Source organism: Pseudoliparis swirei, chromosome 2 (genome assembly GCF_029220125.1).
Source record: "Pseudoliparis swirei isolate HS2019 ecotype Mariana Trench chromosome 2, NWPU_hadal_v1, whole genome shotgun sequence".
Taxonomy (NCBI): Eukaryota; Metazoa; Chordata; class Actinopteri; order Perciformes; family Liparidae; genus Pseudoliparis; species Pseudoliparis swirei.
Genome location: NC_079389.1, coordinates 6,897,648 through 7,164,095, shown reverse-complemented (window position 1 = coordinate 7,164,095; position 266,448 = coordinate 6,897,648). Strand labels below are relative to the sequence as shown.

Genomic DNA, 266,448 nt, shown 5'->3' with positions numbered 1-266,448 from the left:
CTTTTGAAAAGCAGCAGATATTTATTTTTAACACACAAACCAAGAGCAGGTTCAAACAAAACCTTTTTTATATCTGAACAAACAATACTCGTATATCTTCTTGTTCCCTTGCACTGACCAAATATGGATTGTTTTTACAGCCACAGATTTACTTTGCCTGTAAAACCACGGCACCGTGTTTATTCTACTTGGGTTTTATACCCTCTCAAACAGTTGTACAAAATAGATGAGATTATAACAGACACAAACATTAATGAACAAACCGATAAATAATTGTGAAACAACTGCAAAGACATTCAAACTACTAAAACTAGAATGGGCACTCGGTAGAGCGCATACCTTCGCATATCACAAGATTGGGCATTGAATTATGAACATTTTGGCATTATTTGCATGCCAATTGGACAAAAATGTATCGTGCTATGGTAAAAAAAAAGATGTTGACCTTTCCATGACCTTGACCTTTGGCCCGATTGATCCCAAAATCTAATCAAATGGTCCCCGGATAATAACCAATCATCCCACCAAATTCCAAGTGATTCAAGAAGATTTGACCTGTTCATGACCTTGACCTTTGACCCGATCGATCCCAAAATCTAATCAACTGGTCCCCGGATAATAAACAATCATCCCACCAAATTTCATGCGATTTGGTTCAATACTTTTTGAATTCTACGAAAGATTTTGACCTGTTCATGACCTTTGACCCGATTGATCCCAAAATCTAATCAAATGGTCCCCGGATAATAACCAATCATCCCACCAAATTCCAAGTGATTCAAGAAGATTTGACCTGTTCATGACCTTTGACCTTGACCTTTGACCCGATCGATCCCAAAATCTAATCAACTGGTCCCCGGATAATAAACAATCCCACCAAATTTCATGCGATTTGGTTCAATACTTTTTGAGTTTTGCGAATAACACGCATACAAATAAATAAATACACGGCGATCAAAACATACGGGTGAGTACGAGGGTCCTTAACACAGAGCGTTTATGAACATTGCATTCTGTATATGATGCCTATTTTCTACTTAAATGAATCTAAATGAGGAGTAACTAATACCCAGTGGCTCTTTCAAAGACATGTTGATCCCTCTGCAGACTTTCCCCAAGAGATTGAATCAAAATGTATCGCAATGTGACGTTACACACTGGTGTTACCAGTGGAAGCCTGGCATGGTGTTCAGGCCTGGTACTACACATTGACACAGAAACATTCAGGATTAAAGATGGAACATAGAAACACATGAAAGCAGATATTATATTACACAGCTGGTTTCTTCATCAAACTTTTCATTTAGTTATTTAGGCTGTTTTGACCACACACAAAAACAGGTAAACAGATTACGTGACTATGACCTCTGACCTCGCCAGGCAAGCCTGCAGGACGTTGAAACCAGGAAGTAAAAAGCATGACATTATTATCCACAATTGTACATTACATGTTATGACGATACGGTTACCGTCGTGTAGTCGCAGCGTCATACATGACAAATACACAATCGGACAAATGAGGTCCCGGCGTCTCCTCTCACGACCCCTTGACCTTTCTGCCTTTTGTTCTCAACCCTTAATAGCAACACCTGTCACTTCTCCTTACAGGTGAGTCGTGCCTTCGGTTTCTGGAAGTTTGTGAGATGTTTCTCCTGAATCTAGTCTGCATGCTTGAAAGCTGGAGATGTAAATGTGTGAGTGAACAGCACGACAGTCACATTTAGTTTGATCATTTCCAGAAAAGGAGAGGCGCTCCTGACTAACAACGGACTTATTGTTCTCCCTCCTGGGAATATGAGACGTTTCACTGTACAATTGGCAGGCTGTACGTGGTTTTATGAAGTCCTACCTGGTAAACAGTCCCTGGGTCCACGGCTAAGAAATACTTCTTTCAGGTGATACGCATGCTGACGTAATGGAGTGATGAATGCACGCGGAAGAGGAAGAGCAGTCGTTGCTTTTTTATAAAAGGCTCGTTTATACGTCCGTGTGCCCTTTGGCTTCCTGCTCAACAAGGAGAGGCTGCTGTTGGGAAGGAACATGAACATATCGTGGAGCTTGTGACCTTTTGTGTTGGCAGCTGTGTGAGCCAAATTAAACTTGTTTTCCTTTTGAAGTCAATCACAGCAACGCATTCCGGTTTGCAGGGCTCTCAAGTTTTGAAGACAGGCAGAACGAAATTTTCGGATATCAGTCAGTCGCGCGCAATTCCAGGATGCTTTATTTTCATTGGTTGCTGGATTAAATCTTACCCAGATACAACAGATACGGTTTTTTTTTCTGATTGGCTATTGTTGTAGCCCATTTCTGTTTTTTGATTGGCTGATAAGTGGCTCCTCACAGCAGAACTCCAGGGGAGCGCTTGATTCCTCCACGGTGAGGGCAGCGCGGTCAGCTCATGTTTGCGCGCTGCGGCACATTAAATAGCCGAGAGTTTTTTTCAGCGTGAGAAATACGATGTGTGGCGGGAGTGCGTGACTTAAGACCGAAATGCGTGAGTCTCACGCTCAATGCGTGGCACTTGAGACCCCTGGGTTTGGTTCCACATGAGCGGACAGCGTGTCGCATTCAGGAGGATCTGTTGGAAGGAAATGGAAAATAAAATGATTGAGTTCATGTTCTGTCATGTAAAATCAATTGTAGTGTTTTCGTTTATGTAGAGTGTACCGCCGGCCACTAGAGGGCAGCGTCTGATTACCTGACCGGATATGCCACGCTGCCTTCCGTTAATGTCAGCGCCCATGTTAGTCTCGTCATTCATCCATTCCACCTCGAGGCGAGATGTTCATCCACTCATTCATGTGAGAACTGTTTACGTTATTAGTTAATGTGCATATACCGTATATCGTTATTTATATATGTGTATTACGTTATTTATTACATGCATAATTGTAATACTTTGTCAGCTGATCTTGCTGCACTGTCTGTTTCAGGGTGTCTTCATCTCTGTCATTAAACCCTTAAACTGACATTGAGGAGTGTGTTTCTTCATGAAGACACCATGGTCGTTGTTGGATGCCCTGCCCCCGGCTGCGAGTTTGAATCCGGAGACTTGTCTGAAGCACTTGTCGCTGCTCTATTGACAATTCATGGATTTAGCCACCAGCACGCAGCGCCTGTCATGGCCGCGCCGCCCAGGCCCCAACCCTCGAGGCCCGAGACTCGATCGGCCCAAAGTTGATGTGGGCGTGTCAATAGAGGAATGGAACGTGTTCATCCGCCGTTGGAACGTATTCGCGCGGTTCAGGCATAGGGATGCCCAGGCCCCTTCCAGCTGTTTCAGTGCGCTGGGCCTTTACTTGGAGACAGCCTGTTGAAAGCCGTCCCCGATGCCGCCTCCGGACCCCTGCCAGACCTAATCACCGTCATGCGAGCCCTAGCTGTCATCCCTGTCGCTACATGTGTCCTGCGCACCGAGCTACTTCAGCTACGCCAGGAACGCGACGAGACATTCCGCGCATTCGCTGCCAGAGTGCGGGGTAAAGCAGAGACATGCGCATATAATGCGGTATGCGGGTGTGGTAGGGACGTGGACTATACCGACCACATTATCCGTGATGTTCTGCTAAATGGCATCTATGACCCGGACATACGCCGCGAGACGCTTGGGACACCTGACATCCTGGTCAAACCAGTTAACGACGTTATTGCACTCGTCGAGAACAAAGAGATGGCCCGTAACGCTCTCCCGTCGTCCTCTCTGTCAGCCATGTCGTCATTCCAGCGCCTGAAGACGACTCCACGGACGAGCCCCGCCCCGGGCCCTGCGGATAGGGCTAAACGAGCCTCGTGCCCAGAATGTAAGAGCGTCTTTAACGTCTTCACGGAGGGGCCTCGCGGGTGGAATCCTAAGCCTCACCAGGTGTGCATCGGCTGCTACAGGGCCCGCCGACGACAGAGGCGCCAGCAGCCGTCACCTGACGGTCAACAGGCCGCCATGGAGTCGGAGCTGATCTCCCAGGTCTCATCGGTGCAAGCTGGAGCTCGCCCTGGCCTACGTCGCGGGAGCCATCGCCGACGCCGCGCCCCTACGTCGCATGGATGTGTCAACAGGCCTGCACTTATCAGACTCGAGCACCACATCTTCTCCAAGGGCGAATGGAGACGAGCCAGGCTGAGAGACCACCCCCGAGCATTAATTACCATCTCGGTGGACATGCCAGCCGGGCTGAGGGATGGCACCGGCAACCGGGGCTCGGCCGATGGAGCTCGGATATCCGCCGTCGCAGACACTGGCGCGCAGTCGGACCTCTGGTCTCTGGAGGAGTTCCTGGCCTGCGGTTTCGAGCGGGACGACCTGCGACCCGTCAGCCTCAGCCTGTCGGCCGCCAACCGCTCCCCTATAGCCATCGAGGGAGCGTTCTTCGCTAGGCTCTCGACGACCTGCAGCGGGGGGCGTGTTACATCCTGCCGTTCCATGGTATATGTGAGCAGCTCAGTCCAGGCCATGTACCTCTCCTACGTCGTTGCTCAACCTCGGCCTCTTGCCCGTGAACTTCCCGTCGGACGACGTCGCAGGGGGGCCCAAGGACAGGCGTAGCCCTGACACGGCAGACCAGCCTTTGTCCGTCAATGCGACGAGGTCAACCAACGGCGGCTGCGTAGGGCCAGGTGGCCCCCAGGACGCCCAGTGCTCATGTCCTCAGCGCACGGCCCCCCCGGCGCGCCCCGCAGCACTGCCGTTCCCTTGTACGCCGGAGAACAACAACCGGATGAAAGGTTGGCTACTCGGGAGATATGCCTCGTCGACGTTCAACACGTGCCCCCATCGGGCATTACCAAGCATGGAGGGACCGCCCATCGAGATGCACGTGGACCCCGCAGCCACGCCTAAGGCATGCCACACCGCGGCCACCGTGCCTCTACACTGGCAGCGGAGGGTCCACGATGACCTCCTGCGGGACGAAGCCCTTGGAGTCATTGAACGCGTGCCATATGGCGAGCCAGTTACGTGGTGCCATCGTATGGTAGTCACTCGGAAGCACGACGGTTCCCCCCGCAGGACCGTGGACCTCTCCCCCCTCAACAAGTTCTGCCAACGTGAGACCTTCGCCACTGAGTCCCCGTTCCACCTCGCACGCCGTGTCCCGAAGGGCACCTGGAAGACCGTCACGGACGCCTGGAACGGCTACCACAGTGTTCCCCTGCGGGAGTCGGATCGCCACCTCACTACCTTCATCACACCCTTCGCCGGTGGCGCTACACCAGGGCACCACAAGGTTTCCTGTCATCAGGGGATGGCTACAACCGTCGGTTTGACGCCATCCTCTCGGACTTTGAACGCAAGGAACGTTGTGTGGATGACACCATCCACTATGACACCGACCTGGAGCAACACTGGTGGAGGACCATCGACTTCCTGACGCGTATCGGCCGGTCGGGCATCGTGTTGAACCCGGACAAGCTTCAGTTCGCAGAAAGGTGCGTCGATTTCGCTGGATTCAGGGTGTCGGAATCTACCATCGAACCGCTCCCAAAATACTTGGACGCTATCCGGGACTTCCCCACCCCAGGCTCCACAACGGACATCAGGAGCTGGTTCGGCCTTGTCAACCAGGTGGCTAACTACGCCCAGTTGCGTGACACGATGGCTCCATTTAAGCCGTTCCTCAGCCCACGCTGTGTGTTCCTATGGTCCCCCGTTCTGGAGGAGGCTTTCCAGGCATCCAAGCAAGCCATAATGGAGGCCATCCGTGAGGGCGTGGAGATCTACGACATGCAGAAGCGTACCTGCCTCCGCCCTGACTGGTCCATGCGTGGCATTGGCTACTTCCTGCTCCAGCAACATTGCCACTGTGCCTCGGGCATTCCGGACTGTTGTCCAGGAGGATGGAGGATCACCCTCGCTGGGTCGCGTTTCCTATCCCCTGCGGAGCAGCGCTATGCGGCCGTGGAAGGAGAGGCCCTAGCCGTGGCCTGGGGTCTGGAACAGATGCGGTACTTTACCCAGGGGTCCGACAACCTCGTCGTGGTCACCGACCATAAGCCGTTAGTGAAAATCTTTGGCGACCGTACCCTGGATGAAATATCGAACTCGCGTCTGTTTAGACTCAAGCAGCGCACCCTCCCATGGCGCTTCGACATCGTGCACCTGCCTGGCAAGAGCAACTATGCCGCTGATGCTACGTCAAGGCATCCTTCCCCCTCGGGCTCGGCGAACAGCCTCTCATTGGGGCTGCAGAGCTGGCCTGACGCCGTGGAGTCAGCCCTCATGGCCTCCATCCGCGACGACGCACAGGAGCTCGGAGCCGTCTCTTGGCCCCTCCTCGCACGGGAGACAGCGGCTGACGAATGCCTCAGCCACCTCCTCCAACTCATCGAGCAGGAGGGTGGGATTGACGTTAACGACCCTGCTCTGGCGAGTCTGTCATCGGTCTGTGAGTCCGTCTACGCGCAGGACGGCGTCCTGCTCTACCGGGACCGCGTCGTGGTTCCCCCATCCCTCCGTGACAGAGTCCTTCGGCATCTCCATGCAGCTCATCAGGGGACCTCTGCGATGGGGCAGCATGCCCGAGCTATAGTTTACTGGCCCGGGATGTCCGGGGACATTCAAGCCACCAGGGACGGGTGTGCAGACTGCAACCGCAATGCTCCGTCACAGGCGGCTACACCCCCCCTGCCCTCCTCACCCCCGTCCACGCCATTCGAGGCGGTGTTTGCTGACTTCTTCGACTATGGGGCCGCCACTACCTAGTTGTCGGGGATCGGCTCTCGGGCTGGGTAGAGGTCCTGAGCTCTACGGCGGGTACTGCCCTGGCGGGCTCAGCTGGCCTGGTCCAACACCTCCGTTCGTTCTTCGCCACCTTCGGCGTACCGGAGGAGCTCTCGAGCGACGGTGGTCCGGAATTCAAGGCGAGCCACACTGAGGACTTCCTCCGATTATGGCACGTCAGACACCGTGTGTCTTCTGTTAGCTTTCCGCAGTCTAACGGGAGGGCAGAAGTGGCGGTTAAGACTGCGAAGCGCCTCCTGATGTCCAACACCGGCCCGTCGGGCAGCCTTGATCAGGACCGCTTCCTGCGTGCTATGCTGCAGCTGCGCAACACGCCTGACCCCGACTGCAACCTCTCGCCAGCGCAGATCATCCCCTTCGTGGCTCGCTCTCCTTCGTGAACCGCCTCGAGAAGTTCTCGAACCCGCATATCCGCCTGCTATGGCGCGAGGCATGGGCGGCTAAGGAGGACGCCCTTCGGACCCGTATGTCCCGTACCACCGAGTCTCTGGGGACTCACTCAAGACCGCTCCGGCCATTGGCACTCGGCGAAAGAGTATTCCTCCAGAACCAGCAAGGCCCGAGCCCCCACAAATGGGACAGGTCAGGGATTGTGGTGGAGTCACTGAGCCACGACCAGTATCGGGTCAGGGTTGACGGTTCGGGACGTTTGACACTGCGCAACCGCCGGTTCCTCCGTGCCTACACGCCGGCCACACCCCACGCCCATCAGCAGTCGGCCGCGCCGCCGCCGCCCACTGCCCAGGAACATCGGCCCCCACCCATCCACCCGGGCTGGGCTGCGCCCCAGGGGGTTGCTCAGCCGCCGGCCGACGGGCCCCGCGACTGGGCTGTGGGCGTTTCCCCACCGGCGCCTGTTGATGAGGCGACCGCTGACCTCACCGTTCCTGCGGGTGCCGTCCTGGGCGCACCGCTCCCGGTGCCGCAGTCGCCACCGACGCTGCCCCAGCCTACTCGGCCGGGCCGCGCGAGGAGGCCGCCTTCACGTTACGAGCCCGAGTCCGGCAGCTGGATACGGGATTTAGACCGTTAATCTATTCCGGCCTATAGCTTTCCGGTCTGGGGGGGATGTAGAGTGTACCGCCGGCCACTAGAGGGCAGCGTCTGATTACCTGACCGGATATGCCACGCTGCCTTCCGTTAATGTCAGCGCCCATGTTAGTCTCGTCATTCATCCATTCCACCTCGAGGCGAGATGTTCATCCACTCATTCATGTGAGAACTGTTTACGTTATTAGTTAATGTGCATATACCGTATATCGTTATTTATATATGTGTATTACGTTATTTATTACATGCATAATTGTAATACTTTGTCAGCTGATCTTGCTGCACTGTCTGTTTCAGGGTGTCTTCATCTCTGTCATTAAACCCTTAAACTGACATTGAGGAGTGTGTTTCTTCAGTTTACTTAGAATAAACATTATGTTTCCACATGGAGACTGGGTCCTCTTCTTGTAGCCAGGTATGTAGCGTGTAGCGCGCCGTGTGTAGCGTATCGTGTGTAGCGTGCAGCTTGTCGCGTGTCGTGTGTAGCGTGGAGCTTGTAGCGTGTCGTGTGTAGTGTGTCGTGTGTAGCGTTTAGTGTGTAGTGTGTTGTTTGTAGCGTGTAGTGTTTTGGGTTCGGTGAGGATGAAACCTGTCGGAGGCATCAGCTTAAGCCTCCTCAGAAAAAGCTCTATCACATGACGCGGATTACTCGCCCGTTCCCTCCAGATTTAATGGTGTAGCCACCCTCAACTTGTAGTAGTTGGCAGGTGAGTTGGTGGTATGAAAGACTCTCCACCGGCCAAATAAAATGTCCAAAATAAAGAAGGAGTCCAGCGTGAACCTTTTTCACAGCAGATATTTTGTAGGAACATCACCGGTGTGAATAATAACATATTTATTCTGCTCTTCAATGTTTAGCGGGTATGTCGGTGTAACTTGAGTCGGTACTGTCTCTCCAGAAAAGGCTGACGGTTCAACTTGTCAGAGGCAGATGGTGTTTGGCGTCGTGACCCCTATTGACCTCCTCGGCCACATCGCCACACAGGAGGAAGGATCGCCAGTGGTCTGAACGCCTGCTGTCAGACGCAGCGTCTCCGTGACCACTTCCTGTTGAAGAAGAGCACACAAGGCTGTGCTTACCCAGAGGCAGCGCATGAGCACCTGCAGCTCCAAACACGTTGCTTTATAAGGGTTTCTGTGGCTATATCTGGTTCCAAGAAAACAAGTAATATTAATTATTATTCAAAGCAAATATTTTTTATTTTTATAAATGGAATTTGATAGAAGAGTAACCTTTATAAAAACAAACAAACTGGTCTCTTGTTTGTGGACTCGTTTGGTTATTATCCCGTGTAGTGTCTCCATCGACCAGAGGGGGGCAGCACTGACACACTGCAGCCATTATGGTGTCGACAGATCTCTACTTAAACACACTACTGAATATTCAATTCCTCATGAGGATTTTCTCGACTCTCTCCTCTCCCCTCTGCTCTTCCCCTCTCTCCTCCCTGGCTCTCTCCCTCTGTCTCTTCTCGTCTCTCTCTATCTGTGAGAGACTCTCTCACTTCATTGACTTAAAAACCCATGACAACTAAAACTGGTGACGGGATGCATGGCGCAGGTTCGGGCTGCCTCCCCTGCTGGCCGGCCTGGCCTTGCTGGGACTGGCTGCTGGGAATGATGGGTGGAATGGCTGGAAGTTGTGGATGGCGTGCTGGTGGGCGGGACGCACCTTGTTATCTATAACAACTTTGATTGGAGGATTGATGTTGGTGATTTGGCGCTGCCCTTCTTTCGTTATGATGATTTCGCCCTGGCTGAGCCGAAAATTAAGAAGCGGTGACAGCAAAAAAGCCCCGACAGGCAGCCCGGTTGATGCTTGTTGGCAGAGTTGTTTCACTCAGACTTTGGCAATGGAGACAGAAGCAGACAACATCAAAAAAAGCAATTGGGCTCTTGCATTGGAAATGATCGGACGAAAAGAATGATGGCGGCTGGTGATAAATTGAAGGAATAGTGAAAACTGAAAGATGGCTATCTTGCAGCTAAACAAACCCAATAATCCCACTCTCAATCCCTCCCTCTATCGCGGGCCCAAGGCCCTCTCCCTGCCATTTGACTTCCGATCATCAGCGACTCTTCCCCACTCCACAGACACCTTCCTCCCTATCCCCCATGCCCACATCCCCCTCAAGGCCATTTCCCCCCCATCTTGATGCATCAATCACATGGATCTTGCGACTGTCTTGGGGACTGAGAACTGGGGGGGAACACACAATTCACACACACACTTAACCCACTCAAATCGAACCCTGCAAACCACTCCCCCCATCCCCGCCTTTGGCCTGCTTTGCCCACAGGATGGGTGACAGGACGTACGGCGTGGCGCCGACGGGGCGGCGTTCGCTTCTGGGTGTGTCGGTGTTGGTTACTGGGGCTATCGCTGACGGGCTGGATTACCCCCTCCCCTCCCCCCCTCCCCTTCCTACTCATGTCTGTATGTATGTGCATATGTTGTTTTGTTTTGTGTTTTTCTGCTGCTACCCCCTCAGGGGAGGGCCCTCTAGGGCCTTTTTTCTTTTTTCCTCCTTTCCTTCATCTATGCTGTCATCTTTCATCTTTTTCCTTTCCCTCTTTGGCGCATGCATTTGGGAGTGCGGTGTATTGGTGATGATTCTTGCTTCAAAAAAAAAAAGTCGTTGTTTGTGTTTTTAATATGAACATTCTTTGGCAATAAACATGTTTCTGATTCTGATTCTGATTCTGAACATTGAGTTCAGTGGATATTATAAATGTTGTGTGTTGCATGTGTTTATTTTATATGTATGAAAATAAAAAAGTAAGTATTAGCATCTGTGATTGTCGAGTTTGACATCTTCTGTCCTTGCACCCTCATCTTGCATGAGGAATAATTCCCCAAATGTATTTTTCTTTAAATGAAACATCTCTTTCTCCTTGTGTGACATTTATTCGCTCTGTTGAGGAGCTCATCGCTGCATTATGTTCTTTCACGTCCTGAAATGCTCTTTCACAGGGACTTTTCTTTACTTTTTTCATTCTCAGAAATCTGTATTCATTGCCTCGTCATTCCTGCTGAGGAAAAAATAGGATTTCAAATGACTTCCCAGATCCAGTGTCACTGAATATTGATTTGACATTGGGTGACACGCAATGTGCTGAACTAGAAACTGTCACCATCAACTTCATTATTGAACAGGGCTCGACAGGGAAAAACGAGTTGTATATAATCAATATAATGGAAACACATCATACTGTCCTTCACTGCCGTATCCACGTGGTCATGTGACCTGTCAGATGCCAACGTGTCAAATACAAAATAAAAAACTTAAATCTTTCCAGGAAACTCAGTCAGGCTTTTGCAACACAACCACGTAGTTAAGTTTAGTAATAGATTGTCGTTTGGGCTAAAACAACCACAGAAGTGCCGCTCCACAGTACATACGACCGATTCCTGACTGCAATATTTAAATAGTGGAGAAATGCCTTAAAATCCTTTTCTTAAAGCAGCTGTAATAAATATTTTAAGTGACCAATGCAACATGACTAGTTAAAGGCAAATGTTAATTACATTTCTCAATATACAGTGTACAACATTCAGAGCATAACTATAGACACTGAAAGACACTTTGAACCTCCAAATAGTTGAGGTCAGATATTAATGACCTTTAGACGCTTTTCAAATCACACAATCATTTGATCCATTGTTAATGTTGAAATATTGATTTTAGCCAAGTTAAAGTAGCAGGACCACAATGGATAAATACTCTCATAAGTATCCGGAGTGAAATGAGTTCCTCAGTCGGCTCGTGCCATTTCCCACCTGTTACCTGATCACACCTGCGCCTCCAAATACATACCTCTCATAAACAATCTGTTGTGAACTTTTACTCACAGCGGTCCAGCCTTGATTCTTGCTTCTTCTTTTTTCTTTCTTTTACCCTGCCTCCCTACTCTATTTTTTAAATTAGTTTGCTATTCTCTGATTTATTGCCTGTCAATCTTATTTGAAACTTGAAGCCTTGGCCTTCTTGTATTTGTTGACCTCTTTTATTGCCCTTCAGACCACATAAAAGCAGAGAGACGCCGGTCGAGGGCTTTACCTCATCACATTCTTGCAGATTAACCTGGCGTAACAATAACTCCATCTGAGGCCTGGAGGGAAACATTCATCAAACACAGTTTCTAAACCAGAGGGCAGCTGTGTCTCTTCTCGTGATTTGTGATGTCAGGATGATTCTGAACTTGTGCCTTTTACTATTTAAAGTCATGGCACTGTCTCATGTAAGCCAGTCGTTTCATCAGATAAGCAATATGAGCTAAACATAAACCACAATTTTGTCTTGGCACAATGTTTAGTATTGATGTGGTCACAACTCAGCTGATGTCACTTTTAACACAAGGTGAAATCATTCTCCAACTGGACAAAGGTATTTGTATTCAAGAACTTTATCACAATTATATCCTCACTGATGTTGACACAAACTGTCTAACACAAGCATATCTCAAGGCACAGCACACTTATAGCTCACATATATAATGTGTTTATGGACATCTATATATATATACAGTGTATATATATACAGTATATATATATATATACAGTATATATACACATATACATATTTATATATATACATATAAACACATATATATACATATATATATATATAAACACATATACATACATATATATACATATATATATATACACATATACATACATATATATATATATATATTTACATATATATTCATTTATATATACATATATTTATATATATACACATTTATATATATATATATATATATATATATATATATATCTATATATACATATATATATATATATATATATATATACATTTATATATACATATATATACACATTTATATATATATATGCATATTTACATATATATATACATATATATGTATAATCACTTAATCTCTATTTGTAATTCATCCATCAGCTCTCGGGTTATCGTAACTCTCTCTTGTTCTGCCCTCTTCAAATATTCAGCACACAGTGTGTTTCTCTAAAGTTCTTGAATGTTTTTCCTTTTTTCTTTCTTTTCTGCAATGCCCTGCTGAGTTTCTACCTTCTTCAATAAGCTACCACTTACGATCAGGTCAGTTCAGACGGCTGAGATCGGACTGCTTCATGACGCCATGAGAACATTCGAATCATTTCCATAATTAACAGGCCGTTTGTGGCGCTGCAATTGCTGCCAGTGTAACTGGCAATTAAAAACAACGGGTGCATTTGGGAGTGTGACGCATGTCCAGTTCTTTCTCAGCCTTTAAATGCTGTTGCCTATTCCACAGGCCTCTCTTTCTTCAGAAAACAACACATTCAGTTTCCACATAACCTTAAAATGTCTCCAGGGCCTTTATCTCTTTCTTTTGCATTTTCCACCCAGGCATTTTTTAAACTCCTCCCTCTCCTCAGTCCACATATTCTGAGAAACCACTCAGCCTGACCCTTAATGCCTGCTGACCACTTCACAAGCACATGCAGCCTCTGTTCAAACACCGGCTACATGCAAGAGCACACAACCCTGTTTGAACCACACACTGTGACATAAAACACAATGTACACACGTCCTCTCTTCCTCTTGTTCCCCCCAAGGCTTTGTTTTGAGAATATACTTTATTGAAGTATATAAACGTTTCAGCCGTGTTAGTGACCCAGATCTATGGCAATGTCCAGACTTGAATATCTCAACAACTATTGAAAGACATTTTTTCCAGACATTCGTGGTCCGACTTTCCACTGAGGCACCAACGGGCTGACAATTCTGTGCCATCAACAGATGTTTTGTTACACAGAACCATCCAGAAGCTGTCACTGTAAACTGTTTGAATGAATCTGTTCAGAAGCTCAGTCGGGAGAAGACCAGAACCATCTTTTCCATTAAAAAAAAGCCCTCAGAGCCTTTCTATGCTCTTCTTCACATGAAGAAACGTTCTCCAGTTGTAGTTTCACTGATGCTATTGCAACAGCTACGCTCACCTCTCCTGGAGCCGCCATTGTTGTTTGTCGTCTGACGAACGCAGGACTCGAAGACTGACGAGATGGATCTTCGTGTGACATGTGATCTCACGATTCTCCTGTCATTTAGGGTCCATTGGACCTGGCTGGGTCTGATGCCCCGCCCACTCCTCTTCTCTACCTCCATCTGCCTGATGGATCATGGAGGTCTTGATCGTGGTCCATGACTACTGCCAACTATTCATACACTCTGTTATACTCATTGAATGTGTTTATGTAACTCTGTAATGATTCCTTCTGGTCACATGACATCTATTGTTCTGTCCATCCTGGAGAGGGGTCCTCCTCTGTTGCTCTCCTGACGGTTTCTTCCCTTTTTTCCCTGTGAAAGGTTTTTTTGGGGGAGTTTTTCCTGATCCGATATGAGGTCAAAGGTCAGGGATGTCGTATGTGTACAGACTGTAAAGCCCTCTGAGATGTAATAAATGTGCCTGTCAACACTGGGTTGACAGTGACAAACACACACACACACACACACACAAACACACACACTGTGGTGTGAATGACAGTTTCTAAGCCCTCCTGCCAGTGACGGAGGACCCTCATCACGGGGCCGTTGCCTACTGTTATGTCACCGAGTAAGACTCAGGCATTTCGTCCCTCGCTGCCACAGGCAGTGTCAATAACATCCCTGATGGTACAGCCCATCACACCATTATTTATTCATCGGAGTGGAGTTACTGGGTCATGGCACTTGCCGTCATAACCCTTCGCCTAGAAAGCTTGCGTCAGCCCTCCAGTCGGTTCAAACTTTGATAATTTCCATGTCATTCCTCAATAGGGTTGGAAATAGATTCAGAGTTTAATGATGAAAAATAGCGTGTCCCGAGAGCACCCGCACAATAAACTGAGTGTTTTCTCTGGATAGACCCTCCGGGTTTTTTCCGACTTTATAAATACAAAATTAAAAAACTATGATAAACTAATTTTGAGTAATGAAAAACTCAAAGAGAAAACAAAATGGGCTCCGGATGTGGAAATTTGTGCTTGATACAAATCTACTCTACTCTTGGAAATATTTATCTGAGGGACTATTAGGTATTAGGCTTTAAATTCTGAGATATTTTCCAATTTAAACCCAAAATAGGAAAACTTTTCTCTTTTTATATAACCAATTACAGAACAATTAGTCAAAGCACATATTCACAGCTATCCACATGCACCAACAGTAGCCGTTAACACCACCCAGGACAACGTGTAGTCTACTGTAGGCACAGGAGCAACGAAAGGCCCTAATAATTTATATATTTTAAGCAATTGAATGAATACCTTTACGGCATACAACAAATATGATAATGTTGAAATTGCGCTCCTGAATCCATACACAGCCTTCAAATAGTTACTTGCAAGTACTCTTCGTTCAGAGTGAAAATTCATTGTTCTGCATGACCTCTCCTGGTGAAGGTCATAGGCAACTCTGATTCCCCCTCGGATGACTTTGCCCTTAAGAACAGACGTTTTTTTTTCGGAAAAGCAGTCGAAGGGATCCTGGGGTTGACTCCTGATAGGAAATGCCTCCTCTCGCCGACAGGAACAGAGCACAATGGAGAACATTGTGAGGAATCACAGGGTTGTTATGAGGCCGTGCAGTGGGAGCAGGAGGTAGAGGCGGAGAGGAAGCACAAGTCCTGGTTTGAATGTTCTCATTTTGCGTCATCGCTTCGTCAAAACGTATAAATCACGAGTGCGTCGTCTTGTAAATCGACAGAGAGCCGGCTCTCATCTCCTCTCTGCTCCATGTCCTCTCCCACTTGCATCATCCTGTTCCCCTTACACGTGAAAATAGATAAAAGACAGAGATATAGCTGGTATAAATAACGATTAACAGATACACACACACGCAAAGAGAGCGTGCAATTAAATGAATTAGAGAGAAGAAAAGTCCAACGGGCGGAGGGCAGAGCAGCTGTTTGCTGTGGTTTCTGTCTTGCGTCACACTCAGGCCCCTGCGGGGAGAACACAGCAGTTTGAAACTAACCTTTGCCCTTTATTAGGAGGGGCGGGAGGATGCAGTTTGCAGTCGTGTTGTTTGCCAAAATGTGTTTATTGTTTCACATATTTTCTTACGGTCGGCCTTTGAAGAAACGGGGTCGGCTGTAGCTTAAGGGGGAGAGCGGTCGTCCCGTCACCACACGGTCTCGGGTTCCTCGCTCTCCCCATAGTTCATGTCTAAGTCTCGTTGAGCAAGGCACTGAACCCCCAGTTGCTCCCCGGGCGCTTCACTCCAGCCCACTGCTCCAACGGCGGGTCAAATGCAGGAAAGAATTTTCCCACGGGGATAAATAAAAGTCTAGATTTGTTTTATTTGAAGAGAGTCCTCTGTGTCTGTTATTGCTCTGCTCTCTCTCTCTCTCTCTCTCTCTCTCTCTCTCTCTCCCTATTTAAAAAGAAGGACATTCTGCATTCTGGAACGAGTTCTCGGCTTATAGCAATTTCATCACTTTTAACACTTTTAATATTACTCACTTTGTGTCAAACAAGAGACAAACACACTTTTGATCTTCTGTATGTCCCACAAATGGAAAAATTCCAATAAAGATGATTTGAGTTTGACTTATAGGAAATCTGTGATCATCTCCAGTTCATACAGTAAATCCAGCACATTTAAAGTTTAACAACACTTTTAAATGCTTGAAAAAAGAAGAAGAAGTAGAATTAGATAAAATAAAAAGCTCTCTCTCTCTCTCTCTCTCTCTCTCTCTCTCTCTCTCTGGGCTTGCAATGTCGGCCAAGTGTTTAACTATTCCAGTTTAAAAGACACTCTGGGTTGTTTTGGCCTGAGAGCTGTGAACAACGCCGTCATTATTAATATACGTTATAGGACAAAATGAAATTTTATGTTAATATAATCAAGATACTTTACTCATCTTTTGATATTGTGTATTTCTCTTCGTTACCTGTGTGTTGAACTGCGGGATGCGATTGCTCATCCGGGAAGAAATGAAGTTGAATAACTAGCTTGTTGACATTAGCGGCTGTTAATAAACCGACATTCAGGAAATACCAGGTTTTGAGTGGGTGTGGGAACCCTGCAACTTCACCGTGGGGACTTAACGCTATCACCAGGACTCGCTGCTGATCAATAAATACCTTCAAACTATCAGCGGGCTGCTTGTTAAACCACACTGTCTCTGTTTTAAAACTAATGTAGTGAGGGGGCTCTGGAGGCAAGCAGTATGAACCACACACACACACACACACACACACACACACACACACACACACACACACACACAAGCTGTACATGATCCAGATTCCAAATAGGGAAGAACAAAATGTTCTAAAAACACCATCATGTATGTGCATTTGCTTTCCTGTGTAGCTGTGGAGGAGGGTGTGACTCATGTTGTTCATTTCTGTGTGTACTACCTCCCCAAAAGGCGCCAAAGTCCCCACAATGTAAATCATCAAAGTTTAGGGTTAAGACTTATTTGGAGAGGGGGATCTGGAAATGTGAAAATGATGGATGGATACATTCAGGGACACTTTCGTTGTGCTAAGTATCAACAGTGTGAGTCCCTTGATATAGTGAATATGGAGCTTTCAATAGCCAGAATACATGGTGCTAAAGAAAGAACTATCTTATCCTGGTACATGGATTTAAGCAACATTCAACAATATATATAGTTGTAACATAATATAATACATCCCCTTATATAATATCTGGAGATGTATGAGGGGGGTGGGCGTCGCCAACAGTGGGAGGGGGGTACATTTACAGTATTTATGTATATGTGTGTATTAGGGTATGCAGGTATGTGCATATATATGTAAATATGTGTGAAGGTTTTTGCATGTCTACCCGTGTTTATATACAGGACTGTCTCAGAAAATTAGAATATTGTGATGAAGTTCTTTATTTTCTGTAATGCAATTAAAAAAACAAAAATGTCATGCATTCTGGATTCATTACAAATCAACTGAAATATTGCAAGCCTTTTATTCTGATTTATTGCTGATTATGGCTTACAGCTTAAGAAAACTCAAATATCCTATCTCTAAATATTAGAATATCATGAAAAAGTATACTAGTAGGGTATTAAACAAATCACTTGAATTGTCTAATTAACTCGAAACACCTGCAAGGGTTTCCTGAGCCTTGACAAACACTCAGCTGTTATAAATCTTTTTTTTACTTGGTCTGAGGAAATATTAAAATTTTATGAGATAGGATTTTAGAGTTTTCTTAAGCTGTAAACCATAATCAGCAATATTAAAAGAATAAAAGGCTTGCAATATTTCAGTTGATTTGTAATGAATCCAGAATGCATGACATTTTTGTTTTTTTAATTGCATTACAGAAAATAAAGAACTTTATCACAATATTCTAATTTTCTGAGACAGTCCTGTATATTCTTTTTTATTTTATTTTAATGTTTTTGTCTGAGTCATTTTGTATACATACAACGTGTACATCTTTTCCTTTGCATGTGCATATCTCGAAAAACCAATACAAGATTTGATCACAAAAAAGCAGTGTGAGTCGTGCACGTGGCGACAGGCTCACCGACTCACACGTAGACAAACCCAGTCGAAGAGTTTGAGGCTGATGTGCCGTGAAGGGCAGAGGTGGTGCATTAGATGGAGCGGAGAGCTGCTGTGAGTCAGACTGTGGTGCCGTGTCAGCTCCCCCAGACAGACGGTGCTCTCCAGGCTGTGTGGAGGTGTCTCTCGGGGGACAGTCGGGCTTTTCTCTTTCAAAACCCGGAGTTCAGGCCGTGCAGCTGCTGCAGCTTTTCAATACTTTATGACATGCAAGGCCGTCTGTCTTGTAACACAGAGGAACACTTCATCTGAAGGTCACAGAGACTTTAGAATTAAAAATGTTTTTAAAATCAGACATCCATTAACAGATTATCTCTGGCCCTCACTGTTTTTGAAAGGCTCGTTACATGAGATTATCACAATGAGCACTTTAGTCTGTTTCAATCAAATCATCATTACCAAAGCTTTCCTCAGTCGCCCTATAATACAACCTTCTGACAAGTACTGTCCAAAAAATCAATAATTTGTACAACGTTTATAGGATTTAAAGCAAAACATTTGGCTTGACTGTGAGCTGCTTAAACTACATGCTTTAATGTGTGTCTCTGGAGAGCCTCTTCACAACATAAAATATGATTTAGTAGACTTTGCAGACTTTTATATTTGACATTTTACACTATTAATAACATAAATCATGATATTAATGTGTCAGATTTAGTCAAACGGCTCATTTTTATCTGCATCTGTTGTCAAATTGTTGAATTGCCAACTTGGTTCTCCTAATAGATTTAGACTAAAGTAAGTTAGTTAGCAGTTAGTTAGCAGTTAGTTAGCAATTAATTAGCTTTATTCCTCCAGGAACCTAAGAACGAGTCACAGTCACAACATCCCTTCAGTCCTAGAAGACAATCATCACACACACAGACAGGCTAAACATAAACATTAAAAAAACGTCCACAATTATTGTAATAACTATCCATCAGTTCTACTTCCTGGGAGAAAAAGTACTAAATGTAAGATGTTATGGATGAGCTCCGGCCAAATTAATCTAATGTAACTCGAGCTAAAGCCTCGAAGAACTGTTTTTGAAATGTGTTCTTGAGGTTTATTCCACGGCTACGCAAAATTAAAGCACCTTTATTTAGCATAAAACAATAACACTACTTTTCAAGAAAAGTTAACATTATGCACATTAATATAGCAGCAAATGATTAATATCTATGGATAATAGTCATAAAGATATCGTGGGGTAGTGTCTACTTGAGCAGAGAAGTCAAGTTGTTGTCCAAGCTGCTTCTTGCTTTGTTGACATAGGCCGTGTGTGCTTTTAGTGCACGTTACTGCCGCCGCCGCGCACCGCTCTCATCTGATAATATCGAGCTAACCGACAGCGCCGTTGTGTAAGCGCAGCGCCCCCCCGACGGCTTCTCCCTCAGGTGAACACTAGCGAGCCAGCACTTTGGCCATAGTTTGCCCCGTTAGCGCCGTTAGCTAGAAACCGCTGGCTCGCTGTCGACATGTGAGATCAGTGTGTGTGGCCTCTCACACAGCTGCTATGAGACGCATCTTCTATCAGCACATCGCAGCGAGGTGGCAGGTTGTGCGCTGTTGATTTGAAGTACAAATTTGAGAAGGATTTCCATGTTATGCTACTTTATTTTTCCACTCCGTTACATCTCAGAGGCGAGTGTTGTATTTTTTAAAATTCCTTTATGGTTTTAGAAAATCATACTACTTTTTAGGCTAAATAAAATGTTTAAAAATCCACTAGGAGATTATTCTTGTAGATTATACTACTCAACAATAAAATTAGCAGTTGAAACACAGCATACAAATTACTTCAGCACTAATAATAATAATCCCAGAACAATGTACCGTACATACGAGCGAAATTCTAACGAATCATTTAATCAACAATGTTTTATTTACTTATTAAGTAAATGTTTAGAATAACACGCAACATACCTCAAGAGTCAGATTCGTACCTGTTTGCACAAGGAAAATGACAGACGGTATTGGAAAAACAGGTTTATGTACATATTCTAAAGTGTTTTGAATGTCGGATTTATATTTTGGTAAAATTAGCATTTTTACTTAAGTAAAGAATCTGAATACCTCTTTGATTGTGAATGACTAAGTGAAGGTGGGATAGGTGTTTGTTGATGTTTTTGTGCGAGATGATGGGAGAGATGCGGATTCAGGAGCCTTTCCGTTCTGGAAGCCCCCGTCCTCCCATCTGTTTTATTCGTCTCTTACGTCAATGCCTCCAGACTGTCACTGAGTGAGAGGGTTTTCCCGCTCAATGCCCCTTGAGAGCTGCTGCCAGCTTTGCTTTATTACTGGAGGTACTTTAACAGACCGGGCTGGAGCGAAACTGGGGAAATACTGAATCAACTTCCGAACTTCCTTTTCTATTTAGGACCCTCATTTTCCAAACAGGTGTGACCAGTGAGGAGTGAACTATCTTGTCAATTTTTCCTCTCAGCGAAACGGCAAAAATCAACACGCCGTCATGACGTCAACAGGATGTGCGCTAACTTCCTTTGAACAGAGGGCATGTTCCTGTCCTTTGACTTGAGGTCATACAATAACTTTGTGCAGCAGAGGCGGGAAATATTCGTGATACAACCGAGCAGCGTTGATATGTGGGGGCCAAGTTTCGTGAATGAACAGACACACCGCCGGGCAGTGGATTTACAAAGTGACACAGAATCTGAGTATGTGACAGAAAATAAGTAAACCAAGACCAAAAGAACACCAAGAATCTCTGTGACCGTTAATTACCGAGACACATTCCACAGAGCCTCATGACTGATGGTCTGGGATAAAATTATACGGCTTCTTGTCTCAAACAATGTGTGGTACTAATGTCAACCCCTGTCCTAATCCTCGACCCAAACACACATAACCCACTTAGACGCGCACACACACACACACACGCTCTCTGCATCTTGTATAAGCAACCGCTCTGAGGGGATGAAAGACTTGTAAACATCTTGCAGACTGTCGGCTGCATTGTGGAGCTGGAGCAGCTGACGTCAGTGCAGGCCGATGACTCCATGTGTCGCCTGCAGGCCGGGGAGGTGACAGTCAGGAAGACAGACGGACAGACGGACAGAACGGTGACACGCATAAACAAACACGCCGCATCCAGGCGGAGCAAAATAGAGGAGTCGTTTATTGAGGGGAGAGCACGAGGCACCGGTTGTGACCACGTTTGGCCTCTGCAGGCTAAATAGTTTTTATTATGGAGCAGAGGTAGAAGGAGATGCAGCTTTGAGGCAGTAAAGTGATGAAAGCATCAAGTATTCATGAAAATCTCATGAAACTTGTAAGTACACTTTCATGTAGAAATAAAGAATACTTTGTATTCTGCATTTGCAGGAAAAAAAAACTAATGCAGATTATTGTGTTAAGAGCTCAAATGCAACATTACAACATGAGTCATGTGCATTTCAGTGTGTTTTCAGAGAAGAAATGGTCTGTGCATTGTTCTAACTCCCGGTGAGTTGCCCAGTACACAATGTGTCTGCTCACAATTCAAGGGATCCTCATGGGAATCTGGAATAGAAATGTCATTAACAAATAACAACTGCCAATATATGTATCCTCTGACTTTTGAACTCAACGTGTGATATCAGCAATGGCTCGACTCATGAAGCACATGATGTCGATATTTGTCGACTCTATGAAATGCAACACTTATTGGAATGGGATTTATAATCATGTGTGTCATTTTGTTTTATTTATTTTATTGTATTTTGTGGTAGTTTAAACATTCTGTCGTGCGGCAAAATTGCAGAGGAGATAACAATGTTTGTAAAGTAAATATTCATTTATTTGAATGCTTTGGCTAGAATATGATAAATTAGAATTGTAACGATGATGTTGGTTCCAGATGAACGCTTGAACAAAATTTCATGGACATCTATCAAAGAGTTTAAGAGGTCATGAAGACATCCAGTTCACCCATATCAATAGCAGCATTGATATCAGATGATTTCTTCTTTAAAAAGTCTTAATAACTAGCGGTTTTCTTTGTGGTGTAGAAAGAAGCCGGGGGCATGCGGGCGGGTGCTACCCAGCATTGGTCAGACTCACGGGGCCCACGATACCCACCTGCAACATGTGGCCTCGCATCAACAAAGCAGCAGCACTGTCTGTGGTGTCACAAGCCAAATGTAAGAGGAGCTCAGTGACGCACCTACCGTCTGACTTCAATCCTCCGAGTTTCCACAGAGACACAACTTCTGACACTCCTGTGTCAGGATACAACCACGCGGTGCAGCGAGGCACTGTGACTCCTCTCCGTGAGCATTGTTCCTCTTATTCTCTTGTGTTGTTCAAAGTCTGTGCAGAGATATATGAAACAATGAAGATTAAAGGAGATAAAGGTTTCAATGGGCAGCAAAGAAAGTAAGGAAAATGCATTGAATCCCATGAGATGCAGACGCAACTCTACTGACGCTCTAGAGCAGCCAATCTCGTTCCATTTGGACTTTTTGAGAAGGGAGTTCAAGGATAAGGTTGGCAATATAAAAAAAAAATGTAAAACAAATCTCCTTAAAGGTTGTATGTAGTGAGGCATCTATCCATCCCATCTTGTTGAGTTGGTCCAGAAACTGCTAGTCTTTGAGGTAAATGTGTATAAGATTCAAGATTTTATATAATATATTTTATATAATGATATTATAAATATCAAAATCAGAACTATGTTTTCACATAGGAGGAATGTGTCATGGTGGGTGGTGCAACGTGGGACAATAACCTTAAACAATCAACAACAATAAACACAGTGCAATAATTGAAACATATTAAATGTACAGAAGAATATCAAATATCAAATAAAGTGCACAGCCAAATGTGTAACAGTATTTTAAAGGGAGATCCAAGATATGTGATTTTATATTAACTTTAAGTCCGTTGCTGAAATAAGTCAAATGATCATTGATGTGGGTTCCACTTACTCCGTCGCTCAGGCGCCTATGACTGTAATAAAACTGATTTTCCTCAAGCTCATGGGACCACTGGAGGAAGTGACTAAGCCCGGCCATGCTGTTAATCACATGGCCTTAAACTGAAATTAACGTTTTAGAGCCTGTCATGTGTCGAAAAACATCACAAATCATCCTATAAACTCAAGCCTGAGGGAACTCTGTATCCACTAGACAGCAACTTGCTGGGGATACTTTACACTTGGGACATTTTGAGTTCACTTGTTGATGATAAACACACAAGTAGTCTTGACTTTCTCACTTGGGGAGGAGACACTGGTCTTTATATCCACACACCCGTAACCAGAATTAAGGCATAGCTAAAAATACTAGCTGGGCATGAGTAATTGTTCTGTATTGTAGAAATCTGACAAGATACTGCCACGTTATATATATATATAAATATATATATATTAATATATATTTATGAATATAGATAAATATATATCTAAATAAATATATATATATATATATATATATATATAGATGTCCAGAGCTATTGTCAGGATTTAAGAAGTACTGAGGTCCCAAATTTCATCTCCTATTATTTCTAGAACACATGCGTCCGATTTTCTTTCACGAGCCACCGTCCAAACTCTGTCAAATGTTCTGGGTGATTGCAAGTATATGTCCTTTTAGTGAAGAATTTTGGTGTACAAAACGTCCTGATAATATTTCAGCCAGCTAAACAAATTATGTCATAATATATATTTATGTCAACAACACCGAACCGCTTATTAGGGTCGCTGGAGGCGATGCAGCTGAGATTGGGGCGAAGGCGGGTCACCAGTTTATCCCACATGTAGAGACAGAGAACCATTCACCTTCACACCTACGGGAGATTTAGAGTCTCCAATCAACCGAAAAGTCCTGGAAGCTACCGTCTTCGCTCTGTGACCTCTGCACAAGGCCTCCTCTTGCTCTCCGTCCCTAACGTCCGTCTAGAAATGGGAAAAAGAGGTTTTGCTGCAGTCTGATCTGGGTCCACGGGAACCGGTTCGCTTTAGGTGTTTTTAAAAATAGATTAAAAGAGTGGGAGGTTAGGTTCATCTGGCTGTAGATGTTTTCTTTGACTGAGGTATGTGTACCTGGAACTGGGTTATGATGACTTGAGTCTTAGTTTTAGTTTTATTCATGCTGCGATCTAAAACAATGATCTTTCTTTTTTTAATATATTGTCTGTCACTGTTTTATGTTGTATTGTCTGAAACTTTGTGTAATGTGCTGCTGCTGTCTTGACCAGAACTCTCTTGTAAAGGAGATTTTTAATGTCAATGAGGCATTTCCTGGTTAAATAAATTTAAAATAAAATAAAAGTTATATCATAACTTTTCAGATGGAAAAAGCTGGATATATATATATATATATACAGCCCTCTTGCTGTGAAGCTACGGCGCTAACCACCGTGCAGCCCTGTCAACAACAACACACGCTTAAATATCCAAGAATATTTTCGAGAACACGACCAAGACAAATGCATTATGGGGCATTTGAGTGTGTGCTGTCAGCTGAAGGCATTTTTCGTGTATACAAAATCGACTATGCGGTGTAAACGCACACCACAGTCGATTTTACATCCGAATGTGAATAGTATGTAAGTATGCAATTTACAACACAGACACAGTATCAACCATTGTGCTTGAGGTGAAAGAAGTACTTGTGTCTTTTACTTCGTAATATTAATTTCCTTCATTCAATATTTCACTTGAATAAAAGTACAAACATATTAACAGACATCCTGTGTACAGTTGGATAGTTTCATCTCCAGCACAGTAGCATGTGTCTTGTTTGTAAAAGCATAATCTGTAACCGAACCAGGACCTCCAGTATTAAAATACCTGTAATGAGGTAAAAGAAGTTCAGTATTTATCTCTGAAATGTATAAAGTAGAACGGCTAAGTAGTAAATTGTACTTAATTACAAAACATTAACTTGAGTAAATATACTTGGAAGCAGGTATGAAGGTTAGCAGTGCTTGATAATTAATTAAATGGAAGCGCACACACACACACACACACACACACACACACACACACACACACACACACACACACACACACACACACAGGGTGTCAGCTGTGAGGGCTATGACGCACTTTGCGCTCTGTTAATATTGTACAGCTGGCTTTGGCCTTTGTGTGAGCATTCCAGTGAAGGCATTATACTCCACTACTCCCTCAGGCTCCATTCACTCGGCGGTGTGTGCTGAGTTACACTCTCGACCTCTGTCCCCAACTAATGAAATGGACAAAACAACAATGCATCAAACAAGTATTGTCTGCAGCCTTAGCATTGCATTGTTATTTGAGAAGCAAGCAAGGGGACACGGTTTACAATATTATTTTTTATCAACAAATCCCCTGAAATAAGTACAGCATGTTATAAGGACAGCATGTTATAAGTACAGCATGATATAAGTACAGCATGTTATAAGTACAGCATGATATAAGTACAGCATGTTATAAGGACAGCATGTTATAAGTACAGCATGTTATAAGTACAGCATGTTATAAGTACAGCATGATATAAGTGATATAAGTACAGCATGACATAAGTGATATAAGTACATCATGATATAAGTGATATAAGTACAGCATGATATAAGTACAGCATGTTATAAGTACAGCATGTTATAAGTACAGCATGATATAAGTGATATAAGTACAGCATGATATAAATACAGCATGATATAAGTGATATAAGTACAGCATGATATAAGTGATATAAGTACAGCATGATATAAGTACAGCATGATATAAGTACAGCATGATATAAGTGATATAAGTACAGCATGATATAAGTGATATAAGTACAGCATGATATAAGTACAGGTTGGCGCCCGGTGTATACAGGCCAGGATCACAGGTTCGCATCAGAGGGTTTGGCCTCTATTCTTAGACCCTCGATTTGGTGAAGTGAAGGTAAGGAGAAATATTTACCAGCGAAGGAGCTAAAACAGCAAATATCACATTAATGAAGATGACCAAAACCTGTTAAAGTTTGGGGGACAGCAGAAACAAGCTGTGAACACACCTTTAAATACCGTCACTATCTAACTTTAAATGGTGAACATCCTATTTACACATCCAGTAGTTACAGAGAAACGTTATCATTACGCTTGAGGACATCGGATGAATGTACTGTAAGTCCAATATTTTACATTGTTTTCGCAGCATCATTTGATAGATTGTAATCATGGAAATATATATCAATATTTTTCTGAACCGGCTACAACTCAAACTAACTCCGTTGCCTCCGTAATGTTATTCTGAAAGGTTCCTGTGGCTGCTGCTGTTCCCACAGCAGGAATCTCTTGTAAGAGTCAGTTGTTTATTTACTTTGCTCTGAACCCCCTCGAGGTCCACAAATCCTCTTGCATCCATTGTCGTCATCCTGCCAGAGAGCTTGATTATTGGCAGTGAAGCACGTATACACAAGCAGCAAAGGGCTAATCTCACCGCGGTCCAAAAAGCCCACGACAGAGGCCTTATTGTTGTGACGGTGTGCATCATAGTGGGTTGACGTGTGCAGCGTCTGTGCCACAACGTCCTTTTTTTATTAAACAGATCTCGTGGACAATCCGACATCATTTTTATGACTGAATTCCATTTTGTCATCAGACGTTAACTTCCTCTCTTCATGTTCTCTCTCCTCTGCTTTAGTCCACTCAAATAGATTCTGGGAAACCTCGACACTTTCACTTTTCATAACCAAGTTACTTACGAGAAAGTCTCTGAGTGTTCACTGTGTGGAAACTTGGATTTTTCTCACTTCCTTTGATTGTGTGTGTGTGTGTGTGTGTGAGAGCCGAGGCGGAGATAGGATAAGTCACACTTATGTGCGTCGCCGTCCCGTCGAAATCCCTAAATGCTTTTGCTCTTCTCTGAATTTTGGTTGAGAGCTTTTCTCTTATTAAATGGTGAACGTTCCATTATAAAAAATACTGCAGATAGCTGGTATTATTATGTTTCTTATCGTGAACAAATATAATTGACCCTATAACAAGTATTATCTGTGCATCCAAAGCCTGAAGGATCTACTAAATACAAACAAAATATTGAAAACACATCAATTAACCGCACTCTGAGACCACATTCCTTCATAATAAACACTTCAAATCCAAATCCACATAGATTATTGATCAAATAACACAATTTTGTTGACGAAGTGAATTTAATTGAAGGATTTGTAAAACTGATTCTCTCCACAAAAAATTGCATAAAAAGAGAACTTGAAATTGTGTGTTTACAAGAGGTGTCTTCATAAAAGCATTACAAAAATAGACCAAATCCATCTTTGTTGTCTTTTACCAATACAGTAAACCATTAAGAGTGGGCAGCTCTAACTCGTACACCAAATTTAAATGCAATGTAAAATGTTTACTGCTTTAATAGGATCGTTTGCTAGAAACTACAGTGACCAGCTTTACTTTGAGGGAATTACAGTGCATTAAAAAAACAATCCTTTAAAATCCAAGACTTTTCATACAATTCCTTTTATTCAAATATGTATTAGATTAGATTAGATTAGATTAGATAATCGTTTATTAGTCCCACAGTGGGGACATTTCAGGATCACAGCAGCGGGTGCACATTTGAGCATTAATAAAAAATAAAACACAAAACACAATCCTAAATACTAAATACTGAATACTAATACTAAAATACTGAATACTAATACTAAAATACTAAATATAAATATTATATAATTATTATTAAATCTCATTATATTATATCTTTATCATATTATATCATTAGTATATATCTGTTGTTGAGATGGATGATGATACTCAACAGACAGACACACATTGATTTCACTGATTTCAGAGGACAGTTCAGAAAGTGGAAGTCCAGTCCAAGGATCATCTTTTAAATGTGATTGTGATAATCAAACAGCACGTCAACCCACGAGTCAGTCGATCAGGTGTCGATGGATGTTGACACACACAACTGTATTTAGTGATTCATTCCAAAAAATCTTTCATTATCTCAAATCTGCAGCCCGGATAATATTTGCAAATGATGTTATGTCCCAATATCACTTACTTATTGCATCAATTATTGGTCCAAGGAAGCAAAGAGTTATTCATTCCAGAAAAATCAGTAAAACAATATAAACACATTTACAAAGCTGCTGGAATAGTTTTAACCAAAGTCAATATAAGAGCTCAGCTCTTATACAGAACAGTATAATATAGACTGAAGGAGGGAAACGTTTAAAAGCAGATACCATCATCAAATATGTCAATAAAGTGGCCTTAAATAATATTGTGATCATAATATATTCCAATATGTTCCATTAAAAATTAAACATATATTTGGCATCCCTTATTGGTCCATGTTCAGCAGGGGTGTCACACTCATTTTCACCGAGGGCCACACTCTCTTTTCATTTGATTATTGTTTATTTGAGTGTAGAAATATTGTACATTTGAACATTTCTCTAATATTATAACATAAATACATTTAATTTGAAACCTTCAAAATAAAAGCATAGGATATTTGTCTTAAATTTCTTTAAGAAAAGGTGATCATGTGTCTTTCAAGCCATCAGGGGCCACATAAAATGATGCGGCAGGCCGGATTTGGCCCGCGGGCCTTGTGTTTGACACCTGTGATGTACAGTATTCCCTGTGAACCTTTACTCACATATCGGTCCAGCCAATCCAGATCTTCTGTGTCTTATCTCAGCACATTCAGTGATTTTGAGTTTGATGTTTCCTGGTTAATGTCGACACTCCGAGCTGAATTTCATACGTGAATTATAACAACAACAACAACACATGCAAACATCCACGAATCACATGGTCATACAGTGTTGTTGTCAGAGAAAGCGCGTTAAGCTAAGGCCACGTCTGCTGATGATGACTGATGTGTTTGCGATGACTGCGTGTCAAACGCATGGCGTTCCTTTAGCGCTGAAGCCTCTCGAGCAGCTGCCCCAGGGCTCAAGTGTCGAATGTCAGGCCATATGTTAAATGTGTGTGAGTGTGTGTTCGTAAAGTGTCCCCATACCGCGTAACTCTGCACATCGCCACGTGTAGGTTTGGAACGTGCAGTTCAAATGGAGTTTCTGTTCTTTCTTTTATCTTGAGATAACGAGTCAGCAAAAAAAGTGAAGAGCAGAAGTCATTTGGCCCACGGATGGTTTGGCTTTACGTCAGACCTGTCCATCCTCAGGATAATGGCCAGCAGGAGGGTCGTCGGGGTTCACTGCATCATCACTCTGCATCACAGCCTCATCAGAGGGTACCAGGACATCATCAGTGGGCCACATCATCAGTAAGTGGATGAGGATGATGCCCATTTAATAGTTTTTACACCCATGTCTAAACTGTCCAGCAATATTTTATGCTTCTGCATCCTTTGTATTTTTTGGTAATTATATTAATTATAAAATCTGGACAAAATAGTCCTAAATAGCGCTATCAAATGATAATATAGTAAATAAAACAGTATTTGGGAATACATGAATTTTAGTTGCTCCAGATTTATTACTAGTCTTTATTGGTGCTGATGATTACCGGTAACAGTTAAACTATTAAAGATGTGTTGAATTCACATTGTTTTACCATATGGATCATTACATTTAAAGGTTCAAAGGTTTTATTTAACACATGAATATTTAATATTTGCAGTGAAATGCAGATGTATAGGGCTGTGCTAAAAGTTGAGTGTACAATAAAGAAAATTATATGTATGAGAGTAAAAATGAGAATCTGAAAAATAGTCTTCATAATCTTGTCAACTGAAGAACGAAAAAACACAACTGCATGTGAAAAGTCGAGAACAGTAATCTTCAGTGACCATGTCAGTAAAAATATCCATATGATCAGAAAACATTCAAAAAGACAGTTTAGGGGTTTAACTTTATTTAAATAAATAGCCACATAAATAAACACATTTTCTTGAACTAACATTCTCTCTTCCTTTCCTTTTCTTCCTCCCTTCATACACACACACACAATCAAGTAACAAATCAGAGAAAGAAAAAAAAAGAAATAGTTTCTCAAAAAGAGTCATCCGCCAGATTTGCATCACGTGTGTTTCAATTGTTTTGCGAATTTTTTGTCATCACGAGGAACAAAAACATTTAAATAAAGTGCAATTCTTACTTCTGTCTCCACAGCGAGTTCAAAGGTCAGATTCAGAGTAGAGAAGGGTGAAGGTTGGAGACGATATCAAAAAGGGTCGTTAACCGAGCGGAGACGTCGACCTCTGGTCGGGAGTTTGTTCAAAGGCACAAGTGTTTGGTCGTGATTGCAATCAACCAAAATGTGTTGGATATAAAATATCAACACTGCATGTTTCCAACGCAGAAGGTTTGGAATAAACACTGCTCTTCAACAAGTTGAGACACAACAGAGCTCATATCAAACCCCACGGACAGCTCCACGTCCTCTGACGACACACATGAAGCAGCTCGTTGCAGACCAGTTCTACGCACGGACAACTGAAGACAACACGGTATTGCTATGTTCGGATTTTTTTCAGTCTTCTTTTTCTTCTTCTTCTTCTTTTCTAGAAAAGTAAAAGGGAAACCACCGTAGCAAATGCTAGAAGTATTAACAATATGTGTAGCATTGGGATTTCGATGGGAGTTTTCTCAAAGCTAAAGCGAAGGAGATCATGTGACGTCTACGCTCGAGCTCCATTTGGACACAGCCTTCGTAGTGAGAAGTCAGTAGTGTGTCGGCGATAGATCCCCCGCCACTTGTGCTGTTCACTCTTTGGTAAAAACCCATATTCCTTCCTTTCAGTTAAAGAACTACAAGCATGAAGAAACAGCATTTTTTAAATGCCTTGAGCCTTTCTACCCATTCTACAGTATTGTGTTATTACGTTACATAACTAGTACCTGTTCTAGTAGGCTAGCTATTACAGCAAACAGACACATTCAGAGTAATTACACAACAACCTCAGGCAAATGTACATTTTGTCTAAACAATGCAGAGCCTCATCATTCCTTTGTATTTCAATGTGAAATATTGCACAGTTCCCACAGTCTGTTTCGGGATTTTTTTTTTTCTCTTACAGCTTTCCAAATTCTTGCCTGTGGAGGTAGTAAAAGCATCTAAGCAGAAGGTGCTTAATAAACGAAGGGAATACGGTCTCTGTATCCACATAATATAAAGTGATGTACCTGTTGTGCTTTTACTCAATCAGCCAGGCAGCATCTTTCGTCTTTTGGCTGATCAGGATGTAGCAGTCTTTTTTTGCAACTTGAGGTAAAAGCAGCATTTGCGTGGCTATAATAAAACAAAAATAATCACAGTTTCAATACTAATCGAGTCCTTCAGAGAAGCTTCGGGCAATACGCTGCATGTTCCACTGCTACAGAGAAATGTCTCTTGAAAAAGACAAACAAAGTGGGAGAAATGAAATTTTGGTCTTCTGTCATGTGAAAAACATCGAGAACAGGAAATGACGCACGTAGTGTCGACAAAAAATAATGAGGAAGAAGGAGCCTTCCTGTATTCAAACACAAGTGAACTTAGGCTGAATCCAAACGTGTGAGAAATAATTGTGTTGGCGAGAGTCGGCTCTCATTTAACTCAAGGGAGTCTTTCAGTCTATTATTGCTTCTGTGGCTCTCTGACACTGGTTCAACGTCTTGTCCAGAGTTTGGTTATTACTTAGTCTGTAGCTTATATGATATCAAAAGTGTCCACAACACACGTGTGTGGACACATTCTCATGTGTACCGCATGTCGTTAAATGAAGTGTACATTTGTCACTTGCATCCGCTTTTTTGTTCTTCCTCTTCACTTCTGCTCTCTTTTCTTCTCGGCTCAAAATCAAGATGTCTTCTTCCAGCTGCTGGTCTCAATGGCCGGCGCTCTACTTCACCATCACGCAGCTGCTGAGCTGCTGCTGTGCAGCCAGACCCAGCTCCTGCAGGCTCGGGTCTGCGCTGGAGGCTGAGGCTGAGCCCTTGCTCCACGCGGCTGGTTTAGAGGCGATGGGGGAGGGGCCTTGTGTTGCAGGCTGGGGCTGCTGCTGGAGGCTGATGTGCGGGTGGGGGTGCGTTTGCTGGCTGATGTGCAGGCGAGCCCCGAGAAGGTAAGCGGCGGAGGCCACGGGGGACAGGGAGGCAGCGTAGCAGGATGCGGAGGATGAGGAGGAAGTCTCGAGGGTCTGTGTCCAGGGGTCGTGCTGTAAAACCACCGCAGCTCGCCGAGAAGGCGGGACGGAGGGGGTGGGCGTGTCGAACATGGAGGAGGAAGCGAACACTGCTGTAGGTGGAGGAGATGGAGACTGGTGCTTGGCCAGAAAGAGCAAGGGATTCTGTGTCGGTCCCGTCGGAGCTGCTTGGACCTGAGGCTGGGGCTGGTGCTGGATCTGTAGCATCCTGGAAAACAGAGACAGAAGATCAGACTCTCTCTCTCTCTCTCTCTCTCTCTCTCTTTTCAAAGTCCCCTCAGACAGATTTGAGACGACAGAATCGTGCGTCATCGTTTTCACGTGTCTCACCTTTGCTGGTGCAGGACCTCCTCCAGCATGTTGCGGTGCTCGCAGAGAGCTGGACCCAGTGACCCGCGGCTGCCACGGTTACTCGAGGGTGAAGGGAATACCTGCCTCGTCAGACCCTTGATCTTATTTAATCCCAGGAGCCCTTTAGTGCGTGTGTTTTTCCTCAGCTGCTGGCGGAAAGCTTTGAGGCCTGGGGAAAGACATGGGAAAGTGTGACGCAATCCTTCTTAGATCCGATAATGTGACACATGATTTCTTCTCTCTCTCTCACTCTTTTATGGTCCCGCTCCTGTACCTTGTGTGAGGGAGGTGTCGGAGGCTCTGCGGCCCTCCTGGAAGCTGGCGGCGGGCAGGCCGCCTTGGGCCCGGGGCAGGAGGTGGGAGGAGAGGTTCAGGGGAGCTCCAGCCAGCAGCAGAGCTCCACTCTGAGTCCCAGAGGCCAGAAGTGGCGACATATCACCACTAGCTGCCTGAAAAGCGGGGGCTGGACTGGATGAGTACTTCAGACAGCTGTCAGAAGAGGCACCCTCTGAGGGACTGACCACGATACCTACACGAAGAGGACAGGGAAGAAGTTAAGACTCTGCAGGTGCGACAGAGTTGTAGATCGATTGCTATTGGACGAGATACTTACATGGAGGGTTGCACTGGTGGAAACAGGCCGACACCTCGGCCAGTGTGTGTCTGCGGGAGGTGGTGGTGGGAGGGAGCAGAGGCCCGGGAGTCTGTGTGACCTCCTCCTCCTCCAGGTCCGTGGGTCGCACCTCTTCGCTGATGCTCGTCTCCAGCAGGCTGTTGGGTGAAATGGAGCGGTTCCAGAGCAGCCGGTTCAGACTGGCCTCCACTGGAAACCCCACACGCTGAACGGGAAGGAGTTGGACTGTTAGCTACTCATTGACAGGTGGAGTATTTGCCTCCTGACCTCTGAGCTGCTGAATTATATGAAGTGTTGTCGTTTTTTACCTGGAACAATCCACTTTGGTCATACTCCACCTCCGGGTACACTGGAGGGGTGCTTTTGGCTGGAATGGAGAACGCTGTGGCTCTAAAGCTGTCGGTGGACTCCATGATCACCTAGAAGCAGACAGAAAGGACACCGTGTTCTTGACCTCTAGTGTAAAGCTGCAGGAGGTTTCTTCAGGACTCGGTACGTTTTTAAGCTCATTACACCGAGCCAAAGCACTCACCTCTGGGCCGGGGGAGTCGGAGGTGCTCCTGGGTCTCTGGCTCCAGGTCCCACACTGGCGGCTCAGCTGCTGGGTGCGATGCTCTCGAACTCTCTCCAGCAGCAGGTAGTAGATAGCAGAGAAGTGATTGTAGCTGCTGCTCTGTAGGGACTGAGAAAGAAGACAAGCAGATTATTAGTGGTGTTGCCTCTTTGTTTGCCATCTGTGGCTCTTAATGCCAGATTACAGCCAGCTCTTCTCTTCACAGCGTCCTTTAGCTCTTCCCCTCTTTCGTGTATTATTTGAATGAAAGTCAGGTGTAACTATGTGTCGTGCCTTGCCGCTGTAAAGTAGAATACATATTCTTGAGACGTATCTTCACAAAGCTCTAAAACACTGCGTTCAGTCACCTCGATAGTCTTCTGGCGGTTGATGCCGAGTGTGTTCATGATGCCCAACACCGGCTCACTGTAGTCCCCCAGGTTGGAGTTGTCCTCAGTCAGGGAATGGCTCAGGGTCTGGTGGGCGGCGGTCGGGTCCGCCAGCATCCATCGGTGCTGCTTGATCTGGGCCATGCTGATCCTCCTGGCTGGGTCTACCACCAGCATCTTACGGATCAGGTTTTCACAGTCTGGAGAGATCGAAACATTTATTTTTGGGATTCTAAGCACTTTGAATTCAGACAGAATTGGAAACTAGCCGTATTGTTTTAACAATTGTGTTGCCATTATACCTTGAGACATAAAGAAAGGGATTCTGAATCGTCCTTCTGTGACTCTCTGTCTGAGTGCAGGCAGGCTGGGTCCATCAAATGGAAGAGAGCCACATACAAGAACATACAGCACCACACCCAGGCTCTGTAAATACAATAAGCAAAAAGGAGAATATTAGCATAAGAAGAAAATGAATGCTGGATTGAATGATTCGGTGTATGTTTTCCTTCTAAAAGCCTACCCAAATGTCCAGCTGCGGCCCCTCATACTCTTTCCCTTCAAACACTTCAGGGGCAGCATAAGGCGGGCTGCCACACCATGTGGACAGAGGCTCCCCTCCATTGTAGAAGTTTCCAAATCCAAAGTCTGTAAGACACAGGAAGAGACACAAAACTCTTTAGTTATTCGAACGTGTCTGTTTTATGTTCAATGAGGAGCCGTGACGCCTTTCATGTCTTTTGTAATTTATCATCGTGATGTTCAGAGACTTTCTTATACCAGATCACTTATCATAAACAGTCTAGTCTTCCAACAACAATCATTTGATTCTGAATCGTTTAATGTTAAAGGGGGAAATTAAAAGAATATAAAACATTATGAAGTATTGAACCTGTTGTCCTGCGTTGTACACCTTCATGCCAGATAACCACTAACTAGTGGAACGATGGCGGTTAATGGCAGACCTACCAGCCAGTTTGATGTTCATGTTGGCATCCAGCAACAGGTTCTCGGTTTTTAGGTCACGGTGCACGATGTGGTGTCGATGGCAGTAGTCCACGGCGGTGAGAATCTGCCAAAACTTCTTTCGTGCTTCATCTTCACTCATACGGCCATTTGAGGTCAGGTGGTCTGGAGGGGAACATTATATTTTAGTTCAGGTCGAGATTTTGCCTTTATACATTAATTTAAATAAAAGTCAATAAATATATATTTAAAAAGCTGAACTCACCAAACATTTCTCCATTTTTCGCATACTCTGTTACAATGTACAGCATGTCTTTGGTCTCCATGACCTAAGAGACATGAGAGAGTGAGAGAACGTTAAACCCACTGTGTCAAAGGCAGTTGTTGATCCCGGACAGTCAAACCGGTTCTGTGTCCTCCGGTTCAGTCGCTCCAGGCACCTCTTGGCATGAGATATTGTCAAACCACAAAAAATCCGCATCTCATTCTCCACAGTTTTGTTCCACACATACAAAACACCAACACCCTGGTTTTCCATGAAAGGCCCGGTTGCATAAGCCGTCAGGGACTTCCTGCATGGATTCATATTATGTTGTAAAACCCATTTATACCACAAACCCAGAAGGGAAACACATAAATCCCTTCACACACAGTTTAAATTATTATCAATGGATACAACACATTCACACGGGCTGTCTACTCTAGCGTATCAAAAACACCATAAGTACATTCGTTTATGGGAGACGTCATTCTCAATCCTTTTCTTGGAATTCATAAGCAGAAACCAATTTTCGTCATATGACAAAACGCCCCGTCTGAAATGCTGCTGGCCACCATAAAACACCGCCTTAAAAATAAAACCTTTGAGACCAAGAGGAGGATGACTCAAGACGCAGACCCCTCGAAGCGGGGAGCCGTCTTTTATCAGAGAGATAGGGCAGCTCTCTGGGGCTCTGTCACCTTGAGGTGCAGCTGACGTCACGGCTCTGAAGAACAGGCACGGCGCGTCAAGGACCCTTCACCCGACCCAAAAGGAAGATTAAGCCCTCACTATCCACGTGTTCCTTTTGATTTTCCATAGAGTTGCTTTAAGGTTGTTGAAGCTGAATGAGAAATATTCAAACCCAAGACTCAATGTTTAATTCGCTGCACCTTTTTATCACATGCAAATATTTTAGAATTATTGTGCAGTGTTTTACACTTTTCTCAGAATTCAGCCTGACATTTGTGAAAATTGGGATCCACTAAAATTGAAAATACATTTCTGTGGGTTTGAGATCAGCAGGGTTTGTGCTATCGGACCAGTGGGATATTGGGGTTTTAAGAGGAAGAGAGGGGAGTGTATGATTGATGCAAGGTCAAAGAGAGGCTGAGACAAAGAGGCTTCATCGAGCCTCGACTTGAGAGGAAAAATAACATTTTTTTCACTCTCATGAGATCCGTGAGAGAATGGAGGCAGCAGCTGATTTATTAGGCCACAGGTCACAGATCGCCTTCTACCATCACCGAGTACCAACCATCTGACGAGCAGCAATTCTGCCAACCCAAGGGCAAAAAAGGATGCATCACATGCAGACAGAGGTCATCCATGTTAGACTTCAAAGCTGTGATAGCATCTTTAACAGGGACTGGCTGATAATAAGCCTTATTCAATTTATATTCAACATTATATTGTGAATATATATATATATATATATATATATATATAAACATATATTCAACATTATATAGTGAATACATATATATATATATATATATATATTAACAATATAATGTTGAACACAAATTTGACTCAGAACATTTCAACATTTTATATTATTTAACATTATTTGTTAATATTACTACTACATTTCCACAACTCTTGTGAACGTTGATTGGAAATGATTATCCATTATAGCATTAATTACATATCCTTTTATAAGACATTAATTTGCAGTAAATACAGATCATCTGCTCAAAACTGAACATGAAGTAATCCTCAAAAAGAATGAAAAAGTCCAGAGTAAAAAACAAAGCAAAATGGCCATCGCGTGTGTGTGTGTGTGTGTGTGTGTATTTTCTTGCCAGACGTGTGCCACAATGCTCTCCAGGAGAAGAAAGCGGATTCTCTTCTCGAAGTCTTCAATATGATTAACCTTCACGTGATGTGCACACACATTGCACTTGGCTTAAACAGATGATAATTGGGATTAACGGTCAGACCTGTGGACACATCTTTAATCATAGGTCACCTGACTCTTCTCTGATTCCAGCATTTCTGCAATCACCTCAACCATCGGAGGACTGAACACATCTTGCATTGTTCCCAAGCACTGACTGGTAGCCGTGATTATTCTCAGTGTCTTTCTCTTAGAGTCAGACACACACACACACACACACATGCACTCACACACGCACAATCGCAGACAGGGAGGTCAAAGGGGATTGCACTAATGCTGTTGTGCTGTACTTATGATTCAATGTGCTCCGAGAGTCAGCAGCTCACAACGAGCCTGTCCAAACCACTTAGTTATGTGGCCCCTCTGCATCCACATGTCAACAACAATGAGGCACATTGCTCCGCACCACTGTTTTACTGAGGGAAATACATTCGGACCCATTTTGCAAAGTTTCCCACAGCGTTGCATTTTACTCTCAGATTCACGCGTGCGTTCAGGTTGGCTCCCTGCACTTAGAGCCGCCACCGAACCAGGATTCAGTTGACGATGTAATACGGGTTGGATAACTCCCTGCTGCACACACACGGACGCATGCATGAAACAACAGAGAAGCGCAAGATAACACACACCTGGTAGAGCTTGATGATATGGGGGTGGTTTAGCAGCTTCATAATCTGCACCTCTCTGTAAATCTTCTCCAGGTTGGAGGGGTTCAGTCTGGTCTTGTCAATTATCTTGATCGCCACCTAAAGGAAATTGAAAATTGAAAAATTAGAATGATGCATCTGTGAAAATGTGCAAATACAGTCACAGCATTGTGGAGGGCAGCTGCTGACCTGTGTTTTGGTGACTTTATGTTGGGCTAGTTTCACCACTGCAAAGTTTCCCTTCCCCAGGGTGCGGATGATCTCATAGAAGCCGACCTGCAGGGGCCTTCCCTGGGCAGGGCTGGACTGCGCTGGGCCGTTCTCTTTCATGACCACAATGGTGCACCAGCGGTCTGGAGCTACAGCGTTGGGAATCTTTCGTACCTGCAGAGACAAAAGAAAACCTGTATTTCACTGCTTTTTATTTGACTGGATATTGACAAATACAGTTTTACATTACGTTACATGTGGCTGGTGTTTTTGTCCAAATAAAGACAAGTAAGTCTATACAGCATGTGGCGCTTTAGGCTTAACATATGGTGCAGCAGCCGAAAACTTTCTTGTACAATGAGTTCAGAAGGAGAAAGTATAGTGAGTGTGGTACAACATATTCTATAATGAAAAAGGATTTAAATTGTACAAACAATTCCTAATACGGCTTAACAATTGATAATTATATTATATAACACATATTTCCCTAATGCCAATCCATTACCCGTAATTAAATTAAAAAGGGACTTTTTGTTACTATTTCATAAAAAGTTTAAAAGATCAAACTTATATGACCACATCCAAAAAATAGCTTTAGACTGTGAGAAAATTACAAAATGACGGAAACGTGAATATCAGGTATAGTAAAGTCTCGTGTTACCTTAATAAACGGGCATAAAGCACCTCCTCTCACCGTGCAGACAGCTCTCGGAAAAGACGTAAAACATTCCACAAGCAACGCGACAGCGGCGGTGAATAAATGTAGAAAAACCCGCGCGGAGCAACTTTTCCTCTTTATGTTGAGTCTTGACTGCCAGTCTTCGGCCCGGGACTCGGCTGCGGCCGGTGTGTAGCTGTGCGCTCCGCCGGAATGCAGAGAAAAGGGCTTCGGCACTCACAGGGGGAACTCCTCCTCCTCCTCCTCCTCTTCCTCCCTCCCTCCGCCACCATAACAAATTGATACCCACCTTATTAACGTCACACCCGCGTCAGAGCCTCGAGCTGGGTGCGAGGCAAGGCCGGGCCCGAGCGCAAGGCTCAGGTTGCTGGGCAACCGCGCGGCTCGGGCGCTCGGTGACGTAAGTGCTGATGGAGGGGTTGCTTGGAGATGGGGACGATGACGTCAGTTCTAGAGATGTGTCACCACGTGATGTTCCCCTCTGCCGGGCTGCCTCGCGCTCACTTCACAGCCCGGCTGCGCGGGCGACTCCAGCAGAAACAGAAACAGGAAGCGACTGCTGATGCTCAGTTAGCTGAATTTGGTTTTGAACGCCATTTTATTTTATTTGGTGCTACTTGCAAAATAATCGAAACTAGAAGGTTCTCCAACATACTCATTCTTGTATCACATGTCATGTGCTATTTAATCTGTTTGATTGATGTATAGCCTATTTTATTTTATCCAGCTCATTTTGTGTTATTAGATAGATAGATAGATAGATATATACTTTATTAATCCCCAAGGGGAAATTTGTCGAGCCAGTAGCAGCAACACACAAGAATAAAAATAAAAATAAAAAACACAAATATAAGAAGGGTTAGGGTGATCTGGCAAGAGGTGAACTGTTGTAGAGCCTCATAGCCGTCGGCAGGAATGTTCTCCTGTATCTCTCCTTGTGGCAGCGGAGCGTGAGGAGACGTCTGGAGAAAGTCCTCCTCTGTCCCTGTAGGAGGTGGTGGTCCGGGTGGTCCGGGTTGTCCAATATGGACACCAGTTTCTTCAACGTCCTCCTCTCCACCACCTGTTCCAGGTGCTCCAGCTGGCAGCCGCTGATGGAGCCAGCCTTCCTAACCAGTTTGTTAAGACGGCTGGTGTCACCGGCTCCGATGCTGCTCCCCAGCAGACAATGGCAAAGTGCAGCACACTGGCCACAACCGACTGGTAGAATAACTCCAGCATCTTGCTGCACACGTTGAAGGATCGAAGCTTTCTCAGGAAAAGAGTCGACTCATCCCTTCTTGTACACAGCGTTGATGTTGGCCTTCCAGTTCAGTCGGCTGTCGATGGAGACGCCCAGGTACTTGTACTCCTCCACCATGTCCACGTCCACTCCCAGGACACTCAGAGGTGTAGGAGCTGTCGCCTTCCTCCTGAAGTCCACCACCATCTCTCTGGTCTTGGCCACGTTCAGCCGCAGGTGGTTCTCATCGGCCCACTTTACAAAGTCACTCACCACTGCCCTGTACTCCTCCTCCCGTCCATCCCTAATACACCCGACCACTGCAGAATCATCAGAGTACTTCTGCAGATGGCATGACTCCGTGTTGTACTGGAAGTCACTGGTGTACAGGGTGAAGAGGAAGGAGACAGAACAGTTCCTGTGGGGCTCAACATCACTGACCACCGTTCCAGACAGCACACGCCCATTCTGACAAACTGTGGTCTGCCTGTGAGGTAGTCAGTGATCCAGGAGATGGTGGACGCGTCCACACGACCACCGCAGCTTCTCACTCAGCAGCAGTGGCTGGATGGTGTTAAATGCACTGGAGAAGTCAAAGAAAGTGACTCTCACAGAGACACCGGTTCCATCCAGGTGCGACTGAGCTCGTTGCAGCAGGTAGATGATGGCGTCGTCCACTCCCACATGAGGCTGGTAAGCAAATTGCAGAGGGTCCAGCGACGATTTCACCTGCGGCCGGAGGTGGGCCAAGACCAGCCTCTCCAGCACCTTCATCACATGGGAGGTGAGGCGACGGTCGGTAGTCGTTGAGGCCAGATGGTGTTGACTTCTTGGGACAGGGACCAGGCACGACGTCTTCCACAGCACCGGGACTTCCCCCAGCCTCAGGCTGAGGTTGAAGAGGTGCTGCAGGACACCAGACAGCTGGGTGGGGCAGGTCTTTAGGACCCTGGGGCTGATGCCATCAGGACCTTCAGCTCTGCGCTGGTGTAGTTTCTCCAGCTGTCTTCTCACCTGGTCAGTCGTCACAGAGAGAGGGGGGAGGGTGGAGGAGCCCATTGTTATTGAGGGCTCGGTGGATGTGCAGCTCAGCAGGGGGGACAGAGGGGGAGGTGTTTGGGAGGTGTGATGTGTGTCCTCGGCGCTCAAAGAGGAAATCTTGATGGTGATGTGCAGCCGGCTGCTCCGGAAGGTGCCGATGTTCCAGACCCGAGACGAGAACTTCATCAACGCCCTCCTCTTCAAGCTGGAGTATGAGGTCTTCCTGGAGGGCGACGCCATCGTGCGGCAGAACGTCCCCGGAGACCGCATGTTCTTCATCGACCACGGCCAGGTGGTCAATTACAGTATGTAAAATAAATCTACACTTAATAGGTGTTAAATATGCATGGGCTATTTGTCTGATTATAAGTCATATGTTTTATTAAATGTCTTAAATTATATTATATGTATTCTAGTCTGTCGGCTCTATGTTATTATATTATATTATATGTAAAAAATAATCAATGGCTATCCAGTGGCAGAGTAGCTCAATGTGGGTGTGATTATCTGGCCAACAGTGGCAGCAAAGACAACATAAAATAAAAATGATATCAGCTGGTGAACATACAGTAACATAGACTCAAAGCATGTGTGGGTGAGTGTAAACACCAAACATCAACCTCAGAGACAGATTGCGCCCTCCCACAGTCTGAAATGTGAAAGTAATGCAAACTGCATGCAAAATGTTTCAACTGAAAGGTCATATAATATTTTGGTGCACACTAACAACAAAACCACACAGCCCACCGGCTCCTCGTTTCTCTGTTTTCATAATCAAATGTTTCTACTTGGTTCCCTTTGAATATCTCTCTCACATGCAAATTACAGTTGTTTTACTTCCTGAGTCTGCGAAGCAGAAACAGTTATAATATAAACTGTCAGACTGCATGATGAGAAATGTATGGAACTGCTTGAACAGTATTTTTTTGACTCAATCAGTATTTCTTAACATGGACCCAATTTCATGTTTTGTGTTAGTAATCCTCTAACCATGTAAATAAAAAAGAAAACATAACTTTAAAGATTACATTTTTAATCTGTATATGTGTGTGCATTTTTGGATATGTGAACATCACAATGAACTGCTGACAATATAGTAACCGCCAACTTTAAAGCTGTGAAGGCTGAAGTATTTTCTGTGTCTGCAGAAAACAAAAGATTGTAAATCTGCTATCGGTCATGCAGAGTATCTGCAAAGAAATGAAAATAAAAGTGAGTGCCGTTGAGCAGTCATTGTTTTGTTCTCAAGAGTTCTCCGTGTTTACTAGAAGAAGGTGACTTATCAGGCATGTTTCATATGCAAAGGAAGAAGCCATAGGCATCTTTGGTCTGTTTTTCTTCTGCTTCTGGAGACCTTTTAATAAAGTGGAGATCAAAACATAAATGTCTGTTTATCTGGTATCATGTAATTATGTATAACTACCAGATCTACTTATGTTCACATTACCCATGGCTGCTCTTTTCAGACAATACATAACAAAGTCCATCTGGATTTCAAGGTCATGGATCACAAGACAAATCCACTGGAGGCATGCCCAAACAAGATGAAACATGGTGGTGGGAAAATGTAAATGTCGTATCTAATTACGACTGAAAGTCCTTATTCACCATGACATATGCTGTTTTTGAAATGTATAGTGGTCTGTTCAGCTGTTGAATCTTGCATAAGACTTTTCATATGAACTCAACCTGTCCTCTCAATGACCTCTCACCACTAGGGATGGGTATCGTTTGGGTTTTTTCCGATACCGGTGCTAAACCGGTACTTTTAAAACGATACCGGTGCCTAAACGGTGCCTGAACCGATATTTTTTTTTAAACGCACAATGAGGACATTAAAAACCTCTTTGGCCATATTCCCTGTAGAAGCCGTTATCATGGAGCACTGACACACAACGGATATCAGACCGTTAACATACACAATATATGTTCTCCATTATATGATGTGATATGTATCGTCATGTGCAGACTTTATAGGGTTAATCCTGTCACTGTTTTGATGGGCAAAGAGAACAACCAATCAGAGGGACTGAAGATGACACGTGACAAATAAAGTTTTGCTTCTGACAGCGAGAGTTCCACTGAAACAAAGTGACGCCCCACGGTCTTTATTCCTCCGTCATTATATTCCCGGTAACACCGGGTATACAGCCGGGACCGCTGCACATCAACACATCTGCTAGCAGACTGTTACGCTCGTAGCTAGCGCTAGCTACGAGCTAACGCTAGCTACGAGCTAGCTTAAGCATGGTTATAATGGTTAATTTATTATTTCTTGGGCTACTTTTATGAATGCAAGACTTGCAATCAACGATACGGTACTAATCTGAGTTAAGGCTGCTTGTCATAATCGGTCTCCACGTGTTCAGGGGGACCGGTGACGGTCTCCCCATCGCGTCCAGCCTGATGCTGGTGTGCGCAACACGGGTTCACGCCGTCACACACGGCGCAGCCTCCGCTGTCAAAGTTAAATATGAGAGGCTCGTAACCTGCTGACAGGGCGGAGTCACCAGAGAAGTTCACAACAATAGTTTTTTTCAATTTCAATCGGCTCAGGCACCGGAAAGAAGCACCGAAATGTGCGTTGCGTTTCGGTCCGGGTAATACCGGTTGTATTGGAACCGGTACCATATTGGCACCGGGTTTCGGTACCCAACCCTACTCACCACTGACTGCAGTGACCTCTGTGTTGCAGATCTCAACTCCAAGTGTGAACAGAACATCTGTTGAACTGACCTTTCACCAACGAGTCAGCCTGGCTCTCAGATGAGTAACCGCACCGCTGCAACTCTTTCAAAGGCTGGCTGCATAGTCTCAGTTGAATCCTTTCATTAAGTTTAATAACAGTTCATATATTTGTGTTGACAGACAAAGTAAAGCTATTGTGTTCGATACTTTGACTAAATACCTGCAAAAAGCACTTTGACAAATGTTTACTGCTAATTAAAAATGTAAAAGTTATTACAACACTAGCAAGAGTAAATAGCCCCCAGTGTTAGTGTAATTTTTCAGAGTTAATTCCCCAGTGTTAAATATTCAGTGTTAAAGGGAATTGACTCTCTCAGAGTCATTACAACAGTTGTAATCTATTTAGAGTAAAAGTAACTCTAAAACTTCAACACTTGGGCAAGAGTTAATTTAACTCCAATTCCGATTGGGACCAAATACACTCAGCAATAGTGTTACATTTAACTCTTTAAGTGTTATTTTAACACTGCAAAATGTACTTTGTATGTATACTTGTTTCATGATCAAATGTGCAGACAGGTTCTTCACTGAAGAACGATGTAGTTATAATCGACATCTCTTAAACCACTGTTATTCGCCACATATATAATGCATGACATACATGCAAATAATGTGGCGCCAAGTCAACATCGCCCTGAATGTCATCCTGATTATTTACAATTTCTCTCAGGTCAATCGCCTTTTGCTCCGTCCACTTGTTTTCAATAGCTGCCTCCTGCGTTCTTGAATCTGTGACGCAGCTTGTAGGCTGCTGCAGCCAGCACTCATAATCACCACAGAAACACCCATCAGCGTATACTCAACACACACATGTGAAAAACAGCAAAACCAGTTTATTCCAGGTCTGCTGCAAGGTAATGATGCATAGCTTCCTGTTTTGGAAGTGTAATGTTTGGGAGATTTTATGAAGGGAAAGAGGCTCTGTTTTTAAAAGTTCATTTTTAAGACACAAGATTCCTGTTTTATTGCTTATTTTTTCTTGGAAAATCAATGTTTAAATAACTTTACTGTTGTCTGTTAGCAGCTTTTCATCAGTACACAACCATGACATACTACCTAGGGTTGATGTTCCAATTGCTGAGCTCAATCCATTTATCCATTTATTTTACTATTTGCTTCTGCACCATCCGACAATTTGTGAAAAGCTCCTTTGTCCAATCATTTGGTGTCATTGTGTCTTTTGGAGGACAGCGGAGCCGTTCCTCTTTTGCAATTAACATTGATCAGTCTATGCTTGTTGACTTTAGGAGGCGAGGGCCGTCCTTGTGAGCTTGTGCGTCAAGCATTCATCTGGAGGTCCAGCACCAGCCCTTCTCAAATAAACAATTTCAGTGATGAGTGCCTTACAGATCTCTCATTCACACACATGGGTTTTTATTCCAATATAAATCATTGTATTATGAGCGACAATAAAGTCACTGTAAGTTAAACTGGAAAAGTATCTCATTTATGACAAAGAATAGGCTCCTTATTGTATGGTTGTGGAAACACACTTTATTTTTCTCAGAAAATGAATGATGTTAATAGATTGATTATTATGCTTTTCCACAGCATGCCGTTCTATGGTTCAGGCCCTGAGGGTGGCAGAAAGCTGGAAAATACTTTATTTATGTGACTAATTTTTATAACATTTCCACCCAGGAAGCAGCACATGCAAATGGGTAAACTAAATTATTTCACTCAAAAACAACCAACTAATATTATTTCACTAGTTATTTGTATCCCATTTTAACAAAGAATATGTTGTATGTGTGCAAACAGAGCATGTCTTCTTTTGTATCAGCTGAAGTATCAGTGATATTTTTAGAATTCATTTTGACACCACTGATGATGGTTTTGCAGCCACTTTTGTAAAGTTGTGTTGATGCTTTTGTAGTTGTTTTGACCCAGTGGTCATTTGGTTCAATATGATGTGAATGTGGTGTTAAACATATGCAATTTGTGTTTGTTTAAAGCAAACGGGGCACGCAAACTCGAGACGCAGAAAAAAGTAAGATGATCTTCATCTGCAACGTCATTCAATGCTGCTCTGGACAATCTGTTTTTATAATCACCATTCATAACAAAGGCCCTTTCTGCGAAAGAATGCACACGGTATTGTCGTCTCCTATCAGCAGAGCCGCTGATACAATAATCCTGTGGTGTCAGTTATCTCAAGATGTAAATACCTGGCCACTGCCTGTATCTGCACACAGGGCTACACTCAGGGGACAGAGCTGTGTGCGTCATACGATGGATCAGCTTATTATCCAGGGCTGTGGGTGGCAGGGGAAGGGGATGTGGAGTACCCAGAAAGGTGATATACTCAGCTTGACAAGGAGAATGAAATGAAAAGTAGATAAAGCACCAGATAAAAGACGGGGAGTAAAGGAGAACATTAAACAAAGATATACAAAGGGTATAAAAACAGAGAGAGCAGCAAGGAAGATTACTAGAAAGAGGTCAGGTTTGAGTGAGGCAGGATGATGCACCTCTTGTAACAATGCTCGTCTGGGTCACTTGTCTTTCTCCCTCCACTCCATCCGCACGCACATACAGGCACAATGTGAATTGACAAGGGATTTATCAAATTGAGCTGCTCCTGGTGACATGGATTTGATATATGGGGCAATGGAAAATGAGCAGAAAGGCAGGCAGGACCTGATTAACATCATGTATAAAACAAAAAAAAGCCTTCAGAGCTACACCAGACTGCAGGATGTAAGGGGTGGGGGGATAACTTCATGGGAACAAACAAGACTAAGAGTAAAAGAAGGGGCTGTATCCAACTATTTATAAAGTACATCCTGAGGGAAATATGAATATCTGCAACAAATATCATGCCAAACCATCTGATTACATTTTCACTTTGTGTGTGCTGTGTTTATTTTTTCCTCAGACAAATTATTTATTTTAGTCTCGGGAGGAGCCAAACTGTATATATAAAATTAATTGATATGGCGCTGGATTAATTGTGTGATATTATCATATGTGTAATATTACTACCATTATGTAAATATTACATTTGTAAATGTTACATTTCAACCCTAATAATATACTCATGATTTCCCTTAAAAACAGAAAGGTCAACCTTATGGTGGCGCTAAAGGAAAAATAAGAGGATGATCAAAGTCAGGGGGAAACATCCTCTGGGGTCCATGAATGTCCCTTTGATCCACCCAGCACCTGCAGAGAGAAGACCTACCCAACATTGAGCCATGCTGCAATTGCTTAAAAATACACACCATGTAGATCATTTATTTACTGAGGAGAATGAGATGAACCACACGTATGACCTGGACGTGACACTGTGAGTCAAGATGGAAAGAAAAGAGCAAGTTATCCTTCCAGGTATTGCTGCATCTTGTGCTCCGTGATCATGCCGCTCAATGTCCATATGGTCCCTCAGCTGGGCCCCTAAAGCCGGATAACAGTCCTTGACTTATCAAAGGAAGGAGAGGAGGTGTAGAGAGAGAGCTGAACACACGCATATTTCCCCTTGGGGATTAATAAAGTATATATCGATCTATCTATCTATATATATATGTACAGAGGGCAACGTGAGTGGAGGAGTTGTTAAAGGAAGCATCCGCACCAAGGCTGATGTGCAGGAGAAAGAACAGACTACAGCGTGCATAATACATTATTGCTGATACGATTTGTAGTGGGGAACTTTATCAATGACTTGTCTTTGCACATATTACTTCACCAAACTAATTCCATTGTTTACCCCACACTTGTTGCGTCTTAACTCACTTTGCTCATTTCCTCCGCTTCATCTTTTTCGACCTGAAGTCCAACGTCTCCCCGAGCGTCTGTCAGTTCAGAGCAGGTAGAGTGAAATGTCATGTTTTTTGTTTCTTTTAAATGGCGGGCCCGAGGGTTTGAGAGGAGTCCGCCAGAGAAAAGAGCAGCTCAGCGTGGATTAGGAGACCTAAGCTTGGTGACAGAGGGCGTCTGAGAGGCAGAGATGACGATCAGGACATCTGTGTGTTGGCCTGTTGTTGCCATGTGAGCGCTGGACCTTCAAGACTAATGGGAAAGAGGGGAGGAGGGGAGGAGAGGAGGAGGGGAGGGGATCCTGTCTGGCACCAACGCCAAAAAAGGAAAGCTGGAGCCAGGGTCAAGAGGTCAGTCCTCATGATTTGTCGGACGAGTTGTGGTCTCAAAAAAACTTCTTCTCACTTTCCTTTCTATCCAATTAACAGCTGAGATGCAAAAAAAATATTATGCAGACATGCGTACTATTCAACTACAGACTAATACATCTTTATATTGTATAATTATTTTGATTTGTTTAAACTAACACTTATAATTGAGGTAATCTGACGTTTTCTCTGTAATTATTTTGGATAAGCGAGACAACTCGACAAAAAGCGATGGTCACAAACCTTTCATGTGGAGCTTCAGCGCTATCTTCTGCACAAAAGCACACACACATACACACACACACACACACACACACACGCATAACACATTTTCTGCTTCTCCTCCCTTGTATGCCAGTGATTCTGATGTGCCAGAACAATAAATCCAGATGTGTTCCAGCTTCTTGCAGAGCTGCAGGTCTTTAAATGTATTTGGCCGTGCACAGTTAGAATCCTCTGATTTAGAGAATGAAACTGCACACGCTCCTGATACCAAAATAGGCAGGGACAAAATGTTCTCAAAACACCATCATGTATGTGCATTTGCTTTTCCTGTGTAGCTGTGAAGAAGGGTCTCACTCAGGACCAGACAGATGTCGGCTGTGTTCAGACAGAGCACAAAACAAATTATGGACCAGGCACGATTGCATACAAAGCCAATGATAATGTTTAATCTTGAGCAAAAACATGGCACATATCGCAAACTTTGGAATTATGCAAATGTACACGAGTCAAGCGAGTCAGTGTGCAGCCCTGTTGAAGGTCAGAGGTGTCTGACACACCCCTCTAGTCTATGTTTCTGTTTCACTAATTCAACAGCTGGGTTTTGAATTTTGATATTATGAAAAGAGAAAAACCTTCTTTTATAAACGTATTAAATGTGTCTAATTAGGCACTTGGACTGGAAGCTTTCGGGCGATGCTGGATCCCAGCGTGTTGTGCATGGGGTTTGGCTCTGTTGCTAGGGCTGTTGGGAGATACCAGCACACCACAAATAGTTTGACACGGTTCCTCTTCTGTTCTTCGTCCAACACCAGACCACCCACTGCTCACTTTAATGATCAACTTCAGATTAACTACAGCACAAAGACCCTTCTTGTGTTCATCTTCTGTCACCCCCCTCCACCCGCCACAGTTTATCTCCTTTCACTATCTTCTCAGCAGTACGCAAATGTCAGCCACTAAGGGCCGAAAATAAATATCTGAGACAGTCATCTTTACCACACTGGGCACCAGCAACTTCTCATCCTGCTTAAAGCACACATTCCACATTCAGATCTCATGCTGTTCTTAGAGATAAGTGACAATCCAGACTCACAATCGTCACAATTTTCTTTTTAGTGCTCAAAAAACTAGTGTCCGTGACTAAATAAGTCATATTTCTCTCAAACCTTTTTACTTGTTCTGGCATTTGGCCATCTCCAGCTATGGCATGTATGACTTCAGCCTCATAATATGCAGCTCTCTAACAACCTTTCCTTTTCCTTTTTCATGTTTGCCTCCCACAATGAGTCAAACATCATTATCCCAGTGCGATATGCGCGTCGTATAATTACTGTCAGGTGCACGGTGACATTTCTGCAGCGTTAATGATGTGATGAAGGCGGGAACAATAAGGTGGTGGGTATAAATACCAGCAGGTTTGACTCTGAATATCCTGGGTGGAGGGGTCAGGCAGGTGGCTGAATGCCAAACTAAATGAACTACACTATGAATGCTCGTTTCGTCATTTTAAACTTTGAGCCTGAATACACATGATTCTTAATATTCTTCCTCTACAATATAAATCATTTTTCCTCCTCCTCCTCCTCCTCCTCCTCCTCCTCCTCCTCCTCCTCCTCCTCCTCCTCCTCAGCAGCAGCAGTGACCAGACTGCTCGGTCGGAAGAGGGTATGAACAATGATGTCAGCAGCCTGCGTCAAAGTCTCAGAGGCACGTTTACAATCCCCTGAGCCGAGCTGAGCCTTTCATCGAGATCATTGCGCTGCCAGCGGTGCGTCTTTGTGAACGCACGTCAGTTTTCCTCCTCCAGTTAAATCTCTCGATGCAGAAAGGCGGGACTTCTTGTGTGCAACAGCTAACGGACGCATTCACTCAAATGTTCAAGACATGTGCGAACAGGACAGACGAGCTCAAACATGTAGTCCCCGGGGGAGAATAATGTGTTACCTCGACCTTGCCTTGAAATGATCAGATCAATGGATGTTATTGAATCCATCACAGTCCCCTCCATGTGGCTCAGGGCTTTTGCTGAGGACAAAATAAAATGTTCATTAAAAAAATTCTGCAGGAGAGTGCAGTTCTAATGCTTCTTGTGGCGTTGTTGCCCTGCTCGATGTGTTGAGCTTCTGGTGAAATGAGTCAGCTGGACTGGGGTTTGCATCCATGCGTGACTGTGTCATAAAGTGGCATAAACACTGACCTCAATGCAAGGGCGCATGTTTCAATGTTGGGAGAGACAAAGGGTGCGGTGGAGTACGTCATGACGGCGTTGACTATGGGGTTCATTTGTGGTTAATTTGGTTATCAAGGTACATTTGTGTCATCAAGGATGTTTAAAAGCCAGGGTTTAATGAAGTTTAACTATACGGATAGCAATTGAGTTGTTTGGTACTTATCTCTATCACCCCTTAAAACATTGCTCTTTTTCTGTCATGGACATAAAGGGGAACTTTAGCAGTTTAGGTTTGCAAAAAATACGATTCACAATACAATTTTTGACTTGTGAGATTCTCATTTTTAAAAGCACTGACAAAAAACTAACACAGCAGAGGGTCAAGCTCCAAAAGTGCTGGATCTTCACAACCTTTCCCACAATGCAACTCGGTAGCATCTTTCGTTGGCACAAGTATTTGGTCATGAACCAAAGTATCGAGTTACATTATTGGCCTGATGATGGCTCTAGATGAGAAGTTAAGGGACAAACACTATTGTCAGGATACATTTCCCTGCAGCCATGACAGTGAATTCTTCTTACCATCCAGTGCATGTAAAGATCTGTCAAGAGATAAGTGAAGAATTTCACCTGTCGTTGGCGCAGGAAGTTTATTTAGGGCCATTCATTTGGGACGGCAGCCTCTCTGGCTAACTCTTGTTCACTTAAAGTGTTACTGTTGATTGGTGTGCAGTGTCCTTGTCAAATAAACAATTAATTCATTTATAGGATATAGGTGTATTCTTTAGAACGCTCCAAAGCATTCAACATGATTATACAGCTGTCTCCCGGGACTAAATGTTACGACAAATAAGTCGTAAACCCAACTAAACGACCCTCTGCTGTGCCTTCACCCAGCTTCATGCTTAAAGACGTACATCTCAAGCCTCCATATAAACAGCAACCTTAACAAGCATCATTACAGACAGACTCCAGTTTGTTTCTGTTTCCCACTCAGATGATCAAGGGGAGGCTTTAGCTCAGTGGGGTAAGAGGGCCGTCCTGCAACCGCAGGGTTGTGGGTTCGATCCCCGCTCTCCCCATTAGTTGCAAGTCGAAGTGTCCTTGAGCAAGGCACTGAACCCCCAGTTGCTTCCCGGGCGCTTCACCGCAGCCCACTGCTCCTTAATAACTAAGGATGGGTTAAATGCAGAGAACTAATTTCCCCTTGGGGATTAATAAAAGTGTATATTCTTCTTATCAAGGGGTTTTCAGCATCTGCTCAGACTCGTAACATCCATCACAAGGTTTAGCGACACTGCAGAAGTGAGGGGAAGGGAGTGTGAGATAAGCCATTAGCTGGTTAGAGCTATCAGAAGGGCTGTGAGCGCACACACGGAGCGTTTGTGCTGCATTTACGTCAGACAGCAGCTGCGGTTCATCCCTCCCCCCTGCAATACTTTGAGAGTCAGCCAAAACAGGCTTCGGTGCTAAGAAAGAAAAACACTGCAAGGAGCCATATGTTTGTTTTTGCGGGCGTGCTGACACGCTCTACAGCGGGAACACAGAACACACAGACACACACATTAGATTACGGTGGCTACCCGTGGCCTTTCTGCAGAGGTGACAAGGAAACATTCATCCACGTACATACGTAAAGCTTCTGTAATCCATGACATGACATCTGCTATAATCCTCCTTGGTATTTAGCGCACGCGGCTGAGTGATTACAACAGGTGTCATCTCATGAGTAAAACAGGCTCATGCTGGCTTTGGCCTGCATCTTTCTACCAGCAACAGTAAGTGTGCGTGAGGGTGTGAAATCACTAGGCTGTAGACTCATAAATGGCGTTTATTGCTTTAATTACACTACGTCTACTCTACTTTGGTTTTAACTTCTCCCTTTTAATTCTCTGGGAATTGAAGAAGTGCTGGAAACTTGCAAAGAAAAACACAGAAAGGGAATAAAACTGAATGTGCTGAAGCTGCACCGGGTAGAAAGGTTTCTAGAGGGGGACAAAAAATAGTTCTGCAATCGAGAAAGTAACATCAACTGTCCAGTCATTCATATTTCTCTCCTTGGCCAACTATTGTTTTCCCTTCCTCTCTCTGATGTCTAACTAGAATAGAAGAGAGAAAACAGGACACTGCGTTTGTTGAGTCATTGACGTGTATCCAGGCACCTGTGTGTGTGTGTGTGTGTGTGTGTGTGTGTGTGTGTGTGTGCAGTGTGTAGCTCTGCATGATCACAGTATTCAGAGTTGTGCAGTGTTGTTGCTCCGTATTCTTTGGACGTTGCATGTTTCTAGGACACGGCTTTAATCACACAAGTCTAAATCAAATGGCCGGCAAACATTTGAAGGCTGCAGGTGTCTCTTGTTGTATAATAAAACCACGACAAGAGAAAAAACATCAAAGTTAGTGTTCATCCTTAACTCAATTCAATTCAATTCAGTTTATTTGTATAGCCCAATTTCACAAATTACTAATTTGTCTCGGAGTGCTTTACAATCTGTACACATAGACATCCCTGCCCCAAAACCTCACATCGGACCAGGAAAAACTCCCAATTAACCCTTCAGGGGGAAAAAAAGGGAAGAAACCTTCAGGAGAGCAACAGAGGAGGATCCCTCTCCAGGATGGACAGGTGCAATAGATGTAATGTGTTCAGACTTCCTGAACCAGACTGTTAAACTCAGCTCCAAAGCCAGTTTTTCTGAAGATGTACATAATTTTATTGAGGTGTCTTTTGGAAGAGATGAAATTCTTTTTTGAAATGAGACTGAAGAGTCTGCAGCCACACTTGTTCTGAGAAATAACTCATGCTAAATGGTAATATCAGCATTCTCATCATGCTCGCATCGTGCCAATAAGCACTAAATATAAAGCACTAAATATAAAGTTGGGCTTATGGTAATGTCACCATTCAGTTTTTTTGACATTTGGAGAAGTCATTGAGACATTTTAATCAACACCATAAATGTGAACCTGCGCGTGGTGGGAGAGGAATAGTCATTAGAATTCATCATCCGGGAGTCATGAATGTTTAAATAGAAATATCTGCGTGTTTGAATGTCTTTAGAAACTTTGGATAGACAACAGGCATTACATCCGAGAGACATATGTATACAAAGAAACACTATAATATGCATGAATTTGAATGCATTGGGAATATTGTCTGTATTATCACAATCTGTCTGCGTGTGAGAGCCGGTGCTGCGCCGGCGTCACACGCAGCTTCCTCCCTCTCCAACATGCCCAGAAAGAATGCACCATTGCCTTGTTTCTCCCTGGATGGCACCTCACTGGGTGCAGAAGTGACTAATGCCCCCCCCCCCTACAGGTATATCTCCGTCATCCTGTATTTTTATACGGTATAGATGGAGACAAGTGCTTGAGGTGTTTTAATCTAATGAACATAATGCTGCTCAAAAGACTGCAGAGAAATTAACAATGTGGCGAAAGAACAGGGGAGACAAAGCAATATATACAACCGGATACTTTGAACACCAGATGGTATACCAGTGTGTGTGTGTGTGTGTGTGTGTGTGTGTGTCTACAAATATAGCATACTTCCTCTCTGCAGTGACACATTGAATTACACAAAACCACAAACGGCTCAGAAGGCCAACATTTAGCTCAATCCAATGCATTCTAATATATCTATATGTAGGAGGGACCATGTGGTGGGAGGTCAAACCAACTTTAGAGAGGAGAAGATTTAGCATGTGCAAAGAACAGGTAGTATACACAGGACATACATGTAATGAGCAACCACATGATGTCAGAATATCACATGATGTTAAACAGACCTATGATGTATTACTGCTGCCAGTATACAGCAACTGTACGTATATTTGTAGATGTCTTCACTCAAACTGCGGCTTTTTAAGTTGTAGCAAATGTCAGCGAATTTTACAATTTGGGGGCTTTTTTTTCAGAATGACCAAAATTGTCATGCTGAACAGTGTAAATATATATATAATATATATATATATATATATATATTATATATATATCCAGCTTTTTCCATCTGAAAAGTTATGATATAACTTTTATTTTATTTTAAATTTATTTAATACGGAAAAGCCTCATTGAGATTAAAAATCTCCTTAACAAGAGTGTCCTGGCCGAGACAGCAGCAGCAGCACATTACACAAAGTTTCAGACAATACAACATAAAACAATGACGGACAATAAAAAAAAGAATGATAATTTTTTAGATCAAACTTAAATGGTCCTCTATACATTTTAATTTAATACTAATAATAATGCTATTCATTTGACCTTCTCAGATCTGCCATGCTTTGTTGTAAAAAGATCCTCTAGCATTACCGAAGGTTGAAGTCTGAGTGGTTTGTGTGAGCATTCACCCAAAGAGGAAACTGTGGGAATGTGCATAAGATGCTGTCAAATATTGTTTAACTTGTTTGTAATGCCGACACCTACAAGACTGGCCGGTCTACAGGCTGAGAACATATTTACAGCAGGAGGAAGCTGTAGTCTTAGGGGAAGGAGTTTTACCTTTTACCTAGATAAAGAAAGGCAGGAAAAGAAAATACTTGCAAATGCATAAGCTTGTTGCAGCAGATGATCTGTGATGACCTGTGATACTGCTTCCTTGAACCACATTGAAAGCTACTCTTGTTGGGAGGACATTGACTACACAGGGCTTCTTTATGTCAGAAATCTAAACCCCAAAAATCTACAATCTGGTGATATTTCACATTTCTCTCACTTAATGTTCTTGCTGTGAGCAAAAGGGCCAAGAACTATATATATTATAGTCCTCAGGCCACTGTATATGGAATTATATGATTATTTCTGTATGGTTTTGATGATTATATATGCATGCAGACATGCCATCATCAGTATTTGCTTTTTAAAGGTCTAAGTTAAAGGACATGTCTGTGACTAATTTACCAATTGGGGTTTTTGTGCTTTTCAAATCATCAACATGAAGTACTGAATTATACCCATGTGAGATATACAATTAGACATCCTCCACGTACAGAGATAGTTTATTTTGCTCATCAGAAATGTCTTGAAACACACTGGTTGCAGAAATAAAAAATAACCTAAAGGTCAACCACATAAGGCATCTCTCCGTAACACCACCAAGGTAAAAATGTAATTACAGTATATTCTAACTTTTAAAATCACCGTATTGAATCATTTAACTGATACATCTGAAATCAGTATGTTCTGAAATTCCCATTAAAAAACGCCAGAGAAAACATATAAAGAATTATTCAGTAATCGTTATATATACTGAATACGTGTACATTTATAAGTTACCATGACATACTTTTCTGCATATTATTTAAATATTCTAAAGGTTGACATCCTGAAAGACACATCGATCTCCATGAGAGTTTTTGTCAAATAGTGAATTCTCTAAAAAAACACACCAATAGATTTTAACACGTGAAAGTTCAGAGACAAACTAACATTGGAACAATGAACGCTGACTAAACTGTAAACACATCAGATCATGAGGAAGAAAAGCAAGTTTTGATTAAAGGTACGGCACATTACTTTGCTATTGTGAAGGTGGTGGAACGCTGTGTGTGCATGTGTGTGTGTGTTTTCTGATGATCTCATTCATTTCCATTCAAGTCCACCATCCATAACCCACCAATCCTGCTGCCAAGTGATACCCAACACCGTTACGTCATCTTTCATCTGTGTGCAGCTGACTCAGTGTTGTTTAATCAGAGGGCAGTAAACAATCCTTTGTACTCCTGTAACATCCCGTGAATAGAAGGCTGGGAAGATCGTGTGTGAATGCATGACAAATGGGACGCGCTCGCCACTTGAATGGCAAAAAAGACACGTTGGCTCTTTGAATTTTTCACATGCAGTAATCTAATCTGGTTTCGTCATACCTGAGGCAGAGCTTCCCTCACCTCAGCAGTATGATGAGCATGGATGTAAAGGCAGTGGACCGTGAGGAGTCCTTCCTTTGATCTGAGCAAACAGACAGTATTGAGGTGGGATATTGACCCAGGCCGATAAGCTATCACACACATTCCTGTGTAGAGGGATACTCTGGGTCAGCGACAGATCAAGACACGGGAGCCGTGACGCAAAAGAGACAGAAAGATAACTCATTGACCGGACACTCAAAAGAACTGAATGTGCTCTGAATGTGCTTTCCCACACAAAAAAACCTATACATTTTTTGTTGTTGTATTTCGATCAGCAAAATTATACAACCGCCAGTATTTTAAAAAAAAGAAGAAATATACATGTGGCTGACTGAAAGGGTTCAAGCTGAAGCTATCTAGCTTATAAGTGCCCTAACCTATGATTGCTTACAAAAACGTGTTCCAAAGAACCTTATATATATGAAAGAAAAACAAAAAACAAACAAAAACAAAATGAACAAAGAAATTCAAGCATTTGTCCCCATACATACAACAATTTGCTCGGCTGACCAACTTTCTTCATTTATAAATGATCTGAAAGTAAAAATACAACTTACATAAAGCTCTTGTTAGTGAATTGTACCTTTTATTTCCAACCCTGTCTGTTGGTATTTGCTCACGCTGACGCAATTCTTTAATTAACCAATGTATAGGTTGGCTAATACATCATATATACGCTTTGATAACTGAAGCTGTCAGTACACAATGCCCGATTAGGAAACTTTACTGTACATGTGTTCTTTTTTTAATTACATTTTTTATTATAAGACAAAAGACAATACATAGACATAACACCTAGAGGATGACAAAACAGTGGACAAAACATCATAAAGTCAGAGTATTGAAAAATGATGTGTGCGTGTGAGCTTTATACAGATGTATATGTATGAGCGTATGCATGTACGTGGAATTGAGTTGGTTTTCAGGCAAGGGAAAATAACAAATATAAGAATTAAGATGAATTAACTAATCAATAAGATGAGTGGTGTCAAGTTTGTAAAAACATAGTGAATGATGACCAGACGTAGTGGTGTTCTGTTCTTAATGATAGATGAGGTTAGTTTTTCCATTGAAATATATTCTTACGTGTTGTGTTCTTAATGTCGTCACTCAGCTGTATTGAGGCGTTCTTCGGGATTACAAAGCTTTTTTTTAACCCACGTACCTACAGTGAGTCCATCCAAATGTCTTCAGAAGAAGATAATGATTCTGTCTGACATCAATCACACTGAGTGTGTGTGGTGCGTGTGGTCTCCTTATTGAGTGGTGTAGTGATGACGTGTTTATGTAGGTCAAGCCTGGCACTGGTTCCCTTTACAAAACGGCAATTGGATGTTGGACTATTGAAGATAATAAACTCCCAGGCAGCGATTATACCAACACGTTTTGTTCAGAAAATCTTCCCAAATGAACAACAATTTTATAATTTTTGAAGCGTGAATGCAATTTTGAGCGTTGAATGCAAAGGCTAAATATTGCAAGCCTTTTATTCTGATTTATTGCTGATTATTACAGCTTAAGAAAACTCAAATATCCTATCTCTAAATATTAGAATATCAAGAAAAAGTATACTAGTAGGGTATTAAACAAATCACTTGAATTGTCTAATTAACTCAAACACCTGCAAGGGTTTCCTCAGCCTTGACAAACACTCAGCTGTTATAAATCTTTTTATTACTTGGTCTGAGGAAATATTAAAATTTTATGAGATAGGATTTTAGAGTTTTCTTGTTGTAAGCCATAATCAGCAATATTAAAAGAATAAAAGGCTTGCAATATTTCAGTTGATTTGTAATGAATCCAGAATGCATGACATTTTTGTTTTTTTAATTGCATTACAGAAAATAAAGAACTTTATCACAATATTCTAATTTTCTGAGACAGTCCTGTATATATAATATATACAATGGGTACGGAAAGTATTCAGACTCCTTTAAATGTTTCACTTTTTGTTTCATTGCAGCCATTTGCTCAAATCAAAAAAGTACATTTTATTTCTCACTCAGGGTCTGAATACTTATGACCATGTGATATTTCAGTTTTTCTTTTTTAATAAATTTGCAAAAATTTCTACATTTCTGTTTTTTTCTGTCAAGATGGGGTGCTGAGTGAACATTAATGAGAAATAAAATGAACTTTTTTGATTTTAGAAAATGGCTGCAATGAAACAGGGAGTGACAATTCTAAAGGGGTCTGAATTTTCCGTACCCACTGTATATGTGTGGATTAAATAGATAAATACGGACCTTGACCCTGAAGGAAGTGACTTGGGTAACTGGCTAATGAAGGTCCTCCACAGGCCAATGATGTGGAGGATGACATCATCACAGTAATATCAGCGTGACGCACGTCACTGAGGTTCATTAACATTCTCTACGTTCCAAAGGCTTTCTCGTGAGAGAAAACCGCTCTGCAGCTCAGCGCCGTGTGCACAGTGAGACAGACGCCGCCACACTGAGACCCCCCACAGGTTGAGCTGGGTCAGACACAGTGATGGTGGGTCGTGATTGCTTTTGAGTCACCAAACAAGACAAACGGGGAAACCGTGTCTGCTTTCTGCAACAGCGTATCATCGGAATCCCAACGCTGAATGACTCCACCGGGAAAATACAAAGATCATGGCGGTGTATTTCACGTCAGGATGCAAACTAACATTTGGGTGACTGTGGGTCAGAGGTCAGCAGGTCCGTCTTTCAATAACGGGGTTGGCGGTTCAATCCCCACCCTAGTCGATGTGTTCTTGAGCGATGTATAAATGTCAGTTAACCCCATCATTGTGACATGGTATTGGCATTGAACCACACACACACACACACACACACACACACATATATATATATATATTTATGGATATACCAATATATATCTGGATATGACCACCTTTTCTATTTCTGCCCTCTTATAGTTTTGACCCAAAATATTTGGGCTGCAACTAACTTATTTTCACTGTCGATTGACGTGTCAATTATTTTTATCGTTCATTTGTTTTTCCTCAAATGTCATAAAGGGCTGCTGGAGCCTGCTGGAAATCACTTCTAGTTATAGACTCTGGTTCGCTGCTCCGCGACGTCACGGAACCAGAACACAGACATACGTCAGAGACAATAGAATGGAATTCTCAGGCCAGGTTACTGATGCTAAAAACACTAGCGCGCGATTAGCATCCGCTAGCTAAACGGCGCTAGCCATAACCGTCTTTTCTTTAACTACTACACACTTAATAACTATCAAAATATAGCACCGCCAAAGCGAGAGAACATAATATTAGTATATATATGGCACTTGTGTACGCTTCTCATCTGTAAATGACCCCTGTCGTCGTCACCTTTTTCACCCCTCATGAGTTTGCAGGTATGCGAACATCAACATGTTTCAAGTGTTTGTGTCGGTCGGTCCCGCCCCCCTGAAGCTGTAAACCTAGGGGAAACACTGATATATATATATATATATATATATATATACGAATATATATATACATACATACATATATATGTGGTTTCTTATGTATGCTTCTTCTAATGCTCGGCAGGGAAGTCACCACATGTAGTCAAAATAAAAAGTTGTGTTTTCAGGGAAATGCAAATATAGATGCAGGGTGGTGTATACACATTTACAAGTAAAAGATAATTAAGGTGGTGCCGGGGTTGCTGTTGTTTTTCTGTTTTATTTATTTATATATATATATATATATATATATATATATATATATATATATATATAGACATACATACATATTGAACTTGGCAAGTTCCACAAAACTAACTACAGAAATTTGCTGACTGAAAGTTTGAATAACCTAAACATTTGTTTTGGTATTTAAGCCGCTGACACGGCGTGCACATCTTCTAGGTCAGATGGAGGCATCGTTATTACATTGAGACTGTTAAATGTTTCTCTGTGGCCCTGTGGCCCCATACCTGCTTTTCCTGGTCGATAAACCAGTCTGTGTCCAGTCTATCTTTGAAGTTCTGCTGCCCCCAAGTGGTCAGAACCAAACCCCTCTTAAACTGAATCACAGTATCTCACACACACGTACACACGGATTCACAACAGAGCCTTGACACAGACGTTCACCCTTGTAAACCCTTTTATTAAATTCAACATAAATAAATTCAATAATGAACTTTACATTTACCAAATATGCACATTAATAATATAGAAAACAAATAAAAAACAAAACAGAACAACAATATGGCTGGAACTAGTCATATCAGCATGCAGGCACAGTGAAGGTGATGTTTCCCAGTTCTTTTAATTGATGAGAGAACTAAAGACACTTGTTTCACCCACTTTATATTTATGTATTGAGTGCACAGACTCTAGGAAGATTGAGGTACGGTAACACAAATGTTAACAAACTTTCCTATCATTGTCCTGGAGCCAAACTTAGGCAGATCAGTCTGTGAAGATGCACAAAAGAAGAAAAGAAAAACCAGTTTTGTTTTTCAAGGTTTTTTAATGAGCACCTTTAGGTTTTTTGGGGGGGGGGGGCATTTAGCATCTGTCTGATGTTCACGTTTTATGGGGCATCTTCTGGTTTTGTTGTGTCTATTGTTTGTCTGTATGGATTGTTGGTGGCAAATGAGTTTCCCCACTGGGGATTAATACAGTTTTCTAATATAATCTAATATATCCTTCTTTTTGCTGGCCCAGTGCTTCATTTCTTGGCACATTGCTGTTACCTTATAATTAAAGGAACAACCGTCAACCACATGCACACACCACATAGTGGCGCTAGATACACCTGGGGGAAATCACTGGAAGCCAGTGAGGCCACCCACACTAGCGCTGCTGTCCAACGGGTGGCGACACGGCGTGAGCGACACCATACGGAGAAGAAGAAGGTCCGGAGTGTGAAATCCAGTCCGCAGTTTACCGCCCACTCGGCGTTTCTCAAGTTTCACCCCGACGCGTGCTCTTTCCTGGTGGCTCCGTGTTGTCAGGCAGAAACACACACACCAGCCAGGGTGGCGCGTGTCGAGATTCAAAAGGCACGGTATCAGCGACTAGAATTAACCAATAGATAGTCTTTTTGTTGTTGTTGTTGTCCATTTTAAAAGTAGTTGGGTATTATTTATACTTTTTTTCTACAATGTCGGTGGGTGTGGAATCCGGATTCTCGAGCGAGGAGGTGTTAAACAGCCGCTTCCCCCTCCATCGGGCGTGCAGAGATGGAGACGTCGCTGCCTTGTGCTCCCTGCTTCAGTGCAGCTCCAGCCCGGCTGACCTCATTGTGGAGGACACCTTCTACGGCTGGACGCCGATACACTGGGCCGCTCATTTCGGAAAGGTAGCGCAGTCGCTAAGCCTCGGTGGTTAACGGACGTGAACGAACACGGTTGGATGGCCGGAATGAGCGCCAACGGTCCTCCTCGTCTCGACCATTTTCTAACGTTTGACGGGTTAGCGCGAGCGCATAAAACGGATACGTCAGCCATCAACTGGCGGAAAATGGACCGTGAACGTTACACGGTTGATGATCTCTCGCTAACGTTGACTGAGGAGGGGGGGTCACTATAGTTACATGTAGTGTCCAAAAATAACGTTTTCCCACTATAGTTACATGTAGTGTGAAAAAAATAACTCTTTTAATGTGGTGAAGTCATGTTGATGCTCTGCCAGTAAAAATCTGAAGTCGAGCGGGAACCATTTTAACGGCGAAGTTAATCGCTGCTGGATGTCGACAAAGGATCGAGAACAACACGACGTCCGTTAATTACGCTGATTGCTTTCAACGTTACCGACTATCGTACACGTACAATTATTTAACACTGTAAGCATACACCTGCATCAAACAAATCGGTGTCTCAAGCTTTTAAAGTGTTATTTAAAACGTGATAACTTGCAGCTCAACTTTTCCTTAATAAATACACACAGCTACGCTACGATTAATGCTTCACACTCCCTAACGTACATTTTGGAAATGGGCGGGCCTCCAGGGCACAGACACTGGAGACACGCACACAGCTATGTAGACTCAAGTCTGGCCAAACAACAAGTAGTGTTGCATTTTTCCCTCCAAGCGGCGGCTGTAGCCCACGTGTTTCTACCTGCCTGGAAAGCGAGGAATGAATGAGCCAGTACTCAGTGTCGTCCAGTCTGACCATGCACTGCCCTTGTGTCCACAGCTGGAGTGCGTGATGCGCCTGGTTCAGGTGGGCAGTGGCGTGAATGCGGTGACCTCCAGGTTCGCACAGACACCCACTCACATCGCTGCGTTTGGGGGCCACCCTGAGTGCTTGTTATGGCTACTCCAAGCTGGTGCAGCTATTAACAGACAGGTAGGACATCCCACACTAAACAACTCTAGAAACTTTATAATTTCACTTTGGCCCTTAAAAAAATCTCCCAACTTATCAATACATTTTTACCAGCATCTTGACCTCTTCTGAAGAAATGCGTGTAAATATGATTGTTTTTTCACAAATTACAATATTTCAGGAAAAGCAGCACCTTTTACGTTTTTAACAGATCACTTTCATGTAAAATAACCCTCTAAAACGCCTCAGAATCAGACAGGCGGAGGGACACATGCTAAGGGAGATAAAAGTGTGCGGTGTGAGAGGTTGAACTCCGACTGATCCCATTAAGAAAGGATCCCTCTAAAGGGGTCATGACCCTAGTAGTCTTCTGTTGTTGCAACTTACCCCTTGACCGTGTTTTTTCTTCTCCTTTTCTGGGAATGCATTTGTTCTCAGACCCCCCCTATGTGTTTTACTCATCACTTGTTATTTATAGTCTTTGTTCGCTCGCCTTGTGTTTTCATGCACCAGGGCTATATTTAAAGCTCCGCTGCGCTGCTGAGGGAAATGAGATTAGTAGGTCACGATTACATAACGTTTGTCGTCATCGTGAAACACAATTTTTTCACTGGCGTTGAATATTCTCAGCATGTGTTAAGATTCACTCCTGGGAAACTAGTTTGTGACCTTCTCCTCTTAGATGTATAAGATTTCAACATGGCTGGTGTTGGACAGTACAATAGCTTATTGTTTTAAGTTCGTCCCACATGACATTTTGGTTTAGCGAAAGCCTTCGGGTGTATGTTTTTTTACTCCCCATCGGCACTCCGACTAAAGTGGAACTGTACATTTGTGTGAGCCGCGGTGTAGTCTGGTTGAGGTCAGGCTCTGACTTGCAGAGTTACGCCCTGTCGCACCTCTCAGTTTTTTTTAACTGTGGAAATGGAGACAGAAGGCAGTTAGGGAGGGTGTATAATATTTTTTATTCATAATTTTTTTTAAATACTCCCACAAACATACTTGCGTACCAAATCTAAAACAGTGCTTTGGCTCCCAATACTGTTCTTGTGCACAATACGATACATAAAATAAAAAAAAGTACAACTGCTTTCTTTTGTTATTGCTCAGGACTATGTGGGCGAGTCGCCCATCCACAAGGCTGCTCGTGCGGGCAGTCTGGAGTGTATCAACGCTCTCTTGATTCAGGGAGCGAAAGCTGAGTAAGTCCTGGAATTTAGATCTGTGTCTTCATTTCTTTTCCTCTGTACTATCCCAACATCTGAGTTATTACCCCTTAGCAAGGGAACGCCATCAAACTCAAATCGGAGCGGGGATTACATTGAAATACTCCATTTAAATGCAGAGGATCTGCAAATTAACTGTACAGATCTGAACATTAGAGGACGTTATCAATTTGTGAAAGATGCTAATCAAATGACTTGGAACTCTACATTTGGATACTTTGGCTGTGCTACACATCCAGCCAGATAGAAGCTGCTTTATTAACCGCTAACTTCACACTAATTCACTTAAGACTACAATATGCATAACTGTAAACAGTGCTGGGCATATTGAAAAAAAGTCAACATAACTTTCAAGAGGATTGCAGACGTGGTCTTTTTTTAAGATCCTTGCAATAAAACACGTGTTCAATTCTGGTGTTTAAGTTGTGCACCAAGGAGTTGTATTTGTTCCTCCAGTGGATTTTAGTTAATGTTTATATGTAGTTTAATAAATGGCTGGGTATTTTAATTTAGGATTAGACTTGTAGTACTAGTAATCTTGACATGATGTCGTCATTGCAGAATGCTAAAGTTTACATGACAAAATAATGATTATTTGATCATAATAATATCATATATTATATTTAGAGAATTGGTGGCGTTCCCTTGAAATGTTACACTTTTTGTTATTCCTGAAAATTTTTGTTTATCATTGCAACAATTCACATTAAGTTGACCTCTTTGTGTAATAATATTGGCAAAAACCTATTGAGTTCATTAAGTTTCTTTCATTTACATTTAGCAGACACTTTCACATTTATATTTGTGATTTCAGGAATAGTTGTGTTTAATTAAAGTGGATAATTACCTCAGCCTTTGGTATCTGGTATCAGCTTTGTAAATTCAGCACAATTATTATGCGTAGAAGAGGACAACTTAATGTAAAGGTTGATTAACTGTTATTAGTATTGTAGGCCATATTGCATGATCTTTGTTAAATCTAGAGTGTGATTTTCTTTTAATATTTGTTTTGGTTAATGCATATATAACCTGACTGGATGACCAAATGCACATTGCCTCTTTTTCTGTGGCAATTTTACTTTTGGTATAAGAAGGCTACGATACGATTCTGTTGCAAAGAATGAAAATGCACCTCTCTTTTCCTACTGGTATTTTAGGAGGTAGATATATCATCTACACAAATGTTATACTTAGCCATGCCTTTTGTGCTTTTAATGATCGATTAAATTGTTCTTGTTGGTGCATCTGACGCAGGAACAAATGCAGAAGAGACGCAACCCATCTTTCTTGTTTCCTAAATTGCGATCCTGTCAGACCTGTCGTGAGACCAAAGGATCAGAAAGGATCGTCTTTGTGTTGCAACTAACGATTATTTTAATAATTTATTAATCTGTGACTAATTTCTCGATTAATCGGATTTAAAAAAACATTAATGTCCAGCCCTTTATTCAAAAACATTAACGGATATAAACCGACACGAATGACGTTGGTGAGGGGGCGGGGCTTATCTCTTAATTTGCCCCGTAAAAACGGTTATCATTTCCTTCATCTACCACGAAAGAACTAACCACTACTTCTGCTTTGTACTTGTTGAGGACATCCCACAAACGTCGGCACGTCTAACGCCCACGTGTTCGGGTTCATGACATCACCCGTAGCCTCACACAGCTCGGTGACTTTCACCGACTTGGTCTGGATAACTTCTGCTTCCAGCGCCACTAGATTAGCAGCAGCCAGTTAGATTCACCAAAGGCGGAGCAGCTCAACGCTGATTGGCTCTCCCAATGCAGTATTATGGTCTTACCTCTACGTCCGCTCCGCCCTCAACTTTTGTAATACTCAAAAATCTCTCCGACTTGAGTAGCGTAATAATTGCACGACACAACGGATCGATAATTTATTTCCTTCTCGATTCGTGCTAACTATTTTAAAAATCGATTTTTATCCACCTACTACTTTTTGAGCTGCTTGTTATTCGTGCTCTTTCATAGTTTTATAAATCAGTCCTTGTTTTGCTAAAGTGACAATGTAATATAATTTTCTTGTAAGTTGACTTTAAATGTTGCAGCACATGTAAATGAAAGACTCTTATAATATATATGAGCCATTTCGTCTTTCTTAACTCTTTCTTAAAACTATGGTTTTACTTGCAGTTTCATTTTTTGCAACAAGCTGTATTCCTTTGTTTTTTCTTTCTTCTGTTGACTAGAGAGCCAAAACAACCAGGAGTTTACAGGTCTACACTTATTTGTGTCGTGAAAATGGTCTTTATGGGGTCTTTTTAAGTTCAGGAAATTATGTTGATGATAAAATGTAATCATTACCGTAGTGAAATATTGTCTCTATATATTAGGCACTTGTTAGAATGACGATAATCATGGAAAGCAGTTTGAAACTAGTTCAGCTGACCGTTGGCATCCAGTTACCTCCGGTTTCACTCAGAAAATAAACAATGCGAACATGAAACATGCATGTATAACTTTATAACGGTTACTTAAAACACAAAGAAGACGTAAATAAACTGGAATTTGTTACACATTTTCCTGCCGGTTAGTGGCTCCTGACCGCTGGGGCGCATTCTGTGAGTCTGACTATTCAACATTGTGATTTGATTTCTGCTCAGAGTTGACGTCATTTTGCGTGAAACTCCTGGTTGTTTGGTCCATTTCAACAAATGAAAGCCAATGTTTTTAATGTAGGCAGACGTAATAAATGCCTCTATTCTTTTTGAGGTTGTGTAATGTGCATTTGGTTTCCAGCTGATATGTAATATTCATGATGTAAATGATGAGTGATTTGTTTCCCTCCTACAGATTGAAGATTATGCATTGAGTTCAGTTTATTATCAGGTTATTTTTTATTTTGTTTATGTCTCAGAAATGTTTAGAGGCACAACTGGGAGGGAAACTAAGAGGCACACTGGGTGGGAATGAGGCTCATGACAAAATAACTTTAGACTAACTTCAACATGATGTTGGTGCCAAATGTCCGTGACCAATAACGTTAAAATTCCTCACTTTATTTTCTTAATATTAATAAATAAGCGGTCTAACTTAATAGAAGATGAATCAAAAGTAAAGCAAAAAAGTACTGAATCTAAAAACTATTTCTTTCAATTAAAATCTAACTGAAAATATCCAGAAACAAAATGCTATTTAGATTAATACTATTGTATTACTTGCCATATGCGTCTTGTGGCACGGTAAGAAATACTGCGGAATATTCATGAAGATTTTTGTCAATCAAAATCATAAAAGCAGGTCTAATTACTATTTTTCTGTCATATTTATTTTTTGTAGTAGCACAAGCGCAACACAAATTCACTATGTAGTATAATGTTAATCACATAGTAATATTTCACCAGATCAACTATATACATATTACTTTACAGATGGGTTCATGTCTTTTTTCATTGACATTTTTGTGGATACCGACGTGCTCCACCATCTCTCACAGTCTCTGGTCCGAGTGCCATACGTTTCATCTTTGGAGACCTCTTGAATCGTCTCAGAAGGTTCTGTGTTCAGTGAGTGAAGCCAGAGTCATTCATATGGAAATCTGAGCATATTAATAGTGAAGCAGGGCCAAGTTGGCATCACACTGCTTCCCAAAGCCAATGGGCCTTTTCGTCATTGGATCGTTGCAGAAAATAAACCCTACGCTAAACAAACCTTTAATACTTGAATCCAGATCATTTTCACAAATTAATTTTAAGAAGCTTACGTGAGGCTAAACTCACGGTTGTACGACTTCAACACCACTAAGTAGAAAGCGGACCGGTGTTGGCCGTGATGATGTTTAGTAGAGACTAATTTAGCCACTAGCTTGGAACTGCATTTTATTTTTTAAAGATGCGTAAAAGCTTCAAAATTCACAATAACTATTTGTAATAGAGCAAAATGTGTAAAAATCTTGCGCTTGTGTCAACCACAAACCTTTTATCGGGCATCAAACTAAAAAACCAAAATAATCTGTTTTTAAAATATATTGACGTCGAAACAAATGAACTGTAAACATGCCATTTCCTGGTTTTAGGACTCATTCCTTCAGCACTCTGTTGGGGATTAGGAGCATTTCTAAATCCTAGGCTGCTGAGGATGTTAACCGTGCTATCAGTGCAAAACAATTGTACAACACAGAGGGAGAGCGACTTTATTCTCTTCTCATGTAGCCATTGCTCCACTAAACCTTAATATTGCACCTAGTTGTTTGCCGCTATATTGATGCTCTGAATCCCGTATATCGAAGCTGTTATTGGAGCAGATAATGGAGATCTACTCCAGTGAAGCTCTCCTCCCATTTGTGGTCATAAATCTGTTCCGTGGTGTTCTTAACAATTTATTAATTTACACTTGCATAGCCTTCTCTAAAAAAACTCAAGCTTTCAAATTTAATATCAATACAAATATTATTTTTAAATATAGCCTTCAACAGAGATGCTCATTGCTCAGCACCAACATAGTTTGCTGCATCACATTATTAATAATAATAATAGGGACACTGAACTTTGCGTTAACATCTTAATCCTTAATCCATCACATATATTCTTCTTGCTGGAAACCTACCTTGCTCACCTTTTTTTGAAGGGCGTTGCATCACCTCCTCTCCTGTTGCTCTTGAATACACCTCAACGACTGCAGCCGGCCCTCTGGTGTTCAGAGGAGATGACGATCCTGCCAGTGGTCTTTATGCCGAAATATGTTTTTACATATTATGTTACTTTTTCCTATTCTTTTCACTGGCATCGTCAGCCTTTTGCTTGTTGTAGAAGAAAAGAAGAGAGAGGGAAGGGGGGGGGGGGGGGGTGCACATGAGACGCCGCACTAAATGGATCCGTCTCTGAATGGCAGTCCTGCCTCATAAACCGGAGAGCTCGCTCCCCATCTGCTCAACTCACTCACTTTGCTAAATGGCTGCCGTGAGGGCCGACACCGGGGTGCCACAGATGATCACAAATCGCCGAGCAGCTCCTGATGCCCCCGTCACCTCAGTCTCGTGGATTTGGATGCATTTTAGTGTCCAAAATATGAGCTAAAGTTGACACCCTCTGAGGGTTTTTATTCATTTTCATGAAATGTTGGCTACAAAGAACTGTACGTGAGATCAACTGGAACTTTGGTTTTTGTAATATACCAGAAGTAGCTACCCATGTCTTTATCATTGATACCTTTCTTCATATTCACACGGGGACCTTCCTCATCTTCCTGGTTCCGGTCGAAGGGATACCTGCATGTGAATGACATGGGGACAGTGCGCTCGTCCTTGTGTCTCTTATCTTCGTCCCCTCACAAAGAGAGAATCATTCGGGACAGCAGGTACATCTGAACTGCTTTAGGTCTGTGTGACCGGAGCCGTCTTGTGGTCTTACCCAGCCTTGAAGAAACCCGTCTCCCTTGCTCACTTCCTCTTGTCGGGTCTTTTTTTTTTTTTATCCTCATCGGACAAAATAGTTGTTAAGATCAATGTTCTTCGATTCAAAGTGACAACGAAAGGCGTTGCATGAAGAAACTGTTTTCCCAAACTATAAAATTAAGAATATAATTAAAATCCATCTCTCTCAATGGGACCAAATTAGTCTTAAAACATAGAATGAAATAACCGTTCTCGTATTTCTAACAAGGGGTCCTCAGTAAAAACAGGTTTGTATTCTTTGTCATGAGCCTCAGAGTGTGATGCTGGTCCACGAGCAGCAGACAGCACTGTTTCATACGCAGAGCGCAGAGCAGCCGAGTTAGACGGGTTAGACTTGCATACCTATCATGTACTGAACTGTGTAATGCTAACAATCATCCTGTTGCAATGGTTATTCACTGTCATTTCACTGTATCAAATAGTTTACTTCATACTCAAATGTTTTCTTTTGTATGTCACAGTATTAACCCTAAACACTATAGTCTGTATTGACATATTGATCTTTGTCACCTTTTCCTTTATGAAAGTGACAAGTAAAAAATATATATATTTTCTATTCTGAAACCGAACCGTACGTCTTAATGTTTTGCAGCCATTGAATTGGAAATGACTTGGTTTTTTCAAGTAATCCTAGAAAGGGGAAGAATAGACACTGCTGAGTCTGCCCCGTTCCCTGGGATAGCCGCACTGTTGTGGCATTGAGTGTTCTCACTATCGCTTCCTATCTACACACTGGCAAACTGTTGAGGTATTTCTTGCGGTGATTGGTTTTAATGCTAGGATTTTTTATTAATCAAAACTAAAGTTTTAGACCTGCATGCTTTGCTTATTATCCATGAGTGTCCCTGTATCTAGCATTTTTTTGTTATGATTTTGTTATTTTTATGTTGTGAACTAACCATAGGAGCCCTTAATATGGACAGGTTTTAATCACGTGAGTCCCATGTCAACATGTAGCATGATAATAGGTTGCCTCTGGAAGGTTAGACGATAGCTAGAGAAGACACATATTGTGTGCTTAGGATGGGAAAGCAAAGCATACCAGGCATTTACAAAATATTAACGCTTCCTCTTTAAATTTCCATACCAAACTTGTGCTAATTAGTACTTTGTTATCCATTTTTTGGATCAGTGCTGGCTGTAGATGTCGGGTCTCACTCAAGGAATACTGTCACCGAGGAAATTTAAGAGTTAAAATAATCTGTGTGATCAAATCAAAACCACCCAGCTTGTTGTGTCGTGGATCCAACACATAAATCATGCATCTTATCTGCTGCTGTTGTAAGGCTGCAGCACTTCAAGCCCTCCTCACTTCTTTTTGAGACTACTTTTAAAACAAGTCTGCGATAAGCACAACACAAGTGAGTTGTTCATGAGTGCTTTGTCAGATCTCGTACTCCCTAAAACACTCAAATGAGGGGTGGATTAACTAGCTTCCCTTAGGATCAATATCCACAGACTATATTCAGCACACATTTGGCTCCAGAGGCCGCAAACTTCCTCTGAACCAGAAGGAAGTACTTTGTGTGGCATTTAACAACGACGGTATTTACGCTAAATGTAATTTGACGGAATCATATTTTTGTTTAAAGGATAAAATATAGCTTGTGTCCATCCTGATTTGCTCAGTGAACTTTATTTTTTATAACACTTAATTGTTGAAAGTTTGATATTTAGAACAATATTTCTTGGAGTGAGACCAACCCATCTAGCGTATCTTTACCTGACTCGTTTTTTTGACATAAATTTAATCTTTTGGAAGAATTCTTTGGAAGCGTTAATTTTGAAGGGGGACGGGTAATGTGCAACAAGTTATTGTGTGATTTTAATTGTTTTTTTGTTTGTTTTTATCTTAAATTCATTATCAAATGTTTGAATGTGCACTAGCTCTTGAAATATTTCCTTGTTGCAAAACTGTTTAGATGAATATGCCGAGAAAACCAATTCGGAACTAAATGAATGAGCAAACGGCGTCCTTTGAATTCATTCATTGTGTGGAAGTCAATGTCACCTGGTTTTCAGTTAACCGTAAATGTTTGAATAAAATAGAATTCAGTGATTATAGCAGTACTAGTGTTGAATCATACAGGTCATAAAGCAGCCACCAAGTCTGCCATTTCTTTCTAAACAAAAAAAAAGATGTAACCTATTCTCTGGCACAATATGTCTTTAAAACACACACAGTTTTCATCATTTCTGTCACACTTGTAATAGTAAATATAAGCTTGGATGTGGACCACAGTCCCAATCCTTTGACAAAGACACGACTGTTGCGAGGCCTGAGTTTGCAGTCGGGTGACATTTAGACACGGAACAAGTGCAGCACTGTCGAGTAATTGGCCTTTGGAGAGGAGGGACATCCTCCTCATTCAGCTGAAAGGACTTCCTTGTAATGTGTTGTATCTGGCAACTTATTCACGACATTTCTGTAGGAAGAACACACTGATCAACCTTTACAAGAACTGTTTATCCTTAATTAAATTAGTATTACTTATTCACATTAATAAGACAGAGGGTTTTATTATTTTCCAGTGAAATTGCTTCCATGCTCGATGACTGTGCAGGACATGTTTGCTCATTCACGATTGAACTCGTCTTAGTCCTGCTGCACCTGGATGTGATTGATACAACTGTCTGACATGCACAGGCTCTCTGGAGTCATGGATGGCGGCACAAACGCCTCCAGAGCAGTGAAGTCGTTTCTGTTATTTTTCATTCTCTTGTTCATCTTTCTTGAAGACGTCGCCGTCACAGCTTCACCAAGAGAGGAGTCCTGGAGTTGTAGTTTTTCCTTGTTTGATTTCCCTTCTTGGCGTTTGATGTTACCGCTGAAGACACATCTGACATCCCGACTTCCTTCGGTCGATCGTCTTGCAATCGTCTCGGAAGAATTCTACAATCTTGCTTTGCCGGTCTCTTATCGCCACTGATTTTTCCTGGCTTATTCTCACCGCTCTCGCTTTGCATTCTGCCTCTTTACATTTGGGACGCGGAGACATAATACAGTGGAATCTAGACGCGGCTTTTTTTCAGACATCCTTGAAGCAGTATCGACGGTGGAAATGTGAGAAGACGACGGCCTTTCATTCCCCCCCAAAGAAATCCTTGATGTCTCGTTTCTCCGGCAGGCGAGACGAAGCTCTTTACATCGCCTCCCTTTTTGGATTCAAATTCAACCGTCATTTGATAGAAACGTCTTCGTCATCCTGTCCTCTTGGTCAGATTGTTTACGGTCCTCATCAGAATATACACAAGTGCATATCTACAGTTGTCCTAATCATGTCCTCTTGCAGCAGACACGTTTCCCCAAATCATTTGGAAACTGTCAAGATTGAAGTTATATGAAAAATGCCAACGATCCAGACGGATCAGTCTTCATCCCATGAGGATGATGAATATGATGTGAGGGAGTCGAGGCTATTTCTATACATCTCTGTGTCTGTCTGTGTGTGTGAGTGAATACTTGCTTAATGAGTGTATGTGTGTGCGCTTGATCGTGTCCTTTTTTTGTTTGTTTTTTATTTGTGTAACTCAACCGTGCGGTGAGTGCCCCTAACACTCGTCCTTCTCGTTGTGCAGTATGAGGAATGCCAGTGGGCTGACGGCTGCTGACTTGGCCCACGCCCAGGGATTCCAGGGCTGCGCAGAGATTCTCTCCAATGCCCAGAACTTCCAACAAAACATGGCTCAGTCCCATAACGGGCCCTTTCTAAACGGCACGACTCAGAACGGGGGCCACGCTCGTCCCACCATCCAGGGACGCAGCTTCTCGAACGGCGTGCCCAACAGAAAGAGGTCGTTCGATGGCATGGAAGCAAACGCACTGAAGAAGGCTCGACCCAACGGTAGGTCGCTGAACTCGTCCCATCGGTGTTTTGTGTTTTTTCGTTTAAATTAACAGTTTATTCACGTTTCCTTTTTAACCCTTGTGTTGCCTTCGGGTCAATATGACCCGATTCAATGTTTAACCCTCCTGTTACCTTTATATTTACTAACATATTTTACCCTTGAGGTCAATATGACCCCAGCTATTAAAATCTCCAGAAAATTATTAGAATTAATATTGTTTTCCAAGTTTAAGTGTGAGGTACTTTATGTTTGTTTGTTGACTCCCGAAAGAACACCGACATTAAACATTGAATCGGGTCAAATTGACCCGAAGGCAACACAAGGGTTAAAAAAAAGGAAAAGCCGCATCCGCGTGCTGCAGCTGGAACATCTGTTATTAGTTTAGACAGCTGCACAAAATGACCAAACATGGCTGCGTAAGACAAATATGTATGCCTTCATAAAATCTACCCTATTTGAAGACTTCAAAAGAAATTGGGCCTGTACTTGTCATGCACTCCACTTTACAAGGCTGCTGAACTTGAGTATTTGAGCTGGAACCTGGAAGTGGTCTTCAGCGTAAAGCGACGTCTGAGTGACACTCAGTGCTGCAAGAGAGTGGGCTTGAAGTTCAGGACCATAATTAAAAGTGGATGACAAGAAACTTAAAGGGGATTAGAAAAATATATTACTATAAATAATAAAAATATATACATTTGTGTTCGCACAAATCAAGTATCGTATTAATTCTCAAAGAACAACAGTAGTCAGCTGGGGCTTTGCATCATGGCCTTTGGTTTCTGCCATCTTTTGATGTTAAAAATTCATTATATTTGATTATTATTACGATTAAGCTCCTCGCTTTCTGTCTGTATGCATCTTATTCTCTTAGGTCTGGGCTTGCCACCAGAATTGCTTAATGGGAATGGGCCACTGGGTGCTGCTGGACAGGCCCAGATGGAAAGCATGAACATGGAGTTGGCAGCAACAGTAACCTCAGGTGGGCCAGGACGCTTTGCATTTGGGCTGAATGGGTTTGCGCCACCACACGGGCCGGGGCTCATGGATCAGTGTGTGGACCGGGGGGGACAAGGCGGGTCGAGCTCTGCAACTAAAGAGCTGGAGGTCATCACTGTGGCGTCAATGCAGACCCCTTGTCGCTGCACCAACTCCTATGCCTACCTGTAGAGGCGTGTGTGTTTGTGGCCACATGCTAATATTCCTCTTTTATGCAGTATATCTTTGGGGTATTGTTTTTAATAACACATGCATAAAGGATTTGTTTTTAATTTTGTGGTACGCTACATTTAAAAGATGTATAGCCCTGTGTGTGTGTGTGTGCTGTATTTTCTACTTTTCCATGTTCCTAGTTCTCCTCAGATAGATAAAAGAAAATTTAGATTTCTTTATTATATATGGTTATATTTAATGCATCCATCCAGATATACAGAATATTGTTGTGATTGATTTTATTTAGTAGATTAATGATAAAAGGGTGAGTTTGGTTTTGCACAATTATTATCCCAGAGAACGCAAACTCATCGGCATCCCCGCGACCCGGTGGGGTCACCAGTGCAAATGCAGGTCATGTATGCGTGATGGGGAACGAGGTCCGGGTTGTTGCTGTTGCAAAAGGGTGAACTTCATTGGTCATGAAGATGTTTCTGGGGAATGTCTGCGACTTTCTTCCCAAATAGGTTGTAAAGCTTGTTTCTTTACAATTCTATCTGAGAAATGCGTATACGCGCGAGATGTAATATCTACGTGGTGATCGGACGGTTTCCTTTAGTAACATATTGTCCCTCCAGTTGAGTGGATTCAATTCAATGTGGTATACTTGGATTTTAAATAATGCTCGATTTGGCGTTGACATTTTATATAAAAACATTAATATACGCAGAGGAAATATCTTCTGACGTTAACTGTCGCCACACATTTGTTGACACGGTTTGTATTCAATAGTTTTGCCTCATGCCAAAGCACATCCCAACATGAATGTAGCTGGTCGAGAGCAAACGATTCACTGTGCTGCTTGTTTGTGTCAGTAGCTGTCATGTACTAAGACACCGTGGTCCATGGGCTTGAATGTTGCTTCTTCTTTTTTTTTGCATTTGATTCTTGAGTATGGTTAATGTTTTCTGTAAGCCATTTTAGAATTGGTAGTTCTGAATATATACTACTGCTCTAGAAAATGTGCATAGATTTGCAAAAAGCCTTATTTCTTGAGCTGTTTTGATTAGTTGAACAGTAATATCCAATATTCAACTTGTATAGTAACTGGTAACAGAAGTTCTGTATTCTTTCTCTATTTTGTCGTACAGTTTCATGTTAATTGGTTTCTGATTTCTTTGTCCTACACGGTGGAAAGTGTGTAAAGTCATTCGGTTCGGAACATCCCATGCGCAGTACTGAGCAGGCTTAGCTTTGTACTTGATTGTTTGAAATCATTAAATGTTGATTAATTCCATACATGTGACTGGTGGACATTGGTTTTCTTTATGTGTTCTCATGCATCTGTCAAGTTCTGTTCTTTTGGTATTTTTTTCCGGCCTGCAAAACACCAAAAAAGAAGAATTATATTCAGATGAAAGCAAATGGAAGACTTTGATGACCAAACTTTAAATCGCGTCTGCTCGTTACGTTGGGTTTTGGATGATGGCATGCCAACGCGTCTGAAAGATTGAAGGTGTTCTTCCCTTGATGCAGAAGCTTAAGTACCTCAGAGTATATAACTAAGTCACTGTGTCAAAGCTAGATGAGGAAGTGACCTATTTAGAAAAAGTAGGCCGTAACTTGTGACTTTACATCAGGCTCTGGAATGTACTTTGCAATTTGTCACATTTTTTTGAGGGAAAAAGATGGTTTTAAAGGAATATTGTCACAATTCACTATATGCCATTATTTGACCTTTTTTCTAATTTTCAATGGCAGGTGAGGATTTTTCCTCAAATGGCCACCGGCAACCAGAGCTTCCCTTTGGGTGTTACCCAGCAGCAGAAACACACCATGGCCAACTCCCCTACAGTGACTCATATGAGAACAGCGGCACTGCAGGCAGCCAGGTGGAGCACCAGAAGTCTGTGAAAGCAGAGCAGGTGTATGACCATGCCTTCTTCGCCACCATGCTTCTTTACCATGGATCTTAAAGTGCAGAAGATCTCATTGACAAGCTTTCCTTTTTGCCTGAATGTCATTTAAACCTAAACCAGCATTAATGTGCTTTAAAGCCATGAGTGGTCCAGTTATACATTGAAATTATTTGTTTTTGCTTTCGAAAAGGGCAGGCCCGTAGTTGTGGATGGATCGAAAAGTGCAACTGATTGTTGATTTAAAAAGTGATTTCTTTTGTTTGTGTTGTAAAAGGGAAAGTGTTTGTGTAGCTTATTAATGTTTGATTAAGCTGTAAATAAACTATTCTGATATATGCTAAACTAAGCATTTACATTGAACCTCTGATATTTACATCCAGTTTCTGAATCAACTGGAAGTGGGATGATCCCCGCTTCTTGGATTTAATAAAAAGTATATGTAAATAAAACCCATGTCACTCATTAAGAATTTCAACTGTTTTGTAAAAATTAAAGTTTGATAGTTTAATTTTAGATAGCTTTATAGACTACTTGAAATACATCCATGCAAAGATTACACACTAGCCAATAATATATGAGCTGTATTATAACTGGTGTCTAACTCCAAAATGTATAACTTCCTCATGTGTACATTGGGATCCACCTTTTCACTGCAGACACCCACAATGGATCTTAATGTGTATTTATGATCTAACTGCTCTTTGCCCATTTCTTTCAGAATACATCTCTAAAATACTGTTATCCCAATCTACAATAATAAAGCAATGTATCGGTCTGTCTATCCCGCCCGTGGAGAGGCAGGTGAACTTTGTTTACCGTCATCTGTCAGGAGAGGCGACCTTCGTCACAGCTGCGCTGCACAAACACCACGTCACCGCGAACAGGAGCGGGGGAGAAACAAAACACTGTCAGATAAAACAACGTGATATACAAATGTATCTGCCCGAAATACAAGAAAATATATTTCCAAGAATACAAATAAATTCTTAAAATGTTATTAACTGCACCGGATACCGGATATGTACTGATTTTATAATGCAAGCAAATGGTTTCAACTCGATACTCGAAATAGTCCCCCCCCCCTCCTTCCACAGTGGTATCGTCCTGTAAACCAAGAGCGAGTCGGGATTATCCAAAGAACGACGGAGAGCGTCGGCCAACTGAAGAAGTCAAAATACCCATTAAATACAATATAACGTGTTTGATCATAGAATCTCCTTGTAACGTCTACGTGTGATCAATACGTGATTCACAAGTAGACGATGTCAACCCCGGCTAGAAGGAGACTTATGAGGGATTTTAAACGGTAAGTTGATGGTCAGAAAGGATCCGGTCAACGTTATTTTATCTTACCATAGCTAACCGGTAGCTATATGTTTAATACTATATTAACCTATCGATTCAACGATCTCCGCCTAAGATATGAAGCTTGCGCAAATGCTGTGCGTTGTATCGTGTTATTAAGATGCTGAAATATTAAGTGAAATAACACTAAATTGTGAAGACGCTTCGTCAGCAGCTGCTCGAGAGTTGCTAGCTAGCTGATACCGAATATGTGTCTCAGCTAGCTAACGTTAGCAGGGTAGAGTTACTCTTTACGACTGGTAGTTAACTCTATAAACTAACGCGGTTTAAAAGCCCGTGACTTGAGATTGGTTGGCCGGTTCATACAACACACATGTAATACTAGATGGATCGAAGGCCTTCTTCTCTATAACTCAAGGCTGCGGACAACGTTAACCAACATTATCTTTGTTTCCGTCGGTCCCCACTAAAGTAGGATCAGTTCACCCAAAGTAAGCGATTACAATCTTTTTTAGTTTGTTAGTTATCGTGTAACTGACTGTATTTGAGTTGTGCAGATTTAAATTAACAATTCCGTTTCGACCTTTGTCAGTGTTGCTATTTGTTTCGGGTCAAGAAGAGAAGAAGCGTGTCTCTGCGACACGATGCTCTGACGTGGACTCGATCATTATATTGAGCTATCAGCCATTACATTACATGTCATTTAGCAGACGCTTTTATCCAAAGCGACTTACAATAAGTGCATTTCAACCTACAGTATAAACTAAGAACAACAACCAGACGTTGAATCTAGGAGACAGTTCATCAGAGACATTTCCTTTCCTTTGCATTTGGCTTGGACTGAAGCTGCCACTGTGAGGAATGACCTTTAAAGTTTACAGCAGCTCATACAGCTTTTAATAAGATGCATTGTAGTTTGCAAGACATTACAATGCCGATTATCTACATAATGCATTGCTTAAATATTTTAGATGCAGATACTTATTTGCTAATGTGATTAATCTATTTGTGCAAAGGAAAATACTGAATTGCACTTTGCTAAAATACTAAAGATCACCAGGCTTAAATGGTACAAACAAATAATACACTTTTGTATTAATTCCATTTCCCCCTCAAACAGCTGTTTCTACTGCCAACTGTACTTAGTCTACATTTGGGAATTATTCACACACTAAGGAGATTGATTGAAAGCACATTAGTTATTTTTTACAAATGTAAACAGTATTATTAATACGCTGATATTTAAACCAAAATAGGATATTATTGGAGATAAATCAAGCAATTATTTGTCGACTCAAATGTTCAGCGCCACAACACAGCCCAAATAAAATAATCCTTTGTTTCATAGCCACATCTTTCAGCCAGTGTGGCGATTTGAATTGGGCTCATATAGGTTGTGGCTTGTTTTCAAGAGGAAAGCGGTAATTAAATTATGAAATGCACTGGTCTGGATGATTACATGTAGTTTCTGCTTGTGGAGTATGGTTTAGAAGTAAGAGCCCTTTGATTCACTCTTCTCGTCATGAAGGCTACAAGAGGACCCGCCAGCTGGGGTCAGCGGTGCTCCGTCTGAAAACAACATTATGGCGTGGAATGCAGTCATATTTGGGTAAGACATTGATGCACAGCCATAATCTACATGAACATATATTTTTTACCCAACTACAGATCTTAGAAATGTGTGAAATACTAAATGAATGATGACATAACTTTTTGTCTAATCTCACACTCGCAGCCCGGAAGGAACTCCCTTTGAGGATGGTGAGTACCTCTGTTGTGTTTTTCTTATTTTGTTTAAATAGGCACATTGCCACTGTATTGCATGTAACTATTCTTCCCTCTTTACCAGTCAAATGCCGTATTTAGAATATGTTTAAATGGATGAACGCATGTTTTCTTTTGTGTCTCCCGTTTTTGTCCCAGGTACATTTAAACTCATTGTAGAGTTCACAGAAGAATACCCCAACAAACCACCCACAGTACGATTCGTGTCAAAGATGTTTCATCCAAATGGTAGGATTATTATCTTCCGGCTTATTACAACGTTGCCCTTTATGTGAAGTGTTTAATTACCTTTGCATTGAAAATGCGGAAGGTTATGTTTTGATCGCCGTGTATTTATTTATTTATTTGTATGCGTGTTATTCACATAAGTAAAAAAGTATTAAACCGAATCGCATGAAATTTGGTGGCATGATTGGTTATTATCCGGGGACCATTTGATTAGATTTTGGGATCGATCGGGTCAAAGGTCAAGGTCATGAAAAGGTCAACATCTTCTTTTTACCATAGCGCGGCCAATTTCTATCCAATTGGCATGCAACTAATGCCAAAATGTTCATAATTCAATGCCCAATCTTGTCATATGCGAAGGTATGCGCTCTACCGAGTGCCCGTTCTAGTTGTGTTTTTGTGTGTATTTTTTTTCAGTCTATGCAGATGGGAGTATATGTTTGGACATCCTCCAGAATCGTTGGAGTCCAACATATGATGTGTCCTCTATTCTTACATCTATCCAGGTAGACTTTTTCAATAAACATATGTTATTAATTCATACACTTATTTATTTGTCCTTTTTTACCAAGAGTGGAAAAAAACAAGGGTGCTCAGTTAAAAAAAAAAAAAAAATAGAGAAAGCAAGCCCTATCTTTAACATTGAGAAACGCTAACCTTTATTGTCCCACATATTTGATTAACTAGTTAGTGACAAAATATGCATTTGGGAAGGCCTGTGTCTAAGTAGATGGATGCTGTGGATCTTCTCCCCCCAGTCCCTGCTTGATGAACCAAACCCCAACAGTCCAGCCAACAGCCAGGCAGCTCAGCTGTACCAGGAGAACAAGCGGGAATACGAGAAGCGAGTGTCAGCCATCGTAGAACAAAGCTGGAGAGACAGTTGACTTGACTATCGTGATGGCTGCTCTCTCCATCGTCAAGCTGTGTGTGCTGCAAGGTTTAGTGGAGAACCTCCTACTTTTTGGGCCCCCCATCTTTTTGATTTTAAGCTTTTATGCACTTTATTGTCAACTTCCCTTCATAGGATGTTTGTGGTTTTTGCCCTTCAAGAGTGATTTATTTTTTCTATTCAATCCCCCATTTTCCAGTCGGGTCCAGGGAAATGTGTTAAATCATGCCTTGATGTTTTGTCAATATGGACTTGTGGGCCATTACCCAAATATTCTGGTGTGTTCTTACATGCTGTAATAACTCCCCATGACTTTAGTTAAATGTCTTTGAGGGTGTGTGATTTAAGTCATGCGTCTTTGTTCTGTTGTGCTCTTTACCTTTTCGTTTGTCAGCGCCGACGTGGTCCATCCTACCGGCTCTCTGGAGAATGAGCAGCCCGAGCATCACGGGCTACAACTCAGGCATCTTTACACCGTGTCTTTTGCTGTGTTTTGAACTCTGTTACATGCATGGCAGAGAGTGTATTCACCTTCCTGTTCAGTACTCATGTATATAACAAACCTGCAACTGAATTTATGTACAGATTTTACACTGGTTGTCCCATCATTTTTTCAGCACTTGTAAATAAAAATGTCAAATCCATCTTCGTGAGAAGCTTTTTTTTGGAACTGCAAATTCAGTTCTTATTGATCTAGACTAAAAAAAAACAACGTTACTTTGCTTGATGGGGTTACAAATTAATCTGAGGCACTGACCATAATAAAAAAGTGGCAAATAATGGCACTAAACGAGATGGGATTTAAATCCTCGCTATAGCAACACAGGTAGAGGGAGCAAGTTATCCTGCAAACACACTCCACCAGTCATACAAATATTAGTGTAAAAACAACGGGTCTAAATGTGTTATACTATAATTACCACCTCTCGGTTATATGCTTCTGCCAACTATTCAACATGTCATTAGATTGTCATAATTAGCATGTCAGTGTGGCTCAAATGTATTTTTAAAAAGCTGAAGTGGAATATGACAGTCAAGGCAAAGTTGGTCCTATCTGGATATTACCGCCTCACCATTTGACCCGTCAACCAGTTAAGTTTCCATTTGCATCCATGTCTCCAAAACTAGGTGGCATGGAGCGGTCGCCCCGTAACCACACGGTAGCCGGTTCGGTCCCCGCTCTCCCCATCAGTTAGATGTTGAAGTGTCCTTGAGCAAGACACTGAACCCTCAGTTGCTCCCTGGTGGCTTCACTGCAGCCCACCGCTCCTTCATGTAACTCGGGATGGGCAACAAGCAGATTAGAATTTCCTCATGGGAATAAATAAGTGTACATTCAAATTGTCAGTCAAAACCTCCTTACATTTGTTATTTAGAAACGTTTTATTTGTGAAATGAAGTGAGCATATAAAAAGGAGTGGGAGATGTTGCATGCATGATGGAAACAAAAAGGGGATGTAAATTACATGCAGGGCGTACTGTACTGTGCTCATTCTTCACAAATAATCCCAACCAGGAGGCAGCCGTCTCGTTTCTCAGCCATACAGAAGTTACAAAAATAACTATTTACAACATTACTCAATTCTTTACTTTTTCTTCTCTCCTTTCTATTCAACGTTGTTGCCAGTAAATGGTAACAAAGACGAAACACGATATTTTCCCGCAACAAGTGTCCGTTGGGCGCCCGGCAGAGCGAGCTACCTGTTGTACGCCCGGTCCTTCTTGGCCCTCTCGAGAGCCTTGTCCATGGTCTTCTCGTTCTCCCCCCGACACTTGGGGCAGTACCACTTGCCTTTGGGCTTATGATGGAGCCCAACGCAGGAGAAGTGAAACCACTCGATGGGACATTCGTCGTTGTCGCAGCCAATCATCTCGCCGTAGGACACCTGCTCACACAGGCAGTACGTCGGCTCATCCGGGTCGATGGGCAGGTCCGGGGGCGACACTTCTCTCTCGGATTTCCCTTTGGACCTTTTCTTCTTCTTCGAAGACGTTTTAGCCCTCTTTTCCCGGGACGCCCCGACGCCTGCGTCCTCCGCGTGATCCGGACCCCCGTAGCTCTCACGAGTGTCGCCATTTTTCTGACGTCTTGAGCGTTTGCCTCCGGCCTTGTCTCCGGCAGCTGAGCTGGGGGTGACCTCGTCGCGCTTCTTTTCGTGGTGGCCCGTTTTGCCCGGAGTAGCGGCGGCCGATGACGGCGACGACGAGGACACCGTGGACGCGGCGGCGGTGGGCGTCGTGGAGGTCGCTGTGGGAACTTGACTCTCCGGGACTTCTTGAGAGGAAAGGAGAAGTTCAGAATGCCAGTCGATTTGTCGCGTTCGGTTCTCAACCAACTCCACCTGAAACAAAGACCGGTCAGAATTACTGTAGAGCTCTGCCTGCTTTCGTCTGGAGTCCACGTGGATGACTAAACCATTACAGAACTGAACCTAGAATTAAGACTATGACTTGTTTAGGCATAAAGTGGCAAGCTGCTCCTTTGATAAACCCTGACGTTGTGATGATTTTTTTGTATCTGGAAAGTTAATCTCGGCAGGAAACGTACATTTATTTTGCTTTATCGTGCACATCATTCTTCATTTGTAGAATGCAACAGCTGAAAAGCAAAAGGTTAGACATATTCCTTGTTTATCCAGTTATACATTCTGCTCCTTTTAGCAGGAACTATAAGAGTTGTTTTGTTGTATTTACTCGAGGTAGATTATCCGAGCACAAATCTTCCTGGAAACGCGCTTCTCCGTACTCACACAGTCGCACACACACAGACCTGGAAGCTCGCCATTGAGCTCTCTTAACGTACCATTTGACCGGCAATCTGGATCTTCTCATCTCCGAGCTCTTGACTACGAATCAGCGCTCTCTGAATGGATAACTGAAGCTTTCGCCTCTGAAGCGTGTCAGACTCCCGGCGATACCGTTCATAAGCATCGTCAAGCTCCTTCAGAACATCTGCCAAAGAATTAATCGACGGGGGGAATTAAAAAGGGATTAGGACGACTGAAATTAAACACAATCTCAAAAAGGTACACGCAAAATCTATTCTGTTACTTTACATTTTCCTCATTATGTGGTGTGGAGGGCGTTCTAGCCCGTGGATAATGAGTGAACCAACGGTCCAGATGGGCGAGCATGACATGAGACGACAGCAGTTTGAGCTGGTGAAACCAGAGTGTGGTTGTTGGGTTCAGATGCGTCAGTTCCACCAGCACTACCACATCATAGTTTGTGTTAAGTTTAGAAAGGAGACAAATCTGTCAAGATTAGTCTGCAGTCAGCGAAGAGGAAAAGTGAATCCTGTCTTGATCAAACTCTCCATGTGGACACGACGGGAGGCGACAGCGAATACTTTGGGTGATTGCAATGAGACTGGTGAGAGAGCAACGTGCTGTGGGTGTTGGGCTCGATCGGGTGGGAGCGGTTAAGAGCTACTGGGTTCAGACCTGCAGCTCGTGTGTAATTATACATTATAGCTACACGTCTACAATGTGCCATGTCATTTCTTAAATGTTCAGTTGGTACACTTGTTAAAGTACCTTATAATTGACTTGGTTTAGTGCAGGGGAAAAACATGAATCTATGGGTGCAAGTTTGATCTCCATATGTTTGGATTTGCATGCACATCTATAATGTACAATCACACAAGAAAACAATTATATTTCTGTCCATATCTGATCACTGCAAACCCACATGCAAAGCTCCTCTAGAAATCCTTCGTAGTCTGTGCAAAGTCTACCTACTAAATAGAGCTAGTATTTTCTCTCTGATAAGTACCTATTTACATGGTCCTTTCAAGGAAATATCCTAAGAAATAAAAGCCATACTAATATTTGTTTACAATGTTTGTCATTTTCAACTGAGGTATCTGTAAAGTAATTGTTTGACTATGTTACGATAGGATCTGTGCAATATAATTATCATTTAAATTTGATTTTCACAGGGATCCATACCAAACAAAAGATGTGTTCTTTTGCCTGTGGCATGCTGTGTTAGCCAGGACATCTTTGCAGCTCGACAATATGCAAATCAACATGGGATTCTCACATTTGGCCTTTAATAAATAACATTTTGAATAACTGTGAGTACTTTCTTTTTTACCTTGATACTTGGCATCAATTTCCTTCATGAGGGACACACTCCTCTGCAAGTCAAAGGGTAGAGACTCCACCAGGTCCAAATACTCCTCAACATAGTTCACAACAACGTGGCTCGGGTCGCCATTGGTCGGGTTCAACATTGCGGACCCCTTGTTGTTGAAGGGCACTCTGGCACCGGCACCTGTTCACAACAAATCATTATTAAAATATGTAATGTTGCTTTATAAGTGTCGTTTTCTTTGCAACTATTTCTTTAGGCACATCAAACTTCCCCGATATAAAAATCGTTGGACATTTACCATGATTTTAAGTATAAATCATTTGAAATCAGTCCGGAGCTACTCACTATAATTGTGAAAAGGGGGGAGGGGGCAACTGATCTGAAGTCAGCCATCCTAAAAAGCGCCTGCTACGTGTCCTAGAAATCTGCTAACAGAGAGCTCACGAGTCCGGGAGGAAACACAGATCTGTTCCAGAAGGCGGACAACACGTTGCCGTTCGTTACTCTAAGTGACTATAATTATGAGAGCACCCCAGGGTGACGGAGAAGACATCCGCGCTAAACACGGTTCGCATAACATTGCTGTTGCTAGGCGAGGCAGCTAACGGCAGGAACCCTCTGGTAACTGATAAACACGTTAAACAGCCACATGAACGTGGCGTCAACCACCGACACGTCCACCGACAGAGGATTGTGCCTGATTCTAGTCGTGCTCATTCACGCGGACGAACTTTTCCCCTTTTGAAAATTTGACGTTTGCCAACTCGAAAAAAAAATGTGACTTTGCAGAACAAAATAAGATTTGCATCAGTGAAATTAATCGCTCACTGACAGCGCTGAAAGTTTAAACAACCGACACCCAACCGTGAACGTGTCAACACAAAGATGGTCCGAACCAGTGTGAACAACAACAGGCACTTCATTCACACATCGTCAACAACCAGCTGCTAACTTAGCGTGCACCCACAAGCTGCCGTCACGCAAACCACGACCCACATTATAACGATCAGCACTCATTTGGACACTTTAAGCGGTTTTATTTATATCACGTTCGCCTGAATGTAACTCTTAGCCAAATTAGCTACCGTTAGCTTTTAACGCTTAACGTTAGTTCACGATTCACATGAGATGCAATGCGAAAACAACCATTTAACGAAGCAGTTACTAGACGCCTCTGATAGGTTGCTAGGCGACTTTGCAGGTGAACTCACCTGAGTGGGTAATAGACGCTTGTGTTCTGTTACAAACGGTCACCGCTCCGTGAAGCGGTAGTCGTTGTTGTTGCTCCGCTAGGTCGTGTGCAGAGTTGACCACTGGTGTAACGGTAGAGCGGGTCCTCCTACTCACCCAATGGCAACTCATGTTAGCTGTTCGATAAAGTGCCTGAACAAAAATGTTTCGTCTGGGCGCAAGTCCTTGAATAATATAATAACATAATTCGGCTATGCTTCAAACATTGGTTTAAGAATATTTTAGCATCGCGAATTCTATTACACCATGATACATACATATCGGGACTACCCTTGTCTTGGCAGTAATACACATAACGCTGTCTCCAATTCAACATTGACCGACTGTAGCAACAAAGGCACTTTTCCACGACGGCTTTCAAAAACTCATTCAGAAAGTCACTCAAACAAATTCATATTTATTTATATAAATTCAAACAGGTTTCTGGTTTACAGTGGCCCTATTTATCTCACCATCCTAGTCTCTTTGGTGGGTTGTGAAAAATGATGCTACCTTAGCATGTTTGGTAAATGCATTCAGCATTACTTACCAAATAGAAATGGAACAGTATTTGTTGGTTTTCTGACGGGGTTCATTTAATACAACTGAAACAAAAAGTCATTTTTCTGCACCAGAATTTGAGCGTCCTCATATTTTCATTCAAATGTATCTTGAAGCACACCCATATCCTACATTAGCAGTTTTTAACAATGCCAAATTGACTATGTATGTGTATAGATTTTAAAACACCAATTTTTTATTTCAGCTTTCAAATAGCTTCTTGAAGGCGGATCCAATCTCCTCGATCATGTCCGATGTGGTGGTGGACCTGCCATGTCGCTGGAAGGCTTGGCTGTTGCACTGTCTCGTGAGAGAACAAGCCCCGAATGCTGCAACCATCGATGGATTTACACTGGAGGACAACAAATGAAGTTTAGGAAACTCTTGATTAAACATCTATACAATTTAATAACATAGTGAACACCCCCAAAATACATTCATTTAATTATCACATACAACAAGGTAAAGCGGCATACGACTACAATAAAAAGCCTGGAACTATTTGCTTTGCATTGTGTTCGAAAAATGACCATATCAGAATGTGGATAATCCAGTCGAACTAAACCTTTTCAGATCAGACCGACAATTCATTTTTTTAAGAGGATAGATTACGGAAGAAAGTTTTTTTTCTAATTTGATTTGATGAATGGGTGCTAAATGTGTTTTTAATCATAAAAAAAGATGTGCTTTTAAAACGGTGACTCACTACGATTAAACAAATGCAGCTAGTGTTGTCTTCACCTTCTCCTCATACCAGCTGCAGAGGCAGCATGGGCCCAGTGTGCCAACACGCCAAGCGATCCAGATAGAAGATCACCCTGTCCACCACATCTTCTCCCACTGCCCTCAATACTACAGGAGATCACTAGAAACAAGAATCACGACATCACAGTCACTCGACAAAATAAGAGCTCTTAAGTTTCTCAGGATTCATATCCCAAGTAGAAATGTACACAAAGTGGAAAAAAGGGTAAATAATTGGCTGTGGAAGTTTATTATACTAACCCATGCTGCCGTCTGTGATGAGATCATGTTCTCCTTTGAGCACCACAGTCAGGTTGCCCATGGCTACACTGAGCTGCATGATGCTGCGGTGATGGTCACTGATGTCCATGGGCTCATGGTGCTGAGACAACACACACACAGAAAAGGCAAAAAGACACACACCCCCACACACATTAACACACAGGATGATACGTTATATGCCATCACCTTAGTGACCAGATCACCTTTACAGAAAGACCCACCAGTGCCTCATACAGTCGAGTAAACTCCATGAAGTTAGGTGTGAGGATGGCCTTCGGGTACCCATGGATAACAGATGGTTGCTGTGTAACTAGCCATAATCCGTCCTGTTTAAAAAAGAATCAAACGACAAACGCACTCAGTGACTTGTTTTCAGCTTTGTCAATAACATCCCATCTGTTCAACAGCAGGAACTTACTGCGTCAATGACTATCGGGATATCTCTCACTTTAGACCTCTCTATCACCTCCTAAAAGAGAAAACAGAAGGTTATCTAGAGATAACATGTTAATTATACATCATACCCAAGTCATTATGGTCCAATGTTGTCTTTAGTTTCATCAGTCTAATACAAGTCGGGCTGCCATTCGGTGTCAATTTAGCAGCAGTGCACATGTGCCTCTTTTCAGATAGTTGAATCATCAGCATGAGATCTTTCTCTTTGACACTCCCACTAAGCCATGTTTGCTGGGAATTCAATTTAAATTTCAACCATAAACTGTGTTGTGTGCAGCTTAAATTCATCACAGCTTTTTATACAATTGCAAAACAAATTATAATTCTTGTTCACTTTTGTGGTCATGCACCAGCAGTGAGCCGCTGAGAGCCGTTGAGTTGTGAGTGCAATGGGGAGTGAATGTATTCCACGTGCCTTGACTGTTTTCAGTATTGCGTCTTCTCTCCCCAGACCCGGTCCCACCACCAGGCTGTGAAGTCTTGGGAGCCATTTTTCTATCTCTTCCACTGCGTTGGGACTGTCCCTTGAAACACACACACACACACACAGATATAGATACATCCGCATGAGACGTGTCTGAAGCCACACATTATGAAAAGTTCCACCTTGTTAATGCTCTCCAAAAATTTACTTTTGTTATGCGTTGCGCATAAATCGTAGTTTTCATTTATGAAATGTTTTATGAATCTCACACACACACACACACACACACACACACACACACACACACACACACACACACACACACACACACACACACACACACACACACACACACACACACACACACACACACACACACACACACACATCATACTTCCTTGATACTATGAACAAAACCTACAAATTAATTGTGTCCTGTCAGATGATAACTGGTCCATGTGGAACTGTACTTACAGAACCGGATGAACTATGAGCTCAGGGCTGTATGATTTGATTACGGTTGCAGCATCTTTGGTGCAGAACACATGAGACAAGTCAGCCCCCTGGAAACAAGACAAAAGGCACAATCACTGCACCCAAACTTAAAAAACGTAAATTCAGACTGGACAACATTAATGAGAAATCTGTCACAAGCACGGTCAGAATTACTGCTTACCACTTTCAACGCTGAGATGGCGGCAAAGTACGGAGCGCCAGTATAGCTTTAGGGTGTGGAGATGAAAACATTAAGGCAAACGTTCTGTCGAACACATTAAATTCTTCTTAGGTGAGTGATGTTTGTATGGAGGGGACATTGTGACATACTCTTGACATCCTCCAATGATCCCGATACGTCCGTCTTGTCCCTTGTGCTTTTTGGATGTCAGTGGAGGCACTAGGTTCTTTACCAACGCGAGCATGTCATCATCCATGCCCGTGTGTGACGTCGACCCCAAACTGTAGTAGCGTTCAAACACTGAGGGAATAAACAAAAAAAGGGACCGTTTTAAAGTGCGGGATGCTCGCTTGGCTCGAGTCGGTGTCGAATCTACGTTTTTACCACGCACACAAGATGACAACAGTTTGGCAACAAAACTACAACAAAAAACATTATATGCACTGTGAATTTAAAAAACAACGAAGTAAAGAGAAACGGTGTCCTGTAATGACAGCTCCATCACTGAGCCGCCTGTAACTACACCCTCAACGCTGCACATGACACCGAAACTAATACCTAATCCCTTGGGATCTGGGTTCCCCACTTGATTCTGTTGGGTGCAACAGTCTGTCGGGGGTGACGGGCGCCTGAGACGACTGGACTGGCCACGTGTGCGTGACGGGGAGGCACTGGAGAGCGTGGGAGCGTGGGCAGGCGCAGCGGTTTTGGAGGGAGGTGCCGCAGAGCCGGGTCTGGCCGAGGAGATGCCCGAGAACATCTGACCGAGCATCTGAAGCATCTGCAGCTCCCTGGCGTGTTCGGCTTCCCTGCGCCGGTCTTCTGCCTGCAAGCGCTGCTCCTCCATCCGGTAGAAGCCGTCCTCGGCCTGGGCGCTCTGCTCCAGGAACTGCTCCATCAGTTTCTCCATGGGGAAGTTAGCGCGCCGCTTCCTTGGCCGCTTGGGCGTTCTGGTCGACAGATTAATGGCCGACTGGCTGCTGTTGTGCGGCCTTACTGGAGTGCCTGAGGTGGAGACGGGTGAGACATTGTGATGCAAATCTTGAGCTTCATATAATTAAATCACTGTGGCTTCAGACATTATAACAACATCCATTAAACACAGGAGAAGCAATGAACATGGACAATGAGGGAGGACTCACTGTTATTGCCGACTGTCACTTTAACTGGAATAGAAATGGGAACAGTTGGGTATTCCAGCTTCACTTCAGTCTCTGCAGGATAGGGACACTCCCCGGTGCTCTCCGAGTATGCATCCTGAGCATCTTCTCCATCCTCCTCCAGGCCATCCACGGCCTCCTCTCCTCCCGCCCCGCTGTCTATGAACTCCTGGGGATCAAGGGCGGGCCGGTTGCTCAAAATCCCCTCCATGACGTCATAAAACTTGCAAATCTTGTGATACTGTCCGTTGTTGCGCAGATTACCTTCCTTTGCTAACAAATACTGTCTCTTGAGGCTTTTGATCCGCACCCTGCATTGCTCCGGCGTCCTCTCGAAGCCCATTGCCGCCAGCCTGCGGGATACGTCGCGGTACACGAAGCTGTTGCGGAAGTTTCCATCCAGCGCCACCTGGATGTCCTGCTCCCCCCAGATGTTCAACAAGGTTCTCGTCTCCACGTCCGACCACAAGAAGCCCCGCGTTGTGTTCGCTTGCATAGCGGGTCCAAGAGGGCGCGCTTCGAGAGCAATCGGCACCACAAGGAGTTGAACGGAGATGTTGACACTGCGGATTATAATGGACGTCTGGTCTGGATCTTTGCTCTTAGCTGCATCAAAGCCGCAGGGAAGCGATTTCCCAAACAGCAATAACTGGCCATTTCGGTATCTTAGAAGGACAAGTGGGGACACTGATGAGTGTTTTTAACCTGGGAACCAAGACGGTATATTGTACAGATATACTATTTGCATGCTAGCTACAGCCCAGACGTCTGTGTTTATCATTTACGTCGTTAAGAAAATGCGTATCTTCGTACTTTTGATTAACTGACCGGGGATCTGTGTTACCAGCCCCTTACAACCGTTGACTTCGTTGGCGGGATTTCAAAACTGACCTCTGATCAGTAGTCTGAGGGCACCTTGCTCTTCGTCAATGCTCGGTGTCTGCGGGGTCCTAGAGCCCACCAAACATCCAACTGGGATTTAACATATCAACTCCAGCAGCAGCAGTGTAGCTTAGCTAGCGTTATAGCGACCAATGCAATACAATGTGACACGGTTTACTTCACTTTACCTTTCTCGTTCAAACAGACCATTGTGGCAACAATTGACAGAGCAACTGTGAAACAGCAAAAGACCAGCATCTGAATCTCTTGCGGCATGTTGTCACGAGTCTTCCACCCCCGTGTTGATCACAGTTCTTCTTACCTAAACTGGAGCTGCGTTTCAACGCTGAAAGCTGTACCCAAATTGTCCTAGACACGAGGCGCATTGACCCGGTGAACCAGGACAGGAAGAACGAGTTGATGGTGCCTTTACAGGCGCCTCGGACAATCCTAGATCGGTTAGATTAAAATCACCAGAGCAGCCAAAGCGGAAGTAGTTTGAAGCTGCACTTCTCCCGGTTGGCGCTCCACCAAATCAATACAATATATTATGTTACCCTTAATAAATTCAAACACGCTGCCGAACGCGTAGATCAGGCACGTGCAGACATTTTGGGGGGCAGGTGCTCAAACCAAAAAAAAGGGCACCCATCGGCAAAATGATTTTTCTATTGATCACTGTAACTTGAAGTTAAGTAATTGGTTGCTAGCAACACCTGAACACATTGTGTCGTGAGAAGACATGAGAGCTGAACAAAATGACATTTTTTATATTAACATTACAATTTGTTTTTATTTACAAAATGATAGGAGCGAAAAATGCCTTATGATAAACAACTTTACTAACCTCGACTACTTGGGAAATGTGGGGAAATGCCGGGAAATATTAAACCTCTGTAAAAATGTTATAAAGCCTCAGTCCGATATTTCCGGGCATGATCTCACTCTCGGTTAGTAAGTAGTTATTACAAGGGTTTTTTTTTTTGATAGCCGAGTAAAGTATATTTATTTAATGTAAGTTTGGACCACTATTACATTTTACAGCGGGATCCCTGAAGTCGACAACTTGAGGCAGAGGTGATTCAGAGACTCTGCAAGTTGTTAGGTATCGAAAAGACACGCACTGATGGCTACCACCCCAAATCAGACGGTATGGTGGAACGTTATCACCAGTTTTGACTAGTTTTGACCATGTTAAGAAAAGGTGATCATATGTCTTTCAAGCCATCAGGGGCCACATAAAATGATGTGGCGGGCTGGATTTGGCCCGCGGGCCTTGTGTTTGACACCTGTTTCAGACAGAACTATCAGTTGCACCCAGAAAGACTCCTCTTAATGGTATTACTCTGCAGGGCATTTAGACACACCTCTGTTTATATATATTAGAAAAGGAAAGGAAGGGAACAATTCATTATTTTTTTAAAGAAAACATAGAAAAAAGTCAAGTTATTTTAAAATTCACTCATCAGAGATAAACCTAGAGGGCAACTACAAAAAAAGAGATGACTTCTCGCTGCATGTCGGGGGTTTTAGTGAAGCGTTTTAATAAAGGGACCCCTGGAGATCTGAACCGAGTTTCATTTTTCATCCGCTACGTCGGCCCAACTGCTAACTGTGCTACGGGAATTTTATACAGATTTTGAGTGAATAAATGGATTAATCTATTAGAACAAATTAAAAATGTGAAAATACAATGTTGTGCATTTGGCCTTCACTCTCGGAGAAAGATGGAGAGAGCTTTTATTGACAGTAATGAATTATTCAACTTTTTTAAAAAACTATGAGGCATGATGAGACATAAGCAGGAAGGAGGAGGAGGAGGAGGAGGACCTGACAACATCCACAGTTCAGTCTCAGGCTCCCTGCAGTGGGCTTAGCCTCAGAGGATACGATGAAACCACACCTGCACCGACTTATCTGTGCTGCTCTGCTGGACACAAACAAGAGACAGGGACCTGCACAACCCCGATGATGGTCATGAAGTGGACCTCTGGCGCCCTCTGCTGGCGAAAAGCCGGAACGTTTCGCAAAGTGACCGTTTAGTTCAGTCATTAATTCAGATGAATTGCTCCCTCAACCTGTACATTGCTCACTTAATAATCAAGTTTTGAATGTATTATTAGTTTCATATCACTCTACAGCTATAATTTGTTCGTTTATCTTCTATATTTTACTGTCTTTTCACACAAAAATTGTCCTGAGGTCCACTACAGTGGACATGCTGTAAAATTTAAAATCAAAATAATTTTGAAAATGTTAAATTGTAAGGTGAACCAACAAACACAAAGAAATTTACACAAATCATCGAGAGACGCCAACAAATGAACATAGCTAACAGGATAAACCAAACAATAACCGGCACCTGAAATAGCAAGGGGAACAACAAAACATGACATCGTATGCTTCACACAAATATAACGGCTTTCACAAGGACCAACAACCCGGGTGGCAAGCCAACAGCCAAAATAGAACATATTGTTGAAGGTGCGATGGGAAACGCACCACACGACCCCCGCGGGACCGTACATGGTCAGGTGGCTCTGCCACACCACCCCCAAGGCCAGTGTCCGACTGTCCTAGCACACACTGCTGAAAGGGGTGAAACGAATGCTGGCATGTCTGTATGTGTTGTCGGCAAATGCCACCATCATCATCCCATTCACCTCCATGTGAAAGCAGCATCTTCGCCAGCTGGTCAATCAAAGTCTTGTTATAACGCTCCACCATACCGTCTGTGATGCTCCAGATAATCAACTAGCTCAAAGGAAGGCCAGTTGTATAGCTTATATCTCCAGCATAACTGTTTTCAGCTGTGCTAACATAATTGTACAAGGGGTTTCAAGGGTTTTCTAATCATCCATTAGTCTTCTAAGGCGATTAGCAAACACAATGTACCATTAGAACACTGGAGTGATAGTTGCTGGAAATGGGCCTCTATACACCTCTGGAGATATTTCATTAGAAACCAGACGTTTCCACCTAGAATAGTCATTTACCACATTAACAATGTAGAGAGTGTATTTCTGATTGATTTAATGTTATCTTCATTGAAAAAAACAATGCTTTTCTTTGAAAAATAAGGACATTTCTAAGTGATCCCAAACATCACATTTGTGGGTTCGATAAGACTCTCAAAATGGCCAGAAAAAAAGAACTTTCATGTGAAACTCGCCAGTCTATTCTTGTTCTTAGAAATGAAGGCTATTCCATGCGAGAAATTGCAAAGAAACTGACAATTTCCTACAGCGGTGTGTACTACTCCCTTCAGAGAACAGCACAAAGGGGCTCTAACCAGAGCAGAAAGAGAAGTGGGAGGCCCCGGTGCACAACTCAGCAAGAAGACAAGTACATTAGAGTCTCTAGTTTGAGAAATAGACGCCTCACAGGTCCTCAACTGGCAGCTTCTTTAAATGGTACCCGCAAAACGCCAGTGTCAATGTCGACAGTGAAGAGGCGACTCCGGGATGCTGGCCTTCTAGGCAGAGTGGCAAAGAAAAAGCCATATCTGAGACTGGCCAATAAAAAGAAAAGATTGGTTTGGGCAAAAGAACACAGGCATTGGACAGAGGAAGATTGGAACAAGGTGTTATGGACAGATGAATCCAAGTTTGAGGTGTTTGGATCACACAGAAGAACATTTGTGAGACGCAGAACAGGTGAAAAGATGCTGGAAGAGTGCCTGACACCATCTGTCAAGCATGGTGGAGGTCATGTGATGGTCTGGGGCTGCTTTGGTGCTGGTAAAGTGGGAGATTTGTACCAGGTAAAAGGGATTTTAAATAAGGAAGGCTATCACTCCATTTTGTAACGCCATGCCATATCCTGTGGGCAGCGCTTGATTGGAGCCAATTTCCTCCTCCAACAGGACAATGACCCAAAGCACACCTCCACATTGTGCAAGAACTATTGAGGGAAGAAGCAGGCAGCTGGTATGCTGTCTGTAATGGAGTGGCCAGCACAGTCACCAGATCTCAACCCCATTGAGCTGTTGTGGGAGCAGCTTGACCGTATGGTCCTCAAGAAGTGCCCATCAAGCCCATCCAACTTGTGGCAGGTGCTTCAGGAAGCGTGGGGTGAAATTTCAACAGATTACCTCAACAAATTAACAGCTAGAATGCCAAAGGTCTGCAATGCTGTAATTGCTGCAAAAGGAGCATTCTTTGATTAAAGCAAAGTTTGAAGAAAAAAATTAATACTTCAAATACAAATCATTATTTCTAACCTTGTCAATGTCTTGACTATATTTTCTATACATATTGCAACTCATTTGATAAATAAAAGTGTGAGTTTTCATGGAAAACACGAAATTGTCTGGGTGATCCCAAACTTTTGAACGGTAGTGTATATATAAAGCCTTTTTTGCACTTAATGAACAAACACTACTAATATTTATCAGATCCAAATAATAACATTAAAAGCCAAGGACTTCTGTAGGCTACCCTTGTTGTAAACACAATGACCTCTAACCTCTCCTCTACAAGTCATGTGTATTGAGCATATATTCTGTCAAGGGGTTGAGATTTAATCAGACATTCAGATTCAGTACACATTTCTTTGCCCTCCTGTGATTTTTTTTCAACTATATGCACACATATTGTGCCTGACTACGTCGTCTGAAATTAATATCCCTTTTTTTTTAGTGTGTTTTTATAATAATGAAAAACAAAAAATGGTAGATAACTGTGGGCGGTGCACAAGGGTCCGGAGCCAGCCGGTAGCTGAACCTGAAAGGCGTAGCTAAGGGTAAAAAAAAAAACTTCTCTTCCCTACTTCCGGTTTCACCTCTTACACTTTTCGAAGTTCAGAGTCAGACACCAGATCGAGACGAGCCGACGGCGAACAGTCGCGCGCTCACAACTTAACATGAGTTCCTCGAAAGGCCTTGGTCAGCGGAATTCGCGACCGATCCGACATTAAATCGACGAGTTAGATCGACTTTCCTTCCTCCCGACAACAGGGAGGAGGAGAAGAAGAAGAAGAAGCGCCCCCGCTGCGCGGGACACGACCACTCAGCAACATGCCCGAAATGTCGAAGATGAAGAAGCCGGACGTCAAGGTAGTTCTCCTGGGAGACATGAACGTGGGCAAGACGTCGCTGCTCCACAGGTACACGGAGAGGAGATTTAAAGACACCATCAGCACCGTCGGAGGGGCGTTTTTCCTCAAACAGTGGGGACCGTACAATATCTCAATATGGGACACTGCTGGTAATATCACCCTCATTTATTTGTCTTCACGCTGTTTTTCTCCCCCTTCCCCCTCTCTTTATTTTGTATTTCTTCTGTTTAAGTTTTTAAAATGTTTTACCTGATAACGTGTGACCGCACCACCTGAGCCAATCACTAGCATGTGGCCACTTAGTCTGAGAGTTGTATGTTTATTCTTACATTATAGATTGAGACGACAATACCAAACCTTTAATACAACCTTTCATCATGAAATTATAACCTTTTTTTAAAACAAAGTATTTGTCCTTTAAACGGCTTGATTTGAATATACTTTGATTTTATGCTGATACAAATGTTATCTACAGAACCTGTAATCATTAACATAACTTTTAATTGTATTAGGCCAAAGTTATTGGCTACAAGTAAAGTATACAAGACTGTAATCTTCTGGTCAAAAGTAAAGTAAAAAACAATATGACACAAACAACCAAATGTGTATGTGTCATATATTTGGATTGTTTTTATTAAGTACATTTCATACCCATCTAAGTTTTATATCATTTCAAATTTAATAATTTAGTTTCTGTGAGTGAGTCAAACTTGTCAGGGAAAATAATCCTTAGACATCCCTTATGGCTCGGGTAATTTCTCATAAAAATGTGTCCGCAATTTTTATATGAAGTAGATAATATAAAAAATTCCCTTCATAGAAAAGAGTTACAGATTTATTACAAATGAGCGTTTGTTCCAGTTTTAGTTGGTTCTTATATTCCTAAAGACATTTGGTGCCTTTGTAGTTTTGTGATTTAAGCAAAGACCAGAAAACTACTCGCGCACCTGATACACACCGTCTTCCTAAACCAACACTTTGAGGTCCTGCTTATGATTCTGTGGTGACCATAATACTGTTCTATTAAAATATATGTTGTGTTACATATAATAGTTCACTTTTATTATTGCTGATCAACACGGATGTTAGAAAATCCCTGTGTGTTGCCTTATTGCTCAATCCTACCAATCTGACCCAATCAAAGCTATATGTTTCTGCAATAACCTCACATACAGACACATTTAGCCTTTTTTTAAATCTATGAACGGCGGCCTGAGCGGCTTCAGAATTAACGATCACTGCTAATGATTTGACAAAAAAACAACAGACAATTCTAAGTTGCTTGTCACTAACACCAGAATGAAAAGCCTCCACGCCTTGTTTACATGTGCCGCAGCCTGCCCGGCAACACGTACACTGCAAAGGGCCAGATTCTGTTAGATACATCAAATACAACTTGACACATTTGTTTTTCAGTTATTTTCAGGAAAACCCCCAGTGAACTTAAATGATGATGAAATGAAAAAGAGAAGGACATGTTGGTGATTTATCAAGTTACTGCTGATGACTGCACTCCACTCCGGTGTTGTGTAAACATGAATTACAATAACCCCAGTGCACAAAAGGAGAGTTGGTGGCGAGCCACAGAGATAAGGAAAGGCCGAGCATGTCACCAGGAAGCCATTTCCCGTCTGTGGTCCCCTCACTCTGACGGGAGGCCGTTGTGCTCGTTCTTTTTTTAGTCACTGTGGTTGAGAAGTGCCGGGTCAGCGCTGAGTCATTTCAACGCTTGCCTTTGCTGACTTATCAGCGTCGGCCATGAAGCTTTGGAAGTTTGGCAGTTCTAAGTGTTGTGTACTAAAAGCTGTCAGGCGTTTGGCTCGGCACATTGAGAACAGACTGCTGCTTCTCGTGTGCCCCTTTCACTTCAATTTCAAAGCCCCATGAAAGCAGTTATCAGTAAGCCGCCTACTGTGTTCCTATTCCTCTTCAGTCACATGACGGGGTTGGTAAAGAAAGACTGAACTCCCCATGCTCTGACCTCTCACAACTCGCATACAATATTCATCTCCAGATGCACAAATAGGGCCGAGTTATACATTTTTTGTTGTCATTTAGCCATTAGTATGTACAAATAAATATATATATATATATATACACACACACATCAGAATACACTGAAGATGTGAAGTATGAAGAGGGAGATATTTATATATATATACTTGTGTGTACATATATATATATTTGTGTAAAGATATTTATATATATATATATATATATAATCTCCCTCTTCATACCTCACATCTTCAGTGTATTCTGATGTGTTCCAGGAGGTACTTGTGGTGAATTGGTGCAGTGAACACACTTAGATGCCATTATGGCTGAAATAAGTATAAACAATGTATATTAATAGTTTGGATTATTGGTGGGAATAAAACCAGGACTTTGAAAATATTTTTTTGTGCTGGCAAATTGTAACAATGATTTTTTTATTCCCAGATTTTCTGATAGTTCATCAACACAGTAATCATAGTTGGGTGTCCTCGGTAAACCGGGACAGAGTATTATAATATTGAGATGACCCCAGTGGCAAAGTATTCACACACAATGTGCCCTTTCAACCATACTGCATATTTCAACAACAAAGGTTGTTCCAGTGCTCAGACTGCTGACTTCTCTCTGCGCCGCCGTCCTTCTGCAATGCCGTTTTTTAAAATCTGCCCGTTTATGGGGTGGAGTCGGACGCTGTTGACCTCTCTCCGTCGCCCCTCAGGTCGCGAACAATTCCACGGGTTGGGCTCGATGTACTGTCGAGGCGCCGCCGCCGTCATCCTCACCTACGACGTCACCAACTGGCAGAGCCTCGCTGAGCTGGAGGAGCGCTTCCTGTCCCTGACCGACACGGCGAACCACGACTGCATTTACGCTCTCGTGGGCAACAAGGCCGACCTCACGGACCCCACGGCCCAGCTGTGTCTGGACTCGGACGTGGCGTCCGAGGAGCGCATAGAGGAGAGGACGGAACCGCAGGCGCCGTCCGGATGCCCCACGCCGCCGGCCTCCCCGGCCTCCCTCTCCGGCACGACGCTCCACAAACAGGTGACCCCCGAGGACGCGGCCGCCCTCTACGGGAGGATACTGCGCTACAAGGGCCTGGAGGAGAAGAGCAGCCTGCCCGCGGAGAAGCTGTGCTTCGAGACCAGCGCCAAGACGGGCTACAACGTGGACGCTCTGTTCGAGGCGCTGTTTGACCTGGTGCTGCCGTCCATCCTGAGGAAGAGGAACGAGAACCAGGAGTCTTCCACGGTGGACCTGGAGGAGTGCCGGGGGGCCGGCAGCAAGCGGGCCAGGGCCGCCTGCTGCTAGAGGTAGCTGCTCCCAGAGACTCTAGGCGCTGGTCTGCACACGATCCTGTGACGCTCCTACTTATTGTTGACCCGATGGCGTTCATGATCTCGCCGTTACACATTCCTGTTTCTGTCATAGTGGCCGCTAACATTTTAAGGAGCTTTAAAACCTCCTCCACAACAACTGAAACCACACTAGTATCCCAACAATGTGTCTGTGATGAAATAACAAACATAAGAAATCAATCACTGCTTTTTGTTCGTGTTTTGCATTCACACGTTTAACATCACTAATTGTAGTTATGTAAGATTGCAACCAATCATGTTTTCTTTTATGCTCTGTTTCGAGGGTGAATACCCATCTTTATATCTAAGAGGCACATTTATAATTTTTCAAAGAGTGTGAATAGTTGATAAATCGAATTGTTAAGTACGCTGTCATAATAAAGATTTTTTACAGTCTGCGTCGCCAGGTTATATTGAGATTGTGAGAGTAAAATAACACAATCAGAAGTATAACAAACAACATTTAATCTTATGAATCCAATGAAATAATCATTGAAAAATAACACGAGTTAACTGTAAGTATATCTCCAGACTAATCAAACTGTTGATTTCCAAACCAGCAAATCTATGAGAAGTAGACGTTAATTACTTTCTAAAGTGTGTATAATATTCAGGCTCAGGGTCCGCAGCATGGATCTGTCCGACCTTTGATCCCAGATGTTATCGTTTTGTCCTGTTGGCAGGTCAATAGTTCGTAGATGTGTAAAGTAAAATGAGTGTAAGACGTGAGTAGTATTAGATAAGACATGTTTAAACTCCTCTGGACATGGGACAAGTTCATTCAGCTTGTATAAATACAAACAATCAGTGCATTGTGTCAACAAAACGGTATATGACAAATAAACAGTTGCAGGCGATTTTGCGATAGTTGATAAATGCATAAAAATGTAGAAAAATCTTGAAAATACTTGTATTATAAATGTATTTTTTTTTAAAGAGCAATGGAATAAAAGAATAATATCGTCAAGAGTATCGACCGATGATTGTTCGAGGCCCTTTCTTCAGCCGGCCGAGAAGCATTGTTGGTTAGTGGCTTTATGGTGGGCCGAACACCCGAAACAATAACAACATGGAGGTCAACTCAAGCAGTGCATACACACGGGCGTCTTTGGTTCAGCTGTACGGTCTCTGATCGTGACTGTCGTCGTAGCGGAGGTAATAAGTTAAACGTTAAGCACCGATCCACATTTGACACAAAAATACTTGTTTCCCCCGTGAAGACGTCGTCGTCGTGGGGCTTCCCCTGTTAGATCTCCAGCGGGACGTTTCACTCACAGCTCATGAATCACAGTCGTTGCATATCGGAGCTCGGTGGCTCGGGGAGAACGTTTGGCATCGATTTCAATCATTATTTCAGACCCCCCCCCTTTTGGTTAAGTACACGGATAGCGAGACGACGGCAGACGGCCGGTCCGAGGCCCTCACAAGTTCTTCATGCACACCTGGCAGCGGCTGATGCGCGACAGCAGCTGTCCGGCTTTGAGCGTCTCTGAGGCCGGCTCGGTGTGGAACGACTGATCGATGGAGGTGAGCCAGAAGCTGTGCTTGTTGGCAAAGTAGTGACACGTGCCTTTGGCCCCGTTGCACTCGATGAAGGGCGTTGTGCGGAAGTCCTCCAAGCACGAGCCGGGCGACGACAGGGACTGACCGCCGCCTTCATTTCCTGCTGCGGTGTGCTGCGGGGAAGAAAGAAATGAAGACGGTGTGAGATCGAATGTGCAGAAGAGTGTTTGGTGACGTGTTTCCCCTTTAGAGGAAGAAGTGTATTGGAAATGTGATATTGTGTATTTTCTCTTCGTCAACAAATCCCATGAAAACATCGTCGTGCTGCCTTAAATACTAGCACGCCAAATCCTCTGCTGAAAACGGCGGGCAAAAATGTTAAACACGTGTTAAACATATATATTTGTGACTCGTTTGTGAGGGTTTTCATCTTCGTATGAAAGAATAAGATCTTAGTGCCTCAGAGAAGGTGGGAAATTCAGAAGTAATTAAAAGAAGGATTGTAGGTTTAGTTTTCACAAGATTTGTTGACAATAACTCAAAATATACAATATCACCAGCCGTGCATGAGAAACTAGACTGACTGGTACCAGGCTGGATTCTACACATAATATGTTCAGTTGCTTTATGGTGCAAAGACATATCGCTTGAGCTTCTGCTAATGGCAGATTATGTCGCCCAAAATAATGACAAATACAAAACAAAATCCTGTAGAACAAACGGAGGGTAGGAGGGAGAACGGCGCCCTCTGTGCAACAAGAGGCTGTCTTGAGAGGTCTCCAACAATCTGCTATTGTTCTTCCACAAAGCATAAACGACTTGACTGAATAAACGTCGGGCTCAATCTAAGCAGCGAGGCTGAGGAATTGCGACTTTTGGTCACTGGCGTGGGCTCATGATGACTCCTTTATTTAACCAGGTGAAACCCATTGAGATTAAAAATCTCTTTTTCGAGGGCGACCTGGACGACATATGAAACGCACACAAACAAAAAAACACAAAACAAGTTAAAAGAAACAAAAACTTCAGAAACATTGACATGTTGGGCACCGTGACCAGCGCTCACCATGAGGAAGGAGTAACCGATCCACATGCTGCGCCAGCCCGCGGGACACTGAGGGATGGTGATGTCCTGGCTGTGGATGGCGATGGCGACGGACGGAGCTTCGCATACGGAGCAGCGGCTGATGTACGGTTTGATCTCCTCCTCCTCCACGGGCATCATGGGAAGAGGAGCGGTGGTCGACAGCCAGTAGGACTTATCGTTCCTGCTGGCGTAGTAACAGATGTCTCCGGGGTTGCAGTACAGGAAGGGCATGCTGTTGAAGCGCGGGAGGCAGGATCCGGCCAGACCTGCCAAGGGCCAACAACACGAGAGGTTAAAGGTCATTGAAGAAAACGTCAAAACAGATTAAAAGAAAATATAGATGAGCTCAATATTCCTTAATCTTGCTTTAAACTGAACCGTCATATCAAACGTCAATTATCACATTACATCTCTCCCGAATGATTTTAGGCATTTCTCACATTTAGCGAAAGAAGGTTCAAATAAATCCTCACAAATAAGTTATTTGTGTTCCGCCTCTCATGCCAAGTTTATTCATTTAAGACGGAATGTGATTACGCCGATTGAATTAGGGAAGGAATTCCTCACACCGTGACGACCGTGAGAGAGAGGAAGAAAAAACAAGTCTGTCCCGTCTCGTCTATTTATAGGACAGAATATTTTAAAAGGTCACTTTTTTCCAGCCCCGTCGTGCCATGACAGCTCCATTTTAAATGTGAAACGTAGGAGTGAGGTAACTCTGCCGGCAGTGGGAAGCGATGAGCCCGATGGCTCTGGAATGTGTTCCGGCTCCTTGGATCACGATGTCCGTTCTGACGTGACCGCGCGCTAACGAGCTCACTCTGGGTTCAGCCCGACCTACCGAGGTCCTGGTTGTGGGCTTTCTCCTGGCCCTCGAAGTACAGCAGGCTGTAGCCGTCCCACAGCTTGGCCATGCCCACCGGACACATGGGGGTGTGATCGGTCTGACTGTGCTTCACCAGCAGGTAGCCCACGCTGACGCTGCGGCCGGGCATGCCAGGGCGCCCGGAGACACCAGGGTTGCCGCGGCGACCTATTGAGTGAACGAACAATCAATTAAATGCATTCACACGCGCTCATACTGTACACACTTGGGACTCGTCAGGTTTGACTTGCATAGATGATAGATTTGATTTCTGCATGTGACCTCATGATGTCATTGGCTCACTCGAAAAATAATTACATCATAGTATAACAAGAAATAAGAAGAAAACCCTCTTGGTTAGGAGTCTCCACCTCCTTTAAATATTTTAATCCAGGTGTATTAACTCTAATCCGAGTCCGCCCCGCGGCGCCATACGCACCTTCCATGCCTTGCAGGCCGGGGTAGCCCACATTCCCAAACTCTCCACGAAATCCAGGCGTTCCCGGTCGCCCGCTGATCCCAGCCATGCCTCTCTGCCCACTGGGTCCCACAAAACCTGCAGAGACATTCAGAGAAAGTCGGTCAATATAATGACGTTGCACTAAATGATGTGTGACTGTGGGTCCGTGGGTAGCAGGTCCGTCTTTCAATCAGGGGGTTGGAGGTTCAATCCCCGCCCTAGTCGATGTGTCCTTGAGCAAGACACTTAACCCTTTAGTGCTCCCTGTAGCTGAGTCTACGGTGTCTGAATGTAACATGATTGTAAGTCGCTTTGGATAAAAGCGTCAGCAAAAAAAGAAAAAAAAAGTGCGTATTCAAGTTTTATGCTTTACTTTTAATTGCCCAGGAGCATTTATATTTAACGGTTATTAACACAGTTATTAGTTATTTACAACTTAAAACTATGGAATTTGACATTATTTTAAACCATTATCACTAATATATGGATATCAGCCCTTAATACCTTCATATTTACACATATCACAACCTTCATTTGAACATTTAATTCTTCTGACAATGTTGGCCTTGTAAAAAAATAATAAATAAAAAAGAGCAGTGAAAAAATAAAAATAAACAGTTGGCCCTGATTCGCTCTTATCAGCGTTATTATGTACAGCTGGAAGTTAAAAGTAGAATATAACAGTTAAAAACACTTCCTGCACAACCACTTCCTGTCCCACATACATGTTGGATTAGAACTACAACTAGCCCCTAACTGCTCCTCACTGACCTCGTTCTGTCCTTGACTGTCTGTTGTCACGTCTCTGTCGGTCTGTTGATTCATGGTTTGCTCTCTCCCTTATTAAACCAACCTGCATCCCCAGGGGGTCCGTGTGGCCCTGGTTCCCCCTTGAACCCCTTTGGTCCTTGGATCCCCTGAGGTCCGGCAGGGCCCCTCTCTCCTGGGACTCTGAGGGGGACGTGAGGAGGACCCTGGTTTCCCGGGAACCCGGGGAAACCTGCAGCACAGACAGATCTGGTTATCACCATGACAACACGTACACATCTGGTCAGGAGGGAGATGAAAGAGTACCTCCAGTTCCCCGGTTTCCTTTTGGACCAGCTGGTCCTCTTTCTCCCTTCACGCCCATAACACCAGGAACTCCCATCACCCCTTGCTCTCCTTTTACTCCTAGAGGATCAAGAGGATGGAGATGGTGAAGACAATATTACAGGCCGAGACACAAGATACACAAGCGGCCATTACTCCTCCTTCAGCTACATTTTCTTTTGAGCTCATGGTTTTCTTTGCAATATTAGAGATGACAAAAAGATATCTCTATTGGATAAAGGATTATTGCAGATTATGATTTCTGTGTAAAAAAAACAATAGGCTACTACATGTTTTCATCCTCTAAACTAAAGTAAAAAGCTAAAGCTATGAATAAACTACACCGCGGTCACATGACTTCAGGAAAACAGCTTTAAACTAGGATTAGTGTTGGCCGTGAGGACGTTTTGTTAGCTAACACCTTTTTAAGGACACTTAAAAGATTCAAAACTCACGCGTGGGGTACTTACTGATGTATTGTATGTGGAGAACATTCAAATATCTTGCTTGTGTTAACTGCAGACCTTCTTTCAAACATTTAACCAAAAACAATTTTTTTTTTAAACTTATTGAATTTGAGATGAGGAAAACGAAAGTGCAAAAATGATTACTCAGCTATTTGTGGTATTTTAAGTATTCTGACATGTTGAGGTTATTTGACTATAAAATGTAAACCTCACAGCTCATCATATTTAAGATGCTTATTTTAATATGTATTATTGATCTGGTGATGTTATTAGTATGCTGTGTTGAATGCTGTTGGTCAAGCTCACCTAGGTATGGTCCTAATAACGGTTGTTGTCATGGCAATAAGGTAAAATGACAGCAGCAAATAACTGATAAATTATTCCCAAATTATCAGGAGCGAATACTGTGACAAGCGACAACATCACAATATATTTTGCACTTATTATTTGCTCCAAATCATCATCATCATGGGGGTGACTGGGGTCAGTGGTTAGCAGGTCCATCTTCCTTTTAGAAGGTTGACGGTTCAATCCCCGCCCTAGTCCTTGAGCAAGATACTTAACACTGACTTGCTCCCTCTACGGAGGATACATGTAACTCGTAAAGTGTCTTTGAGTACCTTAGAAAGCGCTATATAAATACAATGATCATCATAAAGGTTTATTCTTGCACGCTTCATGCTTACCGTTCTTCCCAGAGACACCGTGTGGCCCCCTGTATCCAAAGGATCCTTGGTGTCCTTTGATTCCTTTCCTACCCGGGACTCCAGGGAACCCATTGGATCCCAGGACCCCCTTTTCACTCGGAGGAGCATCTACACCGGGAAACCCAGTGGCTCCTGGGTAACCTGCGGAACAAATGGTTTAGGATTAATACATAAAGTTATTCTATAAGGCATAACCAGTTTTAAGTGACGGTTCAGTTCTTTGACTACTTAAATAATTAAATCAATTATGCAGAACCTAATAATCACATGCATTTACACTATTGTATTTCTTAATGCAAATGGAAATGGTACTTTCTAGTGGTTCTGATTGCACAACAAGTACTGCTCTGATGCTGGACGTTAACGGCACTGTGATGAATCCCACTGGATCATAACTAGTTAAAATCAGATTGAATGCAAATGGTGGGGTGTATTTTTCCCTTAAAACTTTATAATACATACCCCATGTCTAGTATTGCAATATATCTAAACATATAGAACCGTAACCCGATACGCTAGATTCTTTCCAATACACAATACTTTCCTCTATTTATTCGACAGCCTGCTTCTCTTACCTTCAGGGAGGTTTAAAAAAATTAATATGAGTTCTAAAAGTTGGTATTTTAAGTAGTGAATGTTTTTTTTTTACAAAAAAGGGGAAAAGGAAAAGGGATTCCGCTCAGTGTCTTTGATCCCACTGTATCTTCTCACCTCGGTACCCTTTATGTCCTGTAGAGCCAGGGTCACCACTGTGTCCTGGTCTGCCCATGGTCCCGTTGGGTCCCTGGGGGCCGCGGTACCCCGGCATTCCAGGTGGACCATAGTCACCTGAACAAGTGAAACATGGGATGGTTTCAAGTCTTAAGATGGTGGAACACAAGTACAACATACTGGCGTCACTGGCGTCTCAGGTGACATTGTGATGTAGAAGAGTCTGGAGCAATGGCTGACCTAGAGGCCCCTGGAAGCCTTTCAAACCCACGGTGCCAGGACCACCTGGCTGATGGTTGGGGTCGCCACCCTCTCCCTTCTCTCCTTTGCTTCCTGCTTCCCCAGCTGGTCCAGTGGAGTCCAGACCTGATTAAAATATGAACACGACACATTTGTCTCACTCCTGAAAGGGCTCCCGGAGCTACTGTTGCCATGGCCACCAAACATTTACGGTAAGATGTGTTCACTCGCAGCGCGGAAAAAAATAAAATGTGCGCCGCGAGTATGAGAGCGTATGCCTGCTTATATTTAAAAACAGATTCATTATTTAAAACTCAGCGTGAATGAACATGTGAATCTAACACATTTCCATGACTTTCGTGATGGAATTTTAAAATTCCATGACTTTTCCAGGTTTTCCATGACCGTACGAACCCTGTCTTTACGTAGGAGAACAATGGAGACATGGTTTCTACTGCACTGGATGTCGTGAAAAACATCGATTAACTTGACCAATTACACACATATTTATGGTCTATTAACACTGCATATGAATGACTAGATGAGCATCAATTAAAGTTATACAACATACTGATGCCTTATTTCTGTAATGTTTAACACTCATAAACCCCATGCAGCTCCTTAAGGACTGTAAGGATGAGATTTATTGACAGTGACCAAATAAACTACCAGATTAAAATCCCAAATCACCTTTTTCTAACAAAGCCCGTCGAAAATTCAGAATACACAAATCCCGAATGAGAAAGAGTAACGCGCAGAGAATTGTATTGTTTACGTTGTAGCCCGAGAATAACGGCATGAAGCTGTCTGAGAACATACATTTGCAGAGCCTTTAAGATGTACGTCATCTCTTCAGTATTGTTGTGATGAATTGAATACCTTGTGTTCCTGGGAAACCCTTCTGTCCTTTCAGTCCATGTAATCCATAAAGTCCCTTGAAGCCAGGGAAGCCTGCACACAGATGCGTAGTTCAGATGGAGGAACATGGTGGACAACACGTATGTAGTGTCAAGAAAAAGAGAGAGAAGACGCTGGTTCTGGTACCTTTGTCTCCAGGGAAACCAGGAAACCCAGGATGTCCATCTTGTCCAAGACGTCCAGGAAAGCCCTTTTCCCCTTGGTTACCAGGGTTTCCATTCTGCCCGTCAGAGCCTGCACAAAACAAACAGTCACAATGTGATTCTGCTCCAATGCCCGGTCCACCATGACATAAGGGGCGTGGACGGGAGTCTCTCACCTGGGAACCCTCCTAGTCCTGGATCACCTGGTTCCCCCTTTTTACCTTCGATACCATTGAACCCAGGTAGTCCAGTGTCCCCCGTTTGTCCAAATAAACCTTTCTGGCCTGTAAAAGAGGAACACACATCTCACACGAGCCTCTCATGGTGGTGAAGAGAAGAAGCTGTGTGGACTCGTGTTTGTACCGAGTTCTCCTGGAAGACCATGCTCTCCTCTCAATCCCGTGGGTCCTGGAAGGTCTACGCGCTGGCCTATCTCACCTGTAATCAAAATGTTCATCATAATCACTTCATAATTAGTATTCAAAATTCCATGTGTCTGGAGTTTGAGTTTGAGGTGGTACCGTTGACTCCTTTCCTTCCTTTGTCTCCTGAGGCTCCGTAGGCACCAGGACTTCCTTTGATTCCCTGAGAAGAAATGAGCAATGCATTTATTAATAGGATTTATAAATGTGTACGTGAGATGTCGCAATATAGAAATGTATTGGACATTTATTTGTAGCTACAAAATATTACACAAAACAACGGCAATGAGTGAAAGCCATAATCACAGTTATTTTGATAAGTTCAGGAAACTCAGAGACAGATGAAAACATGGATATTCAAATTGAATCTTATTTTTTAGTTGGATCACTGTTCCCACCTTTTAGGCCTCACTGCCTGTTTATTACCTCCGTAAACGAGACTACCTCCAAACACACGTCCAGCAGTCAGGGTTCAGACACATGACCAAACGTTTTGTGAAATCTCAGTGTGTCCATGAACAAGTGAGAACATTTCGTATTTGAACAAACAATGATCATTTTAAAGCATACAATATAAAACCTTAAATTTCCATGACTTTTTCAAAACTTTGGGGATTTTTGTTTTTCCATGACTTTTCCAGGCCTGGAAATAACCATTTATAAATTCCATGACTTTTCCAGGTTTTCCCTGACCGTAAGGACCCTGAGTAGTCCCTCGTTTTGGTCTCTCCTAACTCCTGAGGTAAATATCGGTCTCTTTATTGGCTACATTCTGTCTGCCGGTTTTTTTTGTTGAGTGAAGCGAAATAGAGAGCGGGTTGTAAAAGTGAAACAACGACCCCGCTGAGGGACTCGTGATCCTCAACATGGACGGGCGGCGTGGCCCTGCTCACCCTGTAGCCTTGCATTCCCTCGAAACCAGAAATTCCTCGATTTCCAGTGAGGCCCGGCACTCCTTTTATACCTGGCAACCCTTCGGGACCTGCGTCTCCATGGTAACCTTTCTTTTTGCTGGGCTCTCCAGGAAGACCATGAGTTCCCCAGTAGCCCGGCACACCAGGCAAACCCTTAAGACCTGTGGAACAGAGTCGGACGTGAGGAAGTGAGGATGTTAGGAAGTGAGGAGGTGAGGATGTTAGGAAGTGAGGAGGTGAGGAAGTGAGGATGTGAGGATGTGAGGATGTGAGTAAGTGAGGATGTGAGGAAGTGAGGAGGTGAAGATGTGAGGAAGTGAGGATGTGAGTAAGTGAGGATGTTAGGAAGTGAGGAAGTGAGGATGTGAGGATGTGAGGAAGTGAGGATGTGAGGAAGTGAGGAGGTGAGGATGTGAGGATGTGAGGAAGTGAGGATGTGAGTAAGTGAGGATGTTAGGAAGTGAGGAAGTGAGGATGTGAGGATGTGAGGAAGTGAGGATGTGAGGAAGTGAGGATGTGAGTAAGTGAGGATGTTAGGAAGTGAGGAAGTGAGGATGTGAGGATGTGAGGAAGTGAGGATGTGAGGAAGTGAGGAGGTGAGGATGTGAGGATGTTAGGAAGTGAGGAAGTGAGGATGTGAGGATGTGAGGAAGTGAGGATGTGAGGAAGTGAGGAGGTGAGGATGTGAGGATGTTAGGAAGTGAGGATGTTAGGAAGTGAGGATGTGAGGACGTGAGGATGTTAGGAAGTGAGGCAGTGAGGATGTGAGGAAGTGAGGATGTTAGGAAGTGAGGACGTGAGGATGTTAGGAAGTGAGGATGTTAGGAAGTGAGGATGTGAGGACGTGAGGATGTTAGGAAGTGAGGCAGTGAGGATGTGAGGAAGTGAGGATGTGAGGAAGTGAGGATGTGAGTAAGTGAGGAAGTGAGGATGTGAGTAAGTGAGGATGTGAGGAAGTGAGGATGTGAGGATGTGAGTAAGTGAGGATGTGAGTAGGTGAGGATGTGAGGAAGTGAGGATGTGAGTAAGTGAGGAAGTGAGGATGTGAGTAAGTGAGGAAGTGAGGATGTGAGGAAGTGAGGAAGTGAGGATGTGAGTAAGTGAGGATGTGAGGAAGTGAGGATGTGAGTAAGTGAGGATGTGAGGAAGTGAGGAAGTGAGGAAGTGAGGAAGCTGCTTACCTCTCGGCCCTGTGAAACCTTGGTTTCCATATTTCCCGTGGTCTCCTTTGGGTCCCTTCATGTCGACCATCTTCTGGGTGGGTATGAGAGGCTTGACCCCGGACGGCCCTCTCAAACCTCGATCCCCTGGCAGACGGACATGGTAGGTCAAAGGGTTAATGTCACACACACACACACACACACACACACACACACACACACACACACACACACACACACACACACACACACACACACACACACACACACACACACACACACACACACACACACACACACACACACACACACACACACACACACAGACTTCAGATCTACTGGGATCACACACATACGACAGAAATGTCTCACCTTTCTCTCCACTTCCACCCTTCAGTCCTTTCAGGCCAACCAGACCCAGAGCTCCAGGTTCTCCGGCGTTCCCGCTGATGCCCCGCCCCCCTAGACCCCCCCTGACGCCCTCGAAGCCGGCCATGCCGGGAGACCCTTTGTATCCTGGAAAAGAGAGGCACCGTTGTAAAGCGGCACTATGTATCTGTAACATTATCTGTATGTATGTTTTTAAATGTTTTTATTAATGTGCACTGTTTTTAAATGTTTATAGATATCTGAGGAACAAACCCTTGATTCCTGGAAGTCCTGACCGTCCATCGGCGCCGGGCTGTCCCACTTCCCCCGGTGAGCCGGTCTCTCCAACGGCACCGTCGTCACCGTAGAACCCCGGGATGCCTTTTAACCCGATGGGACCCGGAGGACCCGGGTCTCCTCCAGTCCCCCTCTCTCCAGTGACACCTGGTGAGCAGGATGCCAGAAGGAGCCGGGCCGTCAGACATGAACCAGAACACGCCTGAAAGAGACTGTGTGTGTGTGTGTGTGTGTGTGTGTGTGTCGCTGTGCTCCATGCTCACCTGGCTGTCCAGTCCTCCCATGTGGCCCAGGTGGACCGGCTTGTCCAGGGTCACCGGGGGAGCCATACTTGCCTTCCGGTCCAGGTCTCCCCTCCTCCCCCTCGAGGCCCAGAGGGCCACGCTCGCCCTTGAAGCCGATCATACCGGGCATGCCGGCCATTCCTGGAGGAACAGACACTCTTTAGAGAATAGCTTGTTTTTTAAATAATGAATAATAAATAAGTAAGGCGTTTCATATCGACGGCCATGTTTGACGACGAAGACGTGCCCGGTGCTCACCTGGGTAGCCCGACGCTCCTGGATCACCACTCTGGCCCTTGTTCCCTTGACTCCTCGGCGGTCCCGTGTCCCCAGGCGGTCCCTGCGAGGCTCCAAGGATCTCTCCATGAGCGCCCCGATCGCCCGGCGCCCCGTACCGGCCGCTCACGCCAGGCACCCCGGGGGGTCCCGCCAAACCTTTGCTCCCCGGGACCCCCAAGTCTCCACGGACACCCACAAAACCTGCATTAGAAACATGTATGTTAATGAATATAAATGATCTGGAACGATGAAAGATGATGTCATCCAGTCTGCCCGACTACTTCCTGTCTTTTCCCGTCACTCCGTACCTGGCGGTCCGGAGCGGCCCCCGGCGCCTTGATCTCCCGTTTCTCCTTTTTCTCCGTCTACTCCTAATGAGCCTTTTAGTCCCTTTGGACCCGGAGAACCTGTTGACGCCCGGAAATACAAACAGGGCATCAGGAACGGCTCGCAGCAGGAGCCCTGGAGTCAACGCGGAGCGATGTGTGTGTCTGTTGCGTTACCTGAGTAACCTGGAAGTCCACTGGGTCCTGGAAGTCCAGGTGACCCAGGAGGTCCCGGCACCACATCGCACGGGCCTGAGAGTTAAAATGTCTTTAGGGCGACGTCATGGCCGCGTGGACACGTTTAAACCGTGTGTGTGTGTGGAAAGGACTACGTTGGTGCAAGTGATGTTTTGTCGGCTGCCCAGCGTGGAGGGGTCACCACATGGCGTCTTCATTAAATTAGCTGCTATCTCACGGTACACGTAAATCCCAAATTGGGAACAATTAAAAAAAGAATCGGCATGCACACGAGCCGAATAATCCAGAAGCAAAAGCACAACGGAGTTGTTGCAAAGATATGGTGAAAACGTTATTATACCAGCTACCTGTCACATCCACCTGTCCTCCATCTCCTGGTGGACTACAGCCGCCTTCCAGTTGCAAATGTGAGAGAGTGAAAGAGAGAGAGAGAGAGAGAGAGATGCATTCGAAACAGGAGTTACTCAAAAGCACAAGCATTATGTCAAACAAGCTTTGCTGCAGCTTGTTCGATGGATGCAGCTCCTGCATCAAGGTGACATCGAGAGGCAGAGGAAGGAAAGGAAATCAAATATACTCGTCATGCTTCCTCCTTTTTGAAACCACAAGCTATTAATGTTCATTCGCATTTCGCTGCTTTTGCATATTACTGTAAAGAGAGGCGAGGTCCAATGGAATACTCGGAGTGAAGAACAAGTCAAATCCTTGTGAAGCAGAGTTCTGCATCACCGGGTCGAGGTTGAATACAGAAGGACGCAAGGAGGCAGTCAGCCACCTCTCACCTGGCCTGCCAGGTGTCCCCGGAACGCCATGATAGCCGGCGATGCCGTCGTCACCAGGTAACCCACGGTGACCTTTGTGGCCTCCGAGGACAGTACCGTCTGTCCCACTGAGCCCGGGTGCCCCGGGTCGACCGGGCCGACCCGGTGGACCTTTGTCTCCCGCTTCTCCTCTGGTGCCGTCTCCCTGTGGACACCGAGCAGCATCAGCACACTCGGATAGAGTTCCTCGGTCATCATGGGACAACAAGAGGTCATTCATGTCCCTTTGAATGAAGCCGATCGGCCAATCAGAATGCTGGACTCACTGGAAGACCTCGGTTCCCCGGGAGACCAGGCAGACCGTTACGGCCCGGAGCGCCCGACGTTCCCGGCTCCCCGTCTCGCCCATGGTTCCCTGGATCTCCAGGATATCCTGTAGCGTATGCACACACACACATTTCCATGACCAATATATACATGAAAGAGTGAGAACATGTCGTATTTAAACTAATAATGATAATTATAAAGCATACAGTATAAAACCTTAAATGACTCAAATGAATGAGAGATGATAGTTTGATTAAAAGAATAACCATTGATGTCTTTTCAGTTACGGTGCGTTCACTTGCAGCGCGAAAAATGTGCGAGTATGAAAGAACTATGATGCAGGCTTGTATTTTGAGCGTGATTCTATAAAAAGCTTTTTAATTATTTTAAATTCAGCGTAAATGAAAATATGAATATAACAAATGTCCATGACTTTTCCAAAACTTTGGAGATTTGTTTTTTCCATGACTTTTCCAGGCCTGGAAATAACAATTTACAAATTCCATGACTTTTCCAGGTTTCCCATGACCGTGGGAACCCTGAGTAGTCCCTCGTTTTGGTCTCTACTAACTCCTGAGGTACATATCTGTCTCTTTATTGGCTACATTCTGTCTGCCGTGTTTTTTTCTTCCAGGACTTTTACAAATTCCATGACCTTTCCAGGTTTTCCATGACCGTAGGAACGCTGACACACACAATCAGTACAGCATGCACAGGAGCAAGTGTTGGTCTGAAAGTGAAACGGGAGCCACACTGCACCTTTCTGCGAGGCCACACTCGGGTCCCCTTTCCGACCCTTTTGACCCGGAGGACCGCTGAGCCCAAAGGATCCCTGTGAGGCGACACGGAGCGAGGAGTGAGGAAAGAGGGAAGGACTCAAAGTGAACGACGGCACAGATCGATTGGAGACGGCTCGTGGTTGTTCTTACGGGCAGCCCGGCGTCTCCTTGGCGACCGTGATCTCCTGAATCACCCTCACGACCAAACTCTCCAGTCATCCCGGCGTCGCCACGGTGACCGGCAGGGCCAGGCAGCCCCGGTGAAGAGTTCACCACGCTGCACTCACACACGCCGTGATCACCTGCGTGTGCAGAGAGTGAAGCAGCGCATTCATATGAATGTAACTGCTTATTGGACACAGGGGGGGCTATAACCCTCTCGGTGGTTCATCCCACTTCACCTTTTCCTCCCTTAAAGCCTCCGTTGCCGGGCCTTCCTCTCCCACCGGGAGAACCTTTGAAGAACTCCGCCCCTACAGACAATAGAGTCACAGTAAAGCTTTAGATGAGCAAGAAAAGCAACATTTAGTCACTCATTTAGTCACTCACTCATTTACTTACTCATTTACTCACTCACTCATTTACTCACTCACTCATTTACTCACTCACTCATTTACTTACTCACTCATTTACTTACTCATTTACTCACTCACTCATTTACTCACTCACTCATTTACTCACTCACTCACTCACATGTTCCTTTGTGTCCTGGCGGCCCCTCGCCCCCCAGGCGCCCGTTGTTTCCTGAGGGTCCTGACCGTTCCGCAGGGCGTCCCAGTTCCCCCCGTTGGCCCTTCTCTCCGGACTCCCCCTTGAACCCAAACGGCCCCATGAAATCCCAAACTGAAGATCAAGAGGAGATTAAAAAGAAAATGAATGTTAAATAAAAGGAATATGAATGTTAAATAAAAGGAAAATGAATGTTAAACTCCCGACAGTTGATCAAAGGCGTAACTCCTCTTGGAGACAGTGTTGTGACTGCAGCTATACAGCGTGTCAGGTGTTTGTGGGGCCTCCCACCACTAGGGGGCGCAGGGCCACTGTCAATTAAGAGGCCAATATAACCAGGGGGAGCACGAGGGCCAGGTGTTGCTCGATTGGCAGGAGCACACAGCTTTTTGAGAACAGGTGTCAATATGTTTTGATTTCTTTCATTTTTTGGGAACATACAAATGGGTTGTGACAATGAAGCATATTTGTGTTTGTGTTGGAAGCCGTACAACTTTATAAATAAATAAACTTTCACATTACAAACTGGACATCTCATCTGTTTATTGCACGGGTCGAAACTAAACCTCCAAGCAACCACGGTGACCTGTTTTTGATAAGCAACGGGGTCACTACAGCCCAAATGTTCTGAAAAGAATATATAGCGATGTTATTTTGTATGTTTTGTGTTCATTTTGCTAAGCACTACTTTTGTAACATCCCAAAGGGAAATATAAAGACTAATTGAGTGTATTACAATGATCCTGAAAGAACCTCATGTACCGTACAAGGAGGTTTCTACTGGAACCGTAAACTGATTTCAGGTGATTCTATTTTAAGACCCACTTCACACACACAGCCTCACAGCCCCTTCTCCGTGTGTGTGTGAAGCACATGTGTGTGTGTGTGTGTGTTTCGTCTTTGTGATTGTAGAAGAAAGTATTCAGACCCCTTTAAAATGTTCACTCTTTGTTTCATTGCAGCCATTATATATTTATATATATATACAGTATATATAAATCTAGATATTTTTGGAACATTTATAAAGAAGAAAAACAGAAATATTTATATAATTTCAGTTTTTCTTTTTTAATAAATTAGCACATTTTATTTCTGTTTTTTTCTGTCAAGATGGGGTGCTGAGTGAACATTAATGAGAAATAAAATGAACTTTTTTGATTTTAGCAAATGGCTGCAATAAAAAACAAAGAGTGAAAAATGTAAAGGGGTCTTTCTGAACCCACTGTAAAGACAAAGCGAGGATTCTCTGTTCAACATTAGTTTTAATTTAGGTTTCTGTTGCTGTTTCCGCAAATAAAAGAAAGTATGAAGTGACACTACAGCAAAAGAATGCTCGTTGATTTCACTGAAGGCTCCTACAGGGAGTCTGAGGATGCTGATTGGTGAAGGAGAGTCTAACGATAGACGATGATGTCATAGGATGTCCAGGCTGACTCGTTTGGGATTTAGTGTCTAATCTTTACAGGTTATTTACATGTATGTTGTATGTGGATTAATCTCATCTTTACAGACCTAGTTGCTGAGCTTCAGAGGCGGGGCGTCCCGGGGGTCCGGGGGGGCCTTGGTCTCCAACCGAGCCCCTCCCTCCCTTCACACCGTGCTCACCAGTTGGACCGGGGGGACCACCTAATTAAAGTCAAATACAACAAAACATTCATGAGCATCTGATGCTCATACATGACACGGCGTGTATCTACTTAATACACATTAAACAACAAAAGTCAAAGTCATCTTTATTGTCAATTATCCATTTGTGCCACATGCAGAAGATCGAAAGTATGTTTGTCTCTTGTCCAACATAAAGTGAGTAATAATTATAGTAATAAAGTGCATAAACGATCATAAATAGTTCTCTCCTGTTATATCCTCATCTGAATACTGTAATAATAATAAGAGATAGTTCTGTTTGTTTCAAACCTCTGGAATACAAACTCATTAATTTCTATTCTTCGACTTTGAGAAATAATTAGAAGACATGTTTCCATCTTCTTTTTTTTTTACCGATATGAAAGTTCCCAAAACCTCTACCATCAACACTTCTGGGTTTGTTTCAGTTTAGTAATGTCATGAAGTTCCCCACAGTTTCCCTTTACGTCATCAACTATTTCATCTTCAAACTATTCCTCTGTTCTCTGAGCTGATGGTTGTCTCTCCTCGTTGTGAACCATCTCACCTGCTGCTGAGGACCAGGGCCAAAAGGATCCGGCTGAAACCAGTTCTCCCGGGTCACCTCGGACTCCCTAAACACATCACCTTCACGTCACTCTTTCCGCAATCAGAGTCATCTTCACAACTGAGGTCACATGACAGATGGCGTAGAAATCACTGTGACACATGTTTATGATGTATTTTTGTGTATTATCTGATTTTCTTTTCATTTCTGATTCTTGTGTCTGGATTACCATCCGAATACCATTCAAAATAGATTTTAATCTAATAATAAAGTGAGCAAAATGTTGTTGATCTTTTTTTAATGCATGTTAAATTATGGCGACTGCCAGTCAGTGGTTAGCAGGTCTGTCTTTCAATCAGGGGGTTGGCGGTTCAATCCCCGCCCTAGTCGATGTGTCCTTGAGCAAGACACTTAGCATGATATGCCTTGTGTATTTATTTTGTATTTTGTATTCCTCTGTATATTTGGTATTGTTATTGTGTTTTTTGTTTTATCTTTATCTTTTATTAATGCTCTAATGTACCCGCTGTGATCCTGCAATGTCCCCACTGTTGGACTAATAAAGGAATATCTAATCTCATCTCATCTAATCTAACCCTGAGTTGCTCCCTGTATCTGTGTCTATGGTGAATTAATGTAACATGTAAAGTGTCTTTGAGTACCTTAAAAAGCACTATATAAATTAAATGGATTTTGCTAATCATGCTCAGGATTATTGACCATATAAACCGAATGTTGGCACAGCTCCTGCAGGTTAGCTCCCAGTATCGGGGGGCAGAGTGTATTCTCACCGTAGCACCATCTCCACCTGTCGGTCCATGTTCTCCGGGCTCCCCCTGGAAGACATTCACTTATGAAATCACATTTCATTCTAAAAACACAATCGCGATGCAACATGTATTATTTTTCCCCTCACACGTGCATACCCGCGGTCCAGGACGGCCGTCTGGCCCAGGTAAACCCTAGGACGACAGAAACAACACATGGTCATATTGTAACACACAGATAGAGGACGGCTCGCGGCTGGAGGGCGTGGCCGGTGTGCCGGTGCTCACCCGCGACCCGCGGTTCCCCAGCATCCCGGTTTCCCCTTTGTTGTCAGCCTGAAATGAAACCGACAAAAGAAACGATGAGACGCGCTCAGACGTTCATGTGAATATGCGTATTTGTGTGTGTGTGTGTGTGATCTTTAATGAGAGGTCACACACCGGATCTCCTAATTCTCCTTTCTCTCCACTGTGTCCCTAAAAGAACAAAATGAAACAGGAGGATATTATTGAAGCTTGTGTGATGGCGTCCGGACCTCTCGTGTTCATAGAGACCATCTTTGGACATTACAGCACGTTAGTGAATGAAGACGAGCGTGAACAGACCGAGGGGCCGTAGAGGGGCTGCACTTGCTGATGGGTCGAGTTCCCTGGAAGCCCCGGTGGTCCGATGTCTCCCTGTGGTGGAAGTGAGATATGAAACAACAGCCGGCCAGCTCAGAGAGAAACACATCATCATCATCATCATCATCATCATCATCATCATCATCATCATCTCCTTCTTTTACTGAAGCGAAATGACAGTTTCAAAATACTCAATTACATGTAAAAGATGTCCAATCAAAATGCAGAAGCGCAGCAGCAACATGAACTTCAAATATTGAAGAAAGAATAAAGTTTTACAAAAATGCCATTACTTGATTGTTAATGCTGATGCACTGTTGAATAATCGGATGTCTTTAAATAGTTATTTAAATGAAACAATGTGATGAGTTTAAGGGGCTCCAACTACACACGGTTGTTGTGTTGTTTTGTAACGAGCATTTATCATTTCAGATTTTATATTCATAGTTTAATTATAATTTATGAGTTTATCATGTGTTTTTATACGATTAAAAAATAATAATAAATCCTTTTCAGTCCTTGCAGGGGAAAGTGAAGATGAAGACTTCACGCAGAAGAGAATCAGATGACTTGTAGACTTGATTATAGATATTAATAAATATAACAAACATGGCCACTCACTTGTTCTCCTGTGAGTCCCTTCAGCACTTTGGGGATCGTGCCCTGCCCAGAAAAACAAAACAACACTTGAAGCTGCGTTCCTCACACTGTGTGGAGTATTCATACGTCATGTTTCTATTATATTACATTAAATACACATTATTGTTGCCTCACCTTCGGTCCACGGGGACCGGGAGACCCTCTGGGACCCTAGAAGAAGACATGATAACAGAAGAAGCTTTACCAACTTAAAATGCAGTGAGCACTCAGACACACACACACACACACACACACACACTTAGACACACACACACTCACATAAAGACACACTCACTCACTCACTCAGACACTCTCTTACTTTCACACTCACACAGTCACACACACATGCAGAGACACATACTCACACACAGACACACTCACACACACACACACACTCACGCACACACACGCACACACACATGCAGAGACACACACACACATACACTCACTCACACACTCACACACAGTACCGCTGCTAGCCGGCAGCGACGACGACGACGGGGGGGGGGGGGTGCTAAGCAATTAAATATATCTCTTGTTCTGCCTGTTGTGTGATATACATCCCTAAAAGGTGCCTAATATTTCTAGACTGAAATAATATCAGCATTATAATTACTATAACTGAGGATTTTTTTAGTTGCCTATCTTGTGGAGCCCCCTCAGGACTTGGTGCCCTACGCACAGCGCGTAGTGCCCTATGGGAGCGGCGGCGCTGCTCACACATGCATACATACATCCACACTCACGTACACACACGCACACATGCAGAGACACACACACACACACACACACTCACACAGCCACACCCACTTACACACTCACGTACACACACACTCACGTACACATACACACACACACACACACACCTGCAGTCCCGGTAGGCCTCTGGTGCCCTGCCATCCCGGGTTTCCTTGAGGACCCTGACATAAATCAAATAAAAGGTGGAAGAAGAGAAAGATCGCAACGACAGAATTATAATTTTTGTGTACAAAGAACATGTAAACAAACATTGTCTCATCGGGTCTCAATGAATAGTTTGAATAATGTGTCTCACAAATATCCCGTTGCCCCCTGCTGTGCCTGGATCTCCCTGATGAGAAATGGTCAGAGCATCTTGGGTTAATCACTTTGTCACAGCAATATCAAGTCACTTTTATTTATTTAATTACTGCTCACTACTGGGTGCCTGCTGCTGTAATCCTATAATCTCCCGACTGAGGGACCAATAAAGGAATATCTTATTTTATGCAATTTAATGAAGCCAGGAGTTCCTCAGAACCCAGTAAACAGGCTATTAAATGATATATTTTTTATTTATTAAATCTGTTCTCTGTCCAGGTGTGGCGTGGGCTCCTCTTCCTCACCCTGAAGCGCCTCATGTACACACTCAGCTTCAGAGAGTCTCCCTTCGATCCCTTCCAGCCTGGTTGTCCCTGAGGGATGAAAACAAGAACTAATGGTCACTCCGAGGAAATCAGACACACGATATTATATAACTCTCTCTCTGTGAGCGGAGGAGTTGCACTTACAGGAAAACCAGGTGAGCCGTCGTAGCCCGGTTGCCCCGGCGTCCCTGAGTCTCCCCGTGTCCCGTTACAGCCGTCCGCCCCGGGCTTCCCCCTGGGCCCGGCTTGTCCCGGGTGGCCCTGCAGGTCAGAACAGAACGGTCAGAACCGACGGCGTGAGCTGCTCTGGCGTTCACGCAGACTGCTGGGTGGACTTACAGGAATGCCATTGTTTCCAGAGAATCCAGGAACGCCGGACATTCCCTGCGGAGCGACAGGAACCAACAAATTAAACAAGTGAGCAAACAAGAGGGTTTTGCGATTTTTGGTTAATTTGGATTGAAATATTTTACCACGCTGCCTTTCGGACCAATGGGGCCACTACGACCATGGTCACCCTTCTGCCCCTTCGGTCCTTCGATCCCGTAATCACCTGGTCTCCCCAGAGGCCCCTGAGAGCCCTGAAGACCAAGTAGCCCGGGCTGTCCCTGAGATTAGAGAGGAAGAAACAACAACTATCAATACATGAAAAAAATGCAAGACACCAAATACACTGTGCAATTCATCGGCATCAATTATCCATTGATCTACATTCATCAATGAATGTGGGGTTACAAAAAAAGTTAACTTAAAAATAGAGAAGAGAGGATTTGAAAAGTGGTATCATAACAACCAAAGAATCACAACAAACCCCCCCCATCTCTTCGTTTCTGTTTGTACTTTGCTATTACACCACCAGGGGGAGTCAAACACCTTGTTTCTGTCTCGAGTGAAACCCTCTCCTCCTCCAGCACTCGACTCTCTACCGTCACCTAGTGGTCAAACCGCGTAACTGTCCTTGTCGACTGAAAGATCAAGACTGACTGCCAAACTCAGGTATATAAGAAATCTACAAAGCAATGCAATTAAATAGATAAACAAAGAAAATATGTTTCTTTTCATTTTGTTAAGGACAGAATATGCAGACACACATGGCTTCATATGCTCTTCTTTGAGATATTCTTGTTTTTAGAACCAGCTCGGATAGTGGTAACAGATTGATTAACCTGCGTGTGGATATAATTTAAGCCTCCAAAACACACACTCACACATGTTATTCCAAGACATGCCAGATAGAGCACTGATAAGATGAAGTTAAGGTGGATAAAGCCAGACTATGCAGTCAAATATCTCCTTGACACACATTGGCCAAGCAAGCCTAGAAAGCAGAGCAAAAGGCTGTTTAATAAATACTGAAACTACAGACAGACCCCAAATCTGGAAGCTAAATATAACATTTTTATTATGATACTCAGAGTGATGACAGAGAGAAGACAGGGATGCAGATAGGAAGCAGGAAGAATGTGAGTCTGTCTGTGGTGGAAGTATGTTTCAAACCATAACTCATATTTAAATATCTAATAACCTTGTGTCTCCTAACAGATAGATAGATGTGTGATGTGTCTGCAGACTTGGCAGTCAAGTATGTCTCCTCTCTTCCACCGACGTCACCAGCATCGCTTCTGCATGTTGACAAGGCGAACAGGTAAGTGTCATGAATATTGAGGAAAATGGAAAGTGTAATAAATATTGAGGATGTGGTCAGTGGCGTTGGGGTGTGTGACGACAAGGAGACAAGGACACAAGGACACAGACAGTATATCTCAGCGTAGGAGAGGCTCAACGAATGCTGAAATTATACACGGGTTGTCGGGGAGCAAACATAATAAAATAATATACTCTTTTACAAGTGTTGAAGGCGAAGATACCATGGGAATTTGGCCTGTTTGCATGGCCTCGGAATTCAGGGGGTCAGTAAGCGATGAACTCCGAGGGTTCGGGGCCCCCGACGGTGTTCCTGTGAGAACCAACAAACAAGAGCGATGTTGTTTCTCCCCAGACAGAAATGCTCAGCGCCTTGTTAAATGAAAGTCGAGCCGAGGGGTCTCCAAGGAATTAATAAAACTGCAGGGAGCCTGAACAATGTCAGGCAACAATTCAAACAAGAGCTCAGACAAATCAGATGGCGATAGTGAGAGATAAAGCCCCACTTGAACTCAATGCTAACTGTGTGTGTGTGTGTGGTGGTCAGAGCTTTGTCTATGGGTGGTATTTTTTAACAGGAGGTGTGTGTTCTGTCTCCGGTCTCGGCCCTGCAGCTGTTGTGTGCAGAACAGACAACAGTCCTGTCAGAACAACTCACACTTCGCCTTCATAATGGGCAGCGGGTCATATACTGGGTGTGGAGCTGTGAATCTTTCCATCATTTACAGGTGAGAGCTGCTGAACGACCGCACTAATTATTCGGCCTCGATGTAACTCGCCCACATTGGCGTTGGTACCAAAGCTTTCAGCACCAAAGAGTTTTAATAGATAACCAAGATAAAACCGTGTGTGCCAACTGCCAAGTGACACGCCCTCCCTAGCCTCACCTAGCGCCAGAGGCTCAGTATCTTTTAAATAGAAAAACACCAAGATGCAACCCATATATATATAAGTTTAGAACTAAGTTAAAGATACCCTGTGAATAGAACTCTTTGAACATATTGTGCACCAGAGATCTGTTTGTTGACTGACAACGTTGGTGAAGTGTTGCATGGTTGTTTTGATTTTTTTTGCTTCCTTATTTATAATTATTTCCCTGCTTTAACATTTTTATTTTTGTGTTTCTTTATGGCACTTCTTGGCCACATGCACGGTTAATTTTTACTTTATTTTTAGGTTTTATTATTATTATGCATTCTTACTTTTGAAGGTTGTATTTCTGTAAAAATACCGAAATAAAATCTCTATTATAAAAATATAAAATCACGCGCGAGCCAGTGTTTTTAAAATGAATTAAAAACAACATCGTCAGAATAAGTCATCTGCATTTGTTTGCCAAGATGTGAAATAAAACTATGGGAATTAATAAATGAATTGCTAAGCCACGCCCCCCAAAATGATCATCGTGAACGTAAACAAGGAACATGGCTTCTGTTAGTCGCAGCGCTGTCGAGCTATCGGCTTGAGGAATGCGAGCAGGCGGTCAGGTATCCCGTCCAATCCTCATGAGCGGTGCCAGTTGAAATGATCGGACAGGTTTATGACTAGAGCCCCAGAGTTATGGTGGAGAACGGGCCTCTGGTGCACGAGGCGAGGAGGACTTCACCAACGAGACACAAACCTTTCATCCCAACAAAGAGGAAATGAATCAAGCCGACTGAGTTTCTGAAGGCAAACGGTTCTGTCAAAGTAAGAAAATGAAGTCAAACTTAATGACAGCGGGGAGTGAGTCGTAGTTCATGTGTGTGTGTGTGTAAAAGTGTAACTTGCATGGTACACGATGCACACGGGTCTTTCTCTCTGCATGGCATAAACAGAGAGCGGATAACGGGGGAGATGTTACTGAATGCATATCCTCTGCATTACTTTTCTTATTTTGTTGTGTTTGGGACATTTCTGGGCGTCAACCTTGGGAAACACACGTCCAAGAGGAAACTCCAAATAATAGTGTCTCGTGGAAATCATGACACACCTTTCAATAGGATGTCTAACTAGTGCCCATGAGTTTAATGATTAATGATTACCACGTTGACAGAATCAATCAGAAACTAAAACCTAGTATCTTTATAACGGTAGAAAAATAAATCTCGTTTTATGAATTTGTCTTTGTACAATGAGGATTCAAAAACATGACATTAACGCTAAAATTACAATGTTATTAAAGTCGTATTTACTGTATATGGTTTGGTAACATGGATGGGTGTAAAACCTTAAAGGCTTTAAAATCCTTTTAAACGGCCCGTTTCAAAAAAAGTGGAATTAATAATAATAGTGATGACAATAACAATGTAATATTTCATTCTACACAGCTCTATCAAGAAGGAAAGATCTTTTCATTCCTGTTGCGAACCTTCTCTCTCTCTTTCTAGACGGTAGAGTGGGAATGTATATCTACTGTAATAGCTATTGTGAAGTTGAGGGCTCAATAAGACACAGACATGCATGTCTGGATAGGTCTGAGTTCCTGTAGCTCCTGTTCTCTTCTGTCTGTCCCAGTGAGCTCACGTCGTACCTCCAGTCTCGTGAGCTTCATGAGGGGAGACCACGAGCCGCCAATCAGCGGTCAGATCTAACGAGTTCACTGGGGGAATGAGAAGGACATCGAGGCGGGCGGAAAGTAGACGAGAGTCTCCAAAGTAGTTTAGATCGTCAAGTCAGTTTCATTCGTCTTCTAAAAAACACAACACATTAAGTTCCAGCTTCTCATTTGTGAGGATTTGTTGCTTTTCTCACGTCGTATTGGTAATTTTATGGATTTGGACCGTTGTTGGACAAAAGTAACTATTAGAAAACCTCAACTTGGGCTTTAGTAAATTGTAAAAAGGGATCTTTTGCTACATTTCTTTAAACAAATGATTCAATTTCAAGAGAAAATTGCACAAAGGGTCAATATGGATAATACAGCGTAGCATTGCAGTTTTAAACCATGAAGGCAAGCCTGTGCAAGAGTGTGTGTGTGTGTGTGTGTGTGTGTGTGTGTGTGTGTGTGTCCAGACAGCAGTCACTGAAGTTATAAGTCAAGCATTTTAGAAGTTAACTGAATTTCACACTTTTGATTTTACACTCACAGAATGTCATGGCTTTTAGGGATGTATTTAATGGCTTAATATGATAGTCAGCCATAGTCACTTCCCTTTGTAAGATACATTTAAGGTCTCAGCCTGAGACAAACAGGCCCACTGCTGTTGGGGGCTAGAAGTATCACACTTTCCACAGTCAGATTAATAAACTGGAGGGACTGAAAAACAGACAGACAGGTGAACGAGAAGTGTGTGTCAGCAGGAAATAACAACAGACTGAAATAACATGAATAAACCACACAGGAAAAATAGGAAATAACCGCCTCTAACCCCACAGGAAGGAATGTCTGTGTGTGTGTGTCTGTCTGTCTGTTTGTCGGTGTGTGCGTAGATCTGTCTGTCTATGTCTGTCTGTCTGTGTGTGTCTGTCTGTGTGTCTGTCTGTCTGTGTGTATGTCAGTGTGTCCTTTGCATATCTCTAGAACCATTTATCTCCTTCACTTCTTCTTCTCCGTGTCTACATCACTCTGGGACTTAAAGCTCATGCGGCACAAATTACTAGAATTTCCCATTTTTGCCTATTTTGCCTCCATTTTGAATCAGTGATTCTCCTTCGGTCTCTGACGCTGTTGACTTAGAAATGAAGGGAAACATGTGGAAGTTGTCAGCCCTGATCTCTGGGTAAATGATTAAACCTCATATGTGTAGGGACTGAACCAAACTCTATGTATCCTTATCGATGTTTACAGACCATAGCCTGAATATTGTATATAAACAATAACATTTGACATATTAATCTTTGTATAGCATTATTTTCAATGCTGATTGAGCATTTAAATTGTTAACTTAGCCTGGCACTGATCGATCTGAACGCATTTTAAAAGCATGAACAAGCTTTTTTATCCATTCATTGCAATAAGAGTAAATCACGTAAAAATCTGTTTTGGCTTATTATATATATATATATATATATACTCTATTATAAACCCAGACCCGACAACCTTTGGGTTTCCAACGTATCGGTATTCAAAGCAGCAATAGTGGTCATTCCAGCCCCGGTTGATGAAACATCTGCATGTAAATAATACCTGTCAATCACTTCTCAGCTCATTTGAGAGGCAACACACACACACACACACACACACACACACACACACGCATAAAAACACCCTCACCTGGCTCAATGAACAAAGTGACTCAGGTGTGGGATGATGGCAACAAGGTGGAAACAATAGCAGACAGATAAGTAAGGGATGGAGCCGCTTCTTGAAGTTTCTATCTCTTTTTCCAAGAATGAACCCCTTCTGTCATCCATCATGTCCAGCATTGACAACGAGATGTTCCAGGTCCATCGCTTGCAGCTGGAGGAACGCGTGAGGAGGATGTTGAACTGTCTCTTCCAGTTAAACCTGACATGAGAGAGAGAGCTGGCGCCCACTGCAGGGCAGAGGTTCACGGGCAAAACATCGACACTAAACAAGGACTAATCTATCACGAGAGAGAGATGCAGATGTGAGTCTCTCTGACGGCGTGAAACTTACTGCTGGTGAAACTCCTGTATTATCTCTCCTTCGGTGAATAAACATGAATTAACTGGTAAACAATCACCACCGTGTCCCCACCGTAAGAGCGTACAGCCTCATACGGGGCCATTTAAACTATTCCATTTTAAATAAAATGCGCATCCGTCCATCTGTAGCCGTACCGTCAAGTTTGCATTTTAACTTCAAATAAAAGTGTGCTTCCTTTTAACCTATCAAAATAAAAGTCTGATTTAACTATAAAGAGGAAGTAGATTAAAACGTCTATAAATTATTCAAACAATACAATATAAAAGGCATACATCAAAACCAATACGGCAGATACAAAAACAGGCAATAAACACAAAACAATAAACCTTTCATGGGGTTATTTACACAACATATTTTCCTTTTCTACATGTTTTCACGGCTTTCATCGGGACTATTCCCTGAGAAGTTCCCATGTCAGGTTTAAATTCTTGCACATGTTGATAGTTGTTGTTTTGTTCGTCTGTCTAATGTACACACCAGCCGCCAAGTCAAATTCTTCGTGTGTCTAACACACATAGCAAATAAATGATTCTGATTCTGATTATTAATCGGTCAATTTAAAAGAAAAAAATATATACGCAATCTAAATAAAAGCTGACATTCCTGATGTTGCTGACTTCAAGTAGTTTAGCATCTCATATTGTTGCAGTAATGTGTAAGTGTACTACAAGGAGCTCTCATCCGGCCACAAACCAACACCTTCAGAGATGTAACAAACACACAGTATGAAGTCCATTCTTAAATATTCATCATATTAGGATATGTAGAATATATCAATATTGTGTTTTTTATTTCTCCGCACCCTAAAAACACGTTTCCCCCCATTACACGTGTTTGGATCTGGAGGTGTGCATGGTTTCCTGCCAGTTGGGTTTCTAAATTGACATATCTACATGTCCACGTCATCACAGTGCTTCATGATGTCTGAATCAACACGACTCTGAGAAAACCCGTCTTCTCATTGGGTAAAGTGCAGTAACCATAACCTCTCCCTGTGTGTACGTGGGCGTGTTTGCTTTTCTCATTCCAAAATGAGAAACCTATTAAAAGTCCCCCCCCCCCCCATCTGACACCATACATTGTATCTGGACCCAGACTGGTCCCCGGGTGGACGCTTTGGGAACGACCCGCTAGGAACAGGATGGGAACACGCAGCCCAGTGCGCCGACCTCTGACCTCAGAGAGGAATAAAATAAATCAATAAACAACCGGCCGGAAGCTCCCTCTGTTATTTCATCTGTCTGTCCGGATACACTGGGACGTTTTGTCATTCTTTACACGCGACATGGAAATAGTTACTCACGACAGTGGAGATAAGAGATATAATAAATCACAGAGAAACAGGGAACACGATGATGATATTTGACATCCACAAACAACAAGGCTTTACTATTCCCTAAATACTTTGAATGAACCGGCTTGGATGAAGCTCGTCTCGTCTTTTTGAAGCTCTTTGCTGCGTGAGGAATATATTAAACCTTCAGGTCATGGTTAAACATTTGGAAAGGAAAGGACACACATGATGCACATAGACATTATTTCATGGCAACGCAGCCATATACCGCGGCCGACAGCTCCCATGAGCCATTTGTCGTGTTGTCCAGTTTGTTACTGGAGCACTGATGGCATCATGTGACTTCAACGTGGGGATTGGATGGCGTGCAGTGGACTCTGAGACGACCACCAAAGGCCGCCACAGGGGGGAGATCCCAGACGGAAGCTAAGCTAGCACCCAAGGCTACTCTTAGCCTGCCTATTCCTGGCTTTCTGATGCCACGTCGCTGGAAAATAAGAAGGATAAAATAAGTCAGCGACGGGAGGTCGGGGAGTGTTCTCCATGGTGGCATCATGCCGCACTGACAGAGGGCAGCACTGGAGGAGATATCATTATTTATCTTGCTGAGCACTACGGTTTATGTTTTGTTTGTTTCTATTGTGCTGCATGTGCTTTTCGTCGAGCATCCCTGTGTTGCATACTGACAATAAAACATCCTTGACTGGCCAATCCTATTGTCACCTTCTGGGTATATATTGTACTTGTGTGATGTAATGACTGTGTATTTACTCTGTAGAGTGATGCAGGTGTGTCTACACACAGACATACCAGATATGTGTGTGTTAAGGTACATATGTAGACATCTGGGTCGGCTTTGTATCTTTTTTAATGTATTTATTTTGGGTGGGGTGTGTTTGTAATCTGTTTGTATATGTCAACAAAAAGATGAAAAACAATGGAAATATCATTTAAAGTAAATTTTTACTGTGTTATGTACCCCCTCCCAAAAAAAGATCCTTGAATATTTAATATTTTACAAATGTTCTCACGTATAAACCCTGCTTCAAGCAGTTCTGTGTCTCTGCTCGGGTGTTCAACCCTACATTCACCCAATGTTGATATCTTCTTCCACAAATGCTTGTATATATTGCATATACTCAGAAATAACACAGGGATGGGAGATTGATCCTCTGCAGTGTGAACATTGTCCTCTGATGTCATCAATGTGGGACATGTCACATCATCTGCAGAGCAGAGTGGGCGCACGAACATTCATATGCGTCACATGTGACGTTGAGGAACACTTGAAACAAAAGAAAGTGCGGTAAGAAAAAAACCTGCTTTCATTAAGTTTGACGAGGCGTGATGTCTGGATGAATGGACCGTGGAAATCAATAAAATAAAGCCAATAAAAGTGTTTCATAACACTTTGTTTGAAGCAGCGGTCCAGCAGTTCTGAACGGATGTGCTCCCTGAATATTACACAGAGGAAATAAGAGAATGAGGGAAGAAGCAAGGCATGACGGTAGTTAAGTCAAAAAAAGAACAAATGAAGGAAGTTAAGGCGGTGTGAAAACGGTGGGTTGAAGGGGACACGTCAGGGAATTCATTGAGGAAAGGAATAAAAGAAAAAATAATTGAATAAACCAAAGGAAAGACACAAGTATCAAGGGAGGAGAGAGAAGGTTTAGAAGAGAAGGTAAATAGGGCAGAAAGAAATGAAACAAGGGAAGAAGAAAAGAGGCCAGCAAAGTCTGCCCTTCTTCTCCGGCTCCCTCAGGCGGGACCAGACACTCGAGTGGACTCGGTCCCTCTGCTCTGCGACCCGGCTCACATGTTTTTCTTGGATGCATTTTTCTCTGACTCATATCCTGAAGGACAGCATCCCCTTCCACATGATGCTCAGAGGGGAAATGGGGCTCAGGGTGGTGGGGGATCATGGTTTAGGGGAGGGGCTTCGGGGGCTTCGCTTGGAGGAGAAAGAGGGTCCTCAATTGGATTCCCCGAGGAGGAATAAATAAACATCTGTAGATGATGTTTAGATATCTATTAGAGTGTGTTTAGGTCTCCAGGCTCAAGTCAGGTCAGCTTTCCGAGTCCCCGGCTGTAAAGTCCTCGAAGACATAACATGATATGCTGAGAGTTACAGGACACGTGACCAGGCCATGCTGGCTCAGGTGACATGGCCCCATATGAAAAACACAGTATCCAATGAAGGATTCTCCATGAGGAGAAAAAAGGTGCTTTGTTGCCATGGAGACAAACCTCCAGCCACATTTGTGAAAACATCATTTGAACCCTCATCATCTCACCAGTTCCCCTGACTCGTCCGCTCCACGTTGCTCACATGAAACGAGAGCGAGGGATGACGCAGAGGGGTAAAAACGCGTTGTTTCTCATGGAGGTCTGTTGCTTTGAGACCACTTTGTATTAGAATTAATGTGTTTAGACGTCGAGCTAATTTCTGCATACTCTCTGAGCACGTGCCAAACATATGAGAGGAGGTCACTAAGGCCAGCGGTTGGACTAGTGTGTGTGTGTGAGAGTTGTTGAAGATCAAGACTCGAGGGGGGGGGGGGGGTGGCTGAGAACAGCTTGGACCTCCAGCTATATCCCAGGGGTCTCTGGGGCTCGACACCTGTGCTCTTGCCTCACGTCAGAGGAATGAGACGTCTCAAGTCTGTGGTCCAAGCATATGTGTGTCTAAACAGGACACAGCTGCAGCCTGTGTGTGTGTGTGTGTGTGTGTGTGTGTGTGTGAGAACGAGCGAGAAATGGCCGGGCCTGAATGAGGTGTTGCCTTCACCTCAGAGACCAACCACCTGTGTCCTGTATCGTGTGTCTGAGTGTATGTCTGCATGTACTGACGTCCATCATGCGTGTGCTGCCTCTGTAATCCCACTGTTACATGCATCACTGTGATTACGAGGCCGTTGCAGCTTCAGTGGACGCCGAGTGCGCAGTGACCCTTTGTTTAGAACTGTCCACCAAGGAGAACTCAATTTCCTCAACAAAGCCGTTCTCTGACGTTGCACATCGCACCCGAGGGCACGAAGGTATGCATCTTGACTTGGAGAGGCCACAGGAGCTGTGAAAAGTTGTATTTTTTAAAACTTTTCATTTGAATCTGTTTTCATGAAGTACATTTCAACGATATCAGTTTTCTTGTATTGATAATTGATTATTCACATTTAAAAAGCAAAGACGCAGCATATTCGGTGGCTCCAGCCTAAGTAGGATGAAGGTTTGTCTTTCATTCATTTATATAATTGAAGAATGAATATGTTTCTGTCAAAAAGGCATTTTAATTATGTCACTTTGGGCTCTAAAAACAGGGTATTTTTCAGTATTTTCAGTCATTTAACAGACTGAACAATTAGTCGAATAATTGAGACACGACTACGGCTAATTTCAGGTTCTATAGGCTACTACACGGCTAAATGCCAGTATGCGGACATCCTCTCAACGTTATGCTGATGTTTAGCAGCTAATAGTCACTACTCTATTTTAGCATGACAACATTTACTAATATAGCGAATATTAGATTTATAGTGGAATATCCAGCTGTGATCTTGGCCCTGATTACAGTCACATTAGTACCAGGGGTACCCAAGTAATCCTTACGGTCTCTTTCTACACTCTGACCCGTCCAGCTGGACCAGACCACAGTCCAAACTCGCCAGCCTGGAAACATTTTTCCTTTTTCCCACGTCAGGATTTAACGCCCACAGCCATTCCAGCTATCGTACACATTCCTGGAGAGTTTGAATTTGGAAGCATGTGAACGCTCCATGTGTGTGTATGGTTAATGGAATTTATGGCTCCCTGGGTGACTCTCTTACATGTTATGTACATCACGTTGATAGTCCTGGTTTCAGGAAGATGTAGAGGGAAACCTTTTGTCACAAATAACGCAGCATTTATTTAATTTATTTTTACTATTATGATGAGATACACAATTTATGAGAATGAACCCTGCACTGAAAACATATCTTCCTCAGAAAAGTGGAAAACATATATGTGATTGTCTCCTCTGCAGCTGGCCCCCGCGATGTATGTTTCACAACAACGCCTGATGGGGAACACATGGCGTTGCCGTGGTGACCCACATCTCTGGTCACATTTTTCCGACAGACTCAGAGGACCCTCTTGGTCGTCGACCATGACGCTGTGTGCAAACCAAATGTATATACCCAGATGACGAACGGCACCTAAACACCTCATTTACCCGACTTTCCTGTCGCGATAAGATGGGGAGTGTATGTTTTTCAATGAGAAGTGGAGGGAGATGGATTGAGAAGGAAACAGAGGAATGAGAGAGAGAGAGAGAGAGAGAGAGAGAGAGAGAGAGAGAAGTATGCATTTAGCTCAGTGCCTTGAGGCAACAATCTCCCAGCCACAACATGGTACAGAATATTCTACTCATCTCGCTCTCCGGCTGAGGCTCAGAAGCCCGGCGACAGATAGTAAGACAAGGCCGCCCTCATACACACAAGGTTGCACACACACTGCACTAGTGACAAAGTGTAACTAATATCTGTCCTGCTGTAAGGTGGATACGGCGATAACGACCACTTCAAGGTCATTGAATGACATTCTGGCAAAATGAGATTTATTAAAAAGTATTAAACTATATACGAGCACATCTGTACAATCAATACTGCAAACTGAGGCTAAAGCATTCGATATGAAGTTTGAATATTACAATATGGTGTCGACAACGTGGAGAACCCCAAAGCTAAACAGGACAGCTGTGCATAGTTACGGTTGCTAAGCTGGGGTTTGACTGTATTTACTGTTTGGGTGACGACTTCAGAGACGGTTCAATATGCTCTTCCATTACTGAAGGACTTTATTATTACTACAATTTTGGTGAAAGGATATAGACATATGTGTGTGTGTTCCCCTATGTTTGTGTCTCTATGTGTGTGTGTGTGTGTGTAAAAGTATGTGAGTGTCTCTTCAAAGAAAAGAGTTGCTTCTTTGTGTGCACCAACAATAGTCCTCTTGTTCCTGAACCAGCCGCCATCGTCTTAAAATGTGAGAGCGAGCCACTTTAACAGGCTCTTAAAGCCCGACCACAGCTGGCTGCAGGACGGAGGTCAAACTCTTCACTGACACGGAGAAAAAGAGAGCAAAGAAACGGGGGAAAGGATTTCTGTTCATTGTAGAGGCCGGCGGACATGCCGTTGGATAAATGTGATGTGTGATCTTGTTCATTAAATACGTGTCTGGTGGACGATGCTGTGATGCAACGTGTGTGTCTGACTTTGTGTGTCACACATTTAAAGATGCTTTGATATTTTCGTTTCGAATAACAATAAAAGTAAAGATTATGTTAAAGGGGTCACTCAATGTTATCAAATTAGCAAATTATCAGTGCAGATCTCTGTGGATCATGGTTAATTGTTTCAGTTTGACTTTGCATAACTTACTTTTATCATATTATCAATGCTGTTTCCAGATAGCTTAATGGGCCGATATGTTTCAGTCGGTGGAGACCAAAGCAGAGCTTTCAGAAAAGGGAATATGGATTTAAACTTATTAGGGGAGATAAATGTAAATAACAGTGAATGTTGCACTATGTCTGTCAGATGGGTAAATAGGCAAATGTCTGTAACTGACCCCGAGCAACAGCCAACAGGCTATTTCTTCCAGATGTTGCCTGATACATCGTGCATTTACACAAACAAACAGCTGCTCTATCTGTCTTAGCGGCTCCCAAAAAATATTTCCAATTGCTCCCCAGCTTTAAAGCTGCAGAACCTTTGTCTCCTCCCTCTGGTAGCGAGATGAATTACCAAACGCAAGAACCCAGTGAGGAAGCAGGAGCTACGAGAATGGTGGACGCCATGGCAACGCATCTTAAGAAGCAGGAGTGGATGCTCCAGATATAAAAAAAAAGGTTATCAGAGGTAGGATTAAAGTATAAAAATAATTGCATGGGAAGCTTTAAGGAGAACACCGCTGGGGGAGATCCGGCGAGTTCAGAGAGGAAGCGATAGGCTTACTCAGCACGGTGAACTCGTTTGGCAAAAGATTGAAGTCGGAGATATTAGTTTATATGTAAAAGTAAAACTCCAAAGCCTGAGACCCCGACTGAATTCCTCTTTTTAACAAATCTTCCAGTCAAGAGTTTCAGTGATAGCAGACGTTTTTTTGCTGACTCACTCACACGCACATTTATTTTATTTTCTTAAATAATCGCTTCACAGTTGGTAGTTCCTCCCTAGAGGGCCTGTCGAGGTCAGGGGTCAGGAGAGAGAGAATACAGGGATGGAGGAGTCTCATGATTGCAGGTTTGGATTGAGGGGCTGTCAGAAGGAGAACTGCCATCACGCATCATGTCTTCCCCTGATACGTGAAGCTCCGACAGGCCTCTAATACCAGCGTGTGCCAGTGCCAGGGAATCCGCTCACTAACTTATCTCTACGACTGACAGACAATTTGTTTCTCTTTGAAAAGAGAAATCCCGTTGCTGATGATTCTGCAGCTCTAATCAGAAAAGCTCAACCCCATTTCATTTCAAAAGTTCAGAGAAATCATTTATTTCATACACAGAATAGTTCATGTCGAGACCAACATGTCTGCTTTGATGCAGATCACTGCTGCCACGTACGCATCTCCATGATGAAAAGGTTTTCAGGGGGGAAAAAGGAAGAAAAATAAATTCTTCCCAATGAATGCATTTGTGAGTTTTGACAAGGTTTTATGTGCTGTTGGACACTGTCCCTAAGGCTCAGAGGTTATGAACCCTCAAACTAAGCATCAGTACAGGGCTTCCCCCCCGATGGTGAACATATATTCAAAGGGCTCTTTGATCTCATCCCAACCTGCAGCATTCCTCTCCTTGCCGTCATCCTGTCCCCGAGCAGACGGGGAAGTCCATGACAGTCACGGGTTTCTGGATTCAGATTGTAGGTAGACGGACTTGTTTTCATGGAACATGGAGATCTCGGCCATTTATAGCTGCAGCCAAACACACAGGGCGATCTTGTTCCCACAAAAACCGAGAGCGTCGATATTAAAAAAAGATCAGCGGGCTGTCATTGTGCTCGGCTTCCTGAGACGTGTGTCATTTCCTGCTCTCCATCAGCTGTGGCGGCTTTTCCCATAGTGGACTGGACGGCATCAGTGTCTCTGTTTGTCATCTGTCTCTCTCTCTTTTGGCCTCTGGAGGGTTTCTTTATCTCTCTGTGTCCGACGTATGGCATGAGGAGAGGCCGTGAGCTCATGCAGATGGGCGCTACTGTTCCCAATAGAGCCCGGGTGCCACTCCCTGTTTCTGAGAACTGAAGACGGAGAGACTCCCAGCACAAAAGACGGCATTGATCTGAGAACTCAAGGGGGGGGGGGTCAGCTTCTCATGCGGCCCCAGTTATATATGCTTAAGTTATACCACAAACCTCTCGGTTTCACAACGCCGCGTGCAGGATTCATATTCCTTTATTTGACCGTGCTTTACTTTTCTCCGTAGAGGCGCCAACTTAGTTGCGCAGATGCCTAGTGAACAACTTCAGATGCTTTGTTTGCCTCATTTATTTTCTCGTTCCGCTTTTAATGAACGATCTCAGAACTACAATCCAGCAATGATGGGAAAGAACAGCGGGGACTTTTTGGAAGTGGGCTCAGGAGAGCTGGATGTGTTTCTGCCCGCCTGCCAGGGGAGTGGGTGGAGAGGCTGGAGAGGCCGGAGAGTCGGCTTGCCAAATCTCTGCTCTCCATCCAAAGCACAAAACCCCGTGAAATTAATATTCATTCCCCACCAAAACAATCTGTTTGATTCTTCCACTCTCTCTCACTCTCTCTCTCCCACGCTCTGTGTGCCTGTCTCTCGCCCCTTTCCAGATGTATATCCAACTTCACACTCAACATCTCACTTGGTGCATAAAAGTATGGGAATTCCATCACTGATTCATAAAGTACCTCATGTGACCTTTCCAGAAGAACATAATCTGTTTCCCTTTTCTTCCTGCATTACTCACATGTTGTTTATGTTTAATGGGAAAACAAAACCTGCTTCATTAAACCTGCTTTAACAGATTTTTTGCGGCTTCTCGGGGGCACCGCAACCAACTGTAAACACAGTGTTGACTTATTAACACCCTTTTAAGTTGTCACAGCACCAGTGTTTACCTATTGACCCATCCAACAGACACACAGCAACATACGCATGTATTTACAGTCAAATGTCGGTTCACATATGTCCTCTGTTTCTGTTTTGGTCTCCACCAACTCTCGAGGGGAATATCCTTAGTTGCTTTAAAAAAAATTAAAAAAGTGAAACAGCTGCTCGAAACACCGACGAGTGAGTGACCCCAAACCGAAAAACGGCGTGGTGAAAGAAAAGAAAAGTGGACGCGGAGACGATGACGCTCACCAAGATGTCGACAGCCACCATTTACTCATTAAGCGCCGTCGCCTAATCGCCACAGCTGTGACAGCTCTCAGCCGATCAAACCAGCTGCGAAGGATTAGATTGACCCTCTCCAGCTCGGCGCTCATCGCCATGGAGTCTCCTCTCGGGGAAGATTTGGACGGAACGGAGAGAGACGTAAAGCTGGCCGCCCCCGGAGGAATCAGCACATCTGTGAGAATCCATCTTGGTTTCCATTGTATTCCCAAACATGTACGTCAGTTGGGTAATGCGCACGCGGGGAACATTTTAGTTGTGTCAGTAGTTTTTATGACCCGGAGGCCTTCGCTAATGTACAGCTGGAATATACACGCATTGAGACAACAAGAGAGGGAGGGGAGTCAAAGTCTGGCTTCTCGGAAAGAACAATTCAATATTGTGCCAAATCATTATTATGTGACAAATATGTTTACAGTTCATTTTGTTGTTGTTGTAAAAACAGAGTATGTTTTCACTTCTTGTTTTCATAGCCAAAGCGTAAACAAAGCCACGAAGCTGTCATTATCACCTCGTCACTGACTGATAGGAATCCTTTCCTTCCGGCTGACGCAGAGAAACAGACAGAGAGAGAGAGAGAGAGAGAGAGAGCGGGGGACAGCGGGGGAGGAGGAGGAAGGGAAAGGTGGTCTGCTGATGCGATCCTGTCATCAGACTTTTGCATCCTTCAGATGTGGAATGTGAGACTTCCTCTCGATGCCTTCCTCACAGGGTTTCCTGTATCCACAGAGGTCAAAGGTCAGAGCGACTGTAAACTTGGCCTGCCAAAGTACAGTTTTTGGGCCATTCCTTTCTTCACCTCTGTGTGTTTTTAGGTTGCCTCCCACAGGAGTTGCTCTTTACTGGTCGACGGGGAGTAACACGAGTGCCTTTCTGTCCTTGAGTTCACCACATCACACAAACTGAGACTGTTATACTCCCTTTGAGCGCTCGATTGCAAGATAAGAGAAGTGAAGGAAACGGGCCTTTGTTTAGATGCTCTGGGAAGTCAGAAGGTAGCATAACTTAAACCACAGTTTACACATTTATCAGATTTTCTGGAGATCCTTCATTTGTATACTTCTGTGCAACTGCTCTTTTATACAAGGAAGTCTGTCTGTCGTTAAACAGACGCACACGCGAGGGGCTGAGCCCCCAGGTCAACTCAAACCCTTTGGTTCGGTAAAGACTGGTTTCAGTCAAATGTTCTGAACAGTTAATTCAGTATCAACAGACCAACATTTTTGCAACTTACACAATATGTTAATTCCCTTGCTAATTTAAAAAAAAAATGTATCCCTGATATTTTAATTCAGGTATTTTTACTGAAATACAACTTTCAAAATTAAGAATGAATAATAATAAAAAAACATAAAAATAAATAAAAATAAAGTGGAAAATGAACCATGCATCTGGCCAAGAAGGGCCAGAAGGAAACACACAAATACTATTGTTAAAGCAGGAAAATAATTATAAATAAGGAAACTACTTCATTTGTAATTTCCTCATCATATTCATAAAAAAACCTAGTCCGGGCAGCATTACGTTTCCTTCAAAACAATAACATGAAAATAAATTTTAAAAACTAAGGAGGTATAACGGGGTCCAAGCCGTACCTATCTTAGTGCTTTTGTTCTGCCTCATGTGTGGATAAGATCTTTGAGGTGTTTATAGCAGTTCATCGACAAGCCTTTGTAAACTCAGGTCAGTCACGACTTCTTTACGCTTCATTCTTGAGAAGAAGTCATGCGCAGATCAGATTAAATCTTTCCTTCACAGCTTTAGCAGACGTTAACGCTCTGATTCTGAAAGTTACTAAACCTTGGACTTGTTGAAGCCCGGTCCATGTTCAGAGAGCTCTCTGATGATCGGTCCGGCACGTGTCGGCAGCGTGAAGCAGCCGTTAGTCATGCAGAACCTCGGTCACTCACTCTGAGCTTGTTATCTCAATATGTTTAGTCTATGTCTGTCTCTTGGGTCTTCGGTCAAACCTTTGGTTCCTTTCTCTCCTTTCTGTCTTTCATTTCTCTCCCTAATGGGTCTCCCACACTCCATTCGCTACGACCTCCTCTTCTAGGGGGTTAATGGTGTGCATTTCATCACTTTAACTGTATGGACGTGTGAAAGGTATAACTCATGACTTTCAGCAGCACAGTTTTCCATCGGGCTGAATGCCCACGACTCGTACATTCACATGGTTTAACATATTTATATTGCATTGTGGTGGAACTTTAATCACCTATAAGATGGTTTTCAGCTGTGGTCACAAAGTTAATCTGAGGTATTAAAGAGCATAAATCAAATAGATGAAAACAGGACGGACGCTCTCATAAATACTTTTCTCACAGTCAACCATTCCCATGAAAAGACCAAATGCCAACAATGTGTGCAGCACGGTGGCTCAGTGGTTAGCACTGTCGCCTCACAGCATGAAGGCCCTGGGTTCGAATCCTGGTCGTCCCGGTCGTTCCAGGTCCTTTCTGTGTGGAGTTTGCATGTTCTCCTCGTGTCTGCGTGGGTTTACTCCGGGTACTCCGGTTTCCCCCACCATCATAAAGACATGCACCGCAGCCTCACCCCGGTTGTATGGATGTGAATGAATGTTGGTGGTGGTCGGAGGGGCCGTAGGCGCTGATTGGCAGCCACGCTTCCGTCAGTCTGCCCCAGGGCAGCTGTGGCTACTGATGTAGCTTACCACCACCGGGATGACTGTGTGTGTGTATGACTACTGGACTCTGTAAGCAACTTTGGGTATTTAGAGAAGCGCTATATAAAATTGAAGGTTATTATTATAATGTGTCCTGTCTTAGTCCCTCTCCATCCTTTAAGCTTTTCAACACTGTCTGTGGCCCCATATGTTTAAAGATGGGTCCCCAAACCAAAGTTATTTAAAGTGAAATGTGCAGGAACCTTTAGAAAGCATCATACATGATCACCGTTTTTCTGACTGAAAAGCTAGAATCGGTTCACACAGAAGTTCAAGGAAGATCGAGACAAAAAGAGAGAGAGGTGAGATCAAAGTTATCTGGAGCAGAGGTTACAGTGTAGGACTTACCCTGGCACCCTTCTCTGGGAAACATTGACAGCCTCCGCTGCAGTCTCTTCCTCCACAGGGGCCGCTGTGCTTCTTCCCACCCTGTCAGGCACAAAGCACACAACACCAAAGTCAGAGCCGGACTATCGGAAGTCACAGACACAGGAGAGACCGCAACATGTTGCTGTCCACTTCATTTACATAAACACAGCAGAGATATGTGTCCCTGTGCTGTCGCTTGCGTTCCTCTTTGTGCAGATGGGACAGTGTGCGGTAAATAGTTGTGTAGTGTAGGCGTGACGTCACCGGCTCTGTTTGTGTACACTGTGGTTTGTGAGAACATGTGTTGTTTATGCGTGTTGCCTGCACCGAGGCTTATATTGGGCTGGTGCGCAAAGAGGATGTTTTATATGAGGCTGGAGTGACTCATGATCAGCGTGGGAAATACACGAGGGCAAAGAGAAACATTGCCCCCGAGAAATATAATGTTGCCCCTGATATCACGAGGAGAGGCATATGCCTCCATAATTTTGATGATTTAAATGCGTTATATTTTTGTTATTTGTTGTGTGTGTCCAATCTGTATTGCCTGTACTAGGTATGTACACAACAAAATCCATAAATATAATTTTAAATTATAAAAAGAAATACGTTATATTTGATTTCTGTTTCATGTTTTTTAACTTTTTATTATTTTTATGATTACTGCTTACTGTAATCCTAAAGAAGTATATTTATTATTTTTGAACAACGGTTAAATGTTATTTCACAAGTTTTTAAAAAGTGCCCCAAATTTCTTTTTAAATGCCCCTGGATTTCAGTCAGTTGGGGGCAAAAATTGCCCCCTAAAAAATATGTAAATTTCCTACCCTACTCACGATGGACGTCCACGCATAGTGGACGTTCACTGACGGAGACAATTTGTCTGTAGACGTCTGCATACCAACACGACCATCACAGGCCGGTCTGTGCTCGACGTGACACACAGAGGACACGGCATGATCAAAGAGAGCAGTCACACAAACGGGGTTTCCCAACCCGCAGGTCAGAGGTGGCGTGACCCTCCGCTGGCTGACATAGCTGGAAACATAATTAAGGCAGAATGGTATCTTGGAGAACTGTTGTGTTTATGTGGAGTCGCAAATGGAAATCACATGCGCCATTTGTTTAGTTTTTTTGTGGATTATGTGCCACGACCACATTATTTCTTTCTAATCAGAAACAGAAGCAAGACGATAAGAAGCTTTGACACAACTGTAGACACAACATGAGGCGTTGAGAGCCACTCCTAAACCCTCGCTGCTGCAACACAGCTCAAATTCACTGCTGACACAAATCACTGAACCCAAATGTGTTTTTAATAAAGACCCTTCAGCTCAATTGAATGCATGACTGGAAATAAAGCTTTCGCATGATTTAATTATGTTCCATTTACATTTGTACCTGAGTAATTAGTCATGAAAACACACACACACATTGCATTTAGAGTGTATTAAACTCCACATTAATAAAGCCCCTTCCCTTCAGTGACCTTTCAATTAGCATGTATGAGTGAAACTTGCAGAGAGGCTCATTGTGGCCGACTATGACATCCCTCCCTTGTGTCTGCCTACGTGCTCCACCTACACAGCCATACCATAGCGGAGGCCTCACGACCCTCCCCTCTCCCTTGTTCAAAATAAAGATCAGAAATGGCCACTTTATGCCCACAGTGGCGACAAAATGGCAGATAAAGAATCAGAATAACTCTCCCTCTTCACTTGGACGGCGGGTCCCGGCGGTCTCTCCTACAATGGCCACATTGAGACTCAGCACACACACAAAGAGCTTCTTTTAGCAGCGGGACGTTGTCCGTTAATGATCCCCTATCTCCACAACAAAAGACCCTCTTCCTCTCCCTTATGGAATGCTCAAGGCTGCATTTCTCAGTCAACTACCAGCGGATCTGAGCGGTTCCTTTTCAAACCGCCGTTTGTCAAGCAAAGAAATGCCGCGATGCGTTTAATGTCGCCTGCATGCTGTGGCTGCAGACTCACTTCAATGTATATGTAGAACCAAAAGCACCCCTCCTCTGCAGAGGGGGTACCTCTACAATACTTTTAGTTTCAGGAGTGGAGACAGAAAGCAGAAGGTCATATCATCCCAATTAGGATGTACCAGAGGCATGGGCTGCCCTTTCTTCAACACACAGACAATAGAATGACACACAAAGGACTGGCTCCCATAAAGGAACATTACACTCTGTGGAGCTATGCACCATCAATTCATCTTGACAGTTTACAGGCTCAAAATAGAGGGACAAGTGGATTATGCTCCAGTATCCTGTTTTCTCTTTCCCCCGTGACATCAACCCACTCTTTGTCCACATCTCCTTCTCCATGGACACTGCATCGCAAACCGTGGACGATATGGTGTTGCTGCATGTATTTAGATCAGTGCCACAAATATATATATATATATACACCCACAATAATAAAACCATATGTAAAAGTACAAAATATGAAATGTTTCCAAGAAGTTAAGAAGGCGTTCAGGCCGATGGTCAAACCATTCTCTATCTCCGTCTGTCCTACAGTTGTTGTTTTGTTAATTTAAAATGTTAAAACCTTTTAATTTGGTCCAGTTCTTGTTCACATTGACTTATTATCAACAAATCAGGATCTGTTTGCTTAAAGTTAAAGGACAGACGCATACCAACAGCACAATGCAACAGGAGAGACAGATGAGACCACAGCGCGGGGCGGACGATGAACACTGAACACCGCTCTGCTGGTGAACATCATGTCCACGATGTCATCCTGCAGTGTCTCTAATTTGTTACGAAAGAACCCATGAATACGATATTGTCCAGAGGTTTTAAGAATGTACATGAGAATGTATAGTTATGTCTTTGTTCTGAGAACTGTCAGACCGAGCTCTGGTTGGCTGCGTATTGTCATCTTTATCACATCTCATTTCCAGGACATCATTTGTATTATCGTTGATCATCTTTTATGGGCCTCCATTTGGAGAGAAGGCCCTCAATAGATATCGAATTTGGACCGGTCTGTAAACATAGAGTCCGTGAATTGATATTTGTATGATACATGTCTGATCTATATATCTGTGTGTATCTATGGCTGTGTGTGTGTGTGTGTGTCGAGGCGTCTTGTAATGGGTTTGGGTTTCCCCTCTACCGTTACCAGTGTTCCCTTAACATCACACTGCGTTTGAGTTCTTAGAGAAGTTGATGGTCTTCCAGCCACATCGGTCAGATTGATGTTTTTCTTAATGAGGAATGTTGTTTTTGTTGCCTCCCTGTACTTTATGACTGCACTGGTGCCTCGCTCTAAATATCCCTCAGTGTACAGTAAATGAAGAAAAAAAACATCTGGATCAACAGCGCCGTTTCTCACGCTCAGGTTTTTTTGGCCGCTGATACCCGGACATATATTATTCCTATTAATACTTTTGGAAAGACTTTTGAATTATGGTTTCTCTGTGATTTAGTGCACTTTGGTTATCAATCACATTTCCTTTTCTGAAAGAATACATTTCATTCGATGCATGTGCTTCTATTTGTTGTTTATAAAGCAATAATTTAACGAGTTCCATTTTCCTTAAGCTACTCTATTATTCCATCATTGTCTATGCCTGGACTCGTTGTCCACGCACAGGCACTGATACCGTTATTCATCATGAACTATTTCCATCATCGTACAGATGTCGTGTGGTTGGTGTGTCTGTGGTCAGCCTGACTCACCACACGGTCTGTGGCTTCTCCATGTAACGCACACACAGCGGGTTCACCACAGAAAGAAGCACTTCCTAACACTTCCTGTCAGTGTCAAAAGCAGCCAAGAGCAACACAGCATCTCAGCCACGGGAACAGCATGATTACAAGACAAAAACGGGAGAATACAAATGCAGACAAAACCAACTGAAGGAGACTTCTGAAGACAGATGCAGAGAAATGACGTCAGACTCGGAGAGGGAGATGGAACTGAGAGGACAACGAATGGATCTGGCCTTCAGCTAAACAGGCCCAAAACAGGAGGATCATGGGAGGAATTATGGTATTCCAGAGCAATCAGGAACCCCTCAACAATTAGACGAAATGGACCCATAATCCTTCCATGGTTGAAATAAATATAAAAGGCCACCAAGAGAGACATACACAGAGAAATTGAATTTAAGATGATCTATAACATTTAGGTTGTTACACTGTGGAGCCTCTCCCCTATTGAATGAAATAGCACACACATAAACAAAAGGAGGAGACAGATGGGAGACTATGATGTCGACACACAGCTGTACATTCCACCCCCCCCCCCACTCCCATGATCCCTGCAGATTATTAACAAACTAAAAAAACGTAATTCAGAAATACGCATGATGACTTTGACTTAGAGGAGGGATGTTGTTGTGACAGAGACGGACACGTTTAAGAGGAAGTCGTGAAATCTCCTGTTTTCTGCCCGGGAATCGTCCTCATGAACCTATAATTGGTTGTCTGCGGATCTCATTCTCCAACAAAAGGTCAAGCACTCTTTTTGTCACACAGATAGTATTTCCTCTTCTCTGTCGTTTAAACAGACGAGCGTCCACAGATCAACCTCGGTGTCGCGCCACTCTGGACCGCAGCCGATGGAGATGACAGACGGCCTCTTTCAGAAGGCTTCTCAGTTTTCACACTTGAAACGACACAGTGAAGCAAAAACAGTGTTTGTGGGAGACCCCCGTGTTTGAGGTATCAAATGAACCGAGATCACAGAGCATCCAGGTCGGGATGAGTGTTTGATCTATTGGATTGGTGGTGACGCGGCTTGTTGGCGACCCTTCAGTCGACGAAACTGAGGAGAGAGGTGTAAAACACGGCTGCTGTGATACTCGTAAGGCTACTTGAGTCAACAGAAACCAGATCCAACTACAAGGAAACCTGTGGCCATAAGTGGCTGATCTGTGGGCTGTTTGTCAGAGGCTATTGCTCATCCTTAATGAAGGATCTGACCTGTGACCTTTCCACTTTGACCTTAGCCAAGAGGAATGCCTGATCCCACTATTCAATTTAGTGGATGCCAATTCACCTCTACAAGCACTTGTCTAGTTAACTGAACTCTCAGAAGGCTGCTGCCATCATCACCGAACTTCAGAAGAACTGACGGACATAAAGACTCCATGAGGCTCCGGGTTCAAGAGATGTAAGCTCGGGAAAACCAATGGAACCAACTAAAGAGTTGGAGGTATAAAGCAAATGAATCAAATCATGTGCACATGGGGGTTTCCAGGGAGACTTCCGGTGGACTCTATGCGAGTTGGCAACCGATGGTTGCAGCCAATGTAGAGAAGCTTTAAACGTCATCCATCAGGGGCGACTCGACTCCTCTGGTTACGAAAATAAGTTTGTTTGTTGCGATGTTAATGATTGAGATGTTGACGAGAAAATCACATGTTTACATGTGTCAAATACTAGTTTCAATTCTTCTTAAATACAACACGATGTTCATTAGTTTCTTAAAATATAGTCCCATTGAGACAAGAATAGACGATAACACAGGGTATGCTTGAGGACGTGGTGACCTTGTGACTGAAAGCTTCAAAGCGGTTATAAACAAACCAATAGGTGACGCTATGGTTACTACTTCCTACGTGGCGTATGCATCATTTCCACTGGGAGCAGCCGGGAGATCTCCTTCTCACTTTTCCAAACTACATCTTTTATGACACTGTAATGGCCTTTTCATTTTGATCGACACCCTGTGTCGGACTAACTGTCACTGTTACGGCGTGCCAAGGTAGCAGCTGCCCTTCTTCACACTGATGAGAAAACTTATACGCATTGAATTTGAAACACCTGGCTTTCTGTATGTGTAACACACATCTGGGATGGAGACATGCTCCGTGATATGCCTCGGTGTATATCTGCACTATATCTCAATGTCAGTAGTGAGACGGCTTCTGCCCTGGGTGTGTGTGATAACGATCTCAGTGAAGGATTCAGACTAAGCATGGAGCACAAAGTCAACGTCTGAATCAAGAGGATACAAACACTGTTTGGAGAGTTTTGGTCTAGACTGAAATATCTCAGTTGGATTGCCATAAACTGTTGTTCAGATATTTATGTTCCCAAAGGATAAATCTCACAGACTTTGATGATCCCAACTTTTCCTATAGCGCCACCAAGTGTAGTTTTGTTTTATTTTGTATATCTTTACAACTGTTTGATGGATTGACAGGACATGTTGTTAAGTGATCTTTTAACTTTGCATCATTGAATCTTAATTTGTTCAAAACTTCAGTTTATTGCCAAATATGTGCAAAACTAATGGCATTCCTATTGGTCTCAGCTATACTGTGTGCTTAATTGTAATTTGCAAGAGGTAGCATTAGAAATGTTAACAATAAAAAAATAGCTGAGCTGCTTGTCACTAATATGAGAATAGCTGATCCCCCTAAAGCTCAGCCCACCTGAAGTGAGCCCGGAGTTGTTGCTAACTTCAGGGCTAACTTTAGCCCCCTTCACTTTAATCGGGGAAATTGGCTTAACTTTGGTCACACTACGCTCAGCTATAATGCTACTGCTGACTTCCTACTCGGCCAGCAAGCCCTGATGGAGTAACGTTAGGTTTGTGCCAGACACACACACAACCGTCAGCCTCGCAGCTAAACCACGAGGCTTATTGGGGAAGTGGCTCCAATGACATAAACCAGAAGGTGTCAATGTAATTAACATGACGACTGCTTCTTCTCCAGGATGGGTGAACTGGCCCCTGTCTGTTTGGCGCATTCTCTATACATAAGGTAAAGACAGATTGAAGCTGTGCACTGGTTCTTGCATCGGCTGCAGCTGGGAGGCTTGTGAGGCACTTCACACACAGCACCCGGCATGGACGCCACTCATCTCGTCGTCAGCTGTCAATGAGCGGTGAGCGAGGTTGAGCGACCGGTGAGAGGAAAAGCCAAATTAGCATCCCTAGTTAGCATGATAACATGCTAAATGTCAATGGTGATACACATGATACACATTGTAAATGCTAAACATCAGCATACTAGCATCCCTGTGAGAATGCATATGTTATCATTTGGCTCAAAGCACTTTAAGTACAAAGAGCCACTAGCATGGCTGTAGGCGCTTAGATTTGTAGAGACATTTTTAATAGATGTAGAACAAGGGAGCAAAGAGTAAAGAGTAAAAAAAAAAATTTCCGATGTAAAATGTATTAAATAAATGTTGTTCGGAAGAAACGTTGTTTTTTGCACCAAATCAGCGGAAAAAAACATCCAGGGTATTTTCTCAGTTTCCTCCATGACACTTTTTCAATTTGAGTAACTTGAGTAACTTTCTTAAATGAAGAGATTTAACGCCGTTCAAAGTCTTTGCCCTTCACACAGCGTCAACCTCCAAACGAGATTACAACACTTGACGTTTGGGTGGATGCCAGCTGGCCAGCAGAAAGGCCAGCCTGACGCTGTGGTTCAAGGCCTGTTCACTGTTTCAACAAAAGAGAATAAATCTTGAACAATATCTTGAAAGACTTCCCCACAGTGTTTGCAGCCTCCCTGTAGCCTCAATAAATATGGGGGGGATTTGTGTGAGGACATTCTTGTTTTGCTGGATAAGAGGAAAGAAGCACGTCTTAATGTCTCTGGTGACTGTCAGTGGGGAGGTGTAAACATAACATCAAAAATGCCTGTGTGTGTGTGTGTGTTTGTGTGAGCACAAAAGCTGGTGACCAACTCTTTCTGGTTGTCATTGGTGCTATCTGGCCATGTGACACACATGAAATGTTTCCCAATACACTAGGAGGGGAAACATGACTGACAGTAAAGTACATAGAAATGCTTCATCGCCATTTTCAAGAATCAATTAGCTTATTCATTTAGGTTTTACCACATCTTATATTTTGTATTTGTTTTCGCCGCAGTGCTAAAATACAAACAGTAGAAAAAAGACGTAAACCAAACTAACTAACGCTGACAGCGTGTCAAAAGAGGGAGTTTATATTTTCCGTGCAGCTTCTGGCGATCAAACAACATAAAACTCAATTAAATAATCAGATTCCAACAGAAAAACAAACACATCCCCGAAACTCTTCGAGACACACACACACTTAACCCTTGTGTTGCCTTCGGGTCATTTTGACCCGATTCAATATTTAACCCTCCTGTCGCCTTCGGGTCAATTTGACCCGATTCAATGTTTAATGTCGGTGTTCTTTCGGGAGTCAACAAACAAACATAAAGTACCTCACACTTAAACTTGGAAAACAATATTAATTCTAATAATTTTCTGGAGATTTTAATAGCTGGGGCCATATTGACCTCAAGGGTAAAATATGTTAGTAAATATAAAGGTAACAGGAGGGTTAAACATTGAATCGGGTCATATTGACCCGAAGGCGACAGGAGGGTGAAACATTGAATCGGGTCAAATTGACCCGAAGGCAACACAAGGGTTAAACATACAGAACCCAGAAGAGCTAAACATCAAACATGACCGTGTTTGTGTAGGGCTCGTTATTATTACTGAGGCATGTCTTGATACAACACCAGCCGTCCCAAAGGCCTCCATTATGGTGATAAGGGGAATTCTCCTGCTGGCCATCATGGATCTTACAGGTTTTTGTCATCAGTACAGCTCGTCTGAACCAGTGCTTCTCTACAGCTAATTCATCTTCCTGCCACACCACCCTCAACTTCCTGTTAGAGAGTTTGAGTCTCCTTGTGCGCTCTTAAAAACACCCCAAACCGAGCGCATTCACACAGACAGAAAATCCGCAGAAAATAGGGGAATGAATGAAGTTCAAAAGTCTTCATGTTAACATGGGAACAGCTGTGAGAATAAACACATCAGGTTGTGATTTCTCACATTCATGCGGAGCAGCTCTGGAAAGCAACTCGACATGTTGAGTAATCTCTAGAGATCTACGGAAAAGATCCAATGGTGGGCACTGTGAATTAAAATAAAAGAGGCAGGGTGGTGAGGGGGAAGCATGGAGACAGAGGGACAGGGTCATTGTGGCAAGAGCAGGACATGAGGATGAACCGAGCAGAGGAGAACTCCCACTGTGCTCCTCTGGCCGGGCTCCAGTGTAAACACAGCTCTGGTTTCTGCCCTGGGCCTGACGGAGCTGGACCTTCCCTCTCCGTCACTAGCCTCAGGTCACACCGAGTCTCAACGGAGTCCCTTCTAATCAATGCTTCCTGCTACAGTCTGAGCCAAATGCAGGTGGGATTAGACCCGTCTCTGTTCTGCAGTTCAGTCCAAACTGTCAGACCTCATTGTGTCGATGGCCCTACTGTTTAGCCCTCTAATCAGATGATCAATCACATCCAGATGGGAGGATCCATTCAGTAAGAGCCCGGACACCTGATAGGCCTGAGAACAGTCATGTTCGCTCTTTTATTTCTACTCACGAGTAGACAGCTTCCTCATAAGGAGAATCCAGAATGATGACTCACAGGGGTTTAGGATGATATTCCTAGAAAGATTAGATTGTGTCATTCATTAGTCTGAGCTGAGTCTAGAGGCAGAGAGGATGGAAAAGGCAATGTAGTCAGGTTGTTCATGCAACACAATCAGAAACAAGACGAATAGTGCAACGCCATGCTGGTGGCTTAATGTGGTTCTTTCTCTGCTCATGTCATGTTACAATTTATCTCAGGGACCACCTGAATGTATACACCAAGTTTCATGGCAGTAGTTTTCAAGAACTTTCACCCAAGGCCACAAATGTCAGCCTCATGGTTAGGGATGGGTATCGTATCTTTTCTTTTTCGATGCTAAACCGGTACTTTAAAACGATACCGGTGCCTAAACGGTGCCTGAACCGATACTTTAAAAAAAAGAAAAAGCACAAGACGACGATTGACAATGACGACATAAAAAACCTCTTAGGTCATATTCTGTATAAAAGCCGTTCTCATAGAGCACTGACAAACAACGGATATCAGACTGCTGCGCTCGTAGCTAGCGCTAGCTACGAGCTAGCTTAAACATGGTTATAAAGGCTAATTTATTATTTGTTGGCCTACTTTTATGAATGCAAGACTTGCAATCAACGTTCCGGTACTAATCTGAATTAAGCTCATCATCGCTCTCCCCGTCGCGCCCAGCCTGACGCTGGTGTGCTCGGCACAGGCTCACGCAGTCACACACGGCGAATGCCTCCGCTTTCAAGGTTAAATATGATAGGCTATCGTAATCTGCTGACAGGGCGGAGTCACCAGAGAAGTTCAAAATACTAGTTTTTTTCAATTTCAATCGGCTCAGGCACCAAAAGGAACCACCGAAATGTGAGTTGCTTTTCGGTCCGGTCGGCACCGGTCGAATAGGAACCGGTTTTTGGTACCCAACCCTCCTCATGGTGGCGTTAGATGAAAAGTCTGAGGATCACCGAAAGTTATGAAGGTACCATTGATACCAGTAACTCATTTCATTCTAATACATCTCATAGTTGCTGGGATATTATGGACCACAGTGGTGCCAGGCTGAAAGGCTGCCAACCAGAATGGCAAAAAAGACAGATGGGGGATAAGAGGAAGAAAGAGAGAGAGAGCAGGAGAAAGTGGACATGTTCATGTTGTCACAAACTGTGCATTTAACTTTGTTAACATTCTTCCCATGACAAGAAATAATTCAGTGTAATCAATTAGGCCACAGCTGCGATGGGAATGAATGGTCTGTCTCTCCTCCAGAGGAAAGAGACAGTGAGATCAGCGAATGAACATATTCCTACGAGATGAGATTGTGACATTATGGAAGGCCTTCAAACTGCAGGATGACACGTTAATCAGATTCAAAACAAATGACTTCAGACATGTAATCACCTTGTGGGCACCTGTTGCACCAAACAGCACATGATCTAACGAGCCTGGGGTCTTTTTTCTTTGGTGAGAGTATGTAAGGTCTTTGTGTAAACACAGCTGAAACAATCCTTCCATCTGAGCTCACTGAGAAAAGACGACCAGAGACACACGCGGAGGGTGAGGACACAGGGAAGATGGGGGGGGGGGGTAATGTGATGGGGACAAGCTGAGAGAGGAAGAGTACAGTACAACAGAGGCAGGACGGACAAGAGATGGATGGAGAGAGAAAGCGAGGGGGCAGAAGACACAGAGGAGAGAGAGCGGGGGCAAAAAGAGGCTATAAAAGGAAGTGAAGGAGAGAGAGACTGAAGCCTGGAAGCACTGGGAGGAATTCTTGCAGCACAGCCTGATGGGACCTCTGTGTCTCTCATTAATCACTGTGAGATGGAGGAAGGGCAAAGGACAGGGGCGGATGGATACACAGGAGGGGTTTTCCAGAGGCAACTTCCACGAGGAATTTAATTTCCGAACTTCATTCCAAGTCGAATAAAAGTCAGTTTATTAAACTGACTTTACTGCAGCAAGTTACATTCACACAAACTACTGATTTACTGTTACTGGCAAATACGTTCCACCCCCAAAATAACATGATTAAAACCATAAGTGTTGTGTGTAGTGCTTGACCACATAAGCCCTGGCCCTTTACAAGGTTGTAAAAGCTCAATATCGCTTAATATTATTACGATATCTGCAGGCTAATATGCAAAAGAGAAGCCAGGGTTAATGTGAGGCCAGGTTTATGAATAATGCCGTAAATCTCTCCCCCAACAAGCCACGAAAATAAATCATTCTTGTGAACCGTGATAGTAGGTTGAGCTGGTCCACATCTGTCCTTGGTTCCCTTGGAGAACCTCATGAAACCCAGGGCTGATGGACTTGGTTCCCATGGAAATTACTTTCTCTTCTATTACAATTAGATTACCGCCAAAAAACACCGTAGATAGCATTTACTATGTTTTTATTTTGCAGTTATTTATTGATCATTAAAGTTGCCCCTGAGAGATAGAGAGAGAAACGGTAGAGCTTAATTAGTCACACATCGTAAAATTGTCCAAACTGCATACCTCCAAGATGAAGGTGCATTATCCGGTATGTACAGATCTTTTCTTTTGGTAAATGAAGCTAAACTATCTCTAAGTACCATTTCTGTGTTTGTGTGTATCTGCACACCCAAAGTACAGCACGGACCATCCCAGGGGGGTCACACATGACTCGGAATGAAATTAAGCATGAAGAGTTATTATCCACAATCAAACCCCTGGCTCCCTGTGCCCTGGGATATTAAACATTCACATATTTTCACATCATTATGACGTCTAAATAATATAATAAGTTAAACTTCTCTGTGCCAACTGAAGGACTGACAGAGGGTCAGTGCATACAGGCTTCAGTACACGCATGTGTAAACTTTATGTCTGTGTGTAGCAGACGACCGTTTGTATCCCCTTTCAGGGCTGTTGGGTCTCAAAGGTAGCGTAGGGTTAAGTGTCTTGCTCAAGGACACATTGACTCGGGCAGGGATTGAACCACCAACCCCCTGGTTGAAAGACAGACCTGCTAACCACTGACCCACAGTCACGCAGAACGTGTGTTCTCAGACAGGATCAAAGCCACAGAGACCACACAGCACACCGCCATCCACTGGCAGGTTATACACGAATACTTAAGAATATAGACTGTTTATACTTTATAAACAGTCATTGGGTTTAGTGTAGTCGGAGTTTATCCTGCAGGCTGTGTGTAACGTGTGAACACATTTGGACTGAGACCAGACCACAATACTACGTGGGGTCCAGCGGGGTTGTAAAGAAACTCCTGACACATTTAACGCCAACCCATTTCCTCTTCCTGTTTAGAGAGCTTCTCTGGATAATCTATTTTCTCTTCACACAATGCACTCAGGATGTGTCCCATAAAACTGAACTTTGCTAAGCCCAAAGATAAAGACAGTCCACACTCTCAGCACGTGCGAGAAAGAAAGTCCGGCTCACACACGCTCATGATGCTGCCCAGACGGGACACATTTACTGAACTTTTAGTCCTCCGCTTTCAACCGTATTCATCATTGGACACGGATGCTTGTTTAAGGAGGCAACGTGTCCACCAATGGGGGCAAACAGCCAAGCTCACCAGGCCCTTCCTCGCCATCACAATGCCGAACCACAGAGACTAATCAAATAATCACCGGCACAAAGTCACATTTCAAACAGCTGTTCCTGAGGAAACAATACTTAAACAAACAAAAGACACGCTGGACATTCATTCACATGCATGTGCATCCACAGGGACGTCAGGCAGTCAGAATGCCACGAGGTCAGAGAGGTCCGTCGATGAAGTGAGGGCAACACCTCGGTGGAGAATGCACGGTGCCACCACACGACACACACACATCCATGTCTGCACACACAAGTGACAGGGACACATGGCTTCCTGCAGCACAGCACAATGGGCTCTTCCCCTGATTGTTACAGCCCGGAGATCTCTATATCACAGCCACGTTTGGCAGGGGATGTGCTGGCCATTTGTCTATCCTTATCACAGGCAGACATCTTCCCCCTCGCCCCGGACACACGCCTTCCTCCACCATAAAACAATCACTTTTGAGAGGTCGGTCACGTGTCTGCTCTCCGTCGGGCGACTCCATCGCGCAGCACTCATTCACATTTCCACGCAGGCTTAAGCTTTCCCAAGTAGGCTGCACGGCTGTGAATCCCATTGGAACTGCATTTCTTTCATTTGCATTGTTTTCACATTCTCTTACGGCCGTTCGCTGCATAGTTTGTTTGATTTTGTTTGACCGTGTGGTTGCAGGGTGAACCGTGCCAAGAGGGCCTGTGCAGAAACTACATCTATCACCGTGATCCACTTAGCTTGTAATTGCTCAAGCAGATGTTGCTGCTGGGATTCCAGGTACTGTAGGAATCTGGAGCCAAAAAATGTCTCTTTCGGGGTCACAGATCAAATTCCCACAACTCAGACATCCTCTTTCAGCATCATCCCCACATTCCACCGCGCTCAGACACATCTTGAAATATAGTCTCAAACGCAGGAGAATCAGAGCGCCTTAAAGGGTCCTGTACGAAACATCCTGTTAGCATTACTGCCTCAAGAGCCTTCCTTCCTGCGCCAATGGACACCGAAAGAAAATATGTTCTGCGCTCCCCAAATTGTATGTAAAGGATTAAAGCGTTTCGTGGCTCTTCACTCCACTTTTACGTGTTGCCAATTGAAAAACAAGCATGAACACATTGTACTTTAATACAAATGTAATCACAAACGCTTTTGCAGCTCAGTGCCCCCCCTGTGGAGTCCCGCTTGTTTATGAAGGAAGGTGAAACGTGGAAAACTCTGAAAATAACAAAGTAGATATCTTGAGAATTATATAATAATGAAATAATGATGTTGAGAAGCAGTTGTTCAGGAGGCTGGGGTCTGGTTCATAGAACTGAAACAGTCTCGTGAGTCAGATTTGGATTTTATATTAAACAGGAAAAAAAAATTTGGGAAGCAGATTAGGAAATCTTGTGTCAGATGGGACACTTCATGGGTTACTGCTTTCATTAACCCTTTTCTACATTCAAAATCATTACCTCGAGCTCATAGCTGCTGAAGATGACTCTTTAATGTGCACAGATGTTCATATTTTACCAAAAGGTCAAACGCTGGTACGTCACACCCAGAAAATGAAGCTAGTTTTTGCGCACTGTCAATGAATGGTCTATTTTCGTCTTTTTTATTTTCGATCTTTTTCATATATAGCGCACCGACTATAAGAAAAAACAAAAAAAAAAAACAGTCAGATAACTCAGTCGATCAAAACTCAATTTCGCAAACATTAAATTCGCAACATTTAACAAATTAATATCTATCAAGGTTATTCTTTATCTGGTTGTATTTTGTGTTTTTTTATACTATAGTTACACGGTGCACTATTATATACAGTGTATTTGTAATAGGAAATGTTTAAATGTTGTTATGTGTGTGGTGAACGTCTCTGTAGCTGTGTGTGCGTGTCTGATTGGACAGCGAGTGATGTTGTTGTGTGTGTGTTGTTGTGTTTGTTGTGTTGGGGCGCGTGGGTTCGGTTCAGACGCAGAGCAAGCGTGAAGCTTGTTTTTGAAGCTGGTTTTGCGGTTGTTTGTGTTTTGGCTACGGGCGGGGCTTGCAGTATTGTCTTTATGTTCCTTGAATATAAACACCCTATAGCTATCTACGTCGCGTCGCGTATCCACCCAGGTCGCTACAGTATGCTTACGTCGCCGCGCTGCTCCTGGCGTAGGTACGTAATGCTGCAAGCTTTGCAGTTTTAAAAAGTCGTACTAAAACATTTTGACTTAGCGCTTAGTGCCGTTTGTACCACACAAAAACAAAATCGCTTAGAAACAAAATTAATCCATATATAATATATCGCGCTTCCGGATTATAAGGGCGCACTTTTTTTTTAAATTAAAGGCTTTTAAGTGCGCCCTATAGTGCAAAAAATACGGTATTTGTTTTGAACTCAAGCTATTTGTGTAATCAACGTGAGCTGCTCCTTCATTTGACAGTTTGCAGCCTGCACAGAGCACATGGGTGACGGCAAACTAAAATTAGACTGCGTTCTCTCCGTATCACCGCCTTGGAGCAAAGCTGCACAAGACACAGAGGAGCCGAGCGCTGTCACACGCTTTTAATCGAGGCCTGACCCAATCTGATAAAAGCAAGAGACAACAAGCCTTTTCATCAGGACCCAGAGAGTAACTTGTTCATCTGAGAGACCGAAATATGATATGAAATATCTGACAGAACTGGCCGCCTGCAACACACAGAAAAGCAAAACACACTCACAGGCCGCACGCTCACACACACTTAAAGACCGCACACATGGATTCAGCATCAAGTGTGCACTTCCACACATTGTGAGCTTGATGGAAGGAAAAACAAAGGAGAGGTCATGCAAAGTCAGTCAGTGTGGAAAGAGAGAGGATAAAAAGAACTGTTGAATGAAGCATCTGCATTTTCTCTTTCTCGTACACCACCTGAAGCTGTTTGCGCATATAAGGAAAGACAATAAATTCATTTACGTGACCAGTCGGGAGTTTTCCAAATGTGAAGAAACACATGGACTTGTATGTTGTCCCATAAGAAGAAGGCCCGATATGCACCTCGTCCATCCACAGACACATTCCTCTCTACTGTCACTATGTGAACGCCAGCGTACCACTTTCCATCTGTTTGTATGCACATTTTCAATTTCTGTTGTATGCGTCCATGAACCGTTCATGTTTACATCTCTGCACTTCAGAATGTTTTTCATTTGTGTAAATTGTATCACCACAATTTGAGGAAATCCACTCACGGCGTTCCTGAGCTATCGCATTCACAAGAATAGGATGAACGTGAGGTCACAGTGACCTTGAGCTGTGACCTCCAAAATCATATCAGTTCCTCTTTGAGTCCATGTGGACCACATGTCTAGAAATGATCTCCCGGCTTTCTTGAGACATCGAACGTCAAAAAGCGTGACGACTCAATACATTTTAAACATGTTTTTACACTTGGCTGAGGTGGAAAGGAGAGGAGACCGTAATGTTCCTGTAATGAATACATGAAACATTTCCCAGCACATTATCTTCCTTCATTTGATGTTTAACTGCCGCTGTCATAATTACATATTTTCTCCTGCAATGGTTTAATGGTACCTGACTGGACAATTGGTGCCACCAGCAGTTTAATTCTATGAATTTTCATATTCACAGAACAGAAGTGGAGGGAAACGAGCCTGAAGTCACATTTTCTTCTGCCAGTTTATTCTAAATGTGTTTAAAGTTAGCGTTTTTTGGGATGGAAACGTGGCTACTTTCACTGTTGATTTGCTTGTGACATCAACTACTCGTCTATCTAGTTTCATTGGTGTTCTAGACAAATTACTTTCAACAAGTGAGTATAAGGAGGTTCAGCATCAGGCTGTGGGACGTTCTGACAGGACATTAAGCTGATGCAGGGAGATGCCCTTTGACCTCTCATTGACACAACCCTCATCAATAGAGATAATTTGGATTTAAGGACATTAAAGCCATCACGGCCCTGCTTTTTGTACCATATCGGGGCATTTTATCAAACCTGCATATGTAATCATTCATTTAAAAAACATATTTGAATTCATAATAACAGAGGCTCAATTAGGTGGTAAGGCTTATACCAGTGTTTTTTTCTTTGTGTTTGTGTTTCCTTGTGGAGCAATATAAGCACAAAGAGGTACTTTCATACTAAAAAGACTGCAGCTTTGGAAGATACTCACTTGATATGTCAAACTGAGACTGCTTAAATGTCATATTGTTTTCAGCTAAACAATAGAATACTCTCTGTATCTAATTAAGACTGATTGAGGTCCCCATTACCCCATTACTTACAAAGTAGTTTTGATAGGAAAGGATCACTTAATGTCCAATATGGACTGGTGGAATGATATATTACCAGTAGCACCAGTAGATATTGGAACAAGAGTATTGTTTTGAGGCTGTTTTGAATCGCCAGGCTATCAGGAAACTAAAGGTTTGTATCAATGTATGTACAATATGAATATCAATTAGCAGTCTATTAAAATGTAATACAGGCAGGTAATGCATCAGATGTATATAGTCCAAATGTATTCCAGTGCCATATTGCAGAAGTACAGCAACCCTTAATCCCTGCCAGGTCAAGGGTCAACCCCTATTTATGTTTATTCAGTTTGCAAAAGCAAGTAAACGTCCTAAGTCAAACCACTAAAGTTTCAACATGAGCCATTTCACAAGAATCAGTGTTGAGCTTTGCTGTTATTTACCAGCAGGCAAAGCCTAGAACCTCCTCCAGGAGGAACTCCCCAAACCCAAGACCCTCCCACGGTCCGCTGCTCCAACACAGGCAAACCAAACCCGGACACACCGTGTTCATTGTGCTACTATATTATACCTTTATTATCAACTGCATGAAAGTTAACAAGCAATAAATAAATAAATAAAACGCAACGTGGGAGAGAGAAAAACTTACTGCGTGCACTCCTGAGGCGAGGACGGCCACGAAGAGGCACAGGAGCATCAGCCTGAAGAACATGTGAATGACAGCGTTAAAACTAATAATAAATGAAAATATTAATGCCACTGTTTGTTCCTTCTTCTACTGAACGTGATAGTTTACAGCGTGTGTTGCGCTCACCTGTTGCGTTGTCCGTGCATGGTCCCACACATGCGCACCGAAAACGTCCCTTCACTCGTGGAGCCGCTTACAGCATGTCTGCCCGACCTGAGGAGCACATCAAGACCCTCCGCGTCAATTAGCGCCGTCAACGCACGCGCACATACACACCTGTGATGCATGTGGTTAATTGTCTCTAAAGAGACCCCTCGATCCTTTCCCACAATGTCTGCTGTAAATACTACACGCTGCTACAGTCACAGTGGTCAATCGGTTTTTCAAAGTGTCATTAATAAGATATTACTACTTACAGTCAACTCGGGCTACGGTGGAGGAAAGAAAAAAGGATCTCGCGGGGGCGAGAGATGCGCGCGCGTGAAAAAGTTTCGGGTAAAGGTATTTAAAGCTATACCCGCGGCACCCGAAACCTGCTCAAATATCGCCACCAGAAACCCTGCAAAGTGAGCCGAGTAGTCCCTCTCCTTACCGAGAAACAAGTCAAAGTGTTTGTACCAGCACGCCAGAGTCCGTCTGCATGGGCGCGAGGGTGGTCGTTTTGGGGAGGGGGGTGTGGTGCAGCAGAAACTACACCGCGGTGCATTGATCACGTCTTCATATCGTTTCGGACAAAGATGCAGACAAACGTGCCGTCCGCGCTCTGCCGATAACTTTACTCCTCACCCCGAAGAGAGAGAGAGAGTTACCCGAAGCGGCCATCAGCGGCTTGTTTGCGGGCAGCCTGCACCGGTCCACCGCGCGCCGCCACCATGCTGCTACCGACCGGCACGCTGCTCCTGCTGGCGGCTCTCTGCTGCAGCCTAGACCCGACGGGCGCCGAGGTAAGTGGACGAGGCATGGACAGCGTTGTGAGGAGCGTAAAGGTTTACCTGCGCAGGAATATATCTCCCTCTCGTTCACGTTATTTCATTAAGTTGATGTCCACAGAAAGTTTATCTCTCACGTTATTTCATTAAGTTGATGAGCGCAACTTTCAAACACAGTGCAGTTGAAGGGGATTTGACACCTTTTTTTCCGTGTATTTAAGCAAGACATGCGAGCTAGTATACATATATAATATATCTATATATCTATATTTATATGTGCAAACATCTGTTTTTCTGTGACGAAGTTTGACTGTTGAAACAAACCATTAACTGTTCTCATCTGTTATTGAGCTTCAGTCGTCAAAATAAACACATTTCAGTGTTTCAGTGTCATAGTAGAGACTCCCTTTTTCAGATGTTTGTATTTGAATACACTCATATATATATATATATATACTGTATATTGTATATATACTGCATATTGTATCACATTGTTATTGTCTGTTTGGCTTTATGAGGCAGTTATAATACTTTGAGTTGAGTTGAATTGCCTCCCTGCCCAACCTCCTCCAATCTTCTGAAGAGGAGAATAGTGAGAGAGAGAGCGCGAGGGGGGGGAGGGAGGGAGAGAGGGGGAGGGGGAGAGAGACTACAGTAGCTGGAATGCTCAGTGTATTTGTTAAAGAGGGAGACTGAGATGCATAGAGTCAGAACAAAAAACATTTGATATGTTTAGATATTCCAATAAACGTTTCATGAATGTGTCTCTTGAGAAAAGAGACATTCTTTCTCTAGGTCGTACTGTATGGGTAGGAGAGTATATAAGTCCTTTAGGTCGTACTGTATGGGTAGGAGAGTATATACGTCCTTTAGGTCGTACTGTATGGGTAGGAGAGTATATAAGTCCTTTAGGTCGTACTGTATGGGTAGGAGAGTATATAAGTCCTTTAGGTCGTACTGTATGGGTAGGAGAGTATATAAGTCCTTTAGGTCGTACTGTATGGGTAGGAGAGGATATAAGTCCTTTAGGTCGTACTGTATGGGTAGGAGAGTATATAAGTCCTCTGACTGTGTCCCTGTTGCTTGATGCAAAGTTCAACACTTGCATTGTCATAAAGACGTGTTTTCATCTTCCAGCGGATGAACTGATGATACATCTCTTCTCTCAATGTACAGAAAACAACGTTTGACATGAAACATGCTCAGACTTCAGAATGTAAAGACTCTCATTTCACCAGAAACACTTTAAACAAATATGCACTAATGCCTGTTGGTGTGTGGGAGTGGAACGATCAGCGTTCAACCCGTTTAGCCTGTAAATCTTTCTCAGGGCAAATGTTTGACACTTGGGTTTTCCTCAGCTACCCAGTCGGAGGCATCTCACATGGAGAGAAAATGTTTGGATACATTTCCAAATCCAGATTTCCAAACTCAAAAGTAGTTTAATGGAAAACAGCAGCGGTGCTTCAAGTCCTCTGAGAACAGAAACAGTCACTGCGGCTCTGTGGGCTCACGTATGTGGAGGACCATCGTCATTTTGAGCTATTTTGTTGAAATATACATAACTCCGGAGGCCACCCTCTATCGAGGGGCTCGACAGATGTGGTGCTTCATTTTGAAGCGTGGGTGGAGTTTGTGGCGGAAACATCTCTCTCACACGAGTAGCGGAAATCCAGGTGAGGGGGAGGAAAACACTGGTGGACTGTGTCAGGAGTAAAGATGAGGAAAAACAGGCTGTTAAATCAGTTTCAGAGATACTTGTCACCTCTCGAGGGAGCCTGGTATTATCTTGTGGGGAGTTTCTCTCTCTTCCGGGGTGTTTTAAGAATATATTTTCATCTGTGATAGCTGCAAGCTGTCGTCACAAAGTACAAGTCAGCTAAAGGAATGAATAATCCACATGGTAATAAAAAAACATGTCACTAGATTGGCTTTGACGTTCCTTTGCCTAGATGAGGGGTGTCAAACTCATGTTCACCACGGGCCAAATCAGCATCATGGCTGCTTTCTTAAAGGGACGGAAACACTTTATAAACCCCTCGAATATACTGTTAAATAACTCTTTGCATTTAATTATTGTTTACTTGAGTGTAGAAATATTGCACATAAAAAAATGTCTCTAATATTACAATATAAATCCATTTAATCTTAAACCTTCAAAATAAAAGCACAGGATATTTTTCTTCAATTTCTCTAAAAAAAGGTGATCACGTGTCTTTAAAGCCGCCAGGGGCCACATAAAACGATGCGGCGGGCCGAATTCGGCCCGCGGGCCTTGTGTTTGACACCTGTGCCCTAGATGTTCTATTTTGAAAACAGTCCCATTATTTATCACATATTTATCTGCAGACACAGCGTTAATTGAAGAAGCTGCGTAGGATAGAAGTGTATGATGCTGAGAGGACACATATCAAGTTAAACAAAGCAGCAGAGAACTTTGACCCACCGCCTGCATGGATTTAGAAGCATAAACAAAAAATGCTAATATATTCTTATCCTAAATTATTGCAATCAAATAAATCAGAAAATTAATATATAATAAAAAGAAAAAAAAGAATAAAGAAAATAACAAATGATGTATATATATATATATATATATATATATATATATTTGTCTGTATTTTATATTAATTTTCTGATTTATTCTTCCATATACATACGTTTTAATCACACTTATAACCCTCACAAATGGTCCCATCCATCCATGGGACGTCCACAACAGGACGTTTGTGATCCTGTCATCCATCCGAAGCTGCACGGTGATCAGAAATGAGTTTTCCCCAACAGTAATATCCAATACAAGGACATTGATTTACTTAACATCCTCTTTATTCTGTATCCTGCACCTTCATTAATGTGAATCCAGTCAAAGAAATCAGTGTTTGGCCAACGTCCACAGGGCACCGCGGTGTGTTTATCTCTTCTTCGTCTCCACATACACCGGGACGTGACGCCGGCCGAGTATCACGGCCTCCTGTTTGGGCTCCTTCACAATCAGTGGGCCTCAACACAGGCCAGGAGTGAATATAGAGTATAAACAATTCATGGTCAATCACTAATCCATGCAACACACACAGATGTGAAGAACCTCGTCATAGGCTCAGAGTTAAGGTCACAATGAAAAGATAACGCAAGATTGGCGTCAAGCTCTGCTCTCTGTTTAAGGATGAAGCAACAAGACCTTTGCTCCCAATAGTTCCTCCAGCATCCGATCCTGAGCTTATATTTCACCACTGTTGATACGATATCAACAGAATAGAGTCTCTCTCCCTTGGCGGTCATTTAATCTGGCCAGAATGAGTCATTTGTAATTCCTAGAGGAGAAGGAGGAGGAGGAGGAAGGGCAGATTAACAGATTCCTGGAGTGAGAGTTTGTGTGTGGGATGTTGGATGGAGCAGTTGGGAAAGGCAGTAGCTGGTGGGAAAGATGAGCCTCTGTGTGCTGCCAGGATGTCCCAGGACAGGCTGAACCTCGGGCTGGGACACTACTTAAATATGGTGGAAGCAGAGAGATGGCTGTTATTGTGTGTGTGTGTGTGTGTGTGTGTGTTTGTGTGTGTGTTGAAAGCTAAGAATCAAGCTGCCGACAAGGCTGTGTGTCGTCTGGTCAAAGCACCGACCTCCTCCCCATCAAACCCCTACAGAGACAACAGCTGACCCTCTTACTGTTACCGGCCACCAACCAAGCGAGGCACCCTGGGAAGGCATAACCTGCCTGACCCCTGACCTCCAGTGTTGTAAAAATGCCTACATTTGGAAGAGTTGTGATCATGTCAGTGTGCCTCTATTTTTACAGGCATCTCTGGGCAAGTATGCCCCACTTTCTGCCTGTGTGTGTTCCTGTGTGTGTGTGTGTGTGTGTGTGTGCCAAGTCAGGAGAGGATTAACTAGTGGTGGTTAAAGCCCTTTTCAATTCCCTGTGGTCCAAACGTCACTAATAAGGCAATTATTGAGATTTGTCACATTAGCTCTCCACATACGTCTCGTGCCCCACGCTGCTCCCCGAGCTCTCCGTTACCTCCCTGAGGTGTTTGTCATGGGGAAAGTGCAACTCAGCCTCTTAACTGTGAAATTCGTGAGTCATGAAGGTCACTTGTGGTTTGAGACGGAGATGGCGTAATGGATACGTCTGTCTGACAGGGAAGTGGAAGGTGGAGAGTGATGGCGGGATGGAGGGGGATGCTGTGCGAGGGGGGGGGGGGAGATGGAGGCAGTTGTGAGCCCCACATGTGGAGGAATGTGGGTCAGAGCCAGAGATGATATACCCGGAGCAAATCTGTTCGTCTCGCTCCCCGGACCTTGACCTGAACTTCCACCCCGCCGCTGCCAAGCCGTCTGACTGACGGAGGGTAATACAGACAGCGGTGACGGGGTCGTTACATTTAACACCGTGAGAGGATTTACATGAAGTGTTGACATGTTGTCTCCTCCGTCAGGAGTCACAAGTACTGACGACACAAACGCTGCTCCACTTTATTAAAGCCTCCAGACAACGTCTGTGCTTCCTCTGACTGTTTGTGTTACCTGAGAGGCATCGTGCACATCTGGGTCTGTGTGTGTCTAAATGGATTTGTGTGTGGGGAGGTTTGCAGAGGGAACCTGCAACTTGTGTGTGTATGTGTATATGTGTGTATGTGTGTGTGTGTAACACAACACACCAATGGCAACAATCAAGAAGCATATCGGTCATGCCATATTTCTATTTTTGGATAAAAGTGTTTTTCTTGTTCCTCTAATATAAATACACACACAGATCAGGAGCTTCTCAGATAAACATCGTAGAGTTTTTTTCTTCTCCCTCTGTAAACGACATACTTACCGCCATGACCTCTTTGCTTTTTAGGCAGAAGAATGCAGAAGAAGAAGGTTTAAAACTGAACCTTTAAGCTTTTCTCTTATTTGTGTATGTCAGACTCGGGTGTCTGAAAGAAAAAGACAGTTTGTTCTGATAAAAATTCATCCAAATCAAATAGAGATGAGAAGTGGCTCAAGTGAACAGCTGCTCTGCTCTTTCATGTCGCAGAACTGGATGTTCCAGAGCTGATTGGTGGTTTGGCAAATGGTGAAAGATCCCTGAAGATAGCTGAACGATTTGGTAAAAGCAACAAAAAAACCAATGATAAACTTAATATTTCATTTGGTGAAATTATATCTATTTGTACCTGAATGTTGAGTCTACATACATTATTTCCTTCAGTCCACTATGGGTGTAAACATAATTTTTACCATCAAGCCAAAACCTCGTTTCCCAAAAGGAAAAAGAAAAATATTCCCTCCAGGAAATTGTTGTCCTTTCACTTTCTCTCTTCCTTTTCTCTTTAATCCAGTTGATCATAATCTTAAGTATTTTGATCAATGAGCTAAAGAAGCGACGTATATTTTTTGAGGAAAAGACAAGTACTACGTCAAGAGGACACCATCATTTGACACAGTTGAACAGGGTCATGGTGCAGTAGCCGGTGGACCTCCACCTGTTTGTGAGACACACGTTGAGGACCTTCACACAAACACAGAACCCTGAACCGTCACTGGGGCCAAAAAGAAGTGACTCCTTAAACTGGCCTGTCAACAGATTCAGAGTCATTTGACGACATGCGCGGTCGGCCGTGACGATTTCGTTGTGAGTGCCGACGAGACAGCAAGGGACAAGGTGTGTGTGTATTGAGTGTGTAACATATGGAGTTAGGGACGGTAGATTAAACCATCTACATCAGGGGTGTCAGACTCATTTCCACCGTGGGCCACACATCATGGCTGCCTCTTAAAGGGCCGGTGTAACTGTCTAAACTACTCAAACATATTGTCTTTGCATTTGATTATTGTTTATTTGAGTGTAGAAATATTGCACATAAGAAAATGTCTTTAATATTATAACATGAATTCATTTAATTTTAAACCTTCAAAATAAAAGCACGGGATATTTTTCTTCAATTTCTTTAAGAAAAGGTGATCATGTGTCTTTCAAGCCATCAGGGGCCACATAAAATGATGTGGCGGGCCGGATTCGGCCCGCGGGCCTTGTGTTTGACGCCTGTGATGTAGATGGATGTCGCCAGTGCTGAAGAAAGAGACACAAGCTCTCTCCAGAATGTTGGGTATGTGTGTGTGTGTGGCGCCTTTCAACACGTCTGACTGTCGTCAAATGGAGACATTTCTTCTTCATGTCAGCTCAACATGACAGTGGTGTCTCTCACCGACGTCACACGGAGCATCTTTGAAGCAAACTTAGCTTGTGGTAAGTCTACCTCGGATGGTCCCGACATCATAGCTAATAATCAAAAATCATCATTTCAGTCCATGAATGGGATTTCCACTCCCGGAAACTCACCGTTTAGCTGTAACCCTGCACACTCTGCTGGTCTTAACCTATCACTTAATTTACTCTGTGTTTCTTTAACCAGATATGCTCGTATTGGACGGTGATGGCACGATATTTACAGAGGTTGGATTGATAGAAATAGCAGATCCAACTGTAATTCAGAGGACCCGATCCATACCCAGAGCCCTGGACCTCTTTCCTGGAAGAACAGATGCGTTATCCATTTTTTCCTTCGACTTTGAAGACAATGAGAATTGTTCATGTTCATGTCAACTGAAGTATTCCACACACATAAAAAAGAGCTCAATCAGATAACTTTAGGAAAGCCGGTCACATCCCGTGGCTCACATGAGGAGCAAAGGAGATATGCAGATCTTTCAATGCACAGCTGAGTCCGGGGGTAGATTAAGACGTTTTAACCGATACGAGAGCCAGTCGGCCCTTCAAGTGACGTCCAGCAGACGTGACGCAGTGGTGATGGAAGAGATAAGGCTTGATATGGAAACAGGAGTACAATAGAGAGCAGAGAGGGCTATGAGCTATCATGTGAAGTGTTTGGCATGACGATGGGGCTAAAGGGCTCCATTAGGGCTGTTGCCGGCTTGGAAGTGAAGTGCCGGGATGAAGGCTGTCTTTCTCCCGTCTTTGGAATTTCCTCTTTCTTCTCCCACTTATTCGTACTCATTTAGTGCCGCCTCAATTATGTGTTTCTGATGTCAATGATGAGGGGTCATTTCCTCGCCGGGAACAAACAACAGCAACATATGTGTAGCATGTGCAAATGGAAATCCTTAAAAAGGATGTACAATAGAGCTTACAAACTTCCTGTATGTGCAAACTCCCTGATGGATGCATTTTGTCGCCCTGTATATCACTTATGGAAATGCTTCTGTGTATTAATTACTAACTCACATCCCAGATGCTTGCTTCCATGTAACACGTGAGTCTTTTTTTAGTGAAAGAGCGAGGGACTTGTTTTTCATTTTAAACTCATCCTCCACCCTCCAAATATGAAATAGATTTGTGTGTTTCACTTATGCGGGTAAAGGTTGACCTCCTTTTCCCAGCATGGCCGTATATATATATATATATATACACCCACCATTGAGGTCATCAAGGTCCCGGACCTCTGGATTTTTGGGACTACAACTGCATTTCCTTGAACAACCCATCATTGCACAATGACGATAAATGAGACCTTGAAAGATAAGCAAATGTTCTTCAAATTGGTCTCAAACGTTCACTTGCACTAATTATATGGTCAAACGTCACTGTTACCTGTTTTTGGCCTTAACTCAAGAATCCATGTGCTAATTATGACAGAAATTATGACTTATAATGAATTTTCCACACATATCTAATATCAAATAAATGATAGATTGATGAAGTGGTGACAATTTGGACAGACATGGATGTGAACGGCTACATATTTGGTTGGTACAAAGCCATTGGCGCTATACCCAGATACTAGAGCACTCTTTAGGGAGACGCAAGGCTGACCCAACCCCTTCTTGTCTTTGTGAGCATAAAAGGCAAGGAAGAGGCCTTCCTCCTTACAAAAAGAGTGACTTCCTAACCCCACATCCTGTGGCGGCACAGTGCTGCACATTCACAGGAGGAGCAACCGGCAGAGCGGAAGTAGTCAGAGCTCTGCAACCGCTGACATGAAGTGAACTGGCCCTTTCTCAGAGAAAACAAACGTCTTGACAAAGTCATTGTTTCTCTCTCCCCCTCCCTCCCTCCCCCGTCTCTCGGTGTCCATCAGCCCCTGAGTAGTTCTCCCTCTCGCTGCCTTAATGCCAGTTGTGTTCGCAGAGAAAAGGTGCAAACTATTTTTATTTTTGGGGTACATGCATACCATAAAGGTAGATTCAGTACAGAGGTAGAGAAGGTTCAGTTTGATGTGTTTTTAGTACTTTAACCGATCTTGTTCCTCTGGGATTGTCGGGATTTTTTTTTTTTCATAATTCTTTTTACTATGTAGATTTTAACCACTCAAAAATACAGATGATACCAAAAATCACAATTTAATTTTCAACTATTCAAAATAAAGAACATGAAAGCAACCGCTGTTACGAAACAAAAATAATTATTTCTTTTTCTTTTTTTAACCAAGAAAAGCAGCCCTGGCATACATGTCTACATGTCTACATGTGTGGGCATGTGAAATGAGTCCTGCACACAAACAAAAAAAGGCCCGTCTTAAAAAAGGTAACATTTCCTTCTGGGGCACACTGACAGCCACTAAGCGGAGTTATAAAGATGACCCTTGTGTTGAAACCTGTTTGAATGTCTAAATCCCCTTTAATTGTCTGGCCAGAGGTCACAGGTCAGCAGGATGAGCCTGTGAGGATCATTTGTGACCAGCCAGGATAGGATGAGATGGACTGATTAAGAGAGGTCGGGGACCTTTGTAATCCAAGGCAGCATCTCTGAGAGGCGTTAATGTGGAATTTGAGTGTTTGATGTTGGTCACAACAACTAAACCATTGTCATGAAATGTAATGAAATTGATTAATTTAATTCGTGGACTTTTTAGTGCTCTTTTTGCTTCAGTCGACACAGTATGAGTGATAAACAGAGCAAAGATTTATGGTGTCCCGTCCACCCTCATAACGGACAATTTTTGAGTATATATCTTACCAAGCACACACACACACACACACACACACACTCAACATTGTGCAGACCAGCAAGTCCTAAGAAACGGTCGTAAGCGGTGTTCTCATGCGGTCATGCAGCATGTGAGCCCTGCTGGCTGGACGGCTGATGCTGCTGCTCCTGGTCTGACGTCCCAGAGGATGAACTTTTGTTTTCAGTTCTGTTTCACTGACTTACAGTCCACTTGTGCTCATGTTAGGTCACGGATTTATTGAGCTGAAGTACAACGTAAGCCTGCGTGACATTGATGAGTGGGTAGTATGTTTTTTTTGTGGGGGGGGGTGGGGGGAGGTAGAGAAGCAGTTTTCTTAACTTTTAGACCCCACCACTTTAGAGCCATGCACTTACAGCTGTTCTGGTCTTCTGGTCCCAAATGATGACAGGCAACATTAACCTGGTAACGCTTAGTCATGCATCAGCAGACTGCCAACTGACTGCTGTGTTTGTTCATTGTGTGTGTGTGTGTGTGTTCTCTGCAGATGTGTCTGCTTTTGGTTACAGAAGGCCTGAATTATGTAAATAAATGAACACAACAGTTCTCATAAAATGAAGGACACAGAAAACATGGCCCTGTTTTATTGAAGAACGTGTATATAATATGTCTCCAGGTAAAGGGCTCTCAACGTGGCCCTCTGGTTTCTCTGGAGCGTTGCCTTTTAACCACTGTGTCATCTGTAGTGATTGCCACAGCTCCAGACCCTCCTCACTCTATTCTTCGGTCACTCCCACCTCGTTAGTCTAACTCCCTTCACCTGTTCACTCACCTGCCTCTGATCACCAATCAAGTCACTACTTAGGTCCCCTTAGTCGCACTTGTCCTCTAATAAGTCTAATTTCTGAAATGTCTAACTGCTTTAAATGCAACCAACTAAATCTATATTTACTTCTATTCAATGGGGATTTTTCCTTTTTCCTCTCTGGCCTTGTGCCTAATTGCTGCATCAATGTTATCATAACTATTATGATGGTTATTATTATGTTCATATAGTTGCAGCATATGCTAAAGCAGGGGTGGCCAACACGCGGCTCGCGAGCCTCATGCGGCTCTTTGCCTGGTGTCATGCGGCTCTTACGTTCATATCTAAGTTTGTGTTTTTTTGTATGTGCGTGTTCGCTATGCTTGAGTTCAATACGGTATTTTTCGTCAAACGCGCATGCGTGAGATGAAAAAAAGTTTCCCAGTGCCAGGGGCACGGGTCTACTCAAACTCGTGGGGAAAAAACCACCACATCCGAATGTCGAGGGCGTTTCGTCACGTGGTGGGTACGATGATGAAAGTCCGAAAAAAAACACTGCACTTACGCCATGAACGCCGCATTATGGGCAGCTGGATGTCCCACTATGGCTAAAGTAGTTTACGGTGACGCTTTCGCCAGCCGCCCTCAATTCAGCGGACACGGTGAAGAGCAGAGCGGGAGAAGAACGCATCCGAATATCGAACTCTCTTCTTCTAAAGTGGTTTTTTGGTGGGCGTTTGATTATTTCTCCCCCCCCCCAAGTACCCCGTTCTATTTTCGGACACCTTTTCTGATTTACACCATCTGAAGGAATTGCTCGAGTGGCAACAACGGAATTAAGCCAGATTTGAAGAGGATTGTTCAAGGCAAGGAATCCCAAGTCCCACTATGCAACATGCATAGTAAAGAAAAACGCTATTGTAAATTATTCTATTTTTGTTTGTGGACTTGGTTGAACTGAGATAATGTGTGTTTGTGTGTGTGCGTGAGACAGTGTACACAATGTTCATTGTTGAACATGACAGACCTGTTGTCTTAGTAATTATCATGTTGGTGTGTGATCAGAGGTGTGTGTGTGCGTGTGCGCAACAACACATATATGTATGATGTGGCTCTTTGCGGTGACAGTAAAAAATGTGGCTCTTAGTCTCTGACTGGTTGGCCACCCCTGTGCTAAAGCATGTATTTATTTATTACCACTGCAACAATTCCACTACATATTTTCTCTTCCCGCCACACATCACATAGATAGACGACTCGGGCGGATACTGCTGCCTCTTTCACACACACACACATATTCGCAGATACCATTCACAACCCAATCTAATGGTAATCTATCCTCCCCAGACTCTTGTCATTTCATTACGTACATCATCGTGACTGCTTTATGTTTTTGTTTGTCGTACGTCTGTCTTCCATGTTTTCTACTATATGTATTATTCTTTTGTCACATCGCTTCACCAATAAATAAAAAAAGAAGACAAGAAAAAAGGAAAAAAGATATATATCTCTGTATTTAAAAAATAATAATTCACACACACACTCACACATGCTCACACAAACACACTCACACACACAAACACGCTCACACACGCTCACACATGCTCACACACACTCACACACACACACACAGTTTACCGAACAACTTGCACCAGGAGACGTGTCTTCCTAGTATGGCAGTCAGGCGGAGCGTCCCCTCCTCCACACTTCACTCCTCTCCTCTCGGCCTCTCAGTACCACAGAAGGCCAGGAATGTCAGAGCAGTCTGAAATAACATATCTATCCTCCCACACTCATCTATGATTATTCTATAATTTTTTTCTCTCCTGTTTCAGTGAATCTAGCCAGGACAGCGTAGTCGTGGTCAGTAGCACCTGTGTGGAGAAAAACCGCCATTAAAAACCTCAAACCACAAAACATCTGGGCGAGAGTAAACCTGCTGAGTTACTGATGTAATAGATTCTATGACATCAGAATCAGCTGAGTAGATGCAGCGATGCAGCTAGCGTGTGAGCTTTCTAATGTGCACGTGTGTGTGTGTGTGTGTTACTCCTACATTTATTATAACGTATTGTGTCGCCTGCATCGCAGCACGCTCCATAACTGTCTCGTTTCGTGCTGCTTAATGAGCCCTGCTGCCAAGTGGGATCCTTCTGGCGTTAATGGGGTAAAACTATCCTGATTGTCTCCATGTGGAAGCCGTGGTCCGTGGTGTAACGGCAGCAGCATGTCTTTATCCAGGTTAAACCTCTGAGAACAACTCAGGCCCTACAGGCAAGGACTCTCTTCAACAAACAGCAGAAAGAAAAGCAAGTGAAGAAATAAAAAAAACTCTACCTGTTATTTCAGCGAGAACCACTGAGGCCACCAAAAAATAAATAAATGTTTACGTAAAGGTTCGTGGAGACGTTCAATTTAACAACGTTGCGCAATATTTCGCTGAAAACAAAGCCAAAATCTCATCGTAGTCATTAAGAGTAATTTGATCAGCCAAACCCAAAACGTAGTGATGCAACAATACGGCTATAGTAATACGTCCGCCCACATGGGGAGGCTGGTGCTGGAGTCACAGCTGTGTAAAGTTAATTGGAAACCATTATTATCCACTGATTTACACACATCTCTTTCTCATTGCAAGTCATGGGTAAGCCGTTTGGGCCGTTGCTACTCTAGGAAAGTAGTTCTGTGACAGTGTGGTTGCCCTGGCGATGGCATGACCTCCTTCATTGCTTAAAGTCCTTAGGTGGTAGAACACGTCAACACTCTCTAGCATACTGGCCTCTTGCGTCATAGCTGGCCCTGTTCAGGAGCTATAGCTGCTAACTGTATCTGTTGTTTAGTGTGTAGCTCACAGTGAAACGCTTATCAGTGGGGAAGGAAGGAAGGATCCTCTCTCAGCGGAGGAGATAAAGAGAGAGGGAACTCTCCAATCAAATCACTTTCTCTGACTACAGAGGTTTTCACATTACTGGGTCAGGAAAAATGACTGAACTTGATAAGAGCAGCCAGAACTTGTGTGCATGACTCTGGCTCAGTTTCCTAACTTTACATTAGGTCTTGTAAACAAAGTCTATTGTCTTAGCATGCATGCGTGTGTGTGTGTGAGAGAGAGAGAGAGAGGGCAAGAGAGAGCGAGAGAAAGAGAGAGTGTGTTTGCGATTATATATTTATTGTGTATAGTCATTAATTCATTCAATCCAATTCATACGTAGTATGGCGAAATCTCATCTCATGGTGTCTAATAACCATTACTGTATATTAGGAGGTTATCTAAATGTCAGCTTCTTACTGGTTCTTACTGGTTTAATGTATGTGTGTGTGTGTGTGTGTTATGTGTGTGTGATAAGGCATATCCTACATCCATTCATGGAGACCCCGGTGGTTTGTGAGATGCACACAGCGGTGGTGGGAGGTAATGGCAGGAATGTGATGTCATTCTCAGAAGAGTCTGTCGATGACATTGACCAGAAGTTTTGGGGGATTTTCAGTTAACATGGAAGGAAAGACACATCCAGCTGTTGGGAATGTTCAACCAATGTGAAGCGCTCCCGTGATGGGAACATGTTCTACCCCACCTAGTGGTTCAAATCAACACTGCTGCAATGCTGTTACTGAAAATAGAGCCAGTGGTAAGTTTGTTTTGTCAGTTAGAATAGTGTATACCCTCTACCTCCGCCCGGTGAGGTTACTGACCACGCAGCCCGGTGAGGTTACTGACCACGCAGCCCGGTGAGGTTACTGACCACGCAGCCCGGTGAGGTTACTGACCACGCAGCCCGGTGAGGTTACTGACCACGCAGCCCGGTGAGGTTACTGACCGCGCAGGATTTAAATGGCCCGTTCTGCACTCGCCTCAATGCCGACGATGCTGCTCTTGCTCCGGCTCTTTTTTAGGATCAGTTACCCAACAGCTCTATACACTCGCCCCTGGTTTACATTAAGAGTGTTTGTGTTAACGTGGGGATCTCCGGAGCGGCCGCTCTTGCTGTTTAAAAGTAAACATGACTCATCTCCTCCTCTCTGCTGGGCTCAGCGCTGTGATGTATCTCATGATGTCAGACTTATCAAGCAGGCGTTATTAGGAGAAGGAACTGATGTGAAGGCCTGTGGACGTGCCACCCGGTGCACCACGATGCCACAGATCCCTCTCCTCCACCTCCTCCTGGGGGAATTGTATGAGTTCGGTCAAAAGCAAACCCTCAAGCCAGAGTAAACAATCACAAACACACTGCCATACACACCATTATGATGAGGCACTGTTTTTGCACAGCGCCCAGGAAACGTAAACACTCTGCCAGCACACGCCATGCTGCTTTCTCACAGTTTGGAGACATCCAGACTCAGGAATGACATAAACACTCGTCTGGAGACACGTCCGACTGTCTGCGGCTCAGCGACACACAGCAGCCGCTGTATACTCACCGTGGACATTAACACGCTGCTGTTTAACGTCATCTGCATCTCCTCCTTCTCTCACCATCTGACTCTCTCACATATGCACACCATGTCCTGCGCTGAACCACAATGTAAACATATTCCATAAAAAGAATAAAGATAAAAGATAAAGCATTTCAAACATTGTAAGGACATGTATTTAATATTAAACTGAAGAGGAGGTCTTTATTATAATGTTGTTTTACTGAGCAGGTAATAGAAGTAGTATTTTTTTTTAATCTCCTGATACAGATCCCCAATATCCAAACTCAGGTAGACGAGTAGAAATATAATACAAATAGTACTATTTTAAATTTTTGAATATGTTTACATTATTAGAGGATCTAATGGGGATCTCATTTAAGGCAACGTTTATCATTTGGAAACAGTAACTGCAACACTCGACGAGTAGAAACAACCATGTTGCATAATTTTTCATTGACATTATTATTTATATTCAAAGACAGTTCATGAAATTGTGTTTTTGTGGTACAATGCATCCAAAAATGCTTTAAATTAAATTATTTGGTAAATGATGTTAAGTATCAGTCGTAGCTTTTTGAATGAAATGAACTCACCGCTGCAAATAAACAAAGCGGAGCAGATGAACACTGTATTTGATGTGGGTCAGTCAGTTAGAAGGTGTGATGTAGTGAATACCTGGACCTCAACATGTTACAGACCTTGAGTAAATGTACTTTATCTTCCTTCTTTTCATCTGAGGGTACTCTGTGAGTATCATCCTTCATGATGTCGGCCTTTAGAAATAATATTCATGCAAGATAATCACACGACATCATCATTCGATACACCCTTGGATCTGTACGCAGCCCTCTGAAGATCCTCTTTTTAGACATCTACCTGACGACTGCGAGACTCATTCGCATGATGTTCTTTTTGTACAGATGTCAGTCGGGTCTGTGCGCCATATCCCCAATCTGGTGTTTGGGTTTATGGCGGTGCATCGTGGATATGGAAGGAAAACAAACGAGGACACATCTGAGAAACACCTGCAGATTACCGAGCTGTGTTTGGAGATCCATCGGGAGGGTCTTTCTTCACACTAGAGCGCACGTAGCGTCTTCGTCACCGCAGGCCAGTTTTGAGGCGTGCGTCAGGTCATGAACATGCAGGAATGTCTGAGCCTTAAAGGGGATGGAGAAAACTGTAGACAGGGGAGAAAGACATGTGAGGCCTGAGCAACAGGTGACTGAGAGAACACTGAGAGAAGCAGCTGTGATTTATTGGAGTGGTGCTGACGGTGTCCCGTGTTCCTTCATTGCATTAGCGTGCCTCAACTCCCTTGGTGAATTGTCAAAATCCTTAAAAAAGAATCACCAGGGGCTCTTATAGCTGCGTGCCAGCAAGTTTGCAATAATAAAAAACACGTGTGCTTAATTCTTAATTTTCCTTTCCCCCTGTTTGTCTTGTGATACTAATCTGATCTGAAGCAGGTGTTCCTGATGTTTTCTTTGAATGGCATAATAGTAATAGTTCTCCTGTGATCAAAATTTAAAAAAACACTCAAGCCACCAGAAGTTGAGAGGTGAGACGGAGTGAGTTGCACGTGTTTGAGAGAGCAATGAGGAATGCAGCAGGCCACACGTGTTGTGATAGGATGGAGGTCCTGAGAGTCGCTCTGTTCTCGGAGCTTTCCCATGGCTGGAGACACGGACTCACTTACATGTTGGAGAGCATTGCTTGGGAGAAGGAAGACACGGAACTCGTTTAACATTTGGACAGGATACTGAGTTATAGAAAATGTCAAATGAAGAGTGACCTCTGTATGGGATGGCAGGTTTAGAAAGTTGGGAAAGAATCAGGATGAAGGGTGACGGAGCCATTTATTTTGTTTTGGGCATGTGTGTGAGAACGAGACGGAGAGGGGAATATGTGTGGGTAGTGTAGCTGTTCACTCTCCGCCCGAGCCCGCTGAGCCGGTCCAAAGCTCTGACAGGCTTTTGGCTGGACGCCTTACACGTGAGTCCAGCAACAGCTGGATGATGGCGAGAAAAGGAGGAGGGGCACAGAGAGAGAGAGAGAGAGAGAACCGAGGCAGAGCAGGCCAGTTCCCAGGCTCCATCCTCCTGAGACCCCAGAGGAGAGGAAGCGAGGGGGGGCGGGTGGTGAAGCACCAGCTGCATTGATGTTCTGCCTGCTTATAGTTCTACAAAGTTAATCAGTGGCTTCAAAGTGACACAATCGCCTTTCTTTATGTAAGCCTTTCAATGCCGTTATCAATCAAATTAAAGCGGCTATCGTTCATGAACAATGATCAATAATGAACAATGGCTCCACGGCAGTTCTCTTCAGCTCTACAGTTTTTTAGCATCACTGTTCTGGTTCTCTGATTCACTCTCAGCACTGAAATAAAGTGTGCAGGTAAAATGAGAGTGAATGTTAGACTTAGATTCACATGTCAAAAACAGATGTTTATTTAATTGAAAGTAATCCATTTATTTATAAACGCTCAGCAGAAGTCGGTCTGACAGAAGCAGTGTGTCGTCAAAGAAGGGTTGATAAAAGAAGTTTGCAGCACACTCTACACATCGGATGAATGACATCAAAAGCCCTCGAGCTGTTGGCTGTTATACTCAATCTTCATTTTTTGCTCCTCTCTTCATGCTTATTGTTTTGTATTGTTTTGTCCCACTCTCTTTCTAAATGTGTCGTGTTCCAACGTGATGGATGAACCCCTCTTTATGTTTCTCCTCCTTCTCAGGGCTGCGGGGCATCATGTGGAAAATGTGACTGCAGTGGTGTGAAAGGAGGAAAGGTGAGATTTATTTAATGTGTCACTGTCAAATCAATACTGGTGTCAGTTTGCAGTCGATGTGAAGGGCTGTCCTCGCGAAGCAGCAGTCCTGACAGTGCTCCTTATTCAATTTAATTCAATTCAGTTTATTTTGTATCGCCCATTATCACAAAATACAAATTTGCCTCAGAGGGCTTTACAATCTGTACACATACGACATCCCTGACCTTTGACCTTACATCGGATCAGGGAAAACTCCCAAGAAATCGAAAAAAACAAAGCGTATGAATAGTTGGTAGCAGGCATGGACCCCGATCCAGACCTCCGTGATCCATCAGGCAGATGGAGGCTCATGTGGCTGACGTGGTCAGACTGCAGCTGGGCGCACGGGGCTCAGTCCCGGAGCAAAGACCAGGACGGGAACAGCGATCAGTTTGAATTCGAGCATGTCGGAACACACAGCTGGGCTGAGGAGCTCACTCCCACCAGAGGGAGGCTCTCAGGTACCGTACAGAGGTCCACGCGGTGGGGACACTTGCCCAGCCGGCTATGAGCCGTTAAGCTGTCGGCACTCCAACGTGAATATTAATCAGTGTCCTGAAACATAGAAAGTTGGAATTAAACCGTCTTTGGGAACGGCGGTTTTTCTATTACATTTTTCTTATGCAATTGTTTCTATGTTGTGTTATTGCAGGTCATTATTTAAAAGGTCTGGTGATATATTGTGTATTATTATTATATTGTCAACAACTCACAAACAAAGTAAATACATGTATCCGGTGAACAAGTATTGGCTTTGTGGGAAAGGAACCAGGAAAGGACATATTTCAGGCACACAAAAATCAAAACATTTCAGACGTTTCTTTCATGTTTGCCTTTTTGCCACTGCATTATGGGATAATTGTGTACCTCCTGATAACTTTAAGACCGAAATAAAGGTTGAATTGACATGTGCAACCTGCTAAGAGGGGTCACGACTCACATCGCTTTGTTTTAGGTTGTCGCAAGTAAAGGAAATTGGGAACCACAGCTTTATAAAGTGTCGTTGTTTATAACGAGAACTCCTGCTGTGTTCGTGTGCGTGTGCATTATGACGACGACAGAGTGTTATCTGTCCTCTTTGTGCAACAGCCTGGCCTTTTATGGCTCATTCCTACAGCAACAGTAGCCAAACATTCAGCTCCACCGACATCAACAGATGTGCTCACTGTGTTCAATGGAGCTCGGCCAACCGATTCAAAGCACTCCCCCAAAAAAACCTGTGTGAGCTTTATTTCCAATGACGTCACAACAGGAGTTGCCTTGGTAACCCTATTGATGATTCCCATGGTTCAAAATACAGTTTTTCTCCCCACTGATTGAAGTCAGATGTGTTTTGGAATGAGAATCGATCTAACGGTTTTCAGTATGATAGACACGACTTTATCAGCTCAGAGAGGGGCTGGACTCTAGGAGAGCTTTCAAAAGGCAATGCTGCCATCTAGTGGCAGATAGTGGAAACAACATCCAGTCAGTTTGAGGTCAGCCTGAAGGTCACAAACGGAATTATTTGGGACCAATATATATATATATATATATATATTTTTAACACTGTGCATAAACAACATTCAAAACAATAGTTTTAGTAGTTGAAGTCAAATACAATGAAGTGTTTAAAAAAAATAATAAATAATTATTGTTAGGTATTTTGAAGTTGTCTGGTATAGATATTTTTTTGAAACAATAGTTTTAGTTGTTGAAGTCAAATGCAATTAATTAAAATTATTATTAGTATTATTATTGTTAGTTATTTTTAAGTTTTCTCTGTTTCAAAAGATGTGTGCCATAAGTTGTTCCTTCAAATTTCATAAATAGGAATATTATTTTATCCTTATATCATTACAGTTTTTTTCAAGCGCTACCAAGCGTTTGTCCAAGCAGTGGTCACATTTTCAAAACTCTAAACACAATTAGCACAGCATCGGTCTTTTGTGGCCGTACCATTCACACATTTCATGTCGTTTTCAAACAATATGCAGTCAGTGAACACATTTCCACAATGCTTACATTTTCTTAACAGACAAGCTATACCTCCCAACACAACTATGGATTGTTTTTGTATTATTTACGAATGTTAACACACAACATCCCACAATGGCAAAAACAATATTCCAAACCTTAGATACAGTCTAAAAACCTGTTTTGCAATGATATCAGTTATAAAACAATATATCTCAGCTGATAATAAACAAACAATTGATTCCCCATCTCCTCCTGATGGTAGGTAAGTTTGGAATGTTTTTGAGAAATATGTTTTAGCAAGTTTTGGATTAGAATTTATGTTTTGATTATGACAGGTTGAGATGTTGATCACACAGACACCGCCTACATTGACTAACCGAATGTTGTTCAATCATCTATTGCAGCCGTTGCCCCAAAACATAGTTTATTTGTAAAAAAAAAAAGAACGAAACAGTTTGGATTGAACAATAGTTCCCCCCCTTTTTATCTGGGCTTGTTGCCGTTGTGTTTTTGTTCAGAATGCTCTTGTGTGTTTCTTGGATATTTTGTTCACTGTAAGCAATACTGTAAAAAATGTCCTGTTCCATCAGACTGTAAACATTTTATACTGTACCTCCTGTAGTAAACAGTAAAGAGAAAAAAATTGATTAGTTTTTTACTGGAATGCTTTTGAATGTGAACATTACATGTGGACATACAGTTCCCAACCAAGAAATGTAGTGTAAAAACAGTGGATTGCATGTTTTGCATGCAAATACCTGAAACACTGAAACATAAAAGTCTATGCAGTTTTTGTAATGTCAGCAACAGCTAGTGTTTTGAAACCTGGTGAACTTTGATCGACTGGAAGGGCCTTGTGAAGTGAAAACAAGAGTTATTCTTTGACAGAATAATTTCATTTTGAGTCAGATTTCCAGTGTTTTGGTAAAGTTAGTGTCTGCAGAAAAAGATGTTCTATTTTGAAATTAAGAGTTAGTATATATTTAACAAAACGTGCTTTTGACAAGAAAATTATCCATTTGGCCAATTGTGCTTTGTAGGTGTGAGTCTGTGTTAAGAGTTTAGAAAAAGTATCTGAAGTATGGGTGAGCGCTTGTTAGCGATTGAAAAAAACTGTAACCTGACAGTCTGTGTTTCACAGGGTGAGCGTGGATTTCCTGGTCTTCAAGGTAACATGGGATTTCCAGGAATGCAGGGACATGAAGGTCCTCCTGGACCAATGGGCACCGCGGTCAGTACACACACGCACACACACACACACACACACACACACACACACACACACACACACAGGATTAACCTTACCGAACCTAATTTTTGTGAACCCGTTTTAAACACAAAGATCAACTTTTAAGATTATAACTCATTTAGATGATCATGATGTCACTTGTTTCTTTTAGGGAGGTCTGGGTGACCACGGATCTCCTGGACTGAAGGGAGTGCGGGTAAGTGACTAACCATCATAATGACCACATGCAGTACGATGTGATACATGCCACAGTCATGCTCCTATGGCTGTCATCTTGCAGGGTCCTTCTGGTCTGCCAGGTTTCCCAGGAAACGCAGGACTACCAGTAAGTTCCTCCGATCGGTCTCACATTCTGCAGATGTTGTCCCTGTAACTTTAAATAGTCTCAAATGGTTTATTTGTGTGCTCCCACTCTTAGGGTATCAATGGAAACGATGGCCCACCAGGTGTGCATGGTATCCCAGGATGCAATGGGACTAAAGTAAGCCGCTTCAAACAGTTTCGACTGTTTCAAACCAAATTTCTTCACTGTTTGTGCCTTCTGACTGTGTGTGTGTGTGTGTGTGTGTGTGTGTGTGTGTGTGTTTCAGGGAGACAGAGGGGGGGATGGCACTCCTGGTTATGCTGGTCTTCAAGGACCTCCTGTAAGCAACTGTACTCACATCACAACCAACCACCACACATTTCAGTTCTTGCCACTGCCCCGTGGTAAAAATATGGAAAAGCATTATAGCTTCATGAACAGCTTCCTTGTTTTCATACCGACTGGAATACATTTTTGGGAGTGGTCCGGTTGTCTTTGAGCAGCCCTCCTCAGCTCACAGAGAATTGTGATGCAGTGTGAAGTTTAAACATCACAACTATCATAACCTACATGACATGGCAGTGTGTCAAATCAAAAATATTCATCCTAACTGTCCTCTCTTCTCAGGGTATCTCAGGAATTCCTGGAATGAAGGTCAGCTCAAATATATAAAGCGTTAATGTTCACATGCAAATATCAATGTCCCATCTGTATGTATGACGAGACGTTGTTCGACCGGACCGTTTATTTTGGTTGTGTCCCCTGTAGGGCGACCCTGGCGGTGTTATCGGGATTGTCCCCCTGAGAGGAGACAGAGGATTCCCCGGGACACCTGGATTACCTGTGCGTTGTGTGTGCACGTTGAAAGAAAAAGAGACAAACTGAGTGTGATCTGAATCTTCATGAGAGTTCTTTCCACACGTGTCTTTCTCTCCCAGGGATCAAATGGACTTCCTGGACCCATCGGACCTCCAGGACATCGAGGATATCATGGACCCAAAGTGAGTTACTCCGACAGGGGTGGACTCTTTATGACCTCACAGGAGCTATGGGATATTGGTTATGCAGAGATATATGATAAGTATAACCTGTGTAGATGTTTAAACCTGGAAGATGCTGTTGGATGCTTTGTCATGTGTAATAATATACATTACTGATATTATCAGTTTGTTCCACTCACTGAATAACTGCTTGACAGGGTGAAACTGGATTCCCCGGCCCTCCTGGAGAGATGGTAAGACCAATTATATATCGAGATTTTACATTTGTAAAACAGAATCCACCGTTCTCTGACTTCATCCCACAGCTGAGATGTCTGAGGAACTCATTGTGTTCGTCCTTGCAGGGTGACAAGCTGTCCTTTGAGAGTGAGAAAGGAGATAAGGTGAGATTTCTTTAAATATATATGTTGTGTGCAAAAAATGCTACATTTCTGATATGATGCCTTCACTGACCTACCGTGAGGGAGCAGTATAGCGCTTAACGGGTGAGTAGAATGGGCAAATATATTTCTATATGTGTGTTTTCAGTTATAAATAATGAATCAATAAAATTTTGATGGCATTATCCTAAAAAAACCATGTAATTCAGCAGCCTTTTTTTAAAATCACCACATTTGGAGAAACTATGTTTTTACTGGATGATTTGCTTTTTTGAATTACATTTGGTGATTAAATGTTTCTATTTTTTGTGGGGAAATAAAAATAAAAAAAGGAGAAAAAAAAGGATTAAATTGTCAACGCATTGCTCTCGTGAAAAACGTGTTTGCTCGAAGACGTTGTTGTGGACGTTGTTGTGATCGTTGTTGTCATCATTGTTGTGATCGTTGTTGTCTTCCTGCAGGGTGACCCAGGTTTCCGTGGCCCCCCCGGCCCTCCCGGACCTCCATCACAGGGAGTGGAAGGATACACCACCGTGCACATCCCTGGACCACGGGTACTCAGCACTTTAAAAACACAGCATATATTGGGCTATTTTTGCCTATCAATGAATCACAAGTGCTAAATATTGATGACTTGGACTCCGTGTTATTTCCTGAATGTGTTTTTCTGTTGGTGAAGGGTGAGTTAGGAGGACTGGGGGAGAAAGGAGACAAAGTGAGTTATTTTTCTTTAAAATGTTGATATTTATGACCTGCAGTAGATTACTGTGCACACAGGCTGTCTGACACACCTGATTTCCTTCGCAGGGCTATTGCACCCCACATCTTAACGGTGTCAAAGGTGAAATCGGTCCACCTGGAGGAATAGTAAGTGATCAACATGCGTCCCTATGGGATGGTACAATGAACGAAGAAAGAGTTCAAGAGACAGTAAAACTAATTAAAGTGAGTGTTTCGGTCATATCAGGGTAAATCTGGCAAGGGTGGAGAGAACGGGCCACAGGTAAGAATCATTTACCGTGTTATTCGCCTCCGATACTCTACAGCCTAACAGTTGTTTGCTTTAATCTTATGAAATATGTATCGCTAAAGTACGGACTGTTTTCATACAGGGAGAAAAAGGCTTCTCCGGATCCCCTGGATACACTGGTTCTCAGGTGACTAATGCACCTTTTATTTACTCTGCACAACCTCAAGACTTGACTCTGGAACTGAGATGATCCTGGAGGTTTGAGGTCCGACAGACTAAACTCTCTCGTCTTGTTTCAGGGTGAAAAGGGAGAAAGAGGACCACCAGTTCATGTGAGTAATCTCTCTCCTCCCTCTTTTCTTTCACTCTTATCCTCTCACTCTCTTTCCCATCAGATACAAAGACAAGGATGAGTTATGAAAGGATATTAGTGGATGTGACCACGTATTAATTAAGTGGCAAATCACTGATTTTACCGTTGGAAAATGGCATCAAATGATATCACTAGAGTCCGACCTGTAGCTTCTAGTGAGAACACCAACGTCATGTTCATTTAATTTAACAGTTTGAGGAAGAATTTACACACGGATTACTTTAACCCTTGTGTTGCCTTCGGGTCAATTTGACCCGATTCAATATTTCACCCTCCTGTTGCCTTCGGGTCAATATGACCCGATTCAATGTTTAACCCTCCTGTTACCTTTATATTTACTAACATATTTTACCCTTGAGGTCAATATGACCCCAGCTATTAAAATCTCCAGAACATTATTAGAATTAATATTGTTTTCCAAGTTTAAGTGTGAGGTACTTTATGTTTGTTTGTTGACTCCCGAAAGAACACCGACATTAAACATTGAATCGGATCAAATTGACCCGAAGGCGACAGGAGGGTTAAATATTGAATCGGGTCAAAATGACCCGAAGGCAACACAAGGGTTAAAGACTACAGCTGCACACACATTACATATGGCACGTATTCTGTGTGGTATAGTTGTTAAACTCCTTATCTTTAAGTTTGACACTTTTAGGACAGAAATTCTGATGCAAATTAACATCTAAAAAAAAAGATTCTATATTGTAGATATCCTGGCCGTGTAGAGAAGCTAGTAGTAATTAATTGAGTCCCTCTGCAGCCTCCTGGCTGTGGCCTTGACTCGAGTAATCCTGGGATGAGCTTGAAGAATACACATTGTACCAGAATACCTGCAAAACCAAGCAGGGTGCCTTTTACAAAAAGGACGCTTCTGAGTTGCATTATGGGAAATGTAGGATCCTCTCCTCGCTACCGTGATGAACAAGTGTGCTCCAGGGTGTGGCAGTACACTGTGACATCACTGTGACATCACTCTGACATCACTGTTCAGCGTATTTGGTGATGCACCAGAGGGCAATGAGTTCAACCTGACTCAAGCTTACTCTTTAAAGGCAGGATGTATCTGCCTTTTCTACATTGATTTTGACAAGTTTTTAAAAATATGTCTCTCACAAAACCCCAAACTTACTGGAAGTGTAATTCTAAATAATTCAAAACCCTTTAAATTAGAAATAATAGCTTAATCTATTCTAATCGTAAAAAAGCAGAAGTATTTAATCCTACGAAAGTGTAACTCCGATCTCTAATTATTTAAATATTGATATTTTGCTTCAGTGCTGCAGCGATAGTCAGCGCTAAAAAGGAAAGATGACAACTTAAACTTAATCCCAAACAATGGCCGTGCATCCTTAATCTCTGTAATTAATATAATTTCAGGGTGATGGTGATGGTTCCCCTGGGCCTTCCGGTCCTCCTGGATTTCCAGGATTAGAAGGAGAAAAAGGTAAAGTGAGGCTGTATCTTAGTGCTCTACGCATATTCAGACACGCACACATGCGCATAAACACACATTTTGGATCGGGTTCCATGATATGATATTTGTCTCATAATCCACAGGTTTTGCTGGTCCTCAGGGGGAGGCAGGTCCACCAGGTACAATGACACACATCGTGTGAGACCACTGCCAGAGGCGGCATCTGTCAGTCAGAATAACACTCTGGCTTCTTTGACTTCAGGCCGCTACGCCGAAGGGCCTCGAGGGGAGAGCGGTCAGACGGGAAGCGCTGGAGAGAAAGGAGACAGGGGTCTCGATGGAGAGTCTCTCGTTGGACCTCCAGGACAACCAGGGACCTCTGGACAAGCCGGACCCCCGGGAATACCGGGTATGTCTTATCTTTGAATAATATAACACACATTTACACAATTGACATCAATGGACACCTTGACATGTTTCTATAATGTAATGTGTGTGTGTGTGTGTGTGTGTGGCCACACAGTTAACCCTAATGAATGTGACATTGAGAAAGGAGCTCCTGGCCCCGCTGGACCTCCAGGGTTACAAGGGGAATTGGGACAGAAAGGTAAGAACGTCTAATATTAATGATGATTAATACGAGTCGTCAATAAATGTATTTTAATTCTATCTTTTGTATTTTTGAGGGCTAGAGAAACATTTGTGGGCACATGTACAAAATGTGAATGGACATTGGATTCATTTTTAAAATTTCATTCCATTTTAATTCCAGGTGACTTTGGAGATACGTGTGTTCAGTGTGAGAGCTTCGGCCCTCCTGGAGCATCTGGTCCAGAAGGGCCCAAAGGAGATCGAGGCGAGTGAACAGTCATCATATTCAAATACCATGCTGGTGTCGAGCCACACAACCATTGCAGGGTTCACACGGTCATGGAAAACCTGGAAAAGTCATGGCATTTTTAAATGCTTATTTCCAGGTCTGGATAATTTAATCCAAAAGGTTTTGGAAAGTCACATTCACATGATCATTTACGCTGAGTTTTAAATAATTAATCTGTTTTTAAAAGAAAGACGCTCAAAATATAAACCGGCATACACTCTCATACTCGGGTCGCACATTTTTTTCTTCCGCGCTGCCAGTGAACGCACCTTAACTGAAAACTTCGGTGGCCATAGCAACAGTAACTCCGGGATAATCCACGATCATGTTTTCACCGAGATTTCACAAAATGTTTGCTCATGGAAATTTGGTTTAAAGTCCTGGAAAAGTCCTGGAAATCCATTGGTCGACATGTGTATGAACCCTGCATCGGATCTATTTCACCTTCTGACAGTTTTTATTATTTGTATTATTACTATTTATAATTTTCTTAGGATATTATCTTAATTCCAACATTTCCTGTGCATTGATTCCCACTAGATTACTAGTGAATGAGTATGAATATGTAACATTGTCCATTTTCACCTGGCAGGACCTCCGGGGCCAGTAGGCGGTAAGGGAGATAAGGGCGTGTCCGGCTTTTCTGGAGAACCTGGAAGACCCGTGAGTAAAATAATGTTCGAAATTTCACAATTCATCCGTCATTTCATCGAGGAAAATGCAGCAATAATACATCTTTGGACCTGTGTACAGGGTTCTGCAGGTATTCCTGGCTTGATTGGAAAACCCGGTGCCGTTGGTGAGCCAGGAGACATCTTTGCAGCTCCGGGTCTGAAGGGGGACGAAGGTCTGCCCGGTCTCTCTGGTACATCAGGGCAGCCAGGACTGGATGGACAGCCAGGGAGAGACGGCCTCCCAGGTATACCTGGCTTCAAAGGAGAATCGGTAAGTGTGTGTCTGTGTGTGTGTGTGTGGTTTGTTTGGTGAGGGAAATATCAGATCATCAGGACACCATGAACTCCACCAGTCAATATTTTAGTATCATTTAGATTTATTGTCAACTTAAATCAAAGTAAAGTGCATATCACCTTTTTTTCCGATTACTTTCAGGCCCAAGAAGGCCTCAAGGGTGAGCACGGACCCGCTGGGGACCCCGGTGTGACTGGGCCTCCAGGTGAGAGGGGTCAACCGGGCCTGCCGGGCTTCGGCCGGCCAGGAGAGTCTGGAGAGAACGGCAGTGCGGGGAGACCCGGCATTCCTGGAACTCCTGGACCCGCTGGTAGGCGTGCCGTACACACAGAGTGACAACAACAACAACAGATACTCACTGTTAGGTTCAAACGAGATCCGAGCTCCCAGTGTCGAAAAAAAGTCCCTGATTCAGAAAGTTATAATTTAAAGTATTTAATAAAAGAATAAGGATCACAACGAGTCCATAAGCTGAGATGCAACTAAATGCAAAAATACTTATCTGTCTATCATATCTGCGTGAACGGACACACGTAAACACGCTTTCCAAATATCCGAGGTTCATACAACGCATCGCTCTCTGGGCTTAAAGCCAATCATTGGTTAGTGTGTAGGTCACATGCACAGGCCTTCACATTTCACAGCATGCTATTGGCTAACCCCCACAGGAGGCGGGCTAATCATATCCACTAATCAACAATGCTACTTCCGCTAGCATAAGGTCCTTCACAATAAGATGGGCTTCAAAATAAAATGTTTGCTTCCGGTTAAAAAACAACTGTTTTGACGATCTCTAGTAGAAACTCCCAGTCAATACATTTCATTCATACTCGCGTCATGCCATAGTTATAATAACCATAACACATCTTACAGTCAGTACAGTTACAAGAATAATACAATAAACATACATCAGTGACAGTAACTTTCTATGTTTTCATAATACATTCTTCAGAATATCCTTCGATATACTTTATTGATTATCAGAGCTTTCTTATGTAATAATTTAAAAACATAGACTTTCTTATTTACATGTGTAAGTATATATACAAACCATTACAACTCTACATGATGCACTCATATAGTCAAAGAAAAGTGAAATCAAACTGTATCCCAACTGCACATCTGAAACTCAGAAAACACACACACACACACTGATTCTTCCCATCCTGAACATGAAGCCACTGATAACATAAACCGTGTGTGTTCAGGTGAAAAAGGGGACTCGGGTAAAGGTCTGAGCACTCCTGGACCTCAAGGAGTACCTGGACCACACGGCAACACTGGCATACCTGGACTTCCAGGTGAGTCGGCATGTTTTCATTTCCAACTACACTGCAAACTATATCGTTTTAAATGAGTCCCTATGAGGGATAATCAGTTAACTTAATCTTGTCTGGTCAATAGAGTAACGTGAATGGAGGAGCAGAGCATTAGCATATAATAAATACATCGTGAGGATCTTTGGTGATTGGTCCTGTTTTCTGTTTTTATAAACTCACTTTTGTTTATTTAGTTTTCAACAACATAACAATATGTATTTTCATACAGTCACTTTTTGGGTAAATGTTTCAGTTGTATCTCTCGGTATCGTGTACAACACACAAAGAACAACACACATCAAATGGTGCTCACTCCAAGAAAGAAAGAAAAAAGAAGAGTGGAAAAAAGCACCAAAAATAATGAAATACAAATAAGATAAATAATTTAAATAATAACTGTCCACTCCTGAGTGTAGTGTTGTATGTGCTATGTGTGCTCTCAGAGAGGATTGTGTTTGATGTGTGTGTGTGTGTGTGTACAGAGAGAGTTAACATGATTGGTCCTGCTTACCGTGTAACGTGGTCTATGTTGCAGGTGACATGGGTCTGCATGGAGACCCTGGGGTGCCGGGCTTTCCTGGACATAAGGGCGACCAAGGCCACCCTGGAATTGGATTCCCAGGCCCACACGGCCCTAAAGGTAAGTGGCTCCATGTTGACCCTCTTCCCTCTCTCTGTGGACGCATCAAAGACATCCAATGGGTACTTACAGATCCCTTAAAGGTTCACAGTTTCATACGGCGTATGAATTGTGTGCACATGTAAAGAGCACGTGTGTTATCCATGTTTCTAGGATTCAATGGACTTCCAGGAGACTCAGGATTAACAGGAGATCCTGGAAAACCAGGACAGGAAGGCTTGAATGGAGAACCTGGTCGACCTGGACCAAAAGTGTGTATTTCTCTGCATTTTGTATTCATAATTAAATTACATATATCGTATGTAATTCAACATTCCACCTGACAGTTAGTGTTCTGTGCGACTTCCTAAAGTTAAAGTCAGGTTTGGATGACGCTCTTTGGATGTTGCTATGAAATATATATTTGAGAGGACTTGTGATGTCATGTGACCAGAAGGAATCATTACAGAGTTACAACACATTCAATGAATATGACAGAGTGTATGAATAGTTGGCAGTAGTCATGGACCACGATCCAGACCTCCATGATCCATCAGGCAGATGGAGGTAGAGAGGGGGGGGGAAGCTGGACCATGGCAGGAGGCATCAGGATTAGGGTTGGGTACCGAAACCCGGTGCGAATATGGTACCGGTTCCAATACAACCGGTATTACCCGGACCGAAACGCAACGCACATTTCGGTGCTTCTTTCCGGTGCCTGAGCCGATTAAAATTGAAAAAAACTATTGTTGTGAACTTCTCTGGTGACTCCGCCCTGTCAGCAGGTTACGATAGCCTATCATTTAACTTTGACAGCGGAGGCTGCGCCGTGTGCAGTGTTGCCAGGTCTGCGGTTTTCCCGCGGAATTGGGCTACTTTTGAAGTGTTGCCGGGTTGAATTTTTTGTCCGCTGGTTCGGGTAGACCTATTTTGCATGCAAATTACATGGATATCTTTAAATAAAAATCCATATTTTAAATGAAATAATTTATTTATACCCAAATCCTACCAAACTGACTCCAGATCAGCACGTACACGCCGACACATCCGCGCAGTGCCTTCGATCTCCGCGACCTTGTCCGTCACTATGGAAACATTGTCACGTGACATCTAAGCACTTTGGTGCTAGTGACGTCACGGAGCCCCGAACCAGAGTCTGTAAGTAGAAGTGATTTCCAGCAAAGCAGCAGGGATTTGTGAATCTCACAGGAGCGGTGGGCGATAGGCGGTTCAGAACCGCCTACACGGGAGGAGATTCATAGGCGAGTATGGTTATGAATCGCCTACCTCCCCAACGGGGTGGGACGGTTTGGCGAGAATCACCTCGTGTGATTACTCCTACACCCCATCCCGGGGTGGGTTTGGTTCTGTGGGATTCACAAATGGGGCCCTTTTAACCCCTTAGTTTAGTTTAGTTTAGTTTATTTTATTTTAGTTTAGTTTATTTCGATCAGCAAAATATACAACAATCAGAATTCAACAAAAGAAGAAAGTGGCTGACCGAAAGGGTCGAGGCTGAAGCTATCTAGCTTATAAGTGCCCGAACCTATGATTTCTCAAAAAAACTTATTTCAAAGAACCATATATATATATATATATATTAGTGCTGTGAAAAACAACGCGTTATGATTAAATTACAGGATTAATTAGTTAATTTTTTGTTTAGTTTAGTTTATTTTATTTTAGTTTAGTTTATTTCGATCAGCAAAATATACAACAATCAGAATTCAACAAAAGAAGAAAGTGGCTGACCGAAAGGGTCGAGGCTGAAGCTATCTAGCTTATAAGTGCCCGAACCTATGATTTCTCAAAAAAACTTATTTCAAAGAACCATATATATATATATATATTAGTGCTGTGAAAAACAACGCGTTATGATTAAATTACAGGATTAATTAGTTAATTTTTTGTTTAGTTTAGTTTATTTTATTTTAGTTTAGTTTATTTCGATCAGCAAAATATACAACAATCAGAATTCAACAAAAGAAGAAAGTGGCTGACCGAAAGGGTCGAGGCTGAAGCTATCTAGCTTATAAGTGCCCGAACCTATGATTTCTCAAAAAAACTTATTTCAAAGAACCATATATATATATATATATATTAGTGCTGTGAAAAACAACGCGTTATGATTAAATTACAGGATTAATTAGTTAATTTTTTTTACGCATTTAACGCATGTGCAGAATGAGCTTCCAATCCGTCTGTTGTTGGTCGTCTCTACAGCAGCATGTCATTCTGTCTCTACGTGTCTCGTTAACACGACTCCGATCTCCGTCTCGCGCGTGCCGCAGAGCTCCGGTGCCGGCGCCTGACGAAAAAAAATCACTTGCGCCCCCATCATGAAGGAGTTATGCTTAGGACACCAACATGGTTAGCAGCGGTACTGGACATGGACTTTAAAAGCAGTGTATATGGTTTGGCACGGGCATATTTTGAGTTCTGATATTGGGCTGGTTTTTGGGCTGGTTTTGTCACACAGACCTGGCAACCCTGGCCGTGTGTGACTACGTGAGCCCGTGTCGAGCACACCAGCGTCAGGCTGGGCGCGATGGGGAGACCGTCACCGGTCCCCCTGAACACGTGGAGACCGATTATGACGAGCAGCCTGAACTTAGATTAGTACCGTAACGTTGACTGCAAGTCTTGCATTCATAAAAGTAGGCCAAGAAATAATAAATTAGCCATTATAACCATGCTTAAGCTAGCTCGTAGCTAGCGCTAGCTACGGGCGTGACAGGCTGCTAGCAGATGTGTTGATGTCCAGCGGTCCCGGCTGTATACCCGGTGTTACCGGGAATATAATGACGGAGGAATAAAGACCGTGGGGCGTCACTTTGTTTCAGTGGAACTCTCGTTGTCAGAAGCAAAACTTTATTTGTCACGTGTCATCTTCAGTCCCTCTGATTGGTTGTTCTCTTTGCCCATCAAAACAGTGACAGGATTAACCCTATAAAGTCTGCACATGACAATACATATCACATCATATAATGGAGAACATATATTGTGTATGTTAACAGTCTGATATCCGTTGTTTGTCAGTGCTCCATGATAACGGCTTCTACAGGGAATATGGCCGAAGAGGTTTTGAATGTCCTCATTGTGCGTTTAAAAAAAAAGAAGTATCGGTTCAGGCAGCGTTTAGGCACCGGTATCGTTTTAAAAGTACCGGTTTAGCACCGGTATCGGTAAAAACCCAAACGATACCCATCCCTAATCAGGATACACTGAGATGTGAATGCCTTGTACAGTCACTGTTGCATGAGTTGAGTGTTTCTGTCTCTGCTGTGCAGGGTGAACCGGGGCAGGGTCTCCCAGGCTTAAAAGGTTCTCAGGGTCCCCCAGGAACTATTGGCTTCGAGGGAGAAAAGGGTTCCATTGGACAGCCGGGTATTCCCGGTCAGGAAGGCCAGACGGGACCCGCCGGGCCTCAGGGAGTCAAAGGTACTGCAACCCGGTTCACTCAGGAGTCCAAAGGCCCGTCATCTGCTCCGTGTACGACACTGTGTTCCTTTGCTCTTCTAAATAAGGTGGCGTGGGACCCCCGGGGACCCCTGGGCAGGTTGGCCTACCAGGTGCTCCAGGTAAAGGCTCCCCTGGAGCTCCTGGACCACAAGGACCAGCTGGAGACCAAGGGCCGTACGGTGAGCACAAACTTTGCATCCAAAACATATGGACCGTTTTCAAGGAAGGTGTTTAGACATGTGACATGAAGGTATAGTAATTATTGTATAATAAGGTCGTAATAATAATGTTCAAATGATACGATTTATGATGGCTTGATTCCATTTAGTTGTTCCAGTTTCATGTTCCTGGTGTTGTGAATGGAACACAGCCATTGAGATGTTATGAGTAACTCTGCTGTCGTATTATGAAGAAAACTCTTCATTTACCTCACCTGTCAATTGTTATGGAAGTCAGGATGGATATCACGGTTCATACGGTCATGGAAAACCTGGAAAAGTCATGGAATTTCAAAATGCTTATTTCCAGGCTTTGAAAAGTCTTTGAAAACTATTTTATTTCCAAAAGCTTTGGAAAAGAAAATGTGTTAAATGCATATGTTAATTTATGTAGTTTGATTAAAAGAATAAACATTTGTATAAATATTTATTCTTTTAATCAAACTATTGTCTCTCATTCGTTTGTGTCGTTTATACTCGTGTACACACCGAGATTTCACAAAATGTTTGCTCATGGAAATTTGGTTTAATGTCCTGGAAAAGTCCTGGAAATCCATTGGTCAACATGTGTATGAACCCTGATGTGTGTGTGTGTGTGTGTGTGTGTGTGTGTGTGTGTGTGTGTGTGTGTGTGTGTGTGTGTGTGTGTGTGTGTGTGTGTGTGTGTGCATGTTGAACAGGTGGGCATGGTGTTAAGGGAGATAAGGGCTACCCGGGTCCTTCTGGTCTGGACATGCCGGGTCCTCAGGGAGAGAAGGGAGCCCCCGGGTTCCCAGGAGGCCCAGGTTCTAACGGACTCTCCGGGCCACCGGGCTTCCTTGGCCGGGATGGACTTGTTGGAAACCAAGGTGAGACCAACTGGTGTGTGAGTGTATTGTTCTTGTAATTGGGGCTTGACTATGGGTCAGTGGTTAGCAGGTCCATCTCTCAATCAGGGGGTTGGCGGTTCAATTCCCGCCCTACTCAATGGCTGTGTCTACTACCGGACACTTGAGCACTTCGAGCACTGACTTTCAGTGCTTACGGCGCCACACTGACAAAACCAGCAGAATTCAGTGCACTGAAAGTACCCGGATGGCCACCCCCCCACACACCTCCACAGCTGAGCCTAATCATGCCCCAGCCACCACCAGCTGTTCTACGGTGTATGATTGTAACATGATTGTAAGTCGCTTTGGATAAAAGCGCCAGCTAAATGAAAAGGAAGATATTTGACTTCTCTATCTTTTTACCTTCGCATTCTGCGGAAGGTTATGTTTTGATCGCTGTGTATTTATTTATTTATTTGTATGTGTGTTTGTGTGTTATTCGCATAACTCAAAAAGTATTAAACCGAATCGCATGAAATTTGGTGGGATGATTGGTTATTATCCGGGGACCATTTGATTAGATTTTGGGATCGATCGGGTCACAGGTCAAGTTCAAGGTCATGAAAAGGTCAACATCTTCTTTTTACCATAGCGCGGTCAATTTTTATCCAGTTGGCGTGAAACTAATGCCAACATGTTCACATGACATCAAGCTCCCCACACTCTCATGCCATGTACGAAGGTATGCGCTCTACCGAGTGCCCGTTCTAGTTTTAATCTGCATTCATTTCCCCATGTATGTGTGTTTGTTTACCAGGTGTTAAAGGTGAAATGGGGGTCATGGGGACACCAGGAGTACCAGGATATCCTGGACCACCTGGATTAGATGGATCTTCTGGACTCAGAGGTAAGAACAAACCAATTATAACAACATATTTCTAGTTCTTTATTCAGCTTCTCTCATACAGGTACAAACAAAGTTATACATAAAAAAGATTTATTTGCAGCAATAACAATTTTTCTTTCTCCCCGTCTCCCGCAGGTGATCCCGGTCTTACTGGACCCATAGGTGTTATTGGAGAGTTTGGAAGTAAAGGAGAAAGGGGGGACCAAGGTCTGCAGGGCCCGGCTGGGAACATGAGCGACGTGGACATGGAGCACATGAAGGGGGAGAAGGGAGACCTCGGAAACTCAGGTATACAACAACATCTGAGTGTATGTGGGGATTTACGACCAGCAGGTGTACTGGTGATTCCATCTATTGACCCATAGTGTAAGAAATATCTCTTTTTAATATTTGATGGCAATGTTTCATTCAGCAGCTACAGTTCATGATTTTCTACAAAATTCATAGAAGTATAATTACAGGTTTCCTACGGTCATGGAAAACCTGGAAAAGTCATGGAATTTGTAAATGGATATTTCCAGGCCTGGAACAGTCATGGGGGAAAAAATCCCCAAGTTTTAGAAAGTCATGGACATTTGTTATATTCATATGTTCATTTACGCTGAATTTTTAAATAATGAATATGCTTTAAAAAGAATGACGCTCAAAATATAAGCCAGCATCATACGCTCTCATACTTGCACATTTTTTACCGCTGCAAGTGAACGCACTTTAACTGAAAAGACATAAATGTAATTTTTTTTAAATCAAATTATATCATCTCTCATTCATTTGTATCATTTAAGGTTTATACTGTATGCTTTGGAATTATCATTCTTAGTTTAAATATGACATTTTCTCACTATTTCATGTATAAACCGAGATAAAAAAAATAATTGGTCGTGAAAATTTGATTTAAAGTCCTGGACAGCCATTGGTCAACATGTGTATGAACCCTGTAATTAATAAACAACAGAAAATAAGTGGCACACCAACACCATGGTTCTTTTAAGTCAAAAATATACCTAAAAATTTTCTCATTCCTCTTCCCAAAAGGTTATTCAAATTGGACTTATAAATATATATTTGTTTTTTAATTCCCTTCTCCCATTAGGTAGCTATGGGTCCACTGGAGAGAAGGGCCACCGAGGACTTCCTGGTAACCCTGGAATGCCGGGCGAAAATGGAGAGTCTGGGTTACTTGGACAGCCAGGTGACCACATGACCACCTGAACAGCAACATAACGTGTTGTATTTTCTTTACCGTGTAGCTAAACTATGTTGACTTCATCATTTCTGTTTGCCCTATTAAAAACTTTAGTTTAACTCTTTATTCCAGTCAATTCTCTGCACTGGCTTCATCCCCCGATGAGTACGGGAAAATAAAATAGACTAATAGATTTATTCTATCTAACTAATGTGTCTCAGGTGAGAAAGGAGCCTCTGGTTTTCCCGGAGACTCGGGCAGGATGGGACCCAACGGTCAGAAAGGCAGCGGGGGCGACATGGGAATACCGGGTAAGATCACACGGATGTGAGAGTGAGAGAATGAGAGAGAGAGAGAGAGTTCAAACAAAGACAATGTGGACACAGCTGCATTGAGCATATCTCAAGAGAAGGGGAAACTACGTTTCACATTTAATTGCTTGTCTGACTGCCACACGAGCTGTTCTGTAAACAGTGAGTGACGGAGAGGTGAGGACAGTTATTGTCTTTGTAAAAAAAAACACACAACGAAGTGAAGTTGGCGACTTGAAGATGGGATGTTTCTAATTTAAAACAAGATATAAAAAAAACACAGGCATCAAGGGCCATGTACGAGAGTATTTCGGGGTGCTGGGTGTAGGGTGGTGGTGGTGGGGGGGAGGAAATCGCTCTGGAAAGAAGCTGTTCCTCAGCCTGTTGGTCTGGGTTTGAATCCTCCTGAATCTTGTTCCTGATGGCAGAGGAACAAACAGTGTGTGTGTGTGTGTGTGTGTGTGTGTGTGTGATGTCTTCGTAGAGGCTGCTGCAGACAGCGTGTCCAGGTCAGGGAGGGCAACGCCCACAATCCTAACCAGTGTGTGTGTGTGTGTGTGTGTGTGTGTGTGTGTGTGTGTGTGTGTGTGTGTGTGTGTGTGTGTGTGCAGGTGTGTCTGGTCCCAAGGGTACGAAGGGAGACATCGGTACATCGGGTCATCCTGGATTCAGAGGCACCGACGGACAGACAGGAGACAAGGGAGCCTACGGAGAACCCGGCATTGGGCTAGCAGGAGTTCCCGGAGATAAGGTAATCCACTGTGGCTCTCTGAGCTCGACTCACAGTGACATCATCTGTACAGACAAATACCCACTAAAGGTATAAATACATACACTCACATATATATACTCACATATATATATACTCACATATATATACTCAATGAGTATATATATATGAGTATATATATGTGAGTATATACATGTGAGTATATATATGAGTATATATATGTGAGTATATATATGTGAGTATATACATGTGAGTATATATATATGAGTACCGGTATATACAGGACTGTCTCAGAAAATTAGAATATTGTGATGAAGTTCTTTATTTTCTGTAATGCAATTAAAAAAACAAAAATGTCATGCATTCTGGATTCATTACAAATCAACTGAAATATTGCAAGCCTTTTATTCTGATTTATTGCTGATTATGGCTTACAGCTTAAGAAAACTCAAATATCCTATCTCTAAATATTAGAATATCATGAAAAAGTATACTAGTAGGGTATTAAACAAATCACTTGAATTGTCTAATGAACTCGAAACACCTGCAAGGGTTTCCTGAGCCTTGACAAACACTCAGCTGTTATAAATCTTTTTTTTACTTGGTCTGAGGAAATATTAAAATTTTATGAGATAGGATTTTAGAGTTTTCTTAAGCTGTAAGCCATAATCAGCAATATTAATCAGAATAAAAGGCTTGCAATATTTCAGTTGATTTGTAATGAATCCAGAATGCATGACATTTTTGTTTTTTTAATTGCATTACAGAAAATAAAGAACTTTATCACAATATTCTAATTTTCTGAGACAGTCCTGTATATGTGAGTATATACATGTGAGTATATATATATGAGTATATATATATGAGTATATATATGTGAGTATATATACAGGACTGTCTCAGAAAATTAGAATATTGTGATGAAGTTCTTTATTTTCTGTAATGCATTCTGATTTATTGCTGATTATAAGAAAACTCAAATATCCTATCTCTAAATATTAGAATATCATGAAAAAGTATACTAGTAGGGTATTAAACAAATCACTTGAATTGTCTAATTAACTCGAAACACCTGCAAGGGTTTCCTGAGCCTTGACAAACACTCAGCTGTTATAAATCTTTTACTTGGTCTGAGGAAATATTAAAATTTTATGAGATAGGATTTTAGAGTTTTCTTAAGCTGTAAGCCATAATCAGCAATATTAAAATAATAAATATTCTAATTTTCTGAGACAGTCATATATGAGTATATATATATATATACTCATATATATACTCACATATATACTCACATATATATCACATGATATATAGCATGATATATAATGTGAGTATATATATATGAGTGAGTATATACATGTATATATATGTGGTATATATGAGTATATGATATATATATGTGAGTATATACATATATATATATGAGTATATATATATAGTACATATATATATCACATATATATACTCACATATATACTACATATATACTCACATATATATACTCACATATATACTCACATATATACTCACATGTATATACTCACATATATACTCACATGTATATACTCACATATATACTCACATATATATACTCACATATATACTCACATATATATACTCACATATATATACTCACATATATACTCACATATATATCACATATATACTCACATATATACTCACATATATATACTCACATATATATACTCACATATATACTCACATATATATACTCCATATATATACTCACATATATATACCCACATGTATATACTCATATATATACTCATATATATATACTCACATATATATACTCACATATATATACTCACATATATATACTCACATGTATATACTCACATATATATACTCACATGTATATACTCATATATATATACTCACATATATACTCACATATATATACTCACATATATACTCACATATATATACTCACATATATACTCACATATATACTCACATATATTTACTCATATATATATACTCACATATATATACTCACATATATATACTCACATATATATACTCACATATATATCCTCACATGTATACTCACATGTACTCACATGGATATACTCACATATATATACATATATACTCATGGATATACTCACATATATATACTCACATATATATACTCACATGGATATACTCACATATATATACTCACATATATATACTCACATATATATACTCACATATATATACTCACATGGATATACTCACATATATATACTCACATATATATACTCACATGGATATACTCACATATATATACTCACATATATATACTCACATGTATATACTCACATATATATACTCACATATATACAGGACTGTCTCAGAAAATTAGAATATTGTGATGAAGTTCTTTATTTTCTGTAATGCAATTAAAAAAACAAAAATGTCATGCATTCTGGATTCATTACAAATCAACTGAAATATTGCAAGCCTTTTATTCTGATTTATTGCTGATTATGGCTTACAGCTTAAGAAAACTCAAATATCCTATCTCTAAATATTAGAATATCATGAAAAAGTATACTAGTAGGGTATTAAACAAATCACTTGAATTGTCTAATTAACTCAAACACCTGCAAGGGTTTCCTGAGCCTTGACAAACACTCAGCTGTTATAAATCTTTTTTTTACTTGGTCTGAGGAAATATTAAAATTTTATGAGATAGGATTTTAGAGTTTTCTTAAGCTGTAAGCCATAATCAGCAATATTAAAAGAATAAAAGGCTTGCAATATTTCAGTTGATTTGTAATGAATCCAGAATGCATGACATTTTTGTTTTTTTAATTGCATTACAGAAAATAAAGAACTTTATCACAATATTCTAATTTTCTGAGACAGTCCTGTATACTCACATGGATATACTCACATATATTTACTCACATGTATATACTCACATATATATACTCACATGTATATACTCACATATATATACTCACATATATATACTCACATATATATACTCACATATATATACTCACATGGATATACTCACATATATATACTCACATATATATACTCACATGGATATACTCACATATATATACTCACATATATATACTCACATATATATACTCACATATATATACTCACATGGATATACTCACATATATATACTCACATGGATATACTCACATATATATACTCACATATATATACTCACATGTATATACTCACATGTATATACTCACATATATATACTCACATATATATACTCACATATATATACTCACATATATATACTCACATATATATACTCACATGGATATACTCACATATATTTACTCACATATATATACTCACATATATATACTCACATGGATATACTCACATATATATACTCACATGTATATACTCACATGGATATACTCACATATATATACTCACATATATATACTCACATATATATACTCACATGGATATACTCACATATATATACTCACATATATACTCACATATATATACTCACATGGATATACTCACATATATATACTCACATATATATCCTCACATGTATATACTCACATATATATACTCACATATATATACTCACATGTATATACTCACATATATATACTCACATATATATACTCACATATATTTACTCATATATATATACTCACATATATATACTCACATATATTTACTCACGCAGGGTCACACAGGCCAGCCGGGATTCCCAGGATCATCCGGGGAGAGAGGTCTGAAGGGTCACGAGGGGATGCCCGGCAAGCCAGGAGTGCAGGGCACCAGAGGAGAAAAGGGGCTCATTGGTTACACGGGTGAGGAGTCAGTGTGTGTTGTTGTCTTCATTGTGTTGTTGTTGTCCTCAGCGTGTGTTGTTGTCTTCAGCGTGTGTTGTTGTCTTCAGCGTGTGTTGTCATCAGTGTGTGTTGTTGTTTTCAGCGTCTGTTGTTGTCTTCAGCGTGTGTTGTTGTCTTCAGCGTGTGTTGTCATCAGTGTTTTGTTGTCTTCAGCGTGTGTTGTTGTCTTCAGCGTGTGTTGTCATCAGTGTGTGTTGTTGTTTTCAGCGTGTGTTGTTGTCTTCAGCGTGTGTTGTTGTCTTCAATGTGTGTTGTTGTCTTCAGCGTGTGTTGTTGTCTTCAGCGTGTGTTGTTGTCTTCAATGTGTGTTGTTGTCTTCAGCGTGTGTTGTTGTCTTCAGTGTGTTGTTGTCTTCAGTGTGTGTTGTTGTCTTCAGCGTGTGTTGTTGTCTTCAGCGTGTGTTGTTGTCTTCAATGTGTGTTGTTGTCTTCAGCGTGTGTTGTTGTCTTCAGCGTGTGTTGTTGTCTTCAGCGTGTGTTGTTGTCTTCAGCGTGTGTTGTTGTCTTCAGCGTGTGTTGTTGTCTTCAGCATGTGTTGTTGTCTTCAGCGTGTGTTGTTGTCTTCAATGTGTGTTGTTGTCTTCAGCGTGTGTTGTTGTCTTCAGCGTGTGTTGTTGTCTTCAGCGTGTGTTGTTGTCTTCAGCATGTGTTGTTGTCTTCAGCGTGTGTTGTTGTCTTCAGCGTGTGTTGTTGTCTTCAGCATGTGTTGTTGTCTTCAGTGTGTTGTTGTCTTCAGCGTGTGTTGTTGTCTTCAGCGTGTGTTGTTGTCTTCAGCGTGTGTTGTTGTCTTCAATGTGTGTTGTTGTCTTCAGCGTGTGTTGTTGTCTTCAGCGTGTTGTTGTTGTCTTCAGCGTGTTGTTGTCTTCAATGTGTGTTGTTGTCTTCAGCGTGTGTTGTTGTCTTCAGTGTGTGTTGTCTTCAGCGTGTGTTGTTGTCTTCAATGTGTGTTGTTGTCTTCAGCGTGTGTTGTTGTCTTCAGTGTGTGTTGTTGTCTTCAATGTGTGTTGTTGTCTTCAGCGTGTGTTGTTGTCTTCAGTGTGTGTTGTTGTCTTCAATGTGTGTTGTTGTCTTCAGCGTGTGTTGTTGTCTTCAATGTGTGTTGTTGTCTTCAGTGTGTGTTGTTGTCTTCAGCGTGTGTTGTTGTCTTCAGCGTGTGTTGTTGTCTTCAGCGTGTGTTGTTGTCTTCAGTGTGTGTTGTTGTCTTCAATGTGTGTTGTTGTCTTCAGCGTGTGTTGTTGTCTTCAATGTGTGTTGTTGTCTTCAGCGTGTGTTGTTGTCTTCAGCGTGTTGTTGTCTTCAGCGTGTGTTGTTGTCTTCAATGTGTGTTGTTGTCTTCAGCGTGTGTTGTTGTCTTCAGTGTGTGTTGTTGTCTTCAGCGTGTGTTGTCATCAGTGGGTGTTGTTGTTTTCAGCGTGTGTTGTTGTCTTCAGCGTGTGTTGTTGTCTTCAGTGTGTGTTGTTGTCTTCAATGTGTGTTGTTGTCTTCAGCGTGTGTTGTTGTCTTCAGCGTGTGTTGTTGTCTTCAGCGTGTGTTGTTGTCTTCAGCATGTGTTGTTGTCTTCAGTGTGTGTTGTTGTCTTCAATGTGTGTTGTTGTCTTCAGCGTGTGTTGTTGTCTTCAGTGTGTGTTGTCTTCAGTGTGTGTTGTTGTCTTCAGCGTGTGTTGTTGTCTTCAGCGTGTGTTGTTGTCTTCAGCGTGTTGTTGTTGTCTTCAGCGTGTGTTGTTGTCTTCAATGTGTGTTGTTGTCTTCAGCGTGTTGTTGTTGTCTTCAGCGTGTGTTGTTGTCTTCAGCGTGTTGTTGTTGTCTTCAGCGTGTGTTGTTGTCTTCAGCGTGTGTTGTTGTCTTCAGTGTGTGTTGTTGTCTTCAATGTGTGTTGTTGTCTTCAGCGTGTGTTGTTGTCTTCAGCGTGTGTTGTTGTCTTCAGTGTGTGTTGTTGTCTTCAGCGTGTGTTGTTCTCTTCAGCGTGTTGTTGTTGTCTTCAGCGTGTGTTGTTGTCTTCAGCATGTGTTGTTGTCTTCAGCGTGTGTTGTTGTCTTCAGTGTGTGTTGTTGTCTTCAATGTGTGTTGTTGTCTTCAGCGTGTGTTGTTGTCTTCAATGTGTGTTGTTGTCTTCAGCGTGTGTTGTTGTCTTCAGCGTGTGTTGTTGTCTTCAGCGTGTGTTGTTGTCTTCAGCGTGTGTTGTTGTCTTCAATGTGTGTTGTTGTCTTCAGCGTGTGTTGTTGTCTTCAGCGTGTGTTGTTGTCTTCAGCGTGTGTTGTTGTCTTCAATGTGTGTTGTTGTCTTCAGTGTGTTGTTGTCTTCAGTGTGTGTTGTTGTCTTCAGCGTGTGTTGTTGTCTTCAATGTGTGTTGTTGTCTTCAGCATGTGTTGTTGTCTTCAGCGTGTGTTGTTGTCTTCAGTGTGTGTTGTTGTCTTCAATGTGTGTTGTTGTCTTCAGCGTGTGTTGTTGTCTTCAGTGTGTGTTGTTGTCTTCAATGTGTGTTGTTGTCTTCAGCGTGTGTTGTTGTCTTCAGTGTGTGTTGTTGTCTTCAGCGTGTGTTGTTGTCTTCAGCATGTGTTGTTGTCTTCAGCGTGTGTTGTTGTCTTCAGTGTGTGTTGTTGTCTTCAATGTGTGTTGTTGTCTTCAGCGTGTGTTGTTGTCTTCAATGTGTGTTGTTGTCTTCAGCGTGTGTTGTTGTCTTCAGCGTGTTGTTGTTGTCTTCAGCGTGTGTTGTTGTCTTCAATGTGTGTTGTTGTCTTCAGCATGTGTTGTTGTCTTCAGTGTGTGTTGTCATCAGTGTGTGTTGTTGTTTTCAGCGTGTGTTGTTGTCTTCAGCGTGTGTTGTTGTCTTCAATGTATGTTGTTGTCTTCAGCGTGTGTTGTTGTCTTCAATGTGTGTTGTTGTCTTCAGCGTGTGTTGTTGTCTTCAGCATGTGTTGTTGTCTTCAGCGTGTGTTGTTGTCTTCAATGTGTGTTGTTGTCTTCAGCGTGTGTTGTTGTCTTCAGTGTGTGTTGTTGTCTTCAGCGTGTGTTGTTGTCTTCAGCGTGTGTTGTTGTCTTCAGCGTGTTGTTGTTGTCTTCAGCGTGTGTTGTTGTCTTCAATGTGTGTTGTTGTCTTCAGCGTGTGTTGTTGTCTTCAGTGTTGTTGTCTTCAGCGTGTGTTGTTGTCTTCAGTGTGTGTTGTTGTCTTCAATGTGTGTTGTTGTCTTCAGCGTGTGTTGTTGTCTTCAGCGTGTGTTGTTGTCTTCAGCGTGTGTTGTTGTCTTCAGCGTGTTGTTGTTGTCTTCAGCGTGTGTTGTTGTCTTCAGCGTGTGTTGTTGTCTTCAGTGTGTGTTGTTGTCTTCAGCGTGTTGTTGTTGTCTTCAGCGTGTGTTGTCTTCAGCGTGTGTTGTTGTCTTCAATGTGTGTTGTTGTTGTCTTCAGCGTGTGTTGTTGTCTTCAATGTGTGTTGTTGTCTTCAGCGTGTGTTGTTGTCTTCAGCGTGTTGTTGTTGTCTTCAGCGTGTGTTGTTGTCTTCAATGTGTGTTGTTGTCTTCAGCGTGTGTTGTTGTCTTCAATGTGTGTTGTTGTCTTCAGTGTGTGTTGTTGTCTTCAATGTGTGTTGTTGTCTTCAGCGTGTGTCGTTGTCTTCAGCGTGTGTTGTTGTCTTCAGTGTGTGTTGTTGTCTTCAATGTGTGTTGTTGTCTTCAGCGTGTGTTGTTGTCTTCAGCGTGTGTTGTTGTCTTCAGCGTGTGTTGTTGTCTTCAGTGTGTGTTGTTGTCTTCAGCGTGTGTTGTTGTCTTCAGCGTGTGTTGTTGTCTTCAGCGTGTGTTGTTGTCTTCAGCGTGTGTTGTTGTTGTTTTCGGCGTGTGTTTTTGTCTTCATATCATGGACAAGTCATGTAAAGGTCATGGAGAGGTCATGGAGAGGTCATGTAAAGGTCATGGAGAGGTCATGTAAAGGTCATGGAGAGGTCATGTACATCCATTGGTCAACGTGGTTCTCATTCCTGCTCTTCTCTCCATGTGGACAGGTCAGTCGGGTCGACCGGGTGAGAAGGGAACCGCGGGGCTTTCGGGGGCTTCAGGAGAAACGGGTGTTGACGGGCGGTCTGGTGAGTAACAGGAGAGGATTTACTGATCAAACATATTGATCAGGTCCTCGCCTCAGCTCCAGCACAACGCTTACAGACCTGATCATGTTGACATCAGTTTTTGTTAAAAGGCTTTTTTTCCCCCCACTGAGGATTTATTATGTGTGTCTTTTGTCCTCCTGGTAAATAACAACAACGTGTGTCACCGTGTTCCCCTCCAGGTGAAGGAGGCCTTCAGGGACCGCCTGGAGAACCTGGAGAGAAGGGAGACCCTGGAGTGGATGGTATCCCTGGATCCTCAGGGGAGAGAGGAGGCCCAGGTGAGTGTCAGAGCAGTTAGGAGGACACGGCAACAATGAAACAATGTAACAATGAAACAATAAAACAATGTAACAATGAAACAATGAAACATTGTAACAATGAAACAATGTAACAATGAAACAATGTAACAATGAGCTCGTTGTTGATCAGACAGTTCAGTTTATTATATCCAGCTCAATATCACACATTACTAATGTGCCTCAGAGGGCTTTACATTCTGTACACATAGACATCCCTGACCTTTGACCTCCCATCGGATCAGGAAAAGCCCTCTGCGACGTGGAGTCACATGAACCTCTCAGCGGCCCTCTGGCCCGGGACCTTCACCCAGACTCCCTCCGCCCTTTTACTGAAAGACACAAAGTCTCGTTTGAGGAGTCAAGGCCTCCTTGTCGCTCCACTCAGGGTGAACACTCATGATGGCCGACACATGGCGGGTTGAGGTCTTTTTCAAGTCGCGTGGCCATTTGTAGCTTTTTCGCTTCACGCGTGCGAGGGGGCGGGGCTTATATCCGTGGAAAACTTTATCATTTCCTTCATCCACCATGAAGAACTAACCACTAGTTCTGCTTTATACTTGTTGAGGACGTCCCACGAACGTCAGAACATCTAACGCCCTCGTGTTCGAGTTCATAACATCAATAACATGTGTATATCTATATATTTATACATAACATCCCCGTAGGCTCACACAGCTCGGTGACTTTCACCGACTACGCCTGAATAACTTCCGGCAGCATTTAGAGTCACAAATATTCACATATTTGCGTCAAATGCACCGTCCGGCGAAAATTCTCGTCTATCACAACCACCGGCGTCTGAACGTTGACTTTGCTTGGAACGGATCCCCGTGTATGAAACTCACTGCTGGTGAAACTCCTTTATTTTCTCTCTTTCGGTGAATAAACATGAATTAAAACTCGTAAACAATCACCACCATGTCCCCACCGTAAGAGCGTACAGCCTCATACGGAGCCATTAAAACTATTACACTTTAAATAAAATATTCATCCGTCCATCTGTAGCCGTACCGTCAAGTTTGGATTTGAACATGAAATAAAAGTGCGCTTCCGTTTAACCTATCAAAATAAAAGTCTGATTTAACTATAAAGAGGAAGTAGATTAAAACGTCTATAAATTATTCAAACAATACAATATAAAAGGCATACATCAAAACCAATACGGCAGATACAAAAACAGGCAATCAACACAACACAATAACCCTTTCATGGGGTTATTCTCGCTGCTTCTGGGACGTCCTCACGCCCGCGAGGCGTCCCGAATGTCTGCACACGCCTCACCGCAGAGAAAAGCTCTAATGAGCGTGCTGTCTGTCCCCACAGGGCTAACTGGACACGGCTTCCCTGGACCACACGGGGTGCATGGGGGCAAAGGTGAGAGCCGCTCCGCCATTGGCTGATGGAACCCGTCCGTCACCACACGGTCCACCATGTCTCCTCTCTTTCCCTCCGCAGGTGACAAAGGTGGCCATGGCTTCCCCGGCACTCCCGGTCATCCCGGTGTCTCTGGTATCAAAGGGGACAAGGGCCTCTCAGGCTCCATGGGGCCCCAGGGGGAGACAGGAGAGCGGGGGCTCATGGGAGTCTCCCCGGAGGGCCCCAAGGGAGCGACGGGAGAGGCGGGAGCAGGAGGAGAATCAGGTATGATGGCGTGATGGAGCCATTGTTACAGGGCGTGACGTGTGTGTCACGTCCTCTTCTTCTCCTCCTCTTCGTCTAACAGGGTCCTCAGGAGCACCAGGAGCCTCTGGAGTGCCAGGCAGGGATGCCGAGAAGGGGGACAAAGGAGACCAAGGCCTGCCCGGCTTCCAGGGAGAGTCTGGACACAAGGGAGGCCCCGGAGCCGCCGGTCTGTCGGTACGTCGTCACGCTGTCTCACCTCAATCACGCTTTAGACTGTTGGACACCAGGGCTGCTCTCATGCTGTGTGTGTGTGTGTGTGTGTGTTCCAGGGACAAACTGGCCTTCCAGGTATCGATGGCCAGAGGGGAGAGAGGGGCCTGCAGGGCGTCCATGGCTTCCCAGGTGATTACATAATGCAGAATGGAAGTCTATGACTGTGTGTGTGTGTTTATGCTCTTTTGTGATGACATATTTGTGTTTTTATTCCCATTGACAACAATACACTTTTTTACACTCTAGGGACGAGGGGTAATTTCGGGGACATTGGATTCAAAGGAGAAGTTGGAGACCAAGGATTCTCAGGAGAGAATGGTAACCATGGAGAGGGCCCCTAAAGTATCTCCATCTTGCTCCATTCATTGGCTCAGCTGTTGGACATGTTACATGTACTCTGCATGCTGCATGCTCTGGGTCTCTGTTTTTATTCTCTCCTTTATTTTATTTGCTTTGTTTTGAATGTGTGAGTCTTCTTGTTAGTACTTGACAATGTCTAAGAGTATATTCACTATTCTCACTATCAATTGTTTGTGCGTCCATTGGAAAGCTTAAATATTGTACAAACATTTTATATGTAATCCGGTGTTTTCAAGTTTATTTTATGCCTCTCGGGACTACAGATGAACAACAGCCTTTTGGCTCATATCTCTGGCACATTTACAGAAATGTGTTATTAATGTGCGCTGACTGACCCTTATCAAATAAACCAAAGACAAAGTCCAACAATAACTCAGCCAGTTCTCTGATGCTCTAATAAAATGACCTCTAAACTCGACCAACTAAATGACCAGCTGGGAAACGGTGCCTAAAGAGACTGTCTATATTTCAGGCAAGGACGGACCCCCCGGCCTCCCCGGGCCCAGCACCTTCACCAAAGGAGATCCTGGGTTCCTAGGGATACAGGGCCTACCGGGTCCCCAGGGGCCGTATGGGCTTCCTGGACACAAAGGACAACAAGGTGACCTTTTGCGTAATCCAACTGTGTCCCCAAAATGTTCTCCTGCCCCGTCCTCTCCTCCACATCTCATCTTCTTGCTTCGGCGTTTGTGTTATCGTCTCTCAGGCATGACGGGTATCTCGGGGCCAAAAGGTGAAGATGGCATTCATGGGTATAACGGCCAGTCTGGAGCCAAAGGAGACACCGGCCTCCCGGGCCCACAGGGTGAGCGGCACAGAGGGATGGAGAGAGTGAGAGAAAGGTGAGAGCTGCTGTGTGGTCGCTGTCATTAATCACCAACGACTCCGTCTTTAGGACCCAGAGGACACCCCGGCCCCTCAGGACCTAACGGCGTTCCAGGTCAAGTGGGTCACCCCGGCCCTCGTCCATGGATCACGGCTTCCTGGTGACCCGCCACAGCCAAACGGTGGAGGTTCCTCTGTGTCCCGAGGGAACCTCGCTCATATATGACGGCTACTCGCTGCTCTACATTCAAGGCAACGAGCGCTCCCACGGCCAGGACTTAGGTGAGGAGCACAGCGCGAGAGATGAGGGGTCGAAAGGAGGAGGTGTTGTGTGTGTGCTTCATTTATGTCGGATGGCTTATTACCATCACGTTCTAGCTCCTCTCTCTTGTGATTATGATCTGAGATGGAGAACATGGGTTTGTGGGTAACGACATGTCCCCCAACCCCCCTCTCTGTATTTCAGGTACGTCGGGCAGCTGTCTGAGGAAGTTCAGCCCCATGCCCTTCCTGTTCTGCAACATCAACAACGTGTGCAACTTCGCTTCTCGTAACGACTACTCCTATTGGCTCACCTCCCCGGAGCCCATGCCCATGACCATGGCGCCCATCACCGGCGAAGGCATCAAACCCTTCATCAGCAGGTTAGTCGGCATGTCCATTCATCCGGTTCTGTTTGAGGTATTCATGATGCTCATTCATGATACCCGCTCCGCTCCTGTGTGTGTGTGTGTGACAGGTGTTCTGTGTGTGAAGCGCCAGCCATGATCATAGCGATTCACAGCCAGACCATCATGATCCCAGTATGCCCTCACAGCTGGGACTCTCTCTGGATTGGCTACTCCTTTGTCATGGTAAGACCAACAGGATCAGGATACTTTCATTTTGTTCCTAACACCACTGACATGCCAAAAAAAATGCATTTTGACATGGATTTTTAGTTATTTTTGTTATCAAAGAAGTCAAATCAAGCAGCGTTGTTGTTACATGGCAGGGTAGGACATTTCCCCCACTGACTGAAATCCAGGAACATTTATAAATAAATTGGGGGCACTTTTTGAAACTTGTGAAATAACATTTAACCATTGTATAAAAATAATAAATATACTTATTTAGGCTTACAGGATATGAGCAATTGTTTGTTTTTTAAAATAGATTTTTAGAACAGAAAACATAAATCGGACAATTATATTCAATTTAATTCTTATTTCTTTGTGGTTATTTATTGTTATTACATTTTTAAACAACTATTAACAATTATAACTTATTTCTTTGTTTTTTTGTATAATTCAAAATTATATTTATTGATTGTTTGTGTGTACCTACGTAGTACAGCCAATACGGATAGGACACACACAACAAAGATCAAAGCGCGATTAAATTATCAGAGGAAATTATGGGGGCATTTGTTGCCCCTCGTGATATCAGGGGAAAAATTATCTTTCTTCAGGGCGGTTTTTCCCTTTGCCCTCGTGTATTTCTGACGCTGTTACATGGTGTGATAAAAGTTCAGTTTTTTTCTTTTACGGTCATTATTTTCCTTGACGATATTAAGAGGACCAGTAGATGTGTTACAGCTAATATGAATATACCACGTAAGACTTCATTACATCATGCTGTAAATACAAGGACAGATAACTTGTCCTGTCGTATCCCCAAAGCATCCCAACCAATGGCAGTACTGCCAGAGCAGTCCATACATACAGTACTTTTAGAAATCAAACAATGTTCATTGTGTGTGTGTGTGTGTGTGTGTGTGTGTGTGTGTGTGTGTGTGTGTGTGTGTGTGTGTGTGTGTGTGTGTGTGTGTGTGTGTGTGTGTGTGTGTGTGTGTGTGTGTGTGTGTGTGTGTGTGTGTGTGTGTGTGTGTGTGTGTGTGTGTGAAGCACACCAGTGCTGGTGCTGAGGGATCCGGCCAGGCTCTGGCCTCTCCCGGCTCCTGCTTGGAGGAATTCCGCAGTGCTCCGTTCATCGAGTGTCACGGCCGAGGAACCTGCAACTACTACGCCAACTCCTACAGCTTCTGGCTCGCCACCATTGAAGACAACGAGATGTTTAGGTAAGACGTGAAAAATAATAATCCACAGACCATGTCGTGAGCACCCAACCACACCATCCAGTGGTTTACAGCAGAGATGGTGGTCAAAGTCACTGTTTTCCATCATTTAATTTCCTCCACATATACATTATGAGCTCAATAATAATAATAATAATAATAAAAGTATAATCAAGATATACTACCGTTCAAAAGTCTGGGGTCACTTAGAAATGTCCTTGTTTTTCCAAAGTAAAGCACTGTTTTTCCAATTCAGATAAGATCAAATGAATCATAAATACACTATATTCATTGTTAATGTGGTAAATGAGTATTCTCTGGTGTTTAATGAAGTCTCTACATAGGTGTATAGAGGCCCATCTCCAGTGTTCTAATGGGTCATTGTGTTATCGCCTTAGAAGACTAACGGATGGGTAGAAAACCCTTGAAAAGCCTTTTTATGTGAGCGCAGCTGAAAACAGTTATGCTGCTGAGAGAAGCTATAAAACTGGCCTTCCTTTGAGCCAAAAGTTTGAAGAACAACATTAATAGTTCAAATATAAATCATTATTTCTAACCTTATCAATGTCTTGACTATATTTTATATTCATTTTGCAATTAATTTGATAAATAAATGTGTGAGTTTTCATGGAAAACACCAAATTGTCTGGGTGACCCCAAGCTTTTGAACGGCGGTGTATAATCTGGACTTTTAATGTTTTTCTTTCCAGGAAACCTGTCCCCGCGACGCTAAAAGCAGGCAATCTGCGAACACACATCAGCCGCTGTCAGGTGTGCATGAAGAGGACATAGAGCCCGACTCCAGACTCCTCCTCCCTCACCCGCCAGCGCCATGGCGTCCGCTGACGTGCTCCACTTGGCTTAACTCGCTGTTTCCAAACGATGGTGCTATTTCCCTGCATGTGTGGGAGGAGAAGGACGGAGGTGTGTTTTGCAAAACAGACGAGACGTTTCAAACTCAGAGACCAAGCGGAACACGACGCGATCCCAGCACGTCTCTAAAGACCTGACCCAGTTTACCACTGCACTGAGTACATGCCCCCGAACCTGGTAAACTGGTGTTCACGGTGTGTGAGTCAGGTGCTATACAATCTTACTTATCTGCCTTATTGCATTTGTTCTTTTTCTTTTTCACTTCCAATGCCACAGCATTCAAAGATATATTCATTTTTATTATATACAGGACTGTCTCAGAAAATTAGAATATTGTGATAAAGTTCTTTATTTTCTGTAATGCAATTAAAAAAACAAAAATGTCATGCATTCTGGATTCATTACAAATCAACTGAAATATTGCAAGCCTTTTATTCTTTAATATTGCTGATTATGGATTACAGCTTAAGAAAACTCTAAAATCCTATCTCATAAAATTTTAATATTTCCTCAGACCAAGTAAAAAAGATTTATAACAGCTGAGTGTTTGTCAAGGCTCAGGAAACCCTTGCAGGTGTTTCGAGTTAATTAGACAATTCAAGTGATTTGTTTAATAACCTACTAGTATACTTTTTCATGATATTCTAATATTTAGAGATAGGATATTTGAGTTTTCTTAAGCTGTAAACCATAATCAGCAATAAATCAGAATAAAAGGCTTGCAATATTTCAGTTGATTTGTAATGAATCCAGAATGCATGACATTTTTAATTGCATTACAGAAAATAAAGAACTTCATCACAATATTCTAATTTTCTGAGACAGTCCTGTATATATATATGTGTAGCTTGTTAAAACATACTAATGAAAAGGATGGGACTTACCACTGGTTACAGACAGCTTCGCTAAACCACACACACACACACACACACACACATATATATATATACTTATCACTGTGTTGTAAATATAATGCATTCCTCTCTAACGTAGTCCAACATACTCTCCTCAGGTTATTATTGAAATACTTTGTGTGTTATTAAGTCCATTTTTATTTATAAGATTTATGAGACTATGTTGGACTTTAGTGTATCTGAGATTCCATTCATCCAAAAACATTGTTTCCACGTCTGTTAATCAAGCGCCTTATTAACACATTTACACACCAAACAGCACTGAGGAGCATCGGCAGTGTGTGTATGTGTGAGTGTACGTATATGAATGGATTTGAGCTGCTGGGAAGTGGTGTGTGTTTTGTGATGTCTGCGTGTATGTTGTTGCACAACACGATCGTTGACATAATCCACAACAGAAAAAATAATCCTATTCCACATCTAGTGTGTTCGAGGATTCACTCTTCTCACATTAACGTGAACCAAATGTTTCTGATCCCAAAGAAATGCACATATATATATACATTTATATATATATACTTACACATAACATCTACCTGCTACTTTGCTCATGTTCTGAATTACTTTTTGCTTTCTCTGTTGATTTAACACACGAGAGTGAAGCGTCGTCACGTCAGAGTCAAACACAGACGGATGAGGTGGATTGTATTTGTCGGTGTCTCTGCAAGTTGACATGCTTTTCAAACATATGCTTGGGTTTTGTTAATCCCTTAATAAACAGTATCTGGAGATCCTCAGTCTTGGAGACCAGACGTCGTCCCATTCAGAGCGACTCTACGCCGACCATCACCTGTATTTGTTTGTGTTGCTTGGTTGTGATGAAATGCTCCATGAGTATATAGAGGATCGATAGTGTTAACAAACTCGGTGACAGTGGGGAATACTCCGAACTAATAAACACACAGAACAAAAATGTACTTCATAAAAATTTTTATATTTGCAAGATCGCATACTGTACTCCCTGCAATAAAATTATTTCTAGAACATTCTTCTGAATTTATGATATATATATATATATATATGTGTGTATCTATATATATATGTGTGTATATATATATATATATATAAAGATGTGTGTATATATATATATATACAGGACTGTCTCAGAAAATTAGAATATTGTGATGAAGTTCTTTATTTTCTGCAATGCAATTAAAAAAACAAAAATGTCATGCATTCTGGATTCATTACAAATCAACTGAAATATTGCAAGCCTTTTATTCTTTTAATATTGCTGATTATGGCTTACAGCTTAAGAAAACTCAAATATCCTATCTCTAAATATTAGAATATCATGAAAAAGTATACTAGTAGGGTATTAAACAAATCACTTGAATTGTCTAATTAACTCGAAACACCTGCAAGGGTTTCCTGAGCCTTGACAAACACTCAGCTGTTATAAATCTTTTTTTTAACTTGGTCTGAGGAAATATTAAAATTTTATGAGATAGGATTTTAGAGTTTTTTTAAGCTGTAAGCCATAATCAGCAATATTAAAAGAATAAAAGGCTTGCAATATTTCAGTTGATTTGTAATGAATCCAGAATGCATGACATTTTTGTTTTTTTAAATTGCATTACAGAAAATAAAGAACTTCATCACAATATTCTAATTTTCTGAGACAGTCCTGTATATATATATGTGTGTGTGTATATATATAAATGTGTATATATATATGTGTATATATATATGTGTGTGTGTATATATATATGTGTGTGTGTATATATATATATATATAATATGTGTATATATATATTTGGTTTGCTGGTTGCGAATGTTTTCAAACGTGACGCGCAGATGCAGTACTGCGCATCGGCCACAAGAGAGCAGCACCGGCCCACTGTGATAGTGAGTTGGTGATGAGTGGTGATTTCATGTGGTTCACAAGCTCTCTGTACTCCTCTATCCGGTGGGGAAAACCTGACCTCACAGTGTTGAACCCGACTGTAAGTGCAGCCTCTGCTCCGACACGTCCTCAGCACTTCTTCCAGGACCGAGGCCAACAAACTCGTTCACCCCGGGAAAAGGCAAACAGATCGATACGCTCCGCAGAGAACCAGATAACCCCTCCTTTCTTCTCCACTCTCGCCTTTCATCTATTACCGGATTCCTATCCCTCGCTTCCTTCCGCAGTCAGACAGACAAACACAGTCCTTGACCCCTGGCTACCTTGATAAACATGTCTTAACGAGGCCTTGACCTCTGACCGGCCAGTGCAAGTTCACCTGGTGGGAGTCACCCCGGATACCCAGACGACACCCAAAGGCCAACGGGTCAAATGACAGGTTCAACAATCAAGATCCTTTTGCTGCAGTGAGGTCAACAGGATGTGTAGCTCAGACATGTCCGAGGGTAACCCGAAGCACCAGAGACAGGCTATAGATCTGCTTTAAAGAGACGGGATCCGATTGGTTTGTGATGCTTAAAAAGTATATTTTACAGCTGCATTTTCAGAAGCTACATTGATTTAGTTGTTGTTGTTGTTGTTGTTTGGTGTTAGTTCTTACAATTTGGTAGGTTAGTTAAATTATATTGATGATTGAATAATTTGCAGTTTTGGAGATATAACTTCGAGATGTAATGCAACATCTTTTTTTCCCATTATAGAGCTCAAATACCTTGTAGTAAAACAAAAACTGAACAATTAGGGCAATAAGTTAATGACATGTACAACTTATTTGCAATTAGAGTGAAATAAATTACATTTTATATTTACAAACACACATTTGGAAACTTAAAAGGAACATTTTGTACGTTTTCAACTATGTAAAGTCGGATATTCAGTTGTAAAAAGTAACTCACAGCTGATTCATCAACTGAAAACAAAGAGCGGTCCCATTTAAATATATCACGTTAATTAAAACAGAAGACTGCAGTATCTGTAGAAAACTATAATATATCTGACACACAGAACGTTAAACAAACTCACCGTGAACAATTTATCACATGTATTATTATAATGACCACAAACAAGCGAACACACACCACGGTGCCATGTGACGGGGATCAGCGCCGGCCCGGCTCGGGGGCTTTGGAGTTTAAACATCAACCTGTAAGTATTCTAATCCTGCTGCTTGTTTGCTAACAGCGCGAAATAGAGACTTGATTTAAGAACTAATCGCCTTCAGAGGACCGGGGATTATGCTGGAGAAATGCTCAGCCAATAATCTGACACCACATTATTGTAGAGAGCAAACTGAGTGACAGCGTGTGGACACACACACTTACATTGAGTGTTAACATTTTAATAATACATCTTAATAATATGATACTCTCTCATAATAATGAGGTAGTATCTCATTATTTTGACTTAAAATCTCATAATAATGAGATACTATCTTATAATAAGAGATAGTATCTCATTATTCGACATACTATCCCATTATAATGAGATAGTATCTCATTATTTTGACTTAAAATCTCACAATAATGAGATAGTATATTTTATTATTATGAGATAGTAAGTCATAATAATGAGATACTATCTTATAATAAGAGATACTATCTTTTAATCAGAGATAATATCTCATTATTTCGACATACTATCTCATAATAATAAGATAGTATCTCATTATTTTGACTTACTATCGCATAATAATGAGATAATATCTTATAATAAGAGCTAGTATCTCATTATTTCGACATACTATCTCAGAATAATGAGATAGTATCTCATTATTTCGACATACTATCTTATAATCAGAGATAATATCTCATTATTTCGACATACTATCTCAGAATAATGAGATTGTATCTCAGAATAATGAGATTGTATCTCATTATTTCAACATACTATCTTATAATCAGAGATAATATCATTATTTCGACATACTATCTCAGAATAATGAGATTGTATCTCATTATTTCAACATACTATCTTATAATAAGAGCTAGTATCTCATTATTTCAACATACTATCTTATAATAAGAGCTAGTATCTCATTATTTCAACATACTATCTTATAATAAAAGATAGTATCTCATTATTTCGACATACTATCTCAGAATAATGAGATTGTATCTCATTATTTGGATTTATAGGATCCTAATTTTGTTCTCACACTGGTGGAAACAGGCTTCCATACGAAACAGAACAGTCCTTTACATTTAAATAAATAAACACAACAAAACAAACAGCACACATTCAAAACCGCATAGTATCAGTACCCATGTGTCGTGTGTTAACATCTATAACTACTGTTTAATAACTTTAATAACAGCATGATTAAGGTGTAACCCTTGAGACACGCCTACATTCAGAAAGGGTTCATGAATATATGTCGAGTGGAGAACTTAATACGTCGTGTTTGTTCACGTGTTTATACGACGCAGTCAGGAATGCGTCAGGCGGTTAGCGAGACCCTGACCTTTCCTTCCTGAGTGGATCATCCTCAGGGACCACCACCTCCACCGCAGCTCCCTGACCCGAGCCGGGCCCAATACCGATTAGCTTGAAGCAGAAGCCACGCGGGTCAAACACACTTTCACACACATGTAACGGAGTTTTTTTGCATCGGTCCAGGATTACAGACACAACCAGAGGTTAAGAATACAGTGAGAGCTTTAATGAATCAACTTTTTTTTCTTTTTCTTAAACATAGAAGTTTCAACTTTTTGTTCCCACTGTGTTTTTATTTTCATATAAATGTGAATGCGACGTCGACTTCCGTTTCCTTCTCGTCCAAACGACACACACAGCGTGATGAAAGGATGTGAAACTGTGGACAAAATGCTGTAAATATTCTGATGTTAATGCTCCTGGAGTCTCTGTGGCAGCTCACCTGCCACCAGCTGAGCTGACGAACGTGTCCACCGCTCTCAACCAATCACATCGGCTGTTGGTAAGCGGGCGGTTGCCACTTTGGAGTCTTTAGACTTTAGTTTCATGGATAATTCTTTTATGTTTCTATTTTTTACAACAGGTGATGCAAACAGATGGTCTGAACTCGTACACACAATCTAAACAACAGCAATTAGACTTCACAGTCTCAAAAGTGCTTTGTTAATCTATTATTGCATGAATTTGAATATTATTTAAAATATTTCTTTAAACAATGTCAATATAAATGGATCTTGTGACACCTTGTCCTCCAAAGTTGATTTAAGGAAATGGTTATGAAGAATACAGAACTTTAAAAAATGTCTTGCTTTAATGTGCTGTATTGTAGCTTTGCATTGTGTGCATTTTGTGTTCTTCTTGCCACATATACTGTTGTATTGTGTCTTATCCTGTCCTGTTTGTTATTGTTTTATGTTTATTATGGTCTGTCAAGGAACGACAGATGCACATTAGCTGTGTAGCTACGATCTGCTACAGAGCATCAAATGGTGACATTTATGTTTTAACTGTACATGGTCCCTTTTAAATAAAGATAATAATAATAATAATAATAAAAGCATAACCATGGACCTTAATGGTTACTTTCATGTAGTTACTTAAATAAAAAGATAATACTGGTGTATTTTCCTTTCAGCATCCTCTCACAAACAGCTCCTCTTCCTGTTGTCCTGCCACGACATGGAAAACAATCCTCTGGTTGTTTCCCCAGCACTTCACACACAGCGCTGCTCTCACATCCTGTTCGACTCATTGAAACCAACAACTCCACTAATGACACGCCAGTTCACTACATGGCTAATTATCATGTTTAACGCGACTGTTGTGTTTGTTATTTGTACAAATACTGCAGCTGGTGAAGGAGAGAAAAACCTCAAAGGCAATAAGGAGTGGGAAACCTTCACTTTACTCCTTCCCTTGCTTCCTGATTGATGTTTGCTTCCCTCTGCAGCTCCATCATTAGCTCCAACACGCAGACCATTAGCAGCACCTTTGAAATGGTTTCCTTCCTGGTTTCCCCAGCAGCCGCTTTATGACTAGCGGGGTCATGTGTGGAGGTTTCTCTCTCACTGGACATGCTATAATAGTTCCTACTGGACCTTTCAACATGTGCCATTGAGTTACAAGTTGAAATGGAGCAAGTCAGCACCAGTTATTTTATCCAAAGTGCGTGTCGCCCCTGACAATCGCGAGTGCCACAGTGTCTTCAACATCTTAACGCCCAATTCAGAGAGCAATTTCACCCAGAGGACACAAAGAAGTGTTGAAAAGCAGCGGACGGACGTCACAGCGAGCCGTTGTTAATTGAGCGTCTTTATACTGAAGACACACTTTGTTGAGATGTGGCCTTGCATGGTGACATCAGAGCGCTGCTGCTGTACAACTTCTTCATTCATCTGCCAGCTTGGACAAAGTAACACGTTTAAAAAAAAAAAAAATTGTTTACCATTTCTTTATGGATGGATAATCTAAAAGAGGAATGGACTGAAGGACACGTCTGCTATTCATACTCAGTGAAAAGAGAACATGTATTTCTAACGGCATACTATAAATACATGTTTCTTTCCAAAGCTCAATAATTTTTTTTTTGCATTTTAGATCATCAGCGTCAAAAAAAAAATTTCTACTTGTTTTTTTGTTAAACAGATGATACCAAAATCACAATTTAATTTTCAACTCTTCAAAAATAAAGAAATGAAAGTAACCGCTGTTACGAAACAGGTGGTTCTCAAAGCTGAAAACAAACAAGAGTAAACGCGCTTACTGGTCTATCTTTGGTCTAAATTTTTTTTTGAAAGTAAGAATCTGGTGATATTCAAAAAAAAATTTAAAGACATGACTCTGGACAAGTACAGACGTATCAGCATTGATGACGCTTCATAAGTAACGGATAATGGGGACAAGCTTTTTTGTTTTGTTGATTGTTTTATGTATATGTAGGTATGTGTGTGTATATATGTTTATATGGGTGTGTGAATTTGTATGCATGTGTATATGTTTATGTATATATATATATATATATATATATAGGTATATGTAATGGTTCTTTAAAATAAGTATTTTCATGAAAACATAGGTTAGGGCACTTATAAGCTTGATAGCTTCAGCCTTGACCCTTTCGGTCGGCCACTTTCTTCTTTTGTTGAAATTTTGATTTTTGTATAGTATTGCTGATCGAAATAAACTAAACTAAACTAAACTAATCTTTGTGGAAATGTGAATTTACAAACATCCATTACAGATACGGTAAGCTGTGCATCATGTAAACATGTCAATACATGGTCATTTGTTAGTTTCTTCCATTTGAACAAAATAAATAATTAATATATTCTTACTGTGCCAGAATCAAACCTAATATCCCTCTTCTTTAATGTAGTGTTGGGGGACCCATGCACTGCACACACATTAATACCTCACTGCTCTTAATATACACGTCCTCCCTGAACTATCAAATAAAAATAATACCCCAGAGCAGGGGCGTCAAACTCATGTTCACCGTGGGCCACATGGCCGCCCTCAAAGGGTTGTAACTGTAAACTGTACTCCGGAAAAATATTGTTAAATAACTCTCTTTGCATTTGATTAGTGTTTATTTGAATGTAGAAATAATAAGATAAGATAAGATAAGAACATTTCTCTAATATTATAACATAAAACCATTTAATTTGAAACATTCAAAATAAAAGCACAGGATATTTTATATTTCTTTAAGAAAAGGTGATCATATGTCTTTCAAGCCATCGGGGCCACAACAAATTATTTGGTGGGCTGAATTCGGCCCGGGGGCCTTGCGTTTGAAACCTTCAAAATAAAAGCACAGGATATTTCTTTTACATTTCTTGAAGAAAAGGTGATCGTTTGTCTTTCATGCCGTCACGGGCCACAACAAAAATTATACGGTGGCCTGAATTCGGCCCGGGGGCCTTGTGTTTGACACCTGTGCACTAGAGTTTACTTACCTCTCACAAGGAGTAGTGATACCAGCATATTATGGACCTGAAAGGGTTGAACTATTTTTGTAATGCTTGTTTTCTTTCCACTTATAACAATACAATAGTGTAGAATACGACTGGATCATATCCTACATCACCCATGTACAAAGATGACATAACTCCATCTGTAGAGCTCGGCTCTCACAATCTCACCACGATTGGAAAATGTGATCGGATGGAGCCAAACATGGCGCTTTCTCCTCTTCCTCCTCCTCCTCTTCCTCCACAGAAATGTCAACTCAATGTACGGTATCCACTCAGAAATATGTAAATAGTGTGTCAGTGTATGAATGAGAGGAGAACAGAACGCCTCCGCGGCCGAGCGGAGGAGGAGGAGGAAGGAAGAGTAGACGTCACGGTAACAGAGAGTGCGTGGGCACAAGAGGAAGAGCGGGAGGCATTCCAGAGCAACTCTCAATCTGTCTCTTTATTCATCTCAACGACATGACTCTTGATATGATAAGTAACTCTTCGTACTTCTCTCAGTACCTTCATCTTCCTGAGCCGATCAGCCCTGTGTTGTCTACATGTGATCACCACGAGCAGCAGCCAACACTTCCTGCTTCCAGGCCTCTTGTTCTGCTGCAACTTGTCCGTCTGCTGGTGAGACCTCGGCGGGGAAGAAGACCCGGCCAAGAAGACGCTGGCTTATTATCTCTCGCTGGGAGAAACACAGAAAGAAGAGAGAAACAATGTCGTCGGGAGATTAAATCAAAGCTAATAACAAATAGTTGTCATACTTATTCTTAAAACACTCATTTATATATATTACACTTGTTCGATTCATTCATCTTTTCATCCAAAAAAGTAAACAAGCACTTTTCTCAAAATATTAGTATTTAGATATTTCTGATATATTAGAGTAGCTTTTTCTTATGATAGTTTTAGTTTAATTCATTGTTGTTTAAATATATTTAGTTTTTTGATTGTTCACTAATTGGGTAACACTTGTGGGCACCTGTGGTTATATGTAGGAGTAGGCAGGTACAGGACCAGCATGCACCTGGGTAGGCTTATGGTTGCTTTACCAGTGGAGGGGAGGCAGCCTGAGGAGTTCCTTTGTTCTTTTGTTTGTTTGCTTGTTTTGTTGAGTGTTAAATGATCAGAAAAATGTAATCCTGAATGAACTTTACTATCTTTTGGCTGCGTGAACCCCAAACCCCCTACATGGTGAGTCAGAGGCCACTTGATTTATGTTTGTTTTTTATTTATTGGACAAAAGGCCAATACAGCTACTATCTTATATTCAATCCTAAAGAAGTTTTCACAAGTATCTCAGAATGAAAGATATTGTAAAAAGTTAGATGTTCATGCCTCATGTCTGATAAATAAATACTGTAAAAGAATCAAAACCCCTCAGATAAATACGTTCAGTGTGTATCCAGAGACGGTGCCTTTTAAAATGTGTCCGGATTTATTTCCGGCTGCAGCGTATATGTGTGAATGACATCCGGTGACGGGAAGTAAAAATGGAGCCAATCTGTTGCCTAGCAACGCAGTTTCTTGTTTCAAACAAAGGGTGAATTGAGGTATGTTCAGACAGACAGTTTTAAAATGAAGAGTGTCAACATGTTCTTGTAGAAACCCCAAAGGAGTCTCGAAATAAGCGTGTGGAAGCTGTAGCGGGAAGAAGCATTTTAAAGCATTTGAAACAAATATTAAGACGTCAGTGTGCACAGCACGGGAGGGTCTGCCCGGCCCTTCTGGACCGTTAGTGCGATCAGATGGTGGGCGTTCATGGACCGTCTCCGTCTAGAACTGGAATCTGAGAAAGAGGGTGGGACACGGTGTGTGTTGGCAAAAAAAGAAAATCATTAAAAAACAAACATCCATATAAATGGAGGCCGAACAGAAGAGAGGGCGAAGCGGTGATGAAACACCTTCGTGAGAGGACGGTCCAATTCGGCTCTGACATCTGACCTGTCATGACCACACATGCAGAAGTCAAACGTGTGAATATCTTGAGTCAGCACAGAGCAGGGGCGTCACACTCATCTTCACCGAGGGCCACATCAGCGTCATGGCCGCCTCTTAAAGGGCCGGTGTAAGTGAAGCGCTGTATAAACTACTCCCCAACATATTGTTTAATAACTCTCTTTGCATTTGATTGTTGTTCATTCAAGTGCAGAGATATTGTACACAAGGACATTTCTCTTGTAGTATAACACAAATCCATTTAATTTGAAAACTTCAAAATAAAAGCACAGGACATAAAGGCGATCATGTGTCTTTCAAGCCAACAGGGGCCGCATAAAATGACGCGGTGGGCCGCATTCGGCCCACGGGCCTTGTGTTTGACACCCGAGGCATAGAACATCTGTTGTTTCAGACGGGGAGAGCAGGAGTCTGGACAGATGCGTCCTCATTCCTTGGTTATACATGCCGTTCACGTTTTGCTGTGTTTTAAAGCGTGGAGCGAAAAAAAGATAGGCTGCACTTTGTCTGCTCTTCACACCACCGAGGAATAGTGATGAGCTACTGGTGGAGGAGAGGCTTGTGGTGGTGTGTGAACATCTCCAGCTCAGGGTATGAGAACTCATGGTTAAAACGGTTCAGTCCAACACAACGTTTAATTCTTGTAGTCACCCAGATCAGCGACGGGAATACACCAGGGCAAAGGGCAAAACTACCCCTAAGAAATATAATGTTGCCCCTGATATCACGAGGAGAGGCGCAATAAATGCCCCCATAATTCCTTCCATTTCTTTTGTTCTTTATTTTGTCTGTCTTATTTGTATTGCTTAAGAAATCAATAAATATAATTTTGAAATGATAAGAAAACAAAGAACTAAATTATTATTGTTAATCGTTGTTTAAAAAATGAAATAACAATAAATAATCACAAAGAAATAAGAATAAAATGTAATATGATTGTCCGATTTATGTTTTTTGTTTGTTTTTTTGTTAGCAAAAATCTAAGAAAACACTGAATCTGTGGACTACTGCCTGATAATCTTATCCTGTAAGCCTAAATAAGTATATTTATTATTTTTGAATATTTTTAATATTATTTCACAAGTTTCAAAAAGTGCCACCAAATTATTTTTAAATGCCCCTGAATTTCCGTCAGTGGGGGCAAAAAGTGCCCCTTAAAAAATCTGTAAATGTCCTCCCCTGACCCAGATATGTCAATACCAAACGGACATGATGAGTTTAAAACGATCTGTTTTGTAGTGTAAGCACAACATATTGTATCCATGACTCACTACTCCAGATCGTGATGAACCAAAATGATGGCAACACTTTCTTCAGCTTTTATGGTCTTGTAACACCATAATGTAAATGACCAACTAATGATTTTCAAGCTATATGTCGAGAAGAAATGCACAATTGATTACGCGTGACACCGCCAGCTGTCTTAATGTATGTCACCTCCCCGTGTCAAGTGGCTGGGGGGGGGGGGGGAGGTTTCTCGCCTCGACCACACCGTAACTCACATTCTAATTTACACAGCAGGCAAATCTTTATTGGCACATCATACTTAGTAAATAACCTTTTACCGTGCTTCATGCTAAATTACCTCGGCTAATATTACAAGCTGGATGCAGGGATCTCTCACCGGCTCGGCTGCTCTGGGGTGAAGTCATCACTGCCCCTGGTTATCTGGGCCCCTGGTTATCTGGCCCCTGGTTATCTGGCCCCCTGGTTATCTGGGCCCCTGGTTATCTGGGCCCCTGGTTATCTGGGCCCCTGGTTATCTGGTGACATTACCGGCCACGCTGTTTGCTTTTTGAGAAAAGACGGGATTGTTGATTTTCTCAGCAGCTGCTGCTGAATTCTTGAACAAAGCTATCATCACACCAGCAGACGAAGTATTTACAGTACTGTTAGGGGTTGTTGTGGTGTAAATGGGCCTCGCCATTAGCCTTTGTGAAGGCCAGAGTAACACCTGCATCAACAGAAACACGACGCAGTCGTACACACTGACGCAAATGCTGTGACACAGTTGTTGTTGTTGGGGGGTGGGGGGCTCATGGGAGCTTGCTTGTTTTTCCGCAGTGGTCTGAACACATCAGGAAATGTGCTTACACCACGGCCACACATGCTGGCTCAACAGTATTACGGCGCTGGGCTGTCCTTCACTGTCTCAGGTGACTGCAGATTCAATACAAAATCACACACACGGAGCCCACGGCGACGGCGACGTGTGAACGATGTCGCCGAGCTCTAAAGACGTTCGCCCGACTCGGTTGCCTTCTGCCTTCATGTGTGTGTGTGTGTGTGTGTGTGTGTGTGTGTGTGTGTGTGTGTGTGTGTGTGTGTGTGTGTGTGTGTGTGTGTGTGTGTGTGTGTGTGTGTGTGTGTGTGTGTGTGTGTGTTTACAACCGTTTATATTTGTGTGCCATGAGTATTTTCCATCATCACGGGCAGCGAGGGGAAAGCTATTAGGAGTGTTATTGTGAAGCCGTCCGCGGGGAGATAAGGGACGCTTTTGGCCTTTTCGCTGAACGCGCTCTGGAAACTTTCATGTTTACGGTCTCCGTCGGTGACTCCTCTGCTCCTCCGTCAGCGGACACTCTGTTATGTAAAGCAACACAGCGGCAACAACACCGTTTGCCAGTGTTTCATTCATCGGCTGACCCAGTTGCCCAAATCATTTCCCTCTCACACACACACCTGCTGCTAACCAGCACAGTCATTTGGAGGGGTTGTGTTCTCAGAGTCCGACCCCTCGCGGTTACGCATTCAACGCATGTTGGACATTTAATTGCAGTTGGATTAGCCAGGAGTCGTCTGTGTATTGCGAAGCCTTAGAAGTCCTCGGCCGAGAATTTATACTCTGTATCTGAACAGTTATTAGTTATTATCAACTATTGGTAATACTTTTTAGTAAAAAATCTTTTAGTGATCGATGTCACATGAGAATATTGATGATTTCGGATGCAGATAACTGTAGCTGTCTGTCCCACAGGGGGTATCTGAGGACGGCATTTCCTGTGTTCTTTGGCAACCGCTCCACCCCCTCACATGCTTCCGTGTTTGCCAAAAACCTCTCCACAACTCCTCTCGCCGCTACCCACACAGCCAGCCTCCCACTGATGCATGTGCAAGCAGAGTATTTGATTTTATCCTACGATATAACACACTTCCGCCCACCGCGCCGGCTCAAACACGTTGAGAGAAATATACGCCGACACATCTTCCAGACTATATGAAGATACGCTAACTTTCTCAAAATGCAGATGTTTCTGATTCGCTGTAAAACAGGAAGATTGACGCAGATCGTACTGAATTTGCAACATTTTTGAAGAGCTGCAGGCCTCTGACGAATAGCAGGGGCGGGGCGAGAGGAGAGCTGATGGGGGAGGAGGTCTAAAAGTGAGAAAGATGAGGAGAGGAGGAGGTAGAATGATTTAAAACGCCATCTTTCTAATTTCAGTGAAGCATTAATTGCATATTTATGTCATGGTGCAATGATTATGTATGTGTGCACTGTGCAGCCAGTGATCGTACATATTACCTATCACTGCCACCTTAATTGCACACGAGCAAGAGAGGAGCTCATCTCAATTATTTGTGTACATTAAGGCAAATATTCTGTTTTTTCAAATAATTTGCTTGAATGCTCTCTCTGGAGTGTTGGATGAATATATTTATGTATGTAAGTGTGTTTGGTATATGCTATTATGACTGATTATTTCATTAGCACAGCATGTGTGTAGTATATAGCCTTGTGTGTGTATATGTGTGTATCTGTGTGTGTGTGTGTGTGTCCACTTACCTCCATATCGATTTTCATTACAACCCCTATCAACGTCCAATTTATTAGATATCATATCTCAACTCGTAGCATGTTGCACTTAAGATGTCCACGATGATGATGCTGCTGTGTGTGTGCATGTGAGGGGCATTCAACACATGATGTATGTTACTTGAGGTGTATGTTCTCTGACAAATTCCATTTTAAAAACCATTATAAAACCAGACAAATTGATTCGAGAACAAAAATAAAATCAGTGTGGGGCCAGCTGGTGAGCGTATTATCGCCTTTATGCAGGATGTCCGCGGCAATACGTCGGTGAAGAATGAGGAAATATAGATGATGAAGAAATGCTGAGTATATCATGATCACATTTACGGTGAATATCAATCCTATTTCATAAATTAAAACCGGGGACGTTTCAATGACATGGACTGCAATGTAGACCACGAGGCAATGTGCAGTGATGCATTCAATGCATCCTCAAAGAGTCCGTTGGTGAAGGACTTCTACATTGCGGCACATATAAAGTACAATTGCACGACGGGATGTGATCAGGATGTAATTAAAGCCGTATATATAAGAGTAGCTAATAACCTACGAATAGCACCATTAGAAAGAAGAAGAAAAACAAAGGCTAATTTTAGACAAACCATACTTCTTGATCGAATAGGCCAGGAGCTTTTGCGTGTGTGAATTAACATAGCCGCACATAATTATGTTCCTTGTCACTGGTGATTTTCTCTTCGTCGAGGCCCGCCGTCTCTGACCTGAGAGAGCGTCTTCGCCTCATTTGTGGCAAAGAGTCATCAACATCTAATTAAAACATCTCATAACACTTGATTGGCTGATTAAACTACATGCATAACTTAACTTTATGACCTCTCTTTCCGTCTTCAGTAAGATTAGTAGCACACACACACACACACACACACACAGACACACCTCAGAACATATGTATGGTGGAATGTAATGCACGGTAACACTATTGTGTCATATTTTGATACAGTACCATCATTATAGTAGAAATGAACACACACACACACACACTCACACACACACACACGCACACAGACCTTATTAACCGACAGTGTGTATATGTACATGTCTGTGAATATACATACGTGTACACCAGTGTGTGTCACCGGCCAGAGAAGGCCACATGAGAGAAGGTTCTTATGCTCTCTGGCTGCCGTCCTGTGAGATGAGTTGTGTTCTGTGTGCTGCTACAACAAGTATGAAATGAGCAGGGTGCCATCATCAAAGATGGCACCCTGCTCATTTCTATAAAAGTTGCTGACTGGGCGCACGAGCCAAAAAAAAAAACCTCCGCTGGCTCACTTCCTGTTGGCTCCCGCACACGGAACAGAATCAAATAATGTAATCATACAGCTCTTCTGAATGTTATTAGACCGAATGCATCATATTATGAGGAGGAAAAAAATTATAATTTTGTGAGGATTGTGACCCTCAGACAAAATGTCACGCTTGTTGAATACATCAAGAATAAATGGGAGGATGAAAATGCTTTTTGGGCCAATAGCGAAAGCAATTTCCATCATCATCACCATGACTCAGGTCAGCGTGGTCGGTCTGAGGCGATGAGATCCACGGGGAGGAACAACGCACTTTTTTGGGTAAATGACCGCAGCGCCATCTCTCTGTGCAATGCTCTACTTCCTGTCCTTTTTGTGCCATCGTTCGTCATCCCTTCCATTAATCCTCCGACCTTTCGAAGAGACGTGGTCGTGACGTTAATAGGCCGTGCCAATCCCTGGTCTTTAACGTCATGTGACCCCCAACACTGTCCTTAACAAGTGCTGTGGTTCTCTCACCAGTTTGCCATTGCAGCTTCATGAAGCAAGTTCTTTTTTTAAACATCCTGTGGCACCGACAAGGACAGACTTCCTTTCAGTCTGTTTCACTTCTGCTCATCTCACAGAGCAGCTGCTTACGCATGCAATCCACGCGGAAACAATGTGGTAGCCCGGCAATGTGTTCCTCGTGTCATGGTTTTTTCACGTCTGTCTGTCCGATTTATGAAACAGTCAGATGGTTAAGGAGCGGTGTGAAGACGCGACATGGACCCTCTAATGCGCTCCTCACAACCTGAATTATAGTTTCCTCTGTGAATCTTTTACATCTCGTGTCCTGAAGCAACAAATTTATTTATTTAGATTGTATCAATACAGACAGTTACGGTGGATTGGAGTTCACTCATCGAAGGGGAATGCATAAAATGGGTCTCAAGTGACCATTGGTAATTTGATTTCGCATCCCAGTTTGGAAACTGGGAATGTTCCTACAAGAGGAATTTTCTTTGAGCTGTTTAGCTCGAGTGGTTTGTTGGTGCCCCGTCTTGAGTATTGACTACAGAAACAACCACTGGAGTCGTTGTGGACAGTATCAACTGCATCCCGAGGTGTGTCATGGTACCGGTTTAAAACCATGACAAGTCAGACTGGGTGGTCCTTGATGGTCATGGACTCACACTAGACCCCTATCATTGAATGAGAGGTTGGGTCAGACCAGTTTATTTAGAGGGGTTACTGGTGGCAGTGGAGGATGTAAAGTACAATTAATGTATGTTGTTCCGTGCTGCTCGTCACTGATTTCACAACAACCATCAGCCAAAAGAATTAGCGAGGGGGTCACTGGAATATTGTATTTTCTACTTATAGATCCTTAGAAATGTGACACACCGGCCCTTTAAGTCACACGTGTTTATTTATTCTTGAAAGTGAAATATGCAGTCTCAATGGGGTTTATTTAGCCTATTGAGTAAATGTTCCAGTGTTCTTTATTTTGCCACTACTACGTCTTCTTAGTCTGTGGTGGACATACGAGATGTGGATCCTCTAGACCAGTGGTTCTCAAATGGGGGTCCGTGTAACCCTGGGGGTACGTGAAGGCCCTCTAGGGGGTACGTGATATTTGTTTGAAATATATTTAAAATGAGCATCCATTAAAAAAGTCTTTGAAAATAGTTATTTAATATCTATTCAATCAAATATAAGTGTAAGTTCATAAACTGAATTGTATATATCATATATTATATGCAAAATGCTGCGTATTACATCTTTTTTTCAACCCAAAAATGCTTTGCACTGGTCAGAAAAAAATATTTCACAGGGGGAACATCACTGAAAAAAGTTTGAGAACCACTGATCTAGAGAGACTTATATCATTGTTCATATTGACCTCATTTACCCTCCACTGGCATTATTTTGGTTTATTTTAGTATCAGACTCAAATCACTAAACAGTCATAGTATTACTGCATGGCCTTGTGTGTGTGTGTGTGTGTGTGTTTGTGTTTGTGTTTAGATAAAGGAATGAAGATTAGATCAGCGGGTCAGTTGAGGTTAAGACCCAGAAAATAATCAATGCACGCATAAACTACACACACACACACACACACACACACACACACACACACACACACACACACACACACACACAAACCAGCAGAAATAGCTAACTTCCTACACACTCCTAAATACTGTCGACGCCACCCACCTTCCATCAAGCCTCCGCTGCTGTGTGGACTGTGTGATTAACTCCAGGGAACAAGCCTCCACACATTGATTAGGAAGCAGCCGTGGACACAAATACAATCATCACGACACTATTTTTGGACATTGTCTCCATTTCCCTGTCATCAATAAACTGGGACATAACGTCAGTCATCAGGAAACCACCTTGAGCCCTGTGAGTCCTTCAGCTGTCAAAATGTTACCGTTAATTGTGACATTGTGTTTGATAGATTCATATTTCATGCACTCTTTCTGTCACAATCATGTATTCCTGTTCTGACCAGGGAAGAGAGGCGGGCTCATGTATCATTGTCATTTAAATCAAACCATTTGTCTGCAGATAATGCATAATTATGACGAATGACTGATGAAGGCATGATGGAGCCTGCGTATCATTTGCATTCACATCTGGTTAATTTAAAGCTCAAGAGAGCACAGATTACCGGGGAAGACATGCTCGGGAATAAACGTGTGTGTGTGTGTGTGTGTGTGTCTTCATCCGACATAAACATATTATCATTTCTCTTCACGGTCAGCTGAGCACACTACGTCTGTGTCTCCCCGTCTCTTCTTTTGAGCATATCACACATATATGTCTGTGACCTGCGAAAATGAGAGAACCCAAGTCATTTAGAGGGTCTTTACAACAAATTGTTGGAAAGAGGCGGACGCATTATGAAGAGATAAGGTCGCGATGACATAAAGAGTGAGATTTTCACACTACGGAGTAAATCATAAGCGCATCTTCACAGTTATGATGTAGTCAGGGCACAGAATACAGCCGAGCGGCGACTGTAATTGACTTTCTTGTAGCGTTGTACACAACTGTGCATTCCCTGTGTCCAATGTTCTAATTAATCAGAAATAGATTACGTCCATTCCAATGAGTTGTTTAACCCTTGTGTTGCCTTCGGGTCATTTTGACCCGATTCAATATTTAACCCTCCTGTCGCCTTCGGGTCAATTTGACCCGATTCAATGTTTAATATCGGTCGTCGGTGTTCTTCGAGTCAACAAACAAACATAAAGTACCTCACACTTAAACTTGGAAAACAATATTAATTCTAATAATTTTCTGGAGATTTTAATAGCTGGGGTCATATTTACCTCAAGGGTAAAATATGTTAGTAAATATAAAGGTAACAGGAGGGTTAAACATTGAATCGGGTCATATTGACCCGAAGGCGACAGGAGGGTGAAACATTGAATCTGGTCATATTGACCCGAAGGCGACAGGAGGGTGAAACATTGAATCGGGTCAAATTGACCCGAAGGCAACACAAGGGTTAACTGAAGTCATCAGAAGTGCAATCACTTGTGTCGTGGCTCAATACAGGCGCATGCAGCCATGTCCAATAACACACAGATCTCCATCAGCACACGCCGGCTTTCCTCCAGCTCCGCCCGCCTCCGATCAATCAGGGCAAAAATTGAAGAGAAATTTCTATTTCACGTTTCGCTGTATTGATTTGAGAATTGAGTCAATTATGGGTGACAACATGCGATTGAATAGAGCGATCCATAGTGTGTTTGCTCAAGAGCACAGAAGGCAGCCTCCATTATCACTTCCTGGTTTTAAATGTCGGGTTTGAGAAATTACAGAGTTAGAAAAGGAACAATGTTAAAATTGTTTGAAGACAACTAGGACAAGTGGTTATGCGTAATGTCACTGATTGTTATATATACAGCCATGCTTTTCATATTGTGCCGTTTTAACGCTTGAATTTAGCTGACATCAGCTCTACGTCCTTGTAAAGGAATTTAAAATAATAATAATAATGAAAAACTGTTTTATTTTCTCCTAACCCCGTTCAAACTTAATAGGTAGATAAGGACTGACCCTTTCTTTTGCAATAAACTGCCATAAAATCAAAATGACCAGAAACCATTGTTGTTACTTCAAGGAAATAGGTATATATATATAGCTATATATATATATATTGTGTAAAAAATACACATGAATTAATTGTGTTTGCCAAAAAGTAATTTACAGACAAAAGAAATGTGCAGGATATTGTGATGCTACTTATGTTTAGGCCACTTAGACCCCAGAAAGATCAAACTCCATGTTAGAAAATATATCCAAATATACTAATTTGAGATTTGGGAAGGGTTTAACCCTTGTGTTGCTTTAGGGTCATTTTGACCCGAATCAATATTACACCCTCCCCCCGCCTATGGGTCATTTTGACCCGATTCAATGTTTCACCCTCCTGTTACCTTTATATTTACTAACATATTTTACCCTTTGGGTTCAATTTGACGCCAGCAATTAAAACCTCCAGAAAATTATTAGAATTAATATTGTTTTCCAAGTTTAAGTGTGAGGCACTTTATGTTTGTTTGTTGACTACCGAAAGAACACCGACATTAAACATTGAATGGGGTCAAATTAATCCTAAAGCGGGGGGAGGGTGTAATATTGATTCGGGTCAAAATGACCCTAAGGCAACACAAGGGTTAAAACACCAATTATAGATTATTTAACAATGCTTTACTGTATGGTAACTATAGTCAAACATGTCATCAGATAAAGAGTATGCTTAGAATTAATTATTATCCTATTAGAAAATGGAGAGTCACACTTGTTATGTTGTCTGAGCCATTATAATATATATACATATAATATAGCTATTATAAAGACGACATTAAGGTTGACTAAATAAATTGCCATGGCAACAAAGGTTAATCTATCCAATTCAGTGTATGACTCAACTGTTCTGACAAATAAAATAAAACACAAAACATTACAAACTGAGGAAAAGAACAACAGGATACTAGATATCAGATCCAAAAACATGAAAACAACAATACGAGTCAGACTGCCCAGGCTGCTGTAATCTGACTCAGGAAGTGGTGTGTGTGATGTTTGCATTCCAACAGCACATGTTGGTTCTGCTCACTTGATGGACTGAGCCTAATCTTCACACCTCGTCTTTAATCTTATTGCATCAAATCAGGTTTTCTAATCTGCTTCGCGAAAGCTTATTCAACTAATCAGTGCAGTGGGCGAGACGTTATGTGCTTGTTGTGACTCAGCAAACCGGGCGGTTTGTCTCAGAAGACCAGCCAATGAGACGAGGTCTTCAAACTACTGAGTGAATTTAGACTATCTTTCACACTTACCTGATTTGATTATTTGCTCACATTTTAAATCTTAGCATTAATCTATCTTGAGAAGGTAATCAATCAGGAGAGGAATGCTAAAGTGTTTCAAATACTCGCTTAGAAAGACCAATCTGAGAGGATACCCCTTAAAGTCACAGCCCCATCCTCCCCTAAATAAATAAACCTTCAAAGACCTAAATGGGTTCATAGCAGGAGACGATGAGACGGCCCGTTTAAAGCCTTGTAAATCAGGATCAGCTGGCCGCTTAATTAACTTGTAAATTAATGCACCATGCTGTGCAAATTTGAGGGTGATAAATATTCATGTAGTTACCCTAAGAAAGGGGCGAGGACATCGCACAGACGCAACCACATTGGGTTCTGTAAGCAGCACAGTTCACGGGACAATGGCCCATCTTATTGGTGTTGTGTAGACAGTTGATTTGCATTTCTTATGCTTCCTTGGTGATGCTAAGTGAAGGAGTCACCGCCCCCCACACAGTTTCTGCTTATCTCCCAGTATCAGGTCATGGTGTTATGCGAGGCAAGCTGTTATGGACTTTAAATGCGTCCCCCAGGGACAGTCTGTGTTATTTATCAGCTGTTTAAGCAATTGTAGATAGAGTAAATGTTACATAAAGCACCACATTCTCAATATAGTCATGGTGTTTGTCATCAGAGGCGAGCCCCCCGTCTGTCATGTGGGGAACTGAATAGCAACAGAGAGGAAACCCTTCCACATCCTACAGGGAGATATCTGAGCCGAGGAGCTTTAGGCAGCCAGCGCTACGTCTATTTATATCAAAATGCAGTCATAACACTTCAGGCAAGGCAGAGGTAATAAACACACTGGAATATCTAAAAGAAAACAACTTACAAAGAGCATCAAATCTACTCATTACTGCCCGTGGACCACATTTGAAAGGTTAGTTGAAGGACAGGTCACGAGAGGTCGTTGCCTGATTTGATTATCTTCTCATGCCAGCAAAAGTCAAATCATTGCTTCAGTTGGCATAATTGACCTGCACAGGCCACGGTAATCGACCTTGCTGCTGAGAACCGGGTGGTTTAACGCTGAGCCAGCACTGGGATCTAAAGGGAAATGGAGATATAAAGTGGGGCGTGTTTGCGCGCGCGTGTGTGTGGGTGAGGTAGTTTTCAACATGTTATCATCATCATGGGGACATAACACTATTTAGTAAGTGGCACTGCAGCGATTATTGACATATAATAAGCTTTGCAGTGTAGATTAATCATCATTCAATTCCAGCTCATGGTTCAGTTTGATTTCAATGTCTCCCTCTCTACATGTATCCTGTTTTCCCTGTGTTGGGAAGAGGTGACCTCATTCCCTCAGGAAGTCGGAGGCTCTTGGCTGTCCGTCACGCGCTCACATCACCGCTGCATCACGGTACCCAGCTGATTCCCGCATTCCATCATGACGCAGGTTGAGATCAGGACAACGTGTGCGTCATCATGTCTAAAAAAAAATGTGTGGGTCATTCCTCCGTTTCACCGAAAGGGTGGGGTGGAGGGGTATTTTGCGTTGTAAACTTTGCGTGAACCTGTAACCGTAAACACGGACACGGTCGTAGTTGAGTTTCCTGGGAGCTCCATGCAGGAAAACATGAATCAATCAGCGGGTGGCTGCGGCACGCAATAAATCACACACATCACATCAGCTCTTCCTCGATTATTATGCTTGTCATGAACTGGTGATTGTCACAGAGCTGCAGTCTCGTGAAATATGGTCAAAAGCTTGTGAAAAACAATAAATAATATGGGATTAAAACAAAAAGGTGTAAAATAATATTATATATATATTGTAGCGACCCTGTGAAGTGGCTGTCAATCACAGTGTGGCACCGTGCATGCTGGTCGAGGGGGCGAGCCTGTGATTGGCGGAGTAGAGGGGAGGCGGGGTTAACCTGTCGGAAAAAGGGGAGTTAAGGTTGGTTGACGGAAACCGTGGTTGTTGACGTTGGAGCTGCTGAGCTGAGAGAAGCACGCTGTCGGTGGATGCCCAATAAAGGAGGAGTAATAACGTCGTCCCGTCTCCGTGTCATCAGTGCCATAACGTCCGAGACGTTACAATATACACAACCTGCAAAAAGCACAATAACAACTCATCATCATGCGTTGCTCATTCACTCTGTGCATATAACATTAATATATACAGGTTACTATTTATTCTAATATGTTTTTGTAATTGACCCCAAATCGGTGATGCAAAAAAAAAAGACAGGAACAATTTCGTTTGATATATTTACATTAGCAACAACAACAAAAATCACAGTAGTTAAAATGTTGGATCACAGGACCAGAGCTGCTATAAATACAGTCCTGGCTGACTATGCTGAAACGAGTCGGAAGAGGGCAGAGTGATAGTAGGAGGGTCTCTCTCTCTCTCTCTCTCTCTCTCTCTCTCTCTCTCTCTCTCTCTCTCTCTCTCTCTCTCTCTCTCTCTCTCTCTCTCTCTCTCTCTCTCTCTCTCTCTCTCTCTCTCTCTCTCTCTCTCTCTCTCTCTCTCTCTCTCTCTCTCTCTCTCTCTCTCTCTCTCTCTCTCTCTCTCTCTCTCTCTCTCTCTCTCTCTCTCTCTCTCTCTCTCTCTCCAGCGTTCACCCTGTTTCCACCAATAAGCCCAATGAGCCGGGTAGGCCCCGCCCACTCTCGGTGTGTGTAGTTTTTCCTCCTCCTTCCCCGTTTTTTTTTTCTACAACTGGAGACTGGACGTGTGTAGATCGTCACGTTGTTTCCCCTCCTCGGTCCGGACGCAAGCAGACATGTGCTTTCTATTCCTCAGCTGTGGGGAGAAGACGAACGCTCGCGCAGGATTACAATAAAAGCGCGACGGTTGTTTTTTTTCTTCCTTCTTCTTCACCTTCTTCAGCAACTCGAAGGAAGAGGAAGTATCGATTCGGAGGGGGTTAGCGAAGGACACGAGAATGGCGAGTCCGCCAAAAACGGGAGAGCAGCCTTCATTACCCGGTAGTAAGAACGTCAGCAACAATATTAAGAAATGCGGATATCTAAAGAAGCAGAAACACGGACACAAACGCTTCTTCCTCCTCAAGGAGCCGAGCGAAGGTCTCCCCGCGCGGCTGGAGTACTACGAGAGCGAGAAGAAATGGAAGAACAAGTCGGCCGCGAAGAGGGTGATTCCTCTGGACTGCTGCCTCAATATCAACAAGAGAGCCGACGCGAAACACAAATATCTCATCGCGCTTTACACCAAGGACGAGTATTTCGCCGTGGCGGCGGAAAACGAGCAGGAGCAGGAGAGCTGGTACCGGGAGCTCACGGATTTAATGGCCGAGGGGAGAGTGTACGAAGGCTCCGCGTCGTCGCTGGTCGGCTTCGACGAGGCGAGCTACGGGGTGATCACGCCGGCGACCGCCGTCTGCAAGGAGATCTGGCAGGTCAACCTGAAGTCCAAAGGGTTGGGTCAGAGCCGACACCTGGTCGGGGTGTACAGGCTCTGTCTCTCCAGCCGGACGATCAGCTTCATCAAGCTGAACTCGGAGGTCCCCTCCGTCATCCTCCAGCTGATGAACATCCGGAGGTGCGGCCATTCTGACAGCTTCTTCTTCATCGAGGTGGGCCGCTCCGCCGCCACGGGTCCGGGTGAGTTTTGGATGCAAGCCGACGACTCTGTGGTGGCGCAAAACATCCACGAAACCATCCTGGAGGCGATGAAAGCCATGAAGGAGCTGTCGGAGTTCCGTCCGCGCAGCAAAAGCCAGTCGTCCGGGACGAACCCCATCTCCGTGCCCACGCGGAGGAACCTGAACAATCTGCCCCCGAGCCAGACCGGGCTCACCCGGCGGTCGCGTACAGCCAGCATGGCGGTGACCTCTCCCGTGAGCAAGATTTCCTCTTGTCGGATACGCACGGCCAGCGAGGGCGACGGCCCCATGTCAGTGACCGGGAGCCCCCTCAGCCCAGGGGTCCACCGGACCCTCCTCACCAGATCTCACACCATTTCAATGCGCCCTTGTCGGACATTTGAATCGTCAACCCTCCAGCACAGTAAGTCCATGTCCATGCCTCTATCTTCTCATACCCCTCCCCTGACCGCCCCGAGCCCGGGGAGTCTCTCCTCCTGCCAGGACGGCAGTGCTCCTCGCCCCTCCAGCTGCAGCGCCTCCTTCTCGGGCTCCCCCAGTGATGCCGGCTTCATATCCTGCGAGGAGTACGGCTCCAGCCCCGCGGACGCACGGGACCCGAGATCACTGCTCACCTTGCGCAGCAACACCCCCGAGTCTCTCAAAGCGGACACTCCGCCCTCCCGGGACGGCAGCGAGCTCGAGGGCTACATGGTGATGGAGCGGCAGAGCGGTTACCGGCGGTTATCGGAGCTGGACAAGGTTTACCGGAAGCGAACATACTCCCTTACTACCCCCCGCCAGCAAAGAGGCCCCCCCCAAGTATCTTCGGCCTCTCTGGATGAGTATACTCTCATGAGGGCCACTTACAACAGCCAGTCTTCCCGGAGGTGTCACGCGGCCTCCCCTAAAGGCTTGTATCCTGAGGATTACAGTCAGATCAGCCTTAGCGGTCTCCACGGTGATAGTGGCTATATGCCCATGATGCCAGGTATGTCGCCACAGACGCCATGGTCCAAGCATGACCTCTATATGCCCATGAGCCCCATGTGTGTTTCTGCACCGAAGAAGATCATCAACCCCCGCTCGCACGCCTCAGCGGGGCTGGCCCCACGCACCGACTCCCCCGGGAGTGCTTCTCTGGAGGACAGCGGCTATATGCGGATGTGGTGTGGCACCAAGATGTCGGTGGAGAGCGCTGACGGAAAGCTCACCAATGGAGAGTACTTGAACATGTCTCCTGTTGACCCCCTGGTGTCTCTCACACCCCCGGACTACATCCTCAGTCCTCCAGGCGGAGAGCCCCACCCACTTCACAAGCAGCCTTATTGTTACAGCTCTTTGCCTCGCTCGCTCAAAGGCCAGTTGCAGCGCAACGGCTCCACCGACAAAGACCAGTATGTGGTGATGTGTTTACAGAGACAGCGGATAGAAGAGGAGTCAAACTATTGTCCCGTCACTCCAGGAGACTCTGTGGCCAGCAGCTCTCCGGGGGCGCCGAGCACCCCCCCTCCTGCCCTATCTCCTCTCGGAGCGGCTCGGGTGGAGAGAGGTCTGGTACAGCGGAGCCGGGTAAGTCGGCCCACCCGCCTGGCTCTGGAATCCCTCAGAACGCTCCCGTGTATGAGCGAACACCCGCTCCCCTCAGAGCCACGCAGCCCGGGGGAGTACATCAGCATCGACTACAGTCGTCCGACCGCCAGCCTGCTTGCATCTGCAGTGTCGGCAAGTTTCGAGTCCCCCGTGAGCTTAACGTGCGCAGAGAGGGGATCGCTTTCTCTCTCAGACTATGCTAATGTTGACGTCAGTGCCCCGGGTCACCCACACCAACCCGAGGGTTCCCCCGCCCCAGGGTGCCCGAACCACATGCCTGAAGTCTCGACGTGTCCTAATCTGGTGAACGCCCAAGGAAAAGAGAAAAACAGCCCAGAGAGACCGGCCGAGGAGGGGGGGACGGTCGAGGAATATCCTCTCCAACAGCAGGTGGGCCTGGTGTGTCGGCCGGCTCCGGTCAAGGAGGACTACACCGAGATGACTTTCAGTCCAGCGGGCCCTCGACCTGACGCCGCTCCCCGCCCCACCGCCTGCGTCCAGAGACTCGGCCTGGAGAGCAGCATCGTGAGCGCCGGCGCGCCCCCTGTGAAAGGGGACCCATTTCTCCTGGGGGGTCTTTCGTTATCGCTCACCATCGTGGATCCACACGGAGGGGCCAAAGTGATCCGGGCCGACCCTCAGGGGCGCCGGCGGCACAGTTCGGAGACCTTCTCCTCCACCACCACCGTCACGCCGGTGTGCCCGTCCTTCGCTCACGACGCCAAACGGCACAACTCCGCCTCGGTGGAGAACGTCTCCCACGCCACGTGCAGCTCCGAGGGCTCCGACGAGGACTACGGCAGCAACAGCCCCATGTGCAGGGAGATGTCGGCCGGTTATCAAAACGGACTGAACTACATCGCCTTAAACTTGATGGAGGGAAACCTCGGGGGATGCAGGTTCGGGGGCTGTGACGGACTCCTGAGTTTCAAGACGGCGGCCTGTGGCTGCAAGGGGGGCATGAATGGTTTCAACACCGGCCCCTACGCCAGCATGGGATTCAAGGAGGCAGCCACGGCTGTGAAAGGTGAGTGTTTCCATATCTGACACACACACACACACACACATTCATTCAGGAAGCCTTCATTCATGAAGGGAGTGGTGTCGAGGCTGAGGAGTCGGATAGAGATCCGCCTCGGGGCGACTCTTCTCTGCAGACGTAGGCTACTCGTTGCTAAGCAGCACTTCTGAGCCAGTGAGAATAATGTTTATTTTTTTCAGAACATACAACAAAAAAACTTATTTGTGTTTGTAGTGAAGCTCACTGGCTCTGGATCCAACTCACGGATACAGTGTTGTATCTGGAGGCTTTAAGAACATTGCTTGTTTATATTAGCCTAATTATCACACTTCCTACTGCTGTTCAACTAAAGTTGTTCCTGTTTGCATAAAGTGTTTCGGCTCCATACATGTGGTATGCGTAATTCATTCACTCTGAAATGCCACGAGAGCAAACACTGAGTGGTGTTGAACATCGCTGTTGGGTGTCGACTGCGATGTTTAGACAGGATCAGGCTCCTGCTCGTCACACCCACGACACAGTGATGAATCTCCAGGCTGTTGGCATGCTCTTCAATCCGTGCCAATCTGCATGGATATTGGAGATATTAGAGCAGAAGCACCGGAAAGCAAGGCGTCCAAATAAAAGCGGATCTCTTTCAAGAAAAATAACCACAATATTTCAATTTTGGATTCACTTTTTTAGTTTTTAAAGCTCTGGCCGAACGCGTGGTACTTTCTCCTGGCTCGCTGTTGTGTTTGTGTGAATGGTCTGCTCCGGTCTCCCCTCGGTGAGGCATTTGTATTCCACGTCCACTGTTCTGATCCAGTGACGCATGCAGCACTGCACACGGGAGGAGCTAAAACAGATAGGGGATAGGCTACGTCTTTATTTTTCATTTCATAACGGTGAATGTGCCCTTATATGTCCGATAAAGCACCCGCTGTTGCCTTTTGCCTTCATTTTGTGGCATCTCTAGATGGGAGGGATTATTTTCAGGGGCATGTCAGACGTTGCTGCTGTTGGAACAGAAAACCCGCGGCGTCTGGATCCCCGTGAGTCACGAGGGCAGTGTTCCCGATGGGGAAACGCAAGCGTTTAATTGCTGTTTGTGGTTTCACAACCAAGTTGTTCTCATGCAGCCGGCGCGGGGGCTCGGTGCAAGTCATCGCGTTCCCCGGAAAAACAAGTGAGTCAGTTGTTTAGCAATTGTCAGGTACTGGGTTTCAGCACTGGAATGTGAGCAGTGTGCAAAGGTTGCTGGGAGAGGTGAATGCTGCCTTGTTTTTCCTACCCTGGTGGGATGGACTCGGAGGGCGTGGGGTTTAGAGGGTTCTTTTTTCTACCGTGAGCAACTTCACAAACACCCCGAAGAAAAGGTTTTCCACAGGAAAAGGGCACTCGCTAATGTTTTGTATAAATACGTATGACTGGTACCTGGCAGACGCACGTTTTTTGTGGACCCTCACGCTTATCGTCCAATCACTTTATGGGGTCGAGTTACAGGGCTCAAATATTGAATCTTTGGACCACAATGGAGACGTTTCTCCAAGGTTACAAGAGCAGGGGAGGAGGAAAGAGGGAGCTGAGGAACAATGGTGAAAGATGCATGACTTGTTTAGTTTTTCATGCACGACAAAGTAGACGATTGAGCTGTCGGGAAGGGGGAGGAGTAAGGAAGAAAGGAAACGCGGAAAGCGACAAAGATCCGTGTCGTTCCGGTAAGAGTCGGTCGTTGCTGCTGTCTTTCTGTTCCGTGAGCCCTCGCTAACACACACACATCCTCGCGAATTAAAGTGAACCTTTGATCAAGGAGGTGACGCGTTGTGGCATGTCATTGATGCTCCCAACAAAACACAAACACACTTCTGTTGCTCGTGTGTGTGAGAGGGAAACGAGGGCCTGTTTACTACAGGATGACAGGCTCCACCACATTCTCTTGTTATCACTGACTGAACTCGTTCCATGCAGAACATCAATTAGAAACAGGAACATCAGGAAGTCCACTCCCCTGTCTGGAGAGGGACGGGATACATCGCTCCTCCTCGGCTCCTCAGTACGTCCTACCCGGCTCAGGCGAGTCCGTTAGTTGAGAGCTTACACTGTTTCTGTTTGGGTTTATTTGGGTCCCTGACATGACTGGCTGGGAGAGGGGAGGTGGTGGGGCAGAGGAGGGGTCTGTTTAGCTTTCAGTGCACGCCTTCTGGCCCCATCGACAATGTCTGTTTCTTGACCTTTGAACTGGCGATGTATGTGTGAGGGACTCTGAGCGGCAGGGCGGTATTGCCAGAAGGACATGTCCAGAAAACCATTTACCGTGTACTATTTAGTTTTTTTTACAACTTCTTACTCCATTCTCTAGCTGTCCTCATCGCACCTCTCCTTTTTAATAGTAACTCTCCAGGGTTTTTCCTGAGGGCTCGATCACACCAGACGCGCCTCTCAAAAACGCGTAGCCCGCAAAACCATTGATTCCCTTTGGTACGGCGAGACTTTCAGACGCGTCTTCTAAACGCCACGCGGCGCGTTTCTTGCGTTTTTCAGGCGCGCTTAAAAGTTGAGATATTCTCAACTTTAAGCGCGAGACGCGGAGGCGCACAGCTCATCAACGTCACACTCGGCCAATCGGATCAAGCAGGAGGCTTTCCTTCCTGTTTTCCCGAGGAGAACCTCATATTATATATTATATGAGCGGTATTTAATTACGAAGAGCTTTATAATCCTAAATCTAAACACGACTCAAACTGACTCCTGCTCGGTCGGAAGTGCAACTGAAGACTCACTCTCCCTGCCTTTCATTTGTGGGTCCAGACTGCCTCACACACTCATTCCCACTTTGTCTGTGTGTCTTCTTCTTCTTCTCTGTGCGCACATATGCACAGCCATCAGCAGATGGTGGAGGAGGAGGAGGAGGAGGGGGGAGGAGAGTAGAGGGGTCAGGGGGTTTGCACCTGCCCTCCCAAGCAGTGCTCACTGGTTATCAGGCCCTTCAGAGGAGAGTGACTATACGCTAATGACTGGCCACCATCTGCCACAACAACAACAACAGGGAGAAGGTGGGGGGGGAGGGGTGGCGAGGCATTTTCAAGAAGCGATACCCCCCCCTACACACACACACCAACCCTTTTATTTTTTTTATATCCCCATTTAGAAAAAGTATAAAGCAAAATTTATATGCAAAAAACCAAAAAAAAAAGAATAAGAAAAAAAAAAAGAATGAGAATAAAAACAAAAAATACACAAAAAAATAAGAAAGTATATATATATATATAATAAAATATAATACAATACAATATATATATAATATATATATAAATAATAATATAAAAATATATTTTTTTTGAGATAATATATATACATACAATATATATATATAATATATATATATATAAAACAATGTAATAAAATATACACCATGGCCATAGATATTCACAGAATATGTTCTGGTGTATAGTGTTACCTTCTCCACACTTGTGTTTTTCCCGTTGTTATCTGGCCTCAGTGGACGTTGGCTTTTCACACTAGAGGACTGTCTAACGATGCATTAAATAATTAGCAAATCATATCTGATCGGAGCCGCTAACAAGACTCCTCTTGCTGCGTGGTTTAACTCGCACTGCCAACAACAATAACATACAACGAATGTGCGTCTAACAACTAGAAGGATTGATGAGAAGTGGTTCAAGCTTATTTCTTCTTTTTTTTTTGACTTAATTGTTGTTGGTCTCCATCATTTCTTCTTTTTTAGACGGTTGAATTTATGAAGCACGATTCAGGTAAATTATAAGCGACTTTCTCCACTATTTTGTGGCATTTTATAGAAAAAAATAATTTGTCAAATAATACTAACAGTTGCAGCCCGTGAAATGTTTTTCGTTGTGAATTAGCACGATGGCTGCTAAACAATAAAAGCAACTATGCAAGAAGGAACCAGATATATCTATCCATACATCTATAGAGTTATATATTCATGTTTAATATTAGACAGAAATGCACATGAATACAGTGAGTTTGTGCATGAATCGTCACTAAATATACATTATGAACTGAAAGTAAATGTCTTTAAATAATGACATGCCTGGTTGAATAATAAGGTTTAGGTTAGGTTCTATTTGTGCAGTGCATCAGCCTAGAACAATTACCTTGATTATGTGATTACATACTTCATTTTCAGGAACATTCAGTCTTTGTCCTCACCTGTTTTGTCCACCCCTCCCCCACCGGTGCACACACAAACAAACACAGCGCTGTCTGATACATAACTCTTTGAGTAAAGTAGGGCGGGATGTTCCAGCCCCATGAGGGGAAAAGAAGTCAAACGTCCAAACCCTCAATTGAGCTTGGAGTTGAGAAGGATTACGTTCACTTCAGGATTAGACGTGGTTGAGTGGCTTGTTTTGTCGAGGTGGATTAGGAAGAGATGGGGCGTCTGTGTGTGATATGAGTGCACGTGTCCGATAGTACGAACACATCACAGGTCTATTGGCTTCAGGCCGATTGAAGTTTTTGATGAATGAATAGTCCAGCACCTCATAAACTCTTTTCTATCTCTCTGGACCCTGACACTCAAGTAATCTCTCTCCATAAAGGTGTATTATAGAGTTCATCTCAGGATTAGCGCTCAACTGGGAGGATTTGCTGCTTTTTCCAGCTCACGGTGCCAGTATATGGGAAGTCTTTGGTTTTTACCCATCCGATTTAACACGACTTTAAAATTCAACCGCTTCCCCTCCTGATAACTTTGTTTATTTCACAATTTATAGTCCTCCAAATACTTTTGTAATTAATCCCTACAAAAAAAGAGTAAATAACCAGTTGTCGGTGGCAACCCTTTGTTCTTCGGCATTTCATTCTGTCGCTATCATCGCAAAGCGAGATAGGACTGAGAGGATTGTCCGGAAAGAGTCGGCAGGATAACAGAGTCAACAGTGGTTGTTGTTTTGGTTTCGCTGGTTCAATCAAAAGGTGTGGGAGGTCAGAGGTGAGGAGTCCAGTGTTGGTTCATAGGAGCACTATCAGGGAGGAGCCAGCAAGGCAGGAATGTAAACAAAGCACATCGGAGCCGATCGGTTGGTAAGGAAAGCCGCTCGCAACATCCGCTTTGTGGCTCGCAGAAGCTCATTATCACACTTCCCTCTGAAATACAGTTGGAGAAGTTTCCCCATAAACTCATTAATCTACAACACGGACCAAGAGAGGCTGCTAGTGTGCGCGCGTCTTTTTTTTCTTCCTATTCCTCAATTCCTAAATTTAGCCTGTGAGATCTAAATAAATAATGAACAGAGCTTAAGTGTGTCTGTGTGGGGGGGCTAGGAGCCATTGGGTTCATTTCCCCACTGGTCCACTGTTTCCTTATATCCCCCAAAATCTCTCAGCCCTCCCACCAATCGGCGTGTGTGTGTGTGTGTGGTGAGCCTCCATAGCGGCGCATTGTCTTGTTGCACCATTGTGTGGCCGTACAATAACAATGATCACGTTCTGTGTACACGGCTCCACCTGGTTGCTATTCTCAGCCGTCGGTGATTCAATTCTCCTTCCCGGCACATTGCAGCCATTCCCACCCAAGTGTCTTCTTCTCGAGGCCAATGCCTGGCCCAGCCCCAAACACACACACACACACACACACACACACACAGTTTGTTATGGACTGGCGGTCCCATGACCTCACTGCATTCCCAGTCCTCTCTGTCAGGTTGATTCTGTTGCTGTGGTTTTTCCGACCCGGTGTTTTCTCTTCTTTTCTTCTGCCCGATGGAGAGACGGAGCTACGCCAGCACAGGTAGCCTCAGGAGGAAAGTCACTCATTTCAGCTTTCAAATTAACTCTATTTTTGCACGTCAGACATCCCCCGAGGATCTGTTGAAACGCACCATCCTTTTCAGAGTTTTTCTTTTCTCTCACTGTGATGTTGTTGGACATCAGTGAGTGTTGTGTAAAGTGTCTATAAAGTATTGACATCGGCCTCTGACTTTCCTTTACAGCGTGTATGTATAGGCCAAACACAAAGAACAGATGTGTGTGTGTGTGTGTTTATGGAGGGGGAAGTTGAGAAGGGGGTAGTAGTGGGGACTCTGAATGAAAGGTTTGTTTTAGAGAATGATCGTCACATCCAGCTTTGTGAAAACAGCTCTTGTTCGTGGCGGGGGGAAAGGGAGAGGAGACGGCAAATGAGGGAAGAAATGCAGCCGTGTGTGTGTGTGTGTGTGTGTGTGTGTGTGTGCGTCAGCCAAGACTTCCGCTCTCATTTGATAGCTCTGCATGCAAATGAAACCTCACAAACAAGTACACCGGGGCAAGGGTCGGCACAGCTTTCCACTGGGAGACATGTGACACTGAGGACCCAAGGTGAAAACCTGGCATTCTTTTGTTGATTTGACTTCAGTGGTTATGCAATCAAGAACACATGTTGTGTGTGTGGTTGTGTGTGGGAGTGTTGTTGCTGTATCTTTTGGCGTCATAGGAGACTGCCCTGTGTCAGCTGCACGGTGATAAATGCCACTCTCTTTTTCCCTTGCCGTTAAAGCACCTGCCACTTCAGTGTCTACCAGCTGAGGAATACACACACACACACACACGCACACGCACACGCACACGCACACAAAGGCAAGCTGCTTGAAGAGCACTTTTTCCTTACTTGGTAACAGTGGGGGTGAACCCCTCCCCCACGGTCTCAACTGCTCCATAATAAATCACATATACTTCATGGACACGCACTTAAATCAAGTTTGTGGGGGAGGTATTAACCCTACAAAATCTTATTCAGTTAGATTTCACTTCAAATCTGTAAATCACCCGACAAGAAACTCACTTGTGTTTTTTCTTCTTTTTCCAGAATGAAGGCCGCCCCTCTCCTCCCTCCTTTTCCAGCGAACGTAGGATTTCACTGCAGCCGGGGGGCGAGGTCGCCACGGCGACAGCTGGACCACGCGCTGCAGTCGATGGACGTCCTTTGACCTCTTTGAGGGTCGCGGAGGGCGGCCATCGCCATGGCAACACAGACACTTGACCCTTGCCCCACATTTTTCCCCTCTGCTTTTCTCGGCACCAAAACATTCAGGGACTAATGCTGGTGTTGTCCTCGATGACTTAACAAATAACCATAACTTAAACAGACTTAACTCTAGATAGGTTACTATTTATCTCTGTGCATAGGCCTAAATTATTCTGCAGTATAATGTTATTTTACTTATTTCTAATGTTATTATTACCATTCATACACTTTCAACTGGTCTTTTGGCTTCAACCAATAGTCACCAGCTCCGTCACCTAAAAACCTGTGAACCAAACCTGGAGAGCAAAGTGTGCACACACATACACGCAAAAAAAAAACCTTCATGCATACAGGTTACATATCATTATTTAGTTATTTATCATGTATGTATGCATTTAATGAAGTGTGTGTGTGCGCACATGTGTGTGAATTTTATACAGATTGTACTGCAAAAAGAACAGGCATTTATGAACATATTTAATAATCAAAGTTAACATTTTGCAACAACAAAAAAGGAGAAAAAACTACCTCAGCAAAACCCAGGTTGGTACCAAGTCACATAATATAAATATACAAAATATTTATTTTCAGAGGTGAATGTTTTTTGTTTTTTTTCCTTCTTCTCCCTAATCACCAATCCAAAGCCTTACTCAAGCCATCAGCCCCAATCTGATCGTCCTTTTTAAGTTTGGACCTATAAACACGCAGTATATCAAAGATTGAACCGATCATCTCATGGACTGAATGTTCATCCGAGCCCAATGAGAGACCGTCTCTGAGATTAGGTTCTTCCTCTCCCCCATTTTACAGTTATGACAGGATTACGTATTAAAGATCCAGAGTAATATATTTATTAATATGCCTGAAATGGAGGATTCCTACCCTAACAGAATGTCGGTGGATTTTAGAGGAAGACGTTGTTGCATCCAGCCCAATGCATGCCGGTGTCACACATCCAAACGTTGCAGCATGAACCAGGTCCGACTCGACCCGCCCCCCCGATCCGTGGCCCGTCTGAGCCCACGTCTCGGCACCTTTCATACACCTTGCTCACCTGTGATGTCCTGCACACCCACACGCCCTGCAGGAGGTTATGACCTGACGGGAACAAGGGACCGGGGACGTGAATGTTTTGAAGTTGTTTATACAAAGTAACTTGACAGAACTCAAGAATCTTACGTTTTTTTCACCTGATGCCTCGTTGCGAGAGCGCCGTCACGACCCGACGCCGTCCGACCGGCTGGTTTGAGGAGCCGCTCGATAGCTCAGAGAGAGAGAGCCGGGGCGGGACACGCCGGAGCGAATGCATTGTCTTGCACGTACAAACTACCCAGATTGTTACACAAGACACATTGAATGTAGGACTCTGTGTTACACACAACTCCACAAACACCACAACAACAACGACAAGGGCAGAAGTACCGAATGGAAGCGATGGCGCAGACACGCGCCTCTCTTCATCGATTTGAGTTCTTCACCGGGACGTAACCGTGGCCTATAGACTGCAGATAGAGACGGATACATGACATTCTAGGCTGAGGAAGTTCGAGAGATGTTAAGTTAAATAACGTATGTTGTTTGTACTGTACATATCTGTTTTTAGTGAATTTTCTGATACGAAAAAAACACTCATTATAGGCTACGACCGTTATGGTTTGGCTTAGATTTATTTTTCAACCGTCACGGGACAGTCTTGGATGCCACTACGAGGACATTTTCTAACGCTGTAATTCTGAAAGAAAGATTTAACTTCAAATTAATTCTGTTATTTAGGTACACAAATGGCATATATGCAATATTTACACTTTTGAAAATTAGTTTACATGACGTACCAAATGTATAAATACTGTTAATAATGTTTGTTAAACCTTAAAATCTGATTTTTTTTGCTGTTTGTGCATTATTTTTCTCAACATTTTAAATGGAAAACTTTTTTTCGTGTTTGGTTTTTTGCTAATCAAGCCTCTTGGTGTTTTGAGCAGTGTTTTGCATTTGGATAATGTTTCCAGTTTTTATTCGGCATCTAAAGGTTACGATATGGGCTTATCTTGCTGTGTCTTTCATTGTGAATATTTCATATCTTGCATATTGTGATGCTACTAAGAGGTGATAATTTAAACTTAGTTCATTGCTTTAGATTGTATTGATTCTTTATAGACACATGCAATAAATAATGATGTTATTTAAGAAAGCCATTCGCCTCTGTGTTTTCCGTTCTCCGCCCTCTTCCCTCCCCATCGCATCACAAACAAGCCCTCGCGTTTCATCGTTTTTATTTCAATAGGCTCTCCGGAGCAGATGTTTCAATTCCTTTTCCTGCCTCTTTCATTAAGAACACCCTCATGAGGACAGATAGGCCATATCTAGATCGTCTTCCACTTCCCATGTCCCTCCTTGTTTTGAAAGCCATGCTCCCTATTGAGCAAGAGTGCTTTACGAATTGGGTGGCGTTGCCTCCAGCATTAGCGTTGCCTCGCTCCCAGTTCCCACCCCCAGCAATAGTAATTAGACCAGCGTGTTGAGACAGCCCCTGGAACTGGGAGGGATAAATAATATTGTGGTAGGATTAGTATTATTCCACCCGTAGCCATATGCTGTCAGATTATCCATTCTCACAGCCTCGCTAATTTAAATGGTAATTAATGCGAAGGAATTGTTCTAATTTGTCTCTCATGGATCGTGGTCTGTGTTTGGATGGGAGGAGGGGCCGGCTTTTATGTGCTGGGTGTAGGGATATGACTCGTTTCTACTTACAGCGTACATATGTGAGCAGCACAGATGGAAAGCGGAGGACGAGAAGAGCGGTAAAGAAGGGACGGTAGAGAAACGTGCAGGTGGACCGCCATATGAGGGCGGAAGGGTATCGCCCGGAGGTAGTTCCACCAGACAGCTCCCATCTCGGAGGCTAATGAGAGCAGAACCAGAGATCACAGGGTGACATATTCCCGGTAAATCAAATCTCATCCGTCACTGTTCTGCTCATTGCACCTGTTCTCCCTCCTGCTCCCAAAGTTTAATTAAAGACTCTAATTGATCTCATTAAATAGTAAAGAAGGGGTAGAGAGAGAGAGAGAGAGTCCGCTGCAGGCCATTAACCTCCATCCTTTACTGCTCACTGTCGAAGACTGGCCAGGAGGAAAAGGCCAATTACAAGACCTGCATGACGGTGTTATAGAAGAGTTAAACAAGATAACAGCCGCGTGTCCCGGGATATCACGACTACATTGAGATAATGCAAAGTCACACAGCGAACGTGTCAGCGAGTGTGTGCGAGTGTTCGTGTGTGTGTGTGTAAGTGTGTTTTCGTCGGGGAGGGGAGGTCGGTCATGCAACAATAGATAGATCCATATGAAGAGCATAAAGTAGCCGGTTGCCCTGGGGAGTCATCAGCCTTATGGACAGAGACCTGCAGCAGCGCCACAGGAAATGGCTTGTTTCCGGAAAGCTGTCTGTGAGTGTGTGTGTGTGTGTGTGTGTGTGTGTGTGTGTGTGAGTGAGAGAGAGGGTGTGCTTTTGAAAGGGTGTGTGCATGTCCCAAACAACAACAATCAGTCTCTGTTTGTTTGTGCCACCGGCCTCGGCTGTTGTGCAACATCTTTTCTAGAGCGCACTAGAAGGAGCAAGGTCACTTTGAACACAAATAGATAACAGACTGCAAACACACACACACACACACACACACACACACACACACACACATGTATTCTTCCTTATAGCAGATGACTGAATACAAAAAAATTAGCGTTGTATCTGAGTATCGTAATGCTTCAATTTAAATAATAAATAAATAAATAAAAATAATGCAAGCAGAGAGACGTCATGAACATGTGTACATTATTTTCCAACTTCGTTTTAATCATATTTCCCTTACAGTTGTTTCCCACATTGGTTGGACTGCCGGAGAAACCCAATATACCGAGGCCTCGGCAGCGTGGTCAGCAGAACCCTGTTGAAAGAAGCTTTATTTATACTTATATACCTGGCCTGGAGGACAATCTAGACGTGACATTCATGTTCTGGGTTTGCAACACACACAGAATTATCTGCTTCTTCTTCTTCTTCATGATCACGGGCCACGGGTTTCCCTCTCTGGAGCCCGTCTGCAGATGTGGTCGAGTGCCTCACATATTTATTCATATTCAAGGTTCCAGATATTTTCCACAGATCAAACGAGCAGGAATGCAAACATTTGGCTTACAGGATTGTTTTCACCGTATCTGAATGTATTCTGCATATAGGAGAGAATGGATGACAGGTTGGAGATAGAGAGAGAGAGAGAGAGAGCATAGCCTGACAAGCACATTTGGATCATGTGTGTGTGTGTGTAACAGACCTTCCTTTAACCGTCTGCAGCTATTCAAATAAAGGTTGCTATATGTATGCGTTTCCACCGACAGTGACTATCACCAGCTTATCTCTCTCTCTCTCCCTCTCTCTCTCACACACATACTGTTAACATGGAGCGCTGGAACGCTCTTGTGTCATCCTTTAAGTGTTGCATAATCTACCAGAAAAAGTTCAGTAAACAAGAGTTAACTTCCTCTTTCCACTGTTTCTTCTCCTCTAATTTTACAAACACACATTAATGTACAGTCACACTAATCAATACACTATTTGCATAATGTTGTCGATGCCTAAATGAGTATATTGTACATACGTGAGCACAGAGCGGCTACATTAGACCTGAGAGAACAAAGTGTGTATTAAAAGAATAAAATGCCCGTGTGATATATATTAAATGATGAAACATACAGGGTGTAATGGTTCAAGGTGACAATGTTCTCAAACATCATGTTTAATTAGCATTTCAAATCTGATTACAATGTATTCTTCCATTTTTTTAGGATTTATAACTTCTGTTTTCCACAAGGACCCTAACACCAGGATCCCTGAGAGCCGAGTCCGTATGAAGTCCCACTTGGGTCTTTATCTGTTTTACGGAAAAAGCGTGGGAGTGCATGTTGCTCACTTGCGTGAACTGGTGTGTGTTTGTGTGTGTTCCCAAGAACTGTGTGCACGTGTGTTTGGTCAGCCTGCTCAGCAGACACTCACAGCTGTTCTCCAGGTAGAGTGTTCTCACGCTTCTTGTGCATCTCCTGTTTCTCACGCTGGCTGCTTTGACTGTAATCCCTTGCAACACGTGCACACACACACACACACACACACACACACACACACAGAGCGAGAACACACAGATAACACACACGCATGCACATGGCCCCGCCTCTTTACCTGGCCACCAGGTAAACAACCCCCCCCCGCCCTCCCCTTACACACTCTCTCACACACCCCTTCCTGTTTTCTGATGAGCGAGAGGCCCCCACAGCAAAGACAGGTGAGGCCAGAGTAAGGAGCAGGAAGAGGCCGATAAGAAAGGTGGAAAAACAAAAACAGAGGGAATGTGGCACGTGGGAGGTGGAGATGTGGATATGTGGAGATGTGGGAATGTGCGGGAACCGACAGGATGAGCTCATGCGCTCTCCCGGCCCCGCCCACCGTAACGTGACTCACGGCGAGCAGGTGCGTCTGCTTGTGTGTTTACAGCTGCAGATCAGCTTTTGGGTGTGTCCTGCTTACACTGCTGGGGAACATGTTTCCTCAAGCACAGGTAGAGCCATTCATCATCTCACCGAGTGTTTCAACAGCCTTGTTTTTTTTCCCGGTCAAAGGGACGACGATGCAACACAATAATAGGCTTTTAAAATCAAACTGTCTGGAATGTAATAAGTCAGAAAACAGTTGTCCCGCTAGAGAGGACGGCAGGAGGATTGCACATTGGGAAACTCTTGAGTATGCAGTCCCTTGAAAGTAACCGCATCCATGAGAGGGAGGTTTTCCAAGGGCGGCCCCTGATACAGGTATTCTGCTCCCCCCCCCCAGTCTGTTCCTCAAAGTGATGGATGGTTGTTGGAGACTGCCACCAGCTCCTTACAAGGAAACCCCGTCTGCTTTTTTTTCACTCTTTCGGTCGTATTTAAGGCTCTGGGATGAAGTGAGGGAGTATTCAATGATGCGAGCGGCAACAAAGACATCAAACAATCAGTCAGCAAACAGCCAACAAGCCGACCGGTGTGAGAGAAATACAACAAACACAACACGCAATAGCAGTTTAAACAGCTATTAAGTGAAAGCCTGTGTCAACGAGCTCATGTGTGAACTTCATTTGGTGGTCTCACGGCTCAGATGTGACCCGGGTCTGTCTACCTTCGGGGCCCCCATGTTGCACCTTCCGATGGAGGAGATGTGATGAAGGGCCCTCTCTGGCGAGTGTGTAGATAAGAGTGAACTTAGGCTGACTCGAGACTAAAATGTCTCAGCTTTTAATCATCCATTTAAAACAGGTGGGTTCTGATCTGATGAATAAATAAAAAAGGTCAAACTCATGGTTAGTTTGTATCAATGTACCAGTGTAAATGAGTGTATATACTAATTATCTGAAAGAATATGAGCACCGACATCTGCCCTGATGTGTGAGTCAAATATCCAAAAGGATCAGGGAACAACATTTGTTTATTCAATGTCTTTATTGACAAGAACATAAGCCACGAGGCCTCTGGACATGGCTGGAGATTCTCACTCATTTGTTTTCTTTCTGCAGTGACACATGGCAACTCCACACATGTTCATCAGCTTCAAGTTGAGTTCAATTAAATGAAGGTGAAACCGGGAATTGGTACTATTAGCGAAGAAAAAACAAACAAACTCTTGCTAAGGTACAGTTTATTTTGGACTTTTGCTATTAAACCAATAAGATTTTTATCTGTGACGTGCTTTTTTCACTCTTTGTTTCATTGCAGCCATTTGCTAAAATCAAAAAATTTCATTTTATTTCTCATGAATCACTCAGCACCCCATCTTGACAGAAAAAACAGAAATGTAGAAATGTTTGCAAATTTATTAAAAAAGAAAAACTGAAATATCACATGGGACAGGAGAGTTAATTAAAATGCAAATACTGTCAATACTAAGTTTATTTCCATCGAAATATCTTGGAGAAAACAGGTATATTCAGGTAATACTAGAAAACGTATAACCTAATGGTCGGACCAGGCCAGTTAAATATAAAGTGGGTACATAAAGTATTCAGACCCCCCAATACTGAGCAAAGGGTCTGAATACTTATGACCATGTGATATTTCAGTTTTTCTTTTGGAATAAATAAGCAAAAATTGCTACATTTCTGTTTTTTTTCTGTCAAGATGGGGTGCTGAGTGACATTAATGAGAAATAAAATGAACTTTTTTGATTTTAGCAAATGGCTGCAATGAAACAAAGAGTGAGCGTTTTAAACGGGTCTGAATACTTTCCGTACCCACTGTGTATAAATTAAATCCCAGTGTGTGTTTCATTCAAAAATGACATCTTTAAATGATAATAAACCACTAAAAGCACAGACCCCTCATCAAAGGGACCCATAAACCCCGGTTATGTCACTCCACCCTCTGACTGCGTGAACGTGTTCTCCCGGTTACAGTAAGGTGTGTGATGTTCCCACACTGGTGGAGTAATTGGCAATGTTGGCTCTGGTTTGGCAGCGGAGCCGAGAACCCTGTGGCGTGTTTAATGATGTTGTTAACGTCACCTCCGTGTACACCTAACTGTGAGCCACTAGTATCAGTCAAAAGTGTCGCTGGGGCTTTTAAGGAAGAACAATGAATGTTATCGTAGTTTAGTGGAACTTTTAATTTCTTAGGCTATCGCAGAGACTTGAATTTCTTCTTTGTAGTCCAGAAAAAATCTTTTCTTTTTTTTAGACTAATAGATATTAAATGAATAGTAAAGTAGATATTTTGACTGCTCTTCGTCTCTGATCTGCACCGCTCATCTTTCCATTCAGCGATCTCTTTAGCTAAACAATGTATTTGTCATTTCAACTGATGACCACACATGTTTCAGTTCCTCCCGTCTCTATCTCCATTCTTCTAAATCTCTGATAACGTTCAGATATCTCAGGGTTCACGTCTTATCTTGCCGCTCTCGTGACGCACAGCGCAGAGCAAGGACATGCAGTTTCTACCCTGAGATAATGTCACCACTCTCAGAATGACTCCATGCACTTCAAAACATGTTTTCTCCACATTTGAGCGCGAAGGGTGCAGAGGAAGAGAGGCGGAGGGAGAATTGCATCATTGTTTACGTTTACATTTTGAATGATAACACCTCTGGTCACAAAGGACACATGCAGCCTGTGCATTGATCCCTGCATGAGGTCACGTGTGTGCGTGTGTGTGCGTGTGTGTGAGAGAGAGAGAGAGAGAGAGAGAGAGAGTCACTCATAAAAACACACAAGCAAGTGATACACAGGATAGGTGGATGGCAGCAGAAAGCAGAGCGAGCAGAAAGTGGGAGGAGGAGGAGTGCGGGGGGGATGGGAGCCTCATTTGGGAATTACCACATTAGTATATGAATGATGGAGGCGGGTGGTGATGAAGGCAAGATAAATAAACAATTAGGGAAACACAAGGTTGAAGAACACAAGGCTCCTTCTTTTCAAGGCAAAGTATGATAACACATGGAGGCAGAGAGCAAGAACATTCGTACGATGGAGGCTCCGTGAGATGATTGTGTTGCTGCTCCTGAGTCCGTGTAATGGAAGCCGTCCTCCACCATGGAGATCACAGGTTTACCGAGCGCCGCAGAGACATTGACACTGTCTGGAAGTGGGCCATCAGTTTCCTTCAATCACCCTAATGTGGAGGGTTAAAAGGCTGACAGCCATCTTTAGCCGAGTGGTGATACCCCCACCCCCCCCACCACCACCACCACCCCTCCCCCAAGCGCTAATAAACAAACACGCAGCCTCCCCCACAGCCCCCCCCCCAGGTGGTCTCAGTCAACAGATTGAATGGATCATCACTCAACGATGGATCCAAAGAAAGACAGTCCACCCCGTCACTCATCCTGCCCCCCCCACCCGCTCCCTCCCCCATGCGACCACAGCCATCCCGTCCTCGCTCCCGTTCCCTCGCGCTCACGTAGATCCACCTATTTTCTCGTTTTTAGCCATTCCTTCTCATCCATCTCGGGTGTTTCCCCCCCCCCCCCCTCACTCGCCACTCCCTGCTGGGACAAGTATACGTCCCCGAGCGCCCCTGTATGAAGGATGAGAGTGTGACACATACAGACACTTTATTTGTTTGGTTGCTAATTCGTCTTTGCTCCCTTACGAATGCACTCTCACGTTCAAAGTCAGTTCCCATATTCATGAATGCAGGAATGGGCTCCATTACTACGCAGGTTTTTTTTAATTTTTTTAAAAATGTAGCTAGATGACCTCTGCAGTGGTTTCAATACAAACCATGTCACATGGAAAGCAATGATTTCTTGTGGCAATACGTAGCCTACCATTCAAATGATTTCAAACATAAAGCTATTGGCTGTTTGCGCATGGATCACTATTTTAAATCACAATCTTTAAAGTATTAACAAAAAAAGTGTCTTTGAGGTTTCTTCATCGCGGTGCAGCAGCCTGCAGGCCGAATGGTACATAAAGTGAGCATCGAACATTGCGCAACACCGCTCCTGTCCTGTCACACGCCACTCAGGACCGGAGCTGGGTTCAAAGAACACCACTCTATGCTTTATGGTGATGGTGCTACATGAGGCGGATGCTATTCTATATTTCTGTCAGGGTGTCGTAGGGAGAGATTGGACCCAAATGCCAACAACATTTCAACAGAAGATTTATTCCTTTCCAGAATACAGGTCAGACATGAACTAACTAGTAACACCCACACAAACTAAACTGTATGAAGCCACACCGGAAAGAGACAAACAGGGTTTAAATACACAGGGAGGTGCAGGTGATTGGACACCGGGGAACGAGACACAGGTGGACACAATGAGGGCGGGGCCAGCAATCACACAGGGGGAACCAATCAGGAACTGGGCAGACAAGCACAGGGACAGGAAATGCAGGGAAACAGAAGACACGAGAGACAGGGACTTCAAAATAAGACACAAAACAAGACACATAAACTCCGGATCATGGCGATTTCTCTGATTCATTTAATGACAAAAACACTTCTTGTCGGTTTGTAAACCCCTTCTGACTTCCCTGGGTCCCATTACTTACAAAACAGACCAAATACTAACTGCCTGAAGACATTCAACACCACTAAATTGATGAATCAATGTTTCACAATTGATCGGCCATCCAATAACCTCTTTCTCATCACCTTTTCGGATTAGCTGCCGACAGGACCGGACCCCTCGTGCCTCTCGCAGATGGAGTTGACTGGGAGGACGACAACATGTCGCTGTGCTTTAACGGATGGCCGTACAGCGTCACACGCTCAATCCCTCCAGACCTATTTAACGTCGGAATAGATCAATTCTTGCAGTTTTTCCAAAACTGACGAGCCAACATTGACACACACACACACACACACACAAAACGATGCACCGGAAAGTGAGGAGGGTTTAATCTTCCTCCTCTTTAGTCCTCTTCTTCTCACAATTACCTATGTCCCTTTTTTTTTGTATGTGCATGCCTTGCAGCAAAAATCTGTCTGGGAGTGTCTGTCTGACTTTCCATACGGGCCCGGTGAAGCAGAAGAGCATCAGCGCGGTAGTTTAGACGAGCCGGCCAATCACAGGCGAGTGTTATGCAAGTGTCAGAGCACAGAGCATCATAACAGCTGTAATGAAAACCAGAGCCAGAGAGAGAGAGTAGGCCACCCCCGTTTACCCCTTAACAGAAACAAGCTGTTTTTCTGCAACTACTTGTGGCCCCGTCCCCCCTCCCCTTCTCTCTTTAAATCCCTGCTACGCACTGCTCTCTCGCCCTTCTTTCTCTCTCCTTTTGCCTTGAGCATGAAAGCGTGATAGGTTTCTTCTCCCTCTGAGCGCTAGCAGAGCAACAACACATTCCTGTCCGCATTCCAGCCTCAGGAAAAACAGTCCGGAACATAATAAAAGGCCGAGCTCGTCATTTGTTTTTAAATCCACTTGCTCTGCTGGAACAAAGCTGTGCTGAGGGGCAGGACTGAGCCGATGTGTCTGTGCACACGAGAAAGAGACAGCGAGAGAGGGATGTGTGTTTGTGTTGACGTGAGTCTGTGTGCATGTGGGTTTCCCTTGTTTTTCTCTGTGGTAATGACAGCGTGACGGGCTCAACCACCAGCAACACACCGCGTGGCCTCCGCCCGACCACACAACCTGAAACACATGCGTGGAGGAGAAAAGCACCGCCGGCCACCTATAGGTCCTCATTTGTGCCATCTGTCTCTCATTATTGGCATTTTGTCCAACTTGTCTCATTTCTCACACTCCAGGTCACAGACGAATCCCCAGACCCGCCGTGACCTTGTTTGTGCCGCCCGCCGTTCAAACATATACGCCCTGGACACACGAAGACCGAGAGACACCAGCACATCTTTTAATTATCATCGCACAGCTGATAAGTGGTAGCACTGGTCATATTCAAGTCTCTGATAGAAGTGGTCGGGTTGAAGGTCAGGCCAGTTTTAATGGAGTGTTTTTGACCATGGTGCGTCCTTGGTCAGAGAGCCTCTCGACCTCTGCATCCGGCCTGGAACAATATCACTTTCATTCCCCATCCTGTAAGCCAGCCATCACTCTCCAGGAACGACTGTGACTGATTGTGGTGCGAAAGCCTCCTTGTTTCCCATCATTCATCCCTATTTTTGTCTTTTAATCCACCCAGTCCACTACATTTGCCGCAACCCCCCCACTCCGTCTCGAGGTTGTGCTGTAACTGATACTGGGAGCTTCCGACCAGCCAATCCATAGCGCCGCTGACCTCATCCTGTCCTCTCCGCCCCGCCACCGGTCCCATCAGCTCCTCAGGAAGCTAATAATCTCCTTCCTGCGTTCGACACAGAGCGTGGCGGCCGAGCGGAGCCCATGGGTAGGTGCACAAGGCTTAAAAAATAATAAACAAAACAAATTAAAGAAAATACTTGCTAATAACCTGAATCCACTGTTGTTTTATGACTTGATTGTGCCTTATTCTTTCCATCTCCACCTGAAATCACCTGCGACTCCCTTTAGGGAACGTCCTCTCCATCCAGCCTGAAGTGTGCATACCTCCACCGAGAACATTCTGTTCCTAATGCCTGTTCACGTGTGGGGGGTGGTATGCGGATGGTTTTGTTTCGTCTCAACAGGAAATTACTTGGCCTTTAAAAAAATGTAAAAATTAAAGTATGCATTTAAAAAAATTCTCCAGGTAGGAACGATGAAATGTTGAATAACGCCGGCATTATCTATAATACCTTCGGCTGTGACACACATGGAAAGGTGATGGCCACTATCTGTGTGTAATTGTGTGTGATCTCACACAGCAAACATTAAAAAGGCCAGAGTTTAACAACCCGGCTATAAAGCAGCAGTTCTTACAGCCCTCTTTCATATGACCCAGTATCACCCGACCACTCAGTTCAGACTTCAGCTACCAATAACGTGTGTCATTAATGACCACTGTTTATCCTGCCTCTTGACCTGGACATCGCTCGTAAAAAGAAGAAGAAAGGAAGTGAGCGTGACCCGTTTCCCCGTCTCTCTCCACCGTGCAGCCCCGTGACTGCACCGACCATCTTGTTTTCAGTTTACAGTCGGCTTCATGTTGCTAGGCAGCTTCACCTCCTCATTCCTACTGACAACTACATTGAGTTTGAGAACAAATACTGTTATTTAGAATACGCAAAGAGTCATGCAAAAGCGGAATAATTCTTGCTCGGCTTTTTTCTATTCCAGTCTGTCGCCTTCGCTCGCTCCTCGGTCCGTCTCACCCTGCTTCTTGTTTTCCCTGTAGGGGTCTCGGTGTTGTAATCCACACCTGGACCGGCGCCAAGCACGTCTGCAGACACCTGCGTCAGACCGGCTGAGAAAAACAAGTCAAAAACACAGATCCCACCCCCTTCATCCCTCGGCTCCCTCTCTCTGTGTCTTCATCTGTGTTTTTGTCTGTGGACCCCCCAAAAAACCCTCCACCCTCCTCTCTACGGGAGTTTGAATGGGTCACGTGACTTCCTTCCTGTTGTTTTGACCCCGGGGTCAGTCTGCTTTCATGTCAGTGTATCCACCCTCCTCTGCTAATTAAATACAATCTTAAAACCTCAGTGTCTTTGGCTCTTTCACACACAGCCACACATACAGCCGCAAAAATAACAGGGCAGAGGGGGAGAGGGGGGGGGGGCTCTGCTGAATCTAATTGAACTTTAGAGGAACTCAATGACCACGCTCTACTCCTCTTTATGGTGCTCTCCGGCTGACCTTTCTGTCTGTGGAGGACGGCAGACGGTGGGGAGGGGGTTGGGTGTCGGTCCCTTGTTATGGCTAACTCAAATAAAAAAAACAGCCCAGATGTCACATTCTTCCTCCGCACGCTGCAGCTTGCGAGTGGATGTTCTGCACGTTACTCACGCGGGTCATCGTGTCCACATTAGCTGTCCGAGGCGACTCTTCTCTTTGGCTTTTCAAATGAGAAGGAGGTGTTCAGGAGGTCCGTACAAACAATCCAGTCCAAGGTCATCAGAACATAAAGTGCACCCAGAATCTCCCCCCGGTAGCTTCTGTTCCTCTCTGAACGCCATTCAGATCGGGGGTCAGAGGGCTCACCGTGGATTCAGTATGTTGTCATGGTTACAGATAAGGCTGTGTGTTATCACTCTCTTCAGCTCTGGGAAAAGCACACGACTATGAATTGTAGTACACTTGGTTTATGTGTGTGTGTGTGTGTGTGTGTGTGATTATGGGTACTCATGCGTGTGTGTACACAGCGGCAGCGCCACATGCTGCGGGAACGGAAAGAGGACAAAATAAAGGACGTTCATGCAAAGAGAATCACTCTCACTGACATGTCACCGAGTTCATCCGGCACCTCGAAAGTATTTAGGGTGTACAAATAAAAAAAGATTTCTTCACTGATCAGCAGAAACTTTTTGGACTCCGATGAACTGGTATTTGAGAGAGGAACACGTGAGTGTGTGTGTGTGTGTGTGTGTGTGTGTGTGTGTGCGTGTGTGTGCATGGTAAATGCTTCACTCCGTGTTCCTCAGCTAACTGAGAGAAAGGGCTGTTCTCCACACTGCTTTGATAGCCCGGGGAACTCAGGGTGCGAAGCAGTCCAAATGAAAGCTGCCTTCAGCTGTGTAACGTCCTGTTCCCGTCCCAGGAACCAGGAGCCCCCCGGGCACACCGGCAAACAGACGCTTGGGTGCTTCTCAACACCTTAGAGCAGCGGAGCAAGGTGACCCACGATTGTCATGCCACCATGTGTGCAAGCCCTGAGAGGACAACGCTGTCCTTGTGAATGCTAAGTGTGTGTGTGTGTGTGTGTGTGTTAGCACTCACGTGAACGACAGATACAAACAGAGATAGGGAGAAAACTGATGGATGAGCCTTTTTTATGTTGGATTTATCTCGCTGTACATATCCTGGCTTTTGGGCCTTCGTACGGTGAATATTCGACAAACATTGACAGCTCAGAATAATGTTAACTAATGCTAGCTACCCAGTTAGATGAGAGATAAAATAAGATATATACTTTATTAATCCCCAAGGGGAAATTAGTTCTCTGCATTTAACCCATCCTTAGTTATTAAGGAGCAGTGGGCTGCAGTGATGCGCCCGGGAAGCAACTGGGGGTTCAGTGCCTTGCTCAAGGACACTTCGACTTGCAACTAATGGGGAGAGCCGGGATCGAACCGACAACCTTGGGGTTGCAGGACGGCCCTCTTACCCCACTGAGCTACAGTAGCTTACAGAATAGGAATAGTCCACCACAAGGCCACAACCACAACACTGTCACATATGTTGTTGATCATAAAATATGAACCCTAACACCAGATAATCCACACGGGGATTACCTTCCCAGCTAACAGAGATATTTATCAGGAAACAACTCAATACGGGAACGCTGAGATTTAACCAGGTCAGCCGTTGGGGCGTTTCTGAAAAAGTGACTCAGACACGAGACCAACGTGTACAAGTGTCGTCATATTTAAATGATGAAGTGTGTTCCTGAGAGGGGCTGTGAACGGGCAGCACTGCATGCAAACAGAGCAAAGATGTTCATGCTTTGAGGAATGCGGCTGCCAGAAACTATAACCACGCTGTTCTTCAACCGCTAATGGAAGTTCAGCCTATTATTGCCACGCTGGCCATGAAGCCGAATGTGGAGGAGCTGTTAGAATTATGGTATGTATTAGGTGATTGTGGAAGGAATCCAGGAAACATCCAGCCCCCACTCACATACTTAAGTATGTGAGTAAATCAAGAACACAGGCTGAAGGATGGAGCTCAGGAATGTGGACGGGGGTTGGGTTGACCAACACCCAACATGGAGAGAGAAAGGAAGAACAACAGAACGACGTCTTGTCCAATCGACGGACTGGAAGAGGATGAATGGGGACTTTAAGCTCACAGAGCTGAGGTACCTTCCATGCCGGCCTGGATCTTTGTCCCGAGGGAGATATTTTGCGTTATTAGTGTGATTCAATTTCTTATTGTGTTCGCTGTACTTTTTATATAAATAATTTTTAATGTAACTGGAATCAATTCGGCTCGGTTTTGTTGACGGACCTCGTGAACAACACCACACCTGTCATCCTCTCGCTTCTGGGACAGGATGCGGTATGTTTACTCACGACATGACCTCTAAGACTTCTCCTTTCTGGATGAGAGGTGTCTATCACTTTTTAGTAACTGCACAATGTAACCGTAGACCTCTGGCGCAGCTATTTGTTTGCTGTTGTAATATATGCTTAAAATATAGTTGGGGAAATAAAGAAAGACAGAGAAAATGCAGCGATGTGAAGAATATCGGGTGAAAAAGACGGTTCAGCAGATTACCAACAGACAAAATGTGTTATACTTTGGTCCTAAAACACACCATAAACCATAAGATTATATCTCATCATCTTATAAAAAGCCAAGAATGAAGAAAAATGAGGAAACCAAGGGAAGGTTGTAGATCATCATGCAGACCAGAATCATTTAAACGTGGGTACAGGTCTCTCTGACACGTTGTGATGCAAAGCAGAACGGGAGGGTGGAGTCATCGGAGACCTGGATTAAACTCCGAGTTGAATTCACAGAATTCCTGATTTATATTCTGTCTTGTGTACTGTGGAGCAGAAGTTGTCAAAATGTCTGGCTTGCAATATCCAGACATATCACGCTCATTTCCATTTCCACACAACGGCCCACTGGGGTCTCAACAGTTGTTCCACTGCGTCTCTCTGAACTACTTTACATACAAGAGGATGGCTCATCGCTGCAAATATGAAACATTTTGAATTACCAGAAGCAACACTCTCAAATGCTTTTAAATGATTGCGCATTTACTGAAATGTATTGTTCACATTTTCATTCCCCCCCCCCCCTCTTGTATCCATACCAGATGGGTTGCAACCTCCATGTGGATGGCCAGTGCTGCAAATGAAGTGCATCAGTTTAAATTCAAGCACACTCGTCAATGTTCAGCAGCGTCCATCTTTGTTTGTTTTTTAATTATTTTTATATGTACAATATGGCAAATTCAAGTATTTCATGTTATTTTTCTCCCTATACCAAAACCACAAAGAGCAACAGCACAATGACACAGAAAGGAGATGGCACATGATGTGATATAGCTTGAGTGTGTGTGTGTGTGTGTGTGTGTGTGTGTGTGTGCGTGTGTGTGTGTGTCTTTTGCCTGTTTGCAACAGATGAGCCTCATGCTGTGAGGGCCTTATACAAAGATCAAGTGGGGATATGCTGATTGGATCAGACCACTCTGATAAGATGAGGGGATGTGAACCATCAACTGGAGGACTTGAACCGGAGTGGAGCTCGTACTCGTGCACACCTTACACAACCGGGAATGGGAGACTGATGACTATGTGGATAAAAATAACCTTTTACGCTGTGCATTGTTGTTGTTGTTGTGTATTTTATTCAGTCAATCATTGCAATACAATATTATTCGAAGTAATATACACAACAGAAAGACTGAAAAGGTATAGGGAGAAGCAAAAATGCTTGTATATTCCTATCCTATATTATTATAATCAAATACATCAGAAAATTAATATGAAATAAAGAAAAATAATAAAGAATATTTATACATATATATATATATGTATATATTATATACATATATATATATTTACATACATCTTCCATATACATATGTTTCAATCACACTTAAAACCCTAAACATTTTTTAAATAAATAATCCTTTTGCAAATCAAAAATGAGTTGACCATTCTTATATCCATTTTAACGTTGTTCCATAATTGGACTCCTACAATAGAAATAAATCTTCTTTTAATCCCTTTTTCATAACATGTGATCTGTAAAACAATGGATTTGTGTGCTCATAGTAGCCGACATTATTTATGCAAACATTGTGGTAAACGTGGTAAGCCGCTAACGCTAATGCTTTCTCAGACTTGTGAACGCATCACGTTTCACATGTATTAAAGTGCTGGTGGTCTTAACGATGCAACTTCAACATCTCGTCTGTCTCTAATTACAATAACATGTTTGGAACAAATAAAAACAAACATCTTCCTCCCTGACAAAGTAGTTCTATAAAGACTTTAATCGCCTCTAAGCAGCTGCACCTACACACAATGTTTATTATATAAATACCTTCCTTCAAATTAAACAACGTTGCCTAAAATGCGTATTCCAACGGCGTCCATGCACACACACACACACACACACACACACACACACACACACACACACACACACACACACACACACACACACACACACACACACACACACACACACACACACACACACACACACACACACACACAACCAACAATACGGATTTGTGCATATTTGTGGGTGTGTCCACGTGTTTTTTTTTGTGCTTGTCAGGTCTAGACCCGTCATTTTCTTGACAGACAATAATTGCAGACGGCCTGCGGGTTGTCGGTGAATAAAGACGAACCGTGCTTCTTATTTTTACAGCTCCTCTTTCACTCATCTGGAGGAGCCACACTAATTAAATTACCGATACTTCTTAAGTAGGGCAATTATGAGATTTAATTGGTCGGCAAGTGCTTGATTAGGTAGTTCACCAATACCTGATTAAAAAGGTGCCACAGCACAATGCTGATTGTCACGTACACTTGCAGGCGGGTTGGTGTGATGGCTACTCAGATCTTTTAAAATAAACACAGGTCCATTTATACATCTCGGATCAAAAGAAAACGGCAGGGCGTTTTCCTCTCTCCATTCGGCACCGTGTCTCCCTCAGATGCTAAGTGTATAAATTGTCTGGGGTTTTCTCCAATCTTTCATTTTGCCGCTGACAGCGGAGATAGATGAGGGAGGAAAGCGTGGCCACCACACGGAGGCGAGGCCCGCGACACGATAGCCGGGCGGCGTCTTACGTTTCCCCTCCTGACGTGTTGCTTGCTGAGCATTTCCACATCCCAGAGACTTTACAGCACAGGTGTCAAAGACAAGGCCCGCGGCCTACGTTTTTTTATGTGGCCTCTGACGTCTTGAAAAGAAATGAGATCACATTTTCTTACAGGAATTTATAAAAATATCCTATGCTTTTATTTTGAAGGTTTCAAATTAAATGGATTTAGGTTATAATATTAGAGAAATCCTCTTATGTACAATATTTCTACAATCAAATAAACAATAATCAACTAGAAAGAGAGTTATTCAATAATATGTCTGGGAGTAGTTTATACAGTGTTTCAGTTACACCGGCCCTTTAAGAGGGCGGCCATGATGCTGATGTGGCCCACCTGAATATGAGTTTGACGCCCCTGCTTTACAGCATAAACGTCTCTTTTGAATTCATGGAATGCATAGTTAATCTCACTACTGTACAGAGCTTTATATAGTTTATATACTTGTATTCCGTCTGTATATTTAATATTGCTATTGCATTTTAATATTGCTGTTGTATTTTCTTAATGTACAAATTTATCTGCCGGGTTGATGACTCCGAAAATGAGATCATGTTTTTATCAAATATTAAATTCAGCGTGGAGACACTGGTACAGCTGTCTATTTATAAAGCATGTGTAGTTCTTTGTTTCTTATTTACGTGATTTTGTATATATTATATTTTAATGTTTTGTACTATCTGAACCTTGAGTCTGAAACTGTTTTTTTAAACTTTTGAAATTTGAATTGTATTACTGCTCACTTCTGTGCACCTTCTGCTGTAATCCTGAAATTTCCCCACTGAGGGACTAATAAATTAATATCTAATCTATCTAATCTAATCCATGGAATTGATCAGTTTCATAAACAAGCTATGATGTCACACAGCATTTCCTTCCTGAAGCAGGTCTATAGAACGCCATATCCAGCGCCATATGTTTGGCGTGGGCTGTGAATGTAAACATGACAGAGAGCAACGGGAGATCTCTGAACAGACGCCCCGAGGGGAGGAAAGCAGCATTGCAGCGCGGTGGTAACGCTGCACTGACAAGGGCCTCCCGTTGCCAAGGAAACCACAGAGGTTATTGACATCATTTCCAGAGAGTTCCCAGAAATCCCACGTATACATAATTGTTTTCCCTTTGGTGCTTCTGCGTCGGAGCGACTGGCACCTGCCTCCAGACGCTCTCCCCGTCATCTACGTGAACACGAGGTGGCGGTGGATCGGGAGTCGAGGTCTGTTTCTGTTGCACTTCTTGACACAATTACCGTTCACCCCAATGAGTACACTACCTCAGAGTCTATGTGTACATGTGCACGAGGAAAAAATTAATGTCTCGGTCCGTTTGACCTCATCAGCGATACAGAGCTTTGTTAATTGCCACGTTAATGAGCTTTACCATCGTGTCTGTTGAGCTCTTGACGCAACACAACTCTGCATGGGGGGGGGGGGGGGGATCGAAGCTTTCTCAGGAAAAAGAGTCGACTCCTCCCCTTCTTGTACACAGCGTTGATGTTGGCCTTCCAGTTCAGTCGGCTGTCGATGGAGACGCCCAGGTACTGGTCCTCCTCCACCATGTCCACGTCCACTCCCAGGACACTCAGAGGTGGAGGAGCTGTCGCCTTCCTCCTGAAGTCCACCACCATCTCTCTGGTCTTGGCCACGTTCAGCCGAAGGTGATTCTCATCGGCCCACTTTACAAAGTGTTGGTCGGGGTCGTAATGTGCAATGATCACTTGTATTGGCCACAGCTGGACACAGCAGACTCGATGCCCCCTGATAACACTGATACAACCAAAGCCTTTGCAACCACTCGAGTGTGTATGTGGTGTCGTTCCTGGTCACCTGGGGAACCCTAGTCCAGGGTTCATTATCCTATCCTAGTCTACACTAAATTGGCTCTAAAGCAGCTGATTGTTCCACTGAGTTCATTGTTTACTGCCATAAAGTTCATCACGGCACAAAAGCATCAACCAAAGTGCTGAAAACACAGAGCTGGAAGATAATAATCTGTAACTGCTCGTGACCCTTTTCATAATGTACACAGCCTTGATCCACTGCTTTTCTAACATACCGTGCGGCTTTGTGAGTGTCATTTGTTTCGTGTGTGTGCAAGATCCCCGGCTTGTGTGTGTTTATGTCTAATCTGGTGCTTGGAAGGTGATGCAATGTGATGGATGTGTCTGGAGAGACAGACCTCAAAGTAGTCAATTTAAAATGTAGACAGTGTTGAGATGTTATTGATTTCCACACTCTTAACGCACAGGACACGGAAGTCTGTGCTATCGCGAGCAATATGGGTGAAGCGGTGATGAGGAACCAGCGGTGGGGTCAGAGAGGGGGATGATAGAGAAATTGGATGGGGGGGGGGGGGGGGGGGAGAGGATAAGATGGGGCAATTGTAGGAGGATCATGAGGTAAAAGATGGGACATTATGGGGCTTTGAAATGGTCAGAACAGAGCCTCCATCTTGTGCAGCTTGATTTCTGTTACAAGCGTATATCCCCAACACGCCGGCCATCACAGAGCCGGTGAAGGCTCACGGCGAAGGGAGCAACCCTTCCACCCCGGGCCTTTTCTTCGTGGCATCGACCCGACCGCAGCGAGCCGCGTCTGCAGGCCGTTCGTGCGTCAACAAACCCACACGGCCGACAACCCGGCGCTCAATAGCGGTGGGAATGGCGTTTACTCCTGATGGGCCCGCTGCTTTCATGCTGCTCTCTCTTTGTCACACACACACATGTAGAAACTAGAATGGGCACTCGGTAGAGCGCATACCTTCGCATATCACAAGATTGGGCATTGAATTATGAACATTTTGGCATTAGTTGCATGCCAATTGGACAAAAATGTATCGTACTATGGTAAAAAAAAGAGTTTGACCTTTCCATGACATTGACCTTTGACCCGATTGATCCCAAAATCTAATCAAATGGTCCCTGGATAATAACCAATCATCCCACCAAATTTCAGGCGATTCAAGAAAATGTTGACCTGTTCATGACCTTTGACCTTGACCTTTGACCCGATCGATCCCAAAATCTAGTCAACTGGTCCCCGGATAATAAACAATCATCCCACCAAATTTCATGCGATTCGGTTCAATACTTTTTGAGTTCTGCGAAAGACTTTGACCTGTTCATGACCTTTGACCTTTGACCCGATCGATCCCAAAATCTAATCAACTGGTCCCCGGATAATAAACAATCATCCCACCAAATTTCATGCGATTCGGTTCAATACTTTTTGAGATTTGCGAATAACACGCATACAAATAAATAAATAAATAAATGGCGATCAAAACATAACCTTCCGGCATTTTCAATGCGAAGGTAACAAGGACAAGCAGTCCCGTATGTCAGTGTATCGCGCGGTGAGTTCGTTAAGGTGGTTAAGCGCGAGCATATGATCAATATCTTGTTGTGTTCTCCTCACTGCGCATGCCCACGCTGTCGGGCCACACCGCTCCGTGCTCCAGAGGAACAATATTTGCCCACTGATAAACACATGTCAGAATGCAGTGAAGATAGACCTGCAGGTAGCCCTCGGGGAGGGATGGAGGCCAAAGAGAAGCAGGAGGAGCTGAGGGTGGAGAGCAGAGGTGTGTGTGTGTGACCACAGTTAGTGCTGTCCATGGGAGGCTTGGAAGGGGACGAGTGTTTGATTCAGGGCTCGGTGTTTCATCAGCAGGCAGGTTGGTCCAAGTGACCCCCCGGCCACCAACCCTGTCTCACTGACGAGTCACATGACCAGAGTGGGGCCTTGACATTTCTAGTGGTGAGGGTGAAATAAGAAACAACTGTCGCCTCCTCCTCCTCCGGTGGTGGTGGTGGTTCAAGGGTAAAAACAAAAGTAGTGTAAGTGACGCAAAGTCATTGCAGACTGTGGACAAAGGTTGTTTTCAATACACAAGTGTAAATATGATTTGAGAGATGTTTGTAAGTTTACTGTACAAAAGGCTGAAAAAGGGATTAAAAGAAGATGTATTTCTGTTGTAGGAGTCCAATTATGGAACAATTTTAAAATGGGTCAACTCATTTTTAGTTTTCAAAAGGATTATTTCTAAAACAATTTGAGGGTTATAAGTGTGATTGAAACTAATGTATATGGAAGATGTATGTATATACATACAGTCAGGCCCATAAATATTTGAACATTGACACCATTTTCATCATATTGGCTCTGTACACCACCACAATGGGTTTTAAATGAAACAATAATGATGTGTTTTAAGAGCAGACGTTCAGCTTTAATTTGAGGGTCTTTTCATCACATCAGGTGAACGGTGAAGGAGTTACAACACATTGTATATGTGGACCCTCCTTTTTGAGGGATAAAAAGTCATTGGACAAACTAACATAATCATCAATGGAATTGTCAATTTTAATAATTGGTTGCCAATCCTTTGCAGTCGAGTACAGCCTGAAGTCAGGAACCAGAGACATCACCAGCCGCTGGGTTTCATCCCTGGTGATGCTCTCCAGGCCTCGACTGCCACTGTCTGCACTTCCTGATGCTTCTTGGGGCATTGTCCCTTCAGTTTGGTCTTCAGCACGTGAAATGCAGCTCAATTGGATTCAGGTCAGGTGATCGACTTGGCCATCGCAGAACATTACACTTCTTTGCCTTAAAAAGCTCTCTGGTTGCTTTCGCACTATGCAAAAGATCTGGACAACTGTGGTGGATGACAACAGTTGTCCAGATCCAGAACTCTCTCCAGGAGGTAGTCTGTGTCAAAGTCAACCATCAAGAAAGGAATAAATACAGAGGGGTCACCACAAGATGTAAACCATTGGTGAGCCTCAACAACAGGAAGACCAGATTAGAGTTAGCCAAAAAACATCTAAAAGAGCTGTTCAGTTGTGGAACAACATCCATACACAAATATATACATACACATATATATGGCATATTTGTGAATATATATATATGTATATGTGCCAGCTCTCTTGTGGAGCTGGCACATCAGCGGCTCCTCTGACAGATTCTCATTAGTGAGCGATATACACAAAACAAGCTTGTACAGAACAACTTGCACCCAATGAATCCAGCATGCCTCCAAACATGTCCTGTAGTTATTAGTAGCGTACATACAGTATTTAGACTTGCTGAGCTCGTCTCGTACACACAGATGCGCTCATATTAGCAACTGTACATTCGTCTGTTGCAGAGAAAAGCCACAGGTGTAAATATCTGGTATAATGAATCATGTGGGTTTATTTAAAGTTTAAGAACTGATTATTGTAGTATCCCAGGTTGTTTACATCTGACACAGGAAGTAGTTTTATGGGAAATGAAGTTCACATTTATCTTTTCTTTTACTCTAACAAACACATTCCTTTAATGCATACCTCTGGTGTATCACTGATCTTGTAACAGCTCAGAACGAACCCTGTGCACACCTGGGGCCGGATGAGTCCACACCCTCCGGGAGAAGATGTTGGCTGTGACACGCACTGCAGATAAAGTTCAAACTCCCACACTTCCAGTGACTACAGCTCAGGACCAACATTCCTCAGCTACTCTAGCAGATGATTCATGTGGGAAGGCACCGTTGCTCCAGCTGACATGACTTGTGCTTGTCTTGACCTGATTCCAAACATAAACCACCGCGGGTTAGTAAATAAGTGGAAGATGCCAGGAGCCTCCTCATCCTGCGACATGTCACTTCACACCGACTGCTTTTATTGGGCCCTGCAAACATATTCAACTTCATAACTCCATTGAAGAGAAGCA

General features: G+C 43.3%; 9 protein-coding genes and 3 long non-coding RNA genes across 21 annotated transcripts; 7 read left to right on the top strand and 5 right to left on the bottom strand.

Moving 5' to 3' along the window:
• Nucleotides 1-2,738: 2,738 nt before the first annotated feature.
• Nucleotides 2,739-2,969, top strand: LOC130205772 (uncharacterized). The gene is made up of 2 exons (XR_008833974.1): nucleotides 2,739-2,801; nucleotides 2,934-2,969. It is a non-coding gene; the product is annotated as an uncharacterized LOC130205772 (long non-coding RNA).
• Nucleotides 2,970-8,603: 5,634 nt separating this feature from the next.
• Nucleotides 8,604-13,893, bottom strand: LOC130203965 (uncharacterized). Its single transcript, XR_008833549.1, has 2 exons — nucleotides 13,758-13,893; nucleotides 8,604-8,830 (listed from the first exon to the last, which is right to left on the bottom strand). It is a non-coding gene; the product is annotated as an uncharacterized LOC130203965 (long non-coding RNA).
• A 16,231-nt stretch (nucleotides 13,894-30,124) lies between these two features.
• Nucleotides 30,125-39,101, bottom strand: sik1 (salt-inducible kinase 1). 2 transcript variants are annotated; one of them, XM_056436941.1, is made up of 14 exons: nucleotides 39,022-39,101; nucleotides 38,307-38,501; nucleotides 38,100-38,216; nucleotides 35,577-35,640; nucleotides 35,315-35,476; nucleotides 34,869-34,993; nucleotides 34,648-34,771; nucleotides 34,325-34,545; nucleotides 33,936-34,085; nucleotides 33,712-33,822; nucleotides 33,383-33,608; nucleotides 33,044-33,298; nucleotides 32,749-32,938; nucleotides 30,125-32,626 (listed from the first exon to the last, which is right to left on the bottom strand). In XM_056436941.1, the coding sequence occupies exons 2-14, from the start codon at nucleotides 38,445-38,447 to the stop codon at nucleotides 32,116-32,118; spliced, it is 2,397 nt and encodes a 798-aa protein (XP_056292916.1). In that variant the 5' UTR covers nucleotides 38,448-38,501; nucleotides 39,022-39,101; the 3' UTR covers nucleotides 30,125-32,115. The 2 variants fall into 2 exon arrangements, with proteins under 2 accessions (XP_056292916.1, XP_056292924.1); XM_056436949.1 differs by having other exon boundaries at nucleotides 38,307-38,521; nucleotides 38,989-39,049.
• A 22,153-nt stretch (nucleotides 39,102-61,254) lies between these two features.
• Nucleotides 61,255-76,712, top strand: ankrd10b (ankyrin repeat domain 10b). Of its 2 annotated transcripts, XM_056427157.1 has the most exons (6): nucleotides 61,267-61,738; nucleotides 62,577-62,729; nucleotides 63,819-63,910; nucleotides 72,926-73,191; nucleotides 74,067-74,174; nucleotides 76,106-76,712. In XM_056427157.1, exons 1-6 carry the CDS (start codon nucleotides 61,541-61,543, stop codon nucleotides 76,318-76,320), a joined length of 1,032 nt encoding a protein of 343 aa, XP_056283132.1. In that variant the 5' UTR covers nucleotides 61,267-61,540; the 3' UTR covers nucleotides 76,321-76,712. The 2 variants fall into 2 exon arrangements, with proteins under 2 accessions (XP_056283138.1, XP_056283132.1); XM_056427163.1 differs by lacking the exon at nucleotides 74,067-74,174 and having other exon boundaries at nucleotides 61,255-61,738.
• A 683-nt stretch (nucleotides 76,713-77,395) lies between these two features.
• On the top strand, nucleotides 77,396-81,117 carry ube2al (ubiquitin conjugating enzyme E2 A, like). Of its 2 annotated transcripts, XR_008833424.1 has the most exons (7): nucleotides 77,396-77,569; nucleotides 79,097-79,177; nucleotides 79,304-79,329; nucleotides 79,492-79,581; nucleotides 79,999-80,087; nucleotides 80,340-80,521; nucleotides 80,868-81,117. XR_008833424.1 is itself a non-coding variant. In XM_056428834.1 (6 exons), the coding sequence occupies exons 1-6, from the start codon at nucleotides 77,526-77,528 to the stop codon at nucleotides 80,466-80,468; spliced, it is 459 nt and encodes a 152-aa protein (XP_056284809.1). In that variant the 5' UTR covers nucleotides 77,396-77,525; the 3' UTR covers nucleotides 80,469-81,117. The 2 variants fall into 2 exon arrangements, 1 of the variants encoding a protein (XP_056284809.1); XM_056428834.1 differs by having other exon boundaries at nucleotides 80,340-81,117.
• Nucleotides 81,118-81,856: 739 nt separating this feature from the next.
• ing1 (inhibitor of growth family, member 1) lies at nucleotides 81,857-85,864 on the bottom strand. The gene is made up of 4 exons (XM_056429555.1): nucleotides 85,783-85,864; nucleotides 84,572-84,751; nucleotides 83,277-83,425; nucleotides 81,857-82,815 (listed from the first exon to the last, which is right to left on the bottom strand). The coding sequence occupies exons 2-4, from the start codon at nucleotides 84,708-84,710 to the stop codon at nucleotides 82,171-82,173; spliced, it is 933 nt and encodes a 310-aa protein (XP_056285530.1). The 5' UTR covers nucleotides 84,711-84,751; nucleotides 85,783-85,864; the 3' UTR covers nucleotides 81,857-82,170.
• A 334-nt stretch (nucleotides 85,865-86,198) lies between these two features.
• Nucleotides 86,199-91,467, bottom strand: naxd (NAD(P)HX dehydratase). Of its 5 annotated transcripts, XM_056428762.1 has the most exons (13): nucleotides 91,175-91,419; nucleotides 90,996-91,054; nucleotides 90,087-90,667; nucleotides 89,503-89,949; nucleotides 89,094-89,244; nucleotides 88,945-88,990; nucleotides 88,743-88,831; nucleotides 88,260-88,368; nucleotides 87,807-87,857; nucleotides 87,610-87,714; nucleotides 87,368-87,488; nucleotides 87,104-87,227; nucleotides 86,199-86,714 (listed from the first exon to the last, which is right to left on the bottom strand). In XM_056428762.1, the coding sequence occupies exons 3-13, from the start codon at nucleotides 90,598-90,600 to the stop codon at nucleotides 86,564-86,566; spliced, it is 1,908 nt and encodes a 635-aa protein (XP_056284737.1). In that variant the 5' UTR covers nucleotides 90,601-90,667; nucleotides 90,996-91,054; nucleotides 91,175-91,419; the 3' UTR covers nucleotides 86,199-86,563. The 5 variants fall into 5 exon arrangements, with proteins under 5 accessions (XP_056284737.1, XP_056284730.1, XP_056284747.1 ...); XM_056428755.1 differs by having other exon boundaries at nucleotides 90,087-91,054; XM_056428772.1 differs by lacking the exon at nucleotides 90,996-91,054 and having other exon boundaries at nucleotides 91,309-91,396.
• A 4,333-nt stretch (nucleotides 91,468-95,800) lies between these two features.
• On the top strand, nucleotides 95,801-99,793 carry rab20 (RAB20, member RAS oncogene family). Its single transcript, XM_056439266.1, has 2 exons — nucleotides 95,801-96,193; nucleotides 98,758-99,793. Exons 1-2 carry the CDS (start codon nucleotides 96,004-96,006, stop codon nucleotides 99,348-99,350), a joined length of 783 nt encoding a protein of 260 aa, XP_056295241.1. The 5' UTR covers nucleotides 95,801-96,003; the 3' UTR covers nucleotides 99,351-99,793.
• A 334-nt stretch (nucleotides 99,794-100,127) lies between these two features.
• Nucleotides 100,128-157,535, bottom strand: col4a2 (collagen, type IV, alpha 2). Of its 3 annotated transcripts, none has more exons than XM_056439232.1 (48): nucleotides 157,451-157,535; nucleotides 156,985-157,071; nucleotides 156,820-156,871; nucleotides 138,982-139,062; nucleotides 120,497-120,631; nucleotides 120,363-120,407; nucleotides 120,168-120,284; nucleotides 120,003-120,071; nucleotides 119,693-119,728; nucleotides 119,505-119,558; nucleotides 118,774-118,809; nucleotides 118,621-118,662; nucleotides 117,982-118,053; nucleotides 117,817-117,852; nucleotides 117,664-117,711; nucleotides 117,535-117,570; nucleotides 117,400-117,444; nucleotides 116,609-116,675; nucleotides 115,948-116,061; nucleotides 114,400-114,549; nucleotides 114,108-114,179; nucleotides 113,857-114,008; nucleotides 113,687-113,759; nucleotides 112,927-113,033; nucleotides 112,622-112,805; nucleotides 112,187-112,231; nucleotides 111,819-111,893; nucleotides 111,624-111,722; nucleotides 111,295-111,516; nucleotides 111,016-111,177; nucleotides 110,729-110,899; nucleotides 110,459-110,602; nucleotides 110,108-110,233; nucleotides 108,906-109,087; nucleotides 108,112-108,175; nucleotides 107,954-108,028; nucleotides 107,767-107,874; nucleotides 107,574-107,681; nucleotides 107,409-107,480; nucleotides 106,530-106,655; nucleotides 106,290-106,406; nucleotides 105,558-105,719; nucleotides 104,387-104,485; nucleotides 104,166-104,312; nucleotides 103,292-103,408; nucleotides 102,829-103,020; nucleotides 101,967-102,253; nucleotides 100,128-101,073 (listed from the first exon to the last, which is right to left on the bottom strand). In XM_056439232.1, exons 2-48 carry the CDS (start codon nucleotides 157,014-157,016, stop codon nucleotides 100,819-100,821), a joined length of 5,010 nt encoding a protein of 1,669 aa, XP_056295207.1. In that variant the 5' UTR covers nucleotides 157,017-157,071; nucleotides 157,451-157,535; the 3' UTR covers nucleotides 100,128-100,818. The 3 variants fall into 3 exon arrangements, with proteins under 3 accessions (XP_056295207.1, XP_056295199.1, XP_056295217.1); XM_056439224.1 differs by lacking the exon at nucleotides 157,451-157,535 and adding an exon at nucleotides 157,275-157,444; XM_056439242.1 differs by lacking the exons at nucleotides 112,187-112,231; nucleotides 157,451-157,535 and adding an exon at nucleotides 157,275-157,444.
• A 64-nt stretch (nucleotides 157,536-157,599) lies between these two features.
• col4a1 (collagen, type IV, alpha 1) lies at nucleotides 157,600-208,291 on the top strand. Its single transcript, XM_056439255.1, is given in 53 exon segments — nucleotides 157,600-157,802; nucleotides 174,661-174,714; nucleotides 177,836-177,925; nucleotides 178,095-178,139; nucleotides 178,224-178,268; nucleotides 178,362-178,424; nucleotides 178,534-178,587; nucleotides 178,875-178,901; nucleotides 179,016-179,090; nucleotides 179,186-179,248; nucleotides 179,446-179,481; nucleotides 179,593-179,631; nucleotides 180,090-180,182; nucleotides 180,308-180,343; nucleotides 180,436-180,495; nucleotides 180,596-180,631; nucleotides 180,741-180,785; nucleotides 180,898-180,930; nucleotides 182,352-182,418; nucleotides 182,532-182,567; nucleotides 182,651-182,797; nucleotides 182,912-182,995; nucleotides 183,161-183,244; nucleotides 183,861-183,931; nucleotides 184,022-184,213; nucleotides 184,379-184,547; nucleotides 185,446-185,538; nucleotides 186,092-186,196; nucleotides 186,350-186,447; nucleotides 189,466-189,616; nucleotides 189,703-189,816; nucleotides 190,536-190,703; nucleotides 191,482-191,571; nucleotides 191,707-191,859; nucleotides 192,665-192,763; nucleotides 192,979-193,068; nucleotides 193,680-193,819; nucleotides 197,490-197,616; nucleotides 201,649-201,729; nucleotides 201,930-202,028; nucleotides 203,373-203,423; nucleotides 203,505-203,690; nucleotides 203,773-203,906; nucleotides 204,002-204,074; nucleotides 204,192-204,263; nucleotides 204,778-204,906; nucleotides 205,012-205,110; nucleotides 205,201-205,263; nucleotides 205,266-205,412; nucleotides 205,597-205,774; nucleotides 205,870-205,984; nucleotides 207,017-207,189; nucleotides 207,897-208,291. Coding segments are annotated over 53 exon segments (4,926 nt in total). The 5' UTR covers nucleotides 157,600-157,730; the 3' UTR covers nucleotides 207,979-208,291.
• A 23,461-nt stretch (nucleotides 208,292-231,752) lies between these two features.
• irs2b (insulin receptor substrate 2b) lies at nucleotides 231,753-244,531 on the top strand. Its single transcript, XM_056434869.1, has 2 exons — nucleotides 231,753-235,372; nucleotides 242,178-244,531. The coding sequence occupies exons 1-2, from the start codon at nucleotides 232,093-232,095 to the stop codon at nucleotides 242,180-242,182; spliced, it is 3,285 nt and encodes a 1,094-aa protein (XP_056290844.1). The 5' UTR covers nucleotides 231,753-232,092; the 3' UTR covers nucleotides 242,183-244,531.
• Nucleotides 244,532-253,211: 8,680 nt separating this feature from the next.
• On the top strand, nucleotides 253,212-255,421 carry LOC130207095 (uncharacterized). Its single transcript, XR_008834234.1, has 3 exons — nucleotides 253,212-253,900; nucleotides 254,005-254,208; nucleotides 255,115-255,421. It is a non-coding gene; the product is annotated as an uncharacterized LOC130207095 (long non-coding RNA).
• Nucleotides 255,422-266,448: the final 11,027 nt, after the last annotated feature.

Excerpts from the sequence above, each read along its gene's own strand:
- sik1 (XM_056436941.1), bottom strand. The coding sequence starts at position 38,447 with ATGAAAGAGAACGGCCCAGCGCAGTCCAGCCCTGCCCAGGGAAGGCCC. Across the intron at positions 33,823-33,935 it reads CCGACTCCCCCGGCCCAGAG|GTGATCATGGAGTCCACCGA; the intron begins GTGAGTGCTTTG and ends GTCTGCTTCTAG. Across the intron at positions 33,609-33,711 it reads ACCAAAGTGGATTGTTCCAG|CGTGTGGGGTTTCCAGTGGA; the intron begins GTAAAAAACGAC and ends CTTCCCGTTCAG.
- ankrd10b (XM_056427157.1), top strand. The coding sequence starts at position 61,541 with ATGTCGGTGGGTGTGGAATCCGGATTCTCGAGCGAGGAGGTGTTAAAC. Across the intron at positions 62,730-63,818 it reads GTGCAGCTATTAACAGACAG|GACTATGTGGGCGAGTCGCC; the intron begins GTAGGACATCCC and ends GTTATTGCTCAG. Across the intron at positions 74,175-76,105 it reads GGCAGCAACAGTAACCTCAG|GTGAGGATTTTTCCTCAAAT; the intron begins GTGGGCCAGGAC and ends TTTCAATGGCAG.
- ube2al (XM_056428834.1), top strand. The coding sequence starts at position 77,526 with ATGTCAACCCCGGCTAGAAGGAGACTTATGAGGGATTTTAAACG. Across the intron at positions 77,570-79,096 it reads CTTATGAGGGATTTTAAACG|GCTACAAGAGGACCCGCCAG; the intron begins GTAAGTTGATGG and ends CTCGTCATGAAG. Across the intron at positions 79,330-79,491 it reads AGGAACTCCCTTTGAGGATG|GTACATTTAAACTCATTGTA; the intron begins GTGAGTACCTCT and ends TTTTTGTCCCAG.
- ing1 (XM_056429555.1), bottom strand. The coding sequence starts at position 84,710 with ATGTTGAACCCGACCAATGGCGACCCGAGCCACGTTGTTGTGAACTAT. Across the intron at positions 83,426-84,571 it reads AATTGATGCCAAGTATCAAG|ATGTTCTGAAGGAGCTTGAC; the intron begins GTAAAAAAGAAA and ends ATTCTTTGGCAG. Across the intron at positions 82,816-83,276 it reads TCCAGATTGCCGGTCAAATG|GTGGAGTTGGTTGAGAACCG; the intron begins GTACGTTAAGAG and ends TCTTTGTTTCAG.
- naxd (XM_056428755.1), bottom strand. The coding sequence starts at position 90,600 with ATGCAAGCGAACACAACGCGGGGCTTCTTGTGGTCGGACGTGGAGACG. Across the intron at positions 87,858-88,259 it reads CAATACTGAAAACAGTCAAG|GAGGTGATAGAGAGGTCTAA; the intron begins GCACGTGGAATA and ends TTTCTCTTTTAG. Across the intron at positions 87,228-87,367 it reads CATCACAGACGGCAGCATGG|TGATCTCCTGTAGTATTGAG; the intron begins GTTAGTATAATA and ends TCTTGTTTCTAG.
- rab20 (XM_056439266.1), top strand. The coding sequence starts at position 96,004 with ATGCCCGAAATGTCGAAGATGAAGAAGCCGGACGTCAAGGTAGTTCTC. Across the intron at positions 96,194-98,757 it reads CTCAATATGGGACACTGCTG|GTCGCGAACAATTCCACGGG; the intron begins GTAATATCACCC and ends GTCGCCCCTCAG.
- col4a2 (XM_056439232.1), bottom strand. The coding sequence starts at position 157,016 with ATGTGTGGGACCATGCACGGACAACGCAACAG. Across the intron at positions 117,571-117,663 it reads TGGGGAACCGCGGGTCGCGG|GGTTTACCTGGGCCAGACGG; the intron begins GTGAGCACCGGC and ends CTGTCGTCCTAG. Across the intron at positions 110,900-111,015 it reads TGGGAGGACTGGACAGCCAG|GTGTCACTGGAGAGAGGGGG; the intron begins GTGAGCATGGAG and ends CCTGCTCACCAG.
- irs2b (XM_056434869.1), top strand. The coding sequence starts at position 232,093 with ATGGCGAGTCCGCCAAAAACGGGAGAGCAGCCTTCATTACCCGGTAGT.